Source organism: Streptopelia decaocto (assembly GCF_964273445.1).
Source record: "Streptopelia decaocto genome assembly, chromosome: 1".
Classification (NCBI taxonomy): domain Eukaryota; kingdom Metazoa; phylum Chordata; class Aves; order Columbiformes; family Columbidae; genus Streptopelia; species Streptopelia decaocto.
In genome coordinates, this window is record NC_138663.1 from 142,731,873 (window position 1) to 142,975,665 (window position 243,793).

Below are 243,793 nucleotides of genomic sequence, written 5' to 3' on the forward strand. Positions count from 1 at the left end.
CAAGGAGGTCTGAAATGATGTTTTTTGGAGGAGAGCTTGATGGAAGTTTTTGTTCTTTTCTCTTGGCTGATAACGTTTCAAAACCTGAATGTGAGCTGGCTGGTTGGAGCTCTCCCTTTTCTTTCCATCTACTCTCTACCTCCATTGTCCTTTCATTCAGAAGAGATCATTCCCGCAAGTTTTGTCCACAGCTCACTGCAGCCCAGGCGTTCCTTCCTCTTGGTTTGCAGGGGCTATTGAGTTTAGGTATTGAGCCTGTGTGGAAGAAAACTCAAGCAGTACCATATAAAAGAGCAATGTGTGAGGGTTGCGGGTAGTGACGGAAGATCTTGCAGCCAAGGTCCATGGAATTGGCATAAGCTCAGCACTTCTCAAAACTGAAGTCTAAGGTGCCTTATTTTTGTTAAAACTTGATGGAAGCTGCATGCTGAGTTTCTCACATGCCTTTGAAAATCCAGGTCTTGGCTGTTTCTTTCCATCATATTCTCAGAGACAGAGTGCCCATGCAGAAGCAGGGCTTGTTCTGTGTGACATGCACTTGGGGTTAGTGTCATTTCACTGCCTCTGAGGGTGACAGGGAAATGCATACTGAGAATGGCCAGACCACTCATATATCCTGTCACCTATTTACAGCTGGTAACAGCTTCTCCCCCATGTATGATCACCTACAGGACCCATGCAGTAAAGACAGAGTGACCTGGGCTTTGCTGTGATCTGGATAAAACTTCCAGGTTCCATTTGGTTCTGAGGTCTGGACTACCACATCTCCATTGTCATTTGCTCCTGTGCTAGCTAGACTGAAGGTTGTTCAAGTCTGCATGCCCATTCTGGGGTCATCCCTTCCGTTACAACATATAAAATTCACACAGTTATGATCCCAAGTTTGCCATTTGGTTTAATGAGATAGGATAAATGGTCCCTTCTTATACTCCTTCCATGCAAAGTTTACTTCAGAAATTTTTCTTAGTACATACCACATTCAGACCCTGAAAAAGTGTAAGATACAACCATACAGCAAACCTGTGGTCACCTTTTAAAACTACACTCAAATCCATGCTGTCATCCAGATGCTGAAAGCAGGACTATTATCCACCTTTCTGCCTTCCTCATTACTTTACCTTCCCTTAGAAGAATAGGGAATTAGAGGAAGTTACAATACAAAACAGCATGACAAACTTTTCAAAGCAGCAAAAAATTAAGTTATCACGTCTTTCAGGTTTTCATTATCTTTTACCACCATTAACTAAACCTGTTTCAATTTTTGAATGGAAAGTTCAAACACTCAGATTGTGCTAGTGTCAAGGACTGGAATGAGAACTGATGACTCTGTGTCTGTCTCACAAAAGCTAATTCATAGGAGTCATCTGTGTGAAAAATAAGCTGCAACAGTATTCATAAAATATATTGTCCATGAACAAACTCGTGGCAAATGTAGCCTGAATAAGTTTTCACCACCACTGTTTCCTTAGAAAGATATGTCAGTCCTTGAGAAGGATGCATGGTAAGTGGTGCTGAGAGCTGCAAAGCAAATGCACAGTGACTGGGTGCCAACAGCTCTACCAAAAAAATATTCCCCAGACAAAAGAGGAGTTGTCATCCAGAAAACAGCAGTCAGTACAGATAAAAAGATTGTTTTAACAAAAGAATCAGTGTCAGTAGAAAACAACAATAAAAAATGAGCAAAGATATACATATAAATGTGGAAAAATTTGTATTACATCATTCTGTGTTACTGGAGCAATGATATACATAGTCACGGGGCTTGGGGTACAGGAAATGGCCAGAACAACCAAGAGGGGAGAACTGTATTCAATTTAGAATGTCAGTAGTGAAAAAGAGGCATAAAAACCTGAGACTGGAGGGACCTACATAAATTAGTATCTCTGATATTTCATCCATATGTTTGTTGTTTTTTTTTTTTTTCTGTAGATATCTATATCCTTTGCACTAATTAAAAACTTCATTTACATGTACTTTGTCTCCCTCTTTCTCTTTGCTACATCACTCTGTTCTGTTTTGGTTTTTGTTTTTTTTTTTTTCTCTATCATCTTTTATCTTTCCAGATAACTTTTAAATTAATTTGTCTTTAAGGTCATTTTTTTTCTATCCAGTGCAGAAGTGGTTGTCCTTCATTCTTCTTCTTCTTTCTTTTCCTATCTCATCTATCTTTTTTTGCTTTCACTCTTCACATCTTGTGGCTCCCTGTGCTTGCTCCCTGGATGTTCCACGCCATCTTCTCTTCTAGCCTATCTCCTCTCTTACCAAAATTTTCACATAATCCTTTTCCATAGCCACAAAAGACACATCAGACACACTCTCCCCTCTTCGCAGCCTTTTCTTCTCTAAACCTCTCCTAAATGCATTACTGCTTTGTCCCAGAATCTACTCACAATTGCAAACTTCCTTTCCATCAAATTTACTCAAACACATACATAATGTGTGCATAGTCAGACTCATATCCTTTTCCTCTCTGTCTACAAATAGAAATAGGGATGAACTATCCTATCCTCTGCTATCGCAATTCCACACCCAGTTAAGATTATCAGAATTAGAGGCTTATTTTCTGACCATCTGAGCCTCTGCTGACTGGGCTACAAAGCCCAGGTCTGTTAGCTGAGACATGAGGAACATGGGCCTCTGTGTCCTGCTCCTCCTGAGATACATACTGAACAGATGATACAGGAATATGTAGAGAGACAGGTCTTACCTATGTTACTGTTTATATGAGTCTTATTGTCAAAGCCCTTTGAAGACCTCATAATCTTGGATGAATAATTCTTGGCCCAACAGCTCCACAAAATAGGGACATCAGAAGTGGGAAAGTATTGAGAAAACAACTAAACAATGTGCCAAGAGCCTATAAGAGAGACAGGAACTCAGCTTATCTCTGCTACTTTACCCAGCTGTCCTTCCTCAGTCTCCCACCCTAGGCCATGCAAACCTTCTCCAGCTCTCTCCATGCAATGCAGATCTTCAGACACATATAAGTAGCCTCCTGTTTTTCTCAGGAAGACATGCAGCTCTCCACTCCTCAAACACATATAGACTTTGCTCATTCTTACATACTCCTCTCTTACCTAAACTCTTCCCTGCTTCTTGTCCTTTTCTGCGCTCATGTTCCTGTCATGGTTGAGATGGACAAACAACATGGACCAAGTTCTTCCAGGATGAAAGTAGTAGATGCCATTTATTGCTACAAGTGCATTTTTATACAATTCTACCAGTTTATGTGTCTTTTCACTATTGGTTACAAGTTACAGCAGTAACATCTCATTGGCTAATTTTGCTATCATCCATGTTATTCTTCTTCTCCCTTCTCTCTCACTGGTACATCTCTCTCACGGGTACAACTCCATATCTCTGGATACTCCTTTACTCTGATCCTTCTCAGGGGTAAACCTTGATGTCTTCAAGACTGATCTCTACTCCCATACTTTCTGTCAAGGACTCCACAGACCCGCTGCAGTTTCCCACATGTTCCTCCAAATTTTTGAGTGCCTTCCCAAATTCATGCTCTATTTCTAGACCTCTTTTCTCACTTCCAGCTTTTTATGCTACCACTAGCATCCAGTAAAAGCTCGGTCTAGTTAAGGGAACTCAGTGCTGGGGCAAAAAGAAAAGCATAGCCTTTCCTGGCCCTGTGAGCATTGGGACCTTGTAAAGTTGGACAGCAGGCTGCTAGAAGCCACCAAAAATAAGAAAAAGTGACCCAAGCTGAATTCAGAAGAAGAAGTGAGATAAGCTCCTGAATTTATGATGGGACAAGGGGTGATGGTTTTAAACTAAAGGAAGGGAGATTCAAGCTAGACATGAGGAAACAATTTTTTACAGTGAGGGTCATAAAATACTGCCCCAGGTTGCCCAGATGTCTCATCCCTGCAGACACTCAAGGCCAGGCTGGACAGGGCTCTGAGCAACCTGATCTAGTCCATGCTCATGGTTGGGGGGGTAGGACTAGATAACCTTTGAAGGTCCCTTCCAACACAAACTATTCTATGATTTTATGCTTTTTTTTTCCTACTGACTTTGGTAGATTTGAAGACAGCAGTATCACCAGGTTGAGGAAAAACACAAAATAGTAGCACTACTATGTCAATTTAGCAAATGCTACATAGGCAGGAACCGTGTGCTGAGGTCAGGTCAGCAACCTCTGGCATCACCGTACTTTCAGAGGCACCTGCATATGTGGTTTTTTAGCATGGCTTTCTGGGCCATTTAAATATGCAGTCATATGTAACATAATGCAATGTAGTCTGTTTTCAGCCAGCTGTTTTTTGATCTAGAAGCAGCCTGTTGAATAGTCAGTGTGAAAAAATTTTGTGTCTTTTCATGACACACCTCTGCTCACTAATTTCGCCCAGATACTGGCATGTGCTTGGCCACTAAAAATGTGTCTGAATAAAAAGAACTGGAAATTTAAGGGAGTGATTAAGAAAATCTCTGATGGTTTCTAACATACCTTTATTACCTCTGCAATGAATTTTTATTGATTTGACACAAGCAGGTCATTATGAGTGTTTTTAAATCAATTTGCAGCCCAGAAATACTCATGGAGTTGGCACAATGACAGAGCGTTGGAGAGCCACATGAACCAGTGCTGCCATGGACAATGGCCCGTTCTGTGGTGTCACACCGGACATACTCATCGAGTGGTGGCTGCTCCCCATCAGCTGGCTGCAGAAAGTTACAGACAATCAGAAAGACCTACGACTATTTTAAATGAGAAACTAATACTATTCCCTCTTTCATAACACTGATAGCTTCAAGCTTGAGGTAGATGTTCAGGTAATGCAGGCATTTTAACTGGTTAGGTAATATGAACATTTATTTTCCTTGCTGCTTTTCTCCCCTTGGTGCTTTGATCTGTAGAGGATTAGTTTCTTTCATTTCACATACCAGCAGCTAAGTGATCGTTGTTGTTTCTGGCTATTAGACACCACAGTCTACCAAATGACCTAGCGTATTTTTTCACTTGTCTGTCTTGCGCACTATGTCCCTTTTTTCCACGTTTTTTTTTCCTTTTCCAGTGAAACATTTGCTTTATTCATGAGTACAAGGTCAATTTCAGCCACTCACTTCCTCTATAGAAATCTTCATCCACAACAATAGATCTGGAAAGATGAGGGGAAGCAAGAAAAGAGCCCTGATGCAGTACATGAATCAGAACATTAGCAAACCAGCCAGGTTTTGTTTGTTCTTTCTCATTAGCATTTTTTCCCCACCAGTTCAGTAGCGAATTTTAGCTAACTGTTTCTTTTGAAATGAGGCCCCTAAAACCTTTTCTCCTCCCAGTGTCACATTATTTTCATAGCTTTTTAACCTGTATTTATCTAAACTGCTTTTAAAATGTTTTTGAAGAGATCAGCAACCCCTGAAGTCAGACCTCTCACACATACTGTCTTCATGTTCATTCACACCTAAAATTCATCTTTGAAAATATTTGTTAGCTTAGGAAAAACATATATATATATATGAAAGCAGTCTAAGTGCTAAACGGAACCTGACCCCAGGGGATTTGAAAGTTTGGAGCCACGTTGCTGTCCACACTAAAGCTAAATCATACCTCCCTCATTTTTTTTTTTTTTATTCACAATTATTATTGGATATAATTCTCTGTTTACACTGTGGCAGCATCTAAACCTCAATTCAGGATAGACGCAACTGCTGTGCAACAATCCTGCAGCCAAAAAAAAACCTAGAGCTACTAGAAATATCCAGAGGGAATGCAATGATCCATTGAACTTGACAGGTTCTGAAGAAGACTTTTGATTTGAGGGGAAAAAAAAAAAAAAAATGGCACAGCAAAAGTAGAAGGTTTCAGTTTTCCGAGAATTAAATGTCTTGATGCTTTGTTTCAACATAAGTTTGTATTTCAAAATATATTACATATTACCATATGTTAAAAAGTGTAAAATAAGCTAAAATTAAAAGTTCCAAATTCATTCACAGTGCTTCAGTTTTAGCAAAAAGAACAGATCCATGCCTAACTTAATATCAAACTCTGTGCAAGCACCCCTTTTCATCAGGGATTTTGAATTTTCAGCATTTTACTGCAGTTTGGAGTAGAATTATAAAAATATAGGCTTTTGGGTGTAGGGATGTAAAGTTTCTACATTTCAGGAAGTGAAAAATACTTTGTGATCATGAGTGACATTTATTGCTCAGAAAAAGAATACTGCAGAGTTATAAAGGAACCAGTTATGAACTGAGTGATGTGCTATTTTGTGTCATGTTTGCTGAATTAATATTTTGCTCCAGTACATATATTTGATTTGAAGAGTTCACTGCTCTGGAGATTTCATAATTACTCAGATATAAAGATCCAGATGGAAAAAAGTGATATTTCTAACATTCAGCCACATTCAAACAGAGTTTGTCACCAGCCATAGGGAACACATCCTCTAGAAAATATCCCATTATTTAGTAGATAAGGACAGAAACTCACAATTATTATACTTCCTTTCAATGTTTTAATTTCCATTCTGTGTTTCAGTGAAATTGAAAGTAACAGTGAAGATAAACCAACCCTGAGCAACAGCTCCTTGCCATTGCTCCCTAATAAAAGGAAATGTATCACTCTCTATTGCTTTGACCTTTTGCAATGAGATGTAATGAAGTGACATAAAGAGAAGGGGATATGCAGCTACAAAGTTTGCACTTGAAAGACTTTATAGCAATGCTCAATTGACATCTGAAACTTCCTTCTAAACAACGTATTTGCTGAGGTCAGTGAAGGATGTTCTCTTGACTTCAATAGATTCTGGTGAGTGTTTTCAAAATTATTGCACTGGCTACCTGAGTACCCACTGTATCGAACACTGAATAAATACAGAAAATGGATGAATGCAATAGCTATGTGAAGAAGGGGTGGGGGATGTGGGGGAAGAGTTTGAAATAAAAAAAGACAGAAAGTTAAAAAAAAGAGGCAAAAAACAGAGGCCAACCCTTTGATGGGTGTTTTCTTAAATAAAGATTCCTGTTTAATCCTACAAAACACTATTGTATTTTAGCTGCATTAAACAAGAATTGTAACAAAAATACTTGTTAATCCTGTATTGTTCATTTTCTTTACTGTTAAAATTACCCAGAGTCTAGGTCTATTTAGCAGACAGAATTATTGATTGGTTCTGTTTTGCATTTAAGAAGGACAAAAACACCAATTTGGAATTCTTTAGCAAACTATCTGACTATTAATGAATGTATAAAATGGTAAGAAAAAGGAGATAAACTGAAAAACTAGTCTAAGCACCTTAGAAATAAAGAAACTCTCCTATCTTTAAACAGCCTTTGGTAATAACAGTTGGCACATAACTCTTCTAGCTGCTTGTTCTTGCCATATTGATCACAATTAGTAGTGAATCAACAAGTTCAAAAATAAAAATTTTCACTTGACAAAATGTTTCATTTACCTAAACCAGAATTTTTAAATTCAAATCTGAAAACTTTATAAAATATTGTTGTTATTTCTATGTCAATCAGAAAAATATTTCTAAATGAAAATTTAATGGAAATTAACATTTTCCAAATTAAAAAAAAAAGTGTTGATTAAGTAATGTCACAAATAAATGTGTAGAGTTTTTTAATGTTCTCATTTTCATTATTGACATTCAAAAATATTTCCATTTTTGATGGCATAAAATGAGCCTCCTCCACCTAACTGAAAAACACAGGCCAGATTTTTTCACTGATTCCCTTGAATTAAAAGGCATAGTACTGATGGATGTCATCTATGTCTCCATATGCATATCTGTAGTATGTATGTAGAGATCATCCATAATTACCTTCTAGGTTGGACTTGCAGTAGGATACAAGGGAGAAAGCTGAATTTGACTTCATTATTCACAGCTCTGTTGTCTGTTAATTTCCTGTAGAAAGCTTCAGGTGCCATTGGTACAGTTTACTGCTGCTCTTCTCTCTTTACCGTTGAGGTGCCCGCAGTGGCTAGATAACTAGGAGAACACACGGTAAATAAGTGGAAAAATGATCACATTTGAAAGTGCATCAACATTAAGTCCTTACAGAAAAGTCTTTAAAATTACACAGAAATCCTACAGGATCAGAGGACTTCTGCACACTGAATCAGGATTCATACAGAGGGGTTTAAGTTTTGTTTGGTTGTTTTTTGTTTCTTTTTTAAGACACAAAGTCGATTATTTTGCTGAAAAGCTGTGTAATGGTGTGGACACTATGGTTTTGGGACACACGAACATGGAAGGTAGGGGATCCTGGAGGTGCTTGGGCCCTATAACGATAGGCGCTATAGCAATGGTTGCTGACACAGGGCAGCTTCACCACCTTCTGGACTTCACTGTCTCTCTGCACTGAATACAGAGAGTTCCTGTATGACCCAAATGACCAAAGGTAGCTGGGATGAATCTGAAGCTGAAGGTCATTACTTCCATGCACTAATGCAAATAAACCCAGGCTATTATCATAATCTAATTTATTCCATAAGATTATCCTAAAAGTATTTAAGATGATGTAAAATAACAGAAAAATGGTACACAGGTGCTCATTTATATAAACTTCCCTGTTTCCTTCCTTTGGACAATGTAAATGTACAGGGGAATACCTGTACAGATGTGTCTATCATGCACTTAATATTCAAATACTAGGAGATTATCTGTAGTGGCTAATATGGCTGTAGAAAACATGTAGGTTAGTACCATATGAAAGTTTTTTTCCCCTGGATTGTTTCTGAGCCTCAGCAATCACAAATAAGTTCCAGGAAGAGTTTAAAATTGTCTCCAAGTTGTATATGTAGTGTTTTAATAGGTTTTCAAACAATCCAAATAGATGATAATTTTAAAATAGTTCCTCTGTTTTGCTGTGGCTTGGGAGACGACTGCAGGAGAGAACTGTCTGGTAATACACGGACTTCTACTCTGGGAAAACTTGAAATAAAAAAGCAGGAAACAATATGTAAACAAACAGCAGATTATTTGCCAGCATTTTTTGTTTTTCCCCTACTGAGATCGCAGGTTTTAGAATGAAATGAGATTATTTTCCCAGCTTTGCTTGGAGTGGATTTCTCACTGAAGTCACACTCCAGGGTTTACAACAACAGAGACCAATAACACAGGATGGAAGCCATGAGCCAAATCTCTCTTCCTGCAGAAAAAACCTTGGGAGATAGAGAAGATGTAAAATAATGAAAGGAAGTAGAATAAAAGCACTGGGAAGAATAAATAGTCAAGGGATAATTTCTTCTAGCAATGAAGAAGTTGCCACAGCCCTCACAATGCTGTACACAGGCAAACAAAGCTTCTTGGGGAAAAAAGTGCCTGTTTTCTTTCAAAACCTTTCAGTAGAAAGCAGTGTGCATTTATGCACACTTAAGGATGTGCCATAGGCTCCTACCAGAACCACTAGGACAATATTGAGGATGACTTTTTGAAGAACAGATTTATTCAAAGCATCCTATGTCTACCTTGTCAAAAACTTGCATTCTGGATCTTTTCACGTGCACTATGCATAAAATAATTCCCCTTCTTCCATTGTGTCCTTGGAAAAGGTAGCTCTGACTCTTCATTTTTTCCCTGTGCATCATATCAGTTACAGAAAGTTCAGACCTCCAGTGTCCTATTTTCCCAGCTTTGCAGATGTCTTGCTCGCCATTCCTCCCCTGTCAGAACTGAGCTGCAGATTTCTGGTGGCTATGGCACAAATTCCACAGCAGTGGAGTGTGCTAAGGAAAGGAAAGGAATAACTTTCAGCCTGGGGAAAATCAGATGTGGTGAAAGCTGTGGTGTTTGTCTGGCCTGGCCCAGGAGTTTAAGTAGAACCCATGAATCAAATCAGCCACTGGGAGGTGGGGAGGTTGTTTAGACACAGACACAAGACTGCTCCTCCCAGGAAAAAAAAAAAAATAGCGTGTTTGGCTTAAATGAAGACCACTTTCCCTTTTCTAGAATTATCTTCCTTTTTTTTTGATTTTTCTTTTCTAATTTCCCACGTGCTGCTGGCAGCTGAACTCCCCTAAGTTTTTCAGAGCTGAAAAGCTTCTCACCTTGACCACTCGCCGTTTCAGGAAATTGGGCTCATCTCACCTCAGTGTAAGCTGAAATGACATCAGATATATAAGCTTCACTGCCTCTTACCTAGGGGTTGCCTTTGGAGACTGGTAGGCTGGGAGAAAAAATTGAAATGAAACATTTAATATTCTCTAAAAAGTTACCAGATCATTGTTTCCACTGTAGTGCCTTATTAAGGGAAGGCTGCTCCTGTCCATCAGCAGTAACAGGCAGTGCACGACTCATACACTGATGCTCAGAAATCTCAGGGAAGTAAGTAAAAACAGAGGGGGAAAATGCCAAGTGAAAGTAGTCAATTCATAACTCTGCCTTTCCTTATTTGTTGGTTTAGTTAATTGAATGTTCAATTACCCAAACACTTTGCCTTCTGGTCTAATGATGTTTCAAATAATAGGTTAAAAATAAATAAATAAATAAATAAAAGTCCAGCTAAGATAAGGAAGCAAACAGAGAGAAAAATACATTTTGGGATAGGAGATAGAAAAAAATCATATATTTGTTGAGGAAATATTTTCTCAAGTAACATCCAATTTCATATATGATTACTCATAGAAGACATATGGTGGCAGTTGAAATGTAAACACTGTTTTTCATCACTGGTTTAGATAAACAGGGTACTGTCATTAAATCATAATGGACTCTATATGAGGGCTGTCTATGTTAAATACTGCAAAAAATTTTCGTATTTGTCTGCCCAGTGTTAAGAGAAGATTGTTTGTTGACTTTGAACCTTAGCACAAGGAATTCCTTTTTAGCATTTTAAAATAATACCCTCTTTACTATTCTTTATTAAAATTTAAGCAGGTTGAATAATTTAGTGAAGAGAATAATCTTCTGATTTCACTTTAATGGAGGTTTTGTAAGTTCAAACCCCGCAGAGTTTTCAAAATTGTGTCATGAAATACACAGATATTAAAACCAGGGCCTGGGCATTAAATACAGCAATGATGTGACTGTCAAGGCACTTCACTTTCAGTTAACTAAACCATGGACAAGTCACAAAAAGAGCTTCAGTGAAACCAGTTCCAAAGTCAGTGAAACGTCTGTAAGGTTAGGCCTGAAGAGTGAAACTACTCAGATCCTAAAACACTCCTGCCAAAAGCAAGAGGAGATTCAGCACTTACTACATGACAACTGACTGGAAGTGTTCAGTCCCAGGGCAGTTCACCAAAGCCAGCAAAACTCTGCTCAACAAGAGGCTGTACTGAGGCTCTGGTCCCAGTACAATCCCTGTTTATCCATACATACAGCACATGAATTGAGGTCAGGAGACTCCAACTTTACATTAAACATTCAGCACACACCAATGAGTGTACAGAGAGGTACTGAATGAATACATCTAAGCTCATACTCTGTCAGGTCATAAAATAACCAAGTACACTTGGAATTTTTGGGCCTGGTCGTACATAACTAAGATAAGCACAACCCAAACTAAAAAAAAAAAAACAACAACAAAGCCAACCCACCCCCCCAAACCTACTTTCCCAGACCATATAATGACATGCATTCCAGCATAGTTCTGCAAATCTGTTATGCAAGAACTGTGTTCCCAAAAACAGCCTCTGGTTATAGCGGTGCTGAAAATATGTTGTTGTCTTTTTTATCAACAAGAACAAGGGGAAAAAAAACCCTTATTTATAAAAAGAAACGTCCAGGTTTTCATTTATACAGGAATGACTTTGTTGTGTGGTATGCCCTTCAATAAAATTATAGCTTAGTTCCACAAGTGTGTGCATGTTTTGAGGTCTTACATTCACTCTTATCCTTTCTTCATTTTAAAGGTATTCAATATTGTTAACAACCAGGAATGTAAATTACACACATACATGCTCATGTACATTGCCTACCTAATTTTACAACTTCCTACTAAGTGCTTTAATTACACACAATGGGTTATAAATAATGAGCCAGAAATACATGCAAATATTTTTTTACAGCAACACCAGAAGCTATGAAACTCCTTAGAATATGAAAGGTCCTCACTGAAAAATTGCTTTCAAAATTTACAAATGAAAAGTCTTTGAGAATTCAGACCCTTAGGTAGGATCGTATTTTTTTTCCAAATTTTAATCCACTTTGCATTACATTAACAGAATTTTAAAAGGCCTATGTTTTAAGGCTCTTGCTGTTCTGTTAGTGTGCTCACATAACTACAGTAGAAAGCTATTTCTTTTAACTAATTATGAAGAGAACTAAATTAATATACTTCCTCATAATAACTCAGCACTTCTCCGAATGCACGTATTTTCATTATTTGGTTGTACGTTGCTTATTTCTATCCCTTTGACCTTATTTCTTATAAATATGTTCTAAACTTCTTCAAGAGTATGGGAAGAATACTTAATACAAAGAAAAGTAATTACAATCTGAAGGTTCCGAAATATAAATGAAGTGTATCCCTAGGGTTATTTCCTGATAATTAGGTATGACATAAATAATCATGATTAATTATGTTTCTGGATAGTCATCTGCCTCCAATGAAATATTGTAATCTCTGATAATGCTTAACATAAAAAAACCCCAACAACTAAGCATGTTTAAATGGAATATATTCTTAAACCTTATATTCAACTCAGCTACTCAGGCTATAAATGGCTTTGATGTTGCTCTGATATATTGTGCCACTGGAATAACAATTCTCCATTTCTGACCACATTAAATAATATTGTCTGGCAATAAATCAAAATCCAGGAGACCACAATTACAGCAAATAATTTTATTTGATGAGTTTTTGTTAAATTGGTTTTGAATATGGTCTTGATTTTTTTTTGTCTAGTTTATTAAAGATGTGATAAATTGTTTTTATCTGTTTGTAACATAACTCTGGTTGCAGATATACCAAGAAACAGTACAGGCAGATATGTGGACCAGAGAGCTTGGACAACTGAAGATGATTTTAAAGAAAGCACCATTGAATTTTTTACAATATTTTTTATGAGTACCAAATGTGTTTCTGGATCAAGAACAGAATTATTCTTTGAAAGAATGCCAAGGCCTTTTCTGTTTATGTCCAGCATCTCCATGTAGTATGAGACTTGAGTCTCATCTTAAACTGTACAAGACAGTGTCCTGCCAAAGGAGTCTGAAAATAAAAATGAAAAGTGAAGAGAATGATTAGCAGCACTTTGCACATGAAAAACCAAGGCTCAGGGGGTGCTTCAGAGCTTGACCTTCAGAACCAGACTTCAGGTGAGTACTGACCCTACCAAGAGAAGCTGGGCTGGACTCGAGCATGCCCAGCAGCATACCTGGGCTGACCCCTGGCAGAGCACCAGCAAAGCCAGCCCCACAAGCTTGCTCACTGGCCTCCCTGGCTGTCCTCAAAATGGGAGTGTGGGCATGAGGCAGACACCGTGCTGCAGCTGGGGAAGATCCAGAGAGACACCTGAGCCTCACAGAGGGCTGGGCTTACCCTGCGTTCTCCAGGTGGGTCATATTCCCGTAAACAGCCGTAGACTTCTGAAAACCCAGAAGCTTAAGCACGTGTCACTTCTAGACCTTGTTGGCCAGTCCTTTATTCCTTCTTTTCATTGGCTGTCATAGCCATGACTAGGTTAGCCCCCTCTTTGAAGAGGACAAAGGACGCAGAGTCACCTTCAAGCTGTAAGCAGCACAGTTGACATGAGCAAATGTAAAGACAACTGGTAATGCATCAGGGCGATCCCTGGAGATCCACTGCTTCAGCAGGCCTGCAGCTGGATGCACAGATCCCTGAAGTTAAGGCAGATGAGCTGGTGGAGAAATGAGGAGCACTTGGGTTTAAAGCAGCAGTCTCAACAAGCCCCAGGATGAGAAACAAAACAAAATGACTAAAAAGGATACTCAGTTGCCAAAAAAAAAAAAAAAAAAAAATACTGCCATGGGTGTAAATTGGGGAGACAAGGACTAAAAGAAGGTAAAATAATAAAAAGCTAATAAAACACTCACCTGCCAAGAGTGTCAATAAAATTATAGGAGCAAAGGCAAAGGACTTTCTCTTGGCAGCAAGAAGAACATATGGTCAAATATAAAAAACATGAGAAACATGAGCCTATATGGGTTTTTGATCTGTGTTGCATTTCCCATGAATGAGTGCACAGGAAAAATGTGTACCTGGATTATGTTAAGTGCCAGCAAACTATGAATCTGTATTCATGGATATTCTCACCGTAAAGCTATGTTAAATATTTTTAAATCCTATTCAGTTAGGTATGATAGAAGAAACATAGAGTAGCTATGTTTTTGGTGAGGTGTATTCATACAAAGTGGGAATGGAATTGTGAAGAATTCTGCAGAGATTTATTTTAAACATACTTGCGCTTGACGTATCTTCATGTCAGGGGTTGGGTAAAATAATACCTAAGCTAAGTTGGAAGTAAATCACAGAATTAGAAGGCATTACTAGTCACTCTGTGATTTTGCTAGAAGGCATTCCTGTGTTTAACATACAAATTTGTACTATTGTCAATAACGTAATCCCTGCTTGTGCAAATATTAAATAAATATGGTACAAAGTTTCTGCCAACAGCTAGTTGCCAAGGTGCAGCTGAACTCTGTCCATGTGCTCAGTGAGTGAGAGCATGCTATTTTTAATGCTGCTTGAAAAATAATTTACATGGCAGATATAACCAAGCCATATAAGTCTACCTGACTTCTTCAACCATACCTTAAAGCCTAGTTACATCATTTGAAGAAGCATCTTTCAAGGAGACAATTTTCTGAAGACAATGAAATCCCAGCAGAATAGAAACTGGTGAAGGGACCATCTCTGCAGCCTCTAAAAGTGAGGAAGAATTGGGAGGTCTCTGCTGTCTTTGGGAAGTGCAGAAGGGTGCAAATCCTAGCCCTTTTGTCAGACAGTGAGCCTGGACTTGTGTCCCTACTGATGCTTTAGAAGTAGCCTGGCCAAAAGCCCTTTGCACATCCTTATAATGATGCTGAAGAAAACAATTTTCTCAGTTTTGTTTGGATTCCTTTTCAAGAGGAACAAACTCTTTTGAGGCTAGGAAGGCTTCCAGAGCACCCACAGCTTAGGACTGAAGCATAGAGTCAATCAAAGTGATGCTGTAAATATGCAAATATGAACCCAGACCAAATTAAAAGTATCAAAACCTATCTCCATTCCAACCTTGATGGGGTCATTAGAAGTATGTTATACACTTTTTTCAGCCATGGGCCATATGCAGCCTTGCAATATGTTTAAGCATTGTGCATTAATTAAAAAAAAAAAAGTTGTGCAAGTACACCTATGATCTGAAGTTGTCCCTTGAAGGCAGCCAGAGCTCTCTTTTCAGTGCAGAAGTTTCCTTGATATTTTTTTCTTTTGTTGTGTCTCTGTACCAGTTGGTTTGGTCAGCATATACTTCCTTCTTTGTCATGTTGTTTTGTAATGAACTCCTATTTCAGCATGGGGCCGCTTCTCATTCTGCCTTATAACACAGGCATGTGGTAATTGGCTCCAGGAAGGAGCCAAAACATATGTTTCCTTATGGCACTAATTAATTAATCATATGCACACTCAATACTTAATTGCTATTGTACACTCTGGCCTGTGTGACTTGTGTGAAAATAACTGACTTCACACCTATCTCAATCAGAAACACATGCAAAAGTGAAAAGTGCCTGTAGTTTCTACAAGTGAGAGAAGCAAAATTTTACTAGTCACACCATTAATTCCTAGCACATCACTTTAAAAAAAAAAAAAAAAAAAAAAAAAGTACTCTGTGCTGTGCTCAATACATCTTCTAATGTAACCAAGCCTGGAAGCATAAAGCATCTGCACTCTGCTTAAAACTGCTGATACAATGAAGAAAAACCTCTTCCTCAGGACTACTATGCCTCTACTGTAGCATAACAAGTGCTAGTCAACCACAAGTGCTCCTACAAATGGCTACTTTTAGTGCGTTTTACCAATAACAGGCAGAGGTTTTGCTCATTAAGGGTTTTATTTTCCATCTTACAATAGTGATGATCATTTGGAGTTTTGCCCATACTTCTCTGTGCTGGATTTTTAGGTATTTATAACATTTCTATAGTACTTACTGCCATATTACCAAAGTCCCTCAGACTCATTAATCTCCAGTATAAATCGTCCCTTTGTTCATTTTGTAGATTACTTAGATCAAGACCACAGCCTCTTAAGCAGATCTAGCAGGAAAAAGAAGAAATTGAAAGTAAATTAGATATTCTTATTTTCACATTACTTTTCCTGAAATAGCTATAATGATTAAAACAAACAAAAAAAAAGACACAAGGCTAAAATTTACGCTTTAAAATGTGAATTTGGAGCTACTGGAGAGACTCCAGCGAAAGGCCATGGAGATTAGTAAGAGACTGGAGCATCTCTCCTATAAGCAAAGGTTGAGAGACCTGGGGCTGTTCAGCCTGAAGAAGACTCGGGAGGATCTCATCAATGTGTACAAATACCTGAAGGGAAGGTGCAAAGAGGATGGAGCCAGGTTCTTCTCAATGGTGCCCAGTGACAAGACCAGAGGCAATGGGCACAAACTGAAACACAGGAGGTTCCCTCTCAAAGACTTTTTTCCTGTGAGGGTGACTGGGCACTGCACAGGTTGCCCAGAGAGGGGGTGGAGTCTCCATTCTTCAAAGGGAGACATGGTCCTGGGCAGCCAGCTCTACGTGGCCCTGCTTGAGCAAGGGAGTTGGACCAGATAACCTCTAGAAGTCCCTTCCAACTTCAATCATTCTGTGATCTTGTGAACTCTATAGGACCCAGATCTGAAGGTGTCTTCAAACACAGAATGAAGATCATTCTATTTTAAAAACAGGGTAAAACATTGCATGCCTTTCAGGTCATTGTGCAGGGTTATTCTTACACATTAAAAGTGCATGGTTAAAGATAATTCTGAGAGTTTGTAGGTTATTCGGTGTAATAACACTAGTAATAAACTAAACCAAATAAATAAACCAAAAGTTTGAGATGCACTGGATTTGTGAACGGAAACCTAGATGGGCAGAATAACTAATGAACCCAAAATATACCCACACATAGGGACCTGATATGCAAGCAGGATGAATTACGAAGGAAGACTTGTGATGCTTGCCATCCTTAGCTGTCCACCTTCTTGTCTCTGAGGTCCCAATCCTGCATGGCCACACAGTCCTCAGCTGTTCTTGAAGCAGTTGCTGGGTGACCTCAGTTTCTAAGCCAGAATAGTAAACAGGCTCCCACTTTTCTTAATATGTCAGGGTGCTATTTCTATAGCTCAGAAACGGGTAGGCAAGCAAATGAATGACCTTGTAATGAGGGAAGAATGGCCAGCTGATGCGGCGATTAGAAACGACGCATACCAGGACGCAGACAGAGATTCATGCAGAGCCAGAGATCTTATTCAGGAAGGAGCGTAGAGCCTGGCCAAGCAGAGAGCTGACCTAGGCCGCCTTCTTTATTCACCATTGACAATTTATAGGATTTACAGGTATGGGCCTGGACTAAGATGTTTACAAAAGGTGTTTTTCCACTAATTGTTATTAAAAACACAGTAAACTCATGTGATGTTTGTCTCACTTGTTTTTCCACTCATTCACAGACCAGGCCAAGGACATTCACACATCCCATACACTTGGGGGCGGTTATCCGGCCCGAGATACCATTGTCATGAGTCTGGGCTATAACTCTTTACAATTATAAGAAACGTACTTCAAAATAATCTGTCCAAGGCCCTTTATATATTATTATGTTAGTATTATGTCTTTGACTGTCCAGATGGTCATGTTAATATTGATCTTCCTTTATCATCCAGGTGGCTGGAATGCACATCTTGCTTTCCCATATTTTACTTTCCAACAAGCTGAAGTGAAAACCTTTTCATACCAACAATACTAACCTATGCCTGGGAACCTACAGAAGACTGAATTGTTTACAAGCAAAAGAATATGTACAGAGTAGCATGATTTTTTTGCAGCAAAACTTGGTATCTCAAAGACAGTATTGCTCAGTTCAGGGGTCATAAACCTGCATCTAAATTCAGGTTTGTTCAGGGTTTGCTACAGCACAAAAATATGTAGCAACTTTGGATCAAAGTAAGATTTTACACTATTCCATACCATTGCACCACTGCACAACATGAAAATTGACAGTTCCCGGTGTTTTCTGAACCTCAAATTGCAAGCATAACTCAATGCCTGAGTAGGCTGAGGCAGGCCTAATTCCTGACAATCTCATATCTTGTCATTTACACCTGTGCAATGACAGGAGCAAATGGAGCACTGAAGGGTGCTATTTTTCTCCCACTCCTTACAGAGATGTAAATGAGTTCAACAAAGTGAGGGGCAGTGAAGGCAGCGGTGCAAACTCAGGAAAAATGAATCAGGAATATAAACTCCCTATATTCCTGCAGAAGGAAAATTATCTAACAGAAGCAAATCAATAGGCAAGTGTACAGAAATGGCAGTGAGAAAAGAAGGGAAAGGACTGCAATTTCAAAACAACCACAGCAAAAGTTCCTTATGAGTCAGAGGACCAAATGAAGAACAACAACTAGTGAGTGGAACAACCCACTCTCTCACTGACAACAGACATCACAGCTGTAACTGCTGGGGTACAACATCTGAAACAAATGTAGCCTATAGCATTTTTCGATAGAAAGTTGATTGCAACATTCCTGCTACTTAGGAAAAAGAAACTGGAAACATATTTTGTGAAAGACCATTTGGGAGTGTTAATGTTTAGAGAAGATACATCCCAAAGAAATATGTATAGGAAGCCTGATTATCTAAAGTGATGGGAAAGAGGGACTTACCGATGACCTTAAGTGATACCGACTTCATATAAAAGTCTGTCATCATCACATTGGCCACTCTGCCCCTTTATTGACCCAAACAGTAAAATCAAAGTTTAATTTTAGAAGGTGATGTGCCCTAAGAAAGTGAGATTATGAGATTTGAAAAGGCTCTGGTTTTACTACACTGAAAAACTGTGCTGTCTGGAATTTCATTTTACATCTCTGGCAACAGTGGCCCAATGCATGAGCTAATCGGCTTGGTGACTGATGCAAGTCTGGCAACATCAGTGGTGGTATGTCACTTTACATCCTACCATATAGCATGAGGATTTAGATCACGTTTGAAGACCCCTCTGCCCATGTTTTTGTTTTAATTTTTCAGCAGATCTTGAAGTCAATAGATCTACAGTGCCTGAGTAGCTGGGCCTCTGTGTTCACTTTTATTGTTCTTATATTGAATGAATAATAAGGACACTGGGAGCAATTCAGTAGCTAGTTTCAGCTGAAATAGTAGTAACTTCGTACATGTCTTGGAAAACATCCTTCCCAAAAACCAAGACTACTATGTGCCCATTAATTTGGTTGGAATAGTCAGTTCTCATAGTTCTTTCTGAACTCAACCACTTCACTTATTGCAGATTCAGAGCTTAAACACCATTCACACTGCCAGAGGACAACAGAACTCCTATTAGTTTCAGATTAGTTCAAAATTTCATGAATGAGGAATGCACCGCTCTTAATCTGATTGAAAGAACTTGCTTCATGTCAATGACACTCTCAGTAGGACTGCGCCTGGGGTCTGACTCTCCTGTGGGCACAGTTTGTGCAAACAGCTCTCCAAGGATGCCAGCAAAGTGAATTGCCCTCTGAGGGACCACCACCACCATGCTCTCAAATCTAGGTGTGTTGCTAAATTAGTATTTCCTCAAAGTGAACTGCAATGTTCCAAAGGGCTGAGGATCTGCTCAACTTGTGAATTTCTCCTTGAGATGCTCTTACCCCAATGCAAAGTAATCAAGTTTTGAGGGCATTTCAGCACTAACATGAAGGTGAAAAACATATGCAAATTCACAGATCAAAAGATTACAGCTATTTATGACTTAAAACTATGATGACTCGGTGTAGAATGAAAACAGCCCATGTCCTTTCTGAGTCTATTTGCCTTGAGAGATAATCAAAAGTTCTCAGAAGAGTTAATATGTAAGGAGGAACTGACAAAGAGTTTAGGGTTAGGAAGGTATAATTCTGTCTTACCCCCTTTCTGCATTTCCCTACTCAAGTATCCATATCAGCAGCTACCTGCTTGGAGGCTACAGGTGATGGATGCTTCATACAGGATTCCTTACTATGCTGTGCAAGAGACCACAAAGGCCAAAAGTCTGCTTTCTTTTACACTTATAACTCACTTCACAGAAATTTAGCATCAAATACTGTGAGGGTAACAGAGGACCAGAAAATAACTGCCTGAAGTCCTGTTTTGGACATTTAGTAATGTTTACTGGTTTAGTTCTTCCAACTTTTCAGTTTCATTAACATAATACAACACTGCCTGCTGTTCAGGCAGAACTCTCTCTTTAGTGTTCCCCTGTTGAATCAGTCTCACAATAATTATGTGCAAAGACTCAAAGCGAAATTACTGTAGCAAAGGTGCAAATTCAACCCAGAATGAAAAGGGGCATCAATTTCAAAATCTATAACTAGGTACACTTCAATATCAAATGCTCAGCAGGAGGCCAGGAACTTCAATATTTATTGAGCACATTATGCTTTCTCATTACATAAATACAGTCCTGTGCTACAATACAAACACTTTGTTTTTACAAAAGACTTCAGATGATAGTATTTGAAATGTTGCATTAACATTCAGTTTAGCTTTAATAGCCAGAACAAATGGATTAACTCACGGACCCTAAGGTCACGAGTTCTCCTAGAAAACACATTTACTATAGCTGTATATATATATATATAATATTTCTAACAAAAAGTAATTTAATATTTACATTTCAAGAATGGATAAATTGGCAAAATAAATGTTATCATATGATCTGCTAACCTCTGATGATTGTGCCAATTACCCTTTGCAGAAGTAATTAAAATAATTTGCAGCAATGGAGAATGAATATGAAATTCATTTCCATCGCATGTCATTGATCAGTGGTAAAGTAGTTGCACTTGAAAAGGATATTCTGAACATGGTAAAAATGAGAATTTTCATCATATGGAGCAGTTTAGCTTTTCTGGTATGTTAAATTGATCAATTAATGTTACATTTAGCATTTTTACACTTGCCCAGACTTGACAAGGAATTTATGGTAAGCTGAGACATCATTTGCTTTTGGCAGATGTTGATTGTTCCTGTCATTATTTTAAAACAGAAAAGAAATTACAATTGCAAGAAACAGAGATTACAGAATTTTCAATCCAAATCAAAATACATTCATGATTACCTTTATGATGCTGTTGGCTGTTTTTCTCATATGTTGTTTACATTATTTATTCAGAAAGTTTTTGTTGCTGTTGTGGCAACTTTCTGGGGGTAAAAAAAGCAGGAGATAAAATATTTTCCTTTATGTCTCTGACTAAAGGATGCAATGTTTTAATGTACATTTCCCTGACTCCCTGAACATCTGATGGTAAATACTAACAAACATTCACACTAATTATAGTAATTCAGGTCACTCTAGACATAATACCAAGTTATACCAACTCAATGAAAAGTTTCGGTGATAATTGTGGAGATTTGTCATATTGCTGCGAGCAGACATATTTCACTCTTCCCATGAATGTGGACAGGAATCAAGATATGAGGCAGCTCTTAATTGGAAGCTATTTAATTAAAGTTATCACCATGCTGAACCCAAATTGGCAAGGTTTACCAAGAGGCAGCATATATTATCTTGAGCTCAGCATGGTGATGGGACTATGTACTTCCAGACAAGTTTGCATAGACAATGATCTACAGCACAATGCCTTCTGGAGGACCCAGTTGACCAAAGAATGGGCAAGGCTGAAAGAGTTAAAAGGAAGGGTCTATTACCTCTTTCTTCTGTATCACAATTTTGAAAAAAAAAAAAACAAAAACAAAAACAAACAAACAAAACCAACCAACAACAAAAACAAACAAACCCAAACAAACAAACCAACAAAAAACCCCAAACAAAACCCAAACCTACAGCCCAATTATTACATACAGTATTTAGTATTCAAACTCTGTTATATTTAGAAATGAGATTTTCGTGTTATTGGACAATCTATGCAATTGAAGATCAAAGGAGCAGCAGTCTCAACAACTTTCGTTTTCAGCCCAATCTTTGCTGGGAATACTGACGATTCTCCTAATGGACAGAATTCACTGACCATCAAGATCTATTTCAGCTGTTACAGAAAGAAAGTCATCTCGTACGGGAATATCTTTACACCCCAAACCTCCGCTACAGTATGTCTACAGGTACCAGCTCTTCTAAGTTCATACATTCCAAGCAGAGGAAAGGAAATGGCTTATGGGAAGCTGAAGAAAGCATCCTTTCTCATCCCAGATGAAGTATGCAAAAATGGTGGTCTTACACTGCTCTGATATGCAGGCCAGGGTATTGCCATTAAACTACCACGTACGGCTGAAATACTTAGCATATAGACAATCCTAATTATCTGTTAAGCGCTGTGTAAACATCAGAAACAGCCATGATATTCCCAATATACAAAGCAGTAAATCAAGGAAACAAAAGGTTATTGCTATTCTAATACAGCAGGGAACTATTTAGATTTTGATTGCTCTTCTTGATCATTCTCTTTTGGTTTATTTCTTTTCATCTGCTTTGCAACTTGTTTAGGGAAGAACTATATCTAGACACCACCTCTAAAGTCATTTAAATTTCATTCAAATCAGCAATCCAAGTTTGGAACTTGATCCCAAATTTATAATTGTTGTTTTTCTAAGGGTTCAAACTTTTTCTCAAATCTAGGTAGCTTCAAACATTGGGACCTCTCTAGTTAGATACTCATTTTTTGTTATGGTATAGATTCTCTTTCTGATGAAAAGGAAGATGATATGAAAGTACAACCTGAATGGGAAGATAAGCTTGGGGAAGAGAATGGTGTATGTCAAATGGTTAATTTACATCTTTTACTAAGGACCAAGGTGAAGCAGTCTAATCAAAATATTTTTATTTGAAACCATTTGTAGTTGTGTTTTCTCTAAAATCAAAATTGTCCTCAGAAACTTTATGTTTATATATATATATTTAGAGAGAGAGAGAGAGAGAGAAAGAGAGAGTCACAGTAATAAAAAAGAATATTTCAGGCTAGAGAAGTACTTCCAAAGCATTTAGCAGGAATGAGCATTTTGTCTTCAAGTTTGCCAAAGTATTTTGTCATTCACATTTCTAAAGTGAAATGGAAAATATGCATCAGACTTGGATCTTTAAAAATAAACTTCCTCACAGAGAATTTCAGCTGTGTAATCTAATGCTTCCAATTTGAATTTCCATAGGAAAAAAAAAAAAAAAAAAAAAAAGGTGAGGATTACACACAGAATTAGTTGTGTCAAAGGAGACTTATGGGTTTTCATAATAATGACACAAAACATGCAATTTTCCCATTGCAGAGATAACAGAAGACATTAAATTAGCAGGAAAATCAAAATAGCATCTTCTTAAAAATGTAGAGTACAAATGAGTATCCAAGACTACAGTACATTGGACTTCTACCTGAGTGAGTTGAAGTCTTCAATCTCAGCTCAGATTGTGTGAGGAGTTGTGAATACCACTGAATTCCACCATTCAGTATTGCAAATGTTTTTTTTTTTTTTTTTGCAGAACTAGTGATGCACATTAAAAAAAAAAAAAAAAAGGTTGCTAATTATCAGTGGTAACAATTATACATGTAACAAGTTACCATTATACTTCAAAAAGTTCACACTAATGTGTGAATAATTATTGGCCTAAGCAAGCATCTGATATTGCATCTACACACAAAAAGGAAACATTAGTCAAGAGTGTGACGGTGTTTTTCATGTTAGATAAAAGGAAGAGGTAATTTGGATAACTAATGCCCAGACCAAATTTATTGCACACAGCTCAAAAAGCAGGTAATTTCCATCCTTCAAAACATTTTTGCAATATGTTTTGCCCTCCCGTCTCTCTTTTCAATGTAGTTTTCAGCTGCACACGCACACACACACACACATATATATATATATTTTTTTTTTTTTTTTTTTTTCTTCCTCAGGAACTACAGAAGACAGAGGGGTTTGGGTTTGGGTTTTTTTTGTGAGTGGCTGAGGTCTTATACAGTCTTCCTATTCTGAGAATCCATCAGGTTTTGTGTGCTAGAGCACAGGGTGCCTTATGGTATTTCAAGCTGTAGGAGCTGACAAAATCATACACCAAACAAAAACATCTCTCACTTAAAAACAGAGATACATGACTGTAAACATTTTGTGAAAATCAGTTTAGGATGCAGCACTTCATAAAGAATGGCTATTGTTACAATGGCTTTCATCGTTTTTTTGCTTCTGTATTAATTTTCCTTCTACCATTGCGCAAGGTATATAAAGCCAGGTCCTGAGATAACAACCATTTATACTATCCACATTGTCATTTGGTCCTCAGCAATGGAGGGTAAACTGCAGGAAGGAAGACAAAGCCTCTCTAATATCCTGCAAATGCCATCATTTCACAGTTTTCCATTTTTATTATCATCTGAATGAATTTCCTGGGCCAAGATTACTACATTTAATCAAACACAGCACTAAGTCACCTTTGATTGAACATCCCCCTGTCACTGGCCAATGACAGAAAATTATACAAGCAGCCTATTATATTAGCAGCCTATTTCTATTTCATTTTCCCAACTGAGCTTTGCCCCTTTTCTCCCCACTCATGACAGAGTTCCCTTCATGCTAGACAGGCTGCATAGTTGCTTCTGCCATAGAGCCATGGAGCCTATGGAAAATAACACTGTCCCTTTTACTGTAGCTTTTCAGGAATACATAAAGCTCTAGGACAACTTATTTGAACAGAAATGCAAAATAGTATATAAACCCATTCCTGAGGCTGCCAAGCCCTGGCCCATCTGCACAGCATCTCGTATCTTTCTCTGTGTGCAAGACCTTGAGAGAAACATGAGGATTTGCAACATTCCAAAGTGAAGCTACTTTAAATTTACCACCGATGATTAACTCCTCGTACTCTGGTCCAAAATATGGCATCTATACCACAGCTCTGAACCCCTGAATTGCCTGTTGCTCCCCCCATATCTAGCCACAAGACTTCAGTATGTGCATATTCAAGTCTGTTTTAAAACCTCTTATAAAAGCAGAATGGAAGCTTTCTAAAGTTTCCATTTTAGAGCTTGCAGGACCAATACACAGACTACGTACAACCTCAGGTACATTTCTTGTACAAATCCCTATATGCACACATTCCCCTCATACCAGTGTCTAGTAGGAATCATTTTCCATCAGTTTCTAAAATGAAAGGGTATTGGAAAGACTGAGAACTGTACTCTTCCTTGCACTCTTGACAACTCTGTTACACGCTGAATAACTGAAATAACATCCTTAACAGCTGAAATTGAATCCTTATATACTTGTATATACAGATTCTATCAATAAAAAATGTCAAAATTTTAAACTAACTTGTTTTTCCTACACCCTCCTTCTGTTTTCTGATTATTAAGTACCTTTCATGAACCCCAAGGATGCTCTTGAAATTTCTCCCTTAACTCCATATGAGGAGCTTGTTTGTGGCAGCGATTAGGAGTGCCTGGAGACAGTCTTCTGAAATGCAGAGAACCTGGAGAGAAACAAGGCTTTATATACTACAGCCCAAGAAAGGTGGAAGATTACATGTACCTGCTGGAATGTACTTAAAAAACTTTTTTGAATCCCTGTGCAAAATCTAAAGTAAAGTAGGGCAAAGATTGCATCCCCTGTGTTGCTTTCACCCAAACACTGCCCCATCCATGCTATGGGTACATTAGAGCACTGTGGAGTGAACAAATGAATGACCCCACTTCAGCAAATGCTCTAAATAAGGGTCCGATACACTTCCTTGGATACCAGTGCACTTTACATCAGCCCATATTTGCTTCATGCTGATCAATTTGGATGCACCTTTTCTATTCACATTAGTACAACTCGACCGTAACTTTCAAGTTGAGCACAAACTTACATATTGAGTATAGGGACAGGTTTTATTAAATATATAGTATAAGCTTAAGCACAGAATCTAAAATGCTTTTTGGAATCATAGAATAATCAATAGTGGGGGCATGTTACCTTACCTAATACGTTTTCTTGTGCTTACATTTTTATTATGTATTCCTCTGTCTCTTGAAAAAATCATGTCATGTTTCCATGTTTTTAAGCTGGGCTAGGGATAACAAAGGAAACATCACAGAATCACAAAATGTTAGGGAATGGAAGGGACCTCAAAAGATTATCTAGTCCAATTCCCCTGCTGGAGCAGGAACACCTAGATGAGGTTACACAGGAAGGCATCCAGGAGGGTTTTGAGTGTCTCCAGAGTAGGAGACTCCACAACCTCCCTGGGCCTGTTCCAGTGCTGTATCACTCTCATTGTGAAGAAGTTTCTTCTCATATTTAAGTGGAACCTTCTGTGTTCCAGTTTGCACCCAATGCCCCTTTTCTTATCATAGGTTGTCACAGAGAAGAGACTGGCTCCATCCTTGTGACACTCACCCTTTACATATTTATAAACATTAAGGAGATCACCCCTCAGTATCCTCCAAGCTAAAGAGACCCGGCTCTCTCAGCCTTTCCTCATAAGGGAAATGCTCCACTTCCTTAATCATCTTCGTGGCTCTTCACTGGACTCTCTCAAGCAGTTCCCTGTCCTTCTTGAACTGAGGGACCCAGAACTGGACACAATACTCCAGATGTGGTCTCACAAGGGCAGAGTAGAGGGGGAGGAGAACCTCTCTTGACCTACTAACCATTCTAATACACCCCAGGATGCCATTGGCCTCCCTGGCCACCAAGGGCACAGTGCTGGCATGGTCATCCTGCTGTCCACCAGGACCCACAGGTCCCTTTCGTCTACGCTACTCTTCAACAGGTCATTCCCCAACTTTTACTGGAGCCTGGAGTTGTTCTTGCCCAGATGCAAGGCTCTACACTTGCCTTTGTTATATTTCATTGAATTTTTCCCTGCCCAATTCTCCAGCCTGTCCAGGTCCCGCTGGATGGCAGCAAAGCCTTCTGGCGTGTCAGCCACTCCTCCCAGTTTGGTGTCATCAGCAAACTTCCTGACAGTACACTCTATTCCCTCATCCGAGTCGTTGATTAATATATGGAATAGTACTGGTCCCAGTACTGACCCTTGAGGCACTCCACTAGATACAGGCCTCCAACTAGACTCTGCCCCATTAGACCACAACTCTCTGGCTTCTTTCCTTCAGCCTGTTCACAGTTCACCTCACTACCCGATTGTCCAGACTGCACTCCCTCAGTGTAGTTGTAAGGATGCTGTGGGAGACAGTGTTAAATGCTCTACTGAAATCAAGATAGACCACATCTACCTCTCTGCCATCATCTATCCACGTGGCTATGTCTTCGTAAAAGGCAATGAGGGTGGTTAAGCATGACTTCCCCTTGGTGAAGCCCTGTTGACTGCCCCTAATGACCCTCTTATCCTTGATATGCCTTGACATGGCACCAGGGATATGTTGTTCCATCACCTTGCCAGGGATGGAGGTGAGGCTGAACGGTCTATAGTTACCCGGGTCCTCCTGCTTGCCCTTTTTGAGGACTGCAGTGACATTTGCTTTCCTCCAGTCCTCAGGCACCTCTCCCATTTCCAACGACTTAGCAAACATGATGGAGATTTCAGCCAGCTCCCTCAGCACATGCAGGTGCATGCCATCAGGAACCATCAATTTATGGATGTCCAGATTGCTTAACTGGTCCTTAATCCAGTCCTCATCAACCAAGACAAACTCCACCATTGTCCTGACTTCCTCTGGAATCTCAGGGCTAGGGGTCTCTTCAGAACAGCTTCTGGCAGTATTGCAATTACACTTTTTATGGCATTAAAATTATAATAACAGAATACATTGTTTTCTTCCAGTAAAACCTTCAGAAAGTGTCATCATTTACCTGAGCTAGCAATAAAACCACGATAGCCACTCACCTACCCACCTCCCCAGCCACCAAACAGGGGAGTGAAACAAAATGGAACGGAGAAACTTGGATTAGGATAAACACAGTTTAATAAAATAACAAAATACTAATGCACTACTAGTAAATATATATATAAAATAAAAGTATAATATAAAAGATACTCAGTGAAATTCCTCAAGAACTCCATCCACACCAGCAGTTTGTCCCAGGAAACAGCACCTGGTCCCAAAAAGCTGATGCCAGAGAGGGAAAAGAGGAAAAAAAGGCAGAAATAGGTAGAGACGTGTGCAAACCAACAGGACGGCAAAAAGGCCAAAAACAATGCTGCAAAGAGACCTCCCCCAAACAGGGCACCAAGAACTAAAACCAGAGAGTAGCCAGAATATCCCAACTCTCCTTAAATATGAAGCATGACACTAATGGGACGGAATACTCCTATTGATCAGTCTGGGTGTCACTCAAGCTCTGCCCTATCCATGGCCCACTTCCTGGCTGCCTCACACCTGGGGGCAGAGCACTCAGAACGTCCTTGGCTCTCAGACCAGAGCAATTAAAAAGTTTAACTCTGTTCTGGGGTGTTATCTCTTGTTCTCAAACTCAGTTCAAATAAGGACCATGCTGCCTACGGAAAACAAAGGTTTCTATCTGCATGAAGAAAATCAAATTCTTTTCAGTCAAACCAGCACAACCAGAGATTCCTAGCATTCCATGCCTTTACCAGGATCATTTTCCTCCATGTGAAAGTCTATTACCAAATTCTTGATGATACAGCTTAAAAAAAGCCCCAGAAGGTAAGGCGGCACCAAAGCAGGAAGGTGGGCATGGAAACAGAAAGTTTCCAAAAAGAGTCTCCGAGTCAAGACACCAGAAGGTGTCACAGGAGAGTGCAGATGCAGGCACCACAGTGCCAAATAAGAGAGGACAAAAGCATTTTTATTCTCTGGTGTCATTTATTCTCCGGTCACAAAGCTGCGGCGGCCGGGCCGCCGGTAGGGAGCCGGTCGTGCGTTCCTGCGATGCCGTTTGGCAGCATCTCGCACAACGGAGCCTGGATGGCTGGGGAAGTGATAGGTCATCCCTCTGGCAGGTGGACCCAGGGCCATGCATGGTTGTTCTTGAGGTGGGTCCACCTCCATGGATTCCATGCTGCTCTTGGGTGGATGAACAGCCATTGTCCCCATGCCGTGCCCTGGTTGTTCTTGAGGTGGGTCCACCTCCATGGATTCCATGCTGCTCTTGGGTGGATGAACAGCCATTGTCCCCATGCCGTGCCCTGGTACATGCACCTCCATGGACTTCATGTTGGCCTTTGGTGGGCTGGCAGGCCTGGGCCTCACACCGTGCCCCAGCGGATGGACGTGCCGGCGCACTGTGCTGCTGCCCCGTGTGCCCACAGCTGCGCACTGGACGACATCGGTCACGTGAGTGCGGGCCATGGCTCTCACGGTGCGAGAGGGGATGTTCCTCTTCCTCCTCTGCTCCTTCGTCTTCTTCAGGCTCCCGTGAGGTGTCTTAGTCTTTGTTCGGCGCAGGAACCGTCTGTGTCCCGTCCCACACCAAGGTGGGCAGCCATCCGCTTTGCTACTCGGGCTGCTCCCTGGCAGGCAGACAGCCTGGGGCTCCACGCCGGTCTTCGGTGGGCTGAGAGTCAAATGCTCCATGGCGGCGATCAGAGAATCGAGGCTGATCGCGGTCATGGCACGAGGGGTGAAGCTGTTGTCCCTCCTCCTTCTCCGCCTCCGTTGCCTCCGCCTCCTCCTCCTGTGACGTCTCTTGACCCTTTGCCGTTGTGCGGAGCAGCTCTGCCGTGTCCCAGTCCAAGGTGGGCAGCCACCCACCTGGCTGCTCTGGCTGCTCCCCGGCAGGCAGACCCGCTTGGGCTCCACAGCATGGCACGGTGGGCCTATAGCCAAGCGCTGCATGGCATCGACCAGAGAATCGATGTCGATGGCGCTCGTGGCCTGAGGGCTGATGTTGCTCCTCCCGGGAGCTGCCTCCCTCCTCTGTGCTCTTGGCACGCTGCTCTGTGGCGTCCCACCCTGAGGTGGGCAGCCACCCACATCGCTGCTCAGCTTCCTCTTCCTCCCAAGCATGCTTGGCGTCCGAGGGCCTCGCACTGGGGGCCAGCGGCACAGGCCCCTGCTTTTATAGGGCCGGAACAAAGGGCAGTGAGGTGACCACTGACAGCACGAGGCCACTGTGATGGCGATTGTGACTGTGGTGGATGGGTGTGGTCATGGACTGAGGGTCTGGGCGTGGGGGCCTGTGGCCCAAAAGATGCCCAAGTGTGGGAGGAGGAGGAGGGTGGTGGGGTCTGAGGACCTGTTTCCTGGGGCTCGCTCCTACCTGCCATGTTGCTTGCCTGAGAGAAAGGCTGCCTCTTGGGCACCGGGGCTGCTCTCCACCTCCCCTCGTGAGCCCTGGGCTCCAGCCCCTCCTCATCCCCTGCCTGGGATGGCAAGAAAGTTCCAGGAGGGTTGGGGGTCCCCAGTGATGCCCCATTGACCCAAAGCCCTGCAAGCAGCACAGCCCCCCACACTCAGCAGCGGCTGAGAGGGGGCAAAGCATCCAGACATCCTGCCGCTGGCAAACGGAGATCCTGGACACCTGCACAGGGTCTCCCATCATGCCATTAAAGAATCGCTGACCGTCAAGTGTTGTGTGGACTCTTCTTCCCTGGAGTCTCCTTCCCCTGGAGCTTGGTGAGGTGCCACTTCTGGTGCACAGACGCCCAGGGAGAGGGGAGGAGGGGGGCTGGCGTCCTTTGGGCTGCTGTGCCAGCACCACGCGAGGAGCTTGAGTGAGGCCACCGAGGAAAGTCCTGGGGGCCTGGAGATGGCAGTGGGTTCAGTCCGAGGTGCACCCTTGGTCTGGTGGCCGGTATGAAGGACCAAGCTTCTGACAGCTCTTGCAGTCTCTTGCTTCCCCATTCTGAACAAGAACTCTCCCGTTTTGTTGGAAGAATCAAAGGCAGCTCCGGAATTGGAGTCTTCCAGCAGGTTTCCAGGAAGAGGCTCTTACCCAGCTCAGCCCACTGCCAGAAGATGACTCGGAGGCACATGAAGGACAAGGTGACATCAGGCCATGGGTGGCACAGCTTCAACAAGAACAAGGTGTGCTGGGACCAGCACACAAGCCTCGCTTTGAGGAGGCGACTCACCTGGCGGGAGAAGGGGAGAGCACTGACTGCCATTGACTCTGCGTTGAGCGAGTGCCGTGACACAGCCTGCCACGGGATCCAGATGTGTGAGATGTGGAGAGGAGAAGGGAACCACACGGATGGAGGAGCACTGCCTTGTGCTCAGCAGGACAAATGGCAGCCGCGGGCAGCTGGTGGGGGTGGTGTGACTGGCGCTGATGCTGGTGACGGTCGGAAGGAAGGGCCTGGGTGGTGCTGAGACAGGCTAAATTTGGCAAGGTTGTGGGTGTTGCCTCCCATCTTGGGGAAGGCAGGACAGCTGATGGAATTGTCCTTTGCCATCTGGGGAAGGCAGCAGCTCGATGCAGGCCAGGCCCTCGCCTTCCCTCTCCCTTGGCGCTGTGTGCGGGAGAGATGGCAGATCTTCAAGAAGGGTAGTAGTGGGGGATGGGAAGGAAGGGTCCACACAACCCTTGACAGTCAAGAAAAGACCTGTTTATTGCTGGGAGGTGTTGCAGCTGAGCCTGCCCCAAGTCCATAGGGTTGCTTTTCAGTTCAACAGCACTTTCCCCCTTTTTCGCCTGTGTTGGGCGATGGCTGCTTATGACCTACTCTGACCAATGACTGCCTCGTCTCTCAAGTGCTTTTCAAGAACTCCCAGAATGACCGCCATAATTTTACCTGGCACTGAAGTGAAGTGGATAATTTGGAAACCAGTGTCATGGTTTAGCCCGTGTGATCAATGTAACCTCGATAGCCGCTTGCTCACTTCCCCCTTCCCACCCTGAACAGTAGAGAGAATTGGAAGGGAAGGGAGAAACTTGAGGATCGATATAAACAGAGTTTAGTAAAATAACTAAAGAAGACTAACATACTACGACTACTGCTAATATACATAAAATGGAAATAGAGTATAAAATAAGAGATACTCAATGCATCTCCTCACAAACTCGATCCGTACCGAGCAGCCAGTCCCAGGAAGCAGCACCCTGGTTCCAAACAACCGATCCCGGAGAGAGAAAAAGGCAGAAAGGCCCAGAGGCCTCTGCAAACAGCAGGATGAAAAACGGCCGAACTAAAGAAAGTCCCAAACAGGTCTCTGTCCCGACCCCAACAGAAAGTAGCCAGAACATCCCAACTCTCCTTAAATGTGAAGCATGACACTAATGGGACGGAATACTCCTATTGATCAGTCTGGGTGTCACTCAAGCTCTGCCCTATCCATGGCCCACTTCCTGGCTGCCTCACACCTGGGGGCAGAGCACTCAGAACGTCCTTGGCTCTCAGACCAGAGCAATTAAAAAGTTTAACTCTGTTCTGGGGTGTTATCTCTTGTTCTCAAACTCAGTTCAAATAAGGACCATGCTGCCTACGGAAAACAAAGGTTTCTATCTGCATGAAGAAAATCAAATTCTTTTCAGTCAAACCAGCACAACCAGAGATTCCTAGCATTCCATGCCTTTACCAGGATCATTCTCCTCCATGTGAAAGTCTATTACCAAATTCTTGATGATACAGCTTAAAAAAAGCCCCAGAAGGTAAGGCGGCACCAAAGCAGGAAGGTGGGCATGGAAACAGAAAGTTTCCAAAAAGAGTCTCCGAGTCAAGACACCAGAAGGTGTCACAGGAGAGTGCAGATGCAGGCACCACAGTGCCAAATAAGAGAGGACAAAAGCTTTTTTATTCTCTGGTGTCATTTATTCTCCGGTCACAAAGCTGCGGCGGCCGGGCCGCCGGTAAGGAGCCGGTCGTGCGTTCCTGCGACGCCGTTTGGCAGCATCTCGCACAACGGAGCCTGGATGGCTGGGGAAGTGATAGGTCATCCCTCTGGCAGGTGGACCCAGGGCCATGCATGGTTGTTCTTGAGGTGGGTCCACCTCCATGGATTCCATGCTGCTCTCGGGTGGATGAACAGCCATTGTCCCCATGCCGTGCCCTGGTTGTTCTTGAGGTGGGTCCACCTCCATGGATTCCATGCTGCTCTTGGGTGGATGAACAGCCATTGTCCCCATGCCGTGCCCTGGTACATGCACCTCCATGGACTTCATGTTGGCCTTTGGTGGGCTGGCAGGCCTGGGCCTCACACCGTGCCCCAGCGGATGGACGTGCCGGCGCACTGTGCTGCTGCCCCGTGTGCCCACAGCTGCGCACTGGACGACATCGGTCACGTGAGTGCGGGCCATGGCTCTCACGGTGCGAGAGGGGATGTTCCTCTTCCTCCTCTGCTCCTTCGTCTTCTTCAGGCTCCCATGAGGTGTCTTAGTCTTTGTTCGGCGCAGGAACCGTCTGTGTCCCGTCCCACACCAAGGTGGGCAGCCATCCGCTTTGCTACTCGGGCTGCTCCCTGGCAGGCAGACAGCCTGGGGCTCCACGCCGGTCTTCGGTGGGCTGAGAGTCAAATGCTCCATGGCGGCGATCAGAGAATCGAGGCTGATCGCGGTCATGGCACGAGGGGTGAAGCTGTTGTCCCTCCTCCTTCTCCGCCTCCGTTGCCTCCGCCTCCTCCTCCTGTGACGTCTCTTGACCCTTTGCCGTTGTGCGGAGCAGCTCTGCCGTGTCCCAGTCCAAGGTGGGCAGCCACCCACCTGGCTGCTCTGGCTGCTCCCCGGCAGGCAGACCCGCTTGGGCTCCACAGCATGGCACGGTGGGCCTATAGCCAAGCGCTGCATGGCATCGACCAGAGAATCGATGTCGATGGCGCTCGTGGCCTGAGGGCTGATGTTGCTCCTCCCGGGAGCTGCCTCCCTCCTCTGTGCTCTTGGCACGCTGCTCTGTGGCGTCCCACCCTGAGGTGGGCAGCCACCCACATCGCTGCTCAGCTTCCTCTTCCTCCCAAGCATGCTTGGCGTCCGAGGGCCTCGCACTGGGGGCCAGCGGCACAGGCCCCTGCTTTTATAGGGCCGGAACAAAGGGCAGTGAGGTGACCACTGACAGCACGAGGCCACTGTGATGGCGATTGTGACTGTGGTGGATGGGTGTGGTCATGGACTGAGGGTCTGGGCGTGGGGGCCTGTGGCCCAAAAGATGCCCAAGTGTGGGAGGAGGAGGAGGGTGGTGGGGTCTGAGGACCTGTTTCCTGGGGCTCGCTCCTACCTGCCATGTTGCTTGCCTGAGAGAAAGGCTGCCTCTTGGGCACCGGGGCTGCTCTCCACCTCCCCTCGTGAGCCCTGGGCTCCAGCCCCTCCTCATCCCCTGCCTGGGATGGCAAGAAAGTTCCAGGAGGGTTGGGGGTCCCCAGTGATGCCCCATTGACCCAAAGCCCTGCAAGCAGCACAGCCCCCCACACTCAGCAGCGGCTGAGAGGGGGCAAAGCATCCAGACATCCTGCCGCTGGCAAACGGAGATCCTGGACACCTGCACAGGGTCTCCCATCATGCCATTAAAGAATCGCTGACCGTCAAGTGTTGTGTGGACTCTTCTTCCCTGGAGTCTCCTTCCCCTGGAGCTTGGTGAGGTGCCACTTCTGGTGCACAGACGCCCAGGGAGAGGGGAGGAGGGGGGCTGGCGTCCTTTGGGCTGCTGTGCCAGCACCACGCGAGGAGCTTGAGTGAGGCCACCGAGGAAAGTCCTGGGGGCCTGGAGATGGCAGTGGGTTCAGTCCGAGGTGCACCCTTGGTCTGGTGGCCGGTATGAAGGACCAAGCTTCTGACAGCTCTTGCAGTCTCTTGCTTCCCCATTCTGAACAAGAACTCTCCCGTTTTGTTGGAAGAATCAAAGGCAGCTCCGGAATTGGAGTCTTCCAGCAGGTTTCCAGGAAGAGGCTCTTACCCAGCTCAGCCCACTGCCAGAAGATGACTCGGAGGCACATGAAGGACAAGGTGACATCAGGCCATGGGTGGCACAGCTTCAACAAGAACAAGGTGTGCTGGGACCAGCACACAAGCCTCGCTTTGAGGAGGCGACTCACCTGGCGGGAGAAGGGGAGAGCACTGACTGCCATTGACTCTGCGTTGAGCGAGTGCCGTGACACAGCCTGCCACGGGATCCAGATGTGTGAGATGTGGAGAGGAGAAGGGAACCACACGGATGGAGGAGCACTGCCTTGTGCTCAGCAGGACAAATGGCAGCCGCGGGCAGCTGGTGGGGGTGGTGTGACTGGCGCTGATGCTGGTGACGGTCGGAAGGAAGGGCCTGGGTGGTGCTGAGACAGGCTAAATTTGGCAAGGTTGTGGGTGTTGCCTCCCATCTTGGGGAAGGCAGGACAGCTGATGGAATTGTCCTTTGCCATCTGGGGAAGGCAGCAGCTCGATGCAGGCCAGGCCCTCGCCTTCCCTCTCCCTTGGCGCTGTGTGCGGGAGAGATGGCAGATCTTCAAGAAGGGTAGTAGTGGGGGATGGGAAGGAAGGGTCCACACAACCCTTGACAGTCAAGAAAAGACCTGTTTATTGCTGGGAGGTGTTGCAGCTGAGCCTGCCCCAAGTCCATAGGGTTGCTTTTCAGTTCAACAGCACTTTCCCCCTTTTTCGCCTGTGTTGGGCGATGGCTGCTTATGACCTACTCTGACCAATGACTGCCTCGTCTCTCAAGTGCTTTTCAAGAACTCCCAGAATGACCGCCATAATTTTACCTGGCACTGAAGTGAAGTGGATAATTTGGAAACCAGTGTCATGGTTTAGCCCGTGTGATCAATGTAACCTCGATAGCCGCTTGCTCACTTCCCCCTTCCCACCCTGAACAGTAGAGAGAATTGGAAGGGAAGGGAGAAACTTGAGGATCGATATAAACAGAGTTTAGTAAAATAACTAAAGAAGACTAACATACTACGACTACTGCTAATATACATAAAATGGAAATAGAGTATAAAATAAGAGATACTCAATGCATCTCCTCACAAACTCGATCCGTACCGAGCAGCCAGTCCCAGGAAGCAGCACCCTGGTTCCAAACAACCGATCCCGGAGAGAGAAAAAGGCAGAAAGGCCCAGAGGCCTCTGCAAACAGCAGGATGAAAAACGGCCGAACTAAAGAAAGTCCCAAACAGGTCTCTGTCCCGACCCCAACAGAAAGTAGCCAGAACATCCCAACTCTCCTTAAATGTGAAGCATGACACTAATGGGACGGAATACTCCTATTGATCAGTCTGGGTGTCACTCAAGCTCTGCCCTATCCATGGCCCACTTCCTGGCTGCCTCACACCTGGGGGCAGAGCACTCAGAACGTCCTTGGCTCTCAGACCAGAGCAATTAAAAAGTTTAACTCTGTTCTGGGGTGTTATCTCTTGTTCTCAAACTCAGTTCAAATAAGGACCATGCTGCCTACGGAAAACAAAGGTTTCTATCTGCATGAAGAAAATCAAATTCTTTTCAGTCAAACCAGCACAACCAGAGATTCCTAGCATTCCATGCCTTTACCAGGATCATTTTCCTCCATGTGAAAGTCTATTACCAAATTCTTGATGATACAGCTTAAAAAAAGCCCCAGAAGGTAAGGCGGCACCAAAGCAGGAAGGTGGGCATGGAAACAGAAAGTTTCCAAAAAGAGTCTCCGAGTCAAGACACCAGAAGGTGTCACAGGAGAGTGCAGATGCAGGCACCACAGTGCCAAATAAGAGAGGACAAAAGCTTTTTTATTCTCTGGTGTCATTTATTCTCCGGTCACAAAGCTGCGGCGGCCGGGCCGCCGGTAAGGAGCCGGTCGTGCGTTCCTGCGACGCCGTTTGGCAGCATCTCGCACAACGGAGCCTGGATGGCTGGGGAAGTGATAGGTCATCCCTCTGGCAGGTGGACCCAGGGCCATGCATGGTTGTTCTTGAGGTGGGTCCACCTCCATGGATTCCATGCTGCTCTCGGGTGGATGAACAGCCATTGTCCCCATGCCGTGCCCTGGTTGTTCTTGAGGTGGGTCCACCTCCATGGATTCCATGCTGCTCTTGGGTGGATGAACAGCCATTGTCCCCATGCCGTGCCCTGGTACATGCACCTCCATGGACTTCATGTTGGCCTTTGGTGGGCTGGCAGGCCTGGGCCTCACACCGTGCCCCAGCGGATGGACGTGCCGGCGCACTGTGCTGCTGCCCCGTGTGCCCACAGCTGCGCACTGGACGACATCGGTCACGTGAGTGCGGGCCATGGCTCTCACGGTGCGAGAGGGGATGTTCCTCTTCCTCCTCTGCTCCTTCGTCTTCTTCAGGCTCCCGTGAGGTGTCTTAGTCTTTGTTCGGCGCAGGAACCGTCTGTGTCCCGTCCCACACCAAGGTGGGCAGCCATCCGCTTTGCTACTCGGGCTGCTCCCTGGCAGGCAGACAGCCTGGGGCTCCACGCCGGTCTTCGGTGGGCTGAGAGTCAAATGCTCCATGGCGGCGATCAGAGAATCGAGGCTGATCGCGGTCATGGCACGAGGGGTGAAGCTGTTGTCCCTCCTCCTTCTCCGCCTCCGTTGCCTCCGCCTCCTCCTCCTGTGACGTCTCTTGCCCCTTTGCCGTTGTGCGGAGCAGCTCTGCCGTGTCCCAGTCCAAGGTGGGCAGCCACCCACCTGGCTGCTCTGGCTGCTCCCCGGCAGGCAGACCCGCTTGGGCTCCACAGCATGGCATGGTGGGCCTATAGCCAAGCGCTGCATGGCATCGACCAGAGAATCGATGTCGATGGCGCTCGTGGCCTGAGGGCTGATGTTGCTCCTCCCGGGAGCTGCCTCCCTCCTCTGTGCTCTTGGCACGCTGCTCTGTGGCGTCCCACCCTGAGGTGGGCAGCCACCCACATCGCTGCTCAGCTTCCTCTTCCTCCCAAGCATGCTTGGCGTCCGAGGGCCTCGCACTGGGGGCCAGCGGCACAGGCCCCTGCTTTTATAGGGCCGGAACAAAGGGCAGTGAGGTGACCACTGACAGCACGAGGCCACTGTGATGGCGATTGTGACTGTGGTGGATGGGTGTGGTCATGGACTGAGGGTCTGGGCGTGGGGGCCTGTGGCCCAAAAGATGCCCAAGTGTGGGAGGAGGAGGAGGGTGGTGGGGTCTGAGGACCTGTTTCCTGGGGCTCGCTCCTACCTGCCATGTTGCTTGCCTGAGAGAAAGGCTGCCTCTTGGGCACCGGGGCTGCTCTCCACCTCCCCTCGTGAGCCCTGGGCTCCAGCCCCTCCTCATCCCCTGCCTGGGATGGCAAGAAAGTTCCAGGAGGGTTGGGGGTCCCCAGTGATGCCCCATTGACCCAAAGCCCTGCAAGCAGCACAGCCCCCCACACTCAGCAGCGGCTGAGAGGGGGCAAAGCATCCAGACATCCTGCCGCTGGCAAACGGAGATCCTGGACACCTGCACAGGGTCTCCCATCATGCCATTAAAGAATCGCTGACCGTCAAGTGTTGTGTGGACTCTTCTTCCCTGGAGTCTCCTTCCCCTGGAGCTTGGTGAGGTGCCACTTCTGGTGCACAGACGCCCAGGGAGAGGGGAGGAGGGGGGCTGGCGTCCTTTGGGCTGCTGTGCCAGCACCACGCGAGGAGCTTGAGTGAGGCCACCGAGGAAAGTCCTGGGGGCCTGGAGATGGCAGTGGGTTCAGTCCGAGGTGCACCCTTGGTCTGGTGGCCGGTATGAAGGACCAAGCTTCTGACAGCTCTTGCAGTCTCTTGCTTCCCCATTCTGAACAAGAACTCTCCCGTTTTGTTGGAAGAATCAAAGGCAGCTCCGGAATTGGAGTCTTCCAGCAGGTTTCCAGGAAGAGGCTCTTACCCAGCTCAGCCCACTGCCAGAAGATGACTCGGAGGCACATGAAGGACAAGGTGACATCAGGCCATGGGTGGCACAGCTTCAACAAGAACAAGGTGTGCTGGGACCAGCACACAAGCCTCGCTTTGAGGAGGCGACTCACCTGGCGGGAGAAGGGGAGAGCACTGACTGCCATTGACTCTGCGTTGAGCGAGTGCCGTGACACAGCCTGCCACGGGATCCAGATGTGTGAGATGTGGAGAGGAGAAGGGAACCACACGGATGGAGGAGCACTGCCTTGTGCTCAGCAGGACAAATGGCAGCCGCGGGCAGCTGGTGGGGGTGGTGTGACTGGCGCTGATGCTGGTGACGGTCGGAAGGAAGGGCCTGGGTGGTGCTGAGACAGGCTAAATTTGGCAAGGTTGTGGGTGTTGCCTCCCATCTTGGGGAAGGCAGGACAGCTGATGGAATTGTCCTTTGCCATCTGGGGAAGGCAGCAGCTCGATGCAGGCCAGGCCCTCGCCTTCCCTCTCCCTTGGCGCTGTGTGCGGGAGAGATGGCAGATCTTCAAGAAGGGTAGTAGTGGGGGATGGGAAGGAAGGGTCCACACAACCCTTGACAGTCAAGAAAAGACCTGTTTATTGCTGGGAGGTGTTGCAGCTGAGCCTGCCCCAAGTCCATAGGGTTGCTTTTCAGTTCAACAGCACTTTCCCCCTTTTTCGCCTGTGTTGGGCGATGGCTGCTTATGACCTACTCTGACCAATGACTGCCTCGTCTCTCAAGTGCTTTTCAAGAACTCCCAGAATGACCGCCATAATTTTACCTGGCACTGAAGTGAAGTGGATAATTTGGAAACCAGTGTCATGGTTTAGCCCGTGTGATCAATGTAACCTCGATAGCCGCTTGCTCACTTCCCCCTTCCCACCCTGAACAGTAGAGAGAATTGGAAGGGAAGGGAGAAACTTGAGGATCGATATAAACAGAGTTTAGTAAAATAACTAAAGAAGACTAACATACTACGACTACTGCTAATATACATAAAATGGAAATAGAGTATAAAATAAGAGATACTCAATGCATCTCCTCACAAACTCGATCCGTACCGAGCAGCCAGTCCCAGGAAGCAGCACCCTGGTTCCAAACAACCGATCCCGGAGAGAGAAAAAGGCAGAAAGGCCCAGAGGCCTCTGCAAACAGCAGGATGAAAAACGGCCGAACTAAAGAAAGTCCCAAACAGGTCTCTGTCCCGACCCCAACAGAAAGTAGCCAGAACATCCCAACTCTCCTTAAATGTGAAGCATGACACTAATGGGACGGAATACTCCTATTGATCAGTCTGGGTGTCACTCAAGCTCTGCCCTATCCATGGCCCACTTCCTGGCTGCCTCACACCTGGGGGCAGAGCACTCAGAACGTCCTTGGCTCTCAGACCAGAGCAATTAAAAAGTTTAACTCTGTTCTGGGGTGTTATCTCTTGTTCTCAAACTCAGTTCAAATAAGGACCATGCTGCCTACGGAAAACAAAGGTTTCTATCTGCATGAAGAAAATCAAATTCTTTTCAGTCAAACCAGCACAACCAGAGATTCATAGCATTCCATGCCTTTACCAGGATCATTTTCCTCCATGTGAAAGTCTATTACCAAATTCTTGATGATACAGCTTAAAAAAAGCCCCAGAAGGTAAGGCGGCACCAAAGCAGGAAGGTGGGCATGGAAACAGAAAGTTTCCAAAAAGAGTCTCCGAGTCAAGACACCAGAAGGTGTCACAGGAGAGTGCAGATGCAGGCACCACAGTGCCAAATAAGAGAGGACAAAAGCATTTTTATTCTCTGGTGTCATTTATTCTCCGGTCACAAAGCTGCGGCGGCCGGGCCGCCGGTAAGGAGCCGGTCGTGCGTTCCTGCGATGCCGTTTGGCAGCATCTCGCACAACGGAGCCTGGATGGCTGGGGAAGTGATAGGTCATCCCTCTGGCAGGTGGACCCAGGGCCATGCATGGTTGTTCTTGAGGTGGGTCCACCTCCATGGATTCCATGCTGCTCTTGGGTGGATGAACAGCCATTGTCCCCATGCCGTGCCCTGGTTGTTCTTGAGGTGGGTCCACCTCCATGGATTCCATGCTGCTCTTGGGTGGATGAACAGCCATTGTCCCCATGCCGTGCCCTGGTACATGCACCTCCATGGACTTCATGTTGGCCTTTGGTGGGCTGGCAGGCCTGGGCCTCACACCGTGCCCCAGCGGATGGACGTGCCGGCGCACTGTGCTGCTGCCCCGTGTGCCCACAGCTGCGCACTGGACGACATCGGTCACGTGAGTGCGGGCCATGGCTCTCACGGTGCGAGAGGGGATGTTCCTCTTCCTCCTCTGCTCCTTCGTCTTCTTCAGGCTCCCGTGAGGTGTCTTAGTCTTTGTTCGGCGCAGGAACCGTCTGTGTCCCGTCCCACACCAAGGTGGGCAGCCATCCGCTTTGCTACTCGGGCTGCTCCCTGGCAGGCAGACAGCCTGGGGCTCCACGCCGGTCTTCGGTGGGCTGAGAGTCAAATGCTCCATGGCGGCGATCAGAGAATCGAGGCTGATCGCGGTCATGGCACGAGGGGTGAAGCTGTTGTCCCTCCTCCTTCTCCGCCTCCGTTGCCTCCGCCTCCTCCTCCTGTGACGTCTCTTGACCCTTTGCCGTTGTGCGGAGCAGCTCTGCCATGTCCCAGTCCAAGGTGGGCAGCCACCCACCTGGCTGCTCTGGCTGCTCCCCGGCAGGCAGACCCGCTTGGGCTCCACAGCATGGCACGGTGGGCCTATAGCCAAGCGCTGCATGGCATCGACCAGAGAATCGATGTCGATGGCGCTCGTGGCCTGAGGGCTGATGTTGCTCCTCCCGGGAGCTGCCTCCCTCCTCTGTGCTCTTGGCACGCTGCTCTGTGGCGTCCCACCCTGAGGTGGGCAGCCACCCACATCGCTGCTCAGCTTCCTCTTCCTCCCAAGCATGCTTGGCGTCCGAGGGCCTCGCACTGGGGGCCAGCGGCACAGGCCCCTGCTTTTATAGGGCCGGAACAAAGGGCAGTGAGGTGACCGCTGACAGCACGAGGCCACTGTGATGGCGATTGTGACTGTGGTGGATGGGTGTGGTCATGGACTGAGGGTCTGGGCGTGGAGGCCTGTGGCCCAAAAGATGCCCAAGTGTGGGAGGAGGAGGGTGGTGGGGTCTGAGGACCTGTTTCCTGGGGCTCGCTCCTACCTGCCATGTTGCTTGCCTGAGAGAAAGGCTGCCTCTTGGGCACCGGGGCTGCTCTCCACCTCCCCTCGTGAGCCCTGGGCTCCAGCCCCTCCTCATCCCCTGCCTGGGATGGCAAGAAAGTTCCAGGAGGGTTCGGGTCCTCAGTGATGCCCCATTGACCCAAAGCCCTGCAAGCAGCACAGCCCCCCACACTCAGCAGCGGCTGAGAGGGGGCAAAGCATCCAGACATCCTGCCGCTGGCAAACGGAGATCCTGGACACCTGCACAGGGTCTCCCATCACGCCATTAAAGAATCGCTGACTGTCAAGTGTTGTGTGGACTCTTCTTCCCTGGAGTCTGCTTCCCCTGGAGCTTGGTGAGGTGCCACTTCTGGTGCACAGACGCCCAGGGAGAGGGGAGGAGGGGGCCTGGCGTCCTTTGGGCTGCTGTGCCAGCACCACGCAAAGAGCTTGAGTGAGGCCACCGAGGAAAGTCCTGGGGGCCTGGAGATGGCAGTGGGTTCAGTCCAAGGTGCACCCTTGGTCTGGTGGCCGGTATGAAGGACCAAGCTTCTGACAGCTCTTGCAGTCTCTTGCTTCCCCATTCTGAACAAGAACTCTCCCGTTTTGTTGGAAGAATCAAAGGCAGCTCCGGAACTGGAGTCTTCCAGCAGGTTTCCAGGAAGAGGCTCTTACCCAGCTCAGCCCACTGCCAGAAGATGACTCGGAGGCACATGAAGGACAAGGTGACATCAGGCCATGGGTGGCACAGCTTCAACAAGAACAAGGTGTGCTGGGACCAGCACACAAGCCTTGCTTTGAGGAGGCGACTCACCTGGTGGGAGAAGGGGAGAGCACTGACTGCCATTGACTCTGCATTGAGCGAGTGCCGTGACACAGCCTGCCACGGGATCCAGATGTGTGAGATGTGGAGAGGAGAAGGGAACCACACGGATGGAGGAGCACTGCCTTGTGCTCAGCAGGACAAATGGCAGCCGCGGGCAGCTGGTGGGGGTGGTGTGACTGGCGCTGATGCTGGGATCTACGACTGCTGCTAATATACATAAAATGGAAAGAGAATATAAAATAAGAGGTACTGAATGCTTCCTGGTTGGCTCACACCTGTGGGCAGAGGACTCAGAAAGTCCTTGGCTCTCAGACCTGAGCAGTTAAAAACATTAACTCTCTTCTGGGGTTTTATCTCTTGTTCTCAAACTAAGTTCAAATAATGACCATGTTAGCTATGGAAAAGAAGGGTTTCTAACCGCATGAAGAAAATTAACTCATTTAAGTCGGAACAGCGCAGATGGGTATGCCGCAAATTATGAATCTGTAGAAGTCAGTCCTGGTTAGGAATCTTTTCACTAGTCTTTCAAAGTTAAACATATTACTGGAAGAAATATTCTCTCTGAATTATAGAATGAGTCAGCAATACCTGCAGGTTTATTGACACTGGGCTTTACAGAGGTTGCTTTTGCTTAAGCCATTAGCAACCATTTAATTGCTTCTCTTCATTTCACATTGTATACAGCTGATGGGAAATATGGGGAAAGGCAGTCTTCAAGGCATTAACCCTTTCACTCCTCAGGAGGTTTTTTATGCTTGAAAGGAATTTGATGATTTCAGCTTTCTTCTCCTTCTTAGCTTTGCCTCCATTAGGATTGCTTGAATGAATAAAGGTTGCAGAAACTGGCCCTTATATTGTAATGTAATCACAGATTGATTCAGCTCTGCAATCAGCCACTCATCGGTGATCATTTCAGGGTCCTGCCAAGAGTTTCTTGAATGTTCTATGCTAGCTCTCTACTGATCACATAAACCACTAAAAAAGTTCCTTGTACATTATTTTGCAGTAGTTCATATATGTTGTTCTGAGGGGAGGGAGAAAGAATCATAAGTAATCATAAAGAAAACTGCTTCTGAATATTAATAAAATACCTGTGTGTGCCAGCCCCAACAAAAACAATAAACACTAAAACACTAAAAATCTGCAGATACAAATAAAATCTGCTGAAAATTAAAAAAAAAAAAAAAGACAGGAAGAAGACAGAAAAATAATAAAATTTTTAGACGGGAAATGGTTAAATGGTTTGTGGTTTGGAATGTGCATTTGGGGAGAAAAGGGATATCCAAAGATCAGCATGTCTGAGAACAGCACATTTAGCAATGTCTAAACAGCTAATAACTGAATGTAAAAGTGCCTTCTCAATCCAATAAAAATGTACTATTATATTATTTACTACAACATAAACTTTTAAACAATAACATGAAGAAGGTAAGCAGAAAACTGAATATTTCCTGTGTCAAAGACTAACATTACTTTCCAAATTTTGAGCCAAATATTGCTACTAATAATACTGACAAGAATATTTCCAGTGACATGACTGGAGTTACTCTCAGTTAAAGAGAGTATACCAAAGCACTGAATTTTGCCGTTTGTCCCTCGTTTTTTGACGTCCATCTCCACTGACTCCCTCATGCTTTGGACACCTGGATAGACCAATTGACTCTGGTATTAGCTAACGGCTAGGACTCTCAGTTCTGTATATGGGGTGCCACAACATCCTTTTATTTCTGGTACACCTACTGCCCTGGAAGTGCCACTGCTATTTTCTTGTTTAACAGTTTGTATCTGGTACTTTCAACAAATGCTGCCATCACTCTCCATATCCTAAAATGGTAAATACATCACCTGGAGGCTGTATTCAACAGTTCATGCTTGGCCCTTCTCTCTTGAAAGATGACATAACACTTCAGAAGTGGGAAATAAACATCCATAAGAAATTCTGAAGAGGGATGGACACATGCAAGTGCAAACATGCAGTATTTGCATCTTTAACCACAAAAATGTCAATATCCACTTAAAATACAGGTCAACCCTACAATGAGTCACTAGCTAAACAACTGAATATAAAGCACACAAAGCCACCAGTGGTAGAAACTCTTTGTATCTGCTCAGTTGTTAATAGTTTTTCTCCAAATTGGAATAGTTTTCCATGGTGCCAATAGAATGCTTTCCAGATGCCTGCAGCATGGCTGCAACACTGATAACTGACCTTCCCTTATCAACATCCACAGTCCAGGCACTTTTACACCTGACACCTCTCTTTCCTAGGGAATGTCTGTTCCACCACATACAAGTATAATTTGGTCCTTTCATGGTGGAGAAGACTTGCTGCAGCTGTGTGCTGATTTGTCACTCAACCTGTGTTACTAACTTCACCGAAAGATAGATGTACTGTTAGTGCAAACCAGGAAGGTGGCAACATAATTTTCATAGAGTATTCTATGATTCTCTGGCTGTCTTGGGAACATTTTTTGGGCCAAAGAATCTAGACTGGGATTCATCCTGGAAGTCTAGAAATTCCCGACATGACAAGTTGGGTCTTGCATGACTAGAAAAGGACACAAAAATCCTTTAGAAGACACTCCTTACACTGCTTACTACAACATCTGGACATGGAATTTTGTACCAGTGGTCAGAAGTGTACCTCCTGAAGTAAGAATATCTGTTTTACAGCCAGGGGCACAATATGATATCATTATTAAAGGGCAGAAGAGGTCTCAGCTCCCCTTTGTGAGCAGTATCACTGACAATTCATGTGAATTACTGCTTCTCAGTAAGGAGGCCAAAACACTTACAATCCCTTTTTATCTCCAAAACAAATAGCAAGCTCTCATATCCAACAAATTTCCAATCATAATTTCATTATGAATAATTTGACCTGGTTTTACTCAAAATGGGAAATACCATTAATTCTCAGACTATGAAAAGCTTTTCACAGTTAACCCATTTAATTGCTGTAAGGCCAGGCTTTGAAAATCTAAGTTGCATTTTACTACCCAAGTCTTTCCACTGATCCTATGGGACTGCTCTTAGCATGTGTTATCATTTAGTGTGAGTGAATCAATATCGAGTTGGCCATGAATTGTACTAATAGATCAGATTTTACAGTGGTAGTTCAGAGGTGAATTGCATGGGGAAGCTTATCCAGTTTTGAAAACTGAAGCAAGATATAAAGGTATTAAAATACAAGACTCCTTCTTATTACTTTAAAAAAGGTCTGAAATTATTAAAACTTTCAGTAATTTCTCATTATTTCTGTAGATTGCTCATAATTGGATCCAAGAATAAAGAGGGAAAAAAAATCAAGCCAGTACTTAACTTGAAGTATTAACTACACATTGTTCTCCTGTAAGCACTCAGCAGATCTCTTCTTGTTAAAATTATGGCAAATTGGAACAGTAGTCCCCTTCTGAATCAACATTCATTTGTTTCTCCTTCCCTTCTGAAGACTGTTACATTTTGAAGTCACAAATGATTATTTATTTATTCCACTATAAAATGCACGCATGGTCCCAAAAGCCAGAATATAACATTCTGTGTACTCACAAATGCCATACTCATTATTACAAATTATTAGATCACTTAATCTTCTTTGCCAGTTCCTTCTTTGAAAAAAAGAAAAAAAATCACAATCCTCCAATGCAAGCCTAAAACACAGACCAATAAAAATAATAGCAATAATAATGATATGTTTGCTTGGTCTTTTATGGTACAGAAAACAAATGACTGCTGACTTGTGTTGCAGGGATATGCACATTGCAAGTTGATACATGGCTGAGTCAGTCAGTTCCTTACCCTGAGGATGCTAAGTCTGGGTAGAAAATGCTCACTTGTTTTTTAGGATCTAGAAACAACTATAGGAACCAGAGGATGAAGTAACATTCTTTTCTGCTTTGAGTTCTTCCCTTTATGATGAAATAAAAGTCTCAGACCTTTGGTTATGAAGACCTCTGTACTGAGAGATGGATCATTTGGCTGGACCTGTTTCCTTTGTGCAACCAACCATGCGTTGCCTGGAACAGTGGAACAGTGAAACATCAGCCTCCAGGCTGACACCAAATTCCACTCGGGATGTTCTCCTTGCCCTGGCTTTGTAGCTTGTTTTATTCTGTTTCTCAAACATAGCTTCTGTTCCAAAGATCTATTCATTCACTTGACCTTTCCTATTAGTCCTTTCCTGTGTGTCAAGGGCTGTTTTCTTTCCATTACAGTCAATGAGAGTAAATGTCTGATTACAAAGGGAATTTCTGAGTGAGAACAGACAAAAGCAAAGGCATGCTCTGCATTCTCAATCACCCAAATCATGATACAAGTAACAAAATAAAATCCAAATTCTTCTCATTCTCCTGGAAAGAGGCTGTGATCAGAGGTGATGTAAAAAGAATATGGACTGTGCATGTCCTCAGAAATCCTTACAATGGTGATGAAATCAATTTCCTAAGACCTCCTTAAGTGAAATCACTTTACTTACTTTCACTACCAGTCAGCTGAATCAGGTGAGCTCCAAAGACTTCATATTTCAGCTCTGTACACCAACTGAAAGTAACAAATTCCTGGTAGATGTAAATCATAGAAATCATAGAATATATTGGGCTGGAAAGGACCCATAACAACAATTAGATCCAACTCCCTGCTCCTCACAGGACTACTTAAACCCAAACCATATGACTAAGTGCATTGTCCAAACACCCATGATCACTTCCCTGGGGAGCCTGTTCCAGTGACCAATCACTCTCTCAATGAAGAGCCTTTTCCTAATGTCCAATCTGAATTTCCCCTGATGCAGATTGGAACAGGCTGAACATGCCAAGTGACCTCAGCCACTCCTTGTAAGTCTTGCCCTCGAGACCCTTCACCATCTCGGTTGCCCTCCTCTGGATACCCTCTAATGGTCTGATGTCCTTCTTATACTGAAGTGCCCAAAACTGCACATGGTACTTGAGGTTGGGCCACACATGTGCAGGGTAGAGTGGGACAATCACCTCCCTCAACCAGCTAGCTATGCTGTGCTTGATGCACCCCATGACATGGTTGGCCCTTTTGGCTGCCAGGGCACACTGTTAGCTCATGTTCAACTTGCCGTCAACCCAAACCCCCAGATCTCTTTCTGTGGAGCTGCTCGCCAGTGTCTCATCCTCCAGCTTGTGTGTATAACCAGGATTACCCTGTCTCAATTATAGAATCTCGCAATTGCATTTGTTAAATTTCATTCTGTTGGTGATTGACCAACCCTCTAGTCTATCCAGAATGGTATCCTCCAACCCTTTGGCCCAGTTTAGACACCAGAGAATTCCTTGCATGCAAGGAAAGAATGTTCAAATAAGAAAACACATCTTCATATCTCAGGAAACTCTACTGCAACTGATGTGGTGATGATGGAAACTAACTCACAATCCAATTGATTCTTGGGTTGGATATCTCTACAAAAAAAATGAACCATGGAAATCATAAATTGGGCCTTCCTTCACTTTTTAAAAGTCTGTGAGTTCCTGCAGTTTTGTCAGTGTTACTGTAACATTGAGTATAATTAGAGTTTGTTATGACTTGTATCGGTTGTGGCAACAACCCATGCACCCATGCACAACACTCATTGGCAGCAGTAATCATTATTTTATTGTGTCATTGTATTATTTATTCCCACAGCTGAGGAAGTCGAAGTCAAGACCAATGTCTACTATGGCAACACAAACTTGTAGGTTTTTACAGCATAGGAAATGCAGGTTGTGTCTCGGAATCTTTGTACTTACATTCTGGGAGAAGACCCTGTCAGGAGCAGCATCTTCTAGAAATAATCTTTAAAAGACCCTTTAATTAGTCACCTGTTCTGTCTTTATTTTACTACAAAATTGAGTAAACCTCAGGATCTCAGCACAGTTTATATTCTGACAGAACTCTGCTGCAGAATCACATATGAAAAATAGGTAAGTCAGGTTTGAAAGCTAGAATCTGAAATACCAGATCAGTCTCATGAAACTAGAACAGGGTAGGTTGCTTAATCTATAGGTAGCAGTTGTGATAGAACCTCTCATTCTACCTCCTTTGTCAGGCAAAGGCAAAACCATCTTGTTAAATAGGCTGAAATTCCTAACCCATTCTTTCACTCCCACCATTTCAGTACCTGTTAGTGCATCAAACAATTATGCAGGGACTCTAACACAGGCTATGTAACATATGTTGGGGGCATACACTAAAATAATCTTATTAGCTGGATCTATTAGCTGAAATATGCAGGAGCAAAATAGTAAGCTGAATTTTAGGTGTGGGGCATTACACATCCCACTGAGATGAACAGAGAAAATTCACACCTCCTAAATGTTGCAGGAGTGTAGGCTGGAGAGGGCAATACAGCACTGGGTTACACAAAGATGAGGCACTGTGCAACCAGGAAAGCTGGAAACTTAAGCAACACCACAAAAGCTGAATTTTTCAAACTAAATTTTGCAACAGGGTCAGATTTCCATGTCACTAGGTAGCTGGAAAATTCCAGAAGATAGACAGCCATGCACAGCGCAGTACATTGCAGGTCTTCACAAACTTCCCACAGAAATCTGCACAGAACATGGAGACTTTGCCCCTTGCACACCTCTACATTTCTTGTACCTGTTCCTCATATCCAAAACCAAATAGTAACAGTTATGAAGGACCAACCACAGAGATGGCATCCCTCCTTGTCCTATTTGCTATTTAAGTCATAAAAACACTGAAATCCACAAGTGCCACAGGTTCTTCTCTGGATTTAAACACAATGGGAAGAAAGAACTAAAAGCGAAGCCAGGGAAGCTCTGGAGTCAGACTTTCCTGAAGAGAGTATGAGAGTTGGAAACAAAATCTTGAAAACTATGTGATTTCAAGAACAGACTTTTTGGCTCCTGTGTTCAGATTGAGAAATGGAGACAATCCACACAGCAGAACACTTTGTGTTAATGGTCCTAGAGGCAAAGCTTGACACAGGGAGAAGTTTTTTGCAGAATTTGGGCTGTAACTATTGCTTATCTAGACAGTAAGGGGGCAAATCAAGTGCTGTTCCTCACACATGGGCTTTACTTTACCTATGAGTAAGCAAAAGGAAGGACTTTGGCAACCTGGACAGGACTATTGCCCCTGCCAAACATACTGAACCACAAAACAACTTTCCCCACGGATTCTCAGTTATTTTAGAACTGTCTAAACTGAATTGACAACAGCAGCTGCCCCATTCAGAACAGCAAAAAGCCTTACGGTGTCTAGCCATCTACCAGCATCTCAGCATGGCTTTTTCAGAAAAGAATTTGAGTTGGAGGAGGGTGAATTTGAGAACGCATGGATTTTTCCTGCCTGAGAAATCCAAAGCTTAATTAGAGAATAACCTACCACTGCTTTATTGCTGCAAGAAAGCAAGGTGTAGGGGTTTGTATTTATCTCTTGCATAGAAAAAATGTACTGATTGGATACTTTTTTTCTTTTTTTCTTTTTTTTTACAGCAGGAAGTCCCTGCATACTCATTAGGTCCTTCATGAACGAGCTTGACTAAAATTCTACTTGACACATGTATTCTCAGAAGTGTTCTTAGGGGTTTGTCTTATCTTCATTAGCAGTTCAACCATTTTTAATACCAATTTTGGGGACAGGTGAAGAGGGAATCTTTTGCTGGCAATTACTGTTGACAATGTAGGAGTTTTTGGTTTTGCTTTTTATTGTTCTTGTTATTTCTTTTATGTGGAACCAGCTTAACATGAATCAAAGCGTATGTGAAGCAGTTAGGAAAAAATGAAACCTCTCCATAAAGACACCTGTACTTGTAGCTTAGAAAAATATCAGTCTGGTCCAACAAGTATCTATGGACGAGTACAATGTGACAGCTATAATACTAGTGTCACATTCCTGATCTAACAAGTCAAGTGGAGAAAACAGCAGGATTTTTTTTCCTGAGCACAAAAGTGAATGAACTGTGGTCTTATGTAATTTTGGTTATAAAAGAAATAGAGAAATTTTATTCCTATTCCATTCATGGCACCAGATCCTCCTCCCTAGCACACTTTACACTTGATATGATATTTTCTGACTGAATAATGCCAATGTTGATGACCTGACACTGTGTGTTCCGGAATTCTTTTCCCTTTTCCCAAAGTGCACAGAGAGCTCTGACAGCCTCAGACAACCAGGGATCCATCTGGGATCCAGTCATCACTGTTTTAAATAAAGCAGCCCAGGAATGAGATAAATTCGTTCAAGACCCAAAATAAGGAGTAGAAAGGTGCAGAAATTCATTCTTGTTCACCTAACCAAAAGGGTAGGCACACTCTCCACGTGCACATGAAGAAGTAAATGCAAATGGCGTATATCAACTTATTTTAGAGTGCAAAGCCTACTGACATTTTTGTCATGTCTATGGAAGATCTTGATGCATCTTAATGGAGAGTATGACTACACAAACGCATCAAAGGCAATTTTGCTCTGGAGTAGTTTTTACACAGCACAGAGGAGCACCATGCAATGGATGCAGAGCCAAGAGTGACCTAGCTAACTCCAGAACCAAAATACTCACACCCACTGAGGGCCCAACTCTCAGTTAATTAACTCTTTTGAGTGGTTAGGCTTGTTTTCTCATGCACAGTGCAATATCTTGCTTTTGGAATTGAAGTTACTGTACCTTCATCTGATTTTTTGCCGACTCTTACCCAGAATGGCCAGCTTCACTGATACTGTCCCTTCCATGCATGATCTTCTCTTTCACTTTAAAATGAAGGCATTGCTTGAAGGAATTGAGCTTAATTCATGTGTGTAAAAACAGTATTAGATCAGAATCTGGTACCTATTATTTAGAAATACTCAGGTTTTCTCTTTCTTTGCAGAGAGAGGTAAACACTTTATTTCCCTTAGCAGATCATTCAAATTAAAAATGTCTAAAATTTAAATCATATTAATTTTTATGTGAAAGTACAAGTATATCTATTTTACTTATTAACATATTTATTTTGTACAGCTCCGGTTATAAATATTGATCTGTTTGGATCATTAAGTGCAGTGTAGTTTTAAAAATAGAATTATTAAATTCAATAAAATTTAAATTTAAGAATAGCAACTTTAGGCTTTTAATACAGCAACCATCAGACTACTGCAAGACAGCTGGATTGCAGAGGAAACAGCAAGTTATGAGGCTGTTTTCCACAGCAGCTTCTGAAATACAGATTACAAGTCTGTCATTCAGCTCTTAAAAAGAATCATGGTTTCTTCTGCTAGTTTACTAGTGACAAATTGGCTTAAAAGAGTTACCTTAAAATGATAATGTAGGATAGCCTATGCTAAATGTGTTTACTAGGTTATATGAGAGCATTAACCTTAAATGTAATATGAATTCTTGCCCATATACAAAGTCACTAGTGTGAACAGCGCTTGGTGTTACAACTGGGCTAGATCTCAGAGCCTTCTGCATTCTGTGTCATCTAAGACTTGCAGGCACTGTGCCCTTGCTGTGGTCAATCAAACCCTTAAAGACAACAAGGGCTCTGAAAGGTTAATTACTATCTCTCTGTCATTACCTTGCAAAGAAGGTAGGAAGCTCAGGTGGTAAGAGAAGCATGCACAATGAAAAGGGAAAGGAATTCCACTTTTCTAGCATAAATAAATCCATTTGTGTGCATTGAAGAGAATTGCAGCAGAGGAAAAGGTCTTTGCATACTACCCCTACAACCCCAGACGGAATAGAGTAAGGTGTGCTCCCTGAGGGAGGAAGCTAGTAGCCTCTCCAGACAGAAAGTGGCAGCTTTAGGACCCTGTGCCTTCTTTTCATCTTCCAGCCTCCATTGGGCAGGTACATGCAGCACACAGTCTGGAAGATGTGACTTGGCACACAGCAAATTAGACGTCTGTTGAAAACAAAAATTTAAAGCAGTCTAAAAGAAGCCATCATCTGGCTGGATGAATGAATATTTTTCTTGGGTTGACCAAAATTTACTGACATTAGCTATAATGTCTGGAAAGGGGACACGTAGTCGAACATTTCACACATTATTCTCCTTCCTCTCCTTGCCAACTGAATTTCCCACCTATTTGGTTGAATTACAAGTGATGCAGTATAATTCATATTTTCATTCCTTATGTTCTCCTTAAGGCTTTGGTTGATCATGATCGGAGCACAGTGACTACAAGATCTAGATGGCACAGGATGCTGGGTGGTATCAGAGCTAGGGGTGAAAACAAGAAGGAAAAGTGAGTTTGTTCAAGTTCTGTCCACAGCAGAACTGGTATTGATGTTAATGGTTGGCAAAGAAGACTCAAGGAGAACTTTGTTTGTGATTCATAGAGTGAATGTAGTAGGAAAAGTGATCATCCTCCTGTTTACAAGTGACACTGGGTAAAGAAATTATGTAGGGCTGAAAGCAACCTGCACCGATGCTTCCATGTCTGGTACATGATGGGTGCTGAGAAGCACCCTCCAATTTATGACTCCCACATCAGACTGGTGCTCACTGCTTCTGAAACACCTGAACACTCCCTTTTACTCAGGGAGGAATAAGAAAAGCCAGTCCAGCTGTTGCATGGTCTAGTATTCGACAGATAGCAAGTAGAGGCTCACAAAGTTTCCTACTTGCTCAGCTACTGTCCTCTTAAAACAATCCAATGCAAATAAATGCTATTTAAATCAATAATGTGCATTCACAGACAAAATTGGTTTAAAATTTATTACATGTCATGGCTCACCATGTCAAGATAACACAGCAGACATTTTTAAAATAACAAGCAGGTTTTCTTAAAATAATCAAGCATTCAATAAAAGAGGTTTATTGTTGCTTTCTTTATTTGTTGGGATGGGGAACAGATTTTTTTAATCTTTCTCTTGCAAGCCCAGGTATGTTAATAACCATGGGAAGGATATGGGAATTTGCTTTACTAAGTTTAGTAATCATTTGAATTGTCTTTGAATGTATTTTAATCTTGATTTAAATGTGTACCGCAGCGTATTCATCTCTACACTTCTTGAGTTGCCCAGTTGCCTAAGAAAATACACTCCAGAATATGGTTAAGAAAGAACATAAAGGTTTTGAGAGATTTTTAAAAGCAGAGACATTATAATGGGAAGGATATGGGAATTTGCTTTACTAAGTTTAGTAATCATTTGAATTGTCTTTGAATGTATTTTAATCTTGATTTAAATGCGTACTGCAGCGTATTCATCTCTACACTTCTTGAATTGCCCAGTTGCCTAAGAAAATACACTCCAGAATATGGTTAAGAAAGAACATAAAAGCTTTGAGGGATTTTTTAAAAGCGAAGAGACATTATAATCTTCTCTCACTGCAGTAGCTGCATACTTCAAATGTAGACAACGTTTGTGTCACAATTATTATGGCTGCCATATACAATTAAAGAACAGCTTGTGCTCTTCCTATGGCTTCCTTCAAGCATTCACCACATAAGATGTTATGAAATAGGTAAATTAAGAAATGTTAAAGGCTAGCACTTATATGGTCTTTATTTCCAAAACGCCTAAAATAGTTTGCAAAAGAGGGGCATTTTTAACCTATATTTTTGTGAGGAGGAGAAGTGAAGGACAGAGACATTGAAGGAAAAACATACTCCCATTTAAGATGGTTCCACTTGTAGGTGTTGTACATGGGCAGCACAAGCCTTTTCAAAGGCTTTTCACAGCACAGTGAAAGGACTTTCAAAAAGCTTTCAACAAGTTCTCCCAAAAGCCTTTTAGTAAACATATTCAAAAATGTCCCAGAAAAAAGGAGGAAAGAGTGAGAAGACAAATTTGTTAAAGTTAAATTATTCAAAAGAGTGGAAATGAAAGGATGCTGTAAAGACATAGAGAAAGATGGCACAAGAGTGGAGGATAAAATGAAAGCTGAAATGCAGTGTTGGTACATGTGCAGTGCTGCACCTACGAGATACGATTTGATGTATGCAAGGATGGGCTCTGAACTAGCTGCTGCATCTCTGGAATCAGAACTCCCAGTTACAGTAGCTGGTTCCATGAAAACATCACTTGGCCCAAGAAAAACAATCAGGACACTAGGAATTATCAGGAAGGAAACAGAACCAGGTTGAAAATGTAATTAAACCTTTGTATAAACTCATGGTGTGCCCACAGCTTGACACTGCCTGCAGTTCTGGATTTCTGGTCAGAAAGGTTGTACTAGGATGAGAAAACATACAGATAAAGGTATTACACAGTAAAGAGTAATGTCCAAAGTAGAAACAGCTAGATTAAGACTCATTTGCAGAGAAAAGAGGCAACCAAGGGTAGATATGACACAAATAGAAACATCAATGACATTGAGAAGAACATTAGGAAATTATTACTTTGATTTTTCACAGTGCAAGGAGTAGGGGCAACAAATGAAATGATCAGGTGACAGGCCGAAAAGAAACAAAGAGGCACTTTTTCAAGCAGCACAGTTAAACTGATAAAATCCTTGCCCAAGGATGTTCTAAATACTGTTATTTTTTACCAGTTAAAAAAGCAACAGGGCCAATTCATTGAAGTAAGTCTACCAAGGCTGTTAAACCTACAAATAACATTTATAACCAAGGAATTTGCTAAACTATGGATTGCCGGAAGCTGGGAAAATATGCCAAGGAATCACCATTGTATACTTGCTTTATTATTACGTCTTCCACAGGCATCCTGTACTCGACTAATGCTGAAAATCAGATACAGGATAGATGGATTTTACCACCCCTCAAAAAATGCATCAGAGGTTTGAAGACGGCTTCTAAAAATATCGGTACTTGTGTTGTTTATTGTGGTCAGTGGGCTTGCTCAAAGACACCAAATGGATCCCTGACAGAGTTTGATGCCACAGAGGATGCCATTGTCTATGAATGATTTCATCTTGGGTGGAAGGACTGTGCTGAAATCAGCAGGAATTTTGTCACCGCCTGAGATGGAAGCAGGATCTCACCTCATGCTACCTGAGTCGCAAGGCTCAAGTACATGTGACACATCAAGTTTCCCCCTGTTGACTGAATATTCAGCATGAAAAGCTAGAGAAGCTTTCATAGCACAGAGATTTGTAGCATCCTCTTCAGCACAACATAGGGGGAACAGTTTAAGAACTACAGGACTTCATACTAAGACAGCATACAAAAATGTACTATCACAGTCACTGTGGAACTGGTCTGCTACAGTCACTGTTATCGACACATCAGCTCTGTTTTAACATTCAGATAGCCGAGGCTGGAAAGCAAACCCGATTTTGTATCTTAAACAGGGAAAATTAAAATGTTTTATAGGCTTTCACACTTTATTTGAAGTTTATCATAAAGTGAGATTTTTCATCTTGCACTGACTCTAAACTATAAACCTTTTAAAACTGCTGGCAGTCATCACAATTTTTTTCAGAGAATGATCTGGTCTATATTTTTATCAGAATTGAAAGTATCAGAGCTTAAGTAAAAAGCCCACCTTTTAAAATGAAGATCTCTACCTAACTGAACAAAGTCACCCTGAAAAAAAAATGTATTTATATATTCTGTCTTCACATTTTCTCTGGCCTTATAAAATTATTTGATTCAAAAGATTATTTGATTTTTTAAAAGTGAACATGTTATTGGATTTCAAACCACATTTGATATAGTACCACTTAAAGGCTGAAACATAGAGTTATAAACTACAGAATGAGTGACCAACTCCATGCATCAATATGTATTTGCTGTATTAATATTTACTTGATCCATACAAACACAATAAAAGAATTAAAACAGAATCCCTGCTCGTTAGGAAAACCTCTTCATAAGGCAGTGTTTTCTGCACACACCTGACATGGGCCCATTTATTAGCTAGAGAGATTTCAATATTTCCTCCGAAAAAGCAATTTGCCTAATTGTGGCTGAGCAAGATGGCTGGAAGGTGCTGAGATACAGAGAGGTTTTTAACCATGATAATTCATGAGGCAAACTAATCTCTTTGTGATGGATGAATTAAATTTTTGGACTTTAAGTCTAAATACAACAGATGAAGCTAGTCCACTGAGGGTTTTAATAAGAAGAAAGGGGATATGAGAAGGAGTATATGGCTAAATCATTGTAACTAGAAAGTTGGAAAGGCAGACACAGTTTGCACTTGTACAACTTAAATCTCATGAAACCATGTAATGGAATAAAAACCTTAACAAAGAATTAAAACAAAGATGGAGGACTTTAATTGAAAACTTGATCAATTAGCACAGAGGCCATGAGAAGGAGGCAACAGAGCATGAAATTTGATTAAACAGAACCATACGTCCTACTTCATTTTCAGTGATGTCGCAAAACTGATGACCTTGAAAAGAGAAGACATTAGAAGAGTGTAAAATAGCAGTTATCTCAATACTGGATAAAATAGAGAACTGATAATAAATATTGTACAGTAAGGAAGCCTTAAATTAAAATCACATACATATTCAGAATGGTGAGATGGATAGCCATAAATTGCAGTAATTGACATGCAATCCAAATTTATTACAATGGATCTAGGCAGAAAGAATGCAAGAAAGTGCCCTAACTTCACAAATTTGGCAAACGGAGTGGATCAAACTCTACCTCACTGACTAGTCAGGTTATGTTTTGACAGTTGGCATGAGTCTACTGCACTAGATGATCCTTTCATAGTCAGTAAAGTAGATTAAATTCTAAAGTTACACTCATCATCTACAGCAACACAGCACTGGAATCACAGTGTGTTTCTTCTCAGTTTTGCCCCAAAATGAAATCACAAAAGGACACTCCTTCACCCGCATGACACTGCCATAAACCTATTAAGACTTTTGTCTATTGACAGGTGAGGTAACAGGTGAACTTGACACACTGTGTTGAAAATAATGATGTCCTTGTTCCTGTTACAAAGAGGTTTGGCTCCATGATTGCTCTTAGAGATTGCTGCAGTACCTGCTCACCCAGATATGAGTCCATATTCTCATAGGACTAAATGCAGCTCAACCACATGGGGCTTAAATCTTGAGCTGCATTTCATCTTTATCCCAGCTGTGAACAGACAAGTGGTGCCTTTCTGATATAAAACCTATTGGAACAAAGGTTCCTCTAATATTTTTGAACAACTTGGACTGACAGGGAGACACTGTACAGGTTCAGCACTTGGAGGGTTTGGAGAAGAAGTTGTATAAGGAGCGGCTAAAGTCACTTGTGTTCAGACTGAGAGGAGATCTCAGGGCAGCTACAGCTTCCTCACAAGGGGAGGAGGAGGGGCAGGTGTCAAACTCTTCTCTTCAGTGACCAATGACAGAACCCCAGGAAATGCCAGGAAGATGTGCCAGGGGAGGTTCAGGTTGGACATTAGGAAAAGGTTCTTCACCCAGAGGGTGATGGAGCACTGGAACAGGCTGCCCAGGGAGGTGTCACGGCCCCAAGTCTGACAGTGTTCAAGCAGAGACTGGACAAGGCCCTCAGACACATAGTGTGAACTGTGGGGCTGTCACATGCAGGGGCAGGAGTTGGACTCGATGATCCTTGTGGGTCCCTTCTGACTCAGAACATTCTATGATCCAATGATTCTATGATTATGTCATGTGACCATGGTGTTTTGATTCTCTGCAGAGTGCCTTAAAATTAGATTTACTGCCATCTGGAAATACAACTTAAGTCATTCTGAGGTGGATTTTTCCAAAGTGGCATGTCCTTGCAGCAATGGAATGCCAACAAGATTCGAATGAGGTCAACACTGAGTGCTTTTAAGAGTCCCACTTAGTGTGAATTACAAAATAAAACAATAGCAAATGTATTAAAATAGTGTGATGGTTATGCCATCAGCAATCTTCCAAGGAAAAACTTTATGGGTAAAGTTTCTGTATAAGAAATTTAAAAAAAAAAAAATTATTAGCTTGAAGAGGATTTACAGCTTGCCCCACATGTTGATAAATACTGCTGATCTCAATGTAAAACATATTCCTGGGGGATAATATTAGTGTCATGTCATTTTCTGCTACGATGTCAAAAAGACAAAGAAATAATATTTAATTTTATTTATGATGGCACAAAGAGAAAGGAATTTCTGCATGCCATGTAGCAGTAAATGTTGCAGTGTACTCTCTTGAGAAGAACTAAATCTGTCAAACACAATGAACTAGGTTGTCTACTAATTGTCCACATTGGTGCTTCTTGCTTTACTGAGCTACCTCCCTTTGAAAAAAATAAAGGGACAAGCGCTGGTGTAACACTAATCTGAAGTGGTCAGGGCTCCAGCACATCCCGTCCTGGGGTATCAGTGCCAAGCACATGGAACACTGTGAGGAACAAGTGTGAGGAATGCTTAATTCTGTGGAAATCATTCATGAGAGAGCTTGCTTTCAATATATTTCTTTATTTTTAATTCTCTGCGGAAGGAGCCACCAAATATTTTTGGCTGCAAATTTATCAGTCTGGTCTCTCCAGGTCCTTCCTAATCCTCTGTTCTCCAATTCATTGAGAAACGGAGAAAGTAAGCTTGCATACACTGTGCATTTGTTCTTATACATTTGCTTACAGTTTCCTTGGGCTTAGAGAGTACCAGCAGAAGCCTTGATAATTCATTAAGACTTTTATTTATTTTCCTTCTATTCTTCTTCAGTGTATATACAACCTTCTGTCTCTGAAGAAATGAAATACATCACCATCCAGTCCCATAAACACTCAACTAAAGAATATCAACATGCAAGAAGGAGGAGTATTATTTATGCAATTGATTTTCCTTTCCTTTTGTTCAATGAAGCTTCCATCAATTTGCACTAATCTAGCTTCTAGGTGTCCATGGCTAGTTGTTTCTTCTCTTTTTTTTTTTTTTTCTTTCTTTCTTATCTTTCTTTTTAGCATCTAGTTCCTTTCTAAATTTCATGAGAGGCATAATGCATTTGTTCTGAGATACTACTACTTTAATACACTGCACTAAATTAAGTGTACTGCTAAATACTACTTTTTTGACATTCAAGTGGGATATGTGAATAGACATTAAAATATTAACATTCATGGGCTATTAGGAGGAGGTGCAGTGTGTTAATGCAACCATCTTACAAAAGAAAATTCCAAGGAAACCAAGACTTAATGTTCTAAAAGAAATAAAATAAGCAAAATAGATCACTAATTCACATTCTTCAAAATTCACAGGCACCAGGGACAGACTGTCATCAAGTTTAAATATGTACTGCTGATGTATGGGCTGTAGGGGCAAAAAAGCCAAACAGTCAATTCCCAGAAGGCACTTTTCTCATCAGCCACATCCAAACTTTACACTGGCCGGTGGCTCCTCGTAGGCAGCAGGTCCAAGAAAGATGCAATACAAGTATGTGAGAAAAACCTTTCCAAAAATCTCTTTCCTAGCAGACATCACAAAATGAATAGAGCACATCCAAGGAAGGTCAGCAGATGCACTGAGTCTGCACACAATCAGCACAATCATCCATCTCCACTAGCCAGGCACCTACAGAGACTTTGCACACTTACAACACAAGCGGGTGACATGTGAAGCTCCTTCTTCCCTGTGACAGGCATGAGAAGTACTTTCCCCTGCCTTCAGACAAAGCCTAGAGAGAAGGAATGACCAACATTTCCATCTGTAGGACTATACAACCAATTATATTCTTTGTTTAATTACTGAGAACTTTCTACATTAAGTCACTGGGTGGTTTCTTTCTGTGGATTCCACCTGCTAGTTCTGATGTAGGAACACCATATGGATTTTTTAGAACACCATATGGATTTTTTAGAACTGGTGAGGTTTGCTACAGACTTTTTATTATAAGAAAACAGAATGCTCCAGCATTTCTTGGACAACAAAAGCCTATGCAAAACACTCTTTCCAAGAAGAAGGTGGAAAAGGAAGAAACTGGGCTTGGAAATGAGAAGAACAGGAAGAATAACTCCAGGAATGTCCCTTCCAACCCAAACCATTCTAAGATTCATTCCCAAAAAGTCCTTCTACCCCGAAGCCCATGTTGTTGCACATCCTGTGAAAGACACAGATGAGGAACAGCTGTATTGTATTTTGCACCTCTTTGGGGATATGCACCACCCAACCAGCAAGAACTCTCATTCTTTTGCTTCAGCTACAGTGGACAAGAGGAACATATGGGTTCTAAAAACTTGGTGCAAGTCCACGTGGAGCCAGAACAAAGACTTCCAATCTTAATCTTACTACCTTTTGAACTCCAGCTTGCTTTGTATCCAAAGTGAGCTTGAGGGAAGGGTATTGCAAAGCTCCTTTTATCCTCTGAGAACCCTGCAGAAGCAAATAAGTCTGTGACAGGTCTTGATATTGCATGCAGTCAGGCAGCATAGGAATTATAGACAGCCCGCCTCACAAACATCTCCAGCCAGCAATCCAGATGCACAGACAAGATATACCTACCTTATCAAGTATTGCAGACCAATAAGGGAAGATTTGTAGACAGAAACAGCTGGTGCTTGGAAACTGATATCTGCCCTAGCTTCACTTCGGAGTGCTTTCACTACAAACTAGTTCAAGCCTGGCTCCATGCACTGAGCCCACTGCATTTGAAGCATGATTGGAGTATGTCTCCTGGTTTAGTTTCATCAAAAAGATATCCACTTTGAACACTTTGAGACTGTTCCGTGATGTGAACGCTTGCCAAGTGTGGACAATGAGGACATTAACTCCAAAACCAGTCCAAAGTAAACCACTTCTGTGGACACATCCTTGAAGTTTTTAGAACAAAAGTAGGAAGCTTTAAGACAGCTCAGTTACATGAACTCATTCAGATGTCATCCCACTGACTCGGGGAGCTTAAATACTTCTTATCTATGAAGCCTGATTGGAGGAAAAGAGGTTTCCCAGACCTGGAGCTGTTGTTTTACAATTTGCATGGCATAGTTTGTGATACGAAATATGTATCTAGCAATACTCTTGATGATACCTGACACCAAAATAAGTACCAATACCAGTTTAGAAACAAGGCCTATATCTCACTATCTGTTTAAACAGTGATATTGAGTAGAATCAAATATTTTGTCTGTAAAATATGTGATAACTATATGGGATCTTGGGTATGAAACTGTAACATGAAATCAGGTAAATGAGGCATTTCAGGTCTTAGTTTTCTGCATTCACTTTTTTTTCAGATATTTCAATCCCAATTTAACTACTACCGATGTTCAGCTTTTCTTGCCAAATGCCCAGTATGTTTATCAAACTTTTAAGAAATAAATTTGCTCATTTTGCTGTTAGTGTGATGCCACACTAGCTGTTGACCTCACACTGTGGCTTCACTTAACTGGCAATTTACTAATCTTATTTATTATTTCAAAATTATCAACAAAACGTGTAAGATGTTTCTTGACAGAATTAGAGTGAATATCATTCACATGAATTCTCCTTTTCAAGTGGGTACAGCAAGTCTTTTGATTTTTCCCATTTACTATATTTACTATAAGGCTTTAATTGTAGTAATTCTTATGAAAAATTCAAGAACTACAGCTATGGTTTCAACTGCAGCTTCCAATTTATGATTCACCACCTTTGGAATACCAGACTTAAGATACCATGCAGCTAATTTTCAGAAGTGCTATTCAGCCCACAGGTGCTGGTGGCAGCTGCTTGATGCTAGTCTGTCTTGAGATTGGCAGAGGAATGGCATGTTAAGCATTAGTGTACATGTAGCAGCAATATTGCAGAGGCCCTATGTCAACCCTGAGCTGAGGAAACCGGGTCTGAAGAGTAGACTGTACAATTTAATAAGTTAGTATGGGTTTGAACATGTCATTCCACCATAGCTCTCTGTGGGAAGTTTATTACTGCCACAGGTATGAACGAAGTACCTCAATACATCTTCAAAGACATTAAGCTTTCACAATAGATTTGAGAGTCAAACAGCTTAGAAAGCACATTTCTAAGTAAGCTACCTCTCTTACTGCTCATAAAAATGTCTACACAACAAGGTAGTTTGGAGTATCTAGCTTAAGGGTGGATTTACTGGTAAGAAAATGTATCTGTACTCTTACCTGATATTCTGTGCTCTTCTTCTACTAATATCATTCAGTGTGGCACTTGTCTTTCCAAAACATATGACCAGACAAGGTCACACAACCATTTCCTTCTTCTTCCCTAGTGTAGATAGAGTCGTGGACATTGTAATTTCATACTCTAGCATTGTATAGCACTAACTTTCAGTGAAAAAAAAAAGGCCTACAAATGAGAAAAGAGCTTGGTTGCTACATTCCTTTAACAGTTGATAATTCATTTAGACCTGCACCTAAGCCAAGCAGAGTTTCTGATACTGCTAGTTAGCCTGCAGGACTCTGACTGAGAGCTGTCCCCTCTATTGTAAGGAAGACCTGCCAGCAGTAATGCCCTGCAGTCACTGCCATAGTCAAACATGCTCTGTTACTTAGTGTGAAGGAGCCAAGCAAAGATGTGTTTTCATAACAAATAATGTATGCTCAAAAGCATTTTCAAGACAACTGTTTCACATTGGGAAATGCTGAATTAAAACAGACACATGCTAGTTTTCATCCTCAAATGGATAAAAAAGTATCAAATTGAATCATGTTTCACCTTTTGCTTCCATTCAGTCATATTGAAACATTGTGTTTTGAAAAGTGTGAAGCATCTGATTTCATTGTTTTACTATTAATTTATAAGGTCTCATAGTATTTGCATGTAATTCTTTAGACTTGTAGTTTAATATAACATTCTGCTTCAGCATTATTAAAATAAAGCTGTTCAGAGTTTCAGAATAAAATAGATCAGAATTTCTAGTCTAACTGAGATTTCCACTGAAAAAAAAGCACTTTCACTAAGGAAAAAAGCACACTTTGAAACTCCAGAATATCTTGTGGCATACTACTTTCTCACTTGCTTTGCTTCTGGGTCTTTATTAATGTTAAATATAAATAAGAAATACAAGCTGGTAGCTCTAGCAAATGACAATGAAATTTTACTAAATCTTCATTCAGACACTATTTCTATACCTTCACACATGAAAAAGCAGCTGTGTTTTTTACCAAAGATCAACACATCACATAATCATGTCAGTTGCCATAGCTTTTTTTTCTTCATTAAGTTACAATAACACCTAAGTGCTGGATGATAATCATAACTGCAGTTTACAACTGGTCTTCATCCCTAAAAGGTCCCAATATGCTTTGGAAGTCTGCATAACAATGTGGTTTGCCAGGAATATTTAATCTACCACTACAGTTCAGACACCCCTGGCATGAAATTTGGCAACTGTTCAACAGCCTTATCACACAGAAAACTAGAACTGAATGGGTAATTTGCAGGTCAAAATATAATCATCCATCAGAGATGAGACCAGAATTTCAAGATTAATAATTATAACATAACCAGAACAAAGCAAGTTAACATACATGTCAGGGGCAGTGGTCCCTATTGAGAATGATGTGGAGCTACACAGATGCTGGGAAGTATGTGACTTTCTTTGAAATGGGTCTTTCTCCATATCCTGCCAGTGCTGCTGGAAAAAGTGGAAAAGTGACAGGGCTGTGGGAAGCCTCTTCTCTATGATACGAAAGTACTGCTTTTCAAGAAGACTTGGAAGGACCTGGCTCACTTCATTCTTGTCATGGCAGGCAGACCCACACAGCCTGATCTTTAATGAACAACAGTTATCTAGACAGTGGCTTTTTAATATCACTCCATTTCATTAACACTTTGTGCTCCACTCATCTGACCACCAACTGCAGTTAATTATATGCTGTCATTACAAAGGAGTTCTAAAAGGCCCCCTTGAAACACTGATTCCTAACATTTCCAGGCTGTGATGTCTGAAAATGGTCCCACATGTATAGAAATGGAAGCTGTTCATTCCAGGACTTAAGACCAGGTATCCACATGCACAACTTTGGCATCTAAAACCTTGCTGTGATCTCTCACCTCCCACTCCCTTGTGTTCTGCCTTTGCTGGAACAGAATTGACAGTATTTAGTACAAAGGAGAGTGGCAAAAGCCTGTGCAATGCACCTTACCCTGCAAGCCCAGTAAGAAGACTCTTAATGAAGAACATGGCAGACTCTGTAATGATGCGACATTTGCTACTGCGAGTCAACAGACTGAGTCGCACCTGTCACATACAGAATGCAGGTGGGACCTCTCCTTTCCTCTTGCCAATATTAGGCTCTGGCAATCTGTATAGATGTGGCCAAATCATCACTGAATATTCCACTTGCACCTGCCTTACTCAGGATCTTGGCTACAGATCACATCTGTCAAAAAGACACTGAGTTCAGCGTTGCCCTCATTACATGTATGAACATCCTGTGTGCACCGAGAATGAGCTGTGCTCATCTGATTGCTCACTGACATACTGATGCAGTATAAAAGAAATTATTTTTTTTAAATATAGGTCAAAATCACATCCACCTCAGTTTCTTCATTTTGTGATTTAATTATTTAAGATGCCACGGCTTAAATGAACAACTGAAAAATGAGACATAATTCTAGCTAGAACACCATTACTAAACTGAAAGTTAATGGCCCATATATATTGTTACTCTGACACCTTGTTTTGATCAGCTCATGAATTTCCAAGGAAATACACTTTGAATTAAAACTTTCCAGATTTGGTGACCTTTCACATGCCCATTTTGGTTTTATGTTTTACTTTTTGACAATATGAACAAGAATGTTACAAACATTGCTTTACTACAGAGAAAGTGAACAAAGATAAGATTAGCTCTTTTGTGTTTATTAAAAAAAAAATAAAAATATTTCTACATTTTATGTGTTCTTACACCAGAAAGACATAAAGCTAGAAAAATTACAAATGTTTTCATGTATGTTCTTGTGAGTGAAAGTCTTGATGTAGATAGGACCTGACTGTAAACAGTGCTCTATGAATGCACATAGAAGACATAGAGTTTTACATAGGAATAAAGTCTTCAACAAATTTGGTACAAAGTCCTCCAAATCAGTAGAAGCCTTTTCAATCATGATAATAGGCTGTAGGTTGAACAGAAATATAGCTTAAGCCATAAAGATATATGAATTTTGCAGGAGAAAAATGTTTCTGTTCTACAGGTATTCAAGGCAGTTGTTCCTCCATACAACTTTCCCTTCAACAGACCCTATCTCTGGATCTGCTCTATGACTGTGAAAATGCAGCACCAGCCTTGGATATGTCTCTTGTACCTACTGTTTAGCACACCTGCACAGCGCAAAAAGAAAACTCCAGCTGGATCACCAGAAGACTGGAAATCCTTGATTTTGTTTCTAATATGTCTGCTTTCTACGCAGCTTGTTTAAAGAAAAACAAGATTTAGAAGTTGCTGGCTTGAAGGGAAACAAGTCTCCAGCTGGTGACTCACTGGCAGTCTGCAGAGACTCCCAGACCTCCTCAGCACCCTATGGAGGCTCCAGAGTACTCTCACACCTTACAAGGTGTCACCTTTACAAATTCTCACTGGGGTCTTTACCCGCTTCTTTCAGAGCCACCAGCCCACGTGCTGACTACAATGGGACTGACCTTCCTCAGCAACTGGCCAAGTACAATACCCAGCACCAGACATCCAGGTCAAGTACAACCTCTCCTTTCATTTCTGCCTTGACCTAAAGGTCCAAGAGTATTTCTTGGGCCATGGTGCTGTGTTATCATCATCCTATGGCAGGGCAAGAAATCATGATCATGTGGCTCAGCAAGGTGGCAGCTCCCAGCCTGGATGATACCACTCAGGGGACTGCGCTCTGCATTAGTCTCACAAATGGAGCAGCTAGACAAAATCAGGGCTGTGCCTAGTTGTTCTTGTACAGTGTAATATTTAGCACATTTATGTCTGAATTCTGAAATTTCTTCTGATGAGATTAAGTGAGACTATCAAGGGCAAATTTTCAATGCAAAAAATACACATTTAAACACACATTACCTTAAACGGAAGCTGCACAATTCAGGCTGCATACTTACTCTCTAATATTGTTTTAGAAAATCCTTTTTTTCATCATGTTTTCAATAGTAGGGTCCCTACACACATATTACAAATTCACAATGGAAACTTTCAAGCCAGTTTCCATGAACCCCGATAATCATTGGATGTCTTTTCCATTTTTAGCCTCAAAAGTTTGTCCTTTTTTTTTTTTACTTACTTCCTCTCAAAGGCTATTTGATAATCTCTTGTACATTCAGGAATATTATTATTTATTAAGGTTAACTGTGCATTTTGCTCTGTCACAGACTATTGTTGCAATGGCTTATGTAGATTAGCACCATTCTCATTGCGCCACAAGATAAGGCATCTAATTTAATACATTACCTCTCTTCTGTTTATTTGCAACTGCTGGGATACAGATATATTTCCCTGAAGTGATTGATTTTCCGTTGATGAAAGTTTATTGGAAATCCTAAGACTCCAGAGGCTGTTCAGCTGATGGTTCTGAGTCCTGAATATGGATTTAAAAATACTTCTTTCAATTTGTAAAGGAGTCATTGAGAATTAGATCTCCTTTTAAAACAACACAGTAAAAATGAGATACAAACTTAAGAGTGGTTGATTATGAGAAGTAATTCCATTTGAGACTTTGCATATGATTGACATAGTCTATGCTTTTATGAGATTAAAAAAAATCTCCAGAGATAATCGCTCATAATGAATCATTTATTATGTATATCTCTTAATTCTAGAGGGGTTAAGGATGAGTGAGCATGAAAGCCATGGACACAGCTTTATGCATCCCATAAACACTCCTTGCAGATATTTATGTGTCCTCAAGCACCTCTGCCTGGAATACAGGAATCAAGGACACTTGCCGCTTTTCCTAAAAGACGTTTGCTGTGCAAAAAGTGTTGGCTCTCTTAGGTCTGAATTCTGTCATGACCCCAGAAAACAAGGTGGACAAGAACATAGGGAGCATCAGCAGCACACTTACAGAGCAGAGATCCAAGGTGACGCAACCCTTTATTTGTGCTACACAATAAAAGGCGCAGGATGGGTGGTACAGCCAGGCCCATCCACTGATTTACCACAGGGCCAAAAGGTAAGCACATTGTGCAGGAGGCTGGGAACCACTACTGATGATGATATGTCAGGGTATACACATCTTTGGCTTTCTGCATCACCTCGTCTCATTACACGCACACATGGAGCAATATTTCTGTTCTGTAGGGTTTGGTCTGGGGCTCAAAGCACCCAAATTGGTTTACATCTAAATACTCCACGACTTTTTTAAGATTAGCATGGACCTAAAATTTCCTATCCTTCAACCAATTAGACATTAAGGAAAGAATTTCTTTTTCTTGCATACATTCTTACAAGGACAGTCTCTTTAACTATTTCTTCCAGGGTCACACACCAAATTTTAATTGGTTTTCATTAAATATAAAAGGAAGATTTTGTAGCTAAGCTGTTTGCATACCTTTTTTACAAGCTGGCATATGAACAGTCAGCAGGTGCCTCTCCAGAGGGACAGGCATAATATAGAGCTCTTACAGTCGTACAACACTTACCATCATAAACATAGCATGTTTTACGGGCTGCCTGATGACTTAGACAAAGAGCCATCATAGTGACTTCTCTGGCTCTGTAATAGCTCCATTTACAATTAGTGATAGGAGGCAGCACAGCTCACTTTTGTGTATGGAGCTGATATGGATTTATTAGATATGATAGGCTGGTGAACAAAACACACCTGGGTGACAGTCTGCAGAAATTCATGCTCTCGTTATACAGTGCTGGTTACTCAGACTGTTGAAAAATACCTGCCTGTGTGTTTTTGTATCTATGCATTTTGTCTGTAGCACACCTCTTAAACTTTCTGACTGCGGCTGTTCACTTGGATTTTAACATTCACCTTTTGATATCTGAGCTGCAAAGCTGAGATTTAAAGTGTATTGTCTCACCCTCATCAATAGGAAAAATGCCAGAACTTACTAAAGGAATAAAGTACAGCTGGGGTGAAAGTCTGCAGGCTGGGATACAGGGAGATGTCACATTCACAATGCACCCCTGGTCCTAAGCCCAAGACTGGGTTTCCTCTATTTCAGGTGGAAAAAAGTATGTCTGGATGACAGCAAAAACTTCCATTAAAAATGCGTGAAACTATAGGTCATAATCAACAGTAATTTTCTGTTAATAGAACCGTTTTGCCTGAGTTTTATCACAGGTGTGAGATTACTGGGCACAGGCCAAGGAGGTGTTTCCCTGGTGGCGTGTGACACATGACACAGCAGTGTTTCCTGCTTCACACTGCGGTGTGCTGCAAATTTCCAAATATAAAACAACTTTCAAGAGCAGCAGTGCTCAAAAAAACATCTCATACAAAAGGTGCATAAGACAGGCAAATGTTCTAACATCTCCCATCTTCAAAAGAAATACCTGTAAGAGTTGCAATTATTTATTTCTTCTGCCTTATAGTATTATGATGCTTGTTCACTACTTGTTCTTTCATCTACTATGTTTAAACAGCATACACTGTTCTTATTGTCTTACTTCTTCCATCTCAGGATCAGGAGAATGTTATTTCCTAAGCAAGCAGAAGACTTCACTGGAATCCACACAAAAACATCAAATATTTCAGCTTACCAGAAATTAGTGAAAGGAAAACAGGAAATTGCTCCTGTGTATCTTTTGTCCTGTTCTGTTCGTTTGTTTGTTTCCTTGCTTGCTTCACAAATGATATAAAATCCTCTTAAAATGTTCCTCTCAACTTGCCCATTATCTAAACCAAACTATAGCTTACTATTAATGTCACTTAAAATAGACTTGAATGTGGAATTATTCTAATTGGGTGACTAAAAGGCATTACATACTATGAAAAAAAAAGAGTGGAAACATGATGTTGAATATAATAGAAAGGTGATCAAATGAAAATAAGTCTATTTTTCCTCTAAAAATCAAAATATATAGAAGTGTTTACAAAGTGAATACACTAAGCACACAACTGCTAGTGCACATACAGATTTTTCCTAATAACACAATGGAAGCTATTAAAAATCGATAGAAACATTAATCAGAACATTCGTATATGTATTACATGAGATTACAGTGTGTGTGAAAAGTACAAATAGCTTATTTCAAAATAACTTATAGGAAGAGAATATACCCATTTACTAAAGAAATGGGGTTTTTAATCCCCTTTTCTCGTATCATCACAAATGAAGAATGGAAAAACATCACACAGAACTGGAGCAACCTGTGTCAAACTGATATCAAAATATGGTATCTAGCTATTGCACAAGTCTGGAAAGGGACAGTCTACTAGGTCTCACTTTCTGTGAGCATGGGTTAGATTTTTTATTTCAACTGCTACAGTGATTTAAAAGAGTCTCTAAGCAGAGCTCAGGAAAGAGATGACCTTCCTCATAATTAGCCAAGGGATCCGTGTCCTACACTCTCTTATCCTACATTCAGTCCTCCTTTCTCTAAGCAAACTTTCACCCTTGATCTTCACCAGCTTGAAGGGTCCTCTCCTGCAACTTTTAGGCACATCGACTGCTGGTCTACTGCCAATGTATATGAGGCTGCTTTGATGAGCACATCATGTAGGAACAGCCTCTGAATTTTTCAGGGTCTGTTACAAAAAGTCTGAGACCCCAGAATTGAGAGCACTTATACAAGAACAAAAATATATTCACATGCACACAAGCATTGCCACTGAAGATTTGCATAAAATTTTTCTGATACAGAAACTCTAGATCCTTTCCCTAAAATAGCTCTTGACATACTTATCTTTAGGGACATTTCACCTTGTGAATGTAATTCCTTAATTAATTGCTTCATCTTCTGTCTACAATCCTGCAAACCTCTTGGCAGATCTGTTATAATACAGTTACATATTCATGTGATCCAAGCTTTGTCTCAGTCAAATGTGTTTTTTATTAACAACAATATGGATTATTATTGCAGTTCTTTTATTTTTGAAGTACTAGCTCATCAACACACCTAGGCAACATAGGTAGCTGGTTAATAAAAAAAGATAAGTAAGAGTTAGGCTGAAACTTCAAACAAAAACACATTTAAATGTACATGCATTTAAAAGTACCTGTTCCTAGATAAACAGCTGCTGCACTTCATTCATAATTAAGGTATTTACCTCTTTACTGTAGTACACGGATTACAAATACTTATACTTTTCTACAGTCACTGAGATAGATGCAGCCCCTATGTCAATGGTGAAGGCTGCATCACATGATTTGAGTTCTGCATACAGCCCAGGACACATGGGAAGGATACCTGGTGTCTGTTCAGTAAACCTTTGCTGACAAAACTTATAGCAAATAGGAAGTTCATCTTCTAGGTCTTCTAGAAGTACAATTGCAAAACAAGTTTGCATATGTATCCATTTAGCCGGAAACATATTTGAAAATGTAGGCTTCCAAGTGGCCATCAGCCCACATGGGCATGCAGATGCAGGTGTGGATGTACCCATCAAATATAAACACAAACCCAAGAGGTAAACAGGAAGCTTTTCAGGTTCAAGTTCCAAATTAGAGAAGATAGGATATAAAAGAATTTCAAGATGACCAAATGACACATTCTATGAGGAATAAGTAAATTTAACAAAATTTTGTCCTGTATGTTCCTTCCTATTAATCTACTTGTGCATATTACTTTCAACTCCCTGCTGTCTAGATGCTGGATGATTTTTAAGGAAATAATTATTTTCCTCCGCATCTTCTTATTTCTTCTCCTTCTGAGGCTTGAGATTTGGAAAAATATGTTGGTTGTTAGAATGCTAAATCAAAGGAACAAGCATGTCTGACAGATCTCCCTGGGATGATATTCTGATTGCTTGCTGAAATAAATTTTGCAACTGACATAAAGGAGTATCCTGTTTTGTGTCCTGAGATTAAAAATTTCACTATTACGGTATAAGTTCTTATAAAAGATGATGCTTGTAGAGAAAGATGTACTTGAGTAGCTTTGGCAGCCAGTGTGACTTAGCTGTTTGGAAACTAGTCTGAATGTCACAGGATTTGGCTCCATTCCTGGCCTGGTTTTTGAACTTGCCCAAAAGTCATCACTCAATCTGGTCCTCTTATTTTGTTTCCTCAGTGGTGCTGGGGGAGGGATTGGCCAGATATGACTTTGCAAACTACCTAAAATAGTAGGTCCCTATTACAGCTAAGAAAAAATAAAAAAAGAAAAAGAAAAAAAAAAGGCAAATCCTCTGTGGGGTTTTGAACATGAGGCAGAAATCTTTAAGTTCATTCTGTATTCAGTGGTGAACAAAGGAAGAACAGAGCACTAGGGAAATAAAGTTACGGTTGCTTGTGTTTCTAAATAGACAAGTTGCTGAATTCTATTATCTTGGGCCATTTTCAGACTGGATAGTTGTATTTCCAGATAATGAGGTGCAATTTCTTCAAAGCAGCTTTAAATCCTGCTGCATATGATGAAACATTGCAATTCTTTTCATTTTCTTGTTTGTGTTTTGCAAAAAAAAACAGGAGGACAATAACAAGGAGTTGATTGGAAAGATATTGGGGAGTATCAGGCACTTCACAAAAAAATCTCAAATCCTAAATATGCTAATACCTACAGTTTGCTAAAAGAAGCAATTTTGTGGCATTTACTTTAGTGCATCTTCATTAAAGAAAACTTGATGGGAGTTAAACTTTAATGCATTTTTTGTCTCTGTCGACAGCTTGGATGGGGCTTGGGATTTGTTTTTGTGTTTGTTTATTTATTTCTTGTTAATTGGATTATAAATGGTCACAGAGCCAATTCAGTCTCTAGAGTCTATGATTTAACGATGTTCTGAATCTGTTACTGAAAGTTACCCACAGGGGAGCAGTACTGAGAAAGATGCCACCTTCTCATTGCACGGTGTAATTAAACTGTACCTGACTACCAATAAATTAATTTACAAGGTCTTCCTATAATTTAAATGAAATGTGAAAATTATCCCTTCTTTGACTTATTTTCAGCAAGCTGGATCAATGTAGTTTAGGAAATTAAGTGTTAGTCTGTTGCCTCCAGACAGTTGATCTTAGAAACACCTCCAATCTTTTTCTACTAAAATTGTTACATTTTATGCAGCTGAAAGGCTACCCATATTTTACTACTGCCTCATAACTAATATGCCATTACACAATACTGGACATACCCCTGCAAATGCAACAAATGCAGAGCAACAACTCTTCATTGGTGAGCTCTAAGAGATGATTCTTTCTTATTATTATTAATTTAAATTTAGCTCTTTACAGTGTGCCAGATTGGCAGACATCAAAAATAAAACTTAACGTATAATTAAGTGCAGATACAGCACATGCAGAAGCAGCATGTGTGGAGTCCTGCCAATATTGCCTAATATGACTCCAAATAGAGAAATAATTTTGCCATGTGCTATGTCATGTGGACTAGGTGACAGAAAACAGTCCCTGGACCATTAGTAAAAATGAAGCCTATGAGGCCATGTCACCTCTGAAGAAAAGAAAATATCCCTAATAACACCATAAGAAGGGTTTTCTGGTACAGTAAGTTAGGACAGATGTGACAGCGCCCAAAGAAAGTGCTTCTTCCCGCAAAGCTCTGCTGGCACAGCCAGTGGGATTGGACCCAACCTCCCAGCGCACCCCATCAGTCCTCTCCCTTGATGCTGCAACGGGTGTTTGCCAGCATCTACTCTCCTATGTGGAACTTCAGAAGATCGTCTCCTCATTGCTGAGGTCAACCCCTAGAGGAAAGCCTTATATCTTGGCTTTAATTGCAAACCATCTCTTTGTTAGTGCCTTTTATATATCCTACACCACAGGACAGGCAAAGGTGCTCCATTCAATTGTTTGTATTATTGCTTTCAAGGAGAATGGAGTTAGCCCACAGCACACCTGTTTTTATTCCCTCAATGATTTACCTAAATTGCAGACACAGTGGTCCTACCTGCAGTCATGTTGGAGACTGTTCTTGTAAGAAAATTTTCAGTAGTGCATGAACTTTAAAAACAAGCTGCCAAAACCATAAGGCTGTATTACCGTGGTTTAACTGAACTTACACATTCGGGAGGAGACTTCAAAAGACTGAAGGATTTAAGGCCTCATTACACTGAAACTAGCTGCAACTTTTATGTCCTTGAGTTTCTGAGAAGCTTAGAAACTTTTATCCTCAAACTTGAGGCATAAGCAAAGTTGAATCAAAGGAATGAGTGTCTGGATCAAGACAAAGCCATAATTCCCAAGATGTTGAAAGGAAAAGAGATGGAACTGAGTGAGAGACCCAGTGTTACAGCTCTGCAGATTTGCCTTTGGTGCTCTTTTTGCTGTCCAAGGAACAGGGAAAAGCCTTGTGCTCACACCCAACAGAAGGTACTGCCCTCCAGCCCATCAGCCACCTATCTTCAGCTTTATTTAAAGCTGTAGCCAGCCTGTGCCAGTGCTGTGGCACAGGCGGGGCTATCAGGAGGTCACTGGAACAGGCTGCCCAGGGAGGTTGTGGAGTCTCCTTCTCTGGAGACATTCAAAACCCGCCTGGACATGTTCTTGTGCGACCTCACCTAGGCGTTCCTGCTCCAGCAGGGGGATTGGACTAGATGATCTTCTGAGGTCCCTTCCAATCCCAAACATACTGTGATACTGTGACCCCATAACAGCTCTAGACCAATCTGCTATCTCAAGCAACTATTTTTGCCTATACCTACAGAGAGTTTGGCATTCAGGTCTTAGTGAGAAATGGTTTGCAGGTGCAGAGATGCAGAACTGGTATCCACCAAAACCACTAGAATGAACAACTCAATTTGTTGTAAGTGATAATGCTCTTATTCTTTTAATTCAATACTAGGCAACTTTGAAGCAAAGGACAAACGAACACAGTAGGAAGATAATGACCATAATAAAGTAAGTAAATGGTCAAATCAAACTGCAATCATATAGTACAAAAGAAGAATTTTAGTCAAGAGTAAGAAAGAGGAGAAGAAGGGAGCAGAGATTCTTATTTTATTTGGTACTACAGATACTAGAAACCATGACACAAGCAGAGAACAGAAAGATTAGTCTCTTCCTCAGATAACTTACATGTCAAACCAGAAAGAAAACCCTAAAGAAGTTTTCAAAAAGGAGGAGCAAATTGTTTATTGAAAAAAATAATGCAGGTGATACTGATTAGTTACATGACTATAAAAGATGGGCATCAAAAGCTGTTTGCATAGTTCAAAAGCTGTTTGCATAGTTCAAAACCTTGCCAGATCTGTCTGCTGCATGTAATAACTGTCTAGGAGTTTAAAAACCAAACAGATGCAAAACTCCATAGAATATTACTGATTCTGTGGATGTAGTGTTTCAGAACTTATAGGTAATACTATGACTTGGCTAGCAACTGTTTGTGTTTTTGATGACCCCTGCGGTCTCGTAGATGAGATCAAGCTCAGTGGAATTATAGATGCATTTATAGAGGTACAGCCACTGCCAAGCAGAATTCAAGCTATTGGGAGAGTGACAGAAATTAAGCTATAAGCAGTCCCTCCTTTACATTCAGGATATGTATTTAGTGTATCATCATCTGTGCCTTATTTCTAAGTCACTAAGCACAGCCACATGCTTTATGTGACTTTGTACGTCATGCAACACTACGATAAGCCCTGTTCAATTCCCCTGCATTCATCTCTCATCTGCTATAGTAACTTGTGGTGACTCTTTGTCTGCTGTCAACCCTGCATATTGCATCTGCCCGAGACTGAAGTTTCCTCAGCCCCTTAGGAATAGCAGATGTGTCTGCAGTGTTAACATGTCACACAGTACATCCAGATGTAAATGAAATACCAACCTGACATGTTTCTACACTTTCCAGATCTCCTCGCAAAAAGTTATTAGATCACCTTGTGAGGTCATTTCAAAGCACTTTTGAAAATTAAAGGATGTTGGCAACTGAGCTGAAAATAATCCTCATCAGAAATACGCTGATTTTAGAAGTAAGCCGATTTGAAAATGAGAATCAACCTGAAAACATGCTTAATTTTATGAGGGCATTTTTGCCAATTTACTTTTATAGGTGATTTCTCCCGCACCATTTAAGTTAGCAACAGTCTAGTGGGATAAAGACCCAAATATAGGACCTGATCCATTCCTCTTCTGAACCTATAGAAAGGCTAAACCAAATTTTGCAAAGGTTATCTGTTTACACAAGGTCAAACTAATGTAAGAGCTATGTATGATAACAAAGAATATGCAGAAGGGTAGATGGCTGAACTGAACAAAGGCAACTGGAATGTTTGTCTACATTGAAATGTCTAGCAGCCAACAACAATAGTTGAGACAAATCAGGTGGCCTGAATTTAAGCACCCACATTCACGTGTAGGCAAAGACATGAATGATTTGAGCTACAAAGGATTCAGGGAACTGCTGCTTCCAGTGGAATCACTTATCAAAAATCAAGCCATACACTTCTCAGCCTACGTATGGATTTAATGCCTAAATTAGGCAGGAATTTTTGGAAGTCCTGACTTTAGAGTTCTGTATCTTAAAAATTCTAGAAGATTTTAACATAAACATAGTGACAAGTCCTCATATACAGTAAATCAGCATAGCCCTATCAGCATAATGAAAAAGCATTGATTTTTAATGAGCTGAAGATCTGGCATTGCAGTCCACTGTGGCATCTGTGTACCCATGTATAGATAACTCTGTATTGGCAGGAAGAGTTGGAGAGAAACATGGGAATAGCCCCAGAAAGCAGGAAGTATGGGTTCACGCCAAGATTTGCAACCAATTTGCTCTGAGATCTTGCACACATCACTGCATTATTCTGTGAATTTCCCCAAACAAATATTCCCCTCTGGATACCTGTTTAGACTGTAAAACTCTTCTGACTGTGTACTCATTCAATGCTGAGCAGAACCAGGTTCTTATTTCAGTTTGTGCCCTTATCTATTATTTCAAACATTATCAATATTAAATAAATCTTAATTTATAAAACCAGCCCAGACTCTTCAGCTTGACTGGGTAAAATCTGCCCCTGACTCAGCAAAGGAAAAATACACCTGATGAGCCTTGAATCTGCATCTGCTTAGGTTTTCACAGACTCCGTGAAATGGATGTAACTCCACATGAAATGTTGCAATGACAATAAATACACATAAATCTACTGAACTGATGAGCATTCAGTCAGACCTGATTAATGATGCCCTCAAGAGCAGCAACAAGCCACATTTTCATGCTAAAAAGTGAAAAGCAACAGTTTTAAAGGACATGAAGCAACACAGGGAGCCATTTCTCTTCCAAATCCTTGAGAAGTATTTCCAGCGTAATTCTGCCCTTCATTACAAGAGCACTGAATGGCAGCTAGAGCTCCAGGAGGTATGAAGCCCCATCAGCTACTCTACCACAGGAAGGAAAGGAACATAATCTCTGCTCCACAGTAGTAAAGGTCCTATCCAGTACATGAACAGAGACTTAGAGGAGAACCCTCCACCCCACCCTACTGCACCCTGGAGCACTCCTGCAATAAAGTGGGTAGCTCTCCTTAGACAAAGGTGCAGCCTTTTGCCCTCCAGACTAATGCATCCAGGCACAACATCACCACAAGGTCTGAATGAATCAGAGCTGTTTTTCATCCAGACAGTGCAGATGACCACAGCCTCTGATCTGCCTGTGCCCATTCATGTAGGCATGTCTAAAGCAAGGTACTGAGACCTGTGGTTAGCACGGCAATCAAACTTTAAGGATTCCCATAACCACTCCTGCACTCAGACCAGCAGCTCTCTCTGCTAATCACACACAATTTTACGCTGCCAGTGTAATTTAAATCAGCTGAATTGGTTTTCAGAGTGCTTAATAAATATTGCCCGCTGGCATAAATAGGATTGAAGAGCTGGAGATCTGAAAGAGCCAAACATCCCTTTTGGCACCTTTGTTCTAATGATGCAACTGTGTCTCTGCCAGTCTCGGCCAGTCTCAGCAGACTGGCATTAAAGTGACGGTTTGCACAGGAAAAAGTAAATAAACAGATTATGCTCCATCTCATCCATAAACAGTGGGATCTTATTAAAAGCCACCAAATGCAACTTCAAACAGCAAAGCATTGTATCCTATGATTCATTTGCAAACCATTGGCCAAGCCAATAAAATCTGCCTTTGTGCAGTATTTTTATTTTAAATAATATGTGAAAAGGGATTTTTAATTGTTTTCTCCTGGGAGGCCAATGTAGTTCTGATAATTAGGCTACCTAGTTAATTACTGATCCTCTACAAAAATGGCTAATAGTCTGGTTTGTCAACATAGCTTAATAGAGACGGAAATGAAATGTACTTAATTTTCCTAGCCACATTACATTCAGAAATTGCAGAAGTGCTTATCCTCCCTTTTTCTTCCAAAGAGCCAATGTATCATAGGTCATGGCAAGATCCTGGTCAGAAGCAAAACCAAATTTTGATCCTGAGCACCATTAGCCATCCTGGCATCTCCCTGCCCTGGTCTATGCCTCTGTGAGGTAATTTTAATACTACTTCCAGGAATAAATATCAATTCATTGCAGTTTGTGAGTTCCTCATTGTTATACAATCTCATAAAATAAAAACAAGCAACCCCTAAGTTTTGGAAGGTACTTGACATAAAAGTGATTTTATAACACAACAGATTTTAAGCCTTTATTCTAAAGAGCCAGCTTTGGAAATTTTCAGTATGACAAATAACTCAATTTTTTCAAAGCAATGCACCATGCTTTAAACATAAGACTGACACTCAAGTCATGTCTCTTTTCTGATCTATAGGACAGTGCAATGGGCTGGGACCCTGGTGATTCACGCTCTATTTTCCCCATTCTAATGTAATCCTTAAGGTGTATCACTTCCCTTCTACATGCTAGGGCCACTGGCTGCAAAATTAAGGTAAAGCTAAGAAATTTATTTGCGAATGACTGAGATTTCCACTCCCCTGCCCCCTCCAAATGGCTACAGAAAACTTAAGCACTATTATTCACTTAAAAAAAAAAAAGTAAAAATTCTTATTTTAAAAATAGAACGGAAAGATCAATTGCTGTCGAGCTCATATGCACACATTCATATTTAATCCAGCCTTTGCAGAGACTACCACCTCACTTTTCTTCATATTTTAATTTAAAATTCGTAGTGATGTTGCTAAACTGACACTCCCAACAACAGACCCTGACTAGCAGATTTATGTCTTTGCTTAGTCCAACAAACCTTGCTTTTACCAACTCTGCAAGACACAGTGCAGAATACAGGACTGAATTGCCAAAGATCTCAGCCCTTTCTCCTCTGCCTCTGGTGCACACACTCAGAGCCCAAGAAAATCCAGCTTTAGTTGGGAAGCAGTAACCTGAAGAACACAGGACTTCAGACTTCTCTGCAGAAGGATGCCACTGAGGTTGAGTTGGGATAGTAACTACAGACTGCACTAGCAAGCAGGAAGGCAGCAGGTGCAGATGAGATGGTGTTGCTGGGATTTGAGTTTTTCTGAATATGTAATTTTTATACTTACTAATATGACAATTTTTATTTGCATTGTAGAAGTATTCAAGAAACAAGAGCTGCAGTTACCAAGCACATAACCCAGCTGTGCTTGTGGCAAGCCAGCAGAAGATCCTGCTCTGAAAAGCTTACAGTCAAAACACACAAACTAGCCAAAGCCCGAGCTCAGCACAGGTATAAAGACGTGATGTGTCACCAACCTGGCAACTGGCAAGGTCTAGTATCTGGAGAACTTTTCTCACCTTTCCACATTGTATATTAGCACAAAGATCAGATAGGCACCTTTAATGAATCAGAAGGGAGATAAAATAAAAATACTGTCTAATGAATAGTCTTATTTTATCATCGTTAGATTCTCAGAAAAATAATTCTAACTTTCTCCTTTTTTTTACATTCCTCTAACTCTGCACCTTTAACAGGTCTTAAGGATAACATTTCTCAGTCCTAACTTTCAGCCTGCAATGAATAAGGCTGAGTACTTTTATTACAGTTTAATAAATTGTTAATATTGAATATGAATAATGAAATAACTACTGTCATGTAACCCTAATAATCGTTACAAAAATATGCTTTCTGACATAATTTAAACATATTACTAAAATATATATACTTACCTCTACACAGGCAAAGGTAATATTTCTGACATAATTATTTCTAATAATAATTTTGTTTAAAATAAAACCCTATTTTTTCTAAGAAATATCAGCTTTCATTCAAATAAAACACTTTTACAACCAAAGTGGTAGCATTCTGATTCAAATGCAGCTCTGAAACTGCATCCATCTGTTTTGCACTGCTTTAGATTTGGTGCTGAAGATGGTAGAGAGCTATTCCGTGCTTACACTGAGGCAACTGAAGAGAAACCTTGGCCACTGTTTTACACAGGGGCATGCAGGCCCTTTGCACCAGTGCCAAATTCCTGTGCATGCTGACTGGATGCCCATGTATATACCTAGAGTATAGGTTCAGAAGATTTGAAAAATTTGACCTAGATATCCTGGAAGTGTATCATTCACACCTGGAATTTTAGGAGGTGGATTGTATGGGTTTTGGTTGAGGTTTTTGTTTTCTTTTTTTAAATTGCTTTTCTTTTTTAATTTAGCTGACTAGTAGCTTCTAACCTGACTTAAAATTGTATCAAGCAAAAATGCCTTTAAATAGTCAAGATATTCAAATTACTGTAAAATATGTTTAAAGGACTCTGCCAGGAACTAGTTTTTTACAGTTATCAATGTCCAGCCGTACTCAGAGCTAAAACAAGTGAACCAAATTATATTGGTACAGAGTTTTGTTTATAGCTTGACATTGCCATGTTTTTGTCAATGCCACAGGGACAGCTGACAGAAGTCAACAAATGCCAGTGAGCAAGGTTATGGCCATCCTGGACTCAAGCTGGCCTTCAGCTGTCTCCATCAAACTTATGGCTTCCGTTCTAAAGACTCACACTGCAGTGGCTACCCAGTGGCAGATGTGTAATTCCACGCTGTGCACAGCGCATGAGTTTTCTTCAATATTACAAGCTCATTTAAACTTACACATCTAACTTCCCTCCAAACACTTGAAACATCCATTAAAACAAGTTACAATTTTATGAAACTCTAGTGCTGGCCCATTACTCACTGGCACCTTTCATCTCATTCTCCATCTCCTATTTTAATCCTGAATTTCAGAAAACAAATCCACATGTTTATACATCGAACAGTCCCATGACTACAGCATAGCTATTGATTTCCTATGCGACAACCCATACGCCTATACTCAGCAGAATCCAAGCTGGTGTGATAACTTCCGAAAAATTCCACTTTTCACTTTACGAAGGATGTTTGGAGAAATAGCCTGGTAGTTTTACACAAAATACATTAAAACTGGAAAATAAGGTCCACTCAGCTACAGCTCTGTTTCTATTGCTAACCTGTCTTCAACCAGAACCTGATTTGGAAGTCCTCTGTCTGGGGAGCTGCAAGAGCCCAGCTGGAATCTGGGAAACATCCTCACTTTTCAAATTTATCACTTTCTCCGGAGCTAAACAGAATCTACTGAAGTGCCATATAAAAAACAAAACAAAACAAAAACAAAAACAAACAAATAACAGCAAAAAATCAACAAACAAAACAAATGGAGTATAATCTGCTTTGTTTCCTCCTGCCTCTGCTCCACCATTTGTTTCATATACCAGGCTGATATTTTGTTTTTGAGGGCAATTATCACTTGATTGTAGTCTTACTTCTCTTCTAATATGATTAATACAAGCACATCTTTATTTTAGGTTCTATATGTTCAAGATTAAGCAAACTGTTATAGATGCCCCCAAAATGGTTAAATAAATCACCTTTACGGTATTTTCCTTATTTGTCCAGAGGCATTGTATCATCTCAGGCTGCCAAAGCATGAGCCAGGTCTCAAGGTTCCATTTGTGTTGATGGGAAATAAAATGTGATTTAACAAAGACAAAAAATGAGCTTGAAACCTTTCTAGTAGAAGAATTATTTGGTGAACTGGGAATTCCTACAAGAGACAATTGAAGAAAGGAATGCTTTATCAAAAACATTTTTTCTTCTACTTCTTTGTAAGAAGCTGGCAAAAACAAACCAAAGTATACTTTAAAGTGAACACCCTGTGATCTATGATGTGAATTTTACTGTGTTCTCACTCAGTCAAAAAGGCAAGATTTGGATTTTTTAACTGTAATACGAACAAAAAAATAAACAGAGCAACAAAGCTAGAGGTCTTCTTTATACACAAAAATAAAGGTGAAGTTCATCTTTAAGAGAACAACAAAGGACAATGCAATTGGAATCAAACATTCACCTATATTCCAATGAACATGGAACATGACATATACCACATGAAAGGGCTGTACATTTTTAAAGGAACTGCAGAATTCACGGAGAACTTTTAATTGCATACACTGAGAGCATTACACATTCCTTGAGAACACTATAACTGAATGTATATGTAAATGTGCTAAAGTGCAATGCCATGAGGGCATACCCTCTCTATTTCCAGCCAGAAGGTAAGAAATACTAAAAAAATTCTGGCCAGGGCACACTTTAGGATAGTAGTTTGGAAACTACACCATGCACCTGGTGATCAGTAAAGCTCAGGGTCTGAATGGAAATATACGGCTCCATTTTAAAGAGCTTCCAGTATCCTGGGACATAACACAGTACACACTAAGAAAAAAGCAAACTGAGCTCTCGTGCGTTTTTCGTAGCTTCCAGGTGGAGAAAGGCCAGGGTCTCTTTCCTAGGGCTTTTCTTGGAACAAATACAGATGTCTGGCATGAAACATATGTTTGTTTTTTTAATGGATGCCAAGCTGAAGCTTGGCTTTTCTTGATTTCTCTTTAGTCATTCATCATATGGATGGTCAAGTCATTTCTCTCTCAAGAACTCCTTTATCAGTTTACGAACACCTGACCTTCCTTCAGCCCATGAAACCAAGACGGGAAGCAAAGGGCAGAGATGCCTGCCATTTGCAGGCCGAGGCCAGCAGGCCCTGGCACACAGCAAGTGGTTCTGCTGGAGAGACAGCGCTGCCCTGCTACCAAGGAGCAGCCATAAGGACTCAGCCACCAGCAGGCCTGGGCACATGGGGTGGGCTCTGGCCCTTCAGCGCCTCAGATTTTAGTCACATTGAGGACTTGTGGCAATAGAACCAGACACTCAACTGGCCTCCTGTTGCCTTCAGAAGTAGTCAGGGCTTTAGTCATTGACTTCTGCATGCAAAACGCTCTGATTTTCTGAACTGAAAACTATTTCAGTTCAGAAACAGACTGGAGGAGAAGGAATATTTAGGGGCGACAGCACCTGTGGAAAAAAAAAACTATGTGGAAGCTGCATCTAATACCACATTTTGTTCTGCCACTTGAGCAATCCCTGGGTTAAAACAGAGATAATAGTCACTTCCACCAAATGGTGTGAATAGAACTAAGAATCCATGAAGCGTTTCTAAATTCCCAAGTCAAAACTGCTATATTGAATTTATTATTATAAAATATGTAATTATCAGATCCTAAAATCTTAGTGAAAATGTCTAAAAAAAAATTTGCATTCTCATTTTTGAAAGGATTCAAAGGCTACATGCTAGATTTTAATAACACAGACACCAACAAAAAAAAATTGAATGCACATATGTATCAGACAACTAGAAATTCTTGCTGAGCACTAAGGATTGAAATAAAAGCTTCAGAGCATTTACTTGCAACAAAATGTGAGTAATCCATATAATAATACTATCTTTTCCTTATCTCTATCTTATTATTCACAGAACAAAGCTGTATTAACAATGTCAAAAGAGTACTTTGAAAAAATATTTAGGAATTAAAAATTCCTAAACATGGCAAAATAATAAAATAATACTTCTAATACTTTATTAAAAGCTGCAAGTGAATTAATACATTGAAATCCAGTCTAAGCAGAGTTTAAAAGACACTGCACATTTTAATAAAGGTCTTGCCAGAATAATGTAATACTGTCTGCAAAATGTCTGAGTTCTTACTACAACTCTGTGGAGAGTCAAAATATCACACTTCCATCCCTTCCTCCCCATTCAAAAATCCACACGTGTAATCTGATTTTTAATGAAATCACTGAAATTCCTCTCAAAAGGACTGAATTGTTACATGAAATTGCAGACGAAATTGGACATAACTGATTTTTATGTGTGGAAATTTAAACTGAGGCAGTTCATGTTTAGAGTGACAGAGAAGTAACCATGAACAGAAGTATGTCTGTTGAGTTAACACATTGCAAAAGGTCATCTCTGATTAAACTCATCCAGATTTGCATATGAGGCTACCCTAAGATGGCCCTTTGGGGCATAAAGCAAAACTGAAGTTTGTCACAACTTTCCACTTCCCCTCACATACCAAAAGTGTGCTGGCAATTACAAAACCAATTTTGCTGGAAGATTGTTTCCTGCTTTCTATTCCACATGATTTTTGGATGACTTTTGGATGACTTTGGATGACTTTTTTCACAAGAGTGAAAAAATATGGAAATATTTTCCTCAGAAAAGCCCAGACTGAGTTTCATAATTTTAAAATCCCTTGTCCAGCCTTTACCAAGTGAAAACAAAGAGCTTCAGGCAAAAACATAAATCTGTGGTCTACAACATAGCGTATGACTGAATCCCTGAAATACCTCTCAGCTTGTTCTATGGGAACCAAAAAATAAATTATCGGAGCTTAAATTGGAGCACTAGACTAGTGATGGCCAAGTTACATCAGTCTGTCCCCAAGCCACTTTACTATTAAATAAAATATCTTCACATTTTTATATGGCTATACATTGCTAGAACATTGTGGTGTTTTGGAATTGTGAAGTCTTGGTTAATGGAGAAAAGAGCAGGAAATTTCTAGCGATTTCAATGGAATGTAGTAAATCTAAAACAGTCTTCAAGAGCTGTGTGCCAGGACACGCTGGTGCACTATGGCTTCTAGTCCATGAGAAATAACACCATGCTGCCTTCTCCTGATGTATCTTCAGACTGAAGAATGACAATCTGTGGGGTTTTTTACAAAAAAAAAAAAAAAATAAAAAAAGTAAAAGATGAAAAATACATTAATGGAACAGCAGCACAAGCTTATCAAAGCACTTAGTTTGTTCAATTTTTTATCAAATACATACACACAATAAGCTATAAAATGTGCATAAAACAATACAGAACCAAAATGTTAACGTTAAGAGAAAATACAGCAAAAATCCCACAACAAAACCACTTTTTTTTCCATTCAGAACATTGATCAGACTGTTTTTTTCCCACAACATGTTTCTATTTAACCACATAAACATTTCAAATAGCCCCTCTCAAACTATTTTAACTACTGCTAACAGCAAATGTGCATGCGAAAGCTAAAGCATCATGCTGGCTTGCTACACTTACTTTATATAAAAGATATACATCTTTGCCAGTGACTTATTTCTCACTTTAACTCTTCCTGGAATGTGACTTGTCCAACAAAGCATAACCACAGAGCTTTGGAGCAGAAGGGAAGAGAGGAGTGAAAAATACTAAAATAGCGTGAAGGCTCTGAAAATATCGTCCTAAAGCCAATGGCGCAATATCTGCACAATCCAGAAGATCAACAAGGTGCAGAAATACTTTCTTGCTGAGCAGGGAAGAGCTGGAAGCAATTAGGGGGGAAAAAAAAACAACCACCACAAAACAAACCCCACAAAAACACACACACACAAAAACCCACAACTCAGTACAGAGTGACTTACAAGTGTGAAGCACCAGTCACGACTAAAGCAGAGTGAATCGGCGCCTGCCACAGCCAGCTGCCATTTCAAAAGCAGCGCTTGAATAGTGGTTTGTGGAAGGAAGCCTAAGATGGATAAATGCCTTCAGGAGCCCCAGGGAAATACAACTGCTCCACAGACATTAAAAGCAGCAGCGTGAATTCCTGCTCTGACAACACAGCTAGTGGAAAGGTCTTTGGCCCCAAGTAAATTATAAACGGATACTAAAAACCTGGGAAGCTCTGTAAAGTCTCACCCTGGGCCAGCCAAGCAGATCCCACAGGCATCCTGGCTAGAAACTGAATGCTGATGAGCAAAAGCATGAAGAGGGATACAGTTTGGAGATAAAATGGAAAATTAATGTGCTGAATAGAAAGCTCTGCTTGGCCTCCTTAATCCTGGCAGGTTGGAAGTAATTGCAGTGATTCTGTAAAGCACTGTCACAGAGGGTGCAGCGGTTAGCTGGTCATGTCTTTTGGCGGGTAGTGGTTCGTATTAATAATGTTCCAGGCTTTCAAAAGCAGCCTGTATGTCTAAATCAATTAATTCCCACAGCCTTCGTGTGCCGTAAGCAAGCAATGCTATCTCTTTTCTGTGATAAGGAAACCAGAAGGAACTGAAATTGTTCCAACAGGAATGTGAAGCAGACAGGATGAGGACCCTATATGTCTTCTGTTTAGAGTTTGTGCTTTGAAGAATCTCTTCAGCCAATTTCTTTCTCTCCTTTTGTGTGATTCAGTGTTATCTGTTCAGATCTCAACACTGAGATAAGCACCAGAAAATGTACAAAGGTGGTGAAACTACACCAAAAAGGGCTCTGGGAGCCTTAAAAGACCTGCAAGGGCTTCCCTACAAAAGAAGTGTTTCATGCTGTGGCCTTGCCATTTAAAAAAAGCCAAAGAAAAACATAAAGAAAAACATAAAAACCAAAACAAAACAAAACAAAAACATAAAAAACATGCAAAATGCAATCTTTAATTTACAATGAAAGCTGATATTCAAACATGTTGCTAAAGTAGCTGGACACTGAATAAAGCATTCAACATTGACAATAATATGATACTTGATATCATTTTACCTGAGAAAAAAAAAAACTAAACTTATTTGAAAAGCTTGTTCCATTAATTCTCAAAGTTACTTCAAGGGAGGGATTTTAATATGACGAGGATCTGTGTGCCTGGCCCAGGGCAGGACTTAAAAGGTCTTCTCAGGTTCTTAGTATCTGCTTGTAACTTGGGACCAAAGACATTTCCACTAGCCTTCTGGAAGCAAGGTGAGATGTGTGTTGTTTAAGGGGACTAAGGAGATTTATCCTCTTCCTTCTGAGCAGCACGATTTGATCAGCAGTCCCACTGGACATGCTCATGCTTGCCCTTGCAGTTTCTCCAGGAGTATCTTTACTAAAAAGCATAGGGGATGGAATCCCAGCTCTACTGATGCTAATGGCAAAACCTGCCAAGTATTTTGATGAAACTTGTCTGGTATTAATTTCCTGACTCATGCTACAGTTTTGATCATTATTTGGGGGAAAATACCAAAATCTACAAAATAATCTTTGAGACCAGATGGGAAAACTATTACAATATAGGAAATACATCTGGTATGGAGTGTCCATGCATGCAGTCTATAACTCAGAGGCATTATAGAGTAATTCTGCAGCAATATGTGAATTAGTATAGAAGCAATCTAACTATGGTAGTACAGGTGTCTACCCTGGCAAGAGAGTTTAAAACTAGCTCAGATCTCTCTCTGCTTTGTGGAACATGCAGTGAAGCCATTTCCTGACTGACAAAAGAAATTTACATTTAGTCCCTTTTATCAGGATGATATGTAAGCTAAATTATAATGTAAACATAATTTGATGTAATAACAAAGACTTCTAATTGGTGCTATAAGAAAGACTTCTTATATTGGTTTACCACAAATCCTCTCCACCTCTTTTTAATATCTGTTCTGTGCTAGCAGCAGAAAACTAGGGGTTTTTTTAAATAGTAATAGGATTTACCAAAAAACATCTTTCAACCGATCATGTGTTATTTCTATTTTAAATCAGAGACCTACAGAAAGAAGTGAAAGATGAGGATCTATTCCATGCTTCAACAAAAAGAAAGCAAACAAACAAACAAAAAAAATGCTAAAAGTATTGATAAAATAATAGGAGAAAAAAAAAAAATCAAGAAATATCTCCAAAGTCTATCACACAGGGTGTTTCACTGTTTCAATACAATATAAAAGAACAAGTTGGTACAGAGCCCAATTATTGCCTTGAGTGCAGCATCAATACTGCTCATGTCTTCAAAAAATTTTCTGAATTTTCCAGTAAGTTCATAAAACAAGAGCAGGCTGCCTATGAACTGGTAAAGAACTTCACTTTCTGAGGCAAAATATGATGTCTGCATCAGAAACAGCTGTGTTAGGAGGTTCTGACAGATTCCTGTTGTCCCAAGGGTCATTCCTTGGTGAGGTACATTTGTTCCTATCGCTGAAATGCTGCAGGCAGTATCCTCAGCTTGCACAGATGCTTTGTGCAGCATTGTCAGCAAGCAGCCTGGGCTTCCTAACCAGAATTAATGTCCTAATTTCAGGGGAACTATGCCATAAGCAGCCAGTTCCCCACAATGTGGCTCTAGAATCTTCTCATCTAGAAGAGAGCTCACGCTGCTGAAGGTGTAGGGAAATCCAAGCAACCAGCTCGTGTGTGTCAGCTAGGCAAACTCCAGAGTAGTCACTGTTGGAGGGACCCATACTTGGTGCCCTGATTCTTTACCTAGTCTTCTCTTGCTGACAAAGGATGAAATATGACAGTTTACACGGCACAGTAACAGAGTGGCCAGGGTTGGCAGGAACTATGTACTCTATTGACTCTGCAGATAGCATTTGAACCACAAATTCAAAAGCTTAGCATTAAATGGAACAAGGTACAGAGGTGAGGGTTTCAGCCAGGAGCGGGCAAGATGCATAGGATGAGACCCAAAGACATTATCTTAATTTCTCTTTCTGAATTGGCTTATATGAAACCTCTGGAAGGGCAAAATAAACATACCATGTCAATGCTTCAGAAACTATCACGCGGAATGTCTGAATTTCCGTTTTGGCTCCGACATTGATTCCCTTTGTGTCCTTGGCAAGGCAATAAGCAGTATCAAGTTACACCACCTGGATTCATGCTGCATCACTCCTTATTCTGCAAATAGCCCTATATCAATTCCAAGAAGAAACATATGAAGTGAAATGTTACACTCTTGAGCAAGAAGGGTTGCAACCTGCTTTAATATTTTCACTCATAAAGGCAAGATATTAGAAGAATAATATATACACTTCCTACTCTCAGTTGGGTTATGAGATTTAATGTTTTTCCAGTTCTTTGAAAATGTAAAGATTGCCACTGAAATTAAGTATTTTATATGCCATAAAGCCAGCACAATACTCACAGATATTAAGCAAGATGCCCTATTACCTTAATGTAATTTTTCTTAAACAAGGTGTAGATTATCTTGTCTGAGTGTTGGAGGAGGAAACATGGTAGGATTATTCTGGATACTTCTCTGTCTGGTAGATCATAAGCCAGACCAGCAGGTAGACAGTGTCTTCCTCCTTGTACCGGTCCCACCACTTTGATACTTGTCATTCAAACAAGCCTGCACTTGAACCACCAACTCTAACTCAATAATATACTACTATATACTCCAAGCAATAAGAAAATAAGATTCTAGAGGGTTTTTAATAACATCAAGTCTAAACTGCAGTGATTCTCCTGAATACGCGAGCAAGTGTAGCCCTTCTGGAGTGACATGCTCTGCTAAGTGAGGCATGTACATGCTAGCAAGACAGCACAAAACATTTCTTCTTTCCTAGGGCCTGAAATTCTATGATGTGCATTTGGCCAGCCTGCTCGTGTGCTTCTGAAATCTTATTTTCAGATATCCACATGTGGGGATGAGCCCCTGAAGTGTTGGCTCAGATGGTTATGAGCAAGACTGTGCGATCCCTCACACAAACACCAAAATACTAGCACTGAAAGATGCTCAGAAAGCACCTAAATCTGAGTTTTGAGAGGAAGAGCAGGAATAAAGGTTTTGACAACAGCTAGAGAAGGTCAGTTGCCAAATGCCCCTGCAAGGACAGGAGCCATCGCAAATCAATCCCATTCTTGCGTGTCCTCTGTCAGGGGCCTCCCACACACATCCCCGGTACACTCAGGGATCCTTTTCACATGCATTTTGCATATAAATGTGCTTTTACATGTGTTTTGTTTTCCTGGCAAAATACCCTGAACACCTTTCGAGTCACAGGGCTGTGCCACATTCACTATGTCCAAAGGCTGTAAGCATGACTATTACATAGGAAACTGGAGAAACTGATATTAAAGGTTTTAAGTATTTAGTACTAATGCTGTGCAAGAATTGAATTTAGCCAAAGTAAGAAAGGAAGGAACACAAAATGGTGAATTATTGGATCCTAAACTCTAGGCTGGCATATCTGACTCAGACTTTCCTCTGACGCTCTTACAATTTTATGCTATATGCCCTCTACTCTCCATTCTTCATCTTTCCTCTTCCTACCTCAATAATAAATTTATAAAATTTCTTGACTACAGTCTGGAATAGCCCCTCTTGTACAACTTGCAACAAAATGGTTTTGTTTGCTGTTGCTATTTGTCTGAGATGCTCCATATGTAGAAAAAAGATCTTAGAAGAGGCTCTGTCAAGTGAAATTGAGTAATATTGAAACTGTTTTAATACCACGTTTTAAAACTTCTTATTATTTTCATAAGAAGAGCCTTGCTTCCATTGTGCAATTGCTGTGAGAGTCTGAGACAGTTTTTACTACAACAGGTACCAGATTTAAAGAGCTGAACATAAATGATACAAAGGAAAGCATTTATCATCTCCTTGGACAAATGCATGTGCTTATAAGCATATGTGTAGGCATGTGAGTGTGTGTATCTTTATATGTCTGTATATATGCATGTGTTTGTATATTTCCCTCCCTCATCCTACTAGCAGAAGGCAATGTTGAAACCTATTTCAAAATTGCCTGCTGGCATTTCCATTTTCAAAATGTTTCAGTAAATTGTTTTGTTAAGAGGAACATCATTGCCATCTCTCTTAATCATTATTCTTCTAAACAGTGTTTCCCTTTTAAAAAAGCACTGCTTTTTACTACTAAGTTTTACTGATTTATAAGCTTCACTGTCCCTAAAGTAGCAATATTGCAGAGCATGCTGATTACATGACTAGATTTGATGTTGCGAAGGCTGAACTTCTTTCTGAAATTAAGGTCTGAGCTACAAGGCTGTATTGTCCTTACCATGAGTGGAGACAAGAACACAAATAACACAGAAATTACCTATTTATGTAAATAAAAAAGATCTTGTTCACTTAAAAAAATGTGTAAAACACATGCATTGCTTAAAATAACTCCTCCAATAAGACTTATTAATTTCCTTTTTAATTGAGTGATGTTTTTCTCTAAGGCATCAGGAAATCAAGAAGGGAAAAAGTGAATTGCTCTTAACTTCAAATACTTGTACATTTTCTATATTAATATGTTAACTGATAGGAGTTCACTGACTAAGGCATATTGATTTCAATCCTGCAAAGGCAAATACAGTTACCATTACTTCCCTGAGCCTGATTCAAACATCCGCTGAAGTCACTGGGACTCTAACCACTCACTTCCACAGACCATGAACCAGGTCCAGATATGTATGTTAATTGTGTGGGATGTAAGTTTGGACTGGATGATCCTTGAGGTCCCTTCCAACCTCTGTGATTCTATGATTCCATGATGGGGAACTAATGAATGATAATTCACTAATGAAGTAAGATGGGGACAGACTTTTTAGCAGGCCCTGTTACAATAAAACAAGGAGTAAAGGTTTCAGACTAAAGGAGGGGAGGTTCAGGCTGCACATGAGGAAGAAATTTTTTTCAGTGAGGGTGGTGAAACACTGGGACAAATTGCCCAAAGAGGTGACATACCCCAGCCCTGGAGACATTCCAGACCAGGCTGGACGAGGCTCTGAGGAACCTGATCTAGTTGAAGATGTCCCTGCTCATTGCAGAGGGGTTGAACTAGATGACCTTTGAAGGTCCCTTCCAACCCAAACCATTCTATGATTCTATGATAAGTCTTATTTCAAAGCCTTTTTTTTAATACTGCAGCTACATCAAAAGTAGAATTGCAAAAGAGTATAGAAATGCACAATTCAGAAACACATGGGCTCTCCTCTGAAATTCATAGACAGATGCAAATGACAAGCAATGAAAAATACTAAGTGCTGGATTCAGCTTTCTGCCCTGGAACATCAGGTAGTGAACTCAAAATCACAGCAAGGACTACACGTAGGAGTGCGGTTTCATGCAAGACTTGATCCAGCCTTCTGCATCAGTTTGAACTGAACTCTTGGTCAGATGTGACATCTGCAGCCTCTGTAAATTCCATAGATCAGGTAACGTGGGTCAAACTATTGAGAAAAAAAAAAAAAAATCCATACTCATTTCAGTTTTCCCCAGCTGCTCTTTTGTCTGCTTTACAAGGTTTATTCCCCCCATAAAACTGTACTGTAGTTAAATTCTTAACAAACAGGATGTGTTGGTAAATATATCTAAATTAATACATCTGTTAGCAACCTTGAAAATTATTATAATGAATGTGCTAATAGTTACAAAAATGATATTAATAATGACAATGTGCATACATTTATTTAAAACAAACTCTCCTCTCTGGACCCAGCTAAGCCCTGAGCAAAGTCCTCATCAGTTTTCCTACCTACATTTGCAAAGACCATTTCTTTGTACTTCATCATGGGATTTTTGGAAGCACTTTTTTTTAACCTGCTCAGGTTAAAAAAAAGCCTGAACAGAATACCTGAGTGATTCATCCAAATCCTTGACTACATGTTCTGAAAAAGCCAGATATTTCCCCTAAATCAAAGATTATATAATACCTCTGTGAAATCACACTCCCTGTCATCAAGGGGTTTACAGAGTAAGCAATATGGACTACAGCATTTTGGAGTAAAGGCTTTCCACATGCTACCACATTCTGCCGTGTCACTGTTATCTTGTGGTATATCTCTCAACTGAACAGCAGGTGTGTGGTGCCTTTCACTTCAATTCCGTGCGTACCCTGAATGTTCACAGTATTTCTGACATGGTGTGTGTGCATTTCCTTTTTCTTTTTTTTTTCCTGTGCTGAAGAAATAGCTAGAGCCATCATTGTCATTCATCCAGCAGCTTCCAATCTGGCATAAAATCATTCTTTGCAAACATGAAATATCCGCTGGTCATGATGCATGCTATTTCTCATCTCTGAAGAAGTGAACATGCGTTTCAGATGTATACAGCCATACTCTGATATCTGTTGAGGGTGAGTTTCTGAAAACAGCAATGGATAGTAGGTCAATGGATAGCGAAATGATTTTTTTCCATAAGAACTGTTGTAGTAAAGAGAACACGCATTCAGGCACTTAATACATACAAACAGGGACAGCACATTGCATTAGAAGATCTTTCCCACTCATGTGCCATTAACATTAACCAGAGGAGTAAGATCTTACAGGCTCAGATGCAAAAGGAAGATGTTGCAGCAAACCATACTCCAGACAAACCACACAGTTCTATGAGGAACAGTGTGTTACACAAACAGTATTGAATCAGAAAAAAATGCTGTACTGTACACAAGACCATCCATCTTCTCAGCACTCACTTCATATGTGTAGATATTTTATTGGAACAAGAAACACATTCAGCAAAATATATGGAAGAAAACATAAATGCATAGTAATGACAGAGTAAAGTGTCATCTATATGTTAAGGTAGTTCAGTGAGGTCTGCTGCTGTTCATCAGACCTGCTTCAATGTGGCTAGATGCCTCAGGGAAGTTTTTTTTACAGAAGATGGGTGGTGGAAGGGTGAAAGATGGAAAACCAAGATAGTAGGCAGACAAGTACAGATAACAGATTCTTAGTGTCTGTGCATATATTCAATGTCTATGCTTGGGGGAGGTATATAAATACAAGTGAAAGGAATGGCATCAGTTTTAACATACAATAACCAGCATCGTTAAAATATATGTTGTTTACAAAATGTAATTTTAACAAGCCTTCTAAGATGCATATAATTGTTTCTGGAATGCCTAAAATGAAATGAATGACAATTATATTTCAATAATTTATTCTACCATGGAGATTAAAACTAAACATATCCATCAGGGAAAAGGGCGGGTGCTATGTTACTTATATCATGTTTCAAGTGGAAATCACCTAAACATTTTTCCAAAAGGCAGAAATTTTCTCAGTGGTTTACTTACCTAATAAGATCCATTTCAGTTGAAATCTATTTTCTTGTTGCTACTATATGAAATTTTATTCTGCCTTCATGGGAATATCGCTACAGTAAGAAAGACTTTCAAATAATAGAATGTGCAATAATTGAGCTTTGAGGTTATGAGTGTTATTCGGAAGTCCTGAAAAAATTATTGTTAACTTCCTTCAATTAGAATAAAACACAGCAACTCCTGTTTCCAGTGATTTCAGCTACAAATGCAGAAGTGATAGAGGTATCATAATTTCTATCCTATAACAGTTTTGCTGTCCTTCCTTAAAAGTCTGTGTTGATTTAAGGTTCTTTTCCCTCACAAAATCTTTATAGTAGCTAGCTAGCATAGCTTTCAGATTTTATCTTGCCATATGTTTCAAGTTGTGTGCTCCAGTTTGCATCTGCTGAGTATTTGCTACAGCATGGCTACAACATCAACACAAAACAATTGGGACTACAGCCTTTATAATAATTACTCTCTGCAGCTGCTGAAATCAGAGTCTTTTAAAAAATCTAAAAGCTGTAGCTTCTCTCCCTTTCTCTCTCTCTTTTATTTTTATCTAAAGCAAAAACAAGCATATTTTTATGGGAATTTTTGAATTGAAAGATAGAAGCAGATTTTTTTTTTCAAGGTATAACATAAACACAAAATGCTTTATACTATGGAATAAAATTATATCTGGCTTTTGCCATGACAGATGATTTAAAGAAAAACCCATGTGGAAAAAAAAGGTTGTAGTACAATACATCTTAGGTTTCAGAAGTCTCATTTGGAAAATGATATTGACTAAATTCTGCTTTTCAAAAAAAATATGCTGGTTGCCAGAAACTGAAGAATTTATTAACGGCTAAAAGCCGAGAAATCCTAAGCTTCTCTTTCTTCTGGTTTATGAAGGCATTGCCAACCTCTTTATCTCAACAGCTAGATAGCAAAAACAAAATCAACCTGTCTTTCCAGCAAATATATTCAAGCACCTGCATGTCGTTAGATGTGGCATCACTACAATGATTCAGAAGTTATAAAGAAACTTACTTACAGTATCAAGGAAGGGTTTGACTCTAGTTCACATAGAGCTGCTTGATTAGACTAATTCATTCGCAATCTGAATGCAATAGCCCTTTTTAGCTGATCCAGCAGTATTATTTTAAAACTGCTGTGATTGAAATGGTAGGCTCATAGCATCATACAACAATTCAGTTGTAAGGGACCTCAGGAAGTCAAAAGCAGGATCTCCAGTGAAGGTAGACCAGGTTGCCCACAGCTTTATTCAGTCAGGTCTTGAAATCCTTCAAGAACAGAGGTAGCATAGCCTTGTTGGGCAATGTGCTCCACTGTCTCACTGTCCTGTCGGAGAAAAAGCTTTTCCTCGTATCCAGTCTGAACCTCTCCTCTTGTTTAGACTTTTGTCCACTGTCTCGTGCCCTCTCACCATGCACCACTGTTAGGAACCTGGATCCACCTTCTCCCCTCCCCTCCCCTCCCCTCCCCTCCCCTCCTCTCCCCTCCTCTCCCCTCCCCTTTCCTTCCCTCCCCTCCCCTCCCCTCCCCTCCCCTCCCCTCCCCTCCCCTCCCCTCCCCTCCCCTCCCCTCCCCTCCCCTCCCCTCTCTGCATTAAGCTGCTATTAGGTCTCCCTAGGCCTTCTTTTTTCCAGACTGAACAACTCCAGGAGTAATAACATAAAACAAAAGAAAAAAGGTTTAATGTACATGTAAAAATAGTAACAGTGAGTGCAGGGAGCATTATTACTGCTGCTAAAGCACAACCGTAAGTTGGCACAGTTAAATAGGGGACACTATGTTCCTACCCCAAACGAACAAGAGTGCAGATTTTCAAAGGTACTTAAGGCAGCTAATTTCCATTAGATTTGGTGGAAGCCAGCTATCTAGATAATTTCAGATATTCAGCCATGACACTGTAAGAAAACACATTACTCTTATCACAACCTGAGCCCTTAAAAGTCCATCAAACAGACCAATTTACTGTGAGCATGTGAGCAGCTACACCTGGAATACTTTCAAACCCACAATGAGCAGGTTGGCCAGTACCTAAAGAAAGATAATGCAAGAAAACAAAATGGGAAGGCAACAAATCTAAGGACAAAGGATGTGTCAGATGTGTATGTGATGTTCAAGAATACATTTTAATAATAAAAACAGCTGTTTTCTTTTTTACTGTGTTGACAAGTCTGCCAAATGAATCTTACTACTGTGATGGTAAGAAACTTCATTTTTAAATTTCAGGACTAAATCAAGAAGCAATGTCAACACTTCTGCGATTGCATTGTGCTAAACAACATGCAAGGTGGATTGCTCTAGAGGACTCTTACCCCAGTCACCAGCTGGAGAACTGAATTTCAGTTCTTCTGGTCATCTGATTTCTAAGCGCCAAGAGTTGAGGAGATCAACTCTATCCTTTGGCCTTACATTAGCCGTGGCTCTCAGATTCTATTTCAATCGAGTTCCTCAATACTACTGAAAGTCAGCCTTTTCCTTTGTGCATCAGGACTGGACGCAAGATTCAAATTATTAGCACAGTTACTATAGAACTGCTGGGAATCTTTTTGAAATAGAAAATAAGCCTTTTGGTTTAGTTTTCTATCTACCTGATGATTTCCTCTCATTTTAAAAGGATGCTGCTTTTGGTGGGATTTATTACATTTTCAGATATATGTCAGAAATATCTAGAATGATCAGACAGGTCTCTTTCTGTTACTTTTGTTTTCCAAATTTAAGAATTAATAACTTATAAAAAAATGCAAAGCCAGACCATAAAATGTTATATCATCATTTTATGAACATTAATGACAATTAAAAAAATGTTGAGGTTCAATCCACCTAGGCAAACTCTAGCAACAGTTCTGTTACCTAATTAAACCTCGATTACCTAAAAAGTTAGCCAGCCAACATGTCTATATGTGGATGAAATTACTCATTTTCTGCAGAAACTGCACCATGTAATACAAGGGTACGAGTTCAGAAGGTACTTTGGAGACACTGAAAGAAGATGCACAGGAAACTTTTTCTTTCCATTATTAAAGTATTGTTTAAAAATCGTGGGAACAAAAAATGTACTGCAGTGAAGCTGATGTGCTACTAATGTAAGGTCTACATCAGGGGTAAGTACTTCTACATTTATACAGTCTTAAAATTACATTTGGCCCTTTGAAGGCAACTGCGAGGCTGATGTGGCCCCTGGCAAAAATGAGTTTGACATCCTTCATCTATGTGGTAGAGCATTAAATTATGTATTCTGATAATCAAGTTCACCTGAACTCAGTTCAAAATAAATTATAGACATTTTCTTTCTCCTCTTTTGAAATGCACTGTACAATGTTTTCTCTCCCTAAATACATACATCTATATCAGTGTAGGTATATTCAGTGATAAAAACTGTACTAGGACAAACAACATTACATCTATATACAAGTGCTGTCCTTTTCTTCTTATCAGAACTTCAGAAATGCATGTGGAAGTGCACTAGATCTGACGTATGCACTAGATCCAAGGAGCACTACTTAAGAAAAATGTATGTAAAAACCTGCAAAAATAGAAGCAGTTGATCCCACTAAGCTGGTGGCTGTATTTGAATTCTTTCTGGAGTTCATTGTCGCTTTTCCTAATCTTCGAAAATTTCCGCAGGAGCTCCATGGTGAAGGCACAGGAGCTGGGCAAGAAGGCTGCTGCAGTTTTTGTTTTAATGAATGGGTTTCCAACTCTTAAAGCAAGATAGCAATCAGATATTTAAATAACAATAGGATGCTCTATTTGTTTTCAGGGACAGTGTGAAGATGGTAATTATATGAAGCAAGTCTTACTCTTTCAAGGTCACTCTTCCCTATTCTATCTGTCTACTTTTCCTCTCCAACTAAATGTAGACTAGAAGCACATAGAGAATAATAAATTATGGATAACAACTTTAATTCATAAACCTCATAACAGAGAACCCTCAGTGATCTGCACTTACTCTCCTATGCACCAGCAAACAAGCTATAAATCTTCTGAATGTTGTTACTAATATCCCTATCTTTTCCAGTAATTACAAGCAATATCTCAAAAAAAATAGTTGCCTTATTCACTCCCAAAGTATTGTGGAACAGTTTGATAACCATGGATTTAGCATTAGTAAGGAGTTCAAATAAAGTTTCAGTTTCAATAGAAAATTGAGATTTTAGTTTGTTACCAGGACATATATGAGTTCTTTGCTTTGCTTACATTTCTTTGGCTATTTTTTTCCCCAAATAGAAGGTGATCACATAGGAAAATCAGGGGTAAAAATGAAACTAGAAATGTTACCAAAATGAATACTGGATAAAATTATTTTCATCTTAATTAAGCCATAATCTTGTTTAAAATAAATTTTACTTGGTTAAAAAACAGGCAAATACAGCCATTACTTGTAGAGTACCGAAGGCATGCTAAGTAATCCATGCAACAAAAAACTTCCACAAGAACTGTGGCCTGCTGAGAGTACTGGCAAAAGGTCAGCATTAATTTATACAAAAATAATGGTGCTTTTTGACAGGCAGGAAAGTTTATATATATATAAATTAATTCCAAGTAAAAATTTCAATTTCATATTAAACTCTACAACAATCTGTTTATTAAGATCAGATTTCATATGCCGCACAAGAGTGTTAAGACTAAGGTTGCCCCTTGAACATGCCATTGGAGTAAATTTGAATAACCAAAATAAATTAGATCTGGACAGCAGTTATGCAAAGATTACCTTCCTAGGCAAAGTTTTATGTTAAATGAATTTTTTTTTCTCAAACTTATTATACTAAAATAAAATAGTTCTAAAGCTAATAATAAAAAAGATCAAAACCAGTTAACAGGCATACAACATACCCCTGCAACTCTTTCTCACTATCATGCTTTTATATTCAGCCTCCTACCAGCTGTAACCAAATCATTTTTCCAACTTGTTAAAGTTGGTTTAGCTCTGAAGTTAATGTATTGCTGATCAGAAGGTGAAGGAATTTCAAAAATGAGTTCCAATCTACTCTTTCCCTTATATACACATAAACATTCATGTGGAGCCACTGCTGCTCTGTTCCATGTGTTCAAACAGTAGGAGTCATCAGTAACAGCAGATGCTCTGCATGAGGAAGATGGTATTCTTCTGAAAAACCAAGACCTGGTTCCTACAGACCTTCATCCGTGAACAGCCTCAACACTCTGAATCACATCAAGAGTCATGTATTTCCATCCACCGTTTCCCATGAATGTTCAACAAGGATGATTGTACTGCCCATCTTCTGATCAGGACTCAGTGCCTCAGGATGAAAAGGTCAGAACAAATGCAAGTAATGATAATGACTATTGCATTAACAATAATAATCACCCAACAAGTGCCTGAACAAGAAAAGTACCTCTGTCCCTCATGGTTTCCACATAGCCTTTCCTATTTCCAGTTTGTTTACAGGTTAATAGCATGTGCTAGAGATTGCATATGTAAGATCTCAGAGATGTTTTAATCAAAATATAAAAATCAAATCTCCTAATCACAGGTTATTTCATTACACACAGATAAAAATCACATTTAACTAATACTATCTAAAACTTCATGTTTCAGCAGGACTTATCTTCAGTAATGTCTTTGAACAAATACCTTGAGAGGGCAATCTGCTGTCACAGGAGGATAATGCACCCATTATGAAGAACTTGTGCCAATATATTAGCTCTCCTTCTGTCATCTCTGGCTCAGCCTTCCCCCTGCTCTTCATTCTGGTCCTTGTGGTTGGCAGCTATTGAAACAACAAAGACCACAGTATATTACTTGAATGCAAAGGAAATAAATCGGCATGCTGCCTACCTCCTAATAACACTGTTTTCCAGATTATCCAGGGTTTCTGGAAAGGCTCTGCACTTTGGGAAGGGCATGAAAGATTCAATACTAGAGAGAAGCTGGATTTAAAAATTCTCAAATTCAAACTTCTTGACGTTTCTCGAAGAAGTCAAGTGGCCCACTTCAAGAGTTTTTCTCAAGAACAGATTATTCTCAAGCAACATTCAGAGGAAGAAATATATGGTAAAGATTACAGGGCAGTATTAACATATACTGGACATTGCGGGTGTTCCTGAGTCTTTTACAGACCTACTTGCCGATTTAGGGAATCACACTGCATGCCCTACCTCAGTTTCCCAATCTGAAAAGTTTGACTAGTGATACTGACGTCCTTTCTTAAAGTGCTGTTGAAACTGTGTATGATGAGCTCTTCATAGAAGCTGTGTGTAAGTATTATTATTATCTCCTTTTTTTTTTTTCTGTTTTAATTTGAGAGGTACTTAGATTTGAGTGAGATAGATGCCATCTCCAGGACCCTCTTAAGACCTCAGAATTTGATTCATACAATATAAGAATTACATGGCTGCGCCATCCTCCGTGCCATCAGGTAGCATTTGAAAAACGCAACATTAATTCAGAATGAGCTCAATTAGAGACTCAAATCCTTTTGGTTGCCTTGTTAGACGATTTTGTTTTTCAAGGGGCTCATTCTCCTCCAAAGTGATATGATTGGCAAAAAAGAGCCCACAAGGTATGCAAAGATTAGCTGCAGTGGTTCAAAAGAAAGTGGAAACCTTTCTGCTTAACAGCAGCATTCACTTCAGTAATCTACTACTGCATTTATGCCTCTTTAAAACCTCACCCCAATTCACAGAAAACTGAAATTTTGTACACTGTTTCATTGAAGCAAATTCTAATTTCCTTCCCCATCTAATCCATGAAAAGACTGTTATTACATTCTCCTCCCAGTTCCAACTGATTTTTCATCTGTTTTGACCGTTTATTCGTGTGAGAAAACAATAATGCTTGAAGAGCAGGTGAGTGAATGTGTGCAAGATGCAGAACTGCGATTAATGCATCCATTCTCTGATATGTGTTTGTTTGTTTAAATAGATTTTACAACTGTGTTACAAAGAACAGTGAGCAAAAGTTTAGTTTGAGGATCAGATGGACCTTCCCCATGCATCTTATACTTGTAAACATCCTTATCCTTGTACAAGTGCATCTTAATATCTTGGACTACATATTGAACATACAATTTTGCTGGTGAAGATTTGGCATGAATGCTATTCTGTGTATGTTGATATCTATTAATAAAGCTATAACAAGCCTGTTTACTTGTAGTGACTGTATAGCACCTTCAGTACAGAGTGAATCAAAAAAGTCCAAAACAGAAAAGAAAATCAAACAACGGGCCAGAAGTAATTCTGGAAGGAACAAGATTCATTGTGGGTGAGCCCTGGAAGGCAGCTCAGCCCCCAGCAGCATCTCACTCATTCCTCCTAGCAGAATAGGAGAGAGAATCGGAAGGGTAAAACTGCAAAAACTAGTGGGTTGAGATAAAGAAAGTTTAATAGGTAAAGTAAAAGCTGTGCTCGCAAGCAAAACAAAACAAGGGATTCATTCACTCCTTCCCATGGCAGGCAGGTGTTTGGCCAGCTCCAGGAAAGCCAGGCTCCATCACATGTAACAGTGACCTGGGAAGACAAATGCCGTAACTCTGAACGTCCCTCTCCTCCTTCTTCTTCCTCAGCTTTTATTGCTGATCATGACTCCATCTGGTATGGAATATTCCTTCAGTCAGTTGGGGTCAGCTGTCCCAGCTGTACCCCCTCCCAACTTCTTCTGCATCCCCAGCCTACTTGCTGGCAGGGCAGCCTGAGAAGCAGAAACAACCCTGACACTGTGTGTGAGCACTGCTCAGCAATAACAAAAACCATCCCTGTGCTGTTCACACTGTTTTTGTCACAAGTCCAAAACACAGTCCCATAGGAGCTACTATGAAGAAAATTAACTCTGTTCCAGCCCAAACCAGTACAAGACAAGAGGTGAATTTCCAGGTAACAGGAGAATCCCATGCTGCTGAGCTCAGCATCCAGTGAGTAGGTGACTTATGGTGGAAATGAAAACCTGAGTTAAGGGTTTCCTGCTCATGGTGAGAGCCAGAGGGTGGTGCACAGAAAAGAGTGGCGAGAAGAACTGATTGGCAGGTTGAAGGTTGTTGTGGGCAAGCAGATGCGTAGAAACCTGCCTGTGGGCTAAGACAAATGACTTGAAATGCAGGAGGAACCAAGAAATAGGGATATGATGGACTGAGAGCGGCAGTGAACAGCAACAGAAGCAATGGGATGCAGGAGGAACATCTTGTCAATACAAGACACGTAAGACTGTTTGACAATGGGAGAGCAGGGTGAGCAGCAAATCTGAAAATAAATCTGAACTCTGGGTAGCAGAATCAAGGAAATAAATTGCCCTCTGGAAAGCAACATGGACTAAAAAAGTTAGTTCAAATGCAAGCCAGAAAAGCAGAGAGATCTTGATAAGTCTGTCTTTAGCAAAAAAGGTAGACTCCCTTCCTTGTTACTAACTGCAATTTTGCAGAACACTAGTGCCAGGAAGTTTTGAACCCTTTTGACTGCCATCTGTAGCGAAGAACCATTTCACACATACTGACAGAATGTGAACCTGACCTTGAATCCACTATGTACTACCTCTTGCACAGCCTGATCCTGAGGCTGATAACAACTGTCTTTCAATCTTTAAGTTGCAGAGCACTGCTAAATAGAATTGGCAAAATATGTTTAATAGTTATAGAGTCATAGAATAGTTTGAGTTGGAAGGGACCTTCCAAGGTCATCCAGTCCAACCCCACTGCAATGAGCAGGGACGTGTTCAACTAGATCAGGTTGCTCAGAGCCCCGACCAGCCTGGCCTGGAATGTCTCCAGGGATGGGGCATCTATCACCTCTCTGGGCAACCTGGGCTGGTGTTTCACCACCCTCATTGTAAAAAATGTCTTCTTTGTATCTGGCCTAAATCTCCCCTCCTTTAGTTACCCTTTGTCCTTTAGTCCTCCCTTAGTCATCCCTTGTAGCTACAGGCCCTGTTAAAACATCTGCCCCCATCTTATAGGCCCCTTTTAAGTTTTTCATCCTTATCAGAAACTTTCAGCACTTTGTATGAAAAAAGTCCCTGCAGCATTGTTTCTACAATCGCACTGACTATTTTAGCCACTGCAAAAACATGGGGTGACTACCCCAGTTACCCTCCCCAGTAAGAATGCACCAGCCATTGGTATTACCTTCTAGGATGTAACTCAACACTAGTCCTTAATCTAGCAACCTGCACTTACATCTTCTGCCAATATACTCAGCGTCACAATTCTTCTTCCCAAAGACATCTTCGCAGTTTCTTGAAGATAATGAAAAGGTCATTTTTACGAAAATACATTTCCTACTTTGATTTCTGCAAATCAAAACTTTCTTCAAGTTTGATTTGATTTTTTTGTACAATTGTTTTTGGCTTAAATGCAAAAATGTAATGTGCAGAATACTGTAACCTATTAAACTGAACCAGGATGATATATTATTGAATATTTTTCTAATGTGGATCGCTTTCATTTAAAGCTGAAATATTTGCTATAGTAGATTGGCAGTGTCTTAAAAAATCTTTCTAGATGGATCCTACCATTTTCTTCATTTTTAAGGATGAACTGTTCTGCAAATTTTTATATAATATCTTCCCTGCGATTTTTGACATATGCAAAAATGAAGAGTTCAGGGGCATTTAAGTTTAAAAATTTCTTTCTCCAGAGAACCATGCCAATCTCACAATGCCTCATTGACCCATTTGTAAAACAAGAATAACATTTTTCTTCTTTCTTAAACCACCCTTTGCTCATCCTGTCTACTTCATGTCTAAGCTCCCTGTAGCAGGAGCTCTTCCTTACTCCAGCATAGCAAAGATATTTAAAAGGAGTCCAATCACTTCAGACCCTTTTGTTCTAATGTAATGTACATATTATATAAAAACAATTCTTCCTACATGGCTAATTCTCACACTCCACTTCCTATCCCTCCTCACCTTCAAATATGTTGGCATATTTCTATTGATTTGACAACAAAAACCTGTTTTCAGCATTTGTAGTCATTGTATCCTCCTTCTCAAGAGCTATTAATAATTTTACCTTCTAAGGAACCAGCACTGTGTTCATAAGGTCATAAGGTTCATAAGATATTCCAATACTTTTCGCCTAAGTTGTGCGGCAATCAAAACAGTCTGGTCTTAAAAGCCTTTCAGTCTTCAAGAATTTAAAAAATAATTTACTAACCTAGCCTTGGCACAGTAGCCAGTTAAAGGACAGAAGATCAAATGTATTTTTTCAAGGATTTGACAACAACGTGAATCTAAGGAACATGCGATTGACTGACGGCCTTTTTATCCCTTGAGGAATGCCTGTTCCTACCCTGCATAACCATCAGACTAGGAAGAAGTAACTCCTTTCATTTACTTAGGAATTGCTCTTTCTAATCTGCAAGTGCTGATGTAGCACAATCAGGGGCGGACACACTGCAACAAAGGTTGCAAGGAAGAAATTGCAATTCTGGAACGTAGTCAGTGGATTCATTTTAATGGTTCTGCATATGGATAGATGTAAAAAGCGCCATTGATTTCCTGCTGACCCTCCCCTCCAAGTTAATGAATGAAGGCTACTCATGTTAAAAGGCACACAGCATGAAAAGGTCTGCCACTATCACCAAGACTGTAAGGAAAAACTGATAAGCAGGGTTTGAGGCAATACCCGTCACATAAGGAAACTGTGCAGGTTTGGGATGTACAGAATCCAGTGTGCTAACATTGCAGACCACTGTGAATCTGGTACTATCTCTTTATTTTAAGTCCTCCTTTTCAATTCTTTTTTTTGTTACATCACTCAGAGAAGCAGTACTTTGAAGGAGCTGAACCCTGGAGTGTGGTACAGCAAATACACCTGCACTACTCAGCAGTAACTCATCAGTCTTCAGTGGCTGATCCAGGCTCTTTGGTTCACTCACAACTAAAAGGCAAGAAAATTGCTTCTGAAAAAGGGGTAAGAAATTTCCTTTGGTTCAAGTAAGTCTTGAGTAGGAATGAAAGGCTCCAAGCTGACTGCTGTCCTGTCCATCTTCTACACAGAGACATACAGGCTGCTCCAAATTTACTGTTTCTTTCAGCCACAAGCAGACCTGAAACCACTTGGCCTCCACTTAGGTGGATCAAATACAGATTCAGACCAGCCAAGGATTTGTCCCAAGTCACCTAGTTTTCCATCATTATAAATTTATATTTTGTCAAGAAACTCACTTGCATCAGCTATACAACTTGTAACACAAGATGCTGAAACACATTCAGGCTAAGTGGCAATAAGTAGCCCTTAAAAAAAAAATCACTTTTCTAAATTTACCTTTCTTTCCTCTTTTGTTCCCTTTCTCCTCCTTTCCATTTCAGATTTTTACTCTTTGATCTTGCTCCTGTTATCACTAAGTCCTTGTATACTTTCTTATTTATCATAGCTAAGAATTATGTGGAGATGAGACTTGACTATCAGCCTTGCTTCTGATCTTTAAATTCATTTTGATCACCTTTCTCTACCTAACACAAGTATAAACAGAGAGTGTTTTTAGTTTTGGGGTTGAGGGTGGAAACTCAGGAACTCTGAATTTTGTCCTCAGATCACCATACCCATAGATCTGGGTAAATCTGTTCATTTCTCCTGGGTTCAGTATCTTCTCTAGTATTACAGGCTGCCAAGCACTTAAGGCTCTCACAAGTATCTAAATCGTTCAGATGAAAGGCAGGACAGAAGAGAAAGCTATTCGAGTACCTGCCTTACAAAGGTGTCATGATTGGAGGCTTAATCAGTGTTAGACCTTCAGATGAGAAATTGCTCAGTATCAGTATTCTGATTAGATTTGATCAACCAGATTTTTAAAATTATATAGCTCATACAGAAATCAGTGATCCAAGTAAGAATTTGAAATTTTTCAGTAGAACCAGGCATAGCCTCTGTAAAAAGGAATTTAAAATTGATTTTGAATGTAGTGATACTTAAATGGTCTTTCATTGTTTATGCAGGAGACAGTACTTGTGGCCATGTTCATTGCTGCTTTGTGGGATTGCTCCTGCACAGCACCACAGCAAGGGCACTCCATGAGGAAGGACTGAGTTCCTGATGCCTCTAGAGCCCCCATTCACACTATCCCACATCCCAGCAGCTGTTATGGCACTAATGCTGTTCCAACACCAGCTCCTACACCAGCTCGTCTGATGTCACATAATCCCCAAACGATTACAGATTGCTTCCTGACTGACAGCAGAGATAAAGAGAGGATGCTGGCCAGAAAGGGCCTCCAGTCTCCTCAGTTGCTCTGCCAGATGCTGTCCGCACTTGTACTGGCAGCATGGGTAAAACCAGGCGACAGAAGCCCAGATTTGGTAGCTGGCCCAGATTATGCCAGATCTGACCTTGCAAGAGTCAAGTTAAAATCATAGAATGTCCTGAGTTGGAAGGGATTCACAAGGATCATCGACTCCACCTCCTATCCCTGCTTATGACAACCCCACAGTTCACACCATGTGTCTGAGGGCGTCGTCCAGTCTCCTCTTGAACACTGTCAGGCTTGGGGCCGTGACACCTCCCTGGGGAGCCTGTTCCAGTGCTCCACCACCCTCTGGGTGAAGAACCTTTTCCTAATGTCCAACCTAAACCTCCCCTGGCACATCTTCCTGACATTCCCTTGGGTTCTATCATTGGTCACCAAAGAGAAGAGATCAGCACCTGCCCCTCCTCCTTCCCTTGTGAGGAAGCTGTAGACTGTGATGAGGTCTCCCCTCAGTCTCCTCTTCTCCAGGCTGAACACAACAAGTGACTTTAGCTGCTTCACATACGGCTTCCATATAACCCTTCACCGACTTTCTGTCCCTCTTCTAGATACTCTTCAGTAGCTTTATATCCTTTTTATCCTGTGGCACTCAAAACTGCACCAAGCCTTAGCCGTAAGTGACATCAATGGAACAGATGGGGAGATGTTTCCAAGTAAGGCAGACACAAAGACCAATCACACTCCACTATATTATGAACAGCCCTGTGGAAAGGCTCCTCAGCCCAAGAAGCAACTTCACATGTCAGGCATTGGCTGAGCCCTTTTGGGAACTGTGCTCTGCACTTTTTTGAGACACATGGAAGTTCAGCCTGCACACAGACAGAGCAGCCGTGGGTAAGTGTCAGGAGTTGGCTGAAGCCACCAAACAGGGTAGAAAAAAACATTGACATCCTCATAAATCGACATTACACTGTGCTCTTCCTTGCTCCTTCACAGCATGCCAGCATCACAAACCAGATGTTTTAAAAGGGCTTGCAGGATATTTTTGGCAAAATGAGACATCTTGTCAAGGATGCTCCTTAGTACAGTGGATCCGTCAGTTCCTATAGTATTAAGGTGTTTTCCTGCTACAGTAAAGTACCATTAAGGACTAGAAAGCACAGGAAGTCAGAGAATTTGGTCTTAATGACGCTGAGAAAAGGGAAAACATAGTGTAATTATTTTAGCAGTGTTAACTATCTCATTCTTTGTATTACAGTTATTTTATATCGCCAATACATTATCAGTGCTACTCTTCACACTCTGCCATTGTGTATCCCACTGGATTTTCATACAAAAACAATTCTTTGCCCGTGAAAGCAATTTTCATAATGTAAAAAGTAGACCTGAAATCTGAAAACTGCTTACTTTTACCTGCCTCAAACCTGTTTTAAGAAAAGGCAACTGAACCTTCACAAAAGGCAAGCAGGGGGCCAACAAAGTAGATACATACTGGTCCAACCTAAAGAACTGGATTGATTCTGCTCTTTTTGTACCTCTCAGTTAACATGCCAAGCCACTGTGGCTCTTGTATTTTTTGTGCATAAGACCTGCTTCTAGTCTAATATTTTTCTTTTCTTTTTTCATTTTGCTTGGGTTTTTTTGATTTTTTTTTTTGCTCTTGGTTTTTCTAAAGCAGATCACAAACATTTAAAGACAATAACCACCATCTACTCTTCAAACTCCTTCCTCCATCTTCCACTCATATTTTAAGAAAACTTTATCTCAGCTGAAGGCATATGGGGTACTTCGTATATAATGCAAGCATAATGTTATTTTAATGAATGTTTGTATAGCACTGATCTTTTAGTTAAATTATGTAAAAAACAGTTGCATTGGACATGGGTAATAGGAAAATAAGTTTGTTTCAGGAGCCTAATTGTTATGCTGGTGACTACAATACCGATACTGGCAGGCACTTGCTGATTTTTTTGAGTAGGATCATTTTTGCAGTGAATAAATACTGGAAACAGAGGTTCCATGTATTCTCCCACTGCCATTTGTTGGTTTCTTGAATTTATTCCAAATATGTGGGTCTCATTTACTTAGATCAGAGACAGCCAAATTTGCAGATAGCTGCAGAAACCCCAGTAAGTCAGCTTTCTTCTTTTCCACTATTAGTCACTTTTAGCCCAAGTCTGGTTTCTGACCATTTTCTATTTGTGTCCCACATGTTCTGTTTGAAATATCTCACAACCTAGAGACACTCCACCACAGACAGTTGATCTAATTCAGAAAGACTTTGCTAGCAGTTATATTCATGTGTCAATACTAAGCACTGCAAAAGAATTCCTGACAAACAGGAGTATTATTCTACCACAGCTTATACCTTAATCAAGTAAAGTCAATGAAAGACTCTGCTTGACTTCAATGTGCTTCAGCTCAGATTTGCAGAGCCTGGTGTTTAAAGGTATTCAGGTGACTAAGGGAGCAGGAAGCACCTCGTGGATTTCCCAACTGTCACAAAAATATGGCCCAAGTCCCAGATGATTCACTAACAATTCTTTCAGCAATGTTGTAACTGGCAGTATAGACTACATTCATGTTTAATCCTTGGTGTAAGATAATGTTGCAATGAGTATCAGTACAAATCAGAAGAATCTACACCCATGTAGGTATCTTGTGAATTAATACCTTTAATTTAACACACTCCAGCTAAACTAACAGAACCAGATTTACAGAAATACAAGCGTGGACGTTGCATTCAATGGTTGTCTTATAATTCAAGGGCAGTTTCAACAACAGAAGGCTTCCATTTTGCAGACTGTACTACTGAATGCTGAGCCAAAAGAGCATGCACTGTTTCATTGACATAATATTAGCTATTTTCCAAGACTAAAGCTTATTCACTCACTATTAACAACGGATTAAAGTACCAGGAGTGCTGAGCAGTGCTCTATTCAACAGTATTCTCAACTATTCTTGCTAGAAATTTGCTTCCAAAGTAACTATTTTATGCATCTGTTATAAATCAGAAATGATATTTCAGTTTAAGAAAACCTCTTTGTTGTGATGTACAACCATTACTAATGGATTACACTTTTAATCAACTTTATCACATAAATAAAAAAAATCTATGGTTTGATAGGATGAAGCATTTATCAAAGTTTTTTTTTTATTATTATTGTTAGTGTTTTTCAAACACAGAGTTCTTTTCTACAGATTTTCTTTTGTACTACTAAGTGTTTTAACTTCTTCAAAATAGATGTTTATTTTGGACTTTAAAGCCAGGCAGTTGCTGCTTTCCCAACAGATCAGTAACTCACTCATACCCCCATTAACTTCAATGGGAGAGGAGCACGGCCCAAGAAAATAATCTGTAAAAAACCCCAAATCTATATTCTGTCAACCCAACAGACATTAAAGGAATTAATTACAAATCTCAGAATTGAGGACAATTGAAATGACATAGCATATAAAGATATATTTAATAATTATCTTGACAAATTCTAATCATATTTAAATTCCTGTAAAGTTATCAAAACATTTGAGTAATCTGAGCTTGAAATGTTTTCTATTTACTCAGAATTCAAAGAGCTCCTTTCAAGTGAAAGGTAGAAACAGCTTTGAAGAGAAATGACAAAGGAGTGAGGGGAAACCCTAAACAAATCACACTTCTGATTTAAGTATTAAGTCCTTAATGTAATCTGCACTTCTCATATTTCTTATAGACATTAAACAACACATTCAGTATTGATCTGAAAGCAAAATGGTCATAAAAAAATTTCTGAATACTGTCTTAATCATAAATTGTAAAATGACTGTATGTTTTGCCTATTTGAAATGTACGGCTCTACAGCTCGCCTTTTAGGCTCTGCACCATGCCATTGGAAATTTTTTGGAAGATTTCACAAAGCCTTTCTCATCCCCATTCTCACTGATGGAAGATATGTACTATTAATTATCTGAATGAAAATGAGGAAACAGTTAATCATCTGCTTTAAAAACAAGGTGTTTGGGCATTATTTAATTCCCTAAACCAGCAAACCACTGTAAGCATAGAAATTGATCTCTACATTGTCATGTTTAAAACAAAAACATATATTAAGAGCACCAGTGAATTCTGGCCTATCAACTCTTTCCCCTTCTATATTTGCCGGGCGGGTTTTTTTGGCATTTGGAAATTTTTTAGAGTTTGACTTTTCTGTCTTTTCTCCCAGCCACAATCCTGCTAGCTTCAACGGGGGTGCCCATATCAACAACAGTGGCAGGATTAGGCCCTTAATTTGTAATGGAGCCCAAGTTGTTGCAAAACTAGCACATACAATTAAAAGCACTAGGAGTTAAAAACCATGGTAGGAATACAACTTGGTGGTGGTGGTCACCTCAATGCAATTCTATACAATGCCTCTCAAGAATTTGAAGGGGTCTCCAGGCTCTACAGAAACAAAAATATTAAATATACCTACTAATGAGTACTCTACTGCTTTTGAACATGCAAGGAAAAAAAACACTGAATGGAAAATATTAATCAGCTTCAACATGAAGACAAAAACATTATGAGTCTTAAAAGCAGTATTTTTTTTAATCTGCTCATTCGTATGACCATAAAGAGAAATCTGCTGAGAAAACAAATGACGACAGAGCTCTGCTGAGCAGTAAGCTTAGAAAGCAAAATATTTTTAAAACTGACTGCATAGCATGGCTTACACAGTAAGAAAGATTATAATAATAATGTGGAAGAACTGAAGGATATTTTCAATTGAAGACAATGGTTTAGACTTAAAGTTCTAAAAGTGAAATATCCTTACCCCACTTTACAGAAAACAAGTGCAGTATATGACAAAAAAACCCACACACAGGCCATGTTATTCTAAACCTACTCTGTATCATGGTAATGTTTAAGTGTTCTTACTTGTTAGTCATCATGAAAATCGTTTTGAGAATAGCAAGTATATTTACAGAACTGACTGGTTAAATTTGCCTTTGATTTCCAGGAGTTCTGGGGAAGTTCCCGTCTAAGAATTCACATCATCACGTGGTGAAGTAAGATAAAGCATTTGACACTTTGGATTTTACTACTAGAAAGTCCCTCTGGAGAGACCAGATGATGTGCATTACTCATAGTTTTCGATTTTGAGCATCAGGCTTATTTCATATGGCAGCATGTGCTACACACTGATTACACTGTACTGTCAGCCGAGAAACTTGCTGTGTGACTTCAGCGTGCTTACTTCCCTCTCTATGCAACAGCACTGCTTAGTCAGACCGAAACAGCAGGAAAATAAAGCACTAGGCTTGAAAGTGCCGTTTCTGGATTACATTACTTTGACGAGGAACCTTTTTGACCTTTAGGGCAGCCGACTTCCAGAAGTGCCGAATGATCTCTCCTTTGCCCTTCCGCGCGTTTCTTCATGCGACGATCAGCGTTGTGAGTTCCTTTCCTTTCCCTTTACCGACCATCCGCTAAATTAGTTAAATCAGATTAATTTGTTATTATAGTTGATTTTTTAAAAAAAATTTTTGACTAGAGAGAGGATAACACAGAACCCACCACATTTCTAAACACACAACGGCATTGTTACTATGACTTTGATTCGAAATACTGCCATCCAACACGCATCTCGGGCACCGAACCGGAAAAGAAGCTCATGCCCCGACTAGATGCAAGGGAGGGGTCGGCGAAGTGGGGCTCAGCTTGCCCCGCACGCCGGGCCAACCCCGCCACCCAGGTCCCTTCTCCGCGCCCCCCCCACCCCCCCCCGCTTTCACAGCGTCGCCCAGCGGGTCCCGGGGCAGCAGCGCATCCCCCGGGAAGCCAAGTCCCCAGCGGCAAGAGCGGCCGCAGCCCAGCTGGGCGGCGGCTGATGCTACCGGCGAGGCTTCCCCCCTCCCTGCTGCCTGCGCGCCGTGTGGGGGGACGGCGGGGGCGGGGGCACGGGAGGGCCGGGCCAGCTCCTCGGCGGCCGCCCGGCTCCGCCTCTCGCGTCGCAGCTCAGTCCTGGAGCGCCGCTCGGCTGCCAGAGGGTTGCCACCTGCTCCGGTGCGGAGTCGCTCCTCGCTGCGCGCCGGGAGGGAGGGAGCGAGCAGCCGCTCCGCCGCCCGCGCCCGGGAAGTTACCGCTCCTCCCGCCGCTGCGGGGTAGCTGTCGCCGCCTCCCAGCTTCGGAGGGGATAAGTCGCCGACCCGCTCTGCTGCGAGAGAGAAGAGCCCCCAGGGGCGCAACGGTCCGTTCCGCCTCTGCTTCCCGGTCCCGCCGCGGGCAGGCGGGATGATGGAGCCCTCAACCGCCTGCGCCTCCTGCCGCCGCCACCCGCTGCCGCCGTCACTGCTGCTCTGCCTCCTGCTCGTAGCCCTCTGCCTGCCGCCAGGTGAGCGCCCGCCCGCGGAGAAGGGCGACCGCGCCGTCCCGGCCGCGCGTAACTTGTCGGAGGGGAGGCTGGGGCCGCAGGTGGCGGTGTCTGCCCGCGGCTCGCTGCTGCCGGCGGGGTTTCCCTCCCTCACCCGCCCTTCTTTTACTGGAGCTCCCCGACACCTACTGCGGGGTCCCTGTGCGTGGCCGTGTGTTACTCCCGGCTGTTGGTGCTCTCCGCATCCCATTTTGCCTCGGCGGGAAGCGGGCGGGGGCCGGTCCCCATCTGCCCCCGCCGCCGGCCCTGGGGAAGGCGGCCGAAGACGGCCGGCGAGGCGAGCTGATGCCGCCTCTCCCGAGGGAGAGGCAGGAGCTGTTCCAGAGGTGCGGGAAACTGAGAGGTGGCGGTCCCGCCTCGCCCCTCTGGGGCGTTGTCACCGGCCGCCGGGCAGCGGGCGGGCAGGGACGACGGGGCTCGGCTCGGCGCCCGTTTCACTTCCAGGCTGGGCGGCACGTCTCCGCAGCGAGCCGCCTCCAACTTCGGCAGTACAGCCTCTTCCCCTTTCCTCTTCTTCAGTGCCGCCCGTGGCGGTGCCCGGCTGCCCGCCGCTTTCGCGCTACCGGGCAACTAGCGCCGTCCGGGAGCCGGTGGGTGCCCGGGCATGCCGTCGGCGTGGTGCCGTCCAGCAGCCGGCCGGGTGCGGGGAGGAAGCGAGGGGGAGCAGCCCCGCTGCGGTGTCCCCTGCGCGGGCAACCGGCGGAGCAGCGCGGGGGAAGCGCGTAGTGTCAGCCCTGCGTGGGACGAGGCTGCTCCGGCGGATCGGGTTCGCGTGGGTAACTTCTCTCCAGCCCCGGTTCCGTACAAGCACTTTCGAGGCGTTAGCCAAGTGAGAAGGCGCAAGGAGTGCTAAGTACTCTGATTGTTCTGGGAGTATTTTGGCCATGAGGTGTTTGTAGGCTTTATTTTGTAAATATTGAGCGTGAAAGTGAAGTCTGAGGGAAAAGCTGTTAAGTGAGGAGTTCTGCATTCCACGCGGAGTCCGTCTCATTATTCTTGTAGAAAGAGCGTCAGCCTGTGGTAACGTTTTGTATTGCTTTAAGAAATGGCTTTGCCTTTACGTGCCTGCCTTTGCAACAGCGAAGGGTTTGCAGAAGCGCTGGAGTTGGTGGTTTTTCATTTCTGGCCTCTGCCTCGTTATTACGTGCTCTCCAGTTAACCATTTACAGGCAGTATGTTGTCATTGGAACGGGAGATAAGAACAGACCTTTATCACTAGATGTATTCATGTTTATTTTATGCAGGCTCTAGTTAAGTAGAAAACAAGCTACAGCAATAAAGTAAGGCTGCCAAAGCTTTAATTTCAATTAGAATAGTAAAAAAGCTCCGAACAGAAGCAAAAGCAATATTTGAACCGTAAGCAATATGTCAGGCTGTTCTCCTAGGCTTTTGCTTTGGGAAATACTGTGTATAATCACTGTAGGACATAAAAAATACCAGTCTTGGTGGCAGTTTACAAAGAATACTGGTTTCTGTGATGTAGAAAAAGTCTTCAGGAAAGATTGCTCATTTTAAGAAATCTAAAAGGCATGTAGAGTATCCATAGAGATAAGCACCTCAGCTTCTAAGAGGCACGACTTGTCCCCCATGGTGAGATTTATTCCAGTAAATACGAAATGATCTCACTGATTGTGTGACTGTCTACAGTTTCTCATTCAAGGAAATGTGAAATCATAAAATATTTTATCTCAAGGGTTTTGATGATGGAAGTCTATAAAAAGATGGGACTTAACTGCCCATGATCTTAATAGGTTGGAGGTAAAACCATTTACCTGATTCTTTCTGCTTTTCATGTCTTCCTTGCCTCCTCAAGGAGAAGCTCAGGCAAACTGTTCAGAGTGCAGGCGAATATGTGTGGGGAAAAAACCCAGCCCCACCTCAGCTTAGAGACTTTCCCTGCAGTATTGAAAATGCCTGGAACATCTAATACAAGACTTAAGTCTCTGCTTCTCAGTTTATTCTTCAGAGTATAAAAGATAGTTAAATATAAAAATATCTATAAAAAGGTCTTGATATTACTGTGTACTTCAAATTTATTTCTCCTTGCTATCACAGCTATTTCAGATGATAGGTAGTTTGCTATCATCCACAAGAAATTCTGGATATATTACTCTATCATGGTGCTTTGCTTTTGGGAGTTCCATTTCAGGTTTGCATATCGAAAGCAATAGATAAGCTATTAAAAGCATATTAAAAGTTTATGTGCATCAGGTGTAGATGTCTCCAGCAATATTCAAGCTGACTGGAGATCCCTGTGAGAAATTTTGTGTTTCTTTCTTCACTAAATAAACTGCGTAGGAAGATACCCATTGGTGGGGGAAAAAAAAAATAGGAGGGCATCCAAGTCTGTATCTGGTATTAGGAGACTAGCTCTAGGTCAGACTAAATGAGAATATTAATTAAAATCTCATACTTTTCTAGCGGATGTGACTGGATATGAAAAGGAAGCTGATTTTTAATTGGGACCTAATCATGACCTTTGTAAAGTTTCTGCCTCCCCTTACCTTCTTGTGTATCATAACTAATTTCAGAGTCTCTCATTCTATGTTTTATTACTAAAGACTTGTTACATATTGCTATATTGCGTAATATGACTGTAATATATAGTCTTATTCACAAGACACTTACTGTGTTCTCACTCCTGACTACCTGTTTTGCCTGGTATATCTGGTGCGACATTGATCTAGGAAAACAGTTTTTCTATATTAAGATCAGAAAGTTCACGTTTATTTTTTCTGAGACAAAGTCAGGAAATGTCTTCACCATGTACATATATTCCGATATGCTATATATCTGTGGTGCAATGCACAGGTAGCAAAGTCAGACTGAATTTTAAGTGAGCTGTAAGTAGTTAAATCCTTTGCTTTGGAAAGTGTTTGATATGCTTTTTTTTTTTTTTTTTTCCCCCCTCTTGGTGTGAATATGCTAGAAAAGTCTCACAACATGGATTATTTTTCTTCTTGTGTTTTCCTCTCTGTTGGGTTTGTAGCGATTCTCATAAGGCAGAGGGCAAGAGCAGAAATCATCTAGCTCTGTAAATCTCTGAAATTTCAGCCCATTGATTTTTACTGGGCAAAATATATGTTGTTATGTTCATGAAATAAATATCTCTGTCATAAGTCATATTTAATTCTAAGATATCTTACTTCCACTTTCCAGCCTATGTAAGAGTAATGCCTTTCCTTACCATACCACCCATTCTCCTTGCTGAAAGTAAACTGGGATGCTAATATGTAATTCCGGGGTAAATAGTTTCAGCTGTCTTCATAGTAGATGTTAAGCTATTTGTTGGCTTATTTCCAACGGAAAGTTTTGGGAACAGAATCTAAATATTTATGTGAGATGACACATGAAGAGGAAAAATAAAGAAAATAGCATTAAGAGTTTTACATAATGCAAATTACATCTGTGTGATCAGGATAAACCTATCTTCTCTATTTTTTTACAGATATCCTACATCTGTAGCATGGTTTATACTCTTAAGCTGTAAGAGTGCTCACTGCAGATTTCCATAATGTCATATCTGATTACATAAGGTGCAGAAGGACCTCATACAAACCCAAGTATTACTGTAACGACACTAGCTTTAATGTCTTGGCCAGTCCACATCACACCACCATGGGCTTTTCTTAGCTTCCTGCCACAGGGACTTTCTGGACTATTTTGTGTCCAAGTAGTTTTGGACCAGTTGAGTGAAACAAAATAGATTGCAAGATAGGAAAACAGCTAGGGAGGAATCGGGCTTACCTGTATATGTTTTGAGCCTATTAACAGTTGGGAAACTGAATGTGCTAACTTTGTAAGAGCTCTAAGTTGTAACTGGATCTTCTAACACAGGGTGATCAATATTCCATTTCCTCTTTTTGTGACCTGCGCTATGTGATTGTAAGCGTGATGGTCACAGATAAGCTGGCTGAAGGTCTGGTCTGCAGTACTTGTTCTACTGCTATTTCACGCATGGGAGGGTTTGGGCTTTTTTTGGTGTGGTGTTTTTTGTTGTTGGGGGGGTGTGTTGTTTTATTGTTGTGTTTTGTTTGCTTGTTTTACATATATATATATATATATATACACCTATATATACACTACCATGCTGACCGTGGAAACTGTTTTTCACATCACTAATAGTATGGGTTTTTTAGAATGGTCTTGTGCAGTTCTGCAGACTCTGGTGGAGGGCTAGACTTTATGTACTGGTAGATACTACCGTATCTAAAAACTGTAATCTTCAGGCTCTTTGTTCAGTGCTCTTGAAGGTTCCTCTGGTTTGGCTAGTGTATAGCTTTTTTCTCTCGTAACTCAATCATTTTTTTATTAGAAAATGCATGGAAACTGCAGTACCACGCTTGCAAGAGAATTGAGGACCTGTTGCAACGTGCTGATTTCTCTCAAGTTCCTCCGCTTTCAAGAAAAATAGTTATGCTTCCATGCACCAATGCTCAAATGAGAGACTCTTAAATGTTGTGGGGTGATAATTAGAATTGTCTCAAGCAGAATGGGATTCTTCCAGGAAAACTTGAACATTAATGACACCTCTTGATTTGAAATTGTTGAGCGTTATCTTCCCAGAAGACAAGGCTTTGACATACACATTCTTTATCTTGGTGTCTTTTCTTTAATAGGAACAGGATGAATATTAAAGGAGGCTGTACATTCCTGTCTTTAGTACACTTCAAAATGAATCTCATCTTTTAGTGAGGAGATTGCAATATGACTAGTATGCTGACAATCCACTACTGGCAGTGATCGGATCAAGTTTCTTCCTCTTTTTCTTTTTTTCTCATTTTGTTTTGATTTTTATTCTTCCCCAATGTGTTCCCATAAGGATGGCCTGAACAGCAACCAGTCCTACCCTAGTGGATGTTAATCCGCTTCTCCAAAGCGGTGGCTCTTTTGACGAATATCTGCCTAGCTGAAGATTAAATTGCTTTTCTTATCATGCATATAGGTCTCCAGAAAGGCAAATAAATATTTACTTATTAAAACAACTGCTGCTTCTACTGAACTAGTATTTTTGTTGTTGATAAGAAATGTGCCTCTTTTGGGAGGTAAAAAAGGGGAGAAAGTGATAAAACAGTGGAGAGAGTGTGCCTGCAGCTTTAGGGTATGATTTTTAGAGGTTATCAGGGGTTAGAACAGTTCTGTAATGTTTGGTTAGAAAGCATTTGAAATGCTTTCAATGGAAGTGGAAATACTAAGCTGTTCCCTTGATAACAAGCAAAAAGCGTTTGGTGATTTAATGAGTGTTTTAGCAGTCTATATATCCATATCATCTGCTTTCAATTAGGTTGTACTCTGTATTGTTAACCCCTTATTGTGAAGAAAAACTTAAATGCTTGAGCCTCATTCATATGTTGCATTTTGTGCTGTGGTAGCCCCATTTGTAGAACCTCCTGGCATTGTAAAACATGGGTCACAGCAGTTTTGGTCCTGAGGGAAAGTACTTGAACATCATTCAAATTAAAAACATCTTCTTGGGTCTCATGGACAGCAGAAGTCCCCAGGGATGGAGCCCTTAGCAGATTGGTGACTCTTCAACATGTGTGAGAAGCTGCGTGCATTGGCTGCACCCTTCCCTCAGCCTGTTCTCTCATGGAGTGTACCTGATGGGTGCGCCTCAGCTCTTTGAACTGCAAAGTTTTGGGTTTTTAACAGAACACTGATGCTGACCGTAGTTGGCATCTTTAAAACTTGAAGAGATATTGGCAGCTAATTCAATAGAGGGAGCTCCACTACCTTACTGTTAGAAGCAGCACATCTCTGCTTCTCCCAGACCTCTGGCTTTAGCTTGAACATAAGTTAAAAGCCTTTGCTGCCTTGGCAGTGTTCTATGGTGCCAGGTGTTGTTTCTGAAAGCATCTTATTGTCATCACAGGCTTTCTGTTGCATGAAAGAGAACGAAGGGCAAATCTGAATCATGTAATAGGCAGACTCAAAAAGATGATTCAATTAGAGATATTTCTCTTTTGCAGCAAGGAGTTGTATGTGTTTTAAATTGATACGTTACAGAATCATGTTTTTGAATGACGTTTCCTTGTCTGGAGGGGACTTCATGGAGAAACACAAAAAGAACTGGAATAAAAAGAAGGGATGAAGTGGACCAAGAGTGGCACTGCATGAAATAGGGTAAAAACATGATAAGGGCATGATTGCACTAGATAGACCATTGTGGTGAGATAAAGCTAAACACTTTCAATAAGATACATTAAGTAGGACCTTTATTTAACAAAATTGATTCTTTCAGTAAGTTCTTCTAGGATCACAAGGGAAAACTGGAATATGTATACCGTTCTGTAAACAGTCTGGATTCTGGGCTATTGTAAAATAAAGCCAGTTTAGGTATGTGCTGGTATGCTTTTAATCCCTTCTGTGTCTCTAATCCAGAAACACATACACACAAAAAGCTGTTTGGCTTATTCTAGTTGTTTTGGAGAGCAGAGATTAACTTAATGGCCTTTACCTACAAAGCCATACATGCAACAGAAAAAGAAAGATGAAGAACATGATATTTAGGCAAGATTGGGGGAACTTCAGTGTAGCTGTCTAACTTCAGAAGAGAGAAGGATTCTGAATTGATTCCTTCATTCTTGATACTGCACACCAGGTTTTCTAACAAGTGCTTGCATGTAGAGAAGATGATAGGGTATTGGCTTAAAATTCACTCATTGGCACAGCATTATGGGATTTGCTTTCTCAAATTGGGGAAGTTGTAAGTTTTTGACACTGCTAACAAAGTGGTGTGCTGACAACTGGTGACGTAAATCAAGAAACTGTTTGCATCTTACACTTGACAGCTTGAAAGGTTAGCAAGAGGGTAATTTTTCCAGCTTTAATTCACAACTGAGATTTTTGTCAAGTTTAACATTACTCCTCAGTTCTCAAACTACTGCACAACTTACTGCTAGTCTTGAACCCTACCTACACACAGGAATAAAGATGAAGTCAGTGTAATGAATGTCCCACCAGCTTCCACTTCATGTAAGTAAATTACATTTCCTGTTGTTCTGTTTCCGCGCAGACAAGTAATGCAGAGCTTGCTATGCAGACAGTTCTGTGATTTGAAACAGTCACTAATATATAAATAAATAATGACAGTGACTTCATTTTGCACAACTACATTTTGCATCTTTGTTGCCAATATGAGTGTCACTTTCTTATTAAATATTTAAAACTTAAGGAAAATATTTTGCTTTAGTACTTTAGCCCTTGACATGGCTTCTGTAACAGAGCTTTGCCTTTTGGAGGGGCAGCTGTTCAACAGTTTAGTTTGACCTTGCTCATCACGCTGCTGTTGAATGATGCAACAGGTTCTGTCTCAGCTTTGAAGTTTAAGTCCTTAGTATAACCTTTACTCTAAAGGTTTAGCCCCAGTTAATGTCCAGTGCCCCAGAGCAGCAAATTCCTAAGTGTCTATGTGAATCTCTGATGTCAAGTGGGGCTTCTGAAAGTTCACCTGCAGGTTTGGTAAGGGTCAGGTTCTGGTATTTCATCCAGATTCAGTTGTGTCTGCAGGTAATTTCTTGTCGTTGCTTATCACTTTCTTAAGTACCCTGCAGTGTTAAATGCAAAACTTCTGCACAACTTCTGGGAGCAGTAGGGGGAGGAAACTAAAGCTTTTGAGATAGTAGAAAAATAGTGGTATGTTGCAAAGGTCATAACCATGGATGTACAGGAAGCAGGTGAACCATTTTTTTTTAGTTGAGGTGCGCAGAAACTATGTGGCATATTCTGTTCATCTTAACATAGTGTATGTTTGCTTTGTTAGAAAGTTATTTACTTATCTCAAAAGAGCTGTAAGCCTTTGGTGTCTGCAGACCCAAGGAAGCTCCTAGAGGATCAAGGAATACAAACTTTCTGGCCTATGTATCCAAATGTTGGTGTATCAGAGGGATGTATTGCATCTGCCTGAGAGCCAAAGGGGTAGGAGTGGTGGGAATGAGAGTAGTGGTTTGCTGTTGTTTTTTTTTCAGAGGTCTTGTTGTAGCTGGGTGTCAGGGCGTGCTGGCAGCATTACGCTCTGCAGAGCAGAACTGTCTGTCATTGTCCCACAGATGGGAACCTGGAGCACTGTGGCAGCCACCATGGCAGCAAGGCTTGGTGAGGGCAGCTTTGGAGTTACTCTTGGACAGCATGCAGTTGAAGAGCCAGAGGTCAGAAACTCTCAGTAATGGTGGTCACCTATAGTGGACACGGTAGCTACTTCCTTTCCACTGAGTAAGAAGGGGAGGGAAGGGTCTGTATTCCTCCCAAGCTTGAGAAGTTACCTGCTTTTGCTAGAGCCATACTTCCCCTGTGAAATGTTGCAGAAAAGTATCTGCTTATTTTAGGAGTGTTGATTTGTTCTTCTGCTCTGAATGGTGTGCAAAGTATTCTGTGGATCACTTTTTAATCATTATGTCCATCTGCAAGTACAACAGTGATAAAGAAGGATGAGCTTCAGCATACTCGGTCACGATCTTTGGCTCTCTTTCCATTGCATCAGCAGCACAGGGCACAGAGGAATGAATAACACAGTGTGTTTCTTTAATGAATGCTGAATGGGAGAGTGTGAGCTGCCAGAAGCCTCGTCCAAAAAGAAGCAGGGTGTTGTGAGGGGTGATATCAGCACACAAGGGAGGAGATGCAGGTGAATTGCTTTTAGCTTTTAGTTTTATGATATGTGGGAATGGTTTTGAAGAGTGAAGTGGATAGTTCACCCTAAAAGCTTGTTATTTTTTTCTGGGCAGAAATCTTGTGTTTAAACTGTTTATTGAAACGAGTTATTGTTAAGATTTCTTAAGTGGTTACTCCTTAGTGCCACACATAAGCTCCACATTTGAAAAGTGGTTTGTGTAAGTACATATAAAAAAACCTCTCCTCCTTGGTATGGTTGGTTGCCTTATCTTAGGTGTGGATTCTAATTCACAAAAGCTTGTAAATCGCTTGCTTTTTCTTGCCTTTGAACTGGTTGCTAGTCCTCCTTCAAGATGTCCTCATCTGTAAACAGCAATCATTGTTCTGAAAAGCTTTTCATGTAATCGTGAAAGAGCAGAGCCCTGAGTGTGCTGGGGACCGTGACTCCTTGTGAGGAGGCTTTCTTCGTGCAATACAATAAATATTTGTTACTTTTTTGGACGTAATGTACAGCAGACTTTTTTCATAACCACAGAAGGAGCTTGCTGGCTCATAGTCTGGAAGTTCTGTGACAGAACATGGTAAATGCTACAAAAATCTTGAGGGACCCTGTTAATTGGAAATCAGTAATAGAAGCTTTAAGGGGCAGTATTGTGATGAAAATCTTTATTTTCTTGCTAAAACTATTTGTAAAGTTTGGATGAAGGTACTTTTCTGGTGTGGGGGGGCTTTTTTGTTTGTGGGTATTTTTGTTTGTTTGTGTTTTTGTGGTCATTGTGTTTGTTTGTTTTTTAAAGGTGTACCATGACTCTGTCTTCAGGAAAGGAGGGAAAGATAGGAACTAAAAAACCAGAAGTTTTATCCAGGCTTGCACTAATTCCAGGCTTGAGGTTAAGACCTAAATCTTCTATCTGCTAATAAAATGCTTGGCTCAACAGTTTCTTAATATCTTCCACAATGGTAACTTTAAATAAAAAAAATACAAAGTGTCTTTGATTCCCTCTCCTGAAGGAAGACTGAGTGCTTGATGTAGGTTGAGGGTTTATTGGTTGTGTGGTGTTTGGTTTTGTGTTTATGTTGTGGAGTTTTTTGTTTGTTTGTTTTTGTTTGGTGGGTGGTGTATCTTTGGTTTGTTTGTTGTTTTGGTTTTTCTTTTTTTAAGAAAAAATTATATATATATATATATATGTCATTTCATCAAGGAAGAAATTCATCAGTGGTCTGTGGAGTAAGTGGTGCTATATGGCTTTTCAAACAGTCATGTTTGTAGGCAGAAGGAAACCTTTGTGAATTGGAAATGACAGTGGCTTGGGAGAGCTCCCTTTGCATGTTGGTTCTTTTCCCCTTGGACATACCAGTGCTCTCAAGGTGTCAAGTCAGGGTGGAAGTACCTCGGTATGCGCTTCATGTAAGAGGATTTCAGTGGTCTAACTTAAACTCTGATACTCTGGTGGCAAAATTATGATTGAGTTTTGTTTATTGTGGCATTTGCTCGAGCTAAACTTCAAACATAGTGAGCACCTTGTGGTCTTTGGCTGCTCAGTAATGCTTTAGTTGCAAATGCAAGACTAGAAAATTTTATGCGAGCTGCTTCTGCAGTGGACACACATCCTTGGTGATTGCTATTGCTAGCACGCTGATTGTGAGTCCACGGTGCTTAGCCTTGTACAAATTATATTTGCAGACGTAACAGATGAATTGTATGTTAAAGAGCTCTCTCTGTGTTGGGGGTAGCCAAACCTTGCCCTGGGAGGCTTAGAGGGTGGGAATTGATGTGTAATCTGAACCTGAACAGCACTTGCCCAGGTCAGAAAGCCAGGGAGGTCCAGCTCCTGACAGGACTCAGAGCAGGGACAGTGATTCCTTTGAGAGGGTATTTCTTCCCTCTGTTATAGGAAAGGACTAGGCTGAGTGTTTGACTCTCAGGGTAGCCAGGCAGTGTCATCCAGCACCAGCAACTGCAGCAGCTGAGGAGCATCAGTGGCTGTGTGATTTAGCCCTAAACCCTCATGTGGGCTTTAACTGTGCCTTCTAGGTGCTGTGTTTTGTATTTTGCCAGGTGTGATCTCTCCTACTCATGACACATGTGAGTGGAGGCTTAAAATTTTGTCATGTGAGGTGACATGCAGATTCTAAGTGAAAAATCTACTGCTTTCTGCAATTTTGTTGTGAGGGGAATCTGAATTTGTCTTTCCAAGATCATAGAAAAGGGAAAAAGATACAAAAATGGAATACCGGAATACTGAAATTCTTACCCACTGATTTTTATTCTTTTAACATATGATGTTTAAGGAAAAAAGTGTAAGATGTTTGGTTTAAAGAAAACAAAACAACATAATAGAGTCATTTTTGATTTATAAACTGCACTTGAACGTCAAAAGATATTTGGGAATGTTTCAGGCTGAGAAATAGAAAATATTTTTTGCTAGCATATTGTTTGCTAAACTTCACTGTGTCACTGACTAGTATATGTCTCTCCGATTTGTAGATTTTGGGGAGTGAAGGTTTTAGAGATGAGAACAATTAAGGAAAGCAACAGTATTTAGAACTGCAAGAGCAGCACTTTGAATCTTTGACAGGGTGTATTAATGTGAAAAGGAAGATGGATTGGTTTTATGCTTAAAAGTTCAGTTTTTTTCTCACTCCTCTGTAAGCTAATGCTTTTAACTGGAGCATGTATGAACTAGCTGAAAGAGAATTTTGCTGTCAGTAAGTGATGACTGGGCCAAAGACATGGATCAGCATCTCTGCAGGGAGTGGCATACACAAATAAAATGCAGATAGCTTACTTCCAGTGTATTAAACCAGGCATAGCCATAAAGTCTGTGAAAAGAAATATGGCAAAACCATGGGAAGGGGTCTTTGCAATGGAGACCAGAAATGATGACATGTCGTTTGGGAAGGCCTGTAGAAAGATGCTGCCTGGACAGGGCACGTAGCCATTTTGATGGCCAGGAGAAGCTGTAGCTGGCTTGTTTCTGTTTCTGTGTGAGACTTGCACATCTCACAGGTGTGAGTTTCCAGAGAACAGAGTTCAGTTTCCTGAACCTGAGGGGAACCCAGCTTTTTGGATCTGGCTAGTCACATCCACATTGGCTGACGAGGCTGTGGGAAGTGGCATTTGTGGTGGGGAGCTGGGGGGGTTTGGGCAGGAGGAAGGAAGCTGAGAGCTCCAGCCACAGGTCTGGGAAGCCAGTGGAGGCTGCAGGGGTGCTGACTCTTCCCCTTGTGTGGCTGGCAGGCCTGCAGAGGCAGAAATCTGGAAGGAGGAGGCAACTCATTTGCATGGTAGTGGCAGCTGGATTTTTGCTTGCAGGTGAAACAAGTTGTAGAGGGAGAACAGAAAACCTCCTGAAAGAGCTGTCTGGAAAATTGTGGGGTTAAGGAGAAGCCTTGGTATAGGAGTATTTTGATGGGAGAGGAGCAGAAGCAAGTAGAAAAGATACTAGTGAGCAGGGGAAACTCAAATACTGAGACAAGTAGTGTCTGCTTTTCCCTCTCTGTATCGCCTGCTGTAACAAGCAGCCCACCCTTGTTGGTCAAGACTGTGTACTGCCACGCCACGACATTCGACTTGTCATGTTCCCCTTTTGTCAGCCATATATAATTTGGTGTTTTTTCCTTCCTCAGGAAGACATCTGCTTCCCCCCAGGGGTTTCTCAGAGCTCAAATGCTCCTACCCTCGGCTTACACAGCCTGTGCTTGTACGGCAACTGCCTGGACCAGTGCAGCCTTCGTGGGGCAACCTCCCCTCTCTGTTTCTGGGTCAGTATGGATAGCCAAAAAGCTGTCCATGCTAACAGTATTCTGGGGAGGAAGGGAGTATTTCTTCTAGTCCTCATAAGAGGCTTGGTGTATGAGGTAATGTGTCAGGGAAAGAGCATTGAATGCTGAGCATAGTCACTGCGTGATCTCAATGTCCGTCTCTGTCATGTTGAGCCATCAGACTTTCTCGGGAGTAATGCACGCCTTACAGTGTGGTTATTCAAGATTATCAAGAAACTCACCTCTGAAACAAAGCAGCTCATATTCTTGCAATGCATTTTTACCAATTCTGAAGAAATACGTTTGTTGTTTAAAATGTAATGTTAGTTGTTTACTATGAACACTGTAATAAATGTAGCTGTACAACCCGCTGCTGTTGAAATTGCAGCTGTCAACCACTTCTCAAGTCTGACCTTTTTCATGGTCTGTCTGTGACTGATGTGGGGAGCGTCAGACTCTGGTATTTGACAGAAAGTGTAAACCTAGAACAGCAGTTGTGCTAAGTCACAAAATCCAGAAATTAAGCTAGCGCAATAGTTTTGGGCCATGATCAAACAGCATGTGTTTGAACACCCAGCTTCAAAATTTTTCAAGTATTTAAATATATTCTTAAGGACATAACATTTAGGCTAGAGGCAGCAGAGTCCCTGCAGAGGGGGCTCAGGAGGACACACTAAGCCATGAGTGATGGCACAGAGGCTGTTAGGATGCTGGATACTGTCTGTGAGTTGTAGCATCTTTTTGCTCCTTGCAGAGGATGTTTGGCTAGCGCAGCTTGCAGAGAAATGGCTTAGGTTGCTCTGCTTCAGTCTTCCTGAATATGATGCAAGTTCACCTCTTCAGCTGACTTTTTAAGCCTCTGTTTTTAAATGGTGCACGCATGGTTTTTCCATATATAAAATATATGAGAGGATTTATATTTTTTTTTGTGCCTGTCAGCAGGGAATATGCAGCTTACTAAGCTTTCTTGAGTATAATTTTAAATAGAGAAAATGCTTCTATATACACTGAGATTATCTCATCACAATATTTTTATGATTGTTAATTAAAATTTGAGGAAATCTTTTAGAGCAGATTTGCAGTTTTGAGAGTTTTATGAGACTTAACACGAGAGATCTATTTTTATAGTTATGCTTTCTTATTAGTTTTGAGATTAGGATATGTTTAAATGCATGGCAATCAAATCCTGTGATGATTACTTGTTTGTTTTGCAGTGTGGACTAATTTAGTTATGGTCCCATTTATCTGTTGTTGGTGTTCCACTTTTCAAAGAGATATTGTAGTGCTTTATTTTTATTGCTATTTAAAATAAACTCCAAAAATAGTATTAATTTGAGCTTTTTTTTTTTCCAATATTAACTTTCAGTGAAGCATATTTTCTTATATTAGTGTGAATGATTACCATTTTGGTTGTTGCAATTCCTGGATATCCATTTTCATCAGCCTGAAAGACTGTAAAATTTGAATAAAGGATCAGCATAACTAGCTACAAGAGACTGAAATAATTTTTAAAAGTCTTGACGTAAGTGGAAACCTGAAAAATCTTGACTTGGAGTGCATAAAACTGTGATTTGAAGTTTACTGGAAGAAAGTGGGAGTTAAGAAACACCAGTGTGTGTGCTCTATTCTCTTTGCAGCAGACAGGCATGTCAGTGGAAGGTGGTTTGTTTTGTTTTTTGGCATGGTGCTTTCTACTTGAACTCTTTAGAAAGAATTGGAGCCAAGATCTGAACAGGGTTGCAGAAGTATTTTTTTTTGTCTTGCTCTAACTTTGCCTATTACAACATGACAACGTGCATCTTTTGATCACAGGCTCATTTGTCATCTCCGGCAACACCACGGAGCACTTTGATTGCAGAATTTCCCAGTCTAGGAATAATTAAGGCATAGTGAAAAGTCATAAACTGTAAATTGTGAAGGAAGTCTGTGTCCATCTGAAGTGAACGTGATGAGGATTCAAAGACCTCTGCTTTGACCTATTTGTATTGAGTGACCATGTGGAGGGCCTTGTGCTCTAGGCCAGCAGGAGGCTATGTAGAGGAGAGAAGGATGCTCTTCTTTTCTCCCTGTGGGTCATTAAACACAAGCTTTGTTTTGTTTTGGGTTTTTTTGTGAAGATTTAGAGAGGCAATACATCAGATAAAGTATCAGTTGAAATAATCAGGGCTAATTATCTTACAGATTTTAAAGGGAATATTTTATTAGGGGATCACATTGCTCAAGAATAAAATGTATGTTTCCCTGATGCTTCTATACTGGCCCAGGTGCTAGCGTGGATGTGCTTGTGTGAGCAGACTTCACTGTCGAAAGCAAAGCAAGGGAGAGGAAGGAGGAGAGAGAATTGTTTGCTATGCTGGCAGGAATACACATGCTGATGTGAGCTGTGTTTATATTAGCAGGCTATTCTGAGACAGCTAATTAATCAGAATTTGTCTCCCAATTTATGCATCAGAGACTATAGTCCTTTTGCAGGTGTTAAAGGAGAAAGCAGAGAATGGGTGGAGTTTCACTGTTGGTAATGTTTAATGGAGGAAATGTGTTAAAGGACTTGTGGCTTTTGTTTTTCCATAAGCACATGGAGAAAAATGAGAACAGGAGTTGAAACAAAAAAGAAATTAGAGGGGAAAGCAAAAATCTTTTAAGAGAATAAGTGGAAAAAGTAAAGACTGGAGTGTTTTGTGTGTGTCTTCTGAGAGAAAGTCATTGAAAGGTGATGGGGAGGTGGACATCTATCTGTGTCTTCAGAGCTGTGGATGTAGCATACCCTTTCCCTTTTTGGACCTGCCTGAGCTATTGGTGCTCTCTCCAGTGGCAGTGCCAGGAGAAACACAGGATTACAAGATCTGCCAGATTTCTGTGACACGGATCTATTTGGGAGACTTGTGGGACAATGACTCCTGGATTCCCTCCCAGAAAAGTAGTTCCTTTTATTTTCATTCTTGCACTGGGGAAAAGTTTATTTGCAGTTTTGCTTTCTTCCTGGAGGGACTTTCTCATCTCCTGTAGAGCTTCTGCCTATCAAATTATTTTGGTTGTGTACCTGTTGGCACAGATTTATGACTGCTGAAGTCATTTTTATCTTAGACCAAGTAACTCACTCTGGAATTTTCCACTAATAGCCATCCTTCAGAGGTTTCTGGTGTAAACTAGTGATGCAGCCTGGTTTTGCATATCCCTTGTAAGAAGTGCTCAGTTGAAAAGGGGCGTTTGGGGTGGGGGGTACTTTGCCAATTTCGAGGAGGGAAAGGAAGGCAGTACAGCTACTTATTTTTATTTTCAATTTTTGTTTAAGAAAAACAATGTTACACAGTATGGCTTATTCTTCTATCTACCTAGTATTAAAACTAGGTAAGAGTAACTTCTGATAACCTTACATTTCATTTTGTCTTGGGTCATTTACCCAGTAATAATACCAAATGCACTGAAGTAGTCCATATCATTTTTTGTGGTGATTTTAGTTCAGTCTTTACTCATAGAGGGAAAGTAGGCAGTGAAACAGATGAACTGTTAGATAAAATATCAGTGCTCCACATACATACCTTCATATCAGTGCAATTGGATACACACTGAGAATGAGAATCAATTATATAGCTGCTGCTTATCAGAAGTTAGCAAATGGTAAACACAGTTTCATTTTTATAATCAATTACCTAGCCCTGGAACTTGTTAGCAAACGTTAGAAGCTGTAATAATTTTCAATAAATGCCTACACATTATCTCAGTGTATTTCTACACACTCTGTTCTGGGGACATGAGGGAGAAATTTTCTCTTGCCTGAAAACTTTTAAACTGGCTTGTGAAAGATGAGGATCAAGCCCTTCCAATTTCTAGGCACAATTGGCATTCAGCCCATGGTAAAGATGATTGTATATACCTTCTCATTAGTCACACACTGATTTCTTTTTTTTCCCTTGTAAGCATAGATTACTTTGAGTTTAAGATTTGTGTCCCTGTGTGGTTAGTTTATCCACATCATCAGTCAGAATTAACAGATAAGGGAGGCAGCAATGAAAGATAGCTCTTTTCTTTTTTTGTTATTTTTATTTTCATCTTTCTCTACAAGTATCTAAATTCTTTGAGTGCAGAAGTTATTTGTTGCTGGTGACAGGCTATGAATGCATTGTGCCAGAAAATTACCAATCTTCCAGTCCTACTGGCCCATTCAAGACAGCATTTGCTGTTCATACACAAGCTTTCATGTTCCTATTCTTGAAGTACCTTCTTATCAAACACCTTTTTATTTTTGTTCAAATGGTATAGCATCTTTCTTTGCTTATTGACTTTACTCTATGATTGTATTTCTGGAGGCTTCTGCAGGCTTTTTCTGTTGCTTTTCTGCTGGATATCCTGTCATAGTTGCACACCTCTGCATTGCTTCTTTCACTGAAGTGTTTTTAAAAATAAGGTATTGTGCGCAATGTAACCCTCAGTTCTTTAAAGTTCCTAGTATCTGAAACTGTGGCTACCAGAAATGGTGGGATCAAGTTGCTTTGCTAGCCAGACCAGAAAGGCTGGCATTATTGCCAGTAGGACATTTAATTGATTTGTATTTCTCTGTTATTTTTCTTAGGCTAAAATTACTTTTTGTTGGAATTGGTGGTCTTGTACCACTAAAACTGCTTATTGTGTCTGAATTTTGCTCATTTTAATTAAGAAAAAAAAATTATTTCTTTATGTTAATTTATAGTTATTTACCAGAACTTTTTGTTACCTCTTGTTCAAGGCTAGCATTTGTGGACCAGTTAGTTTCTGAATCACGATGTCTTGTGGCCTATTATTTTTTGAAGAACCTTTCATTGACAATAATCAGGATCTTGTTAACTTCTTTTTCTGTCTCAGCATGATCATATATATATTTTTTTTTTAACTGAGTGCTCCTCTGCTTTTAAAACCGATGGATAACATTTATTCGAATATTTGTGGCAATGATGAGTCTGTCTAAGCCTGTAGACTGTTGTTTTTTACTTCCAAGTTCTCACTGGGTAACTTGACTGCCAGCTGCAGATTGCAGCAGCAATGAAAATGAAAGCATTTTCTAGGTACACTTCATGTCTTTATTTAGCCAGAAATCTTTATTTAACTGGAAGCAATGCTAAGAATAGCAACCTCTGCTAGCCTGAGTGGCTCAATGCTCATTTAGTTTTCGATATCTGTATCTAGTGGGGCTGTTTTTCTCTGTTCTCCAAGATTGTGCAAGCCTTCTTGAGTTGCCCCGATGTTCTGCACAAATCACAGTAGGGAATCCAGATCAGAGAGATGATTTAACAAACTCTTTGGTGGGCAGCAGATTACAGGGCAGGGCAAGTTTCTTCTGGCAGTGTTTTTTCTGGGGTTCTGAGAGCTGCCTGGGGTTGTGCAAAGATCTTTGAACAAGCCCGGTGTCTGGTGTGGTGAGATGGTGGCTGCGTGAGTGCAAGGCTTTGCTAAGAGTTGGTTTGTGGAGTTGCTGCACATCTGCATTGTCAACAAGGGCAGTTTTCCTTCTAGTTCTGTTGCTGCCTTGTTGAACACCAGCTCAGAAGTTCCTGAGATATGCAGAAGCCATTGAAGCCTTACAAGACTCTTTTCCCAAAGTCCTGGCTCTGCACTGTAAAGAGAGGAGGTGAGAGGAGGCTTTGGGATTTTGCTGCAGTTCAGCACCACCATTACCACCTCCTCCTCATCCCATCCAGGTGGGGTTGTCCCACAAGCAAATTCTGCTGCTGGAGCAGTGCTGCTGCAAGGTGGCCTGGGGGAGCAGTAACCAGCTGGCTTGCTTCAGGCCAGGTAGAAAACTCAGTGGCAGTTGTTCTTATCATCTAAAATGACAGAATGAAAGAAATTAAGGAGCCTGCGAAGGACTGTGTTACAGGATGAAAGGACAAATTAGATTGAAATGGGAAAGCTAATGGAAAGGTGAAGGAAAGGCAAAGCAGAGGGAATGAGGGCTGCTGTAGAACTCTTTCATAAATAAAGGAAAATGTAAAAAATCTTTTACAGGCATTAAGCAATAAAGCCTGCAAATAGTTTCTTTGCTTGCTAGTTTAGATTTTGCACAGCTTATAAAAATGATATAACTTTATTTCATTTATGTCTATCAGTACTGAGCCTGTAATTAAGGCTTTATTACCAATAAAACCCTGTGATTATGTGTGTGGTGAATATTATTAAACCCCATTTTTGTTATGAATTTATACTGATGATCAGTTATGGAAGTATTTTTTTAATTTAAAAATCAATGAAATAAAGCATTTTGTTGGCAATTTTTTTTTTTTTTTCTATTTTTGAGAATGCGGAGCAGTAGAGAGCAATACAACAGAGATGATGATCCAAATACTGTGCCATCTCCTTTTTTTTGGGTCTTGTTAAGGAAACAGAAATATGGGTTTAGGCATGCTGATGGAATGTGTTTTAAACTGTCTCTAACGTTACTACATACAAATACTTTGTTTTGCTTTATTCCTCAAAAGCTGCACAAGTTCAGATGCAAGGAAAGCAAGTTCTACTCGAGAATTTCGTAAACTGATGCCTACAGATTAACTTGGACTTCTGCAGATGCCACCTTTTCTTGTCCTTAGTTTGGGATACAGCGTTACTTGTATGGGAGGGAGTGATGAAAGATGCTTTACAAACAACTGAATGGCCACCTAAACTTAGGAAGGCAGTCATGCAACTTAAAAGGACAATTCAATAAAAATCACTCACGTTACTGATTTATATAATTTTCCAAACTTTCAATTTCTTTTGACACTAATGTTCTAACAGGCATTAAAGTATGTAGAGAGCAAGAAAAATGTAGTCATTGTCTAATGATGACAGTTTGACTTAAAATAATTTCCAGATTATTGCCATTACAATAAATTTGGAATAGATACAAAGAAAGAAGATGCAGTTGGAAAAATAATAATCTTGCTAGGGGAGGATAACCTATTTTACACTTAAAAGCCCCAATGTGTTATAAGTAAGCATAACTAAAATGCAGATATTATTTTAATATTTAAATTTTCATTCACTGTAAGGTCACTTTTTGATTCGTGAAGAAGTTTTGATGTCATTGTAGACAGCCAAGTGGGAACCAGGAGATAAAATAGTAGTAAGTTACACTATATAAATTTATCCTTTAATCTCTCTGTTATTGGTGAACTTTCTGATCCATTTGCCTAATTTGTGCTCTAATGTTTTTATAGCATAGCAAAGGCAGAATGACTGACAGAAAAACCTACATGCTTAAGCTCAAGAGCTCTACCAGGAAGAGTGTTTGGTGTGGATGCAGTTGTGAAAGGGTTTTGCTGGCGTTATACCTTTTTTATACAATTTTTTTTTTATACCACTTTTGTTTTTTATACCATTTCAAACCTATGTTGAAGCTGTGTCCAGAGAGGAGGATTCATTACAGCAGTGCTCACAGCCTCCAATCTGGACTCAGTGCTCTGTGCCTTGTGATGTTCTCTTCTGTGGTTTACTGTAGATGTTGAAGGGTGTGGGGGAGCAATTGTGTTGCTTCTCTCCTGCTGCAGCTTTCCCCCAGGTGTAGTTGTGCTTCCTCCTTGAGAGATTATTTCTATTACCGTGTGTCAGAGTAATGCCAAAAGGTACAGTGATGTCAAGGTTTAAAGCAAGGCGACAATAAACCATGGCAGATGCTCTCTGTTACCCCCTCACCCTCCCTCCACCCTCTCCTTTAGATTGGAAAGATAAGGAAGATAAGAAGGAAGGGAGACTTAGACTTCAAGTTCGAAGGTTTTAAAGGGTTTTCCTAATGCTACTAATAAATAGAGAATATATATAAAATATACAAAACCAATCTTGAATTCCAAATATGGAGTTGGCATCACTCCAGCGGCGACGGAGCTGGGTGTGTGAAGCTGGTGTAGCTCCAGCAGCTGCAGGGCGGGCACCCAGAAGTCACAAGTGGGACTCCACAGCAAACCAGAAACTGGATTTCAGGGATGCAGGGCCTGAGGCCTTCCAGATCGCAGGCAGACAGACAGGGTCCTGTCTAGATGCTGGCTGTGGTCGAAGAGGACCAAGACCCTCGTGATCTCCATCTTATATAAGGTGTATGATGATTATGGGATGAAATACTCGGTCAGTTTTAGTCACCTGTTCCGTCCGCCCCTCCTTCCAAATATGTCCCATTATCAGTTAACCTTTGTTACCATAGTAATAAATCTAAACATGAGCTTCTTCAGCGTTCTGTTGGTCCTCTTATCAGCACAGTGTCTGAAAAACATGCAGGCACTTAGAAGGCACTTAGCTGAGAGGAAAATTCATTAGAAGAGAAACTGGTCTTGTTTTTAACAAAGCCAGGACAAGTGACTTGACCATTTTGAACCACAAACAGTAGGTAGGAAGGACAGAACAGCCAGGTCTGTGGTGTTGCATATTGCATCATGATGGACTGGAAAAATCTAATCTGTCAGTTGCCCTGTCACCTTGATGTGAGAGGGCATGAAGGGGTTCTGTCCTGCCTCTCAAGCAGGTGAAACAGTCTGTTCCTTAGCTGGAAAGCATCTCTGTGAATGAGAATAGTAGCTTGTTAACTTGGCCTTTGCCTGCAGTTACAGGTAGCTTCTTCCTGAAATAACCACGTTCCTTCTCCTGTAAGCACTTTGGCTTTCTTAGATGATGGTGATCAGTCGAAAGTAGTAAGGCACAGTGTCAGAAATGCCTGGGCGGTTCTCCGTCAGCTCAAAGAGAGACAGAAGGTTATTTCCATGGCCATATTAAGAGATTGCACAAATGATGGAAAGACAAGCTTAAGTTCTGTTTCAGCCATCAGTGGAGCTTCTCAAAGATCTTCACAAGTGCCACATCTGGGATAGGCCTCTCACAAATAACTCCTTAAGTAATTTCTCGTTTCTGAGAAGGTGTTGCTTTATTTTCAGAGTTTTAGATGTTGGACCTCTAATTTTACTTAAAAATTATGAGAGAGTCAAAACCTACTTTTGATCAAATCAAAAGTCAACTGTGGATCATTTGGTTTTGATTTATCTGTATAGCAGTCATGTCAGCTACCTGTAGATGTGTAATAGGGTTCTATTGCAAGAAAGTGACTGAAGGAGAAGAAATTTAGTTTCATCTAAAGTTTTGGGTTTTTTTCCTTCTAAGAATAAGGTACCTAAATGCCTGGGGAGGGAGGTGGGGCCATTATACGAGTTCATTCGTTCTGCTGTTGTCCAATGGGTAGTTTTATGTGGGCTAAGAGTATGTTTGAGCTGTTGGGGGTTTTCTTTGGTTTTGTGTGGTTTTTTTCGGTGGTGGTGGTTTGGGTTTTTTTTTGTTTTTTTTTTTTTTTGTGTATTTGTTTATTTGAGGGTTTTTTTTTTTTGTATGCTAATAGAAAAACATGTGTACATAGGAACTGTCCTCTTTTATTGTGCTCTTCATCTGATACCTACACAGCCTTCCATGAAGCAGATGTATTCTTGACATATTAATGAAGCTAGAAGCTGTCTTCTATCTATTACCATACAGTAGAAATATTATAAGGAGGGGGAAAACGTAGTGGTATGAGTGGACTCCTGATCACTGTATTTTAATGTAGTGCGTGACTTATTTCCTGCATACCCGATGCTACTCATAGTTTACTTTTGCTGTCTGCATTTTTTATTGAAAATATTAGTTAGATGATATTTTGAATTGGAACTTGACGAAGCGGAACAGACCACTGCACAGCAATGGTTTCTGCGCCAGCATAGTCTGTCCCTTGACATCCTGAGCCTTTTTTTTCTCCTACAGAGTGACTTGTTACCAAAGTTGGACTTACCACTTTGAAGACACTTGTCCTTAACAGCATACCCGTGCTTCAGACTTTTTGCTCTTTCCCACAGTTTGGGGGAAATTGATAACCGAACTACTTTTCCCCCTTGTCCTTTCCTCCCTTCTCTTTCTTCCTCTCCCAGTCACCAACAATCTTGCTGTCTTATTCCCTTCTTTTAGTACAACTCTCTTACAGCCTTGCCTTGTCAGGCAAGGTAATGAAGAGGCACGTCAGGCTGCTCTCAGGATGCACAGTTTCCAGATTGTTGTGTGCTCTTGAGTTGTCCTCTTAAGAGATTTTTTTTTTTTTTTTTTCCCCAAGGTGAACTATATGTACCTTCACAGCTGGTTTCAAAGCTGTCCAGTACCTTCTCTTCTTTTACATGCTGCAAAAGTGGAGCATCCTAATATACACCTCATCACTTGAAAGGTCACTTTAGCAGCTCTTCCAATTAAGTTGTCCACATCAGTAAAACAGGATATTTTTTTTTTTTCTTTTCCAGATTTTTATTTGACTAAGACTAGAGTCTCTTGTGTCCTTTTGGCAATCATTATTTTTCTTCACTTTCTGAAGTTTTAGAGTGGCTTCCTCATGTAATATACTGTTCTTTCAAAACTACTCTGATGTCAAATTGCAGGGATTGTTTATTGTAGGTAGTGGTGTCCTTAGTAGAAGTTAGGTGGTGTGTAGCTCTGTCAACTGAAATCAACTCACCTTACCTGCTGACGTTTTGCTTGTTTGCTTTGTTCTGTTTTCTTTTAAGTCCCAGTAAGAACTTGTCTTAATTCCTTTTGCTGATCCTAGAAAGTATTTAATTTTTGTAGCAGCGTGAATCCTCACAGTGGAGTAACTCATGCAAACATGCCAATTAAGTTTCACCATTTCAAATAGTGGGAGTTCTTTGTATTTATTTGTTGCTGTTGTTCATCATAAATAAACAGGTAAGTCCTTATGAATTTCAGGTGCTGGTGAACTACGTCTGTCCTGTTAGAAGGTGGCAGCTCTGCCACTGAGATCAGAGTGGACTGATACCTCCTTTGTGTGTTGCATGTTTAACTTATCTATTAAAACAAAACATTAAACTAGTGAAGTTCTGTACTGGCTTATTATACATGCAAAATTACTCTAAATTATAAATTAGTACAACTGTTTCCATCTCTTCCCGTCTGACACGAGAGCTGTCCTTTAGGTTTTTTAGTGCTTAGAGCTGAATACCCTGCTCTAATACATTCAAGAAAATGTCTTGGTGAAAGCTTGGTATATTTGTGTAAGATTGATCTCTATACTTTGCTCTTGATCTTATGTTCTTATGAACATTCATTTTAGTTTTGCCCTTCAGAAGTTTTACTAGGCTAGTTCACAAGTGACAATATAGTACCTTAAGTGGGTGTGTTAAATATTTCCAGGTGCTATGGTGCTTATTGATGTTTGCAAGCTGCACTAAATATTGTTAGGAAAAAAAAATAAAGCTAAGTACAAGCAATCTTTATGAATAATTGTATGCTTTCAGAAGTGTTATGCTTAGCTTAATGCACACTTTAATTCTCCAGAAAGCACCCAAGCGAAAGATACAATGCAACAAGCTTAAGTTAATAATGTTGCTCCACTTTGAATAATGTATATCGCGGCATCTCTAGTGTTTCTGGTGTTTTTTAATGCCCAGGAGGTGTGTGCAGATCATAGACCCGTGGAAAAAATACGAAGTGTCATACAGGAAAACTTGTGATAAAAGGACAGAAGTGTGAAAGGACATAAATAAGGTGGTGATGATATTGGTGCAAATACATGAAGTATGGGGAGCAGGAGAAAATATCTCAAAGTACATTTATGAAACTGCTGCTTATATAAACTAAAATTTATAGGGCAAAGTATATCTAACTGTTCAGTGGGAAATCTGGACCATATAAAACTCTCTTCCATCAAAGTATAATTTGCTAAAAGCTTGTGTTTGGTATGGGGTTGAGTTTGGCTTGTGATAGTGTTTGACTAAATAGAAGGCTTCATTTACCTGTTTAATCTTTACCCAGGTCTGTTGATAGATTTTTAGATTATGTAAAGCTAAAATTAGGCTCATGGTGGATGGTAAAATGCCATCCATTCAAATTCTGTGTGGAATTTCTTATTTGCTTTTCTGTTTTATGTTTAATCCTTGATCTTTGAAAATCTGCCAAACTGTAACATTAGTCTTCCATGGTTACAGGTCAGCAGAGACCACTGTATTCAAAGTCTTTTAAATTCAGCCTGTGTGTAATACTGTAAGCGGGAGCAAGATAAGTATTTGTGTGCAAAAGGAAGAGATGTATGTATTTTGCTTTTGATTTAGGTGCCCTTTCTGAAACAAAATGACATCTGTATGCTTCCCACACAAGATCAGAGCATCTCTTTGGGGACCTGGTGAGATATATCGACCTGTGAGCACACAACCTGGAACAAGATTCACAGATTTTTAGGAGAAGAGAGGCCAATGATGAATTATTTAAGCTACTGCATTAATTTGGCTTGTCACTGTCAAAGCACACAATACTGTGTTGAGGGAGCTCTGCTGCCCGTCACTTGCCTGGGCTACCAGCGGGTGGCATCCACTGAGTGGTGCCGATGGACACACCTGTGAAACGCTGGTTTAAGTAGGGTGAGAAGTATTGCCCAGGAGAGGGCTGGCTTTCTGTGGATCAGCCACCTAACCTGTGGGAAGGATCTGCTTGCTGTTGAGCTGTGGACACCTGCTAGAAATGGAGGTATGGGTTGCACTTCTAAAGGTTTAGGGCCCTTGAGTGTGGTGTGGCACTGCTGGGGTGGCTCAGCGTGTCAAACTGCTGCAGAGGCTGCCCAGTTTGGTGCAGGGAACAAGCCTCCCAAAAACCCTTTGACTTGGAAGGAGTGATTGTTTGAAGAATTTAACTCTTAATTAGATGAAATTTGAAAGGTGTTCACAGAAGCTAAGAGCATGAATTAACTTGGGAGTAGAAGCTGCCATAGTTAAGATTAAGGACCTCTTCTGACCTTCCAGCTACCTATGGTCATACCAGGAATACCAGTCCAATACCAGATCTGGAATATCAGATCATTGCTCTGTGCTGGCGTGTGGGGTTGTAGTTCTCTCACTCAGAGGAAAACTCTTCACAGAAAGTGACAAAAATGATCATGTCTGTCACTTAAAGATGTTCTTACAGCATTTGTGGGGGGAAAAAAAATTCCCAGAGCTCCTCTTTGTCTGCTCTTTTTGTTGCTTATTTTAGTTTATCATATGCATCAAGGACCATGAAGTCCAATTTGCATATGCCTCGTCAGGGTTGGTTTTTTTCTGTCTAGATTAAAACGTAAATACATAAGTATAGGAAAGCATCCATATTAAGAATTCAGCAACTGCCTTGTTATAATTGAGTTTGTGTCTCAGAGTGGGCATTTGTGCTTTAGCTAGTTGAATTTGCATTTGAATGAACAAGTAGAAACTTTGAATTGGATACCCAGTTAGAAAATGGTATGCAAGTACATTCTTCCTTATTGCGACCTCAAGGAACATGCTATTTATCTGTGTAAGACCAAGCTCTAGATTTCTTATTCAAAATTTAAGGGTTGGGTTTTTTTTAAGTGTCATTGGAGTTTGTTTTTTTCTCTTACCAATCTTAAATGTAGAATTTCCAGACTGAAATTAGAACTTTGTCCTTTGCATTGTTGTGGAGGTTGATAGGTTTGGTATTTTACTTGTTAGTGGTCTTGAAAAACAGTAATATGTGGTATATGAGATATGTGAGTTAAAGCAGAGATGGTGCACTGACAAGCCCCAATCCAGAGAATAAAATTAGATTAAATTTACTCCAACTGAGCAAAATAAATGTTTCTTTATATTTTTAGAACATGTAAGAGAAGATGCATATAATTAAGTGTTCAATTTGGAAGTTAGTTTAATGCAATTTGGAAGGGGGAGAAACCTTACAGTTTGGCAGCACCAGCATCATTACTAACAAATTGCAGGTGGAAGATGCAGGAAAATGAATATTTGCTGTTAAACTGGCTTATTAAATGCTAAAAAAGTAACAGCCTGTGTGGCTTCTAAAACATCAGTTCAGTAAACTTTTCTTTCAGACACGTATTTCAAGGTAAAGAATGAAGAACAGGAAAGGGGGAGGAGAGGGCAGTGTGTGAAGCATGACCCAAGATTAATCCCCACCTTCTCAGGCTGGTGGTGTGTCCCCAGTGCGGCATGGAGAAGCACTGGGCTACCAGGCACGTAACGTGCTCCTGGCAGCCTCTACAGCTTCTACTTGAAGCACTACACTAGAGCATGATGTTATAGGCTCAATAAATTCAGAGGGGACAAATAGATATTTTAAACAAGAAAACATTGAAGACATGGGATACAAGCAAAGTTCGGTAGGTCTGTAGTAAATGTATAAGAGGCAGCAAAGAGTTCCTCATAGGGGAATTTGTTTGAAAATCCAGCAGACTGGAAAATGGAAGTAGGCTCGGAGGAGTCTTAATGTTTCCAGTTCAAGTGTTCATTGCTAATTTCAGGCCAGAGGGCACGGCGTGTTCAGGCAAAACAAGTGGGTTTTGCCCACGTTGGAATTTCCGTTGGGAAGATTTATGGTGACGTTAGCAAGAAAGAGGTGCATGCTTAAGACTGGAAGGTGCATCTTGAGTCACTAAGTCCATGTCTGCATAGTCACAGATGGTACTATAAATTCCATTTTTTTAATTGACTGACTCTTTTTAAAAACAAAGTTTTCTGACATTGCTTCTTCCCTTCAGAAGGCTAGAAAATGTTGCTTGTCAGTATGCAGTGATAAGACACTCAAGTTTTATGGCAGTATTTGAACTGTAGCTTAAACAGGTCTATACCAAATATGTTTATAGAACAAGGTCTTCTTAGTCTTCTCTCATATAATAGACTCTCCCTTTGTGTAAATAAACAGTCTTTTTCACTTATTCAGGTTAAATCAGGGCTTCTTGAAAATAATAGGAACAGAAATGTGCTGTTGAGATGAGACCTCACTGTGGTTGTTATACAGGGAAATTAATATTTTATATCCCCAGATATAATTTAGGTTCCTATTTCTGTTTCCATTGAGCTGTCAGCCCATAGTTGCTGTGTCATTATCTGTCATGCCTAGGTTTGTCTGCTTGTGTAGTGCTTCCAAATGGGGAGTCTTGAAGGCCTTGCAATTCTGTAACTTTCATCCCATTTCTATTATTCTCCTCCTAAGGTAATCAAAGATCTTTCCATATGGTGTTCTCCTTTTTCCTGATGGCCATGTCTCTCCACTCTGCTCAGCCTGTGGATCTTATTAGCACACTGCAAAGAGCATTGATGAGAATTGAAATAAAGCATTTTGGTGTCAAGACAAATATTTCAAGAAGTCCACTGATAACCTCCCATTTGTGGTTAGACTTCATTTTCTATGTGATTAACTTAGTGTTCATCTTTGTCAACTTGCTTTGAGAATGGACTTTGTGACAGGAGTAGCAGAGCTGTTGACTTGGTTATGCGCTGCATAGCACCATTGCCTTGACTAAAGCTGTGATAATTGATGCAGCGTTTTCTTCATGCCTTAAGTCCTGAAGCATGCTTTAGAAGGTTAGTTCACTCTTCTAGTATCAGACACTCTCTAGTGTAAGTACAAATACAGTGGGGTTTGTGGACAAAACATTTTGTTAGAGGAAAAAAATGGCTGATCTGTGAAAATGTCATGAATATAGCAAGACGTATGTGGATAGGAAAACTTGACGGCTATTTGTTAAGGCACATGGAAGTGCTTCACTTTTGTTCTAAAGACTTAGTTGTATCTGTTTACACATGATTTGCCCTGCAGCTCCATTTGTCTTACAGTTTCTGTTTGTCATCAGTAATTTTTTTCTGCTAGTTTGCATGTGTGCAAGATTACATGCTTACTGTAGCTGATTGAAAGGAGCTTATGAACGTACAGCTGGCTTCAGGTAGGAGGAAAGAGTGTCTGTCTTCCTACCCAAAGACATCCTGGGGTCTAGGATATTAGATCTCAGAGTCAATACCTGACACCTCAAGGCACAATTCAGCTCACAGCTCACTGTGTTGATGTTACAATGTCCAAGATGACCTTCTTTTTTTTTTTTTTTTTTTTTTTTTTAATTGAAAATGGGAGAAGAATTCACATAGTTGGAGGTAGAAGATATTTTTTGAGCCCAAAGAACATAAAAGAATTTTGAAAGTAGAGGTGTAATCACTTTTTACAGCATTTCAAAAGTAGGAAATAATTTCGCTTCTCTGACTGTATAATTTAAAACAATTAAAATAAATTAAAATATCAGTTATATTAAGGGCTAAAATTAATGCATGAATGTTTTATGGAGTGTAAACTTGATAGCGAAGGTAGCATAGTGAGAGAGATATGAGGCAGATGAGATGGGAAGTCAGTAAGATGTGGTTTCCTATATTTTACCAGTGTCAGATCTGCTGATTTCATAGTCCTACATACAGCATTTCTGTAGGACAAGAGAAGAGATCTGAGCAGTCTGGAGGCCCAAACATTCAAAAAAAATAAATTGTTCCTTATGTTGTTGAGGGAGCAGAGCAATGAAGTGCTGCTGTAAGACAGGATGGCTGCATGATTCACCACAAGGAGGCTGGACTGAAGGGTGCCCAGTTTCTTGAGGGTCCACCTACTCTTTTTTTTCACAAGTATCAGGATACAAGTATCAATAACAGTTGCTTGTCATTTAAGGAGGGAGAATATTTGAGAAAGTAACAAGACTAAAAGACAGTGAAAGAATATTCATTCCCAGCCAGCATCTTGTGAGCACAATGATGCTGAATGTATTTCCTCCAACACTCACCAGTTTTGTCCTTGGTTTTACTGAAAATACCCAGTCATTTTCCTGAGTGCCAGTAAAGCAATGCCCTGCTATTTCTCACTTAGCTGGAAGAAAGGTTGCTCATTTCATGCACTTACGAGCCGACATAAAGAGCCGATTCCAAACAGCCAGGGTCTACTCCCTTGTAATTATGAAATTAGGACTAATGGCTTTCCTTTTCTTAACATGCATCGTTTCTTGCCGCTACCCACATAGTCAGTGTAAATGCAGTGATAAAATGAAAAAGTAGGGGAAAAAATGCTGTCTGCTAATTGATTTAAATATTGGATATGTATAATTCTTTGGAGGAACACACAGCTAGACATAACTTTTAGAAATGGTATTGTAATGAGAGTCATGCTAGCTTTAGGTTTGCCTGTCTACAGTTTATTGCAAAATATTTTTTATCATCTATTAATTCTACAAAGTATTAGCAGGCCCTGGCTGTTTTAGTGTTTATAATAAATTGCAGAGGAAGAAACTTCTTCTTCTGGATTTCTAAGGAGAGGGGGAAAAAAACCAAACCAAACAAACAAACCAACCCCCAAAACCAACCAAGCAAAAAAACCAAAAGCAAACAAAAATACCAAAAAAACACAACAACCAAACCAAAACAACAACAACAAAAACAAACAAAAACAACAACAACAAACCACAAAAACAATCAATCAATCAAACAAAAAAACCAACACCAAAAAAACAACACACAACCCCAAACAATACTGTAGTGTTGTTGTAAGGTTTACTGCTTTGGTGTTTGATGTTTGACTTGAGTTAGCAATCAAAACTCATGTTTTTTCATAAGACAAAGCAATATAAAAGATAAGTAGAATGTCTTGCTTTTATATTCGTTTCTCCCCAGCAGAAAGAAATTGGTGGTGGCATGATACAGGATAAGGAAACCAGTGATGGCTGATCCTGCTGAAATCTCAGCCTTCTTGGTTGTAAAAGCCAGTTTCCTGCAGTAGCAGGCAGTGACAACCTATGCATGTAGTATTTCTCTCATAAAGCAGATAATGTGCAGTCTTGAAGTGCTAAACTGGTTTATTTTAATTTACCTGTTCGGCATAGTTTTTTGTTGGTTTGATGTGTTTATCTTAAATAATAAAGGTAACCCTGAAGAAGTGTAGAAATATTTTGAAAATGCTGCACTGGTTTTTCTGGGACATGGTAAATATCACTCTTTATTAATAAAATATGTATATAGTGTGGGGGATTTTTTTTTTCCCGCACTAGCAGTTTAAGAAACAAGTCGGGAGAATAGGCTATCAAGAAAAAAAATATCCTTAAATCTCTTGGTTTTACGTTCAGACACTGAGCTATAACATGAACAGTATAATATGACTTTTGAGTTTTGGTGAGTAGCTGATAAATTCAGTTCTGGTGTTTTTCCTTGTGCTGAAGTAAATTTTCAAGGAAAGATGGGGTTTATACTGAATAAGTGTAATGTTAATGCACTCAGTTTCCAAAATTGTGTTTAAATAGAGCTTAGAAACCTCAAGGGCTGAAACTGGACATCTCTTTCATGTTTAACATGATTGCAGGATTCTTTTTGACAAGTCTTATTCAAATACGGAGATTATAAACTGTGTTTTTATGGTTGTGTGGGAAGAGACTGTTACAAGAATAAATAGCATGTCTTGCTGTCTTTTTTCCACTCCCACCTTGTGTGGGAGGAACATGGAAGGAAAGGACAGATTAAGTGATCAAATAAAGCTGGCAGAAAGCACGCATAACACAAATGGGTTATAGATCTCTCTGCTAAAAGGACTATGTCTGGGTGGATGAAGACTTTGGATTTCAGGTATCTAACCCAGAAACTAAAAAAAATTAGAGTTTTTCACCAAAATAAAAACTGATGTACTTGAAATGAAACAAAAGTATGAGCAAAACCGGAGTAAATGACTTAACAAATCACAGAATGTTAGGGATTGGAAGGGACCTTAAAAGATGATCTAGTCCAATCCCCCTGCTGGAGCAGGAACACCTAGATGAGGTTACACAGGAATGTGTCCAGGCAGGTTTTGAATATCTCCAGAGTGGGAGACTCCACAACCTCTCTGGGCAGCCTGTTCCAGTGTTCTGTCACCCTCACTGAGATGAAGTTTCTTCTCAAATTTAAGTGGAACCTCTTGTGTTCCAGTTTGAACCCATTACCCCTTGTCCTACTGTTGGCTGTCCATCCTCCTGACACTCACCCTTTATTTATTTGTAAACATTAATAAGGTCACCCCTCAGTCTCCTCTTCTCCAAGCTAGAGACCCGGCTCCTTCAGCCTTTCCTCAAAAGGGAGATGCTCCACTCCCTTCATCATCTTTGTTGCCCTGCACTGGACTCTCTCCAGCAGTTCTCTGTCCTTCTTGAACTGAGGGGCCCAGAACTGGACACAATATTCCAGATGTGGTCTCACCAGGGCAGAGTAGAGGGGAAGGAGAACCTCTCTTGACCTACTAACCACCCCCTTTCTAATACTCCCCTGGATGGCATTGGCCTTCTTGGCCATCTGATGATGCTCAGCAATTAGGGTGATTGTTGTTTGGTCTGAGAGGCATGATGGAATCTTCTGAGGAGCTGGAGATGCAAGTCCAAGTCCCCTTGGCCTGCAGGGTGGGGAGGGAAGTCTGAGCAGCCATCCCAGGTACATTCATAAGCATTTGCTGCAGCGGAAACGGAGCCTGCAAATGTCAACACCTGGGAAGCTTCTCAGCCTCCAGAAGAAGTAATTGTCCATACAGGGACAGCACATCAACAAGAGACTGAGATGGTCAAGGCTTTTTGTGGCTTTCTGGGCTTGTTACAGTGATGTGCCAGTGTTGCTCTGTCCAGCCAAAGAAACTGAACCTGAGTGTCTGAAACACCTCCAAGACTTGAGGAAGAAATAAAAGTGTATGCTTTTACCATTTTGTGATTGGTATTCTTTGTAATGGGCCTGTAAAAAATTGGTGGAGAGTGGGGGCTTTGGGGTGTTTGTGTTTTGTTTCGCTTTGCCGTGTTTCTTTTTGTTGTTTGTTTGGGGTTTTGTTTTGTTTTTGTTAATTTGTTGTTTGTTTTGGTTTTTTTCTAATGTAGCAAAACTAGCAAATTTGGTTGGGGGGGAGTGTTTACTTCTTGAGTAGGCTTCTACTTGAAGAATCATCAAAGCATGAAACAGCTACTGCCTGGCCCTAGCTCCTCTCTTTCAAACCTTCTGTTTCTGCCAACACGCATCGTGCTCTTTTTTCTAAATTGCAGATTATGGCTGTGGTGTTCAGCACGCTTGCATGAATCTGACATGAGAAAAGAGATTTCTGTTGGAAAGCAGTGTCCTTGGAGGCATGAGCCCTATGCTTTGATTTTTTTTGTTTTGTTTTGTTTTTTTCTCCTTACTGCTTTTCTGTATGAAGAGGAGAGCATGAGCCCTTGCTCACTATACTGACGATACAATGTGGAGGCTTCTTTGCCCCTGGGAGAGCCCAAGGAGCCCGTATGTTCCCATATGGAAACACGGTCTGACCTAAAATTTGAACTGTTTATTGTAGCCAGTATTAGATTAACAAATTGCTGTGGTTTTCTGATCTCTTGCTTCAGTCAGTTAATTGCTGTCGTTTTCTGATCTATTGCTTCAGTGTCAGTTCATTGTCTTGTCTGTGCTTATAAACCACAAAAAAGTTTTGGAAGTGTATCAGAAAAATAAAGAAATCGCTTGTTCACTTTTTTCTAATCTCTTCTCGATGGGTAGGCAGACTAATTTTTGGATGCTGTTAAAAAGCAATGAAGGAATGGGAGGATATTTCTTCTCTGCCATCTGAAAGTTAGAGAAAAAGCTCTTTGTAAAACTAAAATCACCACTAAAATCTTAATAAATTGACATCCGTCTCTATTAGTGAGCAGAGGTGGCAGGAATTGTATAAAGTTATTTTTTTACTGCTAGAATTTTTTTTTTTTAACTCAGAAGCTGCTTAGATTACTCTTTGGAAGTCCAAAGGTGTAATCTTTAGAATATATAGGTTGTGGGTTGTTGTTTGTTTTTTGTTGTTGTTGTTTTTTTGTTTGTATGGTTGGTTTTGTTTGTTTGTTTGTTTTTTTCTTTTTCTCCGTACAGTGGAAATCCATTGTATAAAGGCGATGTCAAGATCCAAAATGTTAGACTGTTTTTTATCTGAAGTATGAAGTGTTAATACTAATTTTAAAAGCTATTGTGAAGCACCGTTCATATCCCACAAAGGTTAAGTTTTATAGCTTTCCAAAAATGGTGTGTGATTAGGTTACAAATGCACTTTGAATTCTCTAGTACCATCGAAAATGTTAGTGTGGTGAAAGATACTGAATCTGAATAGGTCTTTTCTGACCAATGTTTAAAACAGTGAAATGTAATTTTTCTCAATAGACAGTTTCTCCTTTTATAATAAAAAAGTAAAATACATGGTTTTGAAGAGAGGAAATGGACACTGGTATGCAGACAGATCAAGTATACTGTGTGCTATGAATTAAAGTACTTGAAACCTTAAAAGTTACATGAATGAAAAATTGTGAGGGGGGAGAAGATTACAGGTGTACACTTGCAGCCTTCTGAAAGACATGTGGTCTGATCCCTCAACATCTGTATCGGATTGAACGGGATCGTGTTGGCCAGTTCTACCTGGTGAATGACTTTGGAATTAGCAAGAAGTGAAAGCAAGCACATACCTCCTCGCTGGCCAGATGTTATTTGTGTATCTCAGCAGTTCCTTTTGCATTTTCCTTCTGATAATGGCTCTTCGTGTGTTTTTGCAGAGGGGGTTTCATTGGGGGTGAGCCTTGACCTTGGACAAAGACAAGGAATTCTGGCTTTTGTCACTTGTGCTCCTTATGTTAAGAAATGTACAGCTTCGGCTATAGTTAAGGGATGTGTTTGTGTGTTTTGTTTTTTTTTTTAACTACGTACATGTGAAAAATAAAGCTGATTCTAGGTATTTTTGTCGTCATTGGTGTTCCAGTATTTTTCCTAGTACATACATACGCAAGATAAATAAAAGAAACCAAGACGGACAAATATTTTAAAAGCCTGCTGTCTTTCTTGAGCAGAATGTGCTAAAAGCCACAATTCTGGTGGTGGGGTGTTGGTTGGGGTTTTTTTGTGTATGTGTGGGGTTTTTGGTGGTTTTTGTTTTGTTCTGTTTCTGTGTGGTGTATTCGTGTGGTTTGTTTTGGTTAGTTGGTTTTGCGTTGTTGTTTTTTTGTTTCTTTGTTTGTTTTGAAGCACAAGAATGTGAGTAGTGGCTCCTGACAACCTACAGAACATTTGAGAAGCTGTGACTTAACATGTTTTATGTCACTATTCTTCTTGCGTATCCCAGTAAATACAAGTGGCTTTGCTTCTCTAAGGCTGTGCAAACAATTGAGTTTTAGAATGCAAATGGGTAACAGTGATTAAAAGTAAAATCTTATCTGTGTGTGCAATGCCTAATTTGATTAGTGAAATTCTTCTTGGAAATGTTACCCTAAGAATTTCATCAGTCTTCATTTAGTCAGCGTTGTCATCTGCCTTGCAGAGTGTGTGGCTGATGATGACTGTGAATGATTAGCCCTTTTGAAGGACAGGGTAGCAGTAAAAGATGGGGATATTTTTTGTGTCTCTGAAAATGGGTGCATGTAGAATCTGGCAAACTTTGGCAGAGACCAGCAAAGAAACACTTTCTGCTATATAGAAGCAGCTTTTCTGGTACAAAAAGTGTGACAGCTTTTGTGTCCTCTCTTGACCCAAGGCAGATGGGCTGAAGCTAAATCTTTGTGCAGTGAGAGATGTCACTTGTGACACAGAAATAGGGGAGCAAACCCTCAAACAGTGTTGCTGGGCTTCCAACAAGAAGTGCTGCTCTTACTCCCTCTAACTTTTCTATCCCAAGTCTGTGTTTTTGTTGTTTTATTTTGGATTTTTTTTTGTTAAATTTACAAGCTGTAGATAAATCTTGAATTTAAACTGTCCTGTCACATGTTAGGGAGTCTGCACCAAAACAAAAACAAAAGCCTAAAAAAAAAAGTTAACGGGGCCTGACTTTCTTAAAAACAACTGTGATTATATAGTGTAACTACATACAAATGACTGTGAATAACCATCTATTTGAACAGGTTGTGTGTTTGTAACAACAGATCTGTTCTTTTTGTTGGTAACCATAGCGAAATGCCATTCAACTTTTCAGAACTTCAGAAGAAACCTGGGAGAGATCTTTTTATGGCTAAGCCATAAACCTTAACCTTATGATCTGAGCAAGATTAAAAGTCATATTTAGCAGCATGTTTTGTGATGCAAAACATGCTCCAGAATAAATTGTTTTGTGCTTCTTGATGGCTGACTTGATGTAAACTAGTATGGTGAAACTTTAAATAATATTAATGTTGTTGCTTTGAACAGATTTGGAATGCCTTTCTATATAATATTTAAAATTAGTGTTGTTTCATAATGGTATGGACTAGTCCAAGCACTGGGAGGAAATTTTCCTAGTTTAGCATTCTCAGATGCCTGCGTTTAGTCACTATAATTCTGTGTGTGATAGCAATTTGTTAGTTACAAGTATATGAAAGTGCTTGTTTTGTTAAGAAAGATGGATTGGTAATAGGCAGACTTTTTTTTTTTTTTTCCCCCCCATATGAGTCAAATTACAGCAGATTTGAGAGTTTTTACTGTTCAGTAAAGCTGTGAGTGTGTTGTGATTCCCTTGTTAAAAAGTGTACAGTAATTAGTAGAGCTACAAAGAGAAGCACTCAAGCAACGTAACATTTAGTTGGAATTGTTAAACATTTAAAGGTAACAGTGTTGGAAAGTGCTGGCAATTTTATATAATTCTAGAAAATGTGGGGTCACAGAAATGTTTTGGGTTACTTATCTCCTTTTATACTTCTGAGTTTTTTAATTTCAGCCCAGTGAAGTATTTTATATTTCATTTTAAGTTGTGTTGTAAAAGAAACATAAATAAAATGTACTTCACTTCTCAGTACATGACAATTATTGTCAAATCTGTAGAAATTGGAGAAAAAAAAACATCTCTTAAGCCTGTAAAACTTCTCCGTATTAATTTATGCCAAGTCTAGAAGTTCAATAAGCCCTACTTATGGGAATACACAAAGATAAAGTCGTCCTACTAAGAAGTTCTCACTGTTGTGCTTACGAAGCAGTAATTTAAATTGCAAAGTAAATATGTAGATTTAGTTTATGGTTTGTTACAAAAAGTGTAGTTCAGTACATCTACGTTTCACAGTTTTGTTTTTTCTTTATTAGCTCTGAACCAACCAGAACTGAAGCCATTTTGTATTCACGTGAAAACAGAGGGTCGCTGTGGTAGTGTTCTCAAATTGGATAACACCTATTTTTCCATTTTAAAACTCAAAGACCTGATGGATTATATGACAGCGTGTAGAAGAACGTAAGATTTTTTTAAATTCTTCTGAAAACTGGATTAGAACATTAATGTGCAGAGGTGAGGAAGGAGAGTCTGTTAATGATCCTTAATCTCAAAGACTAAATGTTTGAGCTCTCTTTTCCAGCAATTCACCTCTGCTATGGTTTAACCCCAGCTGGCAAGTGAGCACCATGCAGCCACTTGCTCACTTCCCCTGATGGGTTGGGGAAGAGACTCAGAAGAGTGAAAGAGAAAAAACTTGTGGGTTGAGATAATTTAATAGATACGGCAAAAGCTGCACACATCAACAAAGCAAAACAAGGGATTAATTCATTCCTTCCCATTGTCTGGCAGGTGTTCAGCCATCCCCAGGAAAGGTGAGCTCTCTCACGTGTAAAGGTTACTTGGGATGACAAACACCATCACTCTGAATGTCCCCTTGTTGGAACGATAAAGGACTCAGCATTCTGATTCAATGTGAATCATGCAAAGTCATTTATTACAGAAACAAGCCCCCTTATATATGCAGCTATTCTCTGATCAGGCGTCCATGCTCCAAGCACGCGTTCACTGATTGGATATCATCTATGTTCATGAGCTGTCCACGCGCTGGAGTCTCACTGCTGATAGGTCTGTTGATTTATGTCATGTTGAGGCCGTGTTATTGTAGAACTGCCTCTCTCCCATAGCAGGTCCTGTTTTCAGCTTTCCAAAGTGACCTTGAAATTCCTTTGGGCCTGGCTGGTTCAATAACAAATCTCCATCTAACAGAAACCCCTCCACATCCCCTCTTCCGTCTACTCCCCCAGCTTTATATGCTGAGCATGATGTCATGTGGTGTGGAACATCCCTTTGGTCAGCTGGTGTCAGCTGTCCCCGCTGTGGCCCCTTCCAGCTTCTTGTGCACCCCCAGCCTACTCGCTGGTGTGAGAAGCAGGAAAGGCCTTGGTGCTATGTCGGCACTGCTCAGCAAGAACTAAAACATCCCTGTGTTACCAACACTGTTCCCAGCACAAATCTAAAACATAGCCCAATTCTAGCTTCTATGAAGAAAATTAACTCTATCCCAGTCAAAACCAGCACACCCTCCTTTCCCCTTTTTTCTTATTCTCCTTTCCCTAGAGAGATTGTTTCCTAGCATCTGCCTTTCTGCTTCATCCCCCTGCCCTCGGTTAGGGTTGGTGCAGTCTTCTCTGGTTTCCTTGCACTCGCTCCTGTGGCAGCATCAATGTTGGCCCATGCAGAGGGCAGGCAGTGGAGCATGGTGTCCATCCAGCAGCCAAATGTCCTGCTGGGAGCCAAGTTTGCCCAGTGAGGTTTTGCCTGACTGGTGCCTCGGCACATTGTGCAGGAGCGTGGGCAAAGCTGCTAAAAGGCACATGGGTAGGGGAACCCTGTGCCCTGCTCTGCTCACTGCTCTGAGTGTAGTCTGTGTAATCTTACCCTACTCTGTCCTAATTTATCATTAGGTGGTTACAGCAAAAAGAGGATGAGATGTCTCCATCAAGCTGTTGTAAAGTAGAAGCTTTTAGTTTTCAAAAGATTTAGCCAGAAGGTAATTTCACCTTTGTGGATCCAGTGGTTTTAGACTATCTAGTTTGGATATCGCTATGTGACCCTGTTCAAGTATTTAACCTCACACACATGAGCAGTAAGCTGCTGTTCAGAAAAATCTTTCAGTTTATAAACAGGTTGGGGTTCTGAATTCTCATTGAGACCATTGAACACAAGTGTATGAGCTTACTGTTGTGTGTTTGCAGTAGTGACATAGATGTCCAACACAATTTTTTTTGTCTTTACAGACCCATCAGTATATAGTCCTCTAAGCATTAAAATGAAAATCTGACAAAAGCTTGAAACTTCTAAAATTTCTCATAAATATGCCTTGTACCTAGGACATTAGGTGTTTTGGAGAGGTTACCTTGATGAACAGAAGTTTCTTGCTCACAGGTACTTGGTTCTAAGTTCAAACTGAAGCAAATTCTATTGGAAATAGCAAGATTTTTGTTATTATTTCAGCCCTCCATTACATAAGATGCCATGTTTCTTTGATTTTTCTGCAACTCCTGTTTACAAGTTACTTTGCAAATTGCAAATACCTTATAGCTTGTAGTGGGAATCTAGCACCAGTATTAGAGGGGAGGGGGAAAAAAATGGGGGGGTGAGGGAAGGCTAGAAAAGCTAGAAGACGCTTCTATTTTCCCTGACAGTAACCTCACTGTTTGGATGAAGATAGTTGTAGGCAACAACAGAAACAGTGTATTTAGCAAATACACAAATGCTGTATAGTTTTGACATTGTGTTAGACATTTTTACCCAAGAGTAATTGCACTAATCATCTTTATGTAGTTCAGATATTTACTTTCTGAGGCATTCACCCTCTAAACCTACAATTAGAGCACTTAGACACTTGCACAGGTGTAATTTAGAGATGATACAATAAGGATAAGAATGAAGCCAATTCTGTGTTCAGAAGGTATTTTAAAGTAACTGAATTTCATAGGAAGACATGTCATCATATCTGTTATTGTCGGGAGAAGGTTTTCAGGGTAGTGCCAGGTTACAGTACGCTGAATTCAGTGATCCAAGTTTTTGGTCATTTTTGGATAATGAAAACCACAAATCTTGAGCTTATCTGTAGCTTTTTTTCTTAACAATGTTCTGCTCTTTGTGATACATAATCCATCAAAAAAACCCCACTGCTCTTTTGAAATTGTGTGGAATCATCAAAACTTATATGCTTTAGCATAAAAAGCCTTACCCAAAATTTTGCCTTTTGATATGTGTGAATGTCATCATGAATGTCTCTTGCATTTAATATTTGGGCATTGTTTTTGGTGCAGAGTATGAAGAAGGTATGGCTTTGTTGAACAACAGTGACAACTTCATTGCTGCTTCTCAAATGAGGATTGTGAGGAGTCTGTTTGTAGTGTTAAGATTGCTTAGATTACTTACACCGTGTGTTTTGTGTTGGTTCTTAAATAAGCAACCACCTTCTTAACACAAACCCTAAAACTGGGGATTATTTTCCTTTTTTTTTTTTTTTTTTCTGATTATGTGATACGGGGATAATAACCTTTTCAGATATTTCATCAAGAAGCAATGTATAGCTGCTTAATGCTTACTGCACAGCTCTGTCTCATTCATGATAAAACGTGCACACAACTTGTTTCTTGTTAGGGGCTTGTCCAGGCAGGTTTGCTGAGGAAATTTAGGGCAAGTCAGTTTGAACAGGTTAGCTCAAGAGCTTAAAGCCATTCTCTGCTCCAGAATAGGAAAAATATGTGGAGGTTTGCAGTTGTCTGTAGCAAATGCACTTGTTCAGTTGTTTCACAGTATTCTTCCCCAGGAAACAAGACCTTGAAAAGTGCTTTGAAACCATGGAGCTTCACTAGGCGTTTGAAATAGAAATGAACCACTGTCTGACACATTTTACAGGGGTGGTACTGACAGAGGAAAGAGCTCTGTTCTCCATCTCCTGACTGCAGGTGTACACTCGTGCGGTATCTGGGTATCATTTGCTGAACCGGTGAACTCCTACACGACTGTTCCATGCTCTTGGTTTGGCATGTATGCTATGAGAACTTTCATTGGCTGTCGGGCATGTTAATACAGCCTTTTTAAAGTGCCTTGGCTTGGCAGTTTGAGTGATTACCTGAAGCCCATTTACTTTTATTTTGTGAAAATGCTCTGTGACAAATTCAGTGGAAAGCTACCTGGAAGAATTGTGGTGTTGCAACACAACATCATAGGAAAGATGGGAAAAGGTGGTAGAGAGTAGTATTAGCCACAGAAATCTGCAAGATAAGTAACAGTGTTCTCTTTTCCTTAGCCTATTTTAAAGAACTGGAATAAAAATTGCTACATGATTAAAGAAAGAAACAAGTATGTTTGGTTCCTATAAAATTAGCTTACTTTTCTGTGTCAAAATTAAGGAAACCAGTTAAACTTGCAGTACAACAGTAGCAACTACAATAACAGTGTAGGAGACTAAATACCTATGCTAAATCAATCCGGAGGAAAAAGTATGGAAAAAAAAACCATATAATCTTTGCATCTGGACTTGAAGCAAATGTACAGTGAGATTCTTTTTTTAATGCAGAGTATTGATAAATTTCTGTTGTAACAGTGGTGGTTGCCCAATGTCTTTTACAAGTAGCTCTTGTCTGCCTTTTGGTTGATTAAATACATTTTCTTTTAGTGAGTGGTAACAGCTGTTGAAGGTAGGCTGCCTGCTTTAACATGTGCAGAACAGGTGTTCCAGATTCAACCTCGTGTGAACATTGCATGGGAGGGCACACTCTGCTAACACTTGGAAATCCAGGGTGGCGAAGAGAACTGTGTTCACATGGATCCAACAGCGGGTTTGAGAGTTTGTGGTTGGAAAAATGCTGTTGGTACATGAGCGTGAGGTCCGTCTTTACAGGGTTGGTAAATACATGAATGAAACTCAGTGTGCTTTGGATGTTCCCACTGTTCTGCTGTGTGAAAATTGTTTTCGAAAGGAAACAAGCTATTGCACATTTAAAGCTTCTTACGAAAATTAGCCTTCCAAAAGACAGTTCTTCAATGTTATGTAATTAACCACTTTTGGAAACAAGCAAAGACAGATTTTTGAATGTGTAATTCACACTAATGTCACAGAATCCGTAATTCAGGAGATAAGGGATGGGATTGTTTGCTCTTGATTGATTGTAATTGCAAGCAGATTTAAAAAGAAAAAAAAAAGGGAAAGAAAAATTCTAAAGGTGATTTTAACATTTTAAAAGAAGACCTTGGCACTAATATAAAACTTGTTACTTTTATCAATATAAATTAACCAAATGTAACCAAATCTTAAATTTGATTACAATATTTAGTGGTGACATCAAGCAGCCTTTGACCTTCTCTCTTCATGCTGATCCACTCTTCCTGAGACTCTTGGGTTTTCAGCTTCCCTGGGCACCTTCAAGAAGTAGTTATTTGAGGGTGGGAGAAGTTGAGTGTGCTGGAGCGGTCAGATCTCATACACACCAGCTCTGTGGAAAAAGCAGGATTCGCGGCTTGTTGTGGATTCTTGTTGTGAACCGGGGAAGATGTGTAGTTAGAGGGCACGGGGTTAGCTGCCGCAACTTGCTGGAGCCTCTTGTCTTAAACCAGTCTCGTGACAGGGAGTCCTTTAAAACTAGTGTAATATAGATGAAGAATGGGTCTGTTTAGATACAGAGGGAAAGTTTGAACTGTCTCACTCAGAGTTGAGAAGAAGTTTAATGGGAGATTTGATTGTGGTTGTACTGGATATACAGTGGCTTATAACAAAAGAGAAGTGCAGGACAAGAATAAACATTTCTACTTGGACAGTTATACTGACTATATTTAGAGCCTGACTATATTTAGAGCAGACTGACGAAGTCTGCCCATTAAAATGACTAATAAATCTTTCTATGGCACAGTGGAAATCCTGGAGAAAGTACCAGGGGTTGGGTAATGCCATTGGACTTTTTCAGTAATTGTTGCCTTTGAGGCAGAGATTTTTTTTATTCTTTCCTTTTCTCTTCTCCAGAAGAGATGACAGGCATAAAAAGGGAAGAATCTTCTCATTGACCTCTTGGTATGAATCAGACAGGGTTGGCAGATCTAGGAGGAGAACTGATGACGTTTCTGCAAACTGCTGTTTTCAGTGACTTAGGGGAAAATAGTAGTGATTCTGGAGTTTCCTTCTTTCAGAACCCTTCCTGAAGCATTTTATTCGAAAGACTTCTCTGAACCATGATAAGAGTAAGTAAACTTGCCCCAGTGCTTACAAGGAAAAGACTTTGTGGTGTGTATGGACAACACAGGAGCTATGGGGTGAGAACACGTTTTAGTATTCATCTTTTGATATTGTCAAATGGATAAATGAGTTATGTGATGATTTAGAGGAAGCCGTGAAAATAGCCTTACCAGATGGAGAAGTGCTGCAGTTTTGGGACTGGAAATTCAAACACTGAAGCAAAGATCCCTGGAATGAGAGATTTGCTGTTAGACAGAAGAGCTTGTAAATTAGAGAAAAAGCTGTTGATTATCTCTGGGTCTGAATCTTGTCCTCTTATAAAGCTATAGTGTTTAGAGTCGATTGCTTGTTTTTTTTTTTTAATGAAGGTTAGCAGCTGTTTGCAATGCTGAATTAAGCCCTTGGAGGCATGCATTAGCAAGCAATAGTATTCAAAAATACATGGTAAATGAAGGTATGGCTGCTCATTCAGCGTATATGCCTATGTGATGGCCATGAACGAAGCAAGATTTATAAGAATACATTTAACTTATAGGGAAAACAGCAAGTGGTCCTGATTACCTTCCTCTCTTATTTATTCAGGTTGAAGTCTGCTGTGTGGCAAGCAAGCAGTTAAAAATAAAACTATGAATAATTGTGTTAATCAGTGTATAATTTATCTTTGTATTTGTTTATTGCCTTGGATACTTGATTAGACAGCTCTAACATACAATTAATCAGTAACCTTCAGTGTTAACTTCTCAGCACTGTTTAATTAATCGGTTCTGTTGCAAAGGCTCTGCTGGCTAGGAAAGCCAGGGAACTGTGCCATGTAAACACTTTTGTTAATGTCAAGTGAAGGTTGAGATATGCCTTATTTTTTTCTTTATTAGCTTAATTGAACTAATCAACCTTTCAGGGCATAGGTGCAGGTTCTAGGTGCAGTTGTAAAAAAACGACAAAATACATCAAATGTATGTCATTGTAGTGGGTTGACCCTGGCTGGACACCAGGTGCTCACCAAAAGTATCTGTCATTCCCCATCCTCAGCTGGACCAGAGAGAGAAAATACAATGAAAGGCTTGTTGGTCGACATAAGGACAGGGAGAGCTCACTCACTAATTACCATCACAGGCAAAAGAGACTCAACTTGGGGAAATTAGTTTAATTTATTCACAATCAAATCAGAATAGGATAATGAGAAATAAAACCAAATCTTAAAAACACATTCTTCCCTCTCCTCCCTTCTTCCCAGGCTTAACTTCGCTCATGATTTCTCTCCATCTCCATCCAGCGGCATGGAGGAAAATGGGGGTTGTGGTCAGTTCATCACACGTTGTCTCTGCTGCTCCTTCCTCTTCAGGGGAAGACTCCTCACACTCTTTCCTTTGCTCCAGTGTGGGGTTCCTCCCATGGGAGACAGTCTTGCACAAACGTCTTCAATGTGAGTCCCTCCCATGGGCTGCAGTTCTTCACAAACTGCTCCAGCATGGGTCCCTTCCACAAGGTGACTTCAGGAACAGACTGCTCCAGCCTGGGTCCCCCATAGGGTCACAAGTCCTGCCAGCAAACCTGCTCCAGCATGGGCTCTTCTTTCCATGGGGCCACAGGTCCTGCCAGGAGCCTACTCCAGTATAGGCTCCTCAAGAGGTCACAACCTCCTTCAGGCACATCCACCTGCCCCAGCATGGAGTCCTTCACGGGCTGAAGGGGAATCTCTGCATCACCATGGACCTCCATGGACTGCATGGGACAGCTGGCTTCACCATGGTCTGTGCAGAAATCTCTTCTCGGACACCTGGATCACCTCCTTCTCCTCCTCCTTCAATGACCTTGGTGTCTGCAGAATTATTCTTCTCATGTTTTCTTACTCCTCTCTCCTGGCTGCTGTTGCACAGCAGGTTTTTTTTTTCCCCTTAACTATGTTATCTCAGAGATGCTATCACTGTCACTGGTTGTCTTGGTCTTGGCCAGTGATGGGTCTATCTTAAGAGCTGACTGGCATTGTCTCTATCAGGCACAGGGGAAGCTTGTAGCAGCTTCTCACAGAAGCTGCCTCTATAGCTCCCCCTACCCCAACCCAATACAGCTGTACAAATGCTAGAAAGGTTTTGTGCCATAGATTTCATCAGAAGTCTTTTCAAGTGTACATCACATGTTTGTTAAGTACCAGTACAAGGTAAAGACCAAAGTGAAATCAATTGTGCTGTGATAGTTCTTTATTTCATTAACACTGAAAATGTGAGGATTATTTTTTTTTTTTACCTCTTCTAGACATAGAAAAAAGCTACCTGCAGATCTAGTAAGTGTGGAGGGTTTTAATCTTGGCACTGCAGGTAATTGCTGTAAATGGAGGTACTGATCCATTTTGGGTATTGAATCTATGTGAAAGAGATTTTAAAATTCTTCCTTGGGTTTCTAGAAGAGAGTGAAGATGCATTTTCGAGTTCTGAGGTTTTACAAAGTAGCCATCGGTCAGAGTTATGCCTTGCACACCTACAGTGTTATTCAGACCTTCAAAATACCGTGGATGCAACAAATACTGTTTCAAAAGTGGGAAGTCTTGATTACCTCGTAACTGTTGTGTGAACTTGTAAGGAAAATTGCACATTTCAGTCTTACTATGTTGAATTTGGTTAAATTTATGACATTTGTAGGAATGAAGTACAAGTGGAAATGCTGTGCATACCTGTGATTTTTTTTTCTGTGAGAGCGCCAAAAGAAAGACAAGGATAAAGGCTGCAAGGAACAGCCTGTCTTGATAGCAGCAGACACAGTTTGGGGATACTGCTTCCAGGACACCATTTCTAGGAGTAAAATTGAAGAACATGGCTTATATCAAGACTAGAGGGCTTGAACTCTGATAAGACCACAACCTAGATGACTACTCAGAACACAATGTCTTTTGCTGGCAACATGACAATGATGCTGAAGCATATCACTTCTGTGATTTTTCTTTCCTGTTAGCTCGCAAAGAAAAAACAAACATATTTTAAACAAAAAAGAAGAAATAAATCTTAGGAGGGGTTGCTGCTCATTGTTTATGGAAGCTGAAGTGAGCAACATCTTGAAGCAAAGGATGGTGTCGTAGAAAATGTTAACCTCAGCTGGTCACATAAAAAGGACTTTGTAGCCAGCATCCTGTATTAATTGTGGTGCACACAAGAGATCTTGACCAGACAACTTGGACACATGTACCTTGATACTTCAAAGTCTGCAATTGCAAGAGCATGAGTGAATGAAATCTGTGAGAGAATGGAGGTGACAAAATCAACTTAACAATACAGTAAATAAATATCACTTCCTCTTTCCATATGACCTCCCATAGAGTTATCTTGCAGAAATTTTCCAATGATAGTTGTCAAGGATGGTCTTTCCCAGACTTCACAATTCAGGACATGTTACTGTGCATCTTGATCATGTTGGTTAGAATATACTAGTTAACAGATATTCCCAACTCAACATGTTCATCTGCAGACACAAGAAATAGTGAAATCTGTTTTCCTACAACTTCCTGTTGTTATACCACACCTCTTCTCTACCTCCTCAAACTGCTGAAAACTTGAGGTCCTCTCAACGATAATTCTGACTCACTTCCAGAGAGAATCATCCAGGCATGGATTCATTTCTGCAAAGGGAGACTAATTAAAATGGATTTGGGCTTAATATAGTCTTGCCTGTTAAGTGATAAAATTGTAAGCACTTAATATCCTTGAGGTTGGTAGATGTGTAATAACTGAGATTTTGTTCAGGGCAAAGTAACTGGGGCTCAGCTGGCGGAAGGACAGGTACACAGCTCCCTATGATGCCATAGGTTTTGTTTCTATAGGATACTGGGCTCCATATATGGCAGTGTTTATTGTAGGTGAGCAAAACCTGTTGTGGCTTTCATCCAGTAGGATGATAGATGGGAATTCTTCACAGAAGGAGAATGAGAAATAAGTGGCAGTACTGACAAAAGTGCCAGACCATGAACTGAAACAGTGAAAAGGTGATATTGCAAAATCAATGCAGCTCTCTCACAGGGTAATATAGAGGGGTTATCTGTCTTCTTCCTAGCAGACAGTTATCTACATCAGATACAGCTGAATATGTTAAATGGAAGCCTCATCCAAAAAAAAGTATCAAGGATGATACTGCTAAAAATACCAGTGTTACTTGTTGTACGTGAAAGTTAGCTTGAGCTGGACTAGAAAGGTTGTTCTCTGTCACACAAAAAGCCAGTGCTGTCTAGAGAAGGGAGGGAAGCCTTTTGCTAATAGTAAACTAGATATAGAATGCTTTACCTGTGAAGGAAATATTCTCCTTTACCCTACCTCATTCAAAAGTGTGTTGTGCAATAAAAAAGGAGAATCAGGCACTTTTTGTGTTTAGCGTGACCTACAAATCTACCATATATTCAAAAGTGGAATTCCCTCTGCCAGCATTTATCTTGTGTAAAGTGTATATTTTTCTAATATTCGCTGAGGTGCTGCGAAGTAGACATTTTTATTCATTGCATGCATCTGGTTACTTTAGATAAATAGAGTAAAAAGAGGTGAAATACTGATAACAGTATGTTTTAGCTTAGTCTTTATTTCCCTGTGCTTTGCCATATCTTCAGTACCAGAGTATTTCTTAGCCTGGAAGTTCATATTACATTGTTTTTCTAATACATGCACTAATCTCAAGACATTGAAAGGCTCATTTCTGCTGTGTTGATACAGTGACCACTGCTATCAAGTGCAGCTCTGTGTCTAAATTCTTATGGTCCCAGGGAAATAAATGAGCAAAGTAGCTAAAACAAATTGCTCAAGTATTAAGAGACTTTAAAGTCTAGAGGCAGCTTAAATGCATTTTTCACAAATCTATCATTTACACAAGATTTAATACCTTAGAATTATAAAATTGATATTGTAGCAGACTTAAAATTACTTTTTTTTTTAAACATGGACACTAACAGACCATCTAGGGCTAGTATTTTCATGATCTGTGGCTCATGAATAAGGAGAAACTGGTTGGTGATGTAATCAATAACTGTAGAAGCCATGAAATGTTTAAGCTCAAAATCCTGAGGGATCTCAAGTGACCTGGCAAGTCCTTAGGGCTGACATCTCCCCGTCCTCCAAGCATGAAAATGTTTCACTGGGGAAGAGCATGTTGCCTGGAGAGGTTGTGAGTGCTTCATCCTTAGAGGTTTTAAAAAATCTACCTGAATAAAGCCTTGAGCAGCCTGATGTGATATGGCTGACCCAACTTCGAGCAGGGAGCTGGACTAGAGACCTCCTGGGATCCTGTCCAACCTGAATTACTCTGTAATAATTCTGTAAAATAGGTTAATCTCTGGATTATTGTCCTTACTTTGCTTCCTTTGGAACTCAGAGTTTTGAAGAAGTTTATGTAGAAGCCCTTCCAAGCTTGAAGGGCAAAGCCCTTTAAGGAAGGGCAATTAAAGGGCAATTACACCTCCTTTGTTCATAGTCTTGATATTTGATATACATGAAGATTATGTCCAATGTGTTGTTAGGGGAGAAAAAGATCTTTTGAGACACTGGTTTGGATGGTTTGTCCAATAGTAAATTGTGTTTGAAAACTAAGTAATGCTGATGCAACATGATATGCTTGGAGTTAGTAGTCTGAATTGTGCCTTTTTGTTCCTAATGGCAGCCTGTTAGCAATATACAATCCCAGCACAATTCAGTGGTTTCCATATGTATTTGGGCAATGTATTGTGTTCCCTTCTGACTTTTCTCTCCTCCTATAATTTACTACAAAGGCCTATGTCACAGCATACATTTCTTGTTGATACAAAATAGCAGGAATCTAATACCATGTACTTGATAGGCTGTGTATCAGAAGTATTAGATACCAGGCACACTGGTGCCAAACTAACAAAATCATTTATCAGATCACTTTAGGGGTTTTCCTGCGTTTGCTCTACTGCTCTTTGAAGAGTGATGTAATAGGCACTGACTGACTTCTCAGTGGGGAATATACAATACAATGTCTGGCTTTTGAAATCAAACCTCCAAGGGTATGCCCTATGCAGAGAGCTGTAATGTAATTCTTGAATTCTCAATATCGACAAGTCCGCTTTCATATAAAGACAGTTTAGTATGAATGACAATGCAAAGCACTGGAACTAAATGTCTAGTATTTTCCCCCTCAGTTTATCAGGAACCATTTCTCATCTGTGTGTCTTTCACAAAAGGAATGACTTAGGCCAGGTCACCTGAGTCATTTGAAGCAAACAAGGTGGAGAACTTTTGTATACTGTATATGCTTACATACTACTATAGACAGTTGTTTTGTCAGGAGAATGCTCTAAATTGTTGATCTTTTTTTCAGCGTGGCCTCTATTTTACAAATAAATGTAGAATTGTAATGTTGTCCTCCTAGCCAGCCATGACTTCTTGGTACCTCCCTCCAACAGCATTGTATGAAAACATCAGTATAAGGAAAACTGTATATATCTTTTGATGTATTTAGTCTGCAGGAGCCCTTACCTTCACTTACAAATAGATCATCCAAGTAGTTTCATTGAAATAAGTCATTATGCTGGCCGGTATCATATACTTTGTCCTTCTAAGAAAACAAAACAAAACACAACACTGAATTGCTTATTTCTTTGATGTGTATTTTGTTCTGTGGGTTTGTGATTTCCGTTCTCGAACATTTCTTCTTTGGGCAAAAATAATTTAGAGGGTAGAGTTTGAGAGTCTCTGTGCTGGAAAGCTTGACAAATTTTCCTTGCAAGTTTTTAAGTTTTCAATTGTTTGATTTCAACTCCTGAAACTTTTGTTTTTAGATCCTCCTGAGAAGCTGTTGGCACTAAAGACAGTAGTATTCAACATTCTCTAAATGTGCCAGTAACTCTTACCTTACTGTTCAAGGGTATTACTTCAAAGAAGTTGTTAATTTCAGTTGATATATCCCACTCTCATCTGGATTCAACATCAAAATAAGGTACCAAGTGTTGTACTTCATTTCTAAAAATCTGCCAAAGCTGAATCATGATGATTTTGAATAGCTGGAGCAAAATTTTCCAGAGAGCTCAGCAGTGTAAGTTGGAAGATTAATTTGGTGCTATAGATGGATTTATCACTGCCTGGACATGTATAGTCCAGAGTCTTATACCAGCCTTACTTTCAGAAATCTGTAGTTTATCCTGAGTATGTAAACCTGTGTTCTCAAATTCTTGGGCTTTAATCTGGGGATTATGTAATCTGGACAGGTTAAGTAAATATTCTGGCTTGTCATCTTGTTTTTCCTTTTTGAAAAGAAGTTTCAAACACCCTGGGGGAGTAACTCTTGTGCCTACTTATAAAGCAATAAATATCTTACTCCATTTGAAACAGTATGCTGTTAAGGGATCTGAAAATTGCTGGAACTAATGCAGCAAGGTCAAGTCCCATTACCTTCATCTTACAAATTTCAGTCTGTTAAGTAACATTCTTAATATTTAGCTTTTGGGAATTACAAGCAGAGAGAGTCACCATTTCGTAGAATTATAGAATGTCCTGAGTTGGAAGGGACCCACAAGGATCACTGAGTCCAACTCCTATCTGTGCACATGACAATGCCAAATTTCACACCATGTGTCTGAGGGTGTTGTCCAGTTGCTTCTTGAACACTGTCAGGCTTGGGGCCATGACACCTCCCTGGGGAGCCTGTTCCAGTGCTCCACCACCCTCTGGGGGAAGAACCTTTTCCTAATGTCCAACCTAAACCTCCTCTGGCACATCTTCCTGCCATTCCCTTGGGTTCTGTCGTTGGTCACCAGAGAGAAGAGATCAGCACCTGCCCCTCCTTCTCCCCTTCTGAGGAAGCTGTAGCCTCATACAGCTTCCCCTCCAAACCCTTCACCAACTTTGTAGCCCTCCTCTGGACGCTCTCCAGTAGCTTTATATCGTTTTTATCCTTGTTGCCCAGAACTGCACACAGTGCTTCAGGTGAGGCCGCACCAGTGCAGAGCAGAGTGCGACAATCACCTCCCTCACCCAGCTTGTAATGCTGTGCTTGATTCACCCCAGGACATGGTTGGGCCCTCTTGGCTGCCAGGGCATTTCTTTTCCAGCTACTTTGGAAATGGGAAGAGCTGGGGCTACCCAAGCTGCCAAGAGATGCTGCCTCCCTGGACTGTGTAGCCTGGTACTTCTAAGGTCCTTCAGTTGCACCTCCTTTTCCTTCTTGTTGGTCCCACTGATGTCAGGCTGGTGACTAGAGATGTCTGCAGAAATGTTTGTGTGTCTGTCAGGTTGCTGACCCTGTACATAAACACCCTGAACCATGGGACCTTTAATGTTCCATGTTCAATTGCAAGTTCATTACTCTGCTATGAAGTCCAGACTCGCTAAGCTCAAACCTCTGTTAAACAGTTGATTTTTCTATTTTGTTCAGCTTTTGTGCTTGAAAAATAGAAAAGGTAATACTGTTCTTTTTAGGTATTTATATAGATGTAGGAAAAATTCCTGTAAACTGGATCATTCAAAAAATCTTTGTAATTTAAAAATAAAATGGTATGAAATATGTATCAAATACAGGGAAGTCCTTACATTTGCAAATTTTTATATTGACTTCAGCATTTTTACAGTACAGTGGTACACATTTTGCAATTAATTTCAAATGGAAAAAGGATGAAAAGGCAATTTTTTCTCCCTTTGTCAGCTAATTCTTTTTTCCAGCATTGTCAAAACCTGTGTAGCACATGTGTCATGTTGTCTACTGGATTTATAAAGCAGGGTGTAATTAATTAAGATGAATCTCTCCACAGCTAGTTTCTAGATCAGGTGAAACCTCTGGCCTTGTCCTCTGCTTTTAATGTGTGTATGCACCTTTAGTGGGTGAAACAGAGACATCTACAAAAAATTTACCAGCTTTCATTTTGTTCAGAACATCTAGTTTGCTGCTTGGGGAGGGCAAAGGGCAGGAGGAAGAGGAAATGTGGCTGGATGAGCTGTCTGGTCTTGCTTACTTTTGCCCACTCTAGTTTTGGAAACTTTATAGTGACAAAGTATGGCCTGGGCTTATCTATAGGAAAGAGGTAGCAGGTAGATCAATATGATATAAGGAGCTGGAAAACAAGACTGGGAACAAAGGACTCACCACTGAAGCTCTTGATGCTTCTGTGACCTGATGTTTTTCCCGTGTCTTTTCCCAGATAGAGCTCAGCAGGACACTTTTAGGGCCTTTGGACAGCTGTCTCTTGGAGAATTGATCACTTGGGTAGTCCCATTGCATCAGAAAATTAATTTTGACCAGATCCCATATTAGTGAGCTAGTAAGTATGTGGTGTTTTTTCTTAATTTGCTTTTTTGCATCTCTTGGGGAGCAACCAGTGCACTTAAAATTGCCCCCAAACTTTTTTTTTTTTTTAATTGCCTCATAAAGTTAAATTTCTTTTAGTCTTGAATTGTTATGATAAGGGAAGACAGCCATGGCCCAAGTCTCTGTAGAGTACTGTATCTTTTCTGACTTTGTTATACATTTCCCATGGTACTGGAATGGAAAGGCATGGGAGTGGCAGTTAGCCTCCCATCTTTGCTCTTGTTTCATGTTCAAGAGCATGTATCGTGATCTTGAAATAAAATGTTTCATTTTGTTGACCATAAAGAATTGACTACAAAACAGTTATCTACCAATAAAAAATAAAAACCTATGCATACCCACTGTATCCCAGTCTGTTGGCCTTTGTGAGTATCTTTTGTCATGCACTCAAGAGATTTGTCCAAGATGCAGAAGAAAGAGCCAGCTCTGCTCTCTGCATATAACCCTTCTGAGAGAAACTGCTTTTATGCTGCACCTCAGCTACTGAATTTAAAATCTGAATGAGGCTGTGGAAGACAGCCAAAGGTAAAGTCACAGCCCTAAAATGTTACAATGTGTTGTCACATACCTTACAGAAACAGCTTTCGTACTGCAGAAGGGATGTAAAATACAATGGTCATAACAATGATCTGTTTGCTCTTGACTTACACACAGTTTCCACAAAACAACTGTGAGGGTTTAAAGCAGAAGGAAATAAAACTCTGGAGAGAGGACTTGTCCAGTGCTCTTAATACAGTACGTTGGTATAATCTGCACCAACTCTGCTTTTTTCCAGCTTTGATTCTTGGATCGCAGCACACCTTGTGCTTAAATAATCTTATTCAAATGTTACTACTTTTTGCTGTAGGAAGAAAATGCAGACATAGGTCAGGGTATGTAAAATCCATTTTCATCCTGTTAGTATTATTATTTACCATCAGTTAAACCCAGTTAACAACACATGGTACCACATAAGTTATCCATGTTTGTCTGGAGGGTGGGGGGAGAAGGCAATCATTCCTACATGTCACTTTTGTGATGTCCCCAAAGAAAAAGAATGGCAGCACTTATCTTTCCCTATGAAGGGCCACATACTGATTAATAAAGTTCATGAAGTTACTGATATTAGTGACCAACAGTCAGTCAGTCTGTACAGATATGTGAGAAAATGAAAATATCAGCTACTTTCCCTGGTCGGTAGAGCAGATAGATATCCATCCAAATATCTAATGCTGATATTCTGAGGAGGCAAAATAGCTGGGTAGTAAATAATGCAGATACTTAATTTTTTTTCCCAAAGGGCCAATGATGCTGATTCAAATAATGCTGATTCACTAGCAAAACAAACATGTTTAGGTGTTCTGTTAGCACAGTCTGCAAAAAAGGACCTATTACAATCAGACATCAGTCCGAGAGAGATATTAGCACATTTAAACATTGAAACTACAAGTTTCTTGGCTATGACTCAAAGCAAGTTCCTTCAGCTTTTCACCACTTTCCAAGTCTTAGTCATAATCAGTTGAAGTGACCTTTTCTTGAGGAAATGCTAGGAAATCTGAAAAATCATGTGTATCGAAAAGGAAGTTTAGGTCAGGAAGAGATCATCATGAAGAAATCACAGAGTCAACAGCTCTGTACAAGATAAAGAGTAGCAGCTTAGAATGCTAAGTGTGTGGAGAATGACTGTTGCTTGGGGTGGTAGATAGAAACAGGTTGTGTTGAAATTGCTAGTCTCACCAAAATGTTCCTTGATAAACTTGGTTTCAGAACAAGGGAGAAAAAATTGGGATTCTTATTTTAAAACAGAAGCTAGCTCTGTCCTTTCTGTGAGATATAGACAAAAAGGATATTATCTTTTTTCCTGTGTCGGAGAGTAGTGAATAGGAGAAAGGACTTGTTTTATTAATCCTATTTTTATCACAGGAGCAGACTTTCCTTTCAAAAAACAGCTGTTCACAAGATCTTAATTGTTGCAGTCTTAAAACTATGAACTGATTTTTTTTTTCCCTCATTTATTTTACAACAATTATTTACTTATTGTCAGGGCCAAATCTGCAGTGTCATGACAGTTCACTAGGACATTTCTTTGGTATTTGCTAACAGCAAATTCATGTCATTAATTGTTGTTGTTAAATTAATTTGAAGAAGTAACAAAAACAACTATTTTTTATGGTAATAATATTTCAGAAATTATATAGGTTTTTAACTGAGGTATCTAGAGTATATATATATGCATTGATCTATATGAATGTCTCAATTACAAAGTTTTATAGATTGATGTCATTGTTACATCTTCTAAATACTTTGAATGTTTTAATACCACAGAAATGCCTGTGTAGTGTTCTCTTCTGTACTCAGTTATGAAATAACTACTGGTCTTTGGGGAAAGAAATCCATCTTATATTATCTGTGAAAAGTTGTATTCTTAACGCTGATCTATTACATGATTTTGGAAGTGTTGGGTTTTTTTCTTTTTTGTCTAGTTGTATAACTTTAAAGATACTGATAGCACTTGCAGCAAGTTAATGTCAGCATTTTTACTAGAAACCTGTACTTGTTGTAGGCAAAAATTGCAGAATATTGAAAAAGCACATTCAGCATTTCAGCTTGCAGACGAGTGACTCTAGAAAATCCAGTGTATTTATACCAATGTGATAGAAGCGAGGATGCTTTTTACAAGCATGCGAACCAAAACTTGGTAAATAAGTGGACAGTCATCTAGGCTCCATAATACCGTGTTGGTATTCTGTGTATGTGGACCCCCTCAGGTGCCCAGCATCACTTGACTGCACAGCTAAGGGGGGAGGTCTGCTGCATGAGTAGGCTCAGAGCAGTGGGGACCATGGGTTTGCTGGGTACCCCACCTCTGTAGGGAGGACTTTGGGTACGTAAGTGGTACCACCTGAGGCAGGGCTGGGAGCAGCTGCAAGCTTATGCATAGTATATTTGACAGACACCTTCTAGTGAGAACTTTATAGTGACTGTCTGGCTGGTTGGGTTTTGAGTACAGTAGTCATAGGAATTTATCTGACCACTTGGGGGTGAGTACATCTGAGCCAGCTGTCCAAATAGTATTTGCAGTAAAGAGAAAAAGGCCGTGATTCACCTTAAAGAAGACTTTTCATTATTAGTTCCCTAGAAGTGCCATTTTCTCTCATCTGAGCATAAAGGTGATTCTAGAGTGGTATAAAAACCCATATTGAAGATAATTACAGTTAGGTGAGAAAGTCTTACCTGAGATTACTGCTCTATTAATTTTCTTAGAGTAAGAAAATAGCTGTAGCGGGTTCTGTTGGGGGTTGCAAGAATGTAGTGTGCTAAATGTCCTGAGTTTATGAGTTCATGACTCTCTGTGTTTTAATAACAAATTAGTTGGTAAGCTTTATGTCAGCATATAAAAAAATCTGTGAACTTTTCGAAATGCATACTTAGCCCTGACAATATTTACCTTTTAAAGTGAGAAAAGTAGGTGTTGTAGTTTAAAGTAGTTGTTGAGGAGCTGAAACAGCAATTTTGCATCATGAATATAAAAGGCAAGAGTGGTGGTATGTTTCAGCTGTATTTTTGTTGTAGATTTTGTGTATGCTTGACACTGGTAGATGCAACTTGGACAGCTCAAGAAGGACTGTTCATGAATCAGGATTAATTTGCATGCTAATAAAAAAGAGGATTTTGACATTGGTAAACATGCAAACAACATTGACAAAACCCACATCACTAAACCACATTTTTGACAGATACACAAAAGATGTTGGTCTCAATAATTTAAAAACAAAACAAAGCAGAATTTTGTAATGTCTTATAGTACCCAAAAGCCTCTTTACAGATTAGGAAGCTTAAGATACTCAAAGTATTTAGTGATTTAATAGAGCCAGAAGAAATCAGAGTTCTTAAGTTTTTTCAGTGTTCTTTGAAATTTTGTTTTACAGCATGAAACATTTTTTCATGGGACCTGTTCATTTTGCTACTGCTTGGTATCAAATCATATTCAATTAAAAATTCACCATTACATTTTTTTGTCATCTAACTTCTCATTATCCAGCTGCTTCTGCTTCCTCATTTTTTTTAAGGATATTTTTCTTGCTGATGCTATGTTCATATTTGCCTGTTGCAGTGGTCTTTATGGAAGGAACCTTGAGTCACAAAACCAGCAAATTTCAGATTGCCTCAAGAGTGACATTAATTAAAGAGTAAATCAGCATTTTTTTTCCTCATAATTATTTTGGAGATGTGTTTCATTTGATTTGCTTCAGATCATGTTACAAGAAATGCTATTTCTTAGCGTAATAAATGCCATGGCTAGTGATAGTTTATGATATTTATCAAGTGAGGCATTTCTTGAAGATTGCATCCTGTCTGTATATTGGCAAGATAATGATTTCTTTCATGATCAAGTGTTAAGTTCTTGACTTCATCTTTTGGCTTAAGAGTCTATTTCTCTTGCTTCCTAGCATCAACTTCAGAATAGTTAATGACAACCTCAGCAGATGAAGTGCCCTTCCAGCTTTTGCTCGTGTGTTTTGGAGACTGGCAGTCCAGGTGTATCTCTTTCACATCTGGCATAATTCTTCCTAACAAGTAGATGGTGATCCTCGTTCCCCACTAAGAGTCTTCGATAAAATCCATAGAGCATAGAGATGGCTACTTAAAGTGCAAATAGCACCTATTTTAGCAATCAGGTGCAGAGTTCAGGGGAAAAAAAGCCTTTTTTCACAACTTGAAGTCACATTTCTTTCTTTTCTCTCTCTCTCTTTTTTTTTTTTTTTTTTTTTTTTATTAAAATACTCCTTTTAACACAAGTGACATTCAGAAGATCTTTCTTCCCTGTGGTATTAATCGGACATAGAGTTTCTTAATGGAACCACCCCTTGAGCCTTCCAGTCTTGATTGGTTATAATTCTTCTCTTTCCAAGTGCCTTTCCTGTAGTTATTTGTTCTGCTCAGAGGGTGTTTCAGATCTTTCTGTAGTCTTCAGGAGACAAATTTTCCTACTTCTCCCAACTGTTCTTTTTCTAGTGTCCCAGGATTCAGAGGAAAAGTTAACTTGTCCGTGAGTTAATCAAGGCCATATTTTGCTTTCATTCTCATCAATATCCTGCACAACTTAGCTGATTAGGAAATTGTTTAAACAGATTAACATTAACTGTAGATTAAGGACGTAAAATGTTTGTTCTAGTCCTGGAGGGAGAGCTTTACAAGTTTAAGAGAAGAACCTGGCCTCTTCAGTTAATGGCCAACTGCTTCTTGAGCAAACTTTGAAATTGACAAAGCCTTAATTAAATTGCTTTAATTCTCAGGTGTGAATCTGATCCAACACTCATTGAAGTTGATTGATCTCAGCAAGCTTTAGGTAGACTAAGGTCTAACACGAAGGAGGTATTCGAGTACCATCTAAACTGTCTCACAATAATTAAAAAACACCTTAGCTGATTCTTTCTGTGTCCACCTTGAAAACAATGTGGTGGCTTAGGTTTTGCACCAAATGGCACCTGGAATACAGAACTGCTGGGAGGTTTTGCTCAAGTCTGCAGAGCTGTGTTTCTATTGGTATTGTTATTATAAAACCTTGGAGCAGGAGTATATTGGGTGGTTTTGAAGCAACTTTTTAACATTGCTTTTAATTTCTGTTTTGAAGTTATGTTTAGAAGCTGTCATTCCTTGACTGAAAAGACTTAATAAATGGAAATTGATCAGGATGAAAGGCCTCCATGGAAGTCAATAACTATCTGGTATTTGACCATTCTTCTTACACTTGTTACCTAATTTGAAAATAAGAATTAGATAAAAAAGTAGTATTTCACTGTAAATATTTAAGAATTGGCTTGACAGAGCCATAAATAACCTGATTCATGCCCTCTTTTTAATAGAAGGTTGGGTTAGTTGATTTCCAAAGCCCCCTTCAACCCAGACTTGTCTGAGTCTGTGATTCTGTAGTACTGCCAGGTGCACAGTGGGTAAGTATCCACCCAGAGCTGGCTGATCCTAAAGTTGTATCTTTGATTCACTTTCTGCTCATGCTTCTTTGTGCTCCCACCTCTTAGAAAAACCTCAGTGTCAAATGAAGTTCCAAGTGATTCACATGAGAAGAACTAGGAGAGCTGCTTCTGTACTTGGCAAGAGCCAGCTTTTCAGGGCTCATTACTGTGAGCATGTTAGGCCTGCAAACAACAAGTAGGAAACCAAAGGAGCCCTGGAAGCATGAATGGACCTCCTGGCAGACACGACAACAAATACAGCTAAGTGGGAATAAGGAAATACTTTATTACTTTGTTCCTTTTAAAAATTTTGTGATGAGCCTCAGACTATAAGACTGTTTAATATGACATAGGGGACCTCCGGCATGTTTAACAGCAAAAAAATATGTATATTTATACAGCTTACCTTTGTAACATTCCATTTTTAGCGTGCAGCAAGATCATGCAGGGAGACTGACATTAGTGAAAAAGCACGTGGATTGGGTCTTTAATGAGTCCGCTGTGGAGATTTTTCCCCTGTAATGTCCTGTCATGTGTTCCTTCCAGATGGAGATGAGTCCAATTCAGGTTAGTTTTTAGCTGGGGAAATGCAGGCTGAGCTTTTATTTTTATGTGCACAAGGAGGGAGCACCTGGCACTCTACAATTCTCTGTGACTGAGCAGGAAAAAAAAGAAGAATGAAGAAAGTGTGGGGATTGTAACTATCAACAACTTGTCTTGTGAATCCTGCTGTGGGTGGGGAGTTACCTGGCAAACCTTTCAAAATCTGGGGAAAATGCTTTATGTACCCTGAAGGGCCCATGCTCTTCAGCAGGCTCCAATTGTCTTATTTTCTGAGATGTCTAAGTCCCTGGAGCAAGCCGAAGAACTCCAGAACCAAAATTAAAATATAGTTTAAATATCTTATTACAAACCCTGGTTCAAAGGTTTTGATTCTAAAAAATGTAGTTTCTAAATGTGTAGAAGAGTTCAATTTTCTGCCCCTCTAGTAACTCAAGATATCTTCAGATAGTAAAAAAGAATGATGTATTTGTTCACAACTTGCAACTTTGAATTTGATGAGCTGGGATGGATTTGGTATTTTTCTTCTGTCTCTAAATATATTACTTTGTAATTTTAATATAATTAATAGAAGACTCTATGGTTTGGAAAATTTCACTTGTCCATGAAACTGAATTTTGGGAGGTGTTATGTTCTGTAGAGGCATAATAATAAGTAGCTATGCAATTGACTGTGCTTAACCTTGGGATGCTGAGCTGGATATCTTAGAGTGTGATTGAGGGGCAACTTCATTAAATCAGATTCCTCCCTTATATCTCACTTTGATCATCCAAAAAGCAATGCCGACTCTGAATTTATGTTAAAGGCTGTGCTGACATGCTCATACAGAGATATATTTCTGACTGAGTTAATGTTTTAGAGGAGGAGTCTGATTTATAAATGTTCTTTGTTAATTATTAACTGTGGCTTATTAAGGCTTGGTGTTGTGTAGTTTCTGCTATTTTTGCATGTTCCTCTCTATTAAAAAAAAAAAAAGTTTTTGTCTAGGAACAGCTTGATCAGCTGTGCTTCCTTTTTGTACACTTTTCAGATGGAAAGCATAAAGTTGAGATGCATGTGACTTACAAGTAGTGTGGATGCCTGTGTTAAGTGTTCAGACCTGCAGAGCAGAACAGTACATATCACTGTGTGTTCTGTTGAATCACTTGCTTATGGCTGATGATCCTGCACCAAGGGATGCAGACTGAATCCTTCATAACACTTCATTTTTCAGCACCCCTGGTGGTGGCATCCATGGGGGTTTGCTAACAGGAAACCTTGCAAGGAGGTGTCATTTGTGCAAGCCATACTTAGAGAAGCATGAAGTAGCTATCGCTCTTAGTCTCCATTTTGTCTGACTGGACTCCTCCAGAGCCAGCCTCTGTGCTGTCGCAGAGCTTGTGGCTGCAACCACTGGGTGTAATGGGTTTTCAGATCCCTTGAATCTGTGAAATGTGCTGTCCCTAAGCAGAAATCTGTTCTTGCCTCTTGCCCCTTCCCCTCTCCCTCAAAATGTCTTTTTGCCATTTTAAACAAACCAACCAAGGCACCACACAACTGGCATATGCAAAATTGAATTCCTGAGTTACTTTGAATTGGAGAAGGTAATTTCAGTCGCTGCCCCTTTCTAACAGGCAGGTCTGTTCTTTTGCACAATTTCATGCCTTGACTTGAGGAAAACCTTAAAGAGTAAAGTTTCCCGCTTCCTATCTGCAGATGAGACTGTTTGTGAGAAGCAATGTGACCTGTTCTGCAATGACGTGTATGTGATGTGAGGTCTCTTGGCAAACCCATAAGGCCAGTAGCAGCGGCACACACTGTGCCATTCCCAGCTCCACAGTTTGAAACCAAGTTGGCATCTGCTCTTTGGATCCTGATCCCTGGCTGCTTTAAGGGTAGGGAGGGTGTGGGAAATGGGGAGGAGAGAGGAAAGAAGAAATATTTTACCTTTAATCTTTTCCTTCTGCCATTTGCATGTATGACAAGGTGTTTGTGTCAGTCTGCATCCAGAGATGTGTAGCACCTGGTACAGTGGAGGCTGAGTCTTCAGATTGCTTCGTGCTGCTATAATAAGAGCCCTAACAACACCAACATTTGAAATGCAGAGACAAATTGTAGTACCTTTTATCTAAGCAGTATGAAAAATTGTGAATCTGTAATAATGGATAAAAAATGTGCTGACATGTCTATAAAATCAAGTAGATTATATGTGTGTTTTAATGCTTATTCTGCTGACTCCTTTTTGCTGTCACATAATCTTGGAACATAAAATATAAAAGCAACCGAAGATAAGTAATTCTGATATTTGCACACAGTGAATTTATGTATAAGTAGAATAGCATTAAGTTGTTAGAAGACCTGATCGATGTGCTATAGTGGAAATGTTTTGAAATCTTGCTTTCCATAAGTTTGTGACAAGCAGGTCAGTCAAATTAAATTGTGTTTAGAACATGAGGTTAATACATGGGAGACCTGAAATTGCGTTTGTAATATCATTTATTATGGGTTTAATTTTTTAAGTAGCCATGCCTACAGGTGACACTTAGAAGCAGCAGTTTGAAGTTGCTTCTTCCCACCTCACATTTCATTAAGAATGAGCTGAAAACAAAATCTATTTTGTTTTCCCAAAACAGAAAATGGCTTTTTGTTTTCAAAGTTTAGCACCAAATTATAATGTTTTTTTTCCTTACTGCGATTAAAGATAGAGGTTGTAATCTGATAAATAATTCATATTTCAAATTACAATACATATAGAATGACTTAAAGAATTACTAGAAAAAAAATGTCTTTTCAGTTTATTTATTCTCCAGGTATATAGTGTTGCTTTGTCGTAAAATCCTGGAAAAGTCCTGCAGAATTGTCACTATCAGACCAGTTTCAGATTTTTCTGGGGAAACAGGTGAATTTTTATACTATTTCTTTATACCATTTTGCAATGTCCATGGAAGCTAGATTAAATAGCATCTTTCATGGCAGCTATTTCTGTAGTATATATCCCCTGAGTGCAAATACAGATCAGCCGAAGCTATAATCAAGTAACAAGAGTAACAAAGGATTGGATAAAACTTGGTGTGTCATGGTAGACCTGGGCCTCTGACATTGTTTTCTGCATTGTTCTGTCTTAAACCTGAATGCGTTGGCCTGTTTTGCCAAAAGTCAGCAAAATCCCTTACATCTCTTTTAGCTTGTTGTGAAACAAGTAATTAATTAATCTGAAGTGATTTGAATGGAGTCATGTGGGTTACTCAGTGAAAACTGAAGGCAGGAGGAACCTTTGGGCAAAAGATGTATTTATTTATCACGGCTTTTTTGGTGCCAAATTGTGTGGACATTAGCAAATTATTTATTGTATAAGTTTAGGTAGATGTATTTTAAAAGCAACCTGTTTTAGAGTTCATTTTGATCTTCAAGATCCAATCTTCTTCATCATCTGTAGGTAAAACCAAGACTCAATAATGAATAAATATATCTAAGTGGACTATATACATCTGAAAAAAATGGTGGATGAGAAAACTGCAGTCCAACTTCCATCTTCCAACTTGGGCACCTGGCTTAGATAGGGATACGCTTGAAAAGTGTAAACAAATAACCATATGAAGGCAGAGTTTTCAGCTGTATTTTAGAAATACTCTCACTGTAAATTAGAATTGGTTGTGCGCCTTGTTTCACCTAAACTTCTTATTGTAAAATAGTTAGGATTTGTTGGGGGTTTGTTCGGATTTTGTTTGGTTTTTGTCTGTTTTTAATTTTCACTTGACCATCGAGGTGCACTTATACAAACCTAGACAGCTGTGTAAAAGCTGTTCTCCTAAGTGGAAACTCTCGCAAATGACATGCACAGGATCTAAAGTGTGTGCAGTGAAAAGGAGACAGACCTCAAAGGTGACTACATTAGGTAGACGTACTGAGCTGTAGCAAACTCTTCATGCACAGCAATTAAAAAGTTATTTTCTTAAATGTGGCAAAGAGATTCCCTGTTGAGGAGTTTCACCATTTGCCTAACTCTATTAACACATTACTTCTCACACAAGACTTCTTTTATTTTCATTTTTTAATTGCTCTTCCACTTTTGTGGCTCACTGTGGGTGTCACCATTCTACTACTACTGCTAAGCTTTTAATTTTGGGGATATGTTGTTTTCTGTATGTTAACTTGGGACTATTTTATGCGTAGTTTGTTATGAGTTGGTTTTATTGTGACCTTCATACTGAAACTCTAATAGTACAGAAAATAGAGTAATTATTTCACGTTAATGAAATTCAAGTATTTGCCTTTACTTCAGAATACTTTGTCATCATTTATGGAGTATGCAAACTCAGTGTTTAACATAGTACAGTTTAAAACTAAATATTTAATGGAAACCAGAACTGCATGTATATCAGTAATCAAGTGTTAGATTATTTTGCTGTACTAACAGAGTAATGATTTTTAATAGACTGTTTTATTATTTAATCACAAAATACTACATAGTTGGTTTAAAAAATGTTTGAAAGCATTTTGCCTCAAGTGCTGCATGCACAGTGATTCATTTTTTCATGGCAGAATGAGAATGTGAGTGTCCTTGTTCCCTGTTAAGATCTTTAGCCAAAGTCCTTTCTTTCTGTAATACTCGTTCATTGGTTGTAGCCTTCTGTTGATATTCCACTTGTTACTCTAGATATACGATATAAAATTTTCCTCGCAGTAATTCTTTCAAATGAAGATATTTGGCTTACATAAAATCTTTCTCCCTGCTTTGCAAAAAGCCTGGCTGCTGCGTAAGAAAATTAATTTGAAAACAGAATGGAAGAGGATGCTGCAGTGTGCTCTATGGCTTGAGCAGTCAGGGATGCAAGGACATACAGATTTGAAATACTTGGCTTTTAATATCAATGGGGTGGCACTGAGGACCCCAAACCCTCCTGGAACTTTCTTGCCACCATCTCGTTGAAGGGATCCCAGGCAGGGATGAGGAGGGGCTGGAGCCCAGGGCTCATGATGGGAGGTGGAGAGCAGCCCCGGTGCCCAAGAGGCAGCCTTTCTCTCAGGAAAGCAACATGGCAGGTAGGAGGGAGCCCCAGGAAACAGGTCCTCAGACCCCGCCACCCTCCTCCTCTTCCCACATTTGGGCATCTTTCGGGCCACAGGCCCCCACGCCCAGACCCTCAGTCCATGAGCACACCCATCGACCACAGTCACAATCGCCATCACAGTGGCCTCGTGCTGTCAGCGGTCACCTCACTGCCCTTTGTTCCGGCCCTATAAAAGCAGGGGCCTGTGCCGCTGGCCCCCAGTGCGAGGCCCTCGGACGCCAAGCATGCTTGGGAGGAAGAGGAAGCTGAGCAGCGATGTGGGTGGCTGCCCACCTGAGGGTGGGACGCCACCGAGCAGCGTGCCAAGAGCACAGAGGAGGGAGGCAGCTCCCGGGAGGAGCAACATCAGCCCTCAGGCCACGAGCGCCATCGACATCGATTCTCTGGTCGATGGCATGCAGCGCTTGGCTATAGGCCCACCGTGCCATGCTGTGGAGCCCAAGCGGGTCTGCCTGCCGGGGAGCAGCCAGAGCAGCCAGGTGGGTGGCTGCCCACCTTGGACTGGGACATGGCAGAGCTGCTCCGCACAACGGCAAAGGGGCAAGAGACGGCGCAGGAGGAGGAGGCGGCGGCAACGGAGGCGGAGAAGGAGGAGGAACAACAGCTTCACCCCTCCTGCCACGACCGCGATCAGCCTCGATTCTCTGATCGCCGCCATGGAGCGTTTGACTCTTAGCCCACCGAAGACCGGCGTGGAGCCCCAGGCTGTCTGCCTGCCAGGGAGCAGCCCAAGTAGCAAAGCGGATGGCTGCCCACCTTGGCGTGGGACAGGACACAGACGGTTCCTGCGCCAAACAAAGACGAAGACACCTCACGGGAGCCTGAAGAAGACGAAGGAGCAGAGGAGGAAGAGGAACATCCCCTCTCGCACCGTGAGAGCCATGGCCCGCACTCACGTGACCGATGTCGTCCAGTGCGCAGCTGTGGGCACACGGGGCAGCAGCACAGTGCGCCGGCACGTCCATCCGCTGGGGCACGGTGTGAGGCCCAGGCCTGCCAGCCCACCAAAGGCCAACATGAAGCCCATGGAGGTGCATTTACCAGAGCACAGCATCGGGGCAATGGCTCATCATCCACTCGACAGCGGCATGGAACCTATGGAGGTGGACCCACCTCAAGAACAACCATGCATGGCACTGGGTCCACCTGCCAGAGGGATGACCTTTCACTTCCCCAGCCATCCAGGCTCCGTTGTGCGAGATGCTGCCAAACGGCGTCGCAGGAACGCACGACCGGCTCCCTACCGGCGGCCCGGCCGCCGCAGCTTTGTGACCAGAGAATAAATGACACCAGAGAATAAACATGCTTTTGTCCTCTCTTATTTGGCACTGTGGTGCCTGCATCTGCACTCTCCTGTGACACCTTCTGGTGTCTTGACTCGGAGGCTCTTTTTGGAACCTTTCTGTTTCCATGCCCACCTTCCTGCTTTGGTGCCGCCTTACCTTCTGGGTCTTTTTATAAGCTGTATCGTCAAGAATTTGATAATGGATTTTTACATGGAGTAAAATGATCCTGGTAAGGGCATTGAATGCTACAAATTTCTGGTTGTGCTGGTTTGACTGAAAACTATTTGATTTTCTTCATGCAGATAGAAACCTTTGTTTTTCATAGGCAGCATGGTCATTATTTGGACTGAGTTTGAGAACAGGAGATTAACTCGGATCTGGGGTGTTCTGTTTTTAATTGCTCTGGTTTGAGAGCCGAGGACATTCTGAGTGCTCTGCCCACAGGTGTGAGGCAGCCAGGAAGGGGGACATGGATGGGGCAGAGCTTGACTGACATCCAGACTGATCAATAGGAGTATTCTGTCCCATTAGTGTCATGCTTCATATATAAGGAGAGTTGGGATCTTCTGGCTAGTGTCTGTTGGGGCCAGGAAAGAGACCTGTTTGGGGTAGTTGTGTTTGGGACTTTCTTTAGTTCGGCCGTTTTCCATCCTGCTGTTTGCAGAGGCCTCTGGGCCTTTCTGCCTTTTTCTCTCTCTGGGATTGGCTGTTCAGGACCAAGGTGCTGCTTCCTGGGACTGGCTGCTTGGTACAGATGGAGCTTGTGAGGAATTGCATTCAGTATCTCTTATTTTCTATTCTGTTTCCATTTTATTTTTATTAGCAGTAGCCATAGTGCATTAGTCTTCTTCAGTTATTTTACTGAACTGTGTATAAATCGATCCACAAGTTTCTCCCTTCTGATTCTCTCCGCTGTTCAGGGTGGGAAGGGGGAAGAGAGCAAGCGGCTATCGAGGTTACGTTAATCGCACGGGTTAAACCACGACACTGGTTTCCAAATTATCCACTTCACTTCAGTGCCAGGTAAAATTATGGCGGTCGTTCTGGGAGTTCTTGAAAAGCACTTGAGAGACGAGGCATTCATTGGTCAGAGTAGGTCATAAGCAGTCATCGCCCAACACAGGCGAAAAAGGGGGAAAGTGCTGTTGAACTGAAAAGCAACCCTATGGACTTGGTGCAGGCTCAGCTGCAACACCTCCCAGCAATAAACAGGTCTTTTCTTGATTGTGAAGGCTTGTGTGGACCTTTCCTTCCCATCGCCCACCACTACCCCTCTTGAAGATCTGCCATCTCTCCTGCACCCAGCCCCAAGGGAGAGGGAAGGCGAGGGCCTGGCCTGCATCGAGCTGCTGCCTTCCCCAGATGGCAAAGGACAATTCCATCAGCTGTCCCGCCATCCCCAGGTGGGAGGGGACACCCACAACCTTGCCAAATTTAGCCTGTCTCAGCACCACCCAGGCCCTTCCTTCCGACCGCCACCAGCATCAGTGCCAGTCACACCACCCCCACCAGCTGCCCGCGGCTGCCATTTGTCCTGCTGAGCACAAGGCAGTGCTCCTCCATCCGTGTGGTTCCCTTCTCCTCTCCACATCTCACACATCTGGATCCCGTGGCAGGCTGTGTCACGGCACTCGCTCAAGGCAGAGTCAATGGCAGTCAGTGCTCTCCCCTTCTCCCGCCAGGTGAGTCGCCTACTTAAAGTAAGGCTTGTGTGCTGGTCCCAGCACACCTTGTTCTTGTTGAAGCTGTGCTGCCCATGGCCTGATGTCACCTTGTCCTTCATGTGCATCCGAGTCATCTTCTGGTAGCAGGCTGAGTTGGGTAAGAGCCTCTTCCTGGAAACCTGCTGGAAGACTCCAGTTCCAGAGCTGCCCTTGATTCTTCCAACAAAACGGGAGAGTTCTTACTCAGAATGGGGAAGCAAGAGACTGCAAGAGCTGTGAGAAGCTTTGTCCTTCATACTGGCCACCAGACCAAGGGAGCACCTTGGACTGAACCCACTGCCATCTCCTGGTCTCCAGGACTTTCCTCTGTGGCCTCACTCAAGCTCCTCGTATGGTCCTGGCACAGCAGCTCAAAGGACGCCGGCCGCCTTTTCCGCTCTCCCTGGGGTCTGTGCACCAGAAGTGGCACCTCACCAAGCTCCAGGGGAAGGAGACTCCAGGGAAGAAGAGTCCACATAACACTTGACAGTCAGCGATTCCTTAATGGCGTGATGGGAGACCCTGTGCAGGTGTCCAGGATCTCCGTTTGCCAGCGGCAAGATGTCTGGATGCTTTGCCCCCTCTCAGCCGCTGCTGAGTGTGGGGGACTGTGCTGCTTGCAGGGCTCTGGGTCAGTGGGGCGGCACTGAGGACCTGAACCCTCCTGGAACTTTCTTGCCACCATCTCGTTGAAGGGATCCCAGGCAGGGGATGAGGAGGGGCTGGAGCCCAGGGCTCACGAGGGGAGGTGGAGAGCAGCCCCTGTGCCCAAGAGGCAGCCTTTCTCTCAGGCAAGCAACATGGCAGGTAGGAGGGAGCCCCAGGAAACAGGTCCTCAGACCCCGCCACCCTCCTCCTCTTCCCACATTTGGGCATCTTTCGGGCCACAGGCCCCCACGCCCAGACCCTCAGTCCATGACCACACCCATCGACCACAGTCACAATCGCCATCACAGTGGCCTCGTGCTGTCAGCGGTCACCTCACTGCCCTTTGTTCCGGCCCTATAAAAGCAGGGGCCTGTGCCGCTGGCCCCCAGTGCGAGGCCCTCGGACGCCAAGCATGCTTGGGAGGAAGAGGAAGCTGAGCAGCGATGTGGGTGGCTGCCCACCTGAGGGTGGGACGCCACCGAGCAGCGTGCCAAGAGCACAGAGGAGGGAGGCAGCTCCCGGGAGGAGCAACATCAGCCCTCAGGCCACGAGCGCCATCGACATCGATTCTCTGGTCGATGCCATGCAGCGCTTGGCTATAGGCCCACTGTGCCATGCTGTGGAGCCCAAGCGGGTCTGCGTGCCGGGGATCAGCCAGAGCATCCAGGTGGGTGGCTGCCCACCTTGGACTGGGACACGGCAGAGCTGCTCCGCACAACGGAAAAGGGGCAAGAAACGTCACAGGGGGAGGAGGCGGCGGCAACGGAGGCGGAGAAGGAGGAGGAACAACACCTTCACCCCTCGTGCCACAACCGCGATCAGCCTCGATTCTCTGATCGCCGCCATGGAGCGTTTGACTCTCAGTCCACCGAAGACCGGCGTGGAGCCCCAGGCTGTCTGCCTGCCAGGGAGCAGCCCGAGTAGCAAAGCGGATGGCTGCCCACCTTGGCGTGGGACAGGACACAGACGGTTCCTGCGCCGAACAAAGACGAAGACACCTCACGGGAGCCTGAAGAAGACGAAGGAGCAGAGGAGGAAGAGGAACATCCCCTCTCGCACCATGAGAGCCATGGCCCGCACTCACGTGACCGATGTCGTCCAGTGCGCAGCTGTGGGCACACGGGGCAGCAGCACAGTGCGCCGGCACGTCCATCCGCTGGGGCACGGTGTGAGGCCCAGGCCTGCCAGCCCACCAAAGGCCAACATGAAGCCCATGGAGGTGCATGTACCACAGCACAGCATCGGGGCAATGGCTCGTCGTCCACTCGACAGCAGCATGGAACCTATGGAGGTGGACCCACCTCAAGAACAACCATGCATGGCACTGGGTCCACCTGCCAGAGGGATGACCTATCACTTCCCCAGCCATCCAGGCTCCATTGTGCGAGATGCTGCCAAACGGCGTCGCAGGAACGCACGACCGGCTCCCTACCGGCGGCCCGGCCGCCGCAGCTTTGTGACCAGAGAATAAATGACACCAAAGAATAAAAATGCTTTTGTCTTCTCTTATTTGGCACTGTGGTGCCTGCATCTGCACTCTCCTGTGACACCTTCTGGTGTCTTGACTCGGAGACTCTTTTTGGAAACTTTCTGTTTCCATGCCCACCTTCCTGCTTTGGTGTCACCTTACCTTCTGGGGCTTTTTTTAAGCTGTATGATCAAGAATTTGATAATGGATTTTTACATGGAGTAAAATGATCCTGGTAAGGGCATTGAATGCTACGAATTTCTGGTTGTCCTGGTTAGAACTGAAAACTATTTGATTGTCTTCATGCAGATAGAAACCTTTGTTTTTCATAGGCAGCATGGTCATTATTTGGACTGAGTTTGAGAACAAGAGATTAACTCGGATCTGGGGTGTTATGTTTTTAATTGCTCTGGTTTGAGAGCTGAGGACGTTCTGAGTGCTCTGCCCACAGGTGTGAGGCAGCCAGGAAGGGGGACATGGATGGGGCAGAGCTTGACTGACATCCAGACTGATCAATAGGAGTATTCCGTCCCATTAGTGTCATGCTTCATATATAAGGAGAGTTGGGATCTTCTGGCTAGTGTCTGTTGGGGCCAGGAAAGAGACCTGTTTGGGGTAGTTGTGTTTGGGACTTTCTTTAGTTCGGCCGTTTTCCATCCTGCTGTTTGCAGAGGCCTCTGGGCCTTTCTGCCTTTTTCTCTCTCTGGGATTGGCTGTTCAGGACCAAGGTGCTGCTTCCTGGGACTGGCTGCTTGGTACAGATGGAGCTTGTGAGGAATTGCATTCAGTATCTCTTATTTTCTATTCTATTTCCATTTTATTTTTATTAGCAGTAGCCGTAGTGCATTAGTCTTCTTTAGTTATTTTACTGAACTGTGTATAAATCGATCCACAAGTTTCTCCCTTTCCTTCCGATTCTCTCCGCTGTTCAGGGTGGGAAGGGGGAAGAGAGCAAGTGGCTATCAAGGTTACGTTAATCGCACGGGTTAAACCATGATACTGGTTTCCAAATTATCCATCTCACTTCAGTGCCAGGTAAAATTATGGCGGTCATTCTGCGAGTTCTTGAAAAGCACTTGAGAGACGAGGCAGTCATTGGTCAGAGTAGGTCATAAGCAGCCATCGCCCAACACAGGCGAAAAAAGGGGAAAGTGCTGTTGAACTGAAAAACAACCCTATGGACTTGGTGCAGGCTCAGCTGCAACACCTCCCAGCAATAAACAGGTCTTTTCTTGATTGTGAAGGGTTGTGTGGACCTTTCCTTCCCATCCCCCACCACTACCCCTCTTGAAGATCTGCCATCTCTCCTGCACCCAGCCCCAAGGGAGAGGGAAGGCGAGGGCCTGGCCTGCATCGAGCTGCTGCCTTCCCCAGATGGCAAAGGACAATTCCATCAGCTGTCCTGCCTTCCCCAGGTGGGAGGGGACACCCACAACCTTGCCAAATTTAGCCTGTCTCAGCACCACCCAGGCCCTTCCTTCCGACTGCCACCAGCATCAGTGCCAGTCACACCACCCCCACCAGCTGCCCGCGGCTGCCATTTGTCCTGCTGAGCACAAGGCAGTGCTCCTCCATCCGTGTGGTTCCCTTCTCCTCTCCACATCTCACACATCTGGATCCCGTGGCAGGCTGTGTCAACGGCACTCGCTCAAGGCAGAGTCAATGGCAGTCAGTGCTCTCCCCTTCTCCCGCCAGGTGAGTCGCCTCCTCAAAGCAAGGCTTGTGTGCTGGTCCCAGCACACCTTGTTCTTGTTGAAGCTGTGCCGCCCATGGCCTGATGTCACCTTGTCCTTCATGTGCCTCCGAGTCATCTTCTGGCAGCGGGCTGAGCTGGGTAAGAGCCTCTTCCTGGAAACCTGCTGGAAGACTCCAGTTCCGGAGCTGCCCTTGATTCTTCCAACAAAATGGGAGAGTTCTTCTTCAGAATGGGGGAGCAAGAGACTGCAAGAGCTGTGAGAAGCTTGGTCCTTCGTACCGGCCACCAGACCAAGGGTGCACCTCGGACTGAACCCACCGCCATCTCCTGGCCTCCAGGACATTCCTCTGTGGCCTCACTCAAGCTCCTTGCGTGGTGCTGGCACAGCAGCCCAGAGGGCGCCAGGCCCCCTCCTCCCCTCTCCCTGGGGGTCTGTGCACCAGAAGTGGCACCTCACCAAGCTCCAGGGGAAGGAGACTGCAGGGAAGAAGAGTCCACACAACACTTGACAGTCAGCGATTCTTTAATGGCGTGATGGGAGACCCTGTGCAGGTGTCCAGGCCTCCGTTTGCCAGCGGCAAGATGTCTGGATGCTTCGCCCCCTCTCAGCCTCTGCTGAGTGTGGGGGGCTGTGCTGCTTGCAGGGCTCCGGGTCAGTGGGGTGGTACTGAGGACCCGAACCCTCCTGGAACTTTCTTGCCACCATCTCGTTGAAGGGATCCCAGGCAGGGGATGAGGAGGGGCTGGAGCCCAGGGCTCACGAGGGGAGGTGGAGAGCAGCCCCTGTGCCCAAGAGGCAGCCTTTCTCTCAGGCAAGCAACATGGCAGGTAGGAGCGAGCCCCAGGAAACAGGTCCTCAGACCCCCCACCCTCCTCTTATATTTGGGCATCTTTTGGGCCACAGGCCCCCACGCCCAGACCCTCAGTCCATGACCCCACCCATCCACCACAGTCACAATCGCCATCACAGTGGCCCCGTGCTGTCAGCGGTCACCTCACTGCCCTTTGTTCCGGCCCTATAAAAGCAGGGGCCTGTGCCGCTGGCCCCCAGTGCGAGGCCCTCGGACGCCAAGCATGCTTGGGAGGAAGAGGAAGCTGAGCAGCGATGTGGGTGGCTGCCCACCTCAGGGTCGGACGCCACCGAGCAGCGTGCCAAGAGCACAGAGGAGGGAGGCAGCTCCCGGGAGGAGCAACATCAGCCCTCAGGCCACGAGCGCCATCGACATCGATTCTCTGGTCGATGGCATGCAGCGCTTGGCTATAGGCCCACCGTGCCATGCTGTGGAGCCCAAGCGGGTCTGCCTGCCGGGGAGCAGCCAGAGCAGCCAGGTGGGTGGCTGCCCACCTTGGACTGGGACACCGCAGAGCTGCTCCGCACAACGGCAAAGGGGCAAGAGACAGCGCAGGAGGAGGAGGCGGCGGCAACGGAGGCAGAGAAGGAGGAGGAACAACAGCTTCACCCCTCCTGCCACGACCGCGATCAGCCTCGATTCTCTGATCGCCGCCATGGAGCGTTTGACTCTTAGCCCACCGAAGACCGGCGTGGAGCCCCAGGCTGTCTGCCTGCCAGGGAGCAGCCCGAGTAGCAAAGCGGATGGCTGCCCACCTTGGCGTGGGACAGGACACAGACGGTTCCTGCGCCGAACAAAGACGAAGACACCTCACGGGAGCCTGAAGAAGACGAAGGAGCAGAGGAGGAAGAGGAACATCCCCTCTCGCACCATGAGAGCCATGGCCCGCACTCACGTGACCGATGTCGTCCAGTGCGCAGCTGTGGGCACACGGGGCAGCAGCACAGTGCGCCGGCACGTCCATCTGCTGGGGCACGGTGTGAGGCCCAGGCCTGCCAGCCCACCAAAGGCCAACATGAAGCCCATGGAGGTGCATGTACCACAGCACAGCATCGGGGCAATGGCTCGTCGTCCACTCGACAGCAGCATGGAAGCTATGGAGGTGGACCCACCTCAAGAACAACCATGCATGGCACTGGGTCCACCTGCCAGAGGGATGACCTATCACTTCCCCAGCCATCCAGGCTCCGTTGTGCGAGATGCTGCCAAACGGCGTCGCAGGAACGCACGACCGGCTCCCTACCGGCGGCCCGGCCGCCGCAGCTTTGTGACCAGAGAATAAATGACACCAAAGAATAAAAATGCTTTTGTCCTCTCTTATTTGGCACTGTGGTGCCTGCATCTGCACTCTCCTGTGACACCTTCTGGTGTCTTGACTCGGAGGCTCTTTTTGGAAACTTTCTGTTTCCATGCCCACCTTCCTGCTTTGGTGCCACCTTACCTTCTGGGGCTTTTTTTAAGCTGTATGATCAAGAATTTGATAATGGATTTTTACATGGAGTAAAATGATCCTGGTAAGGGCATTGAATGCTACGAATTTCTGGTTGTCCTGGTTTGACTGAAAACAATTTGATTTTCTTCTTGCAATTAGTAATGTGTCTTTGTCTTAGCTGACATGGTCATTGTTTGAGTTTGAGAACAAGGAGGTAACAACTTGGGACAGAGTTAATGTTCTTAATTCCTCTGGTCTGTGAGTCAAGGATGGTTCTGAGTGCTCTGCCCACAGGTGTGAGGCAGCCAGGAAGGGGAGCATGGATGGGACAGAGCTTCACTGGCATTCAGGCTGCCCAATAAGAGTATTCCACCTCATTAGCATCGTGCTTTGTATTTAAGGAGAGTCAGGATCTTCTGGCTAGTCTCTGTTTGGGCCAGGACAGACACCTGTTTGGGGTAGTTATGTTTGGGACTTTCTTTAGTTTGGTCTTTTCTTATCCTGCCATTTGCAGAGGCCTTTGGACTTTCTGCCTTTTTTTTTCTTTTCTCTCTTCCTCTGGGATCAACTTTTGGGACCAGGGTGCTGCTTCCTGGGACTGGCTACTCAATGCAGATGGAATTCATGAGAAACTGCATTGAGTATCTCTTATTTTATATTCTGTTTCCATTGTATGTGTATTTGTACTAATCGTAGCACTGTGTTAGTCTTGTTTAGTTATTTTACTGAACTCTGTTTATCTCAGTCCACAGTTTTCTCCCCTTCTGATTCTCTCCGCTGTTCAGGGTGGGAGTGAGTCAGTGAGCAATCGGCTGTCGTGATTACATTCCTAGCATGGCTTAAACCATGACACTGGTTTCCAAATTATCCATCTTGTTTCAGTGCCAGGTAAAATTATGGCAGTCATTCTGGGAGTTATTGAAAAACATTTGAGCGACAAGGCAGTCATTGGTCATAGCCAACACAGGCTAAAAAGGGGGAAGTCCTGTTGAACGGAAAAGAAACTCTATGGACTTGGTGTAGGCTCATCTCCCACCAACAAACAGGTCTTTTCTTGATTGTCAAGGGTTGTGTGGGCCCTTCCTTCCCACCCTCCATCACTGCCCCTCATCCTGTGTTCCGCAGATGGGCAGGGACACCGACAACCTTGACAGTGGTTGAAACACGTTATTCTAATAGAGGCTGGTGTGAAGCATGGGTGGAGAAAGTGAAGTGCTGAAATTTAGAGAGCATTTCTGTCCCCTCTGCTGGAACACAAAACTAAGGTTGAATGATCCACACCAAATTCCATGAACTTAGTTTATATCTTTGGAAGGTGACATAAACAAAACCATCATTCAATAATATGTCTGGTCCATGGTGTAAACTGCACTATCTAATTCTAGTGGGATGCAGGGGAAAGGAGGTAATGTGCAAAAGACACTTAGAGACTTAGATACTAGCACTGTTAGTAGTTAATACAGTTTATTTTTTCTCCTGGTGCCACCAATTCCTTCTTAACTTGCGTCACACCCATGATGTTGGAGAGTTTCTTTTGTATAGTTACGTGCTGTTGCTATGTGGAAGATGGACTTATTCAAGGTGTTGCAAAGCTTCTCTTTTGCACGTCTGTATAATCTTCAACTTTCTAAGGCCGTGGCACCCAACAAATCATTCCACAGCTGTGTTCTTCTATTAACCTTTTGGAGCTGCAAGTAGATAACTTTAATTATCTAGAGTCCCGCTAGTGCATAGACTATGTAGCTTGGCCCTTAGAAAATTATCTCCCAAGCAAATACACAAAACTAAATAGCTGAAGCTTCAAATCTTAAAGCAGAATAAATTCTGCATTGTGGTTTAAGCTGTGCTTTAATTCATCTGGCATGTGTATGCCGAAGGCCAACAATCTGGAAGTTTTTTTTAAATCATCATTTACCCAGTTTAGCTTGTCTTTTTTTCTTCTGAATGTTCCTTTTGGATTGACTGTTCTTGTCACTTGCGTGCTTTTAAGTGGTGTTTAAAAAGTCCTTCTCTTCTTTCATGTGTCGAAAGAAAAAAAAAAAATAGCAGAATCACTGCATCTGTCTTGGTTAGCAGATTGCCACTTTGTGATTTTCATTCCCATAGTTTGTAAGGAAAAGTACTGCAAAGTTATCTTAATGTTTCAAATTCAAATGTAAATATTTTCTTATTCAAAATCATTGTCACTAAAAGGGGAAAAAATATCCTTGGAGATTGCTGAGGTAGAATATGGCAGAGCAAATCGAATGTTCCTAATCTTTTGAGCGGAGATGGGGAGAAGATTGTATGTTTTGTTTAGCTTTGCTTTGGCTCCAAATGATGCGGGATGGGCTCTATCCCTGTCTTTCTGTCAAAGCTTTGCAGAGCCAAGGGGTGTAGGGAAGGGATGGGCTCTATCCCTGTCTTTCTGTCAAAGCTTTGCAGAGCCAAGGGGTGTAGGGAAAGGCACATAAGACTTCGACATGGAAATAAACAGCTCTGAGTCCACAGCTTTGAATGCCTACGGAGGGCAGGGCTAAGGAATAAAGCGCCACCACTTTTTCATTGCTCATTATTGGCATAGCCGTAGCACTCTGGTGGAGATTTAAATAGTGGCTCACAAGGATTAAGAGTTGATATTTTTCATCAGTAACTTTTCCCTAACAAAAACTGTCAGAATCGTGCGTACAGTTACAATGAGATACTAATCAGTTACAAGCTTTGTGCACTTCTGCCTTGTATTTAGCTCATGTAACTTAGTATTTGGTTTGGAGAGTTTTATATGCAGAAGTATGTCTTGGTGTGTGTTGGTACAAAATGGGTGTTTTCTGACAACTTTTATCTCTGGCAAGACTAAATAGAGGAAAAAAGGCAAACAATATTGAACAAAACACTAAAGCTGTACACTAGTAATGCTTGGGTGTACCAGATTTGTGTCTGTCAGCCCACTCTCATGAAACATCCCTTAAATCATTTTAATGTCTCTTTTTTCCATTCTTATTAATACACTGTTTTTCCCTACAATGCTGCCACATTATCTACACATCAAATGTGCTTTGCTCTTCTGTCACCTCTGGGTCTTTTCCAGCAAGAGTACTGTCTGTGTGTGTCCTCGTGCTTTCTGCTGACACTTCCTTTGGATTATTTTTCCCCACAATACTTAATGAAGCGTTTTTCTCTGGGTATCATCTAATCAGGATTTAAATCTCATATTTGAAGTACTCAGAATAATTCAGCGTTGTGATGTTAGCACCAACACTTTCCTCATTTTCTTTTATTAATGGAGGCTACAATAGTATCTTGACAGCTTTTTACTTTTTCTTAAAGAGAATACCAAGAGTAATACCAAGTTTCATACTACTGATAGCCACTCTAAATAAAGTAATGCATTACCTTTTATGGGCTCTAATGTCCTTTGACACAAATAGATTAAAGTCTATAGTGTTGGAAGTTTGCAGTGTTTTACCTAAATAGTTTAAGGAGAAAACTAAGCAGAAATCCTTTATCAAGGCCTAGATTTCTAACAATCTCTAAAATAATTTATAATGTGCTTCGTGTGTGAGTTTTCAAATTTGAGTGATTTCTAAGAGTGATGCTTTTTAACTCCATTAAAAAATTAGGTAGCTTGAGCTTTGTAGTCACAAGTCATGAATGTTGAGTAAGAATAAAAATTGTAACCCACTTTAACATAAAGTGTGTGCTTTTTACAATTCCGCACGTTATCTTGACAAAATGAATGAGCTTTCATTAGGAAAGTACAAGATTAAGGTTGATGAGCTAAATCAAGGTGTCCTGCTTGGTTGATTTAAATCCATGATTAAAATCAGTGATTTGATTTAAATCAATCCACTGTTCTTTCAGCCAGCCTGAAAGGAACCGTTCTTCATTTCCTGCCTAATTAGAATTACTTCTGTAAGATTAGTTAGGAATTGTGTCTTGATACAGCAAATCTGCTGCACCCTCTGAATTCATTGAGTGTCTGTTTGGGGATTGAAGGCCTCTTTTCCTGTTGTTTTCCTGCTTTTCAAATAATAGCTTTAATGAAGTGATACTTCTGCTAGAACAGTATACCACTTATACCACTATCTTGTGCCTTAATATCTGGGGAATATAAAAATGGGTCTGCAATCATAGCTCACCTTGTCTGTTAAGGATCATTTCAGCTGGATGACTTCTTCATATACCAGGGAAGGGGTTGATGCTCTCGTCAATCTTCCTTTCCTGCCATCTGTCCATTACCCTGGGACTGATGTTCCCAGGTGCCTGCCTCCCCGAGAGCTACATCTGTCCTGCCTGATGGCTGGTGCCAGTTACTCTCCTGCACAGAAACAATGGAAAATAGAGGTGTGGAGAGGTAACTAAGTAAATGAGGGGCAGCACAGCTAACAATGGCTGTTTTTTCCATGGCTTCATGCCCATCAGTTTGTCCTCTGGAGACAAAACTGATGGAGTTTCCCATGGAAGCTTGTCTCCTCCTGGGAGCCATCTCTACAGGATGGTTGCTGACCACAGTCTTTTTTTTTTTTTTTTTTAATTTTCCCCTCCCTGCCTTCATGATGCTTCTGGATACAAAGTATCTCCAATTTCCCTGTGAGACTGTAATGGAAATCGTTAAATTCTTAACGCATTGGCTTCCTATGGGGGCACCCATGAGCAGCAGTGTAATGCGAGCTTTCTTTACCTTAGGTGAAAATAAAAGCCTTTGTAACAGAGCCCTAAAGAAGGTGTATTGTACTGTGTTACAGTTGTTTTTAGAAGTACAGAGGCATCCTATGATGATAAACTACTTTGTTCTACGAAGTGTAACTAAATAGCAATTTTTGTTGTAGTTATTGTGTCCATCTTGAGAAATAAGTGATTTCAGCCTGGTTCCAAATCCAGGACAAAACCCAAGTATTTTACTGCATTTCATTTGGGCCCATAAGCTGATTTCTTCAGAAAAGCCTTTAGTTGTTGATTTTCTTACCTTGGTTGATCTATGAGACAAGTCCTAGGAAGGATGGTGTTCTGTAGCAGCAGAGAACCCAACCCGAAGCAATCACCTTGCCAAATGCTGCCAGCCTGGCCTCCATCGATCACGAGAGATTGGTGCTGCAGCTTCTCCATAGACGAAAAGGGTTTTCAGTAAGGCACTTCTCCTCCTTTTATTTCTTACTTAGATTGCACAGCTCTTTAAAAAAGACATTACCACGTGCCTAATATCATGAGATATAGGGGAGGCAATGAAGGCACCTGTGAAATATTACTTTAGCAATAATGTGCAGACATACTATGCTTGAAAATAATACTACTGCTAGTTCTAAAAGCTGAAAATTTTACTTTTATGATGAATATTATAAACGTGTAAAGGCTTGCTTATACTTATGACAAGAAAACAATATTTTGTTAGATAGAATGTAATTTAAAATATGTTATGAGAATTTACATTTTCTAAAAAAGGAGCTGCCAAATCAAATTAGTTTTGAATTCAGGAAATCTCTGTTGAGGGATTCAGACAAGCCATATGGTACTCTCTTCAAAACATCAAGGCAAGGGAACTATTGTGTGGGCTTTTATCACATTTTAGTCATTTTGAGAAGAAAATATGTTTTAATATTATTATTATATGTAAAACTGATCATATTGCAATTTAATGAGAAAGAAATTGCATATACCTAAGATAAATCTAGATAATGAAAACCTACTCACATGCATTCAGCTTGATTTAAGGTGCCTTGTTTTGACTGTAGAGTACTGTATATATTGAGGGCTTTTTAAAAATAGCTGTGATGGATATTAATTTTCTGTTGGACTCATTTCAGTACTGCAGCAGCCAATTTCAGATACTTACATGGACTATCCAGAGAGGAAAAATAATTCTGGGAGCAGCTGTTGGTGCACAGAAGGCAGGTTCAGGTGTGATGCTACTTTCAGGGACTTGTTGGTATTTCAGCCTCAAAGCAGAGGCATGATGCATACTAAATGGTGCTTTAGGATAGCGCCAAGGGTATAACATGAATGGTGCTGCAGAAGCCCTCTTACAACTCTGCAGCCTGGTGGTCTGTCACCCGATTCAAAGCTTCTTTGTACCAGCTGTCCATCGCTTCTCCCTACCCGTCCTGGTCTGCCACAGCTGGCAGCCCTCCTCACTGTGGTGGGCAAGGTGTTGCATGTCTGCTGACCTTCCCTGTGCTGTTTTAAAACAGATAAAAGCAGTTACATTAATGGGAAAGTGCATTGAGTTTCACTGGTGAAAACAGCAATCTGTAAGTGCAAAGTCTGAGATTTCTAGGCTGTTACTTACTTCTTTTAAAAAAGATAATTTTGAGCGCTGTTTCTGTAGGTCCAGGTTCACAGTCCTTGTGTGCAGAAGCTGTGGGTCCCTCTTTAAAGGTTGCCGTCCTGCTCTTCACAGGAAGGAACAGCTGGAGACCAGCTGGTGAGCAGGGCCTAGGCTGAAGACCTGCTCTGGAAGCTATACCTGGTGCCTGCATCACGTCTCAAAACCCAGCCTCTTCACTCTTCTGTGGTTCGGTTTAGGCCGTGAACATCTGTCTTTCAGACTGAATTTGCATAGCAAAGGCATGTAAGAAAAAGAAGAGCATATAAGAAAGTTAAATAAAACAATTCAGCCTAAAAAGCTGATTTGTACCTGTGAGAAGCTAAAGGCAGCTGCTGCTTTGCTGGAGGGTACAACGGGTTACTCTGGGGTTTGTATGTTTGCGTATGTGATGAGACTGGTTTGGGGTTTTTTTTAGTGTGTTTTGTTGGTTGGTTGGGGGTTTTTTGGGTTTTGTTTTTGTATTTTTGCAAGACCCAGTTAAGACCAACCTAAAATTAGATTCGTTATCCCAAATACCACTGGTTCCCCCCATGCACACACAACTGATACAACACATGTTGGGAGCTCACACACATGCCGTGGCATCCCTCCGTTCTGTCAGACAAGCCAATAGTGACATTTCTGCAAGGTCCCTGATCTCTTAAAAGAGGCAACTTCTAATGACTAAAACTTTGGAAAGTCACTTTTATCTTCCCTGTGCGACATTTGTTTCCCATTAATTTAAAGTAAAAAGGCTTGTTGTCACTATCAGGGCATTAAAAACATACATCATTCCCTGAGCTGTTCAGACGTGGTCAAAGCTCACATAAATAATTCTCTAGCCTTGGTATTTTAGGAAGGGCACCATCTGGCTCCAAAAAGGAAAAAATATTCCAGAACCAATAATTAGTTTTCAGGATTTCTTCAGAATAATTAGGTATAGGAGCTTTTTTTTAATATGTGTGCTAATTAGTGCATGTTTTTACAGAAGCTGGAGACTATTAAAAAATGTTCTGCTTCTTCACAAAAGACACAAGAATAAATTTTTGTCTTTGGGGAGCAGATCCTTTGCCCCACTGAGCCATCCTAGCACCTCTCCTGATGCTAAGAGATGGCTTGAAGTAGCTGTGGGGTTGTTTTGGCCTTTCAGAAGTGTTTCCTTCCAGGTACTCAGCATGATCTCATTCCTCTTGATACAGAGTAGGGGTTAAGGAGTTCTGTAGGTAGTGGGTGCTTCAGGAGTCCCCTCAGACATGATGAATTTGAGAGCCACAGCACAGCTGGACAACTTGTGACCGACTGACTCAGGGATGCTTTAACTTTCCAAAACCTGAAGGAGTCCCTTTCTGGGTCCTGGGCGAATGCTGTTTCTCTGCAGAAAACACAAGATGGCTCATAGGAAAGAAGTAAGGTGCCTCTGATTTGCTTTGCAGTACTGTGGTATAAAGCTGTGCAGGAAGGCTCTGCCCTTCAGTACGTGATCTGCTTCAACCCGGCACTGCGGTAGCTTGTGTGCTTGGCCAACATCTGGGCTACGTAGCAAACACCTTGTCTTCAATAGCTGTTGCAAAATGGTAATGCTCTGAGTACATAATTAGTGTCAAAAAATGGATAACTAGCAGTGTGCAGATAAAAGGTCCTGCCACAAATTACAATAACTCAGGAGACCCATCTTCTGTGTTCCTGCTCAGGGAGAAGTGGTGATCTGGGTGGCAGCAGTGCCTAGATAAGGAATGGGTAATTATGGCCTAAATATGTGGGTCAAAGCAGCATGCTGAACCATACTTAAAAGTGCAGTTGAGCATTAATGCCATTTACAAGAGCATAATCCACTGCAGAAGCTGTCATGCTAACTAAAACACAATTGCCTTCTCCACAAAGAGTTTCTGACAGGTATATAGAGAAAGTGGCTGACTTTCACACCAAGATATGTTTACAGAGCTTTTCAATGACAGTGTAAGTGTGGCCACTCGGTGCTGGAAGCCACACATCTAACTGAGATGGGTTGCTCTGAAGGAATTGCTGTTTACTCAACCATTCACATAGAAATCTAAAATTACAAGTATCCAAGTCTGTGCAGCTGCTATAGTTTCTGATATTGCTGTTCAGGACTATGTCAAAATGATTGGCATGTAGCAAATGCATTCCCTAAAGCTAGCGTAGTGTTTTACCTGGGTGTTCAAAGTTCCTCTGTTCCTGCAAACCATGTGCCAGGTTTTATTTGTGGCAGAGGCTTGTGCTGCATGCCTGGAGCTGGGGGCTCACTAGGCAGGGGTTACACTCTGGAAGTAACAGTGGCTCCACGGGGGTCCTGAAGTTCTCCACTGAAGGCTGGGCTAGGCTGAGTCACTGGACGGTCAGTTGATCCTGCCTCTTTATTTTATGGGGTCCTGGACTTTCAGGAAGTTACCACAATATATATAATAATAGGGAGGGAAGCCTAGACAGCACAACTGTTTTCTAGTAGTAATGCTGATGTTTTGTGCCCCAGTCCTCATGTTGTAGGACTGTTTGTTCTTGAAGGCAAATATGTGTATAAATATTTGAAAATTTGAACTTCTGTATTGTTTCTGTTTGCACACACTTCCAGTAACTCTTTGGTACCTGTTTGAGTGTAAAAATGTCTGCTGCTGCTTTTAAACTTTATAGCAATAGTGTATTGGCAGAAAGCAATGCCTCAGTTTAAAATCCTAGAATGTAACCCGCATATTAATTTAAAAAATGAACAGGAGCCATACTTTGCATTTTCTAACCCTTTGTGGTTTTCTCCAGAGGGCAGCTGAGACTTACAGCAATTTGTTCAATAACTGGATAGTACCTGTATGTTCTAGTGTTATATTATATTGGAAAGTTGCTGTGAGTCCATCCACCAGATTTGAGCTCAGGTTGAGTGATCCTTTTGAGCATTGTTTTATATATGCAGCATTATATTAATATTAAGCAATAGGAATTTTTTTTGTAAAAATAATAAACAATTTATGCAAAGAAGAAAAGTATTAGCACATCAGATGCTAGCTTATATATGCATGTACGTATGTAATTACATATGAGGTGGAAACAGACCCCAAGGTTTGGCAACATTTCATACCATCACACATGTCAGTAATACCCACAAGTAGAAATGATAGGCACTGAAGTCACACCAGCCTTACATATTTCCATATCCGTGGGTCTGTGTTTCACCATTGAATATGAGTTTGTGTAATGTTAACTCTTTTTATATATAGTTTACAGTTTGTGCTGCTGACACACCTGTTAATTTTCAGCATATTGGTTAAGAAAGGCAGGCAAATACAAAACTTTTAGAATCAAAGGTGATGTTGATTTCTCCCATTGCTGAAAGTGCACATTTGTTTCAGCTCATCCTCCTACAGCAGGAGACAGTTGCCAGTACCAGGGCTGGCTACAGGCATCTGTGAAATTTAAAAAGCTGTGTCTGTGAGGAGCCCATTAAATCTAAAGAGAACCTCAGAGGAGCTGTCAGTCACTTATTTTAGCATAAATCACAACGATTTATAGAATTATACTTTCAATGAGCTTTTCCCCCTTGCACCTATGTTATTGTGCTATCAGAGAAATGATAGGTCTTGTCTCCAGGTAACAAAGACCTGTTGATGATTTGAGGAGGCTATATTCATCTCATCTGCGTCGCTTTGTCCTCTCTCTTATCAGTAGGGAACGCAGTTGGAAAACAGACAGAGCAGCCAAAAGCCTGTCATCAGCTGAGGGGGTGTCCATCCAACCAGAGCCATCTGATGGCACATAAAGCTGATGCTTTCCATTTACCAATCTACTTCCCTAATTCGGAAGGGCTGGACGTTTTCTGTTGAAAGCATGTACAGCATTTTCCACCCACTCAGCATTATGGAAGGATAAATCTGTCCTTTATCTATGCCCTTTAAAGTTGGAACTTCTGTAAGGCTTTTTTTTTTTTTTTTAAGAGGTGATTAGTGCATGTTTTTCTCCACAAATAAATGAAGCTCGTTCACTGAAATTAATATTGCGTACACATTACACACATTACAGTCACAGGTTATTATTTGCTCTGTTGGTGTTTTCTAGCTGATTTCTTTGGGAATAACAGCTAAAACCAACAAGCAGCACATCTGGTAAGTGTGACTGCAGTAGGGAAGTGTGGCAGGACACTGCCTGTTAATTAACTGTGGACCCCACAGCCTTGATGAAGGGTAGGTAGGAGGAACATGTTTCTGTGATACACAGTATTGGATCCATGATTTCAAGTGCCCATCTCGGCAGAGTGTCCGTGGAAGCTGCATGGTGCGCTTCTGCAAGTTGCCCGTCATTCTTGCATTCACCAAATATTTCTTACTTATTGGAGTGTACAGTATTATTCCAAGAATACAGCTGAAGCCTCTGCAAATGTTTCAGGGCACTGATAGAGAAGCAAAAATGGTAACTTTTCTGTACAGATTCATCTCTGCTTGCTGGAAGCCCTGTTTGCTGTGGAAGGGGATGCTGATAGCAGATAGCAAGCCTGTGGCAGAAACTGGGGATATGAACCTTAGGATAGTTTTGCATGAGTAAGCAAATGCCCAGATGAATGTGCAAGTAATGGAGAGAGTTAAGTTTGCATATCTGGAACATACTCAGTAGCAGAGATCTGGCCTTTTTTGTTTGTTTTAGGATTACTTGACAGAGCAAACCATGATTTGAAACAGAGGAACAGCAAGCATGGTTAAAATAACCTACATTATTGAAAACTGTCAGGCACTGATTTTCAACTTGGAAGGATCCTAGACAGACAGAAAGGAAGTGCTGCTTTCTGTAAGGAGGCTTGTGGGCAGAACACAGACAGCTCACAAGAGGAAAGTGGTCACAACAGCGTCTGCTGCTGAGATTCCTTTGCATAGGACTGTGGCGGCATTGATTTAACTACATTAGTTTTTCTAATTTGTTGTGTTACCTTGTTTTTCCTGTTTTTTTTTTTTTTCCATTGCATGTATTTACTTTTAACTAGAGTCATCAGTGATTTTTTTTTTCCCTTATCAAGAAATTTAGTATTTTTTTAAATTACCTTCATAGTGGGAGGTGTGGATAATTCCTGTCTGCTACTGTAATGCAAGCCTTAGATTTGTTAACCACGCAATTTTCACTAAGTGGAAGTAGAAAAGGTGCAGAAAGCAAGCGAGGAAAAACAAGTAGTTTTAATGCTGCTGTTGGCTCTGCCAACATGGCCATGGAGCCTTTCCATGTATTTGAGCAGGTGGGTTCAGGGTCAGACTTTCCTATTATGCTGTAGTCTTTGTGTGCACCCTTGCATCTGGCCAGTGCCAAGGGGAAGAAAATGCTGTTTATTGGCTGCTTTTCTAAAGCTAGGGTCTTGCTTGTACTATTTTTTACTTTGTTTTGATGCAAGATTTGGAGCATAGATCAATAAGGCATGCATTTTGTCGTGCCTAACTCCTGAAACAACTGTATATGGAAGGTCCATCAGCTCCTTGTCCTCTTACCTGTTTATGGATCCTCACAGACCAAAATCTAAAGGGTTGTACTTAAAAGAAATACGTGTATATAGACAAGCTAGCATATACTTTACTAGGATATGTGGACCATAATGTGTGTGAAAGAAAACTTTTCTTTCCCCTCTGTTTTCCATAGCTGAAGAGAAGGACCCTGGGTCAGAGATTCAGGTGCGCTACTGTTTTTTGTCAAATGGTGATCACAGTGATGTCGCAACATGGGGCTGAGATTACACCTTCCCAGAAACAGCAGTTGACCAAGTGGGATGCAGCAGCCACCTCCTTGTTGTCTTGTGGTTGGTTCTTCTTGTTGGTTTAGTCCTGTGCTGGCTCATGGGAAGAAGTTAATGGCCATGGTATGAAGGGAGCCCAAGTGTCTCACCCTGTGAGAAACAGTCCATTGGCTTCCTGGTGTTCCTGGAAGGAGCCAGCAGGTTTGGGCCCCCTTTGCCATCTCCACTGTGGTGCCACCAGGATTGTAGTCCCATTTGCCAGGCCTCTCGCTGCATTGAAGCAGCAGGATGCACGATGGGAAGGATACAACTGGCAGAAGTTCAGCCTCCTTTCTCAGAAGGTCTTCTCCCTTGGTGCACTGCCAGCTTGGCATTGACTTAAAATCTAGGATGAAAGGGCAATACACTCTTACTTAGAGTACCGAAACAAAATCTCTCGTAGTTCTGATATGAAAAACATATGCTGTTTAGCCTTTTATTCAGCATTTATGTATAAATTATGTGTTTTTTCTGCACTGGTAGCCTGTGGGGAATATTGATTCATGCTGTCAATATTGAGTTATGAAAAAGCAAGAGGAACAGCTCTTTGTTTAGTTTGCTGTTTACTGATTTTTTTTTGTTTTAAATAAAAAAAAGGATTAATAGCGAAATGTAATGGGGGATTTTAGATAATTAATTTTGAGCTACAGGTTTTATTTGACTTAATAGAAACTTTTATGTCCCTTTAAGCTATTTGATACACAGAAGCATTGCTGACTAGCATAACGAGAAGATAAAAAACAATTGGAGTAGTTAGCAAACAGCAAAGTGCTTTGGAAGGGCAAATGAGAAGCAACAGAAGAACACTGCAGGAGCAGCCAGAAGCTAACCTCTGAAAGAGTGAGAAGTTTCACCAGGCTACAAAGGCTTTGTTGATCCCATTTTGCCTAATTAGGTATACCGTTTAAAGTTGAAACTCGTTGCAGTGTTGACTCAAAAACTGTTTTCCCACATTTGCTGCTCATCTCTTGGCAGATAGCTTGTATCATCAGACTTTAGTAAGCTACAACTCATTTCCCTGGCAGATGTGCTGGACCATTTGTAAAAAAATTGCACCATATGTTGGTAACTATTTTAATAAATTATTTTCAGTTTTCCAGTATGTTTAAAAAAAATTAATTATACTTGCTTTAGTCATGGCTACATCTTGAACAGAAGTATTTATAAGAAGATATATTGGCCATCTTAATTCTTCCTCTGAATTATGACAACTATTCTAAGCAATGTTTTGTAAAAAATTGCATCAAAGTAAATCAACAATGGCCTTTCAGCTGCAGCATCAACTGTGGGAAAGAGCTTTTTTACCACCTTATGATGCTTATAAAAAACACAGCTAGGTTTTCTGATGCTGAACACAATGTCTTTTAATGTCGTTCCACCCAGATCTTGTGGAAATATTATCTCTGCTAGCCTTACACTAGTTCAAACATTTTTTAAGTAGGTAGATTTTTTTTTCTCTAAAAGTCCTATTTATAAATATTTGCTTGGAAATGCACTACATTTTTTCCTACTTACAGCAACACCATTGTATATGTAACTCTTTAAAACCTGTAAGATTTACTCAAAGGACCTGAAAATTTAAACCTGTGAATCAGCCTGGTTTTGGATTAGCACCAAATGCAGAAATGGAGTTACATAATTCTGAGGCAAAAGCTAGGATTTCCATAAAATAGTGCGACTGGAAGGCCATTGAAATCACGGGTGATGTTTTGGGATGGTGGTTTGTGGAAAGAAGCTTAGGACTTTCCCTTTGAAAGGAAAATTTTTCTATAACGAAGTCCATGCAGTACAAAGGCACTGATGGCTTTCATGAGTTTTCCCTCCAGTTCTTTAGTAGATTTTGGAGCCTTCCTGATTTAAAAGGGACCGGATTAAAAAGCAGAGATGCACTTACTGCTGCCAAACAAACCAGAGCTTTGCTGGTCCCATTTCAGGGTATTGGTCTTAGCAGTTCCCTTTGTCTTCTTGGAGCTGAGCATTGGAACAGAGGCTGAGGTAGGAAGGTAGGAAAGCTGATGTGCTGACACAAGTAATTCATTTTGCAGTAGCGTTTTGCAACAGTTACTGAGCTTTGAACTGATCATTTGGTCTCAAGCTTTGCAGAAGCTGATGCTAGGAACAGCTTTTTTATGTAGTTTGAAAGCTTTGCTGACTTGGAAAGGAGCATCTCTTTTACTTTAAATGACAACGATAATGCATTTAATGATGGGCATTTGAATTTTAAAAGAGTATGACTATGTACAAATTTCTTTTGCATACCTATCAAAAATTCTAGAAACTTTTTATGATTATGATTACTGCTGTGATTATTGCTTTACATATAATATTTAGAGTTCCTCAGCTGATAAAAGGTTATTACTCATCATTATTTAGATGCAATCTAGGTGTTTTGGTACATTAAAACTGAAGCAACTTTTTTTTCTGTATGTTCTCCAGTGCGTTCCTTTAGCAGCCAGGATGATGGATAATACTCAGATAAATGCTCAGTGTGAACCTCCCTAGGGTAAAGCTTACAGTAATGATTCCCCCCTGTAAACCATGCACTGTAGCATCAACCACAAGCCCATCTGCTCTTGCAAGGACATAATTTTCTGAGACCTCTGCCTTACAGATTGAAATTTCTCTGTGTCTTTTCAAAAGCTTGTGCTAAAATCATTCCAAATCAAGCTAGAAGCAAAGCTTACAGGAAGGGAGCGTACAGATGTGAAAGTTGTATTCTGGTGTGGGAAACAGCCCCTGAAATACTGAAACAGCTGGATATTTTGAAATCTTAGAGCAGAAATAGCCCTCAGTGAAATAAACAGCATTTGCGTAGTCTGGTTTGTGAACAGGCACACAGCACACAATGTTTTAATTTGGTCATGTTGTAGGACCTTGAAAACTGTGGTTGAGGTTCTCTCTGGGATTTTGGACCTGAACTCATGGAGGCCCCAGCCTTAGGGTCACACTTGGGTCACGCAGAAAGCCACGCTATGTGCTTCTGTGGGAAAACTGTGCATGACTGGTTGAAATATAGAGCAAAATGCCAGTGAGAAACATGCATTGTCCTCTGTCTTCGTGACCAGAGATGGGGGGGGGGGCGCTGAGGATTTCTTTATTGATAAGGTGACAGTGCCTATGCAGCCTTGGTCAGATGGGACAAGTTATCTCAGCTAGTTTCTAATTATAGCTTGTTTCTTTGTACTGATAAGGAAAACATTAGATTTGTGTGGAATTTAAAAGGAGTAGAAGCATATTAGTTGTTCAAGTTCATAGGAGAGAGGATTTCCAAAATGTTGATGTATTTTCTTCATTATTTTTTTCTCACTTGCAAAGAGAGACTCTGGGTGTTTTAAACAAGCATAATGCTTTGCGTAGAGTAACAATAGCTGAATTCTGCTGGTGTTTAATGCCTGTTCTCCGGCTCTGGTGCTTTCAGTATCTCTTTAGCTTTAAATACCCTTCCTGTTTCCTGATTTGTACTGTACTCATGCCTTGATGTTGCTGAGTGCCAAGCCCCATCTCCCTAATCTGCCCAGTACTTGCCAAAATCTGTGTTAAGCACATGAGCGCTTCTGTTTGTGTGGCCACTTGCGTCTTTGAACTGAAGTAGGTGTTTCTTTGGCTGGATCATCAAAAAAGAACTGAACATCTTCAAGAGTCACAACCATGCTTTGAGTTGGGTCTTAAAAAACAAACAAACCCTAATTGTGCATTCTCATTCAGTTGTTTCACATCTCCAAAGAGCTCAAGTTAGCAGTGATGATTTGAAAGGGTAATTGCTGTCCATTGCATCAGTACTTATAAAATGATAAAAGGTTGTGGTTTTTTTTCCTTTGGTATTAAAATTGCCTGCACTCTAATATTATTCAGGGTTTAAAGCTTATTGAAGGAATGCTGAGATAAAGTGTAAGAAAAAACCCTCAGCAAGTTCTGTTATGTGTTATGTTGTTTTACAAGTGTATGTTGCATTAAATACTGTTGAATATGTTTGTCTGCAGTTAGTTTCCCTCTTGGATACTGTTGATGATTCTCTTCTAACTAATAGTCCTTTGGAAGTCCTAGTCAGCCATGTGTGGATTTGTTTTACTATTTAAACAAGTAGAGATAAGAAACAATACACTATTTATATAACCTGTATCAGATAACATATCCATAAACACACACTCTTTTGTCTTTAATCATATCTGTTTGATGAAGATAATCAATGTTTGAATTTTCTTGGAAGTGTTTGCCCTGCTTCCCTATTTTGATGCCCAGCATATGAAGCAAGGAATGATTGTAACCACCAAAATGAGATGGGGTCTGTCATATGCATGAATTCTGATAACACAAGCATTAGCATTTTTTTGCTTGCTTTAACCAGTCTTTTGATGTCCTGAAGTGTATCCTGTGTTTTCTGGGCTATGTCAGAAGATTAACGACCCAGAACACATCTGTGTGAGCTGTGTGTAAGAGTACCTGTTGTAGCTTTTGCAAAGAGGCTTGTTTTCAGGAAAGTGGGCTGGATCACAAGGCTTACTCAAAACTGAGCAGTGTTTGGCTCCCAGGCTGTTGTGGCTTAACAGAAAGGATTATTAAAGTCCCATTACATCCACACAGGACTTGCTGTTTTTTCAGCTGACTTTGTCAGGCTCAGGTAGGGAAACATGAGATCCATTACGTTTGCTGTATTTTCTCTTCTCTGCTCCCATGATCAGTGTTGTGAATGTCTTGAAAGTTTACCAGATTTCTTACTGAAAAAGCTATTTTTGCCAGGCAAGGAAAAGAGAGGGAGAGAAAGTAGCTAAAAGTTGAGTCCTGTCTGAAAAGTCCCATTTCCATGAAGCATGGAAGGTAGCCAACTAGCTGGAAAGCAGCTTTGCAAAAAAGGTGTGTTGGTGGACACCAAGTTGAACATGAGCTGGCGCTGTGGCCTTGCAGCAAAGAAGGCCACTGATAACCTCAGCTGTATGAGCTGTATTACCAGCAGGTTGAGGGAGATCCTTCCTCTCTGCCCAGCGCTGGTGGGGGCATATCTGGAGCAGTGTGTCCATTTCTGGGCTCCTGAGAACAAGAGAGAGATGGAATACTGAAAAAAAGTCCAATGAAGGGCCATGAAGATATTGAAGGGCCTGGAGCATCTCTCACATAAGGAAAGAATGAGAGAGATGGGAGAAGGCAAAGACAGATCCAGTCTCTTTTCAGTGTTGCCCGGTGGCAGGACAAGATGCGATGGGCACGAACTGAAACACAGGACATGACTCTGAACATCAGGAAACACTTTTTTTCTGTGAGGGTGACTGAGCACTGGCACAGATGGCCCAGAGAGGTTGTGGAGTCACCATCCTTGAGGATATTCAAAAGCTGTTTGGACATGGACCTGGGCAACTGGCTGTAGGTGGCCCTGCTTGAGCAGTGATGTTAGACTAGATGACCTCCAGAGGTCCTTTCCAATCTTAACTACTCTGTGATTCTGTGAAGTCTCCTAATTTTTTCTCTAAATAGGTCTTTTAATCAAATGGAAAATTTTTCAGTGTTAAAATCCACCTTAAGGCATTATCAGAATCAAGAGCTGCGACAGTATATACCTACTGTCGGGTGTTGTCTCATTTATTCAAAGCTGGATAGTTTTTTCTAATATGTTTTTCATTGCACCAGCAACCAGCTGTCATTCATATACTGCTTTGTCCTTAAAAAAAAAAATAATTAAAAAAAAAAAAAAAAAGAAAAAGGTACAGAAAAAGTACTGTTAGTAAAAGGTGACTTCCTGATGTGACACAGTTATTGTTTTTGTGAAATGCTGATGTTTCCTGGCTGGTACCTAAATGGATGCTCAAGAGGACCTGCATGTACGTTGTACACCTGAATTCCTTTTAGGAAGTTGTAGGGAGGACAGAAAGAAAAATCCACCTGTTGCTACTTCAGAGCTCGTAGTTTCCAAAGTAGGTGCTAAATAGACATAATAGCTTTTCGGTTTGGACACTTCAATTTCAGAAGCTGCTAACTGACCTCCTTGGTTTTCTGCTGATGATTGCTGTAAAGAACAGTAGTGGCCAACATGTCCTGCTGTTCTCTGGTCATGAGACCTTGCTCCTTGGGTCCAGAAGATGTAATGAAAAGCACCATTGCTGAACCCACTGGGGCAGAAGCATCAGCAGTAAAAAATTAGATGCAGAAGGAAAATACAGGACTTCTTTGTAGGTGTAAAACACCATTTAAATCGTTGGACTCCAGGGTATGGAGGGAAGCTCAGCTGCCCAGTATTCCAGTGCTTTAGTAAGTGAAGTAAGCTGTGCTGTGAGGCACACAAGCTGGGGAAGACGAATTTCAAGCAGTACCTCAGGTGGTAGTCATAGTTTTCAGATACAGGTTTATAGTCTCCGTTGGATCTTCCATCTAAAAGATGTTTGTTCTGTTTTACATTTGTTACAAAAATTTTACTCCTAAGCACTTAAAAAAGGTGTTTCCAGCAAGAAAAATATTCAGTATTTCAAATGGCAGGCAGAGGAGATAAACATGGCTACTCTCCACACACTTGCTACAGCTTTTGTTATTTCATTGGAGAAAGAAAGATCAATTTCCTGATTTTTAGATATTCACCTTCTATCCGTTACTGTTATATGACCCTGTTGATTTAAAAGTAATAGTCTAAATTATGACCTGCAATCATATACTCTTGGCAAGGATCTAAAATAACAACAGCCCCTCCTCTTTCTTTACACCTCTGATCAAGTAGTCAGATCTTTTTGTCACACAACACAAAGAAGGATGCCAGTTAGCACTGCCACGGGGACATGAAAAGTAGTGTAATTAACAGCATTAACACTGAATGCTGTCTCAATTTGTCAGTGTCCTATGAGGATTTTTCTCTGAGTCATAAGACCTCCTGGTGCTACTGCTTTCTTCCTGTGTCTGAACCTATGTGGAAAGGTTTAATCTGACTTAAAGCAGAGTTTCTTCAGCTCTGGATCAAGGAGGAGGAAATTAGTTAAGTCACCTCAGACTGCTCGAACGTGTATGTAAAGACACAGAATCATATAATGTCCTATGTTGGAAGGCACCCTCGAGGATCATCAAGTCCAACTCTTGTCCCTGCATAGGAACATTTTTACAAATATGTAAAGGGTGAGTGTCACGAGTATGGAGCCAGGCTCTTCTCGGTGACAGCCAACAGTAGGACAAGGGGTAATGGGTTCAAACTGGAACACAAGAGGTTCCACTTAAATTTGAGAAGAAACTTCTTCTGAGTAAGGGTAACAGAACACTGGAATAGGCTGGCCAGGGGAGTTGTGGAGCCTCCTACTCTGGAGACATTCAAAACCCGCCTGGATACCTTCCTGTGTAACCTCATCTAGGTGTTTCTGCTCCGGCAGGGGGATTGGACTAGATGATCTTTTGAGGTCCCTTCCAATCCTTAACATTCTGTGATTCTGTGTGATTCTGTGACAACCCCAGTAAGCTGGATTAACCTGGTAAGTATCTGTAAGTCATAGAATCATTTTGGTTGGAAAAGATCTTTAAGATCACCAAGTCCAACCACTAACCTAACTGCCAAGACCACCTCTAAACCATATCCCTAAGAACCTCATCTATATGTCTTTTAAACACTTCCAGGGATGGTGACTCCACCAGTTCCCTGGGCAGCCTGTTCCAATGCCTGACAACCCTTTCCATTAAGAATTTTTTCCTAATCTAAATCCAGCCTAAACCTTCCCTGGCACAGCCTGAGGCCATTTCTTCTTGTCCTATCACTTGTTACTTGGGAGAGGAGACCAACCCCCTCCATGCTACAACCTCCTTTCAGGCAGTTGCAGAGAGCGATAAGTTCTCCCCTCAGCCTCCTTTTCTCCAGGCTGAACAGCCCCAGTTCCCTCAGCCGCTCCTCATAAGACCTAGTTCAAGTGGAGCTTCTTCTAGTGTATGTAGCATGAAATCCTGCCTCGGAATTAGTGTCGTTATTAACAGCACTGGCTCAATTTTAGAAGACAACATCTGAAAATCATGCAGGAGAGCTGGCTGAGCTCTTAATTAGCTACAGAAAGGTGCATCAGAAATACAGCAAGGCAGGGCATGATGTCTAGAGATGACTTGCAGTCATCTACAGAGGCCTTTGCACCCTCCTGCAGTTAATGAGATACAGTGGCCTTTGCATTGACCCTGTGTTGTGTTAGGGCGTGGAGCAATTTGTTACGTACTTGTACATCCCGCTTTCATCTTCCTTTTCTTAGAATGAGCTGGAAACTATGTAAAGGGCTCTCAGAAAATGATGATTGATGGTAAACACTGTCATATAGTTAGGTGGTAATTTTCTTCCATTTTGCTCTTCATCCCACCATTTTACAGATATATATAATAGCAACAGAGAGGGTAATTTCTGAATTTTTTTTAAGGTATTTTTTTTTAGTTTTGTTTCTTAATGTATAGGTTTGCAAAGTTGTTTTGTGGAGGTTACTGCAGTTCTTGCTGTGAAAGCCTGCAGTAATCCAACTAGTTTACACTCTCTAAATGTAGTAGATTTGTTGCTGCAGAGGTGGGAGGAGGAAGTTTTACAGTAGGGCCTCTTGTATGCTTCTAAGGACTATTTCTCTGTACTTAAAGTAAAGCCTGTGCCTTTCTGGTTCTGTGTTAACAAATCCCTAGAAGACCGTATGATTTTAGTTTAGGCAGAATTTATGGCAAGACATAACTTTGAGGGAGAGTTGTCTCTGCTCTTCAGATGAAAGAGTTCTAAAATCAAAGGCCACTCTTTATCAGGCTACTCATCAATAATGTCTTTCAAATGTTAAAAATGTAAATCCTTTCCAGAAACAGTTTCTTTCACTCTTGTGAGGCAGTTTGTCAAGTCTTTGCTAGTGTATACTTGTTAGTTTAGCAAGTTGCAGGGATTAAAGGGGTGTTTAGGAGAGAACAACCTTACAGATCACACAGAGTCATTTTGTTTTCCCCTAATGACAGGGGAAGTCTTCTAGCAGGAGGAGTAGTTTCTCTTTTCCATGTGGTGCAAAATACTATTACAGAATTTCAAATTACTAAATGACACTTTACTGGAATTTGAATGGGTACTAACCAGCTTTCTACTTGAATATATATTTGCAAGTCTTTTGTAATTTTGCACCCATGGGAGAAAGGAACCAAAAGGACTGCTTTTTCTAGTTTTAGCAGAAATAAAAATTTAGATTCAACTTGCAAAGCCGAAGCTTTATTGTCCCGCTCCTAGAGATCAGAATGAGGATGAGTGCAAGAGAGGGCCAGGGGAAAAATTTGCTCCAGCTTTGAATTTCACTTCCATTTATAGCTTGACTTCATGAAACATCAGCGCTATTTGCATAATATTGAAGTTAGAGTAGGTCTTCAAAAAAAATTTTGTTTCATTTTTAGAGATTGCACTTACTCAGCACCATCTAGTGGACCAACTGCTCTTGTCATTTAGAAAACAGCTGATCTTCGCAAACCATGCAGCCAATTAGATCATGCAGTCCTTATAGTGTGAATGATGCACCTAAAATATGTTTGTGACTAATTATGTAACAGAATCAGAAGAAGATAAGACTTTTTCAGTTGAAAAGGAGTGGTGTGAAGAAAAGAAAGTTTAAGATATGTGTGGCTATTGCTGCCTGTTATCTCCTGCATTCCTTTAGTTCCTCAAGCTCCAGTGGTTCCCTCGAGACTTGGGAAGAGATAAGGGGTCTGTGGTTCCAGTCTTTTGGGGGTCCATGGGGACAGGTTTGCTTTTTCCAGCTCTATCAAGAAGGGCTAAATCTCTGGAAAAATTAATGTCTCTAGAAGCCGAGGTGTTTCTGCAGCCCTGGCTACATTACCAACACGCTACTGCTCTCTCTTAAATAAGGTTTATTTGGCAGTAAGCCTTTAGTTTTGTAGCTCCAGTTGCAAATGAAAGGAAAGCAAAGGGGGAGATCCAGTGTCTCCGGGCAGAAGACCCTGACAAAAGCTGCAGATGAGTGGGTGAGAGCAGGCAGCCACTTGCTCAGTGACACCAGGCAAGCACCAGAGGCAAAACATCCCGCTGGTGTAAGGAGCAGCGAGTATCACCAAGAGCAGGGCGAACTACAGAAAACAGGAGCGAAGCGAAGTTGCATTATAGAAAATGCATAGAGTTGTAACATCTTCTCCTTTAAACTTCCTTGCATTTTAATGTTCATCACATTAGGGCCTGTTGTTTTCATTCAATTCACATGTTTTGGACAATGAATATAAAGTGGGTCAATTTTATTCTGTAAATTTTTATGTATTAGCACAATAACATTGTGCTGAGTTTTTCAAAAAAAAGCTGTTCTTAAATAATTCGTAGAAGTATTTTACTTTATTTTTCCAAAATCTAAATGTGCGGACTACTTTGTTTCCCAGGTTTAAGGGAACCCAGCACTTAAATAAGTCTCTCTTTTCTATGAAGCACAGCAGTCAGAACATTGCTTGTCCGCTGGCCTCCTCACAATGCTGTGTTGCAACATAACCTGTCCAGGCAGAAGCGGCTGTTTTTTTTCAGATGAAGAAAATAAAGGTTTAGGGATTTTCCTTTTCAAGTTTTAAGTTTGGGATAATAGCTGTGGATATCGATTGTAGTGTACATGTTCGTCCAGTTGTGTGGGTGCAGTCCTGTTTGAAAATCTACTTAGTTCCCACTGACTGCAGCAGAAAACATGGATTCAAAAAGATCATAATGTTTAGGTAAACAAATCCTGTTTTGTCAGAGGTTTGGGGATAAATTCTACATGCAGGAAAATACCCATTTACAAATGAGGTGGCTTTGCTTTTGTAATAGCTGTGAACCAAACATTAGCTAGTATATAGGAATTCAAGAAAATGCTTCATTTTTTTTCCTCTCTGTTTTTCCTCTAGCTCTGGGATTGTACACAGTAAATGCAGTATATGGAGATACTATCACTATGCCTTGTCGTTTAGAAGTACCAGATGGTCTTCTGTTCGGAAAATGGAAATATGTAAGTATAGCTTACCTTTACATACACTAGAGCTGGTATAAGGAGACGTGTATTTATTCTTAGTGTGTGAGATTACAAGACTCTAATCGATAGGATTTCTGACTCAGATACAAAGACATTCATTCCTGTGTTTTACATAAGACTGCAAGATTCCAATCTGCACAATTTCTGCCAAGCATAGATTAGAGGTTTGAGGAATTAATCTCATTGTTCAAGAGAAATAATTATTCGGGAGTTCTCTGCCAACCTGTATTAGAGATCTGGCATGTTACTCAGTGGTGTCTTACTTGCTTGACAGAGCCGTCATTGTACATTTGAATACTTTTGAAGCAGGCTGTGCTACGTCCCTGGCAAAGTGACGTCCCTGGGTCTGGTTGATCTGAGAGTCACAGAATCACAGAATGTTAATGATTGGAAGGAACCTCAAAAGATCATCCAGTCCAATCCCCAATACTGCTTCATGCTTCAGTGTGTTTAATGCACGACGAAGAAGAAAGCAGAGCTGACCTTAGTAGAGTTGCTGGTGGTTTCACTCTGCCATTTCTAGCACATGGAGAACAGAGACAAAACTGGCAATGCTCTCCTGGTTGTCTTGGTCAGCCTGCAGTGGAACACCGCAGGATGCACTTCTCTGATATGCCATCAGTATCCAGGGCCAAAAGGAGAAAAAGTGAATCAATGTCAAATGAAACCTGGAAGCATATGTGGAAGAAAACATCAGGATACCAAAACTTTTTTGCTTCTCAGACTGACTTCAGGACAACTGGTTTTCCTGCTACTGTAAAGTTCATCTAAATCTCGTGCTCAAACCAAGATGTTACCAGCAAGAACAGATGATGTTTACTCTGACAGTGGATCTAAAATTACATAGTTCTTTCTTTTTAAATGGCATCCTCCAGCCCATTTTATAGCAGGCTGATCTGTCACTGGGGATGTTTCATAATCCCACTGGCTTCTTCCCTGGGACCTGGAAGTTTGCAACTTCTACAACCCTCATCCACTCAAGAGTTCCTGCTCCACAAACGTGTTTTGGGAAACAAAATCAGAAGTCTGTGGAGGATGTTTCCTTAAAAGAGACAGTGGAACTATTTAATATAACCATTCAGAAGATGCAGTGCCTACATTTTGCAATGTGGTTTTTAGTCTGCTAACTTTTTTTTGGAAGAAGCCCATCTGTATGAAGATGCAAAGCTATTTTGAGAAAAATAAATGCATTATCTCTTTCTGGTGCATTTGGATTGCTCATCTCAGACAAGTACCAAGCAGCAAATGGAGACATTATAGCCTCTCCTAAATAGAAAGGGACATGAAACGTCAGAAAAACGTCTCCAACTGGCATTGTATGAAATTGTTGACACAGCCCATACAACCAAGTGAAAGTGATACCCATTCTCCCAGGGCAGCTCCCAACATAGCAACAATTTTTTTTAGCAGCCGTAAGGTTTGGTTGTGTTTTTTTTGTTCAGGTGATTATTTCATTGGAAGAAGGAGGAACTCCCATTTTCTGCTCTGCTGCGTTGGGAGTAGCAACTCGCGTTGCTGGTGGGAGCCCAGGAGTGTTGGGAGACTTGCACCATGGCAGGAGCCGGTGTTGCTCCCTTCAGCATCTACCTGTGTGTGCTCGTGCACTGGGAAGGCTTGTGGAGTTAAGAGCTCACTTGCACTTGAAAGCCAACTTTGCATGTATTGAGTCAAGGCAAAGCTTGCTTTCTGTGTGCTAGACATCTCGAGTAGTCTGAGAGTGAAAAGTGAGAGAGGGTGAAAGCCTCCTGCTCCCTTCCTGGCTCTGACACCACTCGTCTCTTGTCACAGCATCATCATGCTTTTGTGGGCTCTGCAGTCAAGCTGAGATATTGTGCTGGGAACACTACTCACATCAGTGCTGCAAGGTGCAAAGGATAAAAGGGAATGAAAACCCCTTCCAGCCCCCAGCACAATACTGTACGTGAAGATGGAGTCAACCTTTCACCTCACTTTGTTTAAAGGCAGACAATGTGCGTCCCTGCTCTGGCGGTGGCAGGGCAGGGGAGGATGAAATCCTGCAGAACTCAGCCTGTAACTTTGCCTTGTATGAAAAAAAGTATTTTATATGGTAGGTTTGTGCAAGGCTGTCAACTTCGTATTCCTTCTTAGGATGGCAGCTGCATACTTATTAATATAAGGATGATGTCTAGAAAATTATATTTTGCAGATTATCCTGAGATGCATAAATAACAATATTTGATTTTATGTATATTCCCATGACACAAACTCTTGGGTCCTTTAAAAAGAACGGAAAAAAAAAAAAAGCTGAAAACTAATTTAGAATAAAATAGGCAGTTGTGCCTGATTAAATCCTGCATTTGCAGTGGAGTCTGAATATCCCAGACAAACAATATGAATATGTAAAACAATCATGAAAAAAAGGAAACTGGAGCTTTTGAGCCTAGCTCATGAATGCTTCTATTTCAAATACTTTTTCATACACAGAGTGGCAGGTGGTGCCAGAACCACCAGCTTTCATCAGAGAAAGCCCTATGCTTTGCTGAGATTGAGCCAAAGGATTGAAATTATTTCTACTGATGATATTCTCAATGTGTACCACAGCAGTCCTAAACTAGCTCTTGTATTACACTGAATTCCTTGTTTATACAGCAGAAGGTAATCAGGAAAAAAGCCATCTGATGTAGTTTTCACATTTTTAAAAATTATTGATTTGTACAAATTGCAGATCTTCAGGAATTTCTAAATGACTGTTTATGCAAAATAGAGGTGTGTGTCCTTTTATTACAGGAAATGCCAAATGGATCTCCAGTATTTATTGCCTTCAGATCATCAACAAAAAAAAATGTACAGTATGATGATGTACCAGAATACAAAGACAGATTGATTCTCTCAGAAAACTATACATTATCTATCAAGAATGCAAGAATCAGTGACGAAAAGAGATTTGTATGTATGCTAGTTACAGAAGATGATGTTTCCGAAGAGCCAACAATAGTCAAAGTCTTCAGTAAGTAAATCTAGTTGTTACTACCCTTAACATTCATCAACATCTGAATTGTGAATTACAGAAACTTTTGTTTAAGGGAGAGATTAAAGTCAAGAAAGTAAGTTTGGCTGAGTAAATCACTAAGACTAGCAAATTTCTGCAGCTTTCAAAAATGTATTCTACTGGTGGCATTTACGTAACAGAACTGCCTGCACTTGCAGTTTATTCATGATAAGTGCTGGCTCAAAGAGAATTTTAGGCTTTGATAATGATTCACTTATGTGATGTCATTTGGCCTTGGAAATGAAAAATGTAAAATTAGTACTGATTATTTTCCATTTGTTCTCTGAGCGAATTTTTTCTGCAGGAGGGAAGTATTTAACTGTGTGCAGTCTGCAGGGGTAGATCAGTGGAGAGGTTTAAACCAGCTCCGAGCAGCTGGGATGCAACCATATGAACTGTGAGTAAGCGAGTGAGAAGCTGGAAAAGAGGTTGCTAGCCTCAAATGCCTATTTTGTCCCCTGCTGAACTATCAGGAGGAAGACCAGTCTGCAGTTCTGTTTTAGAGCACAGAGAAGTTGATTAGCATTTGGTATCACTACAGACCGATCGCAAGGCTGATCCGCAGTGCAAACCCAAGTGCTCAGAGGTGCAGCCTTGCTCTGAGCTTGCACAAGAGTATGGACAAACCTGGCCTCTTCCTAGTGCTGATGCAGAGCAGACATGTAATCCCTTGAGCCCTGGCTCAGCTTCTGAAGGTGTCTCTTCCTCCTTTTTAGGGGCACAGGTCTGCTGAGGTTAGTGTTTGTAACCTCAAGTTTGTATCCCTGTGACTGCAGTGGATATCTTCCTCAGCTTCATGGGTTTATATGGCTTTTTTGGGGTTTTGTTGCTCTTCAGAGGTGTATTTACACAGTCAAAATAAGCCTCTGTTGTGGGAGGGCAAGCCTCTGTTGCAAGGATGGGCAGTTTCAAACAGATCATGCTTCTGCTTGGAAAACATTAATTCGTATTTTGGAAGGGCACCCTTACTCTTCTCCCAGGGAGAAGGTGTCAAGGAGTTGGTGGTGTCTAGGCAGAAGTTTGTCCGTGGCATAAATGAGCTTGAAGCTGAATTAGGAGTCGCCAGTGATTCCTTTCCCTCATTTTGCTTTCGGTTTGGCTGCAGGAACAATGGGATTAATGACAACAGGGAGGAGTGTGCTCGGAACACGCAGTAAACACAGTGCTTCAAAGGAAATGACAAAGAATTATCCTGTTTACTCACTGCGTAGCAGTAAATATGTAGATGAGACAGTGGTATATGGTGAAACAAAATGCTAAGTGCTTGAATTACTGCGTACTGTACTAAATATTAACACAATGCTAACTCAGCCATGGAGCACAGCTTGTATGTTTTATTGTATACATTAATACTAATAGAGAAAGCTTCTGTTTACTAAGGAAGACAAGAATAGAGGATGCCACACATGCAATATGGCCAACTTAGGACTGCAAGAAAAAATTACCTTTGCAGTTTTTCATTTTGAGTTCACAACTTTATTTAAGGTTCTCTTAACATTTCCTTGTGTTTAACTTCCTTGAGTCTGTTTTTTGAGGTTTCATTTTTTGTTATTGCTTGCTTGCTTGGTTCTAATCAGGAAAGAGTTAAGAGTAGCCTGCTTCATGTATTTAACCAGCGGAGTTTCTAACTCCTTGAATCACAGATACGGAGCTAGGCTGCAGCAGTGCAAATCCTCATAAACCAAGAGTCTTGTGTACCCGACACTCATCTGTACCCCAGAAGTTGTGACTGAAGATGAGTTTCACTGGAGCTTGTCATGTCCTGAGCTGTGCTACCTGATTAACTCAGAACTAATGATCTGAAATGGCTCATTGCACAGGTACAGCCTGCTAGTCCCACTCGCTGGACTACTTAAACAAGCTCTACCAGCTTTCCAGATGGATCCTGTCAGTTATTTTTGTTTCTGGAGTTAAATGGCCGGTTTCCAAAGTGGAGCAGCCCAGCAGACATGAGCTGCTGTCTGCTACACTGATGCTTGACTTTTGCAGGCAGTGAGCTCTTTTCCCCCCTATTATAGGGCCTATAGAGAATTGCAGAGCACTCTGGCAAGCTCTTAAGCCAAGAGATAAGCAGTGTGCTGAAGTTGCAAACCCACCAAAGTGGGCTCTGCTGCTGCCAAGTTTAAATTTTCTTCTCGCTTCAGATGCTGAGCTAGTAAATGCTAAATAAGTCTTTTATAGTGAATTACCTTGGTACATATGCTGCGGCTGTGGAAATCTGGCGGCACGCATCTGCTTTGGGAGGGTGCTCCGAGAGAGGAGGTGGTGGCCTCTCAGCAGGAGCACCGACTCCATCACCAGAGTGCTCATGCAGGAGGTTCCTCCCCTTCCCTCGGCAGCAGTGTTGCAAGGGGTGTCCAAAGCACAGAGCAGGTCTTCTCAAAGCAGTCCTGGGGCAGATGAGAGATGAAAGGAAGCAATGCCAAGGTGGGGGAAGGTGTTCTGGTTTGATCAGGTGGTGACTGTGACAGGCAGCCTGTTTATGGGACTTGAAAATCTGAACCAGAAGGCCTGTTAATGGTCTTGCAGAACCTCATTTACTTGAATTGACATGAAAAAGCATTGTTCTTGGCAGATTCTTACAGAAAATAGGTTAACCTTTTTCCTTTAAAACTAACAAAAGAGAAATAAACATGTACTTATCTTCGAATAAAATAATCTTTATTAGCCCTTTGAAGAAATTGTGATGGGTTTTGTATATGGCTTTGACTTTGGTTTTGGTTTCTGCCACAGGCAAAGTTGTTTGAAAGTGTCAAATGAATAGCTTCTGTTATTGCCTTTCACTTTTGGGCTCTTCTTATTGCATCCTGGTGTAGTCTTCCAAGTGAAGAATATCTGTGCATTTGTGTGCACGCAAGCACAGGCGCACACACGTGTGCACATGTACACAGAGCGGGATGGACTAGTCTGGAAACATGTGTCTTGGTGACAGCAGGAGCAGTACACCTGCACGTTAGCAACATCATCAGTGTGTAGAGATTTTGGCAAGATGGTGTCAAGTTCACTTTGGGCTGTAATTGCTGACACACATATATTATTTCATAGGGAGCTTGATTTCAGAAAAAGGTTGTGTGAGCTGGCATGGTTAAGGATGTTTCAGTCTGGAAAAGTATATACCATGTATGCTTATTTAAGCAAGCAGTATAGCTAGGGTGTAGAGACTTTCTTTGACTATATAAACATTGATTTATTTTTTCCCCTCACTCTTCCCCTCTTATTTTGAAATTATGGGCAAAACTGTCTCTTTTGGAGATAAAAATTTGCATTCTGGGCTTCAGGCCAAACTATTTTAACAGACAAGTTATATAGTCTCTAGAAAGTAGTTTTTTATGATGGAAACACTGATAGATTCTCCACTTTGGCAGGCTAAGAGGTCCATCTACCATAATAAAAGTAAATAAGAGGACATACTGGCACTGAAGAAAAAGTTACTTTTTTTTAAGAGAGTCATAACTATCTCAGAATCAGTTGAAGTAATTATACTTATCTGTATCATCTGAATTTCTTAAATGTAACAGTCCCAGTTAGGAAAAATAAACATTGGAAGAATGATTAGGTTGAATTTGTTCCTTTATAATGTGACAGCTCAGCTACAGTTATATCCACAGTAAAGCCGCTTTTCTGTTGCTATAGTTTCTCCTCTACTGGTTCCTTCTCCAGCGTGTGTATCATATAAATCAGACAGATCAGATCAGGTTCTCTCCTCCCAGGTGCTGAACTAGTCTGCCTGGCTAAAATATATATTGTCAGAATGCATGGAATCCATTATGGAAGGTATGACAGATTTTAAGATGATGATTTTTCCTTTTCAATCCATTTGTTAGAAGTATCTCACTTTTTCTTCTTTTAATGGCAAAGTGTAAGTAAGAAGACTATACCAAGCTAGATTGTTCTATTTAATCTCAAAGTCCATGTGTCTTTTAGTAACTTGTTGTTCAAACAGCTGTTTGTGCTCCCCACTAGTACTTTTATCCTATTTATGTTTTAGAACAACCCTCTCAACCAGAAATCTTACATCAAGCAGACTTCCTGGAAACAGAGAAGCTACAAATGGTAAGAGCAGTGTTCTCCCTCAAAGTTATGTGCCTGATGGTTGCCTGAAGTCCCTTTGAAGTTGAGATGGCAAGAGGTGATGGGGTGAGGCTGAGAGCGGAGGGTGCGTGTGTGCACCCCTGCCTGTGAGAGATCACGGTCTGTAACCAGGCTGAGTGCAGAGCAATTCCCTTCCCACTACTCTGTTAGCCCTGCCTGATTCCGCAAACATCCTGATCTTAGACCCACCACCAAACCCTCTTCCAAATTTAACCTAAGCCTTACTGGTGGGATTTGTCCTATTTAAAAAAAAAAAAAAATGTTCAGGCTAAACATTTGAACTTTCTAGAAATTGTTACTCAAAGCAGCATAAGCGAAAATAGAATTACAGTAAAACATAGTGGAGAAAAACTGACTAATTCCTATGTGCTTTGCAGCTCGGGGAATGTGTTGCAAGAGATAGTTATCCCGAAGGCAATGTTACGTGGTACAAAAACGGCAGAGTTTTGCAGCCGGTGGAAGAAGGTACGTTTCAGTAATGGCCAACGTCCCTGAATCCAGAGAGCGGTGCGTGCATTAAGAACTGTGTGTGTACGAGTTGCTCTAATTTAGTCTAATGTATTGCACCTCTGAGGAGAATTACTCATATGGAAAGATAAAACTGGAGGGAAACTTCTAGGACTTTCAGAGCACCCAGCCTATACCATATGATTTCTCTCAGTTCCAGCTTTAAAACCACATCATGGGGAGGAGGGTTGCCTTTGTTAATGCTATTGCAAAGCTATTCTTGAGCCTATGTAGCTAGTAGAAACCTGTATCTAATTTCCAACTTGTTATAAGGTATTAACTGTCTCAGTTTCACACCTGTCTAATATTATGGCTTGGACAACATAGATCATTGTCTGCTTATACAGGTATTTATTTTCCAGGATATTTAGGAAGAACATTTTTTCCCCCCTCTTGCAACTTTTATTTTGACAGGCTGATAAGACTACAATATTTTACCTTCGATGAAATAGAGAAGGGTTACAAAACTAAATTATAAATATGATTCTAAAAATTGGTTTTGCCAGCACTTTTGGCCTTTATCTATCTCACAAATTAAGCTGAGATTTGTAATAAAAAAAATGCACCAGTTTTCAATTAGTTTTTTGTTTCAATTTGATTTAAAATGTACAGTATGTTAGAAGGATGTTGTTGATAAAATGTTCCTGGTATATGTCTGTGGCAATACTAGAGGAAAACTGTTTGTAAAGTCTCTCGTGTAATTTGTTGTGTTGCAGCCTGATAATAAATACAGAACAGGCAACAAAATGTAGGAAAAAAGTTGCAAATTCTATCTGTGTGACACTGAAACGGTATTTCCTTTTCAGCTGTGGTCATAAATTTGCAAAAGATTGTAGACAGATCAACTGGACTCTTCACCATGACATCATCTCTTCAGTACATGCCAACAAAGAAAGATGCGAATGCCAAGTTTTCTTGCACAGTGACATATTATGGGCCATCTGGCCAGAAAACAATACATTCTGAACCAATTGTCTTCGATGTTCACTGTAAGTTATTACAAAACATCTATTGCTGTATGAAGTCTACCTAGGGGGAAAAAGCAAGATCAGAGATAGTTTACGAAATTAAAAGTGATATTGCTGCTCAGCTGTCAAGATGGTTTCTTCAAAGGTGGTTTGCAGCAAGAGGTCCAGGTACATTGTCTGTGTAATTTTTACTTATCTTCAGATTTATCTGAGATTTATTGCTTTCCAACAGTGGAATACTGAATATTAAGATTCCATTGACAAGAGGAAAGTGGTAACCACAAAACGTTACAGTGAAACAGGCTTTTCAGAACTTTGACAGAAGTTAGAGTGGTTGATTAGTGACTCTCTGTGCCCCCTGAAATATGCAATAAATACACAATACAGTTTTTAGTATACTCAAATGTTTTTCATTTTTGCAGAATCAGCACCAAACAGCTAATGCTGGCAGACTACCTTCCACAAAATATAATAGCTTCTCTACACCTGTAAGATGCTGATTTTTACATTTAAAATGTAGCATTTGCATATTTTATATATTGATAGTGCAGAATTTGTATAAATAATTATTTACAGCTCACCCAAGTCGTAAAGCAACTCCCTTACTGTGTTACTGACTGATGTGGAAATCGTAATTCTCCTTTGAGTAAAGAAAACAGACGGCTGTCAATGAAAGGTCAGAGAGGGTGGTAGCAGTTAGAGAAGGCGGAAGGGGCATTTCAAAATCTTGTAAAATGACACTTCTGAAGGACTGTAGAAGGCAGCAGGTCACAGCAGAATGAAGAGGAACAGGAGATACGCGTGATGCTCAGTCAGGTGTTATCTTTCTGTACACTTCAGGTGATATCTCAGCTTATAAAAGCCTCTGTTTGGGGAGTGATGGGCTCTAATTATGCAGTCCAGACATCTAATAGGGCCATAGTATACACTGTGTAACAACTCTGTAATCCATTTGAATACAAAGGGAATTAGCAATGCAGACTGGATTTCTGCAGCCAGCAGGTGTGCTCCATTGCCTTGAAAACTAAGTGGCAGGGTATGTTCTACCTACATGATTAGTTACTTCTCCTTCACATGTAAGGTTTGTTGAGCAGCAGAATAGGGGATCCGTTTCGACCTTGGTCAAATCAAATCAAACCCCGGAGCAGCTGCTGCTTTGTTTCACCTGGAAAAAACAGTGAATTAAGGTCACCTTTTCACCAGCCATTTCTCCACAATGACAACTGGCAGAACTAATGGAGAAGAAAACCTCTGGGGTAGTAACATTATCCTTTGAAATAACATAGCTTTCAAGCCTGTAGACACCAATCTCATTGCTTTAAAGCTAGAGATTTTTTTTAGGTTTTGTTTTTGTTTTAAAGTTGGGTACCAAATTTCACCGTTTTGTTTTGGTTTGGGTTTTTTTCTGCCATCTGTGGAGCCCCATGCCCATTAATAACTCCTGATGTGAATGGCAGATGTTCACAGTAATGTCACAGAAGGGTAATCACCACAAAACACTTGTTGCTGCTACTTGCCAAGAGATGCTCTGCTATCTCCATTTCCCCACCACTTCCATGCATTAGGCTAGTTCACCCGTTGAGGATGAGGCTCTTGCAGATTTCTGTGATGCATGTACTATGTGCATTTGCGATTAAGAACTCCTCAACGTGAGGGGAAAAACAAGGCTGCACAGCACTGCAGAATAGTCACTGCACCAGATATTACGTGCATTCTGTATTAAAGATTAATGTTTGCTAGACTAGCTCTTTTAATCCTGGTCTAGGAACACACAATTTCATTAAGATAGTTCTTTCTCCAGAGATGGGCAGTATCTTTGTACTGTTAATTAGCTGACAGTGGGAGGCAGGCCCACCTTTCAGTAGCCCTTCAGTACTGAAAAGGCCTCAAGTTTATCAACCGTGTTTGGCTTTAAAGTTACCCAGTTCCTCTGAGTATTTCCATTTGCTGCAACTTCTATTCCATACTCTGCTTAAACGCATCTCCAAAGTAGTTTTTGAAACTCTTTATTAATAGATGTCCAGAGCTTCAACAGATGGATTTCTTGACTGATGTTAGTTGATGATGACATTTGATTCGGTTTTGTTTTTAATTTGGTTCAGTGATCCTAATTAGTTTATTTCTCTGTATATGTGATTTTTTTAGTGAGTAAAATGTAATGCAGATTACAAAACAAAAAAAAAAAAGGCAAATTCCAACTCTTAAGAAATGGAATATTTTCTTTCAGACTTTTTTTCAGATTGACTGTCAAAACTATGTTTTGCATCTCTGAAGCAAATAGAAAAAAAAATCATAAAGACAATGTGCTGTTCATACTGGTATCTAGTGAGATTCCTTGCAACTTGCCCATTTATCATAAAGAAATGAGGAGAGTATGCTTAGAATTCTGCCTCCACAGGATTTTTTTTTTTTTAAAGACCTGTTCAGTCAGGATTTAAGAAATGCTTTACTGGTTTGATTTTGGTTTTTGGCTCTGGGTTAGTGCAGTCTCTAGTACTCAAGTGTTTAATAGCCAGTTGACATGCTGGAAGCAGCCAGCCACTGTAACCTAGCATAAGAAGAGTAGTAAATTAGCGCCTGCCAAGCTGGGTGCTAGTTGGAAATGGATAACTTGGCTCAGCTTGCAGTAGTTACCAATGCTTGACCATGGGCTCTGGTTTGCAGCTGTAGCAAGCAAGCTTCTAAAAGTAACATGAGCAATACAAGAGAACTCCTGGAGCTGGATTGTTAGATGGTATCTCAGATATCTTAATTATTTAGCCTCCAGTTGTATTTGGCTCTGCTCAGCGTTAATCAATCTAAAAAGATAATGTTTGTCAGGCAAACTTTCCAATCATGCCCTGTTGTTAAGCATCTGTCTTGTTATGAATAAACTCATTTATGTAACAGGTTAGACTCAAAGACACTTTATATTCGTGCTGCTTCCAACATTGTAATTTTTCTTGATATTATGCAGAATTATATCAGTTGTGGCCATAACAGGTGTGGGATAGCAGCATCCATTTACTGAATAATTGCCCTTTGGTGCTGGCTCCCAGAAATTTGCTCTTGCCGAAAGCAGATACAAAGTCTCAGGTTTACAAAAGCACAAGGTAAGATGGGCCAAGCCAGGGATGTGTGCCACTGGGAGGCAAGATATACCTGCACCAGGCTGCTCCTGTTTAGTGAAAGCAGGGAGCACATTACTCATGCTAAGCAGCACTCTGCATTGCATTGAACACTGTGTCTCCCTGTCGTCAGGTTTTGTCTTCCCCAGAATGGTGACCTGTTCAGCTTAGAGAACAATTTAATTAGTCTTTTGCTATTTACTTCTGTAGATTCATTTTTCTTTTCCAGTTTAGAGAATTAAATTAAAAATTTGCTCCTGGTTGATTGCAGTAGATAGAAGGGTAAGATATTCTTACAAGAAAGACTGGTGGTTTGCAAGAATGCAATTCTTGTTTAACTGTGTCCATTTTTAATTCATTTCTGTTGATCTCTGTGGGAAAACCTGTTCCAAATAAAAGTGCTGAAGTCTTTCTCATTATAATTTGTCCCTTTTCAGTATTGAGACAAAGCCTAAGCAATTCCAGTTTGTATCTAGACACCCTTTTTCACACTTGCTCACATACACTTGACAGAAGGAAGGGCGAGTTTCTACAGCAGGCTAGCTTACCAGGCAAGCCCCTGAAACTAGTTTTTTGGCCCAGCAGCCGCCAAGAGTGTAGGTGATTCCTGGATGGCTACTTCACAACACTTGTTGTATTCCACACTGGAGGAAAGGCTGGACTTCCCTTTCCTTTGCAGGCAGAGCTGTGCTTCAACGTTGAAGGTACTGAGATGGAAGGAGGGAGGATGTGGCTTGTTGAAGGCCCGGTACCACTCTTCATGTGGGGAGGAGTGAGATGCTGTGCCAGGGCTCTCAGTCATCGAGAGGCCACAGCAGAAAGCAGCTCCTGTTATTGAGAAACCTCGTAGCAGAAGACAGACATGATGAATGCCTTAAGGGTTGGAAGGGCTGTAGAGTGCACACTTCGCTAAACACACAAAATCAACTGTCAGGCAAGGGTTTCTCTGCTGTGTAGATTTTTTTGTGTGTGTCTAATAAGATGCACTGTACTGTGTCTTAATGCAAGACTGGCATCTTTGGTGGAATCTTATTTTTTTGGGTGGAATTTAATTTATTCATTGAAATTAAAACACTGAGCATTATCTGTGATATTATTTGCTTTAATTTTGTTCATTTTACTTCGTTTTTGAAAAATTCTATTTAGGCTTCTACTTAGAAAGAACAGCATCTATTAAGGTATACTCTGCCTTAAAAAAATTACCAAAGTAAAATGTAAGTTATAGTTCAACTTCGCTGAACATGACAGAAGTACGTTACATTTATAGTTATGTTGACTATGTTAAGGGTCCTATTATGTTCACCAAATTCATCTTCATGAAAGCCCGTAGTGATCAGCATATAGAATAGGCTGAACACAGTTGCTTGGTTCATATTTCTTTCTTTTTAATGCAAGAAGGCTATTATCTACTACTAATGTAAGGCGTTGAGAGCTTCAGTTGTTTTTCTGATTGCTGCAGTCCTCCAAACAGTGAGCTTCACAGAGGACAAGTTAATCCCTCATAATGAAATCATACCATGAAACTGTTCAGGGTTTTTTCTTTTAAGCACATGACATGGTTGTAATCATTGCTGTCTCAGTTGCAGGTATTCTGACAAAGAAAAATGAATTTTGTATCATATGGCTTCTTTGCTCTTTCTTCACTTGCAAAAATACATCATTTCTTTTATAAAAAGATCTACACATGCAAATACCTTCACCTGCTTGATGATAAAATCGCATACTCTTCAGCAATGAGTATCATATGCATAGCGTAACTGTGTATTTTGCAGAAGCTCTTATATGTGTACATTATTTTCACAGATCCAACAGAGAAGGTGACTATTAAAGTGCTGTCACAAAGTAGTACCATTAAAGAAGGCGATAACATCACTCTGAAGTGCTCAGGAAATGGCAACCCTCCTCCACAGGAGTTCCTGTTTTACATTCCAGTAAGTCCTGCCTTGCTGTCACTGCATAGTGAAATATTCTGTATCATCCCTTCCTACTGACATTGCTGTGTGTCAGTGTATACGTGATTTTATAGCAAATGAACGAATTTGATGCAACTAAAACTGAAGAAAGACATCAGCCATTACATCAGACTCTTTGAGAACACCTCAGCTGAGTTGGCAAAATATTTTGAAAGAACCTCTACTTTGGGTGCGGTGGGGAGTAGATTTTTGAGGTTTGGACCTACTAAAAATTGTTAGGCTTCATTTCCCTACATCAAATGCTTTGATAAGAAGCAGTTTTGACAACAGGGGTTAGGCAATTTGAATAAAATCACCTCGTCTGTTGTCATAAGACCAAAGATCCAGCAGTGAAAATACAGGAAATTCAGCCTTTTTTTGGACTTTCCCTGGTGAATCTTTTTGCAATGTATTTTAATTTTTTTTTTTTTTTTTTTTTGGTTGCATAACAAGATCCACTGCAACAGCACAGGAGAGAGCTTAGGACAAATCTGTCTAATGTGTAAGATGCAAATTGAGAAAAATAAAGGCATTGGTTCCATTAAGCTTCATAGTATTGGTGAAATCCACAGACAGATGTGGCTTTACATTCTAAAATTCCTGGTCCTGCTTGCCATATCCTGCTTCTCTCTCCTGTTTTCTATCCTTTTTTTTTGTTCCTAATTGCAGTAGTAAGCAGAGTTGATCTTGCCAAGAGAGAGGCCAAAAGCAGTGGCATTCTTTCAGGTATTTCAAAAACTGCGTATTGCCCTTTGAACATATTCCGCATCTACTTTGCACTCCTGGCATGTTTGAATTGCTGAAGAGCAGCGAGGGAAACAAGGTGCTGAAGTCCTCTTATCTCAGAACAGATATTTAGATTCAGTGAGTCAACTTAGGAACTCACTATATGCCAGGGAAAAAATGTCTGGTATCTGTCCGTGCTCTACGATCACAGTGGGTGAGCTAAACACCCACCTTTGTCTTATCTTCAGTCCCCTTGCTACCTGAGACCAGCCCTTTCTCTCAAGGAGAGCTGGAATTGGTGATTTCTTTGCAAGACTCAAGGGTATCATAAACATCTTTCTGGATTCAGAGACATGAATTGGGGTTTCATTCTATACTTGTTTCTAAGTCAGTCAGTTGTAGTCAGGTGGGAACTGGACAGCCAGAAAGCAACACTTGCTAATTCAAAACACCAGTTTCTATAGGTCATGTACATCAGTGAATACACTATATGGAAAGAGCAAGGTTTGTTTTTGCTGTTTAAAAATGTATAGTGCAGCACACTTCATTTTATGTTTTTTCCTAAACTGAATATATCATTTCAGATACAGATTTAGAAACATATTTTTTTTTACTGTTGTGATTTCTCTAACAGTCTTATCTGGAGCCTGTTTCAGTCTTTTGCTTTCTTCTTGTTTTCCTTCTGCTAAACTTTCAGATTTTGTATTTTAATGTCCTGTTAAAATAAGTTAGTCATTCAGATAAATAGTAAGCTTTTAATTGTAGGTGTTTTCTAAAAATATGTCGTTACGTAGGAAATAAACCTTAAAATTATGAATAGGCAACTACACTTCAATGATACTGTGTCTATACATATTTTGGAGTATTTTAGGATCCTTATAATAATAAAAAAACTCAACAAAAATGAAAGTTTTTAGGGGGCTCGTTTACAAGAAATATTTTGTTTTCCATCCACAGGGAGAAGCAGAAGGTATAAGAAGCTCAGATACTTATGTTATGACAGATGTGAGACGAAATGCAACAGGAGAATACAAGTGCTCTCTGATGGACAAAAGCATGATGGACTCCACCACAATCACTGTGCACTGTAAGTAATTGCATTTTGCATTCCTAGTTAGGCAAGAAACCTACCTGGTACTGTCTGAGATGGCCTTTCTGCTTGACGTAGGTAGATCAGTCCAGTTAACCTACAGAAGAACTGAATGATGTGATTGATATAAAGCATGTCATGTCTTTGGGTTTGTTTTGTTTGCCTTTTCTGTGTGTTTGGGTTGGTCGGTTTGTTTGTTCGTTTTGTTGTTTGCTTGTTTGGTTTTTTTTTTTTTTTTTTTTACTTTTTTGAATGTATTTCTGTTTGAAAACCTAAACTTTCTCAACTCCATGGCTTAGATACAGATTCACTTTATGTAACCTTTGTATAGTATATGGTATTACTGTACTATCACATACAGTGAAAATTCTGGTGTTTTATGTTTCACTCATGTGAACATATGTATGGAAAATTATTCTGCTTCCGCTGTGTCTTAGAATATACTCAAAACACACAAGCTGGCTCACAGTTGTATTGCTGAAGGTCATCATTCGTAATCAAATTCACATAGTCTAACATGTTTTCATCTTGCCTCAATGAGGTTAACATGTAAGGAGTCTAGAGAAGAGTCTTAGGAATTTGTTATGTTCATATAGGACAAGTTGCTTTTTTCACTTTTCCCAGAGTAGTGAGAGCTACAGAGCTCAGTAAAGTTCCTGTAGCTAGATACTAGAGTATTTACACTTTATCAGCACCACTTTCAAAGCAGCCATTGAACTAGCTGAACCATTGGAAGCAACGGTTGCTTTTCAGGGGTTGATCTTCATCTCTTTATGTGAGAAAACAAGAGCAGGAACTCTTTCAAACTTTGTTCTACTGTCACAGGCATGTGACATGAAATCCAGGCCAATGCTACCACATTTCTCGTGAAAAGTCTGAAGTCTTCCCAGTAGCATAAATACCTTTAATAGTTTACAGGTTCAGAGGGACATGAGGGGTAATGAAGTTTAAAGGCTTCCACAGTAGTTATACTCTACATAAAAAGAAACATCAGGTTTGTATACTTGTTTTTGATTTTTTTTCTTAAAATATGTACAATGCATTCAGAATATATCTGTACCTGAATAATTACACTATTACATTTAATGGATATTTTGCATTTAGTATGTCATCTGCTGTTTTCCTACCCACACCTTCTCTTTGCCAGGAGTCAGGGTATATAAGGTCTGAAGGGAGCTCTGTACTGCTGCCGCTAGCTGCCCAATATCAAAGGCAGCTTGCTGGGAGTTTGCTGTGATATAACTGACCCTTTTATTTTACTCCAAGTGGATTGCATGTCTACTTGTACTTCCATAAATAGTTGCTCTAAAGAACGACTTCCTCAGCTCCAAGTTATTTATAACAAGCCAGTTTTCCTTTCTCTACTATTTTGTCTGCATGTCAGAAGAGCTTTACTACACGAGAGAAGCATGTATTTTCTTGACAGAAGTCTTTCCAGTGTTGGCAGCTAGTGCAGCTATTCAGAACTCATAGGTACAATCTAGTATCCTACTGCTTCTCTTCACTTAAAGTTCATTTTGTTTTGTTTTCTTAAGCACCTCTATCTACAATAAAATCTTTGCTTAAATGAGGTACAGTGGCCTGGAGTAGTTCTGTAATTCCTGAATGCCCAGACCATGACCTATCTTTAAGCTACTTCCATGTCTTGACTTACGCTGGTCTAAAGTGTTTCAGCAGCGTGTTTGGTTGTGAGAATTCCTCTGAAAAAGTCATAAAACTTGTGGATGCTTTATGATATTTGCTTTCATCTTTCGCTTGCTTACTTTATATTAATTTTCCAACATAGCTCAGTAATTTTTAGTGCTTTATCCTTCTAATGTACTTAGATATTTTTCATGTTAGATCATCAGATTTTTTGGGGCCTCCATGACGTTTTTTGTCCTTCAAATACTACTTGTAATCTATCAAATCCTACTTTTTCTCCCTTTTTTGCTATACTGCTTAACTTTTCACATATGGATGAATATTCTTGTCTATGCCATTGTGCTGAAAAAGCTTTCATTCTGAGTCAAGGCTTTTCATTTCCTCATGTCTCATCTTGGCACTTCAGATATTTTTTTTTATTTTCACTTTAAAAAGAAAAAGCAATACAATATTTTTAATTTAAATATGTGAAACGATCTATAGTATTTTGTTACATTTCAACTGTAGTGCTTTTTCCCAAACAGATTTTATTGAGCAGTATAATTACACTGGTTCCTTTCAGTGTCTAGGTAGGGAAGGCTTCATGCTAGTATGAAAATGCATTAGGATATTATAGCCCTTAAGTATTTCTGTAGCAGAAAAATACCAAGCTCTTTTTTTCCAAGAGGAATGTAAATTATGAGATTCATAGAAAGCTGAAAATTAGCATTAAAGTATCTGAGTTACCCATAATGTTTAGGGAAATATGTTATTTATACAACAAATTGTGGGGGGAATAAAGAGTTTCTTCCTTACCCACAGAATATAAGGGACAAACCAGAAAACCTGGGCTCTTGCCCCTCAGAGCAGGTACAGAATCTGTGCAGCAAGGTCCTGGTTTAAAGTCCAGCAGAACTGAGTGCTTGTAGTTGGCATGATTTGTCCCTCAACAGAGGGACCAACAGAACAGGATTTATGTTGCGTGCTTGGTTTTTTACACTAGGTTGTTAATTTTCTGCCACCTCCATTCCTTGAGTGATTTTGCCCAGTATCAGATGAGCAAACCTGGTAGAGGCCAGGAAGGAGAAGACGGGCAAAATCTGTTCACAACCACTTAAACTGCTGTAGAAGTACAACCCATGCAAGGCAAGGAAAGTACCTGGCAGGAAAGGACAAGTGTATCTTGCCTCAGCTATAATGAAGCTGGTGACTGTTCCAACTCACAGTCCATTTTCTTTATCTCTTGCTGTAATTATTTCTGCACGTATAACCTCATACAGAGTAGGTCTCTGAACTTCCTCTTTGTGATGCTTTCTGTTCTGCTAAAATGTGTCTTCTGGGGAAGAAGGTTTGCAAACCTTCCAGTGAATTAAAGGTTTTAGTTTTTCTCCATAGGTATTTTTATAGTCTTTTCTTGTGCTACAGACACACTGAAAATACAGAGGAAATCACATCTCGAATGTTCCATGAAAAAAAAAAAAAATCTATTTTCAATATATTAGAAGTTTCTGGTTGCGGGATAGTACGGGGTGTTTCAAAAAGATGGACCAAATTTGAAATCAACATACTTCGAAGATGGGTCCATCTTTTTGAAACACCTTATATTTTTGAGGAGTTCAGACTACAGACAAGTGCTGTGCGTAGTTTTCCCAGTTGCAGCACAGTATTCTACTACAGGCCCCCTTTAAATGCTGGGAACCTGTCCTATATGTATAATAGAGTTTCAAAACTGAAATGTTTGCTCCAGTCTTCCCCACATTAATTCCATACCTCTCTCCCATGATGTGGTAATACATGCAGAATGCACTCTTTGCCTCTTCCCTGTGCTATTTGGTATGCAAAGACAGCACTGAAATCAATGTAAGACTTCAAGTGAGACTACACTAAGAACTAGCATATATTGAAAATGGTGTCTGATGAGAAATTTGTTTATGATGAACATTTCAAAGACAAACAGGAAATGTATGGAAAACTCTTGCAACAAAGTTTTTCTTTCAATGTCAGGGAAAAATTAATTTTGACAGTCTTCTGTATGCAGGAAATATTTTCTCCTCATACTTCTATACCAAGAAGAGATTATTTACTAATGAAGCATATAAGTTGAAAGGTAAAAGTATCTACATCACATTTCTTTATGGACCCTACAGATAAGCTGGCAGAATTTTACTCTAAATCAAAATAGAGTTCCTAGAGGGGATCCTATGTCAAACATTAGCTTAATTCTGTACTTGCCTCATAAATCACCTTACAAATACTGCTCTGTGCTATGCAGTTTATCTCATGCACTGTAAATTTTCCTGAATTTCTACAGCAACCAAGACTACTGTGGGAGAGGGGTTTACTCCCAGTTATAGCACAAAAAGGGTAGGCACAGAGGGGACACAGGCATGCTACCCCAGAGGAAGACTGGCTTAAGGATTGATCTGGGCTCCATGTCAGCCTTGCTTAAGATGAAAGCCAAAAATCTAATATGTGAAAGGAATTCCTCCTGTATGGTCTTTGGTGATCTCTTGGGTTTGAGGTGCTACCTTGCTTCAAAGAACAAAAGGTTTAAATAGATGTTGAAGGAAAGTCAGCTTGGGGAAAAACATAAAATCTTAACTATTTGTTCAACCACCCGTCTGCCTTTGTAGTATGCGCTCAAGAGCAAGAAGAAACACATCCCCTGCACCACCTGAATCTATATACAAATGCTTACTGGCTGAGTCTTGTCTTTTTTTTTTTTTCTTTCTTGTGGAAGCAATGGTAAGATCTGGAGTACCTTGTCAGTTGGGTTGCATTTACTTGTTTGGGGAGGCAGGGGGAGAAATCCCTGTAGGAATACAGAAACAAAACATTATACCGTTTCTCTCTTTGGTAAGATCTTTGCTTTACTTGTCCAGAGATGAAAGTATAATTCCTGTGACCTCTTGGACTAGGCATTAGGCTCGCAACACAGATGATAATGCAGACTAATCGTACAGGATGGAGCCTAGTTGTTTCCTGAAGTTCTGCCTTTAATTACAATGGTGTTCCCAGGGCAACCACTGAATGAAGCCAGTAGCTCAGTTTGCTGTTTTGTTAAGGAAAACTCACTATTTTCCCTTTCCCCTACCAACTGTGATTTTGCCCTAAGCTTTTTGTAAACTCTGCTTAAAAGCCAAAAGGATGTTTCGCAGTCCTTTTCCAGCAAGTACTGTATTTGTAATAAAAATCATACAGGCTTGCCATTTCAGTCTGTGTGTGTCTGCGTCTGTGTGCGCATCTGTGATCATCATTCAAGCAGGCAACTTGGCTCACAAGCAAGGGACTGTGAGAGGGGAAGCAAAATAGAGGTTTAGCTTGGCAAACCCTGCTTCAGTGTAGGATTTTTTTTTTTCTTTTTGTTTTTTGTTTGGTTTGTTTTGTTGGTGTTTTTTTTTGACAAAGCAATCGCTAGCCTGCCAAATCCATATACTAGGAAAAATCTAGAGCAGTGTTTCCTGACCTTCCTGTTACTGTCTCTCACCTTGCCTTGTGTCAAACACCGCTATCACTGACTCGGCAACTTCCCTGGAGCCAAAACAGGTCAGGCAAAGCTTGGACTCTGAGTTACACAAAAATGGCTTTTTAAGTTACAAATGAAAACAAACAAATGAAAGGCCCTCATGCTCAGCTCCCCAACCCTGTAATTCAGACCCCTCGCCGCTTCAGTCAGTATCATGTCTCACACACCTTGTATTGACTATCCTCATCCTGTCCAGATGCTGAGTCTAAAAGTCAACTTGTTTTATGAGAGTTGAGAAAGTTACCACTCGTCCTCCTACTCCTCCTCCTATCCTTTTCCTCACACTTACAGTTTAGGTTGATCTGTCCCACCTGTGCAAGTCCTGCCCTGATGGCATTTCTGCTTGGCCCTTAGCAAGCTGCCCTCACAGCAGTCTGTGCTTCCCCTTTCAAGATGCACATGCTGCTGTCTGAAGTACCCCTTCAGCTTCTTGTACCTCCTCTGTCATTCTTTCAGCAGTACAAGGGGAAAAAAGTGTATCCATTTGTCTGGTGATTAGTGACTTTTTGCTTTTCCTTTTAGCCTGTAATTACAGTAAAAATGTGAATGTTCTGCAGTGCCTATTTTAGAATAATTCTCTCTTCTCCCTTACTTGTAAAATTGATTTAGATTTTATTGAATAACTGAAATCTTTAATTTAAGGAGTGCAATTAGTCACATTTTCTTTCCTGGGTAAGCCTTTGAAATGGGCCAGGCATTCTGAGATTAACATTTGACAAATGTTCTTTTCACCCCAGATTTGGATTTGCAGCTTACTCCAAGTGGAGAAGTCACAAAACAGATTGGAGAGGAACTGCGTGTGTCATGCACGATTTCTTCTAGTAGAAATGCAACTGTGTTTTGGATAAAGGTCAGCAATTCATCTCTGTGTTCGCCTCTTCATATTACTGCTGCTACTTCTGTGTTTTGAAAGGAAGCAGTAATTCATTGAGCTTTTAAAGAATATTGTTAAAATAAGTCTTACAAATATTGCTAAAATGAAAGCTACTCAAGCTGATGAGTGAAAATCAGTTACTGTAATTGATCCAGTTTTCAAGTGGAGAGAAGTAATGCCTACTGTGATGCCAATATAACCTTTTTAAAATGTCCTATACAAGGCTTGAGAATCAGGTCTCTCTAAGAAGGAAAGCCCATTTGGAGGAATTTTGATTCATAAATTATTTTCTCAGAAGCAAGGCATGTCGAGAAGTTGGATGTTAGCAACCGGTGTTCAGTGGCTGGTAGAAAAGGTAGCTACCGTAGAAGGTGGGGTTATATTAAACTTTTACTGCTGGAAACTAAAAATAATGATACCTGATGGTTATTTGGTAGCATATATTGATCTCATCAGCCCGAGCTGTCTCTGTCTCAAACAGCTTGTACCACTAGTGGTTTTTGCCAGCCCGCTAGAAAAGCTCAGAACAAACAATTCATCCCATCTATGCCCTTGATTTGAAAGCAAATTTTTTCAAGAGGGGGGAAGGTGGCTTATATAAACCTCCAGTAGTTTCCACTTTTCCTGCTGTTATGTTGCTGTTGGTTATTTCAATGTAGTTATTAATGGGGGAAAGCTTTCAGAGTGAGGCTCTAATCTACCAAAGCATGTGAAAAATTCTGTTGATAGTAGTCACATTTGTAATTTAGAAGTTAACATACTCTGAGTTAGAATTCACAGGGATTAACTCCTTACCTTATCAGGACAATATGAGAATGCAAACAAGTCCATCATTTTCAAGTCTTCAGTATCAAGATGCTGGAAACTACATCTGTGAAACTACTCTCCAGGAGGTTGAAGGGTTAAAGAAAAGAAAGACGCTTAAACTTATTGTTGAAGGTAAGGAAGCAGGTAACTGTGATTATTAATTGTCTTTTTCAAACAAAATTGTTAACTGTAATATTGTTCTTGTAGGAAAACCTCAAATCAAAATGACGAAGAAAACCAACACAAATAAAATGTCTAAAACAATTGTCTGCCATGTGGAAGGTTTTCCCAAACCAGCAGTGCAATGGACAGTTACTGGTAGTGGAAGCATCATAAATAAAGCAAGTATCCTTCTTATGACTTTATTCACCAAAACATAGTGCATAAGAGGTGTGATTTAAAATTGGGGAACATTTCCCAGATAGTGAGATTAAATCAAAAAAAAAGAAAATGTCTTTTTCATTTATCTAAGAGGTTAAGTGGCAGCTGTAGTTACATGGTACTTACATGGATGATTTCTGACGATAAAGATCCTTTGAACAGAGCAGGTGAAGGCACAGAAGATCCACTGGCTACAAGCCAAAGCTGGAAGGAAAAAGAAAAGCTTAAAATTGACATATGCATTTTTAAGTGAAGGTACTTAGTCGTTTTATCTGGGTAATGTGGTGATTTTGCCATTGCATAAAGAATTTACAAATAATGATGGAACTATAGAACTTACATTTGAAAGCAAATGGGTACTTGATGTAGGCATTAACTGGGTGAAATGTAATGAGATGTGGCAAGTACAAGTTAGAAAATACAGTCAGTATAGTTCCTTATGGGATTTGCAGTTTTTATCCTAATTTTTATAGTCATTTTTATACGGTTATAAAACTTTTTATATGGATAGCAGGAAAAATACCTGAAAAATAAGCAAAATGAAGTATTTTCATATTGAATACCGAATGATGTGCAAAGCATTGCCGCATTTTGCCTCAGTAGGCAAAATAAATGACGCAACTATACAAGCAGTTAGAGACTGGAAGTACAATACACGGTGCTCCTATAGATTTAATTATTCCATTAGGTTTTGCTTTAATCCTACAGGTATTATGTATGGCTGTCAAAATTTGTCTGTTTATTTGACGTTAATAGGGCAGGAATTGTCTTGAAGCTATATAAATGATTGAAAATAATGATGTGCAGCAAATTTAAGGAATAACTTCACATCCTTGTTACAGTACAGATACTGCACGTACTACTAGATAAATGTAACTTGGCAAAATAATGCTTAGTGTGGAAACAACTTGGTATTCTGGAAAACAGAAAACTTTACAGTGATTATATTTCCTTATAAAGACATAAGTGAAAAACAGCAAGCTGGAAATACATGAGAACTTAGAAGTTTGGGGTTGTGATTTTCTTTAAAAATTTTGGCATTCAGAACATTTTTAAATAGTCAAAAGAAGCAAAAGCAAATGCAGAATGTGGTTAACTTTCTCAAAAATGCCTCTTTATCAGTGGTCTTACAATGCACACTATACAAATGTAGCTCTAACTGGATATCTTGGCCAAAGTGTTTTCTTGCAGATATTCACATTAACAAAATAATGCATTATTTCTTTTGTTATTGTTCAGAAAACTGAAATATTATAGTTGAAAGTTATTCACCTCTGAACATTTTCAGTGTGTAATACAGGTAATGAATTTTGTTCCTTGCATTTTTCAAGAACACTAATCTTCATTTTTTGCCTTTTCAGACAGAGGAGACCAAATATGTTAATGGCAGATTTTCCAGTAAAATTGTAATTGCTCCTGAGGAAAATGTGACTTTAACTTGCATTGCAGAAAATGAGCTAGAAAGGACTGTGACCTCCCTGAACGTCTCTGCTAGTGAGTGTCTTGTAGAGACCATTTCCTGAACCTTGTAGTTTTCACATAAAGTGCCCACACTTCACACTCATATGAAAAGTAGGTCTGCACAGTAATGTTGATACTGAGATATTTGACCTTTTTGTCTTAAGTCAAGCAGTTGTAAATCCACTCTGGATCGGTAGTACATAAAATGTAGTGATAGCCTTCTGGATGAAGTCACTTAGTCTCCATGACTTTCTTAGCTAGCTATCTTATGTGTGCCGTATATTATTTAGAAAAGTAAATAATATTACAAAATGATACTGCAAAGTAATAGTACAAAAATATTGTGAAATAATACATTATTTTTGTAGACAAAAGTCCTAATGGATTACTAAATTAACATCATCTTTTGGGCCCTGAATTCCAGTCATTATTATTATTGGTATGACTTGATTCGGAACAGCGATCAACCATACTGGGCTTTGATCAAACGCCAGTTTTCAATGATCAAAGGTGGTGAGAAGCTACAGTTTGTGGAAGGGTAATACAGAAATATTCAGTCAGAAATATTTCTGACATTAATATTACGGGTTTTGAATAAGATTCTTCAATTGGATATATTATAGTTACAAAGGAAAGACTTCTGCTTAAAGATTAATTACCTTGTTTGGCAAACACTGCATTAAGTTTCATTGTTTCTGTCTTTGCTGCCAATAGGCAATTAAAGGTGATGTTCAGGTATAACACATTTTGGTTTTAATTTAATTTTAACATATTTTTGTTACAGTAAGTATTCCTGAATATGATGAGCCAGAGGATAGAAGTGGTATGTATGGTTTTCTGTCTCCATAACCCCCTGTGCTGATTGTCTCAGCTCAAGACCTATGTAATGTTAATGAACAATTTCCACAGTCCCTCGAAGTTGGACTTGATTTGAAATAATGGGTGCCATGATTAATTAAGAATGTGACTTTCTTGAAGCTTTAAATGTGTTTTTAAGAACAATGCCTACTTTTTTACTTTCTGACCCCTTTTTTTGTTTCTAATGGAAATTCTTTAGAAATGGTGTAATGCTTTACTTTTATCATAGGTAACCTCATTAACTTTTCTTCTTTGCTTCAGATGACAATAGTGAAAAGGTTAATGACCAGGCAAAGCTAATAGTGGGGATTGTAGTCGGTCTTCTGCTGGCTGCTCTGGTTGCAGGTGTTGTCTACTGGCTCTATGTGAAGAAGTCAAAGTAAGAATTTATGGAAAACTTGATACTGAATTGAAAAAATTCATAAATGGAAAAGCATGCTTACCTGTTTTCCTTCCTGCAGCATTCCAGTAGTCTGAGTGGGGAAAAGTTGTTACAGTAGGTGAATTTAATAGAGAAAGAAAACTTGGTACCTCTGATGGGCTTGTCCCAATACTTAACAGGACTCATCCCCTGGAGGTTGGGCTTTGAGACTTTTCCTAGATCATCACCTGTAATGAGGTTCTGTTTCCTGACATCCAAGTCTGTGCTGATTCTTGCGTTTAAATATAGTACCTGCCACTTAATTGTGGGATGTTACCTCTGTGTGGCTTTACTGGTACTAGTAACTGTCTTCATTTAGAAGTCAGGTAGTTCATTTGCTTTAAAAATTGAATAAATTGCAGAATCAGTCTAAACCATCTCAGTGAGAAGACAGATATTTAATTCATTTGTTCATGTATGCTTTGAGATATCTGAAGTAAAATTGGTAAAGACCTTGTGTTGCTGAAAAACTAGAAGCTATCATCCAAATCAATACGTATTAGCCATCCTAGGCATAGAACAGGATTTGGCAGTGAGTCCTGCTTGCTTTCAAATTTCTTTATTACCACACAGGCTCACTTTAGAAAATAAATGTATGATGTCAGAAAGTAACCGTGTTTCTCCATCCTTTTAAAGTTGGCCATGACTATATGCCATTTGGCCTTATCCCCGTAGATTTGCCTCCAGGGAGAACTGAGGACAGGCTTGATCTCAGAAAGGTTCCTTACAGCTGCTTCTTAACAAGAAAGATTAAGGCAGTTATGCATAACATGCACAAATCAGTGCAGGTATAGAAGCAGTCTTAAAGTTCAGTTGTTCTTTCTCTGACCTTTCATTAAAATTAGGTCAAATCAGGTCTAAAATATACCAGCAGGATTTTACTATGAACAAATGTGTTTTCATTGATGTGAAAGTACAAGAAGGAATTCTCCATCTGCTTGCAAATATTCTTTTTTGGATAATACGTAAGGTTTTTACTCCAGCCATAACTGAGCAGATTTGGGGAGTTTTTCAAATAAAGACTTGCTATAATTTACCCAAGCACAGAACCATGTTCAGATATTATACAGGAAAAAAAAAAGATTGCAAAGTTTATGCTTCTTTCGGTAGAAATTAAAAAGTACTGCTAATGTTGAGCTCCTCCTCCCACACTTGGCTACCAGTGTAATAATGCCTAGAATAATTTTATTTTCTCTTTCCTTTTGAATGTGAGAGCGTGGAATCACGAAGCTGTGATTCACTGGTTTGGGTTTTTTTGGAAGAGGTGATTTGGGGATACGGAGGGCAGGGAAGGTGACTTTTTCTGTACCATTGTGTAGTGTGGGGAGAGCTAATGAATCTTGGCATATAACATATCCTTTGTGGAGCTGAGTTTGACTTTTTCAGCTTCAAAGGTAGGATACAGCGTATTCTAAATGAACAACGACTTGTTTTTCTCATGCTCAACTTCTCAACTACAAGCTTAGGGTGAAAATTAGAGCTCGAATTAATTAACCAGGTTCACTGGGAACAAAATAAAAATCCCTTTATAGTTAGATAATAGTCTTTATATTTGAGACATGGTTGCTGGCCTCTGAAACCCTTAATTGATGCATCATCACTGACAATCACGTCTTCTCAGCATATATTTAAGTGGACCTGTTGTTACCCTCCCAGCTTTTTGCACACCATACGTGCAAGAGGAAGCAGAGTGTCAGTACCCATTCTGATAAAGTTTTCAGCACCAATTACAGCCAAGAAATCAAAGCAGACCTTGCAAAAAGCTCCTTACACTTTTAGACACAACCTGTGTCTGATGACAGTCCCTCCATCTCCACACAGGCCAACAGTTAGTAGTGATTCTTTGAACCCACCCTTGAACAGTAACTCACCTAATCTCTGTCCACAAAGTGACGCCAAAGGAAAGTCTGAGAAGGCAGCAGCACAGAACTTTCCAAGTCTGCCGAGGCAAGAAAAACATTACTTTTTTCATTATTGGTGTTGTGGTTTGTATAATCTTCTATTGTCTTGTCATCACACTAAGTAGGAATTATACTTGTAACCTTGAAATACATTCACAATAAATCACTTATGTAGTTATTCATTTCCTCAGCCCCACTTGATGCAAAAGCTGATTATTGCCACATATTCTTTTCACTATGAATATTATCCCATAAATGGGGGACTCATCTGTATTCCACATCCTGCAACCAGCCCATTTGAGTAACGAGTTGAGGACACCTACCCCAGCATGCTATGTTTCTCCTTCATCTGAGCAGAAGGCAAAAAACTATTCTACAGCTTTCTCCTTTTTCCAAAAAGGATATTTAAAACTAATTTGTGCCAAGCAGAATATAACTTATCACTTCAGAATCTTCCTAATATTTTTGTGTCAAACCTCACTCAAGTTATTCTAGGACACCCATTTTCAGTAAATCCTTTATATATTTAATTTTCACCTTGCCAGAAACAGGCAAGAACACAGCATAAATTATATGTTTAGAATGAAAATAATGCACCCAGCACCCTGTATCCCTGCACTTTTTGCAAGTGGATTGGACCTTTGCCCCATTTTTGCTCCTTGGGTCTGGAGGTGCACAAATTGCAAGTCACATGAGGTTAGATCAAGGTTAAAAATGTGGTGAGGGAAAATTCAGCTGGGCATATTGAAGCACAGTAGCCATCTTAAGATTGTTCATACTCTGAGCACACCAAACTCTTGAAATTCATAGGTCAGAGTAATCAAGAATGTTACTAGTATCTCTAACACTGAACACTTGAAGCATAGTAATTCTGCTTTTCTGATGTTTTGTAGGAAACTAGCATATGAATACAAATGTGGCAGGCCAAACACATAGGAAACTTGCTATATGTTTCCAACAAGACTCAGCATTTGTAGTTTTTCATGCAATTCCCTTGCAGAGAAAAGATAGTTTCAAATATCGCTAAAAGTGCCAGTTTATGTCAGAAAACTTCTATAAAAGTGGCACAAATTAAAAAAAGCTCACTCATCTATTGATAAATCGAATATTTTTCTAATATCTCTACCTTTTTTTTTTTTCCTACTGATGGGCATTTAAAAATGATTGGAGGAAGTGGAAGGCAAGATAAGGGTGAATAGAAAGAGGCTGCAGATAATCCAGATTTGGATGCGTAAGACCTTTAGTTCCTTGAAGATCTTTTGCGACAGTGTAGTTGAATGTCTAATATGACTTTCAAAAGTAATGCAACCTTTAATGAAATTCATGGCTCTGTTGGGTATTCTCTTACCCATCATTATCGCAAGCTTGGGGAGCAAGGACAAAGAGCACTGCAGAACTTCTTCCTTAAATAGTATTGGGGACTGAGGCCTAGACTTGTGAGAATAAAAGAAATCAGGAATTAAAAACCAACAACAATTTCTGGGTCATCTATATGCAGTCTATATTTACTGTACAGTAGGCAAAAAAATTGAGATGGAAAATGGTCTTTATATTAAAAACAATGTTATGAACAGCATCTAAACAAATTCCATTAAAATAATGGCCCCTCAGCACACACACACACTCTAAAGAAAACTGAAAAACTCACTTGGATACGAGTTACAGAGAGATTTTGATTAGGATTCCCTGAGGATAGTTATTTTCCTGAAGCGCAAGCATAGATAAATGTAAAATATGAGCCATAATTTTAGCAAGAGCTTGGAATGATCCATGTTTTACAAATGAATTTAAAAGAAACAGTTGAGAGACATAAGTAAAATCACCTTCACAAAACCAACTTCTCATTCTTCAGAACAATATACCCAGAGCATGCTGAAGTATGGGCTCTGTGGAGCTGTAGGTAATGTTGAAGTGTGTGAGATGGCCTGGGCAAAGTGGGCTGTCTTGCCCTTTTTGGCAAATCCTCAGGAATATTTCATCCGTTCAGACCAAGTTGCCCAGCTGCTCAGGTATCAAATTGCTCTTGAGTTGCAAAGGGAGCAAACTGGCAGGAGTTAATGCACCAAAAAAAAAGTATGAAACAACAGTTGTTGAGTTGTTAAGCTCGCAAAGAACCATTTGTCCTGTGTGTCAAGTCACCTCAGGAAGCAACAGAAACCACCTTTTGAGCCATTTCTCTGTTACAAACCCAGACCACGTCTGTGGAGCCCTGAGGATTGGTGCCGTGCCAGGGCGGCCTGTTCCTCTGCTCCAGCAGAGCGCTGCCAATGGGTCACACTGCTGCAACTCAGTGTAAAATTACTCTTCTGTCTCTTAATAACACTATTTATATAGCACTAAAAAAGGCAGCACTATCGCTTGTGCTGAGGTGGTGAATCTGCCTGGATGTCAGTATTTGGGGAACCAAATAAAAAAAAAATCAGCAAGATCACTGAACCACTAGAATTAAACTGCTGTATTTCAGTCTCAGGCACTGAGAATCTAAATCCATCTGATTGTCAGACATGAAAAACTGCTCCTCTCATTTCAAGCAAGCAGTATACACCGTCCTCTAAAAGAGATCTGGATTGCCTCCCTCTTGCCAAGTTTGAGTGCTGCCTTTTAAAAATCTCCCATTTTCACCCATTTTGGCTTTAGAAAAATAGAGCTGACATTTAGTGAGGGGAACAGTTCATTGAATGCAGAACTAAAATAGAACACTTTAATTAGGCTGAAATTGTTCAATGACTAAACCTGGGAGGTTCTGCAACACAATCAGGTTTTGATTTTTGAAGACCAGTAATGCCAGTTCCCTCCACTGTTAAGTGTCAGGTCATGTGAAATCCAGTCTGCTTGGCGCACTGTAAAATTCTTGATAAGAGGCCGAAAAGGGAATCACGCTGAGCCATGCCAATAGTCTATCCAGTCCACTCTCTTGTCTCCAAGATCAAACATCAGCAGTTACACGAGGGCAGACGTGCATGATGCTGCTTTCTCCCATCCAACTCATTTCAGCTCAAGGTAATTGCCCAAGTCCAGATTCTTTCAGCTTCTCATCTCTTTCCCTACTATCTCAAATTTTGTAAGACTTATTTATGGAACAGACTCATCAGCCGCATGACAAGCCAAATCTTGTGCTCTACCTAAACCAAACATATTTTTTTTCATTAAAAAAAAGAAAAGTTTTTTTAATTTTCAAGGGATTTATTTATTTGGAGGGTTGTTTCTTTTTTACTAGGATTAAAGAGATCTGGGAAAGATTATTAAGATCACAGAAAGTCAATCCCTACCAAAGCACTGAATTTTCTTCTTCATTCCATTTTACAGCCTTTCCTTCTGTGCACATCACATGTGTTAGGTTTTGAATACCAGAAGAAAGTAGAAAGTTATTTCACAATAAAAATTTACCACTGTAGAACAAGTTACTTTGTGATATCTCAGCATTTTATAAACTATATTTGCCTGCAATAAGCAGGAGTTCACGTCTCTTCAGTAATTGGGTTTTCAGCACAGACACCTTCCTCTCAGCCACACAAACATAACAGAGGCATTCTAAAACCAATAGTATAAGGTAAATGCAGCTTTGGAGCATTGAAACTTGTAGCCATTCAGAAAATAGCCTACACTAAAATCAAAATGATTTTGGAATGGTCCCAGTCAGTATAATCGCTGGGATTTTGGGCCCAGAATCCCTTTTTCCCCCCTGGCACTCCACCTCCCAGGCTGCTCCCCAGCCCCTAGAGCAGCATTTCAGCAGCACTCACAGAGGGGTTGAGGGTTAGGTGCACTTGCACCCCATCAGCAGCTCTTCTGAGACAAGGACTAAACTGGACTCTTTCACCAGTACCCATCAACTCAGGGCACAGGTGGTGCTGAGCCACTGCTAGCGGCCTTTGCTCAGATGGAGAATGTGCACAGAAACACCCCCCCTAACAAACATTCGGCTCAGCGGTTTTGGGAGGTACATACCTGCATGGTGTCAGCGTGACATGTCACACAATCTCGCCAACCTATGTCTTCATTGTATTTTGCAAGTCAGTGTCACTGCGGGTCTATGCCCTGAAGCAAAGGTGAGAAAAATGCATGAATCTGTCACATCGGACGTTACTTTTCTGTAGAGGAAACAAATTGCACATCAAGAAAATGTGTATCCGATAATCTGCTTTGACACAAGGGATTTACTTCGTCCCACACTCAAACACATTTGCCCATTTACATTTTAAAAATTGTGGCCTTCAAAATGTTATCGCAGCGCTGCAGGAATCTTTCACCTTGGCAGACAGTAAGGCTTCTCACACATTAAATGAATGGCTTAGTGGTTTTATTGTGCTAAGCTACACTAAGCACTTAACAACTCATTAATTCATCTCCACTACTCGTATTAAGGAAAACCTGCTATTTTAAATGAGGCATACTTTTTTTTTTCTTTTTCCTCCCCTTCAAACATTTACACAATCTCTTCTTTACCCAAAGCTTGTCAGTCATAGCCAGCACAGATCTGGAAGCCAGAGTGGGGTTTTTTTCAGTGTTGCCAGAATTTCCTTTATTTTCTTTACAGTTAAAGAGCTTCCGCTTGGCACAGGCTCTGAAAGTCAATTACTACAAGTACACAAAAGATTGCTATGTTGATCAAGATACCTTAGCCACATTTGTAACGCTTTAGTATGCCTTAAAGCAAACTCTTGTTTATTGAAACAAGCTACACAGTCAAGAAATGTGGATCTGCACACTGGTCTAACTTTACTAAATGTCTGCTAGCTCAGAATGATTCTGAATTCCTCAAGAAGTAAAACAAACCAACACAGCCCTACTGCAATACTGACTGTGGTACCAACAACACCAGTGGGGGAACTGGTTCTGTTGGCCTATTTACAAACACACGCAAGCCTATTGCTCTGCTCAGAACAGACGTGTAGGAGTTTTCGGTATTACTGAGAGGGCAGGAGACAGTGTCATTAATGTGAGGATGCAACAAAGTGCTGCAGACATGCAAAAATGACCTGTATTTTTCATTATAGGACAGCATCAAAACACGTAGACAAAGATCTGGGAAATATAGAAGAAAACAAAAAACTAGAAGAAAACAATCATAAATCTGAAACTTAAGAGAAAATATGTCAGTCATCATTCCAGGTAAGTGTTTCGTATTGCAGTGTTTAATCTTTGTCCACCATTTCTCTATAGGAATCATAGTGGCAGCGTGGAGTCTGTTGCTTACCTTTCAGAGGTTAGGCAGCGGGGTGATTTTAAGTGGTGTAGTATTAGGACAGACAGACTCAAGCCCCTCCCAGTTAAGGATTCATACCTGCATACTTAAAGAAGCCTGACATTCAGACCTAAGTTAGTACTTGGCTTTATTTTAATCCACACACCTGGGATAAAGAAAATGCAAAGTTGTGTAGTATTTCACCATGGTATATGTTTCTGTATGCATGTATGTATGTGTAGAAAGAGTATGTTTAGGTATAGTTTAGAAGGTTTGGAATTATTACTCAAAACATTCACAGTAACTTTCTTCCCTTACTAGAAGCAGTAGTTTCTAAGTCCTTTGTCAGCTTTATTCATCATTACCACAAGAGGCATGAAACTTTCCTTAGAACAAAAATCATTCTTTCACTCAAGATTTCACATACTCATACTACTATAGATTTTATCTGGAAAGGACACTGAATATTAAGTTAGTAGCAATGCAACAGGTATGAAAGATCCCCAGCTGGGATCCATAGGAAATAAACTGGATACACATAATTAGCTAGATGCAGACATTGTATTAGGAATTCCAGGAGCATTACAAAGCACCAACAGCACCACCCGGTGTTCGCATATATATACACCACTGCTACATATTTACGTGCCACTGCTGCATCTCTTCCCTTAGTACCTGAAGTGGGGGTTTAGACCATTCTTCTGGCCAGCTAAGGCCATTTTAAATTAGCACTGGGGTAGCACAACAGTGTGGAAACAAGGTAACCATATTGAGGTTTCCTGAGTTAGTGGTCAACTGATCTTAAAAATGTGAGTGGTAACTGTTCAGTGGTGGTGCATTTTGAGTGGAAATACCACATTCCATGATTAGATTTTAAAAGTTCCTTATTTAAATAAAGACAGCCATCCTTATTAATAATTTTAATATGTTATTATTGTCTGAAATTTTAAAGTATGAATAACTATTTTTGCACTAAATATTCAGAATTCACTAGGTAGAATGACTATATAGTATATAAAGAGATGTGGCATTGCTGTGTGCACTTTGCCAGCAACATCAGTTTTACTACTTTGAAAGAGAGAATTGAGAACTCCAAAATTATGCCCTATGAATGATTTCATAGTGGAAGATAAATTTGGATCTTTAGGAAGTTGCAGTGTAAAAACCCAGCATTTCTACTGCAATTCTGTGGGAAAATTCTGTAATCTTTTTGGTTGGGACTTGTTTTGTATTTTTTTCTGGACCTGGCACCTTCTGCAACATCATGGCAATATTGAGGTGATTCGATGGAGCTGAAGTTAGCTGAGGGTATTTATTGAACATAGGAGCTCAAATAACATCATGTGCTTTCGGCGCAATCTTTTACTCTAATTATTTTAATTGTTCAGACCAGTAGAGCTACATAAAGGAAAGCTTGTCCATAAATCCATCGCTTACCAGATAAACTTGCTGGATTTACCAGGAACAATATTGCAACGGTTATTCTTACCATGAAAGAAAGTATTCTCATCATTGAGCAGCAGAAGAAAGTACTATTCATGTAGCTATTTATTTGAAGGTTAGCTATTGAGTCATTATGTTGCTTACCGTATCTTTAAATGTTTAACTGGCTTTATCTTTCATTTTTTCAGAGAAGACATATAGACCAATGGAAGCATGAACGTGGATTGTATTTAAACATATACAAAGAAGTGACAGCTATTCATGGTTCAAGTATTAAACAGATCATACTACCAGGTTTTCAAAGGATTTTAGACACAATTATCTCAAGCTTAAAAAAACCCGCAAACTAATTTTGGCAACAGCCATGATAATAGGTCACCATGTTGTGTTCTGTTTGAAATATTTTTTGTAAATGTCTGCACTGAAGATCGCTTTTTGTTTGCCTTTATGTAAATTTTTTACGTAGCTATTTTTATACACTGTAAGGCTTTGTTCTGGGAGTTGCTATTAATCTGATGTATAGTGTAATGGTTTTATTTCAATTGTTTTTATGACAACCTTTGAGCAGGTACATGTCTAATTCTGATTGTTATCAGTGAAGCCTCTGCTTTGTAGCGAGTACCTTGAGTGTGAGATTGTCTTAAAGGAAAATGTCAAACTCCTTTTTCATTCTTTGGAATCACAGTAAGGAGGAAGGGTGTCAGCTGTGACAAGAATAAACCAAACTGTTAATAAAAAAAAAAACCCGCAAAGCTAAACAGCCAGAAAGGGAATAAAGAATTTCCACAAAGTAGTCTGGTTATTGAGCAAGGAACACGATAAAAAATTCCTAGCTTACATATGGTGGCTAATTATCCTTTTCTTCTAGAGCAAGACACACATTTTATTGATATGTTATCAGTCGTCTTTCATGTTAGAATTAGGATAAGGAACTGGAATTCTGGATTAATTTTGATTCCTTTATGTTATCCGCTGCCTTAAAGTACTGTACCTTTTCTTCATTTCAAAAAGATACCAGTCAGAATTGGAAACTTTTTTTAAGAAGTGGTCATATCAAAGCTGCATTTTTTTTTCCACAAAAATAGAATATATATATATATATTTTGTGTGGTTTTGTTAACTATGCTACAGATATTGAATGCACCTTGAGATAATTTTAGTGTTTTTAACTGGTACCTAATTTATCAAACAGTACATATAATTGTAACAATGAAATGTCTATGTATCTTTAGTTACATTCAAGTTTGTAACTTTATAAACATGTTTTATGCTTGAGGGAATTTTTAGAATGGTACTGATAAGAAGAAAAAACAAGATAAATGGCCAACAGAAAGTTGTACTTAGGAAGGAGAAGTTTATCTTAGGGACAAGGTCAGTTTCTGGAAGAAAGTGACAGGTGGATTTGATGGAGAGGAACAGTAGAGTAAGCAGAACATCAGGTTTCCATTTACAGATATCCAGGGAAAAAGTAAGTTTTTATAGACTTGTAGGCAAAAAAAGAATAAATAAATAAAATAAAAGATGGATGTTAGGAAATGTATTTTGCCACTTTGGAATTATTTAGGGGGAAGAAAACACTGTTACTTGTAAATTTGTAAAGTGTTAAATGTCTGGGCAGTAGTGACTGATGTCTTAATAAAAGCTTCCTGTAGTGCATTGGCATGGATTAAATAGATAAGATGTCCTATAAACTCTATGCTGTATAAAATATTAGAGGGAAATCCTGTTATATGCCTCTAAACTTTGATTTGTTACTGTTTTATTTGGCAAAAAAAAAAATTATAATATTGGTCAATATTTAAACCAAAGTAAAATGGGGGAAAAAAACCAAAGTAATTTGTTTTGCATGGCTAAGCCATTCTGTTATCTCTGTAAATATTGTGATTTTTTTCTTTTTAGAATTTTGTTAAAAAAATTCTAAAATTTTTAAACACCTGTTTTTCCAAAATAAAACGTGAACACACAAAAAAGTTACTTTATATACAAATATATCTTTTTCTTTTGGTGCGAGAACACTGCCAAGTGATAGACGTTTTTTGTTTAAATCGCAGTGGGCAGGACTCCAAACAGGAAAAGTTGTCCTGTCTTTGTTTATGACACTACAAATGGTTCTTAAACATAGAGAAGAAACCTCCAAAGATCGTAAGAGAAAGCATAGGGAAGGGCTGAAAATTTTCCTACCACTGTCTGGGGAATACAGGGGAGAGGAGAAGAGAAAAAGTCCTTCAGCCTCCACAGCTATGAAAAAGGAAAACCAACTCCTCCTCGCCTTTTGGGATTCTGCTAGATCTCCTATGCACTTTAAATCATCAATCCTAGGAGCCGGGCTTTTCACTGCTCCGAGTTCACTGTAGGCACGATTCAAGAGCCAAGAGTGCAAAAAGAAATTAATGTTTCTATCCATGCCTAAACAACAATAAAACTGAAGTGTGTCTTCACTTGCTCGTCTGCAATCTCAGTTTAGAAGAACACGTATGGACACGAGGGAGGGCATTACCTAGAGCCCGTGCTGTTGTCGACTCATCCCGTAAATGTGCCACTGTGGAGTCTGGCTGGGAACCCAGCAGGGCTTGATGTGGGGGTGTGGGGCTCCCCATGGACCAGAGGGTCGGGACCTAGAGAGAATGAGCACACAGAAAACCATGTGCCCAGTAAGCACGTGAAACCTCCCAAAATTTCATCATCTCTACTTGTGATCTGGTTAAAAAAAAAAATCCCCTACCAGTGAATCTTACAAAGCCGCTTTAGTACACACCACCAGAGTTGAACGTCATTCAGTTTACTACACA

General features: G+C 40.9%; 1 protein-coding gene across 3 annotated transcripts; it reads left to right on the forward strand.

Annotated features, from left to right (window-relative positions):
* Nucleotides 1–108,400: 108,400 nt before the first annotated feature.
* ALCAM (activated leukocyte cell adhesion molecule) lies at nt 108,401–243,435 on the forward strand. Of its 3 annotated transcripts, none has more exons than XM_082063248.1 (16): nt 108,401–111,131; nt 206,948–207,048; nt 209,821–210,040; nt 214,071–214,135; nt 214,552–214,639; nt 215,488–215,670; nt 220,560–220,687; nt 222,392–222,521; nt 228,411–228,523; nt 229,351–229,486; nt 229,562–229,699; nt 231,101–231,229; nt 231,981–232,019; nt 232,316–232,433; nt 239,374–239,488; nt 241,193–243,435. In XM_082063248.1, the coding sequence occupies exons 2-15, from the start codon at nt 206,995–206,997 to the stop codon at nt 239,459–239,461; spliced, it is 1,629 nt and encodes a 542-aa protein (XP_081919374.1). In that variant the 5' UTR covers nt 108,401–111,131; nt 206,948–206,994; the 3' UTR covers nt 239,462–239,488; nt 241,193–243,435. The 3 variants fall into 3 exon arrangements, 2 of the variants coding, with proteins under 2 accessions (XP_081919374.1, XP_081919373.1); XM_082063247.1 differs by lacking the exon at nt 108,401–111,131 and adding an exon at nt 111,158–112,071; XR_014185185.1 differs by lacking the exons at nt 108,401–111,131; nt 232,316–232,433 and adding an exon at nt 111,158–112,071.
* Nucleotides 243,436–243,793: the final 358 nt, after the last annotated feature.

Bases quoted from the DNA above. Each gene is read 5' to 3' on its own strand.
- ALCAM (XM_082063247.1), top strand. From the start codon at position 111,972: ATGATGGAGCCCTCAACCGCCTGCGCCTCCTGCCGCCGCCACCCGCTG. The intron at 112,072-206,947 runs GTGAGCGCCCGC...TTTTTCCTCTAG, and splicing joins AGCCCTCTGCCTGCCGCCAG to CTCTGGGATTGTACACAGTA. The intron at 232,020-232,315 runs GTATGTATGGTT...TCTTTGCTTCAG, and splicing joins TGAGCCAGAGGATAGAAGTG to ATGACAATAGTGAAAAGGTT.